At 47.9% G+C, this 288358-nt stretch overlaps 5 protein-coding genes across 8 annotated transcripts in view; 1 reads left to right on the top strand and 4 right to left on the bottom strand.

Moving 5' to 3' along the window:
* LOC119977990 (S-adenosylhomocysteine hydrolase-like protein 1) overlaps positions 1-94543 on the top strand; it is a 108635-nt gene extending 14092 nt beyond the window's left edge. The window contains exons 1-17 of one of the 4 annotated variants that reach the window (XM_038819264.1): positions 34824-34859; positions 54344-54455; positions 57157-57300; positions 61599-61699; positions 65432-65534; positions 72945-73039; positions 75500-75606; positions 79816-79932; positions 82420-82483; positions 83849-83937; positions 87171-87241; positions 87920-88014; positions 88789-88887; positions 91063-91131; positions 91630-91708; positions 91960-92080; positions 93303-94543. In XM_038819264.1, coding sequence (XP_038675192.1) covers positions 34839-34859; positions 54344-54455; positions 57157-57300; positions 61599-61699; positions 65432-65534; positions 72945-73039; positions 75500-75606; positions 79816-79932; positions 82420-82483; positions 83849-83937; positions 87171-87241; positions 87920-88014; positions 88789-88887; positions 91063-91131; positions 91630-91708; positions 91960-92080; positions 93303-93309 — 1494 coding nt within the window. In that variant the 5' untranslated portion in view covers positions 34824-34838 and the 3' untranslated portion in view covers positions 93310-94543. Of the gene's footprint in view, positions 1-34823; positions 34860-38209; positions 38229-54343; positions 54456-57156; positions 57301-61598; positions 61700-65431; positions 65535-72944; positions 73040-75499; positions 75607-79815; positions 79933-82419; positions 82484-83848; positions 83938-87170; positions 87242-87919; positions 88015-88788; positions 88888-91062; positions 91132-91629; positions 91709-91959; positions 92085-93302 lie in introns of those variants that run through there. The other 3 variants (XM_038819265.1, XM_038819262.1, XM_038819263.1) reach the window with 3 other exon arrangements.
* Positions 94544-108359: 13816 nt separating this feature from the next.
* Positions 108360-285915, bottom strand: LOC119978316 (polymeric immunoglobulin receptor-like). The gene is made up of 11 exons (XM_038819855.1): positions 285813-285915; positions 274355-274681; positions 263249-263575; positions 258050-258379; positions 239995-240321; positions 139469-139798; positions 121688-122014; positions 115527-115563; positions 114615-114724; positions 112054-112100; positions 108360-108570 (listed from the first exon to the last, which is right to left on the bottom strand). Exons 1-11 carry the CDS (start codon positions 285850-285852, stop codon positions 108394-108396), a joined length of 2379 nt encoding a protein of 792 aa, XP_038675783.1. The 5' UTR covers positions 285853-285915; the 3' UTR covers positions 108360-108393.
* Positions 159315-171591, bottom strand: LOC119978320 (polymeric immunoglobulin receptor-like). The gene is made up of 6 exons (XM_038819863.1): positions 171496-171591; positions 166367-166696; positions 162432-162758; positions 161408-161438; positions 160377-160483; positions 159315-159507 (listed from the first exon to the last, which is right to left on the bottom strand). Exons 1-6 carry the CDS (start codon positions 171533-171535, stop codon positions 159488-159490), a joined length of 855 nt encoding a protein of 284 aa, XP_038675791.1. The 5' UTR covers positions 171536-171591; the 3' UTR covers positions 159315-159487.
* LOC119978317 (polymeric immunoglobulin receptor-like) lies at positions 175184-207978 on the bottom strand. The gene is made up of 6 exons (XM_038819856.1): positions 207876-207978; positions 195732-196061; positions 177946-178272; positions 177088-177118; positions 176057-176163; positions 175184-175443 (listed from the first exon to the last, which is right to left on the bottom strand). Exons 1-6 carry the CDS (start codon positions 207913-207915, stop codon positions 175424-175426), a joined length of 855 nt encoding a protein of 284 aa, XP_038675784.1. The 5' UTR covers positions 207916-207978; the 3' UTR covers positions 175184-175423.
* LOC119978321 (polymeric immunoglobulin receptor-like) lies at positions 216254-230297 on the bottom strand. Its single transcript, XM_038819864.1, has 6 exons — positions 230206-230297; positions 223244-223573; positions 219288-219614; positions 218264-218294; positions 217379-217485; positions 216254-216509 (listed from the first exon to the last, which is right to left on the bottom strand). Exons 1-6 carry the CDS (start codon positions 230243-230245, stop codon positions 216490-216492), a joined length of 855 nt encoding a protein of 284 aa, XP_038675792.1. The 5' UTR covers positions 230246-230297; the 3' UTR covers positions 216254-216489.
* Positions 285916-288358: the final 2443 nt, after the last annotated feature.

The following is a 288358-nucleotide window of genomic DNA, read 5'->3' as shown; positions in this document are numbered from 1 at the left end:
GTCTGCTTATGGGCTGGTTAAGGTGGCCATCCACTGGCCTGTCTAGGAGTCTCACAAGCTCCTTGTTACCCTTTGTGGCTGTACCGGAGTGGTCTTGGAAATGAGGCACCGTTAATGGGCTTGACATCTTCCACAACTGGTGGACACCAGAGGGACTGGAGTATGTGCAAGATATGCACAAAAGATGTTTAACTATTTTCATGATTTGTGTTTAAATGGGTAACTATTGTTTGTTTTATGGGGCACAGGATAGTCCGTTTCAGTGTAATTCTGTACGCAATTTTCATTTTATATATAATGACATTTATAAGAAATTTATAATTGGTGAACAAAAATCTGACAATGAAAACATAGCTGAAAAGCAGGCAGCAATCTAACCTCCGTAATGTGTTGTAGAGGGCTCTGAATCGAACAGCAATACCAAAATCACGAAGAAGTGATTGTAAAATGTGCAAGTGTGTGTGCTGGGGGTGCACCAGGTAACTGGTGGGATGCACAAGATGTTTGTTTTTCCTTCCTTGTACTTGGCATCTTCTTAGCTTTCTGCCTTTCGTAGCAGGGATAATTTAAACAACAAACCTTTTTGTAAAATAATAGGCACACAGCTATTCAAAATGTAACTCTTCAGAAGTATTTGTGCTCAATCAGACAAGCCTGCCTTAGTTACAGCAGCACATATCGACTGAATTAGAATCACCATGTAATTAAATGTTAGGATGCATGGAAATTGCAGCCGCAGGCGTCTCTTGCCATATAAGGTGATAAGCTCCTCGCCTAAATTACCTTTTAATTTGGATAGAAAGGCGTTATTGCTAATAAACCTGGACTGCAGCACATGAGCAGCTCAGCTGGTGGGAGAACGAGAACATGCCTTCTTAAAGTGGTCTGATGGCCCTTGCCAACATTTCATTTGAGTAACTTAGCAGCAGAGAAATGCAATGTGTTTTATGAAACTGCTTCACGTGATTGTAAAATGTGCAGTAGAGCTGGCCGAATATACCATTTTGACTAAATCTCAAGCAGACGCTAGTTCGTATAACATTATAGAGGGAGAAATACTTTTGCTGAGGGTAGGCAGTGTTAAAGGCATTAATAAATGTTATTCTTGAGTTACTAGGCTGTCTTCCAACTTGTTCAGTTTTGACGGGATTATAAGATTTCTCTAATTATTCCTGGATGGAGCAATTTAGTTTTTATGGGTGGTAAATCGGTACTGAGCATTGTCCCTCTGTTCGGTTCATCAACCCCATAATTGTATAGAACCAGAAATGATGATGTTAAAAAGCTGAGAACAGGAGAATTGTGGAAAGGTGGCGTCTCTGCTTGGGCCTCGTGTTAGGTTTGTGCTACTGGAGCATATACCTGTGCATGGTAGCACAGTGGTTAGCACAGTTGCTTCACAGTTCCAAGGTCCCAGGTTCGATTCCCGGCTTGGGTCATTGTCTGTGCGGAGTCTGCACATTCTCCCTGTGTCTGCTGGATTTCCTCTGGGTGCTCGGGTTTCCTCTCGCAGTCCAAAGATGAGCAGGTTAGGTGGATTGGCCATGATAAATTGCCCTTAGTATCCAAAAAGGATAGGTGGGGTTACTGGGTGACGGGGATTGGGTGGGGGCGTGGGCTGACGTAGGGTGCTCCTTCCAAGAACCGGTGCAGACTCGATGTGCCGAATGGCCTCCTTCTGCACTGTAAATTCTATGATTCTATACGATTAGCATTGATGCAAAGTCATGAGCACTTGCACCAATGCTAAACTTGTGTAACTGTGGTTGAAGCTTGAGTGAAGCAGTCCAGTTCCCTCCAGGTAGTTCTACTTGGCTTCATTCTGGTGTCAGATCAGGCTCTGACTCTGGATTCAAACAACATCTATGCTGTCACTGCAGTATTGGTACAAAGCAAAGCAGTTGTAAGTACAAAGCAGTACAAAGCCAATGTAAATGTGATTTTAGAGAGTTTACAACATGAGTTGTACTCTGGTGATGTGAGACAATTAAACACTGTGGAAATTGTCACGGTATTTCCCTTTTGTCCAAAGCAAGGAAAATTGCCTCACGCATTCTCCTGAATCACCTACTTCCAGTGGTTGAGAGAATCCTCCCAAGAGACACAGCATGGCTTAAGACCTTCCAGAGGAACCTCTGACATGGTGTTTATTCCCAGACAAAAACAACACCATTGCATTCATTAACCTGATTAAAGCATTTGACTTAAATATTGTGGATGTGTGGATTGTGATCCAGAGATTTGCATGTGCAAAAAGCTTCTTCATGCATGATTACATGGCTGCAACTGTCTTGATCTCAAAGCCTGGAGAGGTGTTAAGCAAGGTTCTTAATAGCCCTTTTACTATTTACAATCAATCTAACTGTGGCTAAAGAGCACGGGAGAGAAAGGGCGAGATTTAAATAAAGAGCGCGGAGAGAGAGACTTCAGTAAAGAGTGTGAAGAGAGAGAGGGCGAGACTTCAATAAAGAGCGTGAAGAGAGAGAGGGCGAGGCTGCAGTAAAGAGTGTGGAGAGAGAGAGAGGACGAGACTTCAGTAAAGAGCGTGGAGAGAGAGGGAGCGAGGCTTCAGTAAAGAGTGTGGAGAGAGAGAGAGAGGACGAGACTTCAGTAAAGAACGCGGAGAGAGGGAGGGCGAGACTTCAATAAAGAGCGCGGCGACAGAGGGCGAGACTTCAATAAAGAGCGTGGAGAGAAATAGAGTACGAGACTTCAGTAAAGAGCGCGGAGAGAGAGAGGACGAGACTTCAGTAAGGAGCGCGGAGAGAGGGCGAGACTTCAGTAAAGAGCGCGGACGGAGAGAGGGCGAGGCTTCAATAAAGAGCCCAGAGAGAGAGGGCGAGACTTCAATAGAGAGGGCGAGACTTCAGTAAAGAGCGCAGAGAGAGAGAGAGGGTGAGATGTCAGTAAAGAGCGCTATCGGGTAAGACAGCTATTTGTTTCAAAATTGAAAAAAAAAAACCCCGGTAAAGGGGACGTCACACGAGACTATGACCTGATTGGCTGAAAGGCAAACTGGGCTAAATTTGAATATCTGGAGTTACTGATTTAAATACTAGATTTGATTTGACTTAGATTACTATATTTAAATTGATTTGAATTACTGTTTTTTAATTTTTAAATATGATTTAAATAACTATTTTGGGCTGATTTAAATTAATATTTTAAAATTGATTTAAATAAATTTCAAATTTCAATTAAGTAACCTTTAAATTTGTTGTCAGATCAAGAGGGATAAATACTCTGTTTAATTAAATAGTATATGGGGATTGGATTTAATCTGTCACAAAAACATCTTTCTAAAGTTTTATTTCAAAGGTTTAATTTAAAGGAATAATTCATGGCAGGACAGCTCCAAGGCGTGGTCTGCTCCTCTTGCTCCATGTGACAGGTTAGGGACAGGTCCAGTCCCCAGGGTCAGCATGTGTGCAGGACGTATCTCCAGTTACAGCTCCTGGAAGCTCGAGTTTCAGAGCTGGAGCGGTGGCTGGAGACACTGTGGAGCATCCGCGGGTCAGAGAGTATTGTGGATAGCATGTATAGAGAGGTGGTCACACCGCAGGCTCAGACTCCGCAGGCAGGAAGAGAATGGGTGACCACCAGACAGATCAAGAGAGCGAGGCAGGTAGTGCAGGGATCTCCTGTGGCCATTCCCCTGCAGAACAGATATACCGTTTTGGATACTGTTCAGTGGAATGGCCTCTCAGGGGAAAACAGCAACAGCCAAATACGTGGCACCACGGTTGGTTCTGTTGCAGAGGGGAGGAGTAATAATAGTGCAATAATTATAGGGGATTCAATTGTAAGGGGAATAGACGGGCGTTTCTGTGGCCACAAACAAGACTCCAGGATAGTATGTTACCTCCCTGGTGCTAGGGTCAAGAATGTCTTGGCGCGGGAGGGTGAACAGCCAGTGGTCGTGGTACACATCGGTACAAACAACATGGGTAAAAAAAGGGATGAGGTCCCAAAGGCAGAATACCCAGGGAGCTAGGAAGGAAGTTAAGAAATTGGACCTCCAAGGTAGTGATCTCAGGATTACTACCGGTGCCACGTGCTAGTCAGAGTAGAAATGACAGGAGATACAGGATGAATACGTGGCTGAAGGGATGGTGTCGGGGGGGCGCGGGGGGGGGGGACAGATTCCTGGCGCATTGGGACCTTTCTTGGGGAGGTGGGACCTGTACAAACTGGGTGGGTTACACCTGAGCAGGATTGGAACTGATGTCCTAGGGGGGCTATTTGCTCGAGCGGTTGGGGAGGGTTTAAACTAAAATGCCAGCAGGGATGGGAACATACGCAAGGAGTCAGAGAAAGAGGGAGCAAGGACAAAAGCAAAAGGTAGAAAAGTGAATAAGAAAAGTGATAGGTGGAGAAACCAAAGAAAAGTTCAAACAGGGCAGTAGAGAAAAATATTGGGAGCAAGACAAGCATTTTGAAAAAGACAAACTTAAAAGGCTCTGTGCTTTAATGCACGGAGCATTTGCAATAAAGTGGATGAACTAATCGGGCAGATAGATATAAATGGGTATGATATAATTTGGATTACGGAGACATGGCTGCAGGGTGAACAGGGATGGGAACTGAATATCCCAGGGTTCTCAGTATTTAGGAAGGGCAGGCATAAAAGAAACGGTGGTGGATTGGCACTGCTGGTTAAAGAGGATATTAACACAATAGTGAGGAAGGATATTAGCTCTGACAATGTGGAATCTGTATGGGTAGAGTTGAGAAATACCAAGGGACAAAAAACATTAGTGGGTGTCATATATAGCCCCCCAAACTGCAGTGGTGAGGTTGGGAATGGCATTAAACAAGAAATTAGTGATGCATGTAATAAGGGAATATCGGGGATCATGGGTGATTTTAATCTTCACATAGATTGGGGGAAATCAAATTAGCCACAGTGCCGTAGAGGAGAAATTCCTGGAGTGTATACAGGATGGTTTTCTTGACCAATATGTGAAGGAACCAACTCGGAGAGCAGGCCATCTTAGACTGGGCACTGTGTAATGAGAAGGGAATTATTGCCAATCTGGCTGTACAAGACCCCTTGGGGATGAGCGATCATAACATGATAGAATTTTTTATCAAGGTGGAGAGTGAAGTAGTTGATTCGGAGACTGGGGTCCTGAATCTTAATAAACGGAACTATGAGGAAATAAGGCATGAGTTGGCCTTGATAGATTGGGGAGAGTTATAGTGGATAGACATTGGCAAACATTCAAGGAACGCATGGAGGAACTACAGCAACTGTTCATTCCTGTTTGGCACAAAAGCAAAGGGGGTAAGAGGGCCAATCCATGGCTTACGCAGGAAATTAGAAATAGTATCCAATCCAAGGAAGAAGCCTACAGATTGGCCAAGAAAAATAATAGGTCTGAGGATTGGGAGCAGTTTAGAATTCAGCAAAGAAGGACCAAGGGATTGATTAAGAAGGGGAAAGTACAGTACGAAAGGAAGATTGCAGAGAACATAAAGACTGACACTAAGAGTTTCTACAGATGTGTGAAGAGAAAGAGATTGGTAAAGAAAAATGTAGGCCAACTGCAGACAGAAACAGGGGAATGCATAATAAGGGACAAGGAAATGGCTGAGCAATTGAATACATACTTTGGTTCTGCCTTCACAAATGAGGACACAAATCAGATCCCAGAAATGTTGGAGAATGAAAGGTTTAGTGAGAGGGAAGAATTGAGGGAGATCAACATTAGTAGAGAGATGGTGCTGGGAAAACTGATGGGATTCAAGGCGGATAAATCCCCAGGGTCTGAGAATCTGCATCCCAGAGTCCTTAAGGAGCTGGCTCTGGAATTAGTTGATGCATTGGTGGTCATCTTCTGGGATTCTATAGACTTGGAACTGTCCCTGCAGATTGGAGGGTAGCTCATGTCACTCCGATATTGAAAAAGGGAGGCAGAGAGAAAGCAGGGAATTATAGACCAGTAAGTCTAACATCAGGAGTGGGAAAAATGCTTGAATCCATTATCAAGGACTTTATAGCAAAACATTTAGAAAACAGTGTCCGGATTAGTCAGAGTCAGCATGGATTTATGAAGGGAAAATCGTGCTTGACAAATCTGTTGGAATTCTTTGAAGAGGCAGCACAGTAGCACAAGTGGATAGCACTGTGGCTTCACAGCACCAGGGTCCCAGGTTCGATTCCCCGCTGGGTCATTGTCCGTGCGGAGCCTGCACGTTCTCCCCTTGTCTGCGTGGGTTTCCTCTGGGTGCTCCGGTTTCCTCCCACAGTCCAAAGACATGCAAATTAGGTGGATTGGCCATGCTAAATTGCCCTTAGGGTCCAAAAAAAAAGGTGAGCAGGGTTTATTGGGTTACGGGGATAGGGTGGAAGTGAGGGCTTAAGTGGGTTGGTGCAAACTCGAAGGGCCGAATGGCCTCTTTCTGCACTGTATGTTCTATGTTCTAGGTAACCAGTACACTCGACAAGGGGGAGCCAGTCGATGTGGTATATTTGGACTTTCAGAAGGCGTTTGACAAAGTCCCGCAGAAGAGATTATTGTGCAAAATTAAAGTGCATGGGATTGGGGGAAATGTATTGAGGTGGATAGAAAACTGGTTGGCAGAGAGGAAACAAAGATTAGGGATTAATGGGTCCTTTTCAAATTGGCAGGCAGTAACCAGTGGGGTACCACAGGGATCGGTGCTGGGACCCCAGCTATTCACAATATATATTAATGATTTGGATGCGGGAACAAAATGTAACATCTCAAGATTTGCAGATGATACCAAATTAGGTGGGAGGGTGAATTGTGACGAGGATGCAGGGATCCTACAGCAAGATCTGGACAGGTTGGGCGAGTGGGCAAACCAATGGCAGATGCAGTATAATTTGTATAAGTGTGAGGTTATTCATTTTGGAAGCAAAAACAGGAAGGCAAATTACTACCTGAATGGTTGTAAATTGGGAGAGGGGAGTGTGCAGCGGGACCTGGGTGTCCTTGTGCATCATTCGTTGAAGGTAAGCATGCAGGTGCAGCAGGCGGTAAATAGGGCAGTATTGGTCTCATCTGAGGAAGGATGTTCTTGCTCTCTAGGGAGTGCAGTGAAGGTTTACCAGACTGATTCCAGGGATGGCGGGACTGTCATATGAGGAGAGATTGACTCGGTTGGGATTGTTCTCGTTGGAGTTCAGAAGAATGAGTAGGGATCTCATTGAGACTTAAAATTCGAACAGGACTAGACAGGGTAGATGCACAGACGATGTTACCAATGATTGGTGTGTCCAGAACCTGGGGTCACAGCCTGAAGATTTAGGGTAAACCATTTCGGACAGAGATAAGGAGACACTTCTTCACACAGAGTGGTGAGCCTGTGGAATTCATTACCACAGGAAGTCGTTGATGCTAAAACTTTGAATATATTCGAAAGGCGGTTGGATATAGCACTTGGGGGGAGGTGGGGGGTGGAAATGGGATCAAAGGCTATGGGGAGAAAGCAGGATTCGGCTATTGAGTTGGATGATCAGCCATGATTGTGATGAATGGTGGAGCAGGCTCGAAGGGCCAAAACGCCGCCTCCTGTTCCTATCTTCTATATATCTATGTATTTACTCATCAAAGATCAACTCCCCTCTGGTGTAAGTACTAAACACTACCTAGATTGAATGTTCTTCAACCTCAATCACCGTTGTATTAAAACTGAGTTGACCACCATGATATCAGTGGTCTCCAGATTTGCAAATCACTCTCGATTCAATTCTGTGCACACGGGCTGTCTTTACATGTTGCCAAAACTTAACCCATCTTTTAATGTAGACTTGGTCAGTCAAATATTCCCCCCCAATGTATGTTGAAGATGGGACTCTGGAATATGTCGAGCACTTCACATGGGCGCATGGTGGCACAGTGGTTAGCACTGCTACCTCACCGTGCCAGGGCACCTGGTTCAATTCCAACCTTGGATGATTGTCTGAGTCGAGTTTGCGCATTCTCCCCATGTCTGCGTGGGGTTCCTCCGGGCGCTCCGGTTTCCTCCCATAGTCCACCAAAGATGTGGAGGTTAGGTGGATTAGCCATTCTAAATTGTCCCTTGGTGTCCAACGGTTAGCTGGGGTTATGGAGTAACAGTGATAGGGTGGGGGAATGGTAGGCAGGGTGCTTTTTCAGAGGGTTGGTGTAGACTTGATGGGCCGAATCGCCCCCTTCAGCACTTTGTTGATTGAGAATTGGTTAACAGGTGGAAAACAGTGTCGGAACAAACATGTCATTCTCAGGATGGTAGGCTGTTAGTATCAGGGTACCACAAGGATCTGTACTGGGGTCACCTCTGTTCACAATCTGTAAATGATTTAAATGTGTTTTTTCAAATTCGCTCATTAAACAAAGCTAGATAGGAATGTAAGTTGTGATTAAGTTTCAAGGTGATTTGGACAGGCTAAGTGAGTGGGAAAGAACATGGCAGATGGAATATAATGTGAATAAGTGTGAAGATTTCACTTTGGTAGAAAAAAAGACAAAGACAGAGTTATTCTAATAGTGGAAGGTTGGGAAGTGTTGATGTCCAAAGGGACCTGGGTGTCCTTGTTCATGAGTCACTAAAAGCTAACCTGCAGGTGCAGCAAACCATTCGGAAGGCAAATGATATGTTGGCCTTCAATGCAAGGGGATTTGAGTACAGAAATAAAGCTGTCTTGCTGCTATTGTGTAGAGCCTTGATGAAACTCACACCTGGAGTGTACCGTTGTGGTCTCCTTACCTATGGAAGAATAACTTGCCATAGAGACAGTGCAAAGAAGGCTCACCAATCTGATTCTTGGGATGCCAGGATTGTCTTCCAGGAGAGATTGAAGAAAATGGACCTGTATTCTCCAGAGGTCTGAAGACTAAGAGGTCATTTCATTGAAACTTAGCAAGTTCTGACAGCGCATGACATGTTTGATGTGGATATGACTTTTCCCTTCGTTGGTGAGGCTAGAACCAAGGGACATCATCTCAGGATAAGGGGCAGCCCATTTAGGAATCGGATGAGGAGGGATGGTGAATCTTTGAAATTATCCACCCTTGAAGACTGTGGAGGCTCAATCACTGAGCGATGTCCAAGACTGAAATTGATAGATTTCTGGATACTAATGACATCAAGGAATATGAGAATGGGGAAAAATGGTGTAGGGATAGATGATTAGATGATCAGCCAAGATCTGTTTGAATATTGGAGCAGGATCAAAAGACCAAATGGTCTACTCCTAGGTTCAATACCTTAGCAACCATTATTCTAAAAAGGTCTCAGTTGATGAAGAGATCCAATACCAGACCAACTGCGCCTTCTACAAACTATGGTACTGTGTGTTTGACAACAAAGACCTGTACAAGTCAATGTAAGATCATGCTGCTGTATTGTAGTCAAACTTGGATTGTGTTTCAGTGACATGAGCACTAGTCCCATCAGCAATGCCTCGGCTGCATTGTCTGGATTCAGCGGGAGGCCTTTTGAACAAATGCTAGTGTCCTTACTGAAACCATATATGCAAGCATTCAGGCAAAATTGCTGCAAAAATCAACTACAGCAGACTGGACACTGTTGGCCGAAACACATCACTCCTGCCAGGTCCTATTTTCTCAACTCAAATGGCCAGTGTTCTGGGGTGGACAAAGAAAACACTTCCAGGACACTTTGATCTTGACATTAATAACTGGGAGGAGAAGGCAACTAGTCATTCAAAATGACAAAAACCTGCCCATCAAGCTGCTAAATTCAGATGCCTTAATGATGAGGCAGAGGAGCGAAAGGAAAGGAACAAATCCTGCTCTCCAGATTGCACTATTTTGTGGGACATCCTGCTCCATGTGTCCAAAGATTTGCAGGTTGGGAATCGGCCTATACAGTAACATGGAAACTCGTAGCAGAAACTGATGACACTGAGTAGACATCGTCCTCTAATCAAGGGACAGCCAACATCAACTCTGGATCTGCTTGGGTTTTTTTTTTGGGCACCCTATTGGATATTTTATTTGGGTGCAAATTCTTTGTTGCATCAAGCCAAGTTTTAAGAAATTAAGGAAATTCGGCATGTCCACATTGACGCTTACCAATTTTTACAGATGCACCATAAAAAGCATCCTATCTGGCTGCATCACAGCCTGGTATGGCAACTGCTCGGCACAAGACCATAAGAAACTACAGAGAGTTGTGAACACAGCCCAGTCCGTCACACAAACCTGCCTCCCATCCATTGACTCTGTCTACACCTCCCGCTGCCTGGGGAAAATGGGTAGCATAATCAAAGAGTCCTCCTACCCGAGTGGGAGCAAAACATCATCTACCCCGCTGTTACCAGACTCCTTTTTTTTCTTTTAAAAAAATTTAGAGTACCCAATTATTTTTTCCAATTCGGGGCAATTTAGCGTGGTCAATCCACCTAACCTGCACATCTTTGGGTTGTGGGGGTGGAACTCATGCAGACTTGGGGAGAATGTGCAAACTCCACATGGACAGTGACCCAGGGCTGGGATTGAACCAGGGTCCTCAGCGCCGTAGGCAGCAGTGCTAACAACTGTGCCACTGTGCCGCCCCTGTTACCAGACTCCTGAATGGCCCTCTTATGGACTGAACTGATCTCTCTCGGCATCTTCTCTACTGTCGTAACACTACACTCCGTATGCTTCACCTGATGTCTATGTATTTACATTGTCTATTATTGTATGTCCTATGCTTTTCATGTATGGAACACTCTGCCTGGACTGTACCTCGGTACATGTGACAAATCTAAATCTAATTCCACTGCTGCAAAAATTTAAGAAAATAAAGCATTAGAACGTTGACCAGATACAGTTGAGCTTTTAAAATTAGGGATTGGAAGGTTATGCTAACCACTCGTTCAGAAATTAAAAAGGTTGCTGAGTGCAATCAGAAAAATAGCCACAGACTTTGGAAACAAAGACCCAACAGCCTTGCTCGGGCAACAAGGGGACATTGAGGGTAAAAACAGAAGAGGAAGAAGAACAAAATGATGGACGGGCGGATAATGTTGAGAGGTGGACTGGGGGAGGCTGGAAGAAAGCCAATGCAGGACAGCAAATGTCACTTAGGCTCGGGTGAAAACGAACGAGTGTCAATCACATCGTACCACACTCATTATATCAATATGTAAAGCAGTGTATTCACCGAGTGCTGCAGTGCAGGCATCCTCGTTATAATTAGACCAGTGTAAAACATCTTTTCATATTCAACCCACTGCAATGACTGCATCATTGATACGTGGGTGTGAAGGGGGAAAATTGCTTGACTTTGGTTGCTATGTGGAGGAATATAGTAAGTGCAACAGTGCAAGTGGTCTCTGGTTTTGTATTTTGTGCGTACATTGAAGAAAAAAATTAATTCATGACTTTGATGCGAACGCTGCACTGAAGCATTCAATATTGCTGCATGTGGTCGCCAGAATAATTCTTTCCCCGTGCTTAGTTTTGAAGGCAATGTGCGTTTTGATGCAGTGAAGTGCTTTATGGTCATCGTGACCTAGTCATAGCGGAAATATTCACTGAAGTTAGCATATTATTATATTTGGCAACTGATCCAGGAGCCTGTGGTGCTGACTGCACAATTAGTGTTGACTCCGTATTCACCTTTGTTTGCAGTACGCCAAGATCTGCCATTTGATCAGTGACTAAATTTATACCCCTGCCCTTCTGATGGCTGCATAATATATCCAGCGAAAGCAACGATGTTGAGTTGAAAAAGCAGATTCTTTAATGTTGCACTGTTTCCTGCAAGTTCACTTCCAGTTACTGCTTATTCATGATCAGCAAAGTGAGTGATGGAGTGGGAAATGTGACACTTGTCACGTCGGTAGCCCAGTGATTGCATAAAGGTCAAACCTGGGATAGATGCAGGATAAAGATCTGCATCTTCTGGCCAATCATCTTTCTGAAAAGCCCTGGGCTTTTGCGAGGGCCACGAAGAATCCAGCACGGGTTGAAGGATAGAAAGAAATAACATTTATTTACAATAACACATATATGTAACAGCAGCAGCAACTCCCTAGCTGCTCACTCTTCTCTAGCTGGTTCCAAACTGGCCAGCTTTATTTATGCAGGGAGTCTGCTAATGATTTCTCTGCCCCCCTCATTGGGGAAGCTCATACTCCCACAGGATTGTGGGATTGCCATTAGTCCCCAGCCAGTGGTAAGCAGACAGGTTATAACAGCTTTGAAGACCGTTTCCTACTGCATCCTTGTGATGTATCTCTACTTCTCGCAACCGTTGTCCTGTGATTTCAAGTGTCAAATTAGGAGGTAGTTTTATACTGCAGGCCTACAAGGAGCTGGGTTTGAGATTACCAAACTTATCTGTTGCACCGTATTATTTTTTCAAACTGCTGCCTAGGATTACTGAGAGCAGTATCTCACTCGGTCATGGAGTTGGATCAAATGTTTTTAACTATTTGCACGTTCGTGAACATGGACCTCAGCTTGCTTGGACCTCAGCTTGCTTCTTCCATTTTGAGTAACCTCTTCCAAGTAGCCATTTCTTTCAATGCTCATGCTTTTTCAAAACTTGCATTTGGCTTCATTTAAGTTCAAATGGAGATGTTAAGAGATGCTCAAGTATGAATGTTTTTCACTGATGATGCTGAGACCTTTTGACAAATAGACCCTATTTTTGTTGAACAAATGCTTTGAATTTATTTCATGCTCCTTAATTTCTGAATGTAATGTATGCACAAGTGAATTCTATGTGAATAATTTGACAGATAAGTTTGCTAGACCTCTCCAGAATGCTGCTGCTGACTTATATTGCGTCACATATGCATTTTGAAGCGGGGTGAATTTTTCAATTACTGGAGAGCAATGAATCAACAGCAGTCATTGAAAGTCCAGTATGTGAGCAATAGCCAAGGTTAAACTCGATTTTGATGTTTGGGCAGGCATATGGACGATCTTGGTCTGTTACACTGACCAATTTTGCATTGGAACCTGTCTAGTGAAAAACCTGTGAACTGCAAGTTTATGTGAAAAATTCTCTTCTGCTCCCTGTCCTTTCCTAATGTACGCATTTCTCAAGTGTGTGTGTGCTGCCCATTTATATCACACCCATGTGGATGCTTTTCATGCGGAAATCTAGATCTTGAGTGTCCGTACATCACAGCCAAACCCAGTGCTCGCCTGGACACTGATCAGAGACTGAATCGGTGATTTGTTTAAAATCCCTTCCAACTTAGAGATAGTATTAGATTCAAAGTAGAAGCACACTGTACCGGGTAGCATGGTGGTTAGCATAAATGCTTCACAGCTCCAGGGTCCCAGGTTCAGTTCCCGGCTGGGTCACTGTCTGTGCGGAGTCTGCACGTCCTCCCCGTGTGTGTGTGGGTTTCCTCCGGGTGCTCCGGTTTCCTCCCACAGTCCAAAGATGTGCAGGTTAGGTGGATTGGCCATGCTAAATTGCCCGTAGTGTCCTAAAAAAGTAAGGTTAAGGGGGGGTTGTTGGGTTACGGGTATAGGGTGGATACGTGTGTTTGAGTAGGGTGATCATTGCTCAGCACAACATCGAGGGCCGAAGGGCCTGTTCTGTGCTGTACTGTTCTATGTTCTATGTCAGTTAACTTGAGTAGAGAAAAAGCACCAAACTGAATGGGCCAAATGGCCTGTTTCCATGTTGTAATTTTGGAGTAATTATATGTTAAGTACATTTCTAAATACGTTTTATGAGGGCAGTAAGAAAATTTGAGTAATAAATCACTTGGGCTTCACTTTTGAACTCCTGAAAGCCTCTGCCTCAAATGCCTATTATTCTGTATTGGGATTGCAATTCAGAATCTTTTAGATGGTTTTGTCCTTTTCAACATCAGTACTGATGACTGAAATCCGTTCCACATTTTCCTGTGGTGAGCAATGTGAACAGGTGATTTGTTTCCAGACTGTGTAGCTGCTACAGTGCACCAGCTGACTGGTGGGACAGGAAACAATTTTTATTTCAGTGTGCTTAGCATTTGCTTCTTTTCTGCCTTTTGTAGCAGGGATAATTTGTAACAGAGATCTGGGCGTGCAGGTCCACAGTTCCTTAAAAGTGGCAGCACATATGGAAATGGCGGTAAAGAAAGCGTATGGCATGTTTGCCTTCATCGGATGGGGTATCGAGTATAAAAGCTCATTATGTTAGTTATCTAGAACGTTGGTTAGGCCACATTTGGAATACTGTGTCCAATTCTGGTCACCACACCACCAGAAGGACATGGAGGCTTTGGAGAGAGGACAGAGGAGGTTTTCCAGGATGTTGCCTGGTACAGAGGGTATTAGTTATGAGGAGAGATTGAATAAACTGGGATTGTTCTCCCTAGAGAGACTGAGGCTGAGGGGTGACCTGATAGAGCAGGGGTGGGCAAACTACGGCCCGCGGGCCGCATGCGGCCCGCCAAAGGTCTTTATGCGGCCCACCAAGTCATTAAAAATTTTTTTTTTTTAAAATAAAAATTTTATTTTTTTTAAGGTAATGGGGGGGGGTGGGGGGGGGGCTGTTGGGTTACTTACTGGTATAGGGTGGATACGTTGACTTGAGTAGGGTGATCATTGCTTGGCACAACATCGAGGGCCGAAGGGCCGCCTGTTCTGTGCTGTACTGTTCTATGTTCTATATGAGGCGCCCAGAATCATAACCGGGTGAAGTAATTATTTTACTTAATATACTATGCGGCCCTTTAAAATTGTGAATTTCTGAATGTGGCCCTTGCACGGAAAAGTTTGCCCACCCCTGTGATAGAGGTTTATAAAATTATGAGGCATATAGATAAGGTGAATAGTTGGAGACTTTTTCCCATGGCTGAAATGGCAATTACAAGGGGGCACAGGTTCAAGGTGAGGAGGGGAAAGATGTGCGGGGGAAGTTTTCTTTACACAGAGGGTGGTGGTGGCCTGGAATGCACTGCCAAGTGAGGTGGTTGAAGCAGATACGTTAGCGACCTTTAAGACTCATCTGGATAGACACATGAACAGATGGAATATAGAAGGGTACAGGAGGTTGGTCCAGATAGGACACGTGATCGGCGCAGGCTTGGAGGGCTGAAGGGCCTGTTCCTGTGCTGTATTGTTCTTTGTTGTTCTTATATATAAAATAGGCGCACACCTATTAAAAATATATAAATCTTTGGAGAATCTGTGCTGAATCAGACAGGCTCTTCTAGTTAAAACTATGCTTAGAGACTGAATTAGAATCACCATGTAATTAAATGTTAGGATGTGTGAAAATTGCAGCTGGAGGCACCACTTGTAATATAAGGTGATTATCTCCTTGCAGAAACTCCAGATTGCAGCCTTTCAGATTTGACCACAAAAACGTTAATGCTAATAAACTTGAACTGCAGCATATCAAAAGCTCAACTGGTAGGAGAATTACCTTCTTAAAGTGGTCTGATGGCCCTTGCCAGCATTTCATTCGAGTAACTTAGCAGCAGAGAAATGCAACGTGATTGTAAAATGTGCAGTACAGCTGGCCTAATAAACCAGCCTGATTTGTCTATGCTTTTCTTTAGTTTCTTCTATTAACATTTTAAATAATTGATTGGGTTTGCTTCGAAGTTTTCTTTCTTTCAGTTAAAAGATTCAATGACTGGTTCGCAGGAACAGCTCCTAATTGTCCTGTTAATGGCGTTGATGCAGTATGAACCACCAAGGTCGAAGAAGGTGTTGAAATAATTGACAGTCACATTGTTTATGTGGGTAATGTTATCAGCGTCAGGCTGCACCCTTTTAGGCAATTTCCAAATGGTGTTTAGTCCAAGGTTAGAAAAATATACAATAACATTCTGATGTGAAGTTCCGATCTAAACCTGTTTGCACATAGTGAAATGACTGGTTAAAATCCAAGGCAAATAATTCCTCTGATTTTGGATTAGGGGGTGGGGAGATCAGACGAGTCACTTGAGGTTTGGGGGTACCGGTGCAACAATCTATATTTTTCACTTGATCTGAAGAATTTAAGGGCCGTGTGATGCTTTTGCAGGGCACCAGCGGATGAGGGATCAGACTAGGCTATGAAAGGCTGGGTGAGACAGGTGTTCCACTCTGACAGCAGGGCTCCGTTTTTGTGGCAATTTTAATTAACAAAAGGGTCTGTTTTCGAGCGGGAGGGTTGTGGCGTGATCAGGGAGGGAGGTAGGTAGGTAGGTATGTGATAATCACTGGGATGCTCGAAGATATGTTGGTGACGCTGGTGAATGGATGTGCCCCGAATTGGGATGATGTAACTTTTATGAGGAGGTTGTTGGCCATACCGGATTTGGACACACATCGGTTGATTCTGGGAGGAGATTTGAATTGTGTTTTCAACCTGAAACGTGACTTGGTCGAAGGCAAATTCATAGACCCCTTCGGAGGTGGCGTTGGCGTTTATGGAGGAGATGGGGCAGATCCTTGGCGTTTTATGCACCCGGGGTTAAGAATTTTTAATTTTACCTCCAGCACATAAAGTATGTTCTAGGATAGGTTTTTATCCTGATGGAAGATCTCTTCTTCCTGTGGTGAGGAGAGCCGAGTGCCTAGCTGATTGCCTGGGGGTGGGTACTGCTGGGGTGAAGGTCGGCAGTTCCTCAGTGTGGCTGGAGGACCTGATGGAGTTCCTATACCTCGTGAAAGTCAAGCACATCGTGAGGGGAGCAATCGAGCGGTTCTCTCTGAGATGGCAGCCGTTTATTGTTTATTTCAAGGAATTGGTCACCGTTAGTTGTTAAGAACATAAGAACTAGGAGCAGGAGTAGGCCATCTGGCCCCTCGAGCCTGCTCCGCCATTCAATTAGATCATGGCTGATCTTTTGTGGACTCAGCTCCACTTTCCGGCCCGAACACCATAACCCTTAATCCCTTTATTCTTCAAAAAGGGGCGGAGGGGGCGATCGGAAGGGTGGGTTAGGTCTTATTTAGGGTTATTTTATGTTTTGGGTTTTTTAAATGTATGTAACCGCGTCTGGTCGTACTTGTTTTGATTAAGGTGAAAAATGTGAATAAAAATATTTTTTAAAAATCCAAGGTAAATGAAAATCTGAATTCTGAGCAGGAGTAGGCAACTCAGCCTCCTGAGTTTGCTTGGTCATTCAGTAAGACCATGATTGATCTGAATATAACTTCAGCCCCGTGGTCCTGCCTAACTCTGATAACATTTGACCACCTGGTAATCAAGAACCGTTCTAACTCTGCCTTAAAAATATCTGCTCAACGCATAGGAAGCAGAGTTCCAGAGACTCTCTAACCTCAGAAAGACACAGAAAAACATTCTCCTCATCTCTATCTTAAATGAGCGACCCTGTATTTTTAAACAGTGATTCCTAATTCCAAATTCTCCAACAAGAGCAAACATTCTCACCACACCCACCATGTCAATACCGCTCAGGATCTTGAATGTTTCTATAAAATTGCCTCTTCCGCTTCTAAACTCCTAGTGGATACAAACCTAACCTCTCCAACCTTTATTTGTAAGACCATTTCTGGCATTGGCCTAGTAAACTTTCTCTGAACTGACAACATATGTACATCTTTCCTTAAATAAGGTGCTGTTACCTGAAGGAGATATTGGGAAATTGGTTCTATAAATGGAATTGAAGATATAGCAGGCAATTTAGAGGTTAAACAGACTGAGGGGAAAATAACTGCTAGCACGGAGACCGAGGGATACGAACACATCTGGCCTGAGTTACATTGTCTCATTCAGACTTAAACTTGTTAGTGGGGATACACTATCTGTGAACACTCCTATCTGATCAGCCATTAGCCCATTACAGAGTCCGTTTGCCTCTTTGTCCGTCAATGAAAATGAAATGAAATGAAAATCGCTTATTGTCACGAGTAGGCTTCAATGAAGTTACTGTGAAAAGCCCCTAGTTGCCACTTTCCGGAGCCTGTCCGGGGCGTCTGGTACGGGAATCGAACCGAGCTGCTGGCCTGCTTGGTCTGCTTTAAAAGCCAACGATTTAGCCTGATGAGCTAAACCAGCCCAATGGGGGGTTAGTTGCATATCAATAGCATGGCTCTGTTCTTTTGTATAAACAAGAGTGGGAAATCAAACAGCCAGGATGCGCTGATGGGTTCAAGTCTGGGCACCCCAGGACAGGACCTTTGTTTGAGGGGCTGGGTGGAGCTCTAGAGAGAGAAAGAATCCTGTTTTGAACAGATGAGAGAAGGATTTGAAATGCAACCGAGAGAGAGGACATGAAGAACTGTCCCAGAGACAAGCTTTTAAAAAGGTTTCTAAAGGAACTTGGCTAACAGCAGAAAATTGCTTCAGAAATACAAGTATCATCTTTGTCTGTCTATGTAAGTGGAATGAGAGCTGTACATTTGAAGTGATAGTTAATGGGAAACTAGTGTGTTAAGATTAAGAAACTACCTATAATCTGTTATTGTTAGGGTTGAATTTTAAAGTTTAAATATTTTTAAACATTTTTAATAAAGTTTGTTTATAAAATAACCAAGTCCTATTTCTTATGGTATCACTCCTGGAATGAATTGATCTTTCCACACTGTTGTAAAACTTTAAAAAATGTTATGGTTCTGGTCCAGTCTTTTAGCCACTGTTGGGAACTGACCAGGTGGCTGTAACAGGCGACCAATACTGTACACACTACTCCAGATGTGGTCTCACCAGTGCCCCATACAGATTAAGCGTTAACTTGTATTCAGTTCTCCTCATAATAAATTTTTTTTCTTTTTTTTTTAAAATTTAGATTACCCAATTATTTTTTCCAATTAAGGGGCAATTTAGCGTGGCCAATCCACCTACTCTGCACATTTTTGGGTTGTGGGGGCGAAACCCACGCAGACACGGGGAGAATGTGCAAACTCCACACGGACAGTGACCCAGGGCCGGGATCGAACCTGGGACCTCAGCGCCGTGAGGCGGTTATGCTAACCACTAGGCCACCGTGCTGCCCTTCCTCATAATAAATAATACCATTCTAATTGCTTGCAGAATCATATACCCGCCTTTTGTGATTCGTGCATTATGACCTGTAGATTCCTTTGCACCTCAGAGCTCTGAAATCTCTCACTATTCAGATAATCTTTTTTATTCTTCCTGCCAAAATGGACAATTCCACATTTTCCCACATTATACTCCATTTGCTGGAGTTTTGTCCATTCACTGACCAAATCTATGTCCCTTTGTAGCCCCTCGTGTCTTCTTCACAATATACTTTCCTACCTTTGCTGCAATTGTATAATTGCATAGTGAGGCCACACCTGGAGTATTGTGTTCAGTTTTGGTCTCCTTACTTGAGAAAGGACATACTGGCACTGGAGGGTGTGCAGAGGAGATTCACGAGGTTAATCCCAGAGTTGAAGGGGTTGGATTACGAGGAGAGGTTGAGTAGACTGGGACTGTACTCGTTGGAATTTAGAAGGATGAGGGGGGATCTTATCAAAACATTTAAAATTATGAAGGGAATAGATAGGATAGATGCGGGCAGGTTGTTTCCACTGGCGGATGAAAGCAGAACTAGGGGGCATAGCCTCAAAATAAGGGGAAGTAGATTTAGGACTGAGTTTAGGAGGAACTTCTTCACCCAAAGGGTTGTGAATCTATGGAATTCCTTGCCCAGTGAAGCAGTCCACAAAAGTGATTTACTGTCCGTTGCACTGAATGCAAAGCATATGATGCTGTGCGGTAACAAGTTAGATTCAGGGTGAAAAATCCCTTCTGTTATCCCAACAGTGTGGTCAACCTTTAGTTGTTCCAACCGCACAAATGTGTGTTTTTTCCTTTTCACTTGGCCTATCTTTTATAGTATGCCTGAGTGAAGCAGTCAAGTTATGAGAATCGTTGCGCCAGCGGCAACTTGTATCTCGGTAATGCCTTTAACACAAAAAAGGTCTAATCGGACTTCATAGGACTGTTAGAAAGCAACATTTATCACAGAGCCACACAAGATATGGAGCAGAAGACCAAAAGCTTGGCCAAAGAGGCAGGTTTAATGGAGTGTCTTAGAGGAGGGGAAAGAGCTAGAGAGGTGTGGGGAAGGAATTCCAGAGCTTGGGCTTGGTAGCTGAAGGTATGAGCACCAGTTGTGGGGTGATTTAAAATGGGGATTCTTATGAGGACAGAGTTAGAGACTGTCCCCATTACTTTTATTTTGGTGTACATGGGTGATTTGTTTACTTGCCTGGTCCCTTGAAATTATTTTGTGCAGTTGCACAAGTGGTCATTTAAACAGGCCAACCTGTGCGCGGCCTGCATAGTGTTGGTGCCTGGCCGTTTGGTTTAGCAGGAACATGGGCGGCACGGTTGCACAGTAGTTAGCACTGTTGCTTCACAGGGCCACGGACCCAGGTTCAATTCCCGACTTGGATCAATGTGCGGACTCTGCATGTTCTCCCTGTGTCTGCGTGGGTTGCCTCCTGGTTTCCTCCCACAGGTCCCGAAAGATGCGCTGTTGGGTGAATTGGACATTCTGAATTCTCCCTGTGTACCCGAACGAGCGCTGTAGTGTGGCAACTAGGGGGATTTCACAGTAACTTCACTGCAGTGTTAATGTAAGCCTACTTAAGACAATAAAAAGATTATTAATATCATTGTTGGGGCTGAAGGAGATTGCAGAGAAAGGGAGAGAGACAAGTCCACGGAAGGTTATGAAAAGAAAGATGAGAACTTTAACATCAAATAAAAAATTTAAAACATGTGAACGCACAGAACATCTGGCTGAAATGCCACATTGGTGCTAGTGGTTTAAATGCTGCGCTAAAATCCTGGAGCCAGCAAATGAATATTACAGAGACTCCCCTACATTGGCGCGAAGACAGTAAAATAATTCCCAGTCCAGTCAGCATAATCCAAAATTACCCATTAGAACCAGTTTGCATTTTCACCAGTGGCTCTCAATTTGAACTCTTGAAATTTCAGTGAATATTTAGAATGTTTGTGCAACCACCTTTTCCTGGAAATAAGCAATTAGACATTCACTTCCTCCATGTTGGTGCTGGAGCATACATGGTACGTCATGCATTGCATATATGATCCGGGTTTTGAGGAAGCTTAGTAATTTAGCTGGAATTGCTCTGGCACCATTATTTATTGTGTTCTACTGATCAATAGTTCAGTGCAATAACAGCATGATTATTTCTGAATTCTCTGCCCTTGCAGTGCTACTGAAAACTGGATAGATTTGTGAATCGGAGTAGTATCCTAGAGGTGGGAAGGTGAAGTGTGAACAATCTGAAACACTGAGTTCTATAACTGCCTCCTGCAGGGCAGTTTAGTCTTGCTGGAAATTAAAGCATTATATTTTCCGTTTTCACGGGATGTGGGCATTACTTGCATGGCCGACATTTATTGTTCACCAGAATTGCCTTTTGAGAAGGTGATGGCGAGCCACCTTCTTGACGTTTAGGAGAGAGTTGTGGAATTCTGACCCAGCAGCAGTGAAGGGATGGTGATATATGTGTAACTTGGAGGAGGTGGTATGCCTGCTGTCCCATGTTCTTAGGCGCTAGAGGCTGTGGATTTGCGAGAAGACATGGCGAGTTGCTGCAGTATAACATGTTGATAGTGCACACTGCTGGCACTGTGCATCAGCGGTGGAGGGAGTGAATGTTTAAGGTGGCGGATGGGGTGTCAATCAAGAGGGCTGCTTTGTCCTGCACAGTGCTGCGCTTTTAAATGTTCTTGGAGCCGCACTCATCCAGACCAGTGGGGAATGCTCATCGCACTCCCTGACTTGGTGGGCAGGAGTTGGGAGGTGGGTTACTTGCCGCAGAATTTCAAGCCCCTGACCTGATCATGTAGTCAGAGTATTTAAATAAAGGCTGGAAGTACTAGAAAAACGCAGCACGTCTGACAGCATCTGTGGAGAGAGATCGAGTTAATGTTTCAAATCCAATATTTCTCTTTTTCAGACCATAGGGGACTCCACGTTTACTGGATCCCTTTCCACACGGGTTCACCAGCAATTTCTGTTTTTATTTCAGATTTCCAGCATCTGCAGTATTTTGCCTTTATTGCAATGATTTAAATGATGGCTTTGACGTTGGGGGCAGTGGATTATTTGCCAGGATTTTTCAGTCTCTGACTTGCTCTTGAAGCCGCAGTATTAAATGGTTGGTCCAGTTCTGTTTTTCTTCAATGGTAACTCACTAATTCTGTGCCAAAAGTTCCAGTGAATATGTGCTTGCTACTTTCTAGGCTCTTCTGATCAGTCTCCTTCAGTGTCCGACTGTCATGGGTCAGTTGTCCACCGATCCCCCTTTGCTCTGGTCTCATTTTGTTGTCTTAAAACTGCACTGAATTCCTCTTCTGCCCTGACCATCTGTCCCCTTTCAAACGGAGCCCCTTGGTCTCCATCTGCACTATTCAAGGGACAGAACTTGCCTGAAACATTGGGATGTTCCAGGCGTTGTTGCCTGAAAATAGCACTGTGCCTTGTACTTTGGGAGCAAAAGATATTTTCTGCAGCAAGTAGGTGGTCAGAGTTTGGAGTCTGTTTTGAGGTCTCCATGATAGACCAGAAATCGGCAGAGAGAGAGGGGGACTGTAAGAGGATATCGAGATATGGGCAGAATAAAATGGAAAGGGCAAACTTGCTGAAAATCATTTAATGATACAGTGAAGGCAAAAAGAGTTGGAGTAGAAAATGTTCAAAGTCTACATTTGGAGAAACAGACTTTTGTTTTTATTGCGTTTGTGACTAATGTAGCAGAAACTAACCGGTTCTCGGCTATAAAATCAGGTTAAGAATTGCTTGTGTGCAGCATTCGGAAAGAACATATTTCTGATGTTGCACGTAGTAATCAGGGGAATTCTCCTGCACTCTTGTACTTCAACTTTCACATGTGGCTGTCACTTGCTGGTCATCAAGTCAACAAGAATGGTAGATCGTGCGAAACGATGAATTTGTCTTTCTAACTGAAGGGCAAATACTGAACTAGGTTGAGTGGCTTTGCTTATTTGAGTTATAAATGTAGAAGTCCCAAGTACTTGCCCTGGTGAGGATTATTGGCAGCATTGCAGATAGCGTCCTCTCAGTTTACCAGATTTAGTCGGTTTTCACACTGCCCAAACAGAATCTTAATGAGGTTTGTGTTGATGCATTTACATTATAGAACAGTTTGAAACTTAAAGTTGCAGGGTAGATTCCAGAGCCCTAGAACAATAGACAAACTGTGCATGAACAGTTTGAAAGTCTTGTTGGAACATTGCTGCATTCCAGAGGTATCTCTTTACACAGTTCAGTGCCTCTGAAGGCAGCTGTGTCACACCATTTCCTTTCAGCTTTGCCAGGGCAGCAGTCCTACAAAAAAATGCAGCATGAATCTCCTTGCGTGGTATCTTCGGAAGAGATGACTTAAGTGGGCGATTCAGAGCTGATTATTAATGTTTCTGCGAGCATTTCCAAATGGCTAATGAGTTATCCCGTTGACCGAGTAAATTTCCATGTTTACTCCAACTAGTTGCCACATGCAACTTTCACCAACATGTGATGCACTTAAATAACACCTGGCTTTATTAGAGTTGAATCGAAGATGAGATGAATGGGGCAGCACGGTGGCGCAGTGGGTTAGCACTGTGGCCTCACTCGCTGAGGTCCCAGGTTTGATCCCGGCTCTGGGCCACTGTCCGTGTGGAGTTTGCACGTTCTCCCCGTGTTTGTGTGGGATTTGCCCCCACAACCCAAAAATGTGCAGAGTAGGTGGACTGGCCATGCTAAATTGCCCCATATCTAGTGCATTATAGATTTTGCCACCCCCAGTAGATCACGATGCATCACATGAAACTCCACAGGACATCATTCTCCAAACCCCTCACTGCATCAGTGTATTTTCTCCTGTCACTATTTTTGGCATACCTTTAGCAGCCTCAGACCATTCCCATTGGAATTCCCTCCTCAAACCTATCCACATCCCCCCTCCCTCTTTTTGATACACTTCCTTGACCAAGGTTTTTTCTCTCCTAATATCACCACCTTTAGCATCAGTTATATCTCCAAAGTTTTTTGGCGATGATTTTGTACTTAAAGATCCTGTAAACTGTTAATCTTGGGTTGAGGTGTGAACATCGGGGGAACTATCTGGTGCTGGGAAGAGCTGCGAGATTTTGTCCTCCCCCGGACAGGCAGATGGTTTAATATATCCTCCAAAAGAAAGCACCTCCAGCAATACGGTACGGTGTCAGTCAAGCTTATCTACCGGAGTTCTGGAATGGAGTCTTGAACCTACTGCTTCACAATTGAACAAAGAATTATATTTTTCTTTCATCCTAGCAGACTTTAAAACCGTCACACAATGACCTATCCTTTGTGTGCAGGAAATTGTGATACCTGACTTGCAGCTTATTCAAACAGGGTGGGAAACGGCAAGGTCACGTCGGATTCTGCACTTATCTTGATGTTCCTGGACTCTTACTTTCCCGTAGAGGTCACTAAGTAGCACTCAGGGGTTGGAGTACTCATGGTGGTGCCCTCATTTTGGAGTCACGATGTTGTTGTGCACCAATAGCCAGAACAAAATAAATTCTTGCATTGTTTTGAGAATCCAGAATAGTTACATGAAGGTCCGTCATTAATACAGGCCCAGCCATGTTGACTCCCACTGTCAAAGTCCGGGATGAACTGAGAGATGTTTGAATTAGTTACTTGCAACGAGCAAATATTCCATTTCTGTGGTGCTTCTGAACTGCAGGTATACCACCGTAGAAAATAATTTGAGTTACCAGTACGGTGCATATCTTTTCTGAACCTGTGGTTCTTCAAAACAAAAAAGTACAATGAAAATCTCTAATCTCTGTTTAGTGTCTCCTTTTGTGTTTCCAATATGTTGTTAAAGCCAGGCCTCTCATGTATTGAGTGTGGGAGGAAGTCATCAAAGCAATTTCATGTTCCATTCTATATATAGTGTTTCACTCCTGCATATTCCGCCAATCCTGCTTATAAATTTCTTGGCAACAGTAGCAGCACTTCACCTTTATAGGTCACAGTGTTTGTAAATTGTAGCTTAATGGTACATTTCGTATCGGGTACAAAGGCAAAAAAAAGCAGGTCTGTTCCATACAAAGTCTTAATGTGCTTGGTGGTACTTGGCTCATTCTAATCATGCTCAATAGTCTTGTTCATTCTTTCTTGAGTGTGCTTCTTGGTGTATTTAATGCTGAGAGCCATTAAGGACATGCAGTATTTGCTAACAAGGTTGTAATATAGTTTTGTAACATGCCTCTTTTTTAATAAAAGTCAGCCCACATTCAAAAACACATGCAGCTTATATTTCCTTGTGAAATTGATTTTTTTGTGATTGATTTTTCACTTTTTAAAAAAATACTTGAGTGTTCCCCTCATTTTTCTCTCTGATCTCTGTAGATCTTGTAATCATCATGTACCGCATGCTTACCACCAGGTAGCAGGGTAATTGACTCTGGAATACCCCAATGTTGCCCTGTACACTCCACTCCAGAGGATAGCTCTAGCACTGTGTACCGATTAGCCCTTTTTTCTTCTTGTCGATCCATAGAATCCACACAGTGAAGACGGAGGCCATTCAGCCCATCGAGTCTGCACCGACCCTTTTACAGAGTACCCTACCTAGGTCTCATTCTCTCGTTCTATTCCCGTAACCCTCTGCATTGATCATGGCCAATGCACCTAACCTGCACATCTTTGGGCTGTGGGAGGAAACCGGAGCACCCGGAGGAATCCCACACAGACACCCTGCTCCTTCCTCTTTTGATGAATCTCCAGACAGTGGTGCTTGACCTCTTTTTGCAATTGATTGAACTTGCTGCCCCTATTTTGGACGCAACTGCATGCATCTCAGACCTACGGGCAAGAGTGATTGGCAGGAAAATTGATCCTGTGTTGAGAAAGGATCAGTGAGTCCAAGCACGACGAGTGTGAATGGATTGCACCCTTGATCTGCTAACATGTTGATCTATTGCAACAAATACTATTTGCACTAAACACATGGCCCTGTAAGTTCACTAAACGTGTGTGAATAATTTACAGCTATTTGTAGGAATGAGGAGCCTTTTTTGTCTGAAATTTTCAATTCTAGCGAGGACGTTTTTGGCCACCTTGGATGTCCTTTGGGCAGTTTTAAAGTTTTGGGCAGGCACTGAAGTTGAAACAATTATTTGTTACGTGACTGAACATTCATTTGATTCCTTTTATAATGAAGCGCCAGTGCTGGGGATACTGTGCAGTTCCTTTTCCTGACTTTGTATGTTTGAGTTACTGATACTCAGTCACAAAAGCCACAATCTTCAAAAACCTGTTTGGGTTCTTATGTCACCGACAATGAGTTATCAATCAATAATTCTTAACTCTATCTCTATAATCTGCTGAAAATGGTGCATGTTAAGAGATTTGAGATTAATCTGTGGATCAGCGGAGTACAGTAGTTCAAACCTGAGTCAGCAATGCACACAGCGGAGAGATGGCGTATTGAAAAGCTGCTGACTTGTCCCCTTGTTTATAGGCGCTTATTATATTGAAATATTTACTGGGTAAATGGTCATTTTTCGTGCCTTCTGGAACATAGTGGAGCCGGATTGCAGTCTTCTCATCTTTATCTCACGGGCTTATGTAGCTTACTTTAAACTGAGGTGAATTCAGATGAGGGGAGGCTTATGTGGAACACAATCACTGACACCGATTAGTTCAGCCAAATGATATCTTTCTATGCTACAAAATGTTATGTAGGTGCAAATGTGTGCCTCATGTGATCGTCACCCATCTCCTATGCTCACACTTTGGTTAACTGTGTGCTGTACAAACTTGGGACACCGGTTGCTGATGCGCTTTAGTGAAGTTTCTTGTCTTAATTTTGAATTAACAGTAGAATAACCCAATGTGTGCATTTGTGTAAATGTAGAATGACCTTTGGGGCAGCACGGTAGCATAGTGGTTAGCACAAATGCTTCACAGCTCCAGGGTCCCAGGTTTGAATCCCGGCTTGGGTCACTGTCTGTGCGGAGTCTGCACATCCTCCCCGTGTGTGCGTGGGTTTCCTCCGGGTGCTCCGGTTTCCTCCCACAGTCCAAAGATGTGCAGGTTAGGTGAATTGGCCATGATAAATTGCCCTCAGGGTCCAAATTGCCCTTAGTGTTAGGTAGGGTTACTGGGTTATGGGGATAGGGTGGAGGTATGGGCTTGGGTAGGGTGCTCATTCCAAGAGCCGGTGCAAACTTGGTGGGCCGAATGGCCTCCTTCTGCACTGTAAATTCTATGAAATTATCTATAATCTTTAAAAAAAATGGATAAATAACTGGCAGATGTTATTTAATGTGAAAGGATAATAAGAAGCAGCAGCAATCTCGACAGGACCCAGGGGAGGGAGTTACCTGTTTATGTACTGGTGGTTGTAGATTGCTGAAGATTGCTGAACCAATCAGTACAGTGTGCAGCACCAGTAAATAGCACCCTGAGTTTGTACATCAAGAATCGAGCTTAAATCTCAGAACAAAGAACATTTCAGCACAGGAACAGGCCCTTCGACCCACCAAGCCTGTGCCGATCCAGATTCCTAATTTAGGCCTACTGATTATTGCCCAAATGATCTGAATCTCTCTTTTGCCACCCGTTCATGTGTCTATCAAGTTACATCATTGATATCGTGCCTGCCTCCACCACCTCCACTGGCAACGCATTCCAGGCATCCACCACCCTGTGCATGAAAAACTTCCCCTGCACATCTCTCCTAAACTTTCCCCCTCTCACCTTAAATTATGCCCCCTTGTAATTGACTCTTCCACCCTGGGGAAAAACCTCTGACTATTCACCCTGTCTATAGCTCTCGGAATTGTGTTGACCTCAATCGGGTCTCCCCTCAGCCTCCGTCTTTCCAACAATCCGAGCTTATTCAACCTGTCCTCATAGCCAACACCCTCTGGACCAGGCAACATCCTGGTTAACCTTCTTTGCACCCTCCCCAAAGCACAAGTCTCAGGACTTGTTTGAGTTTGTGCAGAATGAGTGCATTTCAAGAATGAATTTTAACTTTTGATTAGCCCATTATGAATAAAAAAGTTATTGGAGAGATGGGATTGACATCAACTAAGCAGGCAGCTGGGACTGAGCGCCTCTGTAATGGGAGTGGATGCAGACGTTGCTAATGATTGCATTGGAGAAGAGAGGACTGAAGGTGATTCTATTAAAACCTCCACGGTCCTAAATGTTATCATCAAGATAGATATCACTATGCTTAATTTAGTCACATTCTACCACAGGAGGGTTGTCACATTTTCGGGGTTTTTATAATAAATGTTTCTTCTGTGGCACTCCTGCGATCCAGGTTGTAGCTTTTACTGTGTAATATCTGTGTGAAGTTTGGTGAGCCTCGGGGACCCTGAGATACCTGTTCCCTGGAGCAACTACTTGAATGTACCTTGTGATTCCACCTGATTCTCTCGCCAAAAGCATTGAATTTACACTTCCTTGTCAGACTCTTTATAAACCAACATAAAGACAGAAAATGCTGGAAATACTCAGCTGGTTTTGTAGAATCTTTGGAGAGGGAACACTTTTTTCCAGCATCTTCTGTCTTCATGTCAGATGCCCAACATCTGCAGTATCTTGCTTTAGTATTAGTGTAAACTAATTAAATAAAATAGGTAATTGAAAACTGAATTATACACCTCATTCTCCTCGACTATACAAAATAGCAAGTATGCCACCCACTCTCTCTAAATATAGATTTCTCAACACAAGTTCACTTCTGCTCTGAAGCAAGCTGCAGTGTCAGATTGACCCAACATTCCTGCTGGACGTCTGATGACTGTGAAATAACAAATTGACTGAGAATCAAATGGGCTTCCGAGAAATATAATCTTTTTAAATAAGACGAAGACAAAACACAGTAGGTTTCCTATGCTTTTAAGGTCAAACACTATTTACAAAAGAACAAAGTGAACAAAGAACATTACAGCACAGGAACAGGCCCTTCGGCCCATCAAGCCTGTGCCGATCCAGATTCCTTATTTAGACCTACTACTTATTGCCCAAACAAACTGTATGCCTCCATTCTCCGCCTGTCCATGTATCTATCAAGGTGCATCTTAAACTTTGCTGTCGTGCCTGCCTCCACTGGCAACGTGTTCCAGGCACCCACCACCACTTGTGTGAAAAACATTCCCCGCACATATCCCCTAAACGTTCCCCCTCTCATCTTGAACCTGTGCCTCCTTGTAATTGAGTCTTCCACCCTGGGAAAAAGCTTCTGACTATTCACCCTGTTTTATACCTCTCGGAATTGTGTAGACCACAATCAGGTCTCCCCTCAGCTTCCATTTTTCCAACAAAAACCCTTCTAATTTATTCAACCTCTCCTCATAACTAAGACCCTCCAGACGAGGCAACATCCTGGTGAACCTTCTTTGCACTCTCTCCAAAGCATCCACGTCCTTCTGGTAGTGTGGCGACCAGAACTGCACGCAATATTCTAAATGGGCCTAACTAAAGTTTTATGCAATTGTAACATGACCTGCCAACTCTTGCACTAAATGCCCCAGCCGATGAAGGTAAGCATGCCGTATGCCTTCTTGATCAGCTTATCCACCTGCATTGCCACTTTCATGGAACTATGGACCTGAACGTCCACATCTCTCTGTTTGTCTGTATAATTCACAGTAAATGCCATTTACTGTATAATTCACTTGAATTTGAACTTCCAAAACGCATCACCTCGCATTTATCTAGGTTGAACTCCATCTGCCATTTCTCTGTCCAACTCTACAATCTATCTATATTGCGCTCTATTCTCTGACAGTCCCCTTCACTACCTGTAACTCTACTTCTCTTCGTGCCACCTGCTAATCAGCCCATCTACATGTACATTTTCATATATATCTCTAATATATATGCAACTTTACCTTTTGTACCTGTAAGAGGTTACATTCTCTTCTATTAAATAGGTAGCTAATCTTTGATGCTGATGAGGATTTCTACATTTCATTTGAAGTGATTTGGCTCTTCCATCCTGTCATTGACGATCCTATGAAGCAGGAACAATTCAATGTCTGCACTCAGCCAGGATTAACATATGAAAGCACCTTGTTTCACAGAAAACGACACTGCATTGCATATTAACTGAACGTCCTCTGCCATGATATAGTGTGCATTTGCTGTGTTTTGCAGAGAGCATCTCACAGCATAGTGTGATTAATCCTGTGTACAATGTTTCTAGTGGTTGATTTGAGTCTATCTGACGCAGACCCAAAAAAAACCCAAATTGCTTTTTTGTCACACGGGCATAAGCTCAAATGTAGTAAAGGGAGAATGGAGAGAGCTTAAAAAATATAGATTTAGCGGCAGAATCCAGGGCACCAACTTGGGTACCAGGTGGCAGTTTGAGATGGAAAAGCTGCAGAGTGTGGTTAGGGCATGGTGCCTCTTTCAGACCACGTAGAGGCTAACATTTTGGCCGACTGTGCGCTGTACCAGACTGGGGATACCGCTTGTTGATTCTGCTGTCCTCAAATTTTTTATTTTTTTTTCTTATAAATTTAGAGTACCCAATTCATTTTCCAATTATTTAGCGTGGCGATTCCACCTACCCTGCACATCTTTGGGTTGTGGGGGCGAAACTCACGCAAACACAGGGAGAATGTGCTAACTCCACACGGACAGTGACCCAGAGCCGGGATCGAACCTGGGACCTCAGCGCCGTGAGGCAACAGGGCTAACCCACTGCGCCATCATGCTACCCTGCTTTCCTCAAATGAACAAGTCTTTAAGTTATGTGACGTAGCAGCACTCACCCGAGCATTTGTTTGAAAAGCAGTGAGAGTGAGGTGATTGGCATCAAGACATAATTGCGTTGTGGAAACCGTATTATTTTCTTTACATATGGAACACGGAACAGAAAAACGTTTCACATTTGCTCTCTCTCCCAGAGATGAAAGTGCTAACTCACTGTCTCCTCCAGGTCTTGCCCTTGTTGTTATCATACAAAATGCTGGATGGAGGAAATGTTTCTCAATAGTGGCGAGGCAACACAATGCCACGGTTATATCTGCCACTACAGACTCTGGTAAACTGAAGGACGTAATTATTTTTCTGCAGTGTTCGTCCCCATTGTTAAACTATTACGTTTGTCATTTTTCTCTACCCTTCACCGGACTCTTGAGTTTAAATTACAGAGATAATTGACCAGATTTCCATAGTTTCACAAATGGTCTTCAGGCTCTGGTTTTATTTATTTTCTCTCTCACTGAAGCAAATGGAAGTCAAGTGAGGAGAAATGGGAGTCAAGTGAGAAGTCAAGCCAATGTCCATGGCTTTACAAGCTAATGCAATTATGCGAAGGGAAGGTATTCTACGGGGGATATGTTTTAACCTCCATTGTTTATACACGACACACATTTAAACTCCATTGTTTGTACATGATGCACATTTTTTTTGCAGTTCAAAAAAAACAATATATCTTTTTGAGGTGAGTAAATCAGGGTCAGCATCTCCTGACTTGTCAGAATTTGAAGGAATAGAGGTCCTCGCACTGCCATCTCGATATTTCCTTTCCTGTACATGTAAATAGCTTCCTTTAGTACCATGCTTGTTCTTGTGGCTTCCAGGATGATTGATCATAGAAGCCAAGTAAATCTCAGCTTGAAAAAGAATGCCGTAAATTTGAGAAGTGTCTGTTAAATGCAGGGTGGTGTAAAGGTCTGAATCATACAAGATGACGTTGCTCTATACAGTGGTATGAGTGGGACGTGGTTGGAGTGACAATAGAGCAATGACGAACTTGTGTGTGTTGCTGGTAGTCCCATTCTCTGCTACCTTATACTGGCCTCTTGCATGTATGCCTGTTGTCTGTCACTTTAGTGTAATACTTTCCTGTTTTTACCACTCTTGAGCTGACGTTAGGATGTGGTGGGAGTTTCGCACCACATGTCTTTATGTGATCATAAAGTTGATATTCTCCATAAGGAATCTTGGGCTTATTTTGTGTGTGTTTGATTTGCAGGGTGGAAGGATCAATTTGTTTGAATTTATTGTTGAATATACTGTTTTCCTCCTTTTCAATGCAGTTTTGCTTCCTTCCTTCACTTTCATAGAATCATAGAATCCCTCCAGTGCAGCAGTAGGACATTCAGCCCATCGGGTCAGCGTCGACCCTTCGAAAGACCACCCTACCTAGGCCCAAACCCTGCACTATTCCTGCAACCCCACCCTAAGGGCCAATTTAGCATGGCCAATCCACCTAAACTGCTCATTTTTGGACTGTGGGAGGAAACCGGAGCACTCGCAGGAAACCCACAGAGATACGGGGAGAAAGTGCAAACACCCCACAGTCACCTGAGGCCGAAATCGAACCAGGGTCCCTGGAGCTGTCGGGCAGCAGTGCTAACCACTGTGCCACCATGCCGCCCACGTTTCACTCTTAATCCTGTTTTCCACTTTGCACTTTGCCACTTCATTTAACTTAACCTAACCAGCGCGATTACCCCAGTCTCAAAAACATTGGTAAATTCCAGGGAATTCAAATTTTAATTGAATTAACCTAGGTTCCTGTACTCTGCAGTAATTGTATTTTCACTTTTTGACACCTTCAGTAAATGAGTGAATGCCAGTCTTTCAAACTAACAGCCCTGGAAAATTTGAAGGTTCACCTCCTTGCCTGCTTTTCTGCTTTAGACATGCTCCTTTGGATAGGGATGGGATACCATCAACATTTTTGAAAAACTGTCTTTGGAGTCCGAGGACCGTTTGAAGAAATGTTTGTTAAATCTCAAGCAATGCATTCTTAGTGATTGGTTGGTTGGTTGCAAGTTGACTGCCTTGTGTACGTTGTTCAGATTCTGTAAACTTTCAGTGTTGGACTCTGTGCTCTGATGCGCTGCTCGTTCTCAGAAATTTTTGCAATGTGTACAATCTAATTTCAGTGCAACTTGTATTTTTCAGGGAGCCATATGCCTGTGTTGGTAAGAAGGGAATGGGTTTGTGGGGGGTGGGGGTGGCAGTCATGACTGAGTAATGATGTCAACTCTATATGAAAAGATTGTCTTTGTTCTTTGGTTAATGCACTTCCTGGGACTACAAGCCTATTGTAAAAAAATTGGTTCAAGTAGTTCGACCACAAGTTAACTGTTTCTGATGGACACTGAGCCTCCAGGGGGGAACTCTGCTTCACAGCTTAGGTGCTGCCAATCAAAGACACTTTTGTTAAAATGTTCAACTTTTTAGCATTCCGTGTAAGGGTATTCCTGGAGGAATGGGCGGCGGGAACTATCATGATTTGCTGCAATTGATTTGTGGGGAGCCTTACAGGCTGCAAAGATTCAGTCCCTTGTCACGTTTTTAGTGAAATTTGGTACAGTATTTTGACTTAGAATTGACAAGTAATTCGCTTTTCTAAACAGTAATTATTTCAGTGACGGTCTTTGAGGCCAATTTAAGAACTCTCTCATGGTGCTAGATTAAAATTTGTTTTCTGAAAACAGCAACTTGTCCCCCACCTAGAGGGAATTCTGGAGTGTTCCCCTGAGGGTCTGAGATGCTCACTAGTGCGGTTACTTTTATTCTGCACTGCTGTATCGAATTCAAAAGGGATCACCATGGGTGACTGTAAACGTAAACTGTTCAAAAGCTTGCAGAAAAATAAATGCTTTTTGAAGTCAGCTGGAAGATTTGATTATTAATTGTATTGCACACACTTCAACCCACCCCTCAGGAGGAGTATGTTGAAAGTGAGCAGCAACAGACTTGGATACAAGTTAAAGCTGGAGAGATTGCTTTTTAAATAATGGTGACCTTCAAAGTTTTCTCGTGGGCTCAGATTCTTTAATAGGTTCTGTTTGAACTTTTCCTCTTTGCTCTGAATACTTGTGAGTGTCATGGAATGCCCCAATTTGTTGCACAGGGCAGATTTCTATTGTCCGACTAAGCACTGCATTGTGGTTTAAGGAGAGTGGCCACTGTCAGGGTGGGGGAAAGAGCAGAGCAGTCATGCACACCATTTTGTCAACCTTTCGGTGATCGTGATACATTTCGACACACTTTCGGCGTACTTTTGTTGCAGGTGCTACTGAACAATGGAAGAATTTTGCACCACGTTTTTAGGACATTGATGCCCTTTGATAGATGCGGGGATGCGATGCTGCTGCTGAGATTGTGTGGAGATAAGAGAAGCCGATGTTTTGGCCTTTGCCTCCCTGATAGCCCGGAGACGGATTTTACTTGGGTGGCGGGATTTGGAGCCGCCGCAAGCAGGGGTGGGGGGTGAGCGACCTGGCAGAATTCCTGAGGCTGGAGAAGGTCAAGTTCGTCTTGAGGGGGTTGGTGGATGGCTTCACCCGGAGGTGGAAGCCGTTTATTGATTTTATTTAAGGAAATTTGAGAGGTCAGCCTGAAGGGTGGGAGGTGGTGGAAATGGCTAGCGGGGGGGGGGGAAGAGACACTGGGTGTTGGTTAATTTAATTGTTTGGTTGTTCTTCTGATTATGATTATGTATGAAAATGCCTTGAATAAAATTTTAAAAAAGATTGTGCATTTTTACCTGTGACTAATAGATAAGACAGACCATCAGTACCCTCAGAAAATATCCTTGCCACTCATGTATTTTTGCTTTGGAAGCTTGGGTGAACCCTAATAAAGGCAGCTGATAATTATTTAATTGATACATTAAGAAGAGAACCGTTGCTTTATAATGGATCATAAATGGATATTGAGGACTTAAAAATTTTGAATGTCAGAAGCTTTCAAGAAATTTCACAATCGGTTAACATGAAGGGTGTTTTGTGAACGCCTTTGGAAGGTTATGGGAAATCAGATCAGATGACTAAGTATGTTTTAACAGTGAAGTTGACTCAAAGCTGTGGGTGGGGGTTAGACCAATTCAATCCATAGGAAATGAGTTGGCTGTGAAACACAAAACTATTTAAAAAAAGCTTGAGGATTTATTCTCCAGGATACAAAAGGAAGTAGAATGTCCCAGAAGAACATTAAGGTACAGTTTTGATTTTCTTTCAGATTTTTGCTGAACGCTAAATGTTTTAAGGCATCAGGGAGAATTATGAGTGGAGTCTTATCACTTAATTTACAAGCTGACTGTATTCTTTCGACTTGAAAGCCCACCAGAGAGGTTCACTTTACATTTGTGCGTTGAAAGAAATGTACAGCTGCCGAGATCCAGAATGAAACGGCCCCAGTTCATTTTGAAGAGAAGCACATGTTTCTTCTTGTTTAAATACTTTTAGATTGACATATTCCGAATCATCATAAAGGATTTAGTATGATTTGCTGCCCTCGATAGTGAAATCACCTCCCAGTGTGGCATTGAGCTATTAAGATTGGAAAAGCCCCATGTTCAGTTCCCAGCCTGTGTTGCATGAGCTGATCTTGGCTTGGCTGACAGTAATGGTGCTATTCTGCAGAAGTGTTTTGTGGCGGGCAAACTCCTCCAAGTCTCCACCATCCAGGAATTTTTGATTCAAGTGCTGGGTGAAGACGGGGCAGGATTCGGTTGTGATTTCCCCCATCTGTTGATGCTCATTGCCTCAGCATTAGGTCTTGGATGAGGTACTGTGGGAGGATAGTACCTGGGACTATTGCTCAGGGATGAGGCGAGAAAATAAAAAGCAGAAGAATAAAGGTTTTTTCTTTGTCATTTCTTTAATTCAGCTGCACTCTCCAGATCAACAAAACTCATTGATTAGACACTAAACTATGCTGCATGGGTTCTGGAGCTGTAGAGCGTTACAATTCCTGAAGCTGGAGAAGGTCAAGTTCGCCTTGAGGGGGGGTCGGTGGATGGGTTCACCCGGAGGTGGAAGCCGTTTATTTGTTTATTTAAGGAAATTTGAGAGGTCAGCGTGAGGGGGGGTTGGAAATGGGGAAGGCGGGATGTGTGGAGGGGCTAGCGCGGGGGGGGGGGGGGGGGGGGAAGGAACTAGGGAGCAGCAAGGCTATCCAGAGATTGGAAAGCAAGGATGAGAATTTGAAAGTAAGATTGGTACTTTAATTGTGACCTGATAAATGTTGACCAGTGCAGCTGTGATGAATTGGGATACAAGCCACAGATTTCTGGTTGCCTTCAAGTTGAAGTAGGATAGAAGATGGGAGACTGGGCCAGGGAATCATTGACTAGTAAAGGCTAGAGGTGACAAATGCATGGATGAGAGTTTTCGGAGCAGATGAGCTGAGGCAGTAGCAGAGCCTGGTGATTATGGAGTTGGATGTCGGCAGTCTTTTTGATGAAGTGGATATGTGGTTGTGAGCTTGCCTTTGGTCAAACATGATGCCCAGGTTGCAAATAGTCTAGTTGAGCCTCAGATTATTGCCAGGCAGGGGGGGTGGAGTTGATCGCTGGGGACTGCAGGTTCAGTCTCACCAAATCCCTGATTATAAATATTTGAGATGTCATCAGTAGGAGTGTTCCAAGCCATGAGACGCTCATGTTAATCTTTCTTTGCTAAAATCAAATGGGTAAAGCTGTTCTGGCTCCTGTCACTAACTTGTACTGTACAATGTCAACCAAATAATAACTTCTCCATTCAGTTAGAAATTCAATGTGGGCAACTGGTGGTCTCCTAATGGTGGACGATGACAGGATCTGGAGAAGGAGGAAGACCAGTTAGACCTCAGCTAGAATATTATGTACAGTTCTGGGTACCACACTCTAGGAATGCTGTCAACACATTGGAGAAAGTGCAGAAGAGGTTTACAAGAATAATTCCAGGGATGAGAAACTTTAGTTATGAGGATAGATTGGAGAGGTTGGGACTGTTCTCCTTGGAGAGAAGAAGGCTAAGAGGAGACTTGATAGAGATGTTCAACATCATGAAGGGGCTGGACAGAGTAGACAGGGATAAACAGTTCCCGGTTGTAAAAGGATCAAAAATGAGAACGCACAAATTTACAGTGATTTGTAAAAGAAGCAACTGTGATGCATACAATGAATGTTTCGTGTTTGGAATGTGCTGCCTGTTAAGTGTGGTGGAGGGAGGTTCAATTGAGGCATTCAAGAGGGCATTAGATGATTGTTTGATGTGCAGGAGTACAGGGGAACTGCAGGAGAATGGCACTAAGTCATGATGCTCATTTGGAGAGCTGGTGCAGATACAATGAGCCAAATGGAAATCCTGCGCCCTAACAATTGTGTGAAGTGTAATCATTGGAGCTGCTGTAAATGCAGTTGTACTAAAAGTGTAAAATAGTGGCAAGTAGGAAAGTAACTTGACCAGTTTGCTTCTGAGCACTGCTAAACCTGGTACGTGTATGCTGTTTCCTGCACAGGAACACAGGATGGGTGGACTCAGAATAGCCATGAGTCATGCTTTGGGGATTATAGCATTGGTTGCTTACATTATTTCAGTTTTCATATAGTTTTAAAAAAAAATGTATTTTGCAAGGAAATATACACAGAGCAGTTTCTGGATCCTTTTCCTGGGAAGGAAATCCAAAAATAAATGATATCTGGGTTGGGCCATAGTCTTGTCCACCAGATTCAACTTTAAAGGTGAACAAGATTTATACAAAATTGTAACTTGGGATCAATGAGAGCACAGCAGTGATTTTATATTGTATGCTTCTTTTTGAAAACCCTTTCTCCAAGCAAGAGTTATGGGGCAGGAAATGCCACGTTTTTGCAATTTTTATGACTGACTTTGTGGGACATGCAATCCTAGTTGATTAAATAGGTACGTACCGCTTTTCATTATTTCAAAAACAGTTGCTGAAATCCCTTGGGCATTTTGGTTCCCATGTCAGTGATGTTGGGGGAGTTGTAGCAGCAGCTTTAGGGAGTATCCAGACAGGATATGAGGAAATGTATTTCAGGTTTGTTGAGCTTGTAGAGTCATCTTGTTTGGCCGTGTTCCAGTGTGATGTCTGAAGGGGCATGCTATTCGGAATGACCCATCCAAAATTGGAATATACACAACGGGAGGAGCAGCCCTTTTGAGCTTGAGCTGTCTCTCTGGAACAGTAATCCAGGCAATCCCGTTTTCCCTCTATTTTCCCCAATCCCTGCAACATTTTTCCAGTTGCCCTAATGTTCAGTGAGGTAAAAGTGCAATGTCATTATTTAAACAGGTGTGTATGTGTGCACATTTGATAGATTAAGATAGTACGTGTGTGACTTTTGAAAGTTTTGCAGCTTTGCTTTAGTTGTTCCTGGGATGTGGGTGTCTCTGGAAAGGCCAGCATTTATCATCCATCCCTAATTGCCCTCGAGAAGGTGGTGGTGAGCCAGCTTCTTGAACTGTTGCAGCCTGTGGTGGTGTCGAGGTACTCCTAAAGTACTGTTGGGAAGGGAGTTCCAGATTATTGATCCAGCGACGGTGAAGGAACGGCAATATAGTCCCATGTCAGGATGGTGAGTGACTTGAAAGGGGAACTTTACAGGTGGTGGTGTTCCCATGGATTTGCTGTACGTGTTCTTCTAGATTTCAGAAGTTGTGCGTTTGGTAGGTGCTGCTAAGGGAGCCTTGGTAAGTTGCTGCAGTGTATCTTGTAGATGGTACAACAGAAGAGTTTGATCTTTGTGACAAGCAAATCCCTGTGAAACCTGCTGCATGTGTACTGTGTTAAGCCACACAGAGTTCATGGAGAGTAATGATATTTCAATATTATTCTTAATAAAACTAATAACTTGAGAAATAAATGCAGATTGGAATCTTTTAAACAATAGAGTTGAATATTGCGGCCTTGGAACAGGGTGGGGAAAATATGTTCCATTTTAATCAAGCATCATGTTAAGTTGTAAGTGTATGAATTCTGTGTTAGTTTGACAAAATCAGTCTGCTGCTGCTGTTTGTAGCTATTCCTATCAGAAGACCTGCTGTCATGGTATGTCACTCCCATCTGCCATGCCTCACCCCCACACATCCACTGCAATCTCTCTGAGACATCGGTCATCTGACTATGCCTAGGTTGGCTCCTCTTTCTGCTGCCCTCCACTTTGCCCTCCAGCAGAAATCTCCCAAGCTTTTCAGCTCTAGGCGAATGGCTGAAATGCTGACATATTTTTTTTTCTGGATGTCACTATTTCGAGCTCTTCCTGTTCCTGCAATTTCGAGCACATCTTCATTGTTCACATGGTCTGTCTATGACATTTATAACCTCTGACTTGGCATCATTATGGTGCAAGTTTGTAAATTTTTCCAAACCCAGTTTTGAAATAGTTATTCATTCGCACCGTTTCCACACAAACACCTGTGGCATTGTGTTATGTAGTAACTTTTAGGTTTGTGTGAGAACAGTATTCTTGTTTAGTGCCTTTTTTGTTTTGTTCAAGAAATCTGCTCCTCTCTAACTCAGAAGGCAGGTGGAAGGGATGGGTCAGTGCAGTGATTTGTCTTCCTTTCCACAATATTAAAAACAAACTCTGTAGCTGCATTGCTACCTTCAGCTAGAACTATAAGTGACAACCTGGGTTACAACAATCCACAGTGAAGTGAGTTGATGAATCTTAGTTATGTTGCAGGATATAGTGGATACAGCTGTTGGTTAACAATTTATCCAGAAGGAATATTAAATTGAACTCTGACCTGAATTGAAGCTCATGGGGCAATGACGCAAAGAAGTACACGGATATATAATTTACTTGGGTGAGTCAACCAGGGAAGTGATATAAACTTCCATCTGATTGTCCCTTTTAGCATAAACTTTTGAGGTGGGGCTCGGATGGAACCATCAATTCACCAGACACGTGTTTCCGATATGAATCTAGGCTTTAATCGACTTACTAAAGAGCCAGCCTGTTACCCGTTGATGAACTCTCAGTGAACTGCAGGCTGACTCTGGATGCTATGCAGGGCCCTAATGACTGTGTGGGAGGTCATGTCGGGGCACGGGATAGCGAATGGGAAACGGGAGACCTCGTCTACGACGTTTAAAAAGTAAACGTTCTTGTTAGTTGAGGGGAGTGGCCCTTTGAAATCAATCGCGAAAGGCGTTCAAAGGGCCTAGAAGCCTTGACCAGCTGGGCCCGGTCTGGTCTATAGAAGTGCGGTTTGCACTCCGCACAGATCGGGTAGTCCCTGGTGACCGCTTTTACCTCCTCGTTGGAGAAAGGTATGTTTTGGGCCCTGATGTAGTGGGCGAGCCGGGTGACCCCCGGGTGGCAGAGGTCATTGTGGATGACTTTCAATCGGTCAATCTGCGCGCTGGCGCATGTCCCGCGGGATAGGGCATCCGGCGGCTCGTTGAGCTTCCCGGGTCGTTACTTAATGTCGTAATTGTAGGTGGAGAGTTCGATCCTCCACCTCAGAATTTTGTAGTTTTTAATTTTGCCCCTTTGCGAGTTGTCGAACATGAAGGCAACCGATCTTTGGTCGGTGATGAGGGTGAACCTCCTACCTGCGAAGTAGTGCCTCCAGTGACGGATAGCTCCACAATGGCTTGTTTCTCGACCGAGGAGTGTCGGAGTTCTGAAGCAGAGAGGGTACGGGAGAAAAATGCGACTGGCCTCCCTGCCTGATTTAAAGTGGCTGCAAGAGCTACCTCTGAGGCGTCGCTCCCTACCCGAAATGGAGTGGATTCATCCACCGCCCGCATGACCGCTTTGGCGATGTCCTCCTTGATGCCGTCGAAGGCCTGGCGTGCCTCGGCTGACAGGGGAAATCGTGTGGCCCTAAAAAGTGGCGGGCTTTGTCCGCATATTGAGGGACCCACTGGACACAGTAGGAAAAGAAACCCAAGCACCGTTTGAGGGCCTTGGGGCAATGGGGGAGGGGGAGTTCTATGAGGGGGCGCATACGGTCCAGGTCTGGGCCCAGGACTCCGTTTTCCACGACATAGCCGAGGATGGCTAGTCTGGTTGTGCGGAAAACGCATTTCTCCTTGTTATACGTGAGATTCAGTTTCTGTGCCGTCTGGAGAAAACGGTGGAGGTTGGCGTCGTGGTCCTGCTGGTCATAGCCGCAGATGGTGACATTGTCCAAGTACAGAAACGTGGCCCGCAGCCCGTACTGGTCCACCATTCGGTCCATTGCTCGTTGGAACACCGAGACCCCATTAGTGACGCCGAAAGGGACCCGGAGTAAATGGAAGAGGCGACCATCGGCCTCGAATGCCGTGTAGTGGCGGTCCTCCGGGCGGATTGGGAGCTGGTGGTATGCAGACTCCAGATCCACCGTGGAAAATAGGCGGTACTGGGCGATCTGGTTTACCATGTCTGCAATCCTGGGGAGGGGATACGCGTCGAGGAGCGTAAATCTATTTATGGTCTGACTATAGTCGACAACCATGCAGAATTTTTCCCTGGTCTTAACGACCACCACCTGAGCTCTCCAGGAACTATTGCTGGCCTCTATAACCCCCTCACCTGAGAAGCCTTCGGACCTCTGTTCTGATAAATACCCTATCCTGCAGGCTATACCGCCTGCTACGAGTGGCTACGGGTTTACAGTCCTTTGTGAGATTGGCGAAGAGAGGAGGGGGGGGGGGGATTCGCAACGTAGCGAGGCTGCAGATAGAGTGGGGGCAGGGGCCCGCCGAAGCTGAGGGTGAGGCTCTTGAGGTTACATTGGAAGTCTAGGCCTAATAAGAGTGGCGCGCAGAGTTCGGGCAAAACGTAGAGTTTGAATTTGGAGTAGCTAGCGCCTCGGATTGTGAGTGTCGCGGCGGTGCCCCCCTGGATCTGGATGGAATGGGAGCCTGAAGCGAGCGAGATAGTTTGCTGCACGGGGAAAACGGGAAGCGAACAGCGTCTTACCAGGTCTGGATGTATGAAGCTCTCTGTGCTCCCGGAGTCGAAGAGGCATGGCGTTTTGTACCCGTTGATATGGACCTCTGCCATCGAATTTCGCAGATGCTTCGGGCGTGATTGGTCCAGAATTACGGCGCTGAGTTGCGGGTAGTCGGCGGATCGATCAGCTGTGCTGGAGTGGCCCCGTGATGACTGCCCTTGAGGTCATAGTCGTATTCTTCCGATGAGTTGTCCGAGCGCGGAGATGCAGTTCGGGCCCGTGGCGGGCGGCGAGGAAGATGGCGTCCAAGATGGCGGCCCCCATGAGCCGCATGTGGCCGGCCGCGTATTGGAGGTTTGCCAAGATGGCGGCCCCCATGGATCGCACGTGGCTGGAGGGAGCGGGGTCGGGGCATAGGCCGCAGCGTTTCAGGCCCCGCGGGCCTGCGGGTGTGGGGAGCGATTACTTCATGCCGTTGGGGAGTTGGAAGCTGGGGCCCTTTTTGCGAGGCACACTCTCGCGTAGTGGCCTTTCCGCCCGCAGCTGCTGCAGGTCGCGTTGCGGGCCAGGCAGTGCTGCCGAGGGTGCTGATTCGTGCCGCAGAAATGGCAGGCTGGAGCAGCATAGTGGCTGGCTGGGGCAGCATGGTGGCTGGCTGGGGCAGCATGGTGGCTGGGCGGCCGCGTAGCACAGGCCTGGGGGAGTCGCTGGTCGGGGACCCATGATTGGGTCGCGGGGTCCACGGGGAACGAGTTAAGGCTGCGGAAGGAGACCTCCATCGTGGTAGCAGCTTCCACAGTCGTTTCTAAGTCTTGTGTCCCCTTTTCCAGTAATCGTTGGCGCACTTAATTAGACCTGAGGTCCGCTTCAAAAATATCGCATACAGCAAGTTCTCTGTGTTCAGCCACGGTAACCGCTTGGTAATTACAGTCATTGGACAAATTATTGTGTTCCCTTAGAAATTCGGCGAGTGATTCGGTGGCCGCTGGCGGCGAGTTGTGAACACATGGCGTGCATAAACTTCGTTAATGGGCCTCACATATATCTTATCGAGTACTGCTAGCGCTGCAGTATATGAACTGGCCGAGTTTAGTTGTGTAGAAATTCTGTGGCTCACCCTCGCGTGCAGTAGACTCGACTTCTGTTCCTCTGTCGTTTTGGCTGCGCTCGCTTCTGCCAGGTAGGCCTTGAAGCACCGCAGCCAGTGGGAGAAGATTTCTTTAGCCTCTGCATCCTGTGGGTCGAGTCCCAGGCGTCCAGGCTTGAGGGCCGATTCCATAATCGATCTTGATTGTTCTTAAGTCGATTAAATTGATGGAACCATCAATTCACCAGACACGTGTTTCCGATATGAATCTAGGCTTTAATCGACTTACTACAGAGCCTGCCTGTTACCCGTTGATAAATTCTCAGTGAACTGCAGGCTGACTCTGGACAAGGGTATTTATACAGCAGCACTAGGGGGAGGAGTCATGGGCGGAGCCAAGGGTGGAGCCCTGTACAAGCTCCTGAGCATTCCCAGAGCTACTCCCCCTAGTGGTCGGATAACGCTACTGCGCTTACAAAGACATAGTGTGAATTATCATATTACATTCACCACAGGCTGCACTCTTAAAAATGATTATCAAATGACTAGTGTGGGAAAATGGCCAACAGCCTGAATTTTAGGCCTGTTACAGAATTGGACACTTCAAATTAAGCATTGGACATTTTAAATTAAACCACAGACAGACCTGATGGGAATCCCGACAGCCAAGTTTGAATAGACTGGATAGAGACAGACAGCCGGGGCAAGTCTGGGCCTGCCCTGTAAACAAGATGTTGGAAGCTAATCGGTCCCATTCAAATGGATCAAAGTTATGGATTGTCTAGATGAAGCCAGGCTTCCTGGCACCTAGATCACCTTGTATGGGGTAAGGTTGCATGAGGACAGTATACCTGGAGATAGACCACTGGGGTGGGTTCCTGTGTGTCCTGAAGAGTTGCAGTCAGTAACTCCATTGAGTGTTGTGACCCCTACCCCGAGATCACCTTGGTTGAGGGCACGAAGAGGGGTATAAATATTGACCACCTCAGACTCTCCCACCCAGGACCCTCCCTGGCGAAGAATCGGCACTGAAGTAGCAGAGAAGATTTGATGACAGACCAGAGGACGGAAGGAAGCAGCCTACGACACCCACCTTGTGGTAGTATAACTAGGGACATTACGGTACCTTAGAACCGAGCTGCTTTTGGTGCAGAAGACTCGCTGCCCATTGGCCCAGGCAAGTCATGTGCCTCTCTGCCGATTGGCTGAGGAAGTCATGTGCCTCCCTGCCGATTGGCTGAGAGGTAGGTAGCCCCGCCTGTGAGGCGGGGTATAAGAACCCGTACTGTCTGGCAGTCGGCCTTTCTTTCTGTACGTCTACTGCCGGGCACACATCTTGTGCATTAAAGCCTGTCGTTTGGAACTCCTTCTCGTCTCGTGTCCAATTGATGGTGCATCACACCTTTTGCAGATGAAGGCCCTGAGACAACTGAGACTCGGAATTGGACCTGGAGCTCAACTGGGTTCATTGATGCGGGAAGCATTCAGAATGTTGGGATTGTTATTTGTTGGGGTAATTTAAGGGGAGGGATAACTGTTTTACTGAGTTTAATAATAAAATTGGTATAATCAAACTTGTATTTGTCCTTTGTTCACCTCGCAAATAAGGGCACCTGGTTTGAGTAGTAAACTGGTCGAGGTGTCTGAGGTTTTACACACACTAGTTACGGGACAAACTTTGTGTTGGTTCAACATGGATTTTGCATCTTATTGCTTTTGATCAACACAAGGGTATTATAATTGCAAATCTTGCCTTTTAATTTAAAATGTGCGCAGGTGGTCTGCCAGACTGCTTACTCAGTTTAAAGATTAAAACACAGCTGATTATCCTTTTGGATTTCTTCTAACATTTGAACATTTTGGCACGCTATTAAGTAACGTTGTTCACATGCTAGCTCAGTTGGCTGGACAGCTGATTTGTAATGCAGAGTGAAGCGAAGAGCGTGGGTTCAATTCTTGTACCAGCTGAGGTTATCCATGAATTAATAATTATTAATGAAGCAGTTGAGGAACCTTCATTAAATGTTTTCAAGATAAAGATAGATAGTTTTTTGAAGAATAAAGGATTATGGTGTTCGGACGGGAATGCGGAGCCGAGTCCACAAAAGGTCAGCCATAATCTCATTGAATGGCGGAGCAGGCTCGAAGGGCCAGATGGCCTACTCCTGCTCCTAGTTCTTATGTTCTTCTCACTCAACTGTGCCCCCACTCAACTGTGCCCCTGACCTGAGGTGGGGTGATCCTCCGGTTAGATCCCCCTCAAATCCCCTATGGTCATCTGGGACTATGGCGACTTGACCGTTACCTTTTACACATGCCGAGCTTCATTCTGTCCCTGAAACAGTGCTTTGAGAAGGGGAACATAACACGATGTTGATTGTGGCAACTCTGAAAGCAGGTAGCCGTGCCAAACCAGTACTTGCAGGAGAGCTTTATCTTTCACTGTTTAAGCTTAGGCCATTTTATGTTTGCTCGTGATAGCAATTGTGAAGCCTACAGATACACATTCTATATGTTTTGGCACTCTAACCCAGTCTGTCTAACCCTTTATGTTTTCCCCTTGTTTGTGTATGCTGTTTTGAGTACCACCTGGGCTGTTCCAGTTGTGACTGGCTGAATGCTCCAGAGAGCTTGAAAAGGAACCTGTTGTCTGGGGCAGATACAAAGATAGATATTAACATAATTGTCCCTCATTCCTGTGTAAGCATCATGAGCAACATAAACCAAAATCTTGCTACAATCGCAGAAAGTGTATTTTGGGGAACATTTGAAACAGTGGGAAAAGACCATTAAAGATTTATGAACCAGGCTAGTTAGAGGTCAGCAATAGATCTGAAGTCTGCAAAAATGTAGCCTCTAACTGAGTGCATCATCTCAGTGAATTCTACATGTCAAATCCACTCTGGCTTCAAGTGTACTCGTGGCATGTGCTGACAAGTATAATTGCTGTGAAGATTTATGGTTGGATGTGGCCTGTAACGTCAGAGAGGAGAAAGTCTGTGAACACATACCAAGAATAAAAGTGTGACTGTACTCTACTAAAATATAAAGTATAATTTTATTTTTAAATTATTCATGGGACATGGGTATTGTCATTGGTTGCCCTTGAACTGAGTGGCTTTTTCAGAGGCCAGTTAATGAGTCAAACCGCATTGCTGTGGATCTGGAATCAAACCAGGTAAAGACGGCAGATTTGTTTCACTAAAGGACATTAATGAACCAGATGAGTTTTTACAACAATCGGCAATGGTTTAATGGTCATCATCAAACTTAGTTCCAGATTTTTTAGCACACGGGCAGCACGGTAGTTAGCACAGTTGCTTCACAGCTCCAGGGTCCCAGGTTTGATTCGCGGCTTGGGTTACTGACTGTGTGGAGTCTGCACGCTCTCCCCGTGTCTGCGTGGGTTTCCACCGGGTGCTCCGTTTTCTTCCCACAGTCCACAGATGTGTGGGTTAGGTGGATTGGCTATGCTAAATTGCCCTTCGTGTCCAAAAAAAAGGTTAAAGTAGGATTACGGGGATAGAGTGGAGGTGTGGGTATGGGGTGTGGGCTTGGGTAGGGTGCAGACTTGATGGGCCGAATGGCCTCCTTCTGCACTGTAAATTCTATGAATTCACGTTTTGCCATCTGCCATGGTGGGACTCGAACCTGGATCTCCGGATCACTAGTTTAGTGACAATGCCACAACGCCACTGCCTCACTGCGAACTGTTTCGAAAGGTAAATGGGACTATACAGATGGAAGTTAGAAACATAGAAACAGGAGTAGGTCGATCAGCTCATCAAGCCTGCATTTAATACGATCATTGCTGATGTATCCATAACCCTTTACGTCATTGTCAAACAGAAATCTATTAATCTCTGCTTTCAACATACTCAATGACTGAGCTTCCACAGCCCTCTAGGGTAGAGAATTCCAAAAATTCATAACCCTCTGTGTAAAGAAATTTTGCCTCGTCTTGGTCCTAAGTGACATCCCCTTATTTTGAAATTGTGCCCCTGGTTTTAGACTCCCCAATCAAGGGAAACATCCTACCTGCATCTACCCTGCCTATTCCTTTAAGTATTTTGTAGGTTTCAATGAGGTCACCTCTCATTTTTTGAAATTTTCGAGAATACAGACCCAGTTTCCCAATCTCTCTTCATAAGATAGTTTCGCCACCTCTTGATCAAGTCTGGTGAACCTTCGTTGCGCTCCCTCTATATCAACAATATTCTTTCTGAGGTAAGGGGACCAAAACTGAATACTACTCCAGCTGCAGTCTAACCAAACTCCTATACAATTGAAGCAAGACCTCGCCACACCTGTACTCAAATCCCCTTGCGAGAAAGGCGAACATTCCATTGGCCTTTCTAATAACTTGCTGCACCTACATGCCAGCCTTCAGTGACTTATGAACAAGGGCACTAGGTCCCTGTTTCGCACAGGGCTAAATCGCTGGCTTTGAAAGCAGACCAAGCAGGCCAGCAGCATGGTTCGACTCCCGTAAAAGCCTCCCCGAACAGGCGCCGGAATGTGGCGACTAGGGGCTTTTCACATGAGTGAACAGGTAGGGCTGGAGTACTGATCCTTAAGATGCCCCAGCGCATCAATACGAAAATGGCCCGTTTATTCCGACTCATTTTTCTGCCCGTGAGCCAATCCTCAATCCATGACAACTTGTTGCCTCCAATACCATGTGCTTTTATTTTGGTAATTAACCACCCTGTGAGGGACTTTATCAAAAGCTTTCTGAAAGTCCAAATATACTACGCCCATCGACTGTCTTTTATCAACTTTGCTCGTAACATCTTCAAAAAAACTCTCAACAAATTCATTAAACATAATTTTCGGTTCATAAGTTAATGCTGACTTTGCCCAATCAGATCATGATCATCCAAGTGCCGATTTATCGCACCCTTTATAATAGACTCCAACATTTCCCTATCATTGAGTCAGGCTAACGGGTCTGTAACTCTGTTTTCTCTCTCCCTCCCCTCTTAAATTGTGGAGTGACTGTTGCTACCTTTCAATCTTCAAGGACCATTCCAGAATGTATAGAATCTTGAAAGTTGTTATTTAACTGTAATGGTGTACGAGCGAGCTTCTTGCAGGGTTCACACGTTGACGCTGCCGTGCGCAGGGCTCAGTGTCAATATGGCAGCACCACTTGATAAACACAACGAGATTCAAATCTAAACAAAAGTAGCTCCAATCATCATGCATACCTGGATTTGCTCAGTGACCTGAAACTGATGCATCACTCGTGCTAATTTAATCTTGGCTGCACATTATAACCATAAGGAAGTGTCATCTTTGGGGAAGGCATGAATAAAACTGGTTAAAAATTGTGACAAATTATTGCAATACCCATTCAATTGTAAAGGTTAAATTGACCATAGTTTCCCTGTTGTCTTCGAAAAACAATTTTCTGATTTGTGTAACCTATGACCCCATGGTTAATGCAAGTTGTCCAATGCCTGCAACTGGCAATTATGCTGGTTTGTTTTTCAGTTTCAGAATCACAAAACTGCTATGGCGCAGAAGGAAGCCTCTCGGCCCATCGTGTCTGCACCAGCTCCCAAACAAGCATTGTGACTTAGTGCCATTCTTTTGCCCTTTCCCTGTACCCTTACATATTATTCCCATTCGAATAATCGTCGAATGCCCTCTTGAGTACCTCGATTGAACCAGCTTCCTCCCCACCCCCAAGGCAGTGCAGTTCAGACCCTAGCTACTCCCTGTCGAAAAGGTTTTTTTTCTCTCATCACGTTTACTTCTTATGCAAAACACTTCAAATCTGTGCCCCCATGTTTTTGATCCTTTTATGAGCAGGATCTGTTTGTCCCGGTCTACTTTGCCTAGTCCCTTCTTGATTTTGAACATCTCCACCATTTCTCCTCTTAGCCTTCTTCTCTCCATGGAGAACAATCCCAACCTCTCCAATCTATCCTCATAAATGAAGTTTCTCATCCCTGGACCCATTCTTATAAACCTCTTCTGCACACTCTCCAGTGCAGTTAGCAAAACCAGACCTCAAAAAATCTTCTTTATACTGCTTTGTTCCCAAGTTAATTTTCTTCTTTGTAAGCTGTTAACCAGAAGCCCTGGAGCTCTGTACAGAGCGAACACCAGAACTGCTCTGTCCTGCCGTGGATTCTCTTGAACAGCTTTCTCCAGCAGATTCAGAAGTGAGATCCTGGCCAGTAGGTACTCTGCCTATTTGTGTGCCTGGCCGTCTCTGATGTGTATGAAAACAATTCATCTTGATGGTTCTCCTATCTTGCTTGGCAGCAGCTAGAAAAAGGAAGAAGCTCTCCTGTGATTTGGCGTCAAAAGCACTTGCAGATGCCAAGTGTACGTGCGGGGTTTGTGATCTGCTCACTGCTGCCGCTGCTGGCTGGAAGACTGCACACGGCCTCATTTCCTCATTTTAAAGGCGATAGCGGCCGCCATTCTCAATAAAGATGCCAGCGGCGGCCGTTGGGTCCTTTGCCCGCGATTGGGACTACCATGACCGATCTCTCCGCGACCTTCCTAACACCCACCCGCGACCCAGACCCGCACTTTGAAAAACCCTGATCTATCGCAATGGCAAGCACTCGAGCAATTCATTGTGAAATAATGAATCAGCTTTGAAATTGATTAACGTCCTCCTCTCTCCGTGGGTGATTGATAATGCTGCTTTATATTTTATTTCAATTTAAGTTGATTTGAAATCTGTTTTTAACTGCTGTAACGACCTTGTGCAAGCTTCTCAAGAAGTTGGGTAATATATTTAGCAGCCATTCAGTCATTAGGATTTTGCTGAGCTCCAGTGTTGGCCTGGACCAGATAATGAGCAGATTGACTATCCTAATGCAGTGTTTGTACATTTAATAGCTGATTTCCACAATGGTTATGACCCTTTTCTGACCTCTGATATTGTATATAATTTTTGTTCTAACTACCTCTTAGCTCCATCACACTATAGTGCATTGTGCCTACCCTGATTTTGGATGTGTAATTGATGGATATATAATAAGTAGTTGATTATTGCAGGAATGTAGGCACGCTGGAATTTCCATTTTCTGTAACAAGAGATTGCTTGCCTTGCTAGATAAGGGCACATGTGCAACTCCAGTGTATTTAGCACCACACAGATGCAAAAACTTGGTCCATGTGTCTGCTACCCCGGGGGCCGGTTTAGCTCAGTTGGCTAGACAGCTGGTTCGGGATGCAGAGTGAGGCCAGCAGCGAGGGTTCAATTCCCGTACCAGCTGAGGTTGTTTATGAAGGCCCCACCTTTCTCCTCGTCTGAGGTGTGGCGATCCTCAGGTTAGCGCTCCCTCTCAAAAGGGGAAAGCAGCCTATGGTCATCTGGGACTATGACAACTTGACCGTAGCATGATGTAGAAGCTGGATTTTTGAATACAACTTTGAGAGGTTGTGGATATCAGTCTTCCAGAACCCAAAGTAAAATGTTGGCTATTTTTCCATTCACCAGGATGCCAGTTCAGTGGTGCCTCCACTATTGGTTATAAGAAAGGGACCACACATTCTCCCTTCTGTCGATGGTGGAAAATGTTAACCAAGGATCTCCAACTTGCTCTTGCACATGAGCGGTAGCGTTCTGCACAGAACAAATCCGCATTTTGTAGATCACAAAATTGGGAAAAGGAAAAAATGTAAATATCAAAAGAAATGTGCTATTTGTTGTCTTGCCAAAGGCTTGTTGCACACAATTAGTGGCGCTTGATTAGGATGGCAGAGAATAGTGCAATGATGGGGATATCATTGTGGTCATATCTTGAATTTTCTGTGTTTTTGTCTGACTTCATGATATGAATCTAAATCCACTGGGTGAAAACTCAGGACACTTAAAATATTGGTAACCAAGGCGATATGACTCATTTGATGGATAGTAATTGATTGCAGGTTTATTTCCTGTGCCCCCACATTTAGCACACTCTTTGTGCATGTGTAACTCTTTGTGCATGTGTAACTCTTTGTGCATGTGTAAATATCTTCTCTTTAAAGTTTTGCGTTTTTGACAATGCATTTTTTCTCTTGGTGTCCTGTAGTGCAGCTATTTGCAGACTTGGGTTTGGCCAATTACAGGCTTGGGTCAGAAGCTTGCTTGAATGATGCAGGGTATGAGTGTATATGATTGTGCTGGGAAGAAAAGCATTAGTCACAACGAGGCAGAATTATCATGATATCTTTTTGCATAATAGTTTTTTTTAATGGCCTGGAGAGTGGCAAGCAGGCATTAGAACCAAGGTTCCTGGAGTATGGTTAGTATCCAAGTGCTGTGTTTCTGACCTCAAACCTATACGTTGTGGAAGGTGCCTGATTAAAGTTAGATGCTCTCCCGTACTGAGGAGGAGAAAATCAGGGAAATGGTTTTCTGAGCTGTGCTTTTGTATCTGGCAGCAACTATCGCTGCTATTTGGAATGGATGAGTTGGGTGGTGACGTGAGCTGGGAACAGGTCCCCAGTTGAAATTTTCAAGGCTGAAATAATAGCATTTAGTTATGTGAGGGTGTCGAGATGATGAGCAATGATGTGGGTAGATGGATTTCCATTATACATCAGCAGTAGTCTAAATCGGTGATTTTTAAACTTTTTTTCCCCCAGGGACCCATTTTTTCCAACTGGTGGACCTTTGGGACCCACGCTGGCTGACGTTCGGGACTCAGCTTATTCCAAATGCTTCGTGCATTAAGATACAAAGCCTTTAAGCTTGCCTTTTTGCCATTTTTAATTGTCCTAACTTTTCTTTGTACTCTGGCCTTATTTGTCTCTCGCCATTGATTACCCCGTCTACCCTGTTTGCACTTTACTTTTCTTTTATTACTGTCCTTGTTACTCTTAGCCTTGTTATTCTGATGAGGTTCCCAAACCCCTGCCATTCTGGTGGGATGGTGGAAATATTGAACACCCTCCCACAAACAAGTGTTAAAGTTGGGGTTACCAGGAAATTTCCAAACTGCAAAAGATAGCTTTTTGTTAGTAAGTGTTTGAAGGATTATAAAACAATGGCGAGTAGATAGAGTTAAAATACAGACGCATCACAACCCTATTAAACGGCAGAGCAGACATGAGGAAGAATAGTTTACGTCTGTTCCTACATTCCAATCTTCCTAATCCTGGACTGGACAGGTTTTCAAATTCTCACCCAATCTGTACATGCTGCCTGTTGAAGTAAACTCTCCCACCCCCCTCTTCAGAAATAAAAACTGAATCTGGAGGGAACGGAAGCGAGGCGTCATCCTTTTTGTTGAGACCATTATTCTTTCTCTAATAACAATCTCTGGTCCTGAACTAGAAGGCCACACACAATCCAGCTCCCAGTAAATGCGAAGAATAATTAAAATATCCTGTCCAAGCTGCAATATCAGCCAGTGCTCGGGGTGGTAACCTCACTGCTCGGGTGTCTTCAGCACAGCCCCATGGGATCACTTACAACAGAGTGAGAGGGTGGACTTGTGACTGGATTCAAACCCAAAACCCTGTCACAATGACTTTTCAGTTAAAGCTGTTGGCTGCATTTAGAATTCCTGTTGACCACGAGGAAGGGTAGGGAGGTATTTCCGAAACAAAATCCTTCAACTAAAACTTTACCTCAAATTTTGGGCCTGAGCAGGAGAGCAGCGTCATCCTATGACAGGAAACAAGAAGGACCCGGAAATCCGGCACTTAGACTGGACCCACCTGCAAGTCGCGACCCTTACTTTGAAAACCCCTGGTGTAAATGAACGGTGATCAGGTTGGAGATGCTGAATGGCATAGTGTTCCTATGTTTCCTCCTGATCTCCCATCAGGGTGTCCAAAGATTTAACATTAAAGAAAATAATGTAGTTTAGATAAACAGGGGCTAGTTCTAGTATCATTTAAAAGAAACATGCAAAATATTGTCCTGCAGTTAAGTTACCATTATTGCGAAAGTAATCAGGGGTGCTCTTACTGGCATCAGAACGAGTGATATTTCCATCAGGAATGAAATCCAATCTGTAGATGACTCAGCCGTGCTATAGACTAGAGGACCTTTGATTTGATTGTTTGCATCTCGAGAATTTCCTTAACATGCAAGGACATTTGTGTTATATATGTGCTGTGATTGTTGAGCACTGGTTTTGTGGCTGAATATCCAATGCAAACCGACAAGAAAGATATTGAACTGTAAATAGAAAGCACCAGTGGGTGCCTTGGAGATTAGTGTAATTTAACTCATAGAATCTCTACAGTGCAGAAGGAGACCATTCGGGTCTGCACGGGCCCTTGGAAAGATCACCCTACTTAAGCCCATGCCTCCACCCCAGCCCCTAATCTTTTGGACACGAAGGAGCAATTTAGCATGGCTGACCCACCTAACCTGTACATCTTTGGACTGTAGGAGGAAACCCACGCGGACGCGGGGAGAATGTGCAGACTCTGCACAGACAGTCACCCGAGGCCGGAATTGAACCTGGGTACCTGACGCTGTGAGACAACAGTGCTAACCAGTGTACCACTGTACCGGCCCATCATGAATAATCTCATGGTACAGCATAAGAATTGAAATGGCAATTTCTACTGTGTTATTGCATTTGTTTTATGCTATAGTTGATCATACTCTGGTAACCTCCTGCTTGAACCGGGTATTTTTCAGTAATGTATACTAAAATAGACATCAAGCAATGCTGCTTTCTCTGCATATTTTTAGGTTAGGATTTTAAATGGGACGTATTCTGTGCTGAAACATTTTAAATTGGAAATTAGGAAGTCCTGTATGATTTTTTAAAAAAAATTTAGAGTACCCAATTTTTTTTTTCCAATTAAGGGGCAATTTAGTGTGGCCAATCCACCTAACCTGCACATCTTTGGGTTGTGTGGGTGAAACCCACGCAGACATGGGGAGAATGTGCAAACTCCACACGGACAGCGACCCAGAGCCGGGATTCGAACCCGGGTCCTCAGCGCCACAGTACCAGTGCTAACCACTGTGCCACATGATGTCTCAGCCTCATATTTCTGATGTTGCCCCATGTTAATGGCGTTTTATTTATCGATTGCTATCAGGATTTTAAGTACACTTGAACCCACTATTGCTTTGGACATCCTTGCCATTGTGATCAAACTGGTCAGTTCTATAAACAGCAAGTAACAAAAGCAGGACTGGTCTGGGGCATAACAACCGTAACTTGCTTAAATTTTATGCAGCAACTTCCAGGAAGGGTGTACGCCAAATAGCAACTTTTTATTTCAAAAGTGCAGCAAATAACTATTTTATAATGTCCACTGAACCCATTCAGATTGACAGATGAAAAGTTCAGGTTCAAAGGTGATAAATGCTCAGAAGAGTGAGATTTTTGCACATCGCACTTGCGTACAGTGGGATTTACAATAAATGGAATTATAATAGTTTTGGCGAAATCACTATATATCGGGATTTTTAAAAAAAATGACTGCATTAAAACGGGAATGGTGAGCGAGTTGCTAATGAGTGGACATGTCTGCTGTCCAGTTCTGCTGTACCTTAGTGCAGTGGAGGTTGTCAAAATTTCTATAATAACAAAATAATGTTGCTTATTTGGGAGTGTGACAAACTGGTCTTTGGTATTCCCATGCAGTCTCACCAAGATTGCAACCTGAGGTAAGGTTGGGTTGGTTATCTCATTATCCGTACACACCACTCCACTCACCAACTTGGGTATACTTACGTGAATCAAGTTATTTACTGTTTATGTGGATGTTCTGTGTTTGCAGCAAATCCAGTTTGCAGATGAGAAGCAGGAGTTTAGCAGATTCCCCACCAAGACTGGTCGAAGGTCTCTATCACGCTCCATTTCGCAGTCTTCCACAGACAGCTACAGCTCAGGTAGTGACACAAGCCATACCTTTTATTTGCCTTTCTTCAATAACGTCTTGATTTATTTTCCCTTCCCCAGCTCCCTCTTCTTTCTCTCGCTCTCTCTTTCCCTCCCATCCCTCTCAAGCTTTCTTTTTTTAATATAAATTTAGAGTACCCAATTAAGGGGCTATTTAGTGAGGCCAATCCACCTAGCCTTAGGCAGCATGGTGGTGCAGTGGGTTAGCACTGTGGCCTCAGGGCGCGAGGTCCCAGGTTCGATCGTGGCTCTGGGTCACTGTCCGTGTGGAGTTTGCACATTCTCCCCGTGTTTGTTTGTGTGGGTTTTGCCCCCACAACCCAAAAATGTGCAGGCTAGGTGGATTGGCCACGCTAAATTGCCCCTTAATTGGAAAAAAATGAATTGAGTACTCTAAATTTATTTTTAAAAAAGCCTTCAGATGCATCTTTGGGTTGTGGGGCGAAACCCACGCAAACACGGGGAGAATGTGCAAACTCCACACGGACAGTGACCCAGAGCCGGGATGGAACCTGGGACCTCGTGCCGTGAGGCAGCAGTGCTAACCACGGCGCCACCATGCTGCCGTTATCAACCTTTCTGTTCATATCATAGTTGTGCAATAAATATTGTTCCAGACAACACTTTTTAGGACAAAGTTAGAGTTTGTGTAAGGGGTGTGTCTGTCGTCTATGATTACTTAGATTATTTCAAAAGCCTGCTTCGTGTTCACTTGCTCAAGCTTTTCTGGGATTAAAAACCTACCGTGTGGCGTTTCATTTTTTAAAACAATGTTAAGTTTTAGTGTCAATACTGCATGCATATGTAATTTTGGAAATCGCTAACAAAAAAATAAAGGAAAAGGCCTTGAGGCTTGAAACTTAAAAATATGGTCAGAAAAAACTTATTGGGTTTCATCACTCTTTGAGTTTTAGGTCCGGGGCTGAATTGGGGGAGGTTAGACCAACCTGAGACAATATTAGAACTTGCCATTGTGTGTTGTATTTGATCTGTTGGATTGCATATGAAATTTCAATTCCTAATTTAAATGTTTGCTCACGTCATGCCAGCTGGCCCAAGGCTATCGTTAAGTATCAAACTCTGCTGAATTCAGCATTTCGAAGCAAACATGTCAGTGGCATTCCTCAGCTTGCCCGGCGCTTTTTGGTGAAACTGTTCTCTTGTCGTGGGGCTCCTCCACTGCGGAGGCATTCTGCTGACTGTAAATGAGCAGGGTAAATAACAATCACTACACTCAGAATGCGTTAGTTACTTGTCTGTTTTGAGTCACACTATTGTGAAAGGGAATATGTTATTGGTGTGTGCTGCGTCCAATATATGCACTGAAATAGTTATCTTTTTCCACTTTGCTCCAGCTCACCACCTGCTAAACTCGGTGATATAAAAAAAAGTATTCCGATCTAGTTTCATTTTGTCATTTCTTTTGTTCTTTTTTTCTTACTCTATCTTTTTCACTTTTTTCTCTTTTCTGTTTTCTCTCTCCCATGCGCCTGCTTTCTCTCCACTTGAGCTGGATGCCACAACACAATTTAATGTCTCCGTTATAAATTGTCACGTTATTGTCGTAGTATACTGTGCGGATACTGAGTATATTCCGTGTCTGTCCTTGAATTAGATATTTCAATAAAAGCTCAGCCCATCTCCCTCGGTGCCATGTAATATTCCCTGGCCAGGTTTCTCCCTGATGGCATGGTCAATATTGATAACCCCCTTGGGAAATACTAGGCTTGTACTTTCCTGCTTTTGTCCAACTCCGTCTTGCTATTGGACGAGCTACTTGCCAGCAGGAATTTCTTTCCAAGTAATTTTCTCACGAGAACAATGAGAGATTATTGATTTCACATAATCCTCCTAGTTTGTGTCACTGTGACTGTTGCACTCCTCCAGCAGGGAGGATAGGATGCCACAGTACTTAATTAATAGGTGTAATGATTTGTTTTGGGAGGTGAGTGTACATATCTCCTTTCTGTATCCTTTCCCACCTCCACAAAAATGGCAAGGGTTTAACCCAGGGGTGGGCAAACTACGGCCCGCGGGCCGCATGCGGCCCGCCAAAGGTATTTCTGCGGCCCACCAAGTCATTAAAAAAAAAAAAAAAAAATTTTTTAAAAAAATTTTTTTTTTTTTTTTTAAATTTTTTTTTTAAGGTTAATGGGGGGGGGGGGGGCTGTTGGGTTACTTACTGGTATAGGGTGGATACGTTGACTTGAGTAGGGTGATCATTGCTCGGCACAACGTCGAGGGCCGAAGGGCCTGTTCTGTGCTGTACTGTTCTATGTTCTATATGAGGCGCCCAGAATCATAACCGGGTGAAGTAATTATTTTACTTAATATACTATGCGGCCCTTTGTGAATTGTGAATTTCTGAATGTGGCCCTTGCACGAAAAAGTTTGCCCACCCCTGGTTTAACCTAATTCTTTGCACGGCTTCGGCTAGTCCGAATATTAGTAAAGGTTCTGCTTAGAGGGCAGTTTTCCATAATATGAGTAAATTCTCTGATCTACAACATTTATCTGTGAGATGCTGTACTGCAATATTCTATGATGCCTCTGTTAATCAATGATGGTCTCTTTACTTCCTGTTTGTATTGCTTTTTGTATTTACAAATGCTGTTGATCCATTTGCATTTTCGTTTGTTGCATGTGTCCCCACTGACGTTATCATTTGTGCATTGCCTTTTCTCCCTTCAGCTGCATCCTATACAGACAGCTCTGATGATGAGACATCTCCAAGAGACAAGCAGCAAACCAACTCAAAGAACAGTAGTGACTTCTGTGTAAAGAATATCAAGCAGGCGGAGTTTGGACGCAGGGAGATTGAAATTGCTGAGCAAGGTACGTTGGGGCAGAGGTTATAATGGGTGCAGCAGTACCTCATCCTTTTAGAAACCTTACCTTGGAATTTAAAATGTCAACCGATTATCGAGCTTTCTTGAAGTCCTTTGGTAGCAAGTTGTCGGATACGTTTGGGTGAAATATGAAAGTGTTATACAGGATCAGAAGACCTGTATTGTGTTTTCTCTCTCTCGCTGTGTCCCTTGCTCCTTCAAAAACCTTGTTACCATTGTGAGATACAAAACATTATTGCTATTAAGTAATAATAGCTGACGGGCTGGTCCTAACCTGGTAATTTCCCTCTGATCTTGCACTTTGCCTGATGTTCTCGATGTCTTATTGCAGTAAAAGCAAAATGAGCATTTCCTTTTGGAACACAGCGTTGTCTTGTTACTGATCCGTATCAATTTGAATAGTTGCTACTCAGGGCTCCAATGAAATCAGTTGATGTACTGAACAAGGTGACTGGCTGGCACCCTATAACATGCCCATCTCATGACAGCATCTCCAATGGCCTTTTTGGCTGTCAATGCCAATGTTCACAATTGCTTGTAATAGGACAGCTGTTGCATGTGACTCCTCTGAAGTGTCCTATATTACAGCACTTCCAGAGAAGTCAGGGGTGATGTAGGCAATGAGAAATAATAGAAAAGAGATAATAGTTCAGTGCTAGCATTTACAGATGTTCTCTCATGACACAATTTCCACAGATGTATAGAGTACCGTCATTAGTACTAATTTATCTAAGGTTGTGAAGAACATGTGCTAAATTTAATTCTCTTTTTAGATTATTTTTCTGCTGAAATTAATTGATGTTGAGAAATAATTGTGAACTTGCTAAAAGCATTAAGGCTTAAAAAGGCAGCTAATCTTGGGCATAATTTTAATTTTACTGTATTCCATAGTTGCTTCAGCCATGCTGACCTCAGTTAGAAAAGCAGAGGCCATGGAAATCTCCCACAAATCGGTATTTTAAACGGGACCCGAGAAAGGGACAGCTGTGGTGTTTCCATCAGAGTGGCTGTCAATCTTGGCTTAACATCATGGAAAAGTAATTGGCCACTAACCTGTGAATATTTTTAACACTAAACTTCTTGAATATTTTCATTTACTAATGTAGGAAGATTAACTAAATTGGGAACTAACTTGATGCTTGGACATGTTTGAATGCCCCCCCCCCCCCCCAAATAAATGCTAGTCCTAAGAAAACTGGTGTACTGTTTGTACAATGACACGATGGCCTACTGCATCCAAGGAGAGTTTCTTATCAAAGATATCAATACACTTGCAAGTCTCTGCGTGACCTCAGAGGGCTTAATCATTTCAAGTTTCAAAATGGTGTTAATTTCCCACAGGATCTCACCGGTGCTTTGTGTTTTGGTGTTAGACTTCAGTTTAACTTTTCATTGCTTCGTTTTACTGAGCAGCTAATTATGGTCATGAATTTCTGCAAGTTGCTTACTGTGGTCTTGTCTTTTGAATTACAAGTTGCGGGGTCAACCCCCACTGCAATACTCTAGGATGATACTTCAGTGTAACATGCAGGGAGTGCTGCATTTTCAGAGATGTTGGGGCTATTTCAGTGAAAGGGTGCAGTGCTAATAAAACCAGCTTGTTCTAAAGTCTAGTTTTGCGTGGAATTTTGCTGAGCAGCATAATTCAGCTTCCCAGACATGCTAATGTAGATAACTTCCAAGTTTTGTACTCTGTGCTGATTAGGCACAATATTTGTGCAGCGCTGTCTATCACCCACTTCCAAGGGAAGTATGAATGGCATGTGATGGCTGACACGTAGTGACACATTTCTGCATGGGACTGAGGGAGAGTGCACACGTTCCTGGAGCTCCTGGTAGAGGAGGAGAGTTGTCCTGAACAGAGGATAGGGGTGGATGAATCCACAGTGTTTTCCTTTCTCCCTCTCCTGCAGCAATTGCCTTATCTTATGCCCTTCTCCCATTTCCTCCTGCGGACCACGGAGGTTCCCGAATGAGAAGCATTCCCTTTTTCCCCGTAACTCATATATGAGGTGCCCAGTAAGGCAGAGTAACACAGCATTCAATCTTTTCAGGTGACGTCTTTAGAGAATTTACAAACATAATAAATAGGAGCAGCAGTAGACCTATTTCCTCTAGAGCCTGCTCCACCATTCAGTAAGATCATGGCTGATCAGTGTGTTTCGAATTCCACCTATCTACCCCCGATTACATTTGGTTCCCTTGCCTAAGAATCTATTTACTTGCACCTTTAAAATTATTCCATGTCCCTGCTTCCACCGCCTTCTGAGGCAGTGTTCCAAAGTCGCACAACCCTCCGACAACAAAATTCTCATCTCTGGCCCATAATGTCCGGAATAAACATTGATAAGAGTGTCGGTAAAGTATTGATAAAGTGCCTCAGAAAATCTCCCAATGTGTTTCAAAGTCCTCTTCAAGTCACTGCTGCAAGTGAATGGTGGAAGGCGATCTACCTTTAAGTGGCACTCCCAATTCTCTGCCATGATTAGTTTGCTCCCAAGCAGCCGTGTTTTGTCAGGAGTGGCGATAAGTTCTAGTGTTGGCCACTAAAAGGCTGTTCAGAGTCCTGAATGAGTACCAGTGGTTAGTTAAAGTGATAGTCAGCTCCTTAATGATCCTCTGGGTAACAAGATGATGTATTGTGCTAAATGAAGCCGAACTGTTATTTCAGCTTGAGTTTACCTTGGCTACCCAGGTGGTTCTTTAATGCTAAAGCATCTGGGAGGAATTACCGAACTGTCTTTTGGAAAAGTGTTTGACATCAGGTTCTTTTTGGTTGTTCAGTTGGGCGTAAAATATTCCATGACACCATTTGAAGAAAATGTGGTGGTTCTGGTGTCTTGGATATGTATGCAGCAACACTACCAAGGTAGCGTTTACCTCATTGCAATAAGTGAGAACTTGCTGAACTATTTGTCTGCTATGTTTTTCTATGTATCTGCAGAGACTGCACTTCAAAAGTTTTTATAATTGGTTGTGAAGAACATTGGGGGAACCCCTACAATATAAAAAGACAATGGGTGGGATGTCCTGGCAGTTCCCACTGCTGGGATCTTCCAGTCTCACCGTAGGTGACCCCCCCACCGCAGGTTCCCCAGCGGCGGAGGGTACGAGCAACGGGGAGCCGCGTTGACAGAAACGGGACCGGAAGACCACACCAATGGCTGGCCGCCTCCAATGGTTGGCCGACTCCATTGCTGCAAAGCATGCCGTGGGGGCTGTGGGAAATCGTGTCCACCATCTAAATAAAAGTTTCTGGTTTGCAATTTACACTTTAGCGGCATTCAAGACAGCCCACTTAAAAACTCAACCATCCAATCTTAAATATAAGATATGGGAACCCTCAACTTGCAATAGCTGATAGTTGGGGAGGCAGTGGTGTGGTGGTATTGTCGCTGGGCTAGTAATCCAGAGACCTAGGGTAATGCTCTGGGGACCGAGGTTCAGATCCCACGACAGTAGATGGTGAAATTTGAATTCAATAACTATCTGGAATTATCATCGAATCATAAAATTTACTGTACAGAAGGAGGCCATTTGGCCCTTGGAATGAGCACCCTACCTAAGCCCACACCTCCACCCTATCCCCGTAACCCCACCTAACCTTTTGGACACTGAGGGCAATTTAGCATGGCCAATGAACATCATGACGTGAACATCTTTGGACTGTGGGAGGAAACCGGAGCACCTGGAGGAAACCCACGCTGACACGGGGAGAACGTGCAGACTCCACGGAGGCAGTGACCCAAGCCGGGATTCGAACCCGGGACCCTGGAGCTGTGAAGCAACTGTGCTGACCACTGTGCTATCATGCTGCCATTGTTGTTTATAAACCCACCAGGTTTAGGAAGGTAGGGAATGAAATCTGTCATCCTTACCTGACCTAGCCTACATGTAACTCCCAACCCACAGCAATGTGATTGACTCGTAATTACCCTCCGGGATGGGCAATAATTGCTGGCCCAGCTAGTGACCCCCACATCCCAAGAACAAAGTCTTAAACAAAATGATGAGTTGTGAGACATTATTTTCCTTTTTCCACACTCCAAAAAAAGATTCTCCCATTTTGGTTGTCCTGCATCTGATCACTTCTACTGGCTTTTGTTGCTCTCCTGGATTCTTGGCTGAAAACTTTTTTAACATTGCCCTCATGCACCAATGAATTGGGCAATGGTGATTAGATTTGATCAGATAAACTATGTGCTTGGCAAACGATCTCCTTTGACCTGAAAGGATTGATTCATTGATAATCTGTTGTTATACTTTGTTAATTACTCCCTCTAGAAATGTCAGCTCTGGTTGCTCTTCGGAAACGAGCACAGGGTGAAAAACCACTAGCTGGAGCCAAAATTGTGGGCTGCACTCACATCACAGCCCAAACTGCGGTAAGCAACTGGTACAGGAAGTTTGGGTAGGTGAATTAAAATGGTCAGTTTACAAACTGTTATGGGCCAGGGTTTAGAGAACCCCAAAGTATATCATGGAGTTCACCTGACCCACAACTTTTAATAGATTGTGGTATGGGGAGCACACGGCCCACTCTACAGGTGTTGCACTGCAGAAATGCAGAAGTAATTTTTAAAGCAAAACCATGTTTATTCTATAAACTCAAGTTAACCTTTTAAAAACATACAGTGAACATCTTAGCAACCATCAATTCAAATACAACCCCCAAAGAATACAACACTAAGTAATCCTTAATAACTTCCCAAACAACATCCGGAAGACAAAAGAAACACCTTATAACAGAAGCACATCAGGTTTACATTCACTACTGAGAACATTTATTATTGCAAATTCACCAAATGATCAAGAGATAGTCTTTTAATGGCAGAGAGATCAACAGTACACCTGCTTTGTCTGGCTTCAACTCCAACACTGAAAATGAAACTAAAACACACCCTGCCACAAACCGCCTAAAACAAAAGTAAAAAGCTGACGGACAGCCCAGTTCCACCCACTCTCTGACATCACTGCAGTAATAAACATCCATTTCTTAAAGGTACTCTCACATGACAAAACGGACAACTTTATTTTGTTTCTAGGCTTCTTGGGGTGTCTGGTACAGAAAGCCTTTCTTGAGTGCAATATAAAAGCATATAGACTTGTGGATCATCATTGATAGAAAGTGGAATGGACCAGCTGCATAATTGTAATGGCCACTTGGGAAGGTCAGAGGCCGTGCAAGCTGTGGTGATTGAATCAGTACTTGGCTCTCTAAAGCCTCTCAACCGCCTGCAAAAGCACAAGTTGTGAATTCTCTGGATGGGTGAAGCTTGAATAAGACTCTAGAAGCTCAACACTATTCAGGGCAAAGCCGGTATTAGCACCTCAGCCACTGACTTAAACATCCATTCTCTCCACCATCTGCATTCCATGACTCTAATGTGGACTAAAAGACATTGTGGAAGCACCTTCACCACTTAACTTGTGTCGGCTAAAAGCCCACCACCATTTTGAAATTAACTAGGGTTGGCAATACTGGCTTTGCCATCCAGAAGGTTCCAGTTCATGATTGGTTTCGCTTTTGTTGACATCCGTGTTGAGTGGTTAGTTTAGCGACTAGCATTCTATTCCTGACCGATAAGCAGTTATGCATTAGCCTATGCTGAAAAATGGAATGGTTGAACATTAAATGTCTGATACTGTCTTCAACCTGCAAGTAGTCAGCTTCTGGGTTCACGTATAGAATAGTAACCCGAGCATGGCAACCAATAGAATTGTACTGCTGGAGTGGTTAATGTATTTATTTAATGTGCAAGGTGGAGTAAGATTTTTAAAAAGTACCTATTCCAGGATTTTTCACTCTCTACCTCGTGCATCTTCAAGATCTATTGCAGTTATGTGAGTCCAGCAGAGGAGTTTTCACTAGTGGGAGAGTCTTCAAGAAGGAAACATAGCTGCAAGATAAAGGGCCAGTCATTTAAAACTGAAATGTGCAGAAATGTCTTCTCGCAAAGGGTGCAAATCTCTGGAACTCTCCGTACCAGAGGGTGGTGGGAACTGGATCATTAGAAATCTTTGAAGTTAGGACGGCATGGTGGCGCAGTGGTTAGCACTGTTACCTCATGGCGCCGAGGACCCGGGTTCGATCCCAGCCCCGGGTCACTGCCCATGTGGAGTTTGCACATTCTCCCCGTGTATGCGTCAGTCTCGCCCCCACAACCCAAAAAGATGCAGAGTAGGTGGGCTGGCCACGCTAAATTGCCCCTTAATTGGAAAAAATAATTGGGTACCCTTAAGTTTATTAAAAAACAAGAAGTATTTAAAGTGGAGGTGGAGCTGTGGGGAAATGGCACAGAAAATAAATTGAGGCCGGCATAGATAAGCCATGATAATATTGAATGGTGGGGCAGGCATGAAGGGCCTGGTGGCCTATTCCTGTTTCTAATTCTTGTGTAGTTGATAGGGGTGCCTCTTAGCCTGCTGAGCGAAAACAACATTAGACTCTCTTACCTGAATTGCGTTTATAGCTAATGTCAGGATAATCAGCAGTGGGAACCCTCGCTGTACGTTTCCTCTTTCTTAGCTTAGGAGTCTCAACGCCACTGCAATGCTTTTTCTGACTGGCATTTTTAATTGAGCAATAGAATAGATCTGTTGCCTTTCTCACAGTCCTTAATGAATTAACTTCCAAACAAGATTGGAAGAGTTGAGTAGAATTCTACTTAAAGCAGTTAATGCATTGTTGATTAGCTTTCGGTTAGGAGACCAAATGTCCTGTTGGGACTCTTTGCAAATCATAAAACAAAGTGAAAAGATGGATGATCAGAAAGGGTCCAGAGGAGGTCCACAAGAATGATCCCTGGAATGAAGAACTTGTCGTATGAGGAACGGTTGAGGACTCTGGGTCTGTACTCGTTGGAGTTTAGAAGGATGAGGGGGGATCTTATTGAAACCTACAGGATACTGCGAGGCTTGGATAGAGTGGACGTGGAGAGGATGTTTCCACTTGTTGGAGAAACTAGAACCAGTGGACACCATCTCAGACTAAAGGGACGATCCTCTAAAGGGACGATCCTTTAAAACAGAGATGAGGAGGAATTTCTTCAGCCAGAGGATGGTGAATCTGTGGAACTCATTGCCACAGAAGGCTGTGGAGGCCAAATCACTGAGTGACTTTAAGACAGAGATAGATAGGTTCTTGATTAATAAGGGGATCAGGGGTTATGGGGAGAAGGCAGGAAAATGGGATTGAGAAAAATATCAGCCATGATTGTTGGGACTCGATAGGCCGAGTGGCCTAATTCTGTTCCTATGTCTTATAGTCTTATAAGTTACTTTGCGACTGAGTCTGCAGAAATGGGCATGTTGAAGACATTTTCTGAAGATGGAACCGACTGCAGAATTTTACTTGCTGTAAAGTTTTGATGGGTTATTTTCAACAAGTCCGGAAGAAATTTCACAGTTTAGTGATTATTCATTTCCACCAGGGGATGAGTTCTTGATCAGAGATTTACACACTAGCTGTGAAAGCAACAGGCCCAATAAGCTGATAGACATAAAGGCCATAAAGGGGCTCAAAAAGTGTTTCTTACAGTTGGGTTAATGGATCTTAAAACGTAATTGAGTGGATCCTAACACTGTGATCAAATCGGCCCAGCGTATTTAAATGGTTATTTGAATAAGCTAATCTGGTTTATGTCAGCTGAGCAGGCATAGAGCATCGTGCATTGTCTGGCGCCCGGCGCAAAGCCTGTTTAGGGGCTCTCCCGCTGTTCTCCCGACCTAGCGGGATGGGCGCCGGGCAAAGGAAGCCCCCCCCCCCCCCAGTATTTTTGATTGTGAGACACCATGTAGAACTTGTGTGAGAGTAGCATTTTTTTAAAGGGCTGCCTAATGAATCTTTTCACTCCAGTTCGCTGTCCTAATGGCTCCACATAACTCCCCATTTATTTTGAAATACAACGAGTGAAGCAGGTGGTTTTATTTTGTGTTTAGTGAGGTGCCTTACCTCCAGGTGTGGACTCTGGCTGTGAGCTCCCGTCTGGTCAATGCTAACCCCTAATTAAACTGAGTGGATTCAATAAGTGATCCCGTTATAAACCCAGAATAAAAGCATTTTAGTGTGGCACTATTAATGTATTAAAGCCTTCCTCCTTGTGTGTTTGCTGCAGGTCCTCATAGAGACCCTGGGTGCTCTTGGAGCTCAGTGTCGCTGGGCTGCATGTAATATTTACTCCACGCAGAATGAGGTTGCTGCTGCTCTCGCTGAGGCTGGTATGTTCATATTTTATTTACGTACTAAGTTCACACATCCATGTTTCTGCTCCTTTACTGTCAGTCTGCCATTTGACGCATTAGGCTGCAGGCCAATGGCAAATATATTATAACTTGACAGTTTTCTGGTCTCCCTTTATCAGAAAGCATCACTGAAACAGGTGGGCGCTGATATTATCTGTACATCATCCAAATGCCCATTATTCATGTGACTCTTCACAGTGCATGGTGATGGACTTCAGGGGCACGTTCTCACCAAACCTGAATCCTCTCCTCCAACAGTTTTGGCACACGCACACACACAGCAGGGAATCTCAGATCGGAATAATTTTCTTCCTAAATGGGAGGGTTGATGCCAATTCTAACACCTGGACTGTTCTGACTCGGATCAGTGAACATGGAACAGGCGGGGCTTGAAACTGCGATTGTGGTTTGTGTAGCTGAGCTACTCAAAAGATAATTTCACTGAACCATCAATGGAGCAAATGTTTAAAAATATATGTGTCTTGACACTTCTGTCAACCCGGTATTAATTCAAGCTTTGATAGTAAAAAATCTTCAGAGTTTCTGTTTGCCCAATATGAAGGTCATGTTAATTGTATGTTTAACTATATTCGGGATGTGGGCAATAACCGCTATTCACCTCGTGCCCCTATGGATAGAAACAGGCCAAAGCAGTGGTTGTTGGGCTTGGAGGTGAATGTCTGTGAAGTGTAAGCTTAAGCTTTGCACGTCTGTCCAACTTGGATCAAGCATAACCTACTTCCTTTAAATCTAGGGAGCTTAACTGAAGGTATGAAGAATCAAAGCATAGGCATCTTCGAGTACATCCAAATATACTGGGCTGGATTCTCCGGCCCGTGGCGCCACATTTCTGTATCAGCATGCCAGCGGGATGCTCCGTTACGCTGGCCGGTCAATGGGGTTTCCCAAGTGCAACAGAATTTTGGATAATCTCAAGTTTACACAAGAACTGAAGGTTTTATTTTGACAGGTTACTTGTAAAATTAGCACAGTCTGTAGATTGTTTCATTGGCACAAAATGTAGGCTCTACGTGACGTGTTTTAAAATGGTAACTGATGGGGAAACCTCTGGGCTGCCGGCAAAATGGAGCATCCCGACGGCGGAGAATCCAGCCCACTGGAGTTCACTCCACAAATGCTCAGCCTGGGTGTTGTAGGTCCTTGGCTTAGCATCTGCTGATGCCTCAACTTGAGCAGTTTTCCTTTCACGCAATGGTTTACCTTCCATTCTCGGGGCGATGGAAGGGGGCGGACCCCTCCAGGAACCAAACTCGCACTGTTACTGGTGTTCTGAACCACAAGCTAGCCATCTATCCAACTGAGCTAACCAGTTTCCCCCACTGCTGGAACTATCGCATCGAAAATTGCACAGATTTCTAGACCAGGCAGCAAGTAGTTATCAAAGCAAAACATTCACAATGGGCTGTAAAACTGGGAGATCTTGGTAGGATGTTGCGCAGAGGAGGTTTCATACAGGCTGAGTTGAATAAAGCTTTTATTGTTGTGGATTTAGTGACAGCTGATCACTAGGCTCCTCTTACTCAGCAAATTGAACAGTGAAAGGTAGGGTCTAGGATTGCAGTATTTCAAGTTGCTGTCCTTCAAAATGAGAAAGCAAAACATATATAAAGTTGCTGCAATATTTGCTTTTCCATACTTGGTTAAATATTATTTTTGCTCGGGGGCATTCATGCTTGGGCTAAAGAAAGTCCACGTATTGTCCTGCCCTGTACATCCCATTGTTGATCTGTGCTCATAAATAAAATATTTAAATGCCTGAATGTATGTCTTTGTGTTTGTATAAAATAGAATTCTCTCCAATTCCCCAGCTTTAATTGTGATAGATATTTATCCACGTAACCAGCTTTGAGGCATGTAGAAAAGACCGATATCCTAATTTAATCCCTCAAATGTTATTTTGCCCCCTCCATCCTCCCACTACCATCAGTAACCATGCTAAAACACGTCACTTAGAGCCTACATTTTGTGCCAGTGAAACAATCTACAGACTGTACTAATTTTACTAATAACCTGTCAAAATAAAACCTTCAGTTCTTGTGTAAACTTGAGGTTATCTAAAATTCTGTCACACATGTCCTAACTTGCACCAAGTCCCTTCACCTATCACTCCTGTGCTCACTGACCTTGATTGACACCTGGCTCTGCAATGCTTCGATTTAAAAATTTCTATCCTTGTTTTAAATTCCTCTGTGGTCTCACCTCTCCCTATCTCTAATCTCCTCTAGCACCGCAACCTCTTGGATGTCAGCACTCCTTTTCATTTGGTCTCTTGACCACCCACTATTTTAATTAATTAGTAATCACTTATTGTCACAAGTAGGCTTCAATTAAGTTACTGTAAAAAGCCCCTAGTTGCCACATTCCGGAGTCTGTTCGGGGAGGTCGGTAAGGGAATTGAACCCGCGCTGCTGGCCTTGTTCTGCATTACAAGCCAGCTGTTTAGCCCACTGTGCTAAACCAACCATTAGATGGTGGGGCCTTTAGCTACCTGGCCCTAAACTTTGGACTTATCTCCCTAAATCTCAAAACCTCTCTTTCCTCCTAACACACTCCTTAAAGCGTAGCTCTTTGACCATGCCAATCTTCCCTGTCGTCTTGTGTGGGTTGGTATCAGATCTTGTTTGATGACACTCCGATGAAATGCTTGGGGCATTTTATTTCATTAAAGGTGCTCAAAAATGTGTGTTATTGCTGCATAGGAACTGGATTAACATGTAGAACTGAATTGAAAAGAAACACACAGCTGCTGACTATGCCTGCTGGTATTAATTTAACTTCCCACTGCTTTCTGATTCTTTAATTGTCCGCGTCTATTCCCTTTCTCCTCCTTCCACCCACCCCCACCACATTGGGGTGCATGTGGGTGAGGAAAAGAAAAAAAGGTCAATGTGGCGGCAGGTTATAGAATCTTGTAGTAATCTTGTACATTTCGATGAGTTATGTGAACCCTGACCAACATTTTCTATCAGTTGCAATGAAAATGTATTCTCTAACGATAGTTGGGTTGACCTACACTAATATGCTCCAGAAAGGGTGCCCAATCAACTGAGGTAAAGGTCAGTGGATATCTCCAGCACCGGGCAGCATAGTGGTTAGCACTGCTGCCTCACAACACTGGGTTCGATTACGGCCTTTGGTGACGATGTGGAGTTTGTACATTCTCTCCTTGTCTGTGCGGGCTTCCTCCGGGTACTCCGGTTTCCTCCTATAGTCCAAAGATGTGCAGGATAGGTGGGCCTGCAGGGAGCAAGGGGGCCTAGGTACGGTGCTCTCTCGGAGGGTCGGTGCAGACTCGAGGGGCTGAATGGCCTCCATCAACACTGTAGGAATTCCATTATTATGCCACATGGGTGTTGGGAACACAGTGGCAACTGGAGGCTTGGCATCAGCAGTCCGATTCCAGCCATGCTAATGGTGAATTTGGAATTTTAACACAATATCAAACTTTACACAAGACAGAACAAGAAGAGAAAAACGAATAAAATACATATTATTTACAGGTTGTCACAATGTCTGTGACCCCAGCCCCCATGGTCACATTTCCTTATTTACAGTGGTGTACATACAGAGAATGGTGTATTTATATTTATAGTGACGGAGAGAGTCATGTGGAACCTTTCTTTTTCGAGGATGAGTAGACTATACTGCTTCGCTGGTTTCTTGCATGCGAGAGGGATCTGTGGTCCTTCTGGCGTGGGGCTCTCCGTCCCATAACCCTGGCAATGGCCTCAAAAACGGCTGTGCAGAACTCCCTGAGTCTGGGGTAGGATGAGAACATATGGGTGGGTTGGCAGCCCCCTCACCTAAACACTTATCCTCATCTGTGTGTGTGTGTGTGTGTGTCCTGCCACCTCTGGGATGAACCTGCCAGGGTGTGTTAGTTATTTCGCCCTCACGCGATGCGCCACTTCCCTCTGATGTAGACGTCTATTGTGAGTAGGCCTTGTGCACGTTGGAGAAGGCAGTTGAACCTCCGTAGCTTTATTCCCCCTATCGCTGTGAACGCTACTTCCCTGCTAAATAAAATCCCCCCCCACCTTACCCGCAATGGGTCCCTCTCTCTCTTAGATGCATCTCCTGGAGGAAGGGTACGTCCACTCTCCAGTTCTTGAATTGGGCGAGGACTCTGGATCCTTTCACTGGACCATTAAGGCCTCTCAAATTCCATGTAGCTAGTCTGACGGCCCCTCCGCTCCTGTGGGGTCAACCATACTCATCCTGTGGATTGCTGGATCCTCAGCACTTTGGATGGCATTGCGGTTGATACTGGGTTGATTTGGGGGATTTTTCATTCTTTTGGTGCTCGTTCGTTGGGGTTAACCAAGGTTTCTGGACAAGAGCCGCCTTTTGTGCGACCGCTCAGCTCATGGGCCCCACCAGATGTCCTAATGGTGAATTTTTCTGCCCATTTTATCTCCAATGCTTACGCTGGCGCATAAATGCCATGTTAGACTACTCAATTGTTTCACTAGGACCAGGGAAATGAAATCTTCAGCAACTGGGGCTCCTGCAGGTCCCTCAATGCAATGTGAATGGTCTGTAGTGAGCTTCAGAGCATTTGGCTCAGTTTAAGCATCTTGGTAAAATAATGAGAGCTGAGATGATTCACTTCTCTCTTAACAAACTCCCAACCCTCCAAAATAAAAGGTGAATATTCTTTGTAAGGTGAACTTTCTAAGCAGTCAATAAATGGCATGTAGCAATACTGGAAAATGAACTTTATTTTTTAGTCAAACGTGTTGAGGAAGTATTGCCTTCTCTGAGCTTTTAGAAAAACTAACTCTGGTTTGGTAGTCAGCCGTGGTTGCTGAAACACAAAGCTGCTTTTTCACCTTCCATCTGGTAATTTTGCTCAATTTGCTGAGATTGGTGTGTGGGAGGATCTTTTTTTTCTTTAAAAAAAAGGAACCTGATCTTTCCAGTAGCTTTCCATGGTGAGGCAGGCACAATTACCTTGGGGTTGTCACAAGACGTACAGATACCAGAGGTTGCTGCACCCGTTAAGGTCAATATAAAAGCAGATGTGCATAATCAGGATTTGCACAGTCCTCCTTCCCACCTGCTGTAATGACCTGGCAGCATACCATTCTTGTCAAATTCCTTCAGTGATAAAGCAAAGCCTACTTCAGTGCATCTACCAGCATCAGCCAGAAACTTGTGGTATTTCAAGTATTCACAGTCACATTACTGTATTTTTAAAAAGTTCAAATTCTTCTACCGTACGCTTTTGGTGAAAGTTGGCAGTTCCTTTATGTTTAGGACTATGTATTATTATGTACGGAACTTCAATGCTTTAATGTCATACTGTAATAGTGCTCAAGTATTTTATACACAGTAAATCCTCACTTAAAGTTGTGGTTGCATTCCTGAAAATTGTAACTTGATGTGAAACAACTTTACATGAATCATGGGTTACTGTAGGAATCCATAATTAAAGCCAGAGTTAGACGGCTTCTGACTCTCGTCCACAGCACATCCTCCGCCCCTTCCTCGGCTAACGCTGTCTTTTTGCACACAGCCAGCCCCCCCCCCCCCCCCCCCCCCCCCCCCCGGCCCGCTCGCTCTTTTCCCTCGCCCCACCCCCTTGCTGACAGTTTGCAGGGGCTGGGCCCCAGGATCGTGGAGTGCCACAAAAGGATCAGGAGGGTGAGGCAGGGGGGGGGAAGATGCTGGTGAGGCTGCTCCACCCCCCCAGGGATACTCTCAGTACATTATCTGATCGGTGGCCAGCAGCTTCCTGCCCCTGCCTTGCACTCCTGCCCCCAGATCTCAGACCTCTCCCCGCAGGCTGGGCCTGTGTGACTACGATGGCAGCTCCAGCATCACAACAGGGTGGCAGCTGGCCCAGAGTTCAGCGCAGGGTGGGCTGTGCCAAAGATCAGACAACATAAAATCAAAAGTGGTGATGTAAATCGAAGAAAGGCCCAAAAGAGTAAATTACGTTAAAGTGAAATGACTTGAAGTGGAGTGACTTTTAGTGAGATTTTTCTGTATCAATATATTCAGATTCATAACTTTAGTGACTATTTTATAATGGTTTTCTGTGAATTACGATTCTGATGGAATTACCACAGGACAACTTAGACAGGTGACTCTTGCATCCACGCTGAGTATATTTGTTAGACCTTGTTTGAGCTGTTCCTTTAGAAGTTACATTCTCTCTGCAGTGTGTGATGCATCCTGTTTGGGGGAAGAACAAGTCCCTGTCTTATTCCAGCAGCCAAGTGCAACTTTAGGCAACAGCACCAATCAAATTCCTCAAGAGGTCTGGTGCCCAGATCGCGCTGCTGTTCTTACTGAGGGAGAAAAAGTAGCGGAGAATGAAAAGCTGCTCTGTTTCAATTCAGAACTGGAGCACGGAAAGAAGAAATTCTGGGGATGATCTTGAGGGATAAAGCTTCATTTAAAAAGAATTCATAGGTTTAATTAAAAGAATAAAACGGACAAGATTATAAAAGAGAAACGGGCAGGATTGTATGTGTGCAGGTGCGCTGAAAGTTATGGTCGAGTCTTTTGAGCAACTGCATTCTGAATCATTAATGTTGAATTGATGTCAAAATTTTAAATGGGCAGCTAGTCACATTGGGGATATATTGCAATATAATTAAGTATGAATCAGCTAGTTCAATTGGGCTGAAGTTTCTTTAACGGATGATGGCAAATTCCAGATTTTCGCTAGTGTTTTTCATTTCCTGTAATGACACTTGATGTCTTGCAGTGTTAATGTAAGCCAACTTGTGACAATAAAATATTATTATTAAACTACTGGAATAAGTAGCTTTCAGACATTCTGGAAGGATGAGATCCAATAAACTGGGATGGGAGTCCTATTTTGTATGGGCTAATCTAAACTTCCCAAGTGCAGATGATTTCCAATTAGAAAATATTGCCTAGCGGTGTTTTATAAAAAAAGTGTATGACTGCAATGTATCAAATATATTTTGTCGGTTTGGTAAGATTTCCTGGCTCACACCATAGAAGCGTAATTAATGTGCATGCTTTGCGTTTCTAAAATGTGATCCAGCTAATATAGAGTAGAAACATTGGGTTTAATTACGTTGGTCTCTGCAAGCATAATAAAATGCCCTGACCCGTGAAATGTCATCAGCTGATCCTTTCAGATTCTCCCACCGAATAAGAGCCTGGTTCATTGATTTACCCTTCTTGCTGTGAAGTTTTATTTCAGCTTATGTTTTGCAAATCATCTGCTAATTATGGAAAATCTACTTGAAGTAATTGGAGCTCTCTCAGTTGAACTCTGCGTCCACTTGTGAATTATTTTAAGCTTGTAGCAGCTCAGTTTTAAATATTTGAACATTTCCCTATAATTATTGTATTTTTTTTTCAAACCTGCCCACCCCTCAGGATTTGCGGTGTTTGCTTGGAAAGGGGAGTCTGAGGATGATTTCTGGTGGTGCATCGATTGTTGTGTCAACATGAACGGCTGGCAAGCAAATATGGTAAATGAGCTACTTTTCTAGCCAGGTTGAGGACTGAAGGCTCTGATTATCCTTCCTCCCAAAGCATTCCCAAAGCTCCGTGAATTTCTCCTAGCTTCTCTTCACTCTATCATGAACAGCTGTAAGTTGATGCGTTAACTCCCCAGTTAGAGGAAATATCTTTCCCTATTCACTCTGTCGGGCTGTATAATTTTAAATGCCCCAGTCAAGTCAAGGGCAGCACGGTAGCATTGTGAATAGCACAATTGCTTCACAGCGCCAGGGTCCCAGGTTCGATTCCGGCTTGGGTCACTGTCTGTGTGGAGTCTGCACATCCTCCCCGTGTGTGCGGAGTCTGCACATCCTCCCCGTGTGTGCGTGGGTTTCTTCCGGGTGCTCCGGTTTCCTCCCACAGCCCAAAGATGTGCAGGTTAGTTGGATTGGCCATGCTAAATTGCCCTTACTGTCCAAAATTGCCCTTAGTGTTGGGTGGGGTTACTGGGTTATGGGTATAGGGTGGAGGTGTTGACCTTGGGTAGCGTGCTCTTTCCAAGAGCCGGTGCAGACTCGATGGGCCAAATGGCCTCCTTCTGCACTGTAAATTCTATAAGTATCCTGCTGAGCTCCAGTGCAAATAGATCCAGTGTCTCTCTGCAACAGTAACTTCCGATCTGATCCATGATACAATGGCATTAAAGATCCTTTTATATCAAAAGCCACCCAGAACTACACACGCTATTCTCAACTGTGGCCAAGCCAATGTTTTGTACAGTTTATAATTACTACTTTTATTCCTGTTTAGTGCCCACATTGCAGAGGTTTGTTAATGGCCAATTCCTGGTGCATGCTTTTCTTTAAGGGGGAGAAAAGTGAATAATGTCACTGCTGGGAAACAAAGAGTTTCTCAACTTTTGTCAGTGTTTCCATTAACTCCAATCTTGGGCAGAGAATGTGGCAGAATGATGTTTTCTGCTTGTGGCTTCTCAGACTAGTTTGCACCAAATGGTGTCACGTGCCTGCTGTATCTGCAATTAAATGGAGGGGAGAAAACGGTTCTTCTTTGTGTGATTTAGAATCTTCACGATGCAAGTTGGGGGCTAGTTTTCAAATTCAGGCCCCAGTGTTTATAGGACAATGTATCTAAACCAGAACTATAGTAGAGGCACAATGCTTTTCAGCTCCACCTGAAGTTTCATGTACTTTCTTGCAAATTGTAAGACTGGTGTAATCATATGACTTTCAGCCTTAATGCGTACCAAATCCTGCTATTATCTCCAAAATACCCTTTTGTTCTCATTCTGTCCTCTGACTGCACTTTGTCTTTCTCTAGCTCTAGCTGCCAGGAAATGTGGAAACGGCCAGTTACAAATCTTTAAACCGTTTGCGTTCCTGGTCCAAGATAATAATATGTAATGGTGGGGGTAAAAACAATATCCATATTCTTTAGAACCTCAGCATATTGTGCTTCAGACATGACTAAGCTTTTCTTAATTGGATCAAGGAGATTAGGTAGCCTGAAAAAATATAATAAGCGTTTTCGAAAAAGATTTCACAATGTAGTAATTATTGATTCAGGGAAATTTAAACAGCGCTGTGGAAAGATATGTCGTGACATTTCAACCTGCGATATCCATTTCTTTTAATTGCAAGTTTCTTTGCTTTAGTGAACTGTAATTATTAAAATTAATAGGTTTTCCATACGATTTCATTTAATAAAAATGTAAGGCCATTACAAATGGTTACTCCAATGCACAGGGTAGTATTTTAAGTAGCTGTTAGTCAATAGTGCCCCCAGGAGGAGATAGAGTGCCAATGCATTGCATTTGTTGCATAACAAAATGTTCACAGCACTGCATAGTAACTTATTACAGATTGTACCTATAGCCATCAAGACTTTTAAAATCTAGAGTGGGGAGTGTGATAAAGGGAAGTCGTATAAAGAAGAGTGACCTTGCGGCAGTTGAGATTAAATTATGTTCTTTTAGGATATCTTATCATAGAATTATTTTATAGGCTCCGGAACCCTGTTAATGTTCACCATGAAAATGTAAGGTGTGGAAAATTTATCTTTCCTTTTCAGCTCTGTTGTATAACCTTGACTGAGATAATTGTGTCCGCTGCACTGACTCCAGTGGTGTTTGAACAAAGTCTAAGCCATGTCAAGCAGATTCGGCAAACTTAAAAAAATTAATGGGCCTGTGTGGACTGATGATTCTAGGTCACAAAATAAATAATGAAAATTTTCCAAGTTACAGTCCGATTGATGTTGGACGTATAATCGTAACGCAAACAGAAACTCGATCGAACTGAAAACTTAACACAAATTGACCTTGCAGTCTCCTTGCCTTTTACCTAATCTGTACCTAATTTCCTTGACCTTTCCTTCTAGCCTAAATATTTTCTGGCTGATTTACCGACTTTTGTTGACTGTGCAAAAGTTAGTGGCAATCTTTTTTCTGTATTTTGTTCTCTCCCTCACAGATTCTGGATGATGGTGGAGATTTGACTCACTGGGTCTATAAGAAATATCCCAATGTCTTTAAGAAAATCCGAGGCATTGTAGAGGAGAGTGTGACTGGTGTTCACAGGTGAGAACATTCTAAAAGGTTTCAGCTAAAAAGAAACACCTTGACCACTGGTAATCTGAGATCTTCAGTAAGAGGGAAAGTGGGGCAGTTGAGTGGTAGGAAATAGTGGTTCCACCCGTAGTTAATGGAAGAACAAAGTAGCTACGATCCCCACTTCCCGCTCAGTCGTCGCTGAAGATTTTCCAGAGAGTGCCAAAAAGTGGATAAATAGGTGAGATAGTTTATTTTATTAATTCATGGGTTGTGGGCATTGCTGGCTGGGCCCTTTTATTGCCCATCCCTAATATCCCCCGAGAATGTGGTGAGTTGCCTTCTTGAACTGCTGCAGTCCATGTGGTGTAGGTACACCCACTAGAACATAGAACAGTACAGCACAGAACAGGCCCTTCGGCCCTCGATGTTGTGCCGAGCAATGATCACCCTACTCAAGCCAACGTATCCACCCTATACTAGTAACCCAACAACCGCCACCCCCCATTAACCTTATTTTTTAGGACACTAAGGGCAATTTATCATGGCCAATCCACCTAACCCGCACATCTTTGGACTGTGGGAGGAAACCGGAGCACCCGGAGGAAACCCACGCACACTGGGAGGACGTGCAGACTCCGCACAGACAGTGACCCAGCCGGGAATCGAACCTGGGACCCTGGAGCTGTGAAGCATTTATGCTAACCACCATGCTACCGTGCTGCCAAACTTCCAGGATGTTGGCCCAATGACAGTGAAGGGACGGTGATATATTTCCAAGTCAGTATGGCGAGTGACATGGAGGGGAACTTCCAGGTGGTGGGGTTCCCAGGTTTCTGCTGCCCTTGTCCTAGATGGTAGTGGTTGTGGGTTTGGAAGGTGCTGCCTAAGGAGCCTTAATGAGTTCCTGCAGTACACCTTGTGGATGCAGTGCACCTTGTAGATGCAGTGCACCTTGTAGATGCAGTGCACTGCTGCTAATCTTTGTCGGCGGTGGAGGGTTTGAATATTTGTGGATGGAGCATCAATCAAGCTGTTTGCTTCATCCTGAATGGTTTTGGGTTTCTCATGTTGTTCGAATTGCACTCATCCAGGCAAGTGGAGAATATTCCATCATGTGCCTGACTTGGCAGACAGGCTTTGGGGAGTCAGGAAGTGAGTTACTCTCCACAGGATTCCCAGCCTCTGACCTGTCCTGGTAGCCACAGTATTTATATGGTTAGTCTAGTTCAGTTTCTGGTCAATTGTAACCACCAGGATGTTGATAGTGGGGAATTCAGTGATGGTAATGCCATTGAATGTCAAGGGACAATGGTTAGATTCTCTCTTGTTGAAGATATTCATTGATAGTGTGGTGTGAATGTAACTTGCCACCTATCAGCCCAAGCCTGGATATTGTTCAGTCTTGCTGCATTTAAACATTGACGCTTCTGTACACAAGAGTCACAAATGATGCTGAACATTGTGCAATCATCAGCGAACAACCACATTTCCTAACTTTAGACTGGAAGGAAGGCCATTGATAAAACAGCTGGAGTTATTGGACCTAGGGCACAACCCTGAGGAGCTCCTGCAGTGGTAACTTGGAACTGAGACAATTGACCTCCAACAACCACAACCACCTTTCTTTGTCTTCGGTATGAGTTCAACCAGTGCAGAGTTTTCCCCCTGATTACCATTGACTCCAGTTTTGCTAGGGCTTCTTGACGCCATACTCGGTCAAGCGCTTCCTTGATGTCGAGGGCAGTCACTCTCCCCTCACTTCTGGAGTTCAGCTCTTTTGTCCATGTTTGATCGAAGACTGTAATGAGGTCAGGAGCTGAGTGACCCTGGCAGAACCCAAACTGAGTGTCAGTGAACAAGTTATTGTTAAGCTGCAATGCCACTTGATAGCATTGTTGATGACCCCTTCCATCACTACTGATCACAGTAAGAAGTCTTAAAACACCAGGTTAAAGTCCAGCAGGTTTGTTTCGAATCACTAGCTTTGTGCTCCGAAAGCTAGTGACTCAAAACAAACCTGTTGGACTTTAACCTGGTGTTGTAAGACTTCTTACTGTGCTCACCCCAGTCCAACACCCTAACTGTGCCCCCCAGTCAAACGCCAGCATCTCCACATCATCACTACTGATGGTTGAGTAGACTGATGGGGTGCTAAGTGGCCAGATTGGATTTTTCCTTTTTGTGTACAAGACATACGTGGGCAATTTTCCACGTTGCCGGTAAGATGTCAGTATTGTAGCTATACAGACACAGCTTGTCTAGGGGAGCGAGACGTGCTGGAGCTCAAGTCTTCAGTGCTATTATAAAATTGTTGTCAGGGCCCATAGCCTTTTCAGTATCCCAGTATCTAGTGCCTTCAGTTCAAAGTGGCTGAAGACAAGACAATAAACAAATCCAAGACTCACATCTATGGTACAGGGACCTCTGCAGGAGGCTGAGATAAATCATCAGTTCAGCACTTCTGCCTGAAGATTGTTGCAAATGCTTCACCGTATCTTTTGCACTGATGTGTTGGGCTCGCCCAGCATTGAGGATAGAGATATTTCTGGAACCTCGTCCTCCAGTGAGTTGGTTATTTGTCCACCTCCATTCACAACTAGATGTGTTCTGATGGCAGAGCTTAGATCTGTCCATTGTTTATGGAATCGCTTAGCTCTGTCTACCGCATGCAACTTATGTTGTTCGGCACTTAAATAGTCCTGTGCTGTAAATTCACCAGGTTGACACCTAATCTTTTGGTTATCTTAGTGCTGTTCCTAGCGTGTTTTCCTGCATTCTTCATTGAACCATAGTAGAATCCCTGGCTTGATGGTGATGGTAGGGTGAGGAATGTGTCTTTAAGCCAGACATAGATAGGTTCTTGATAAGTGGATCAGGGGTTACGGTGAGAAGGCAGGAGAATGGGGATGAGAAACCTATCAGCCATTAGTGAATGGTGGACTAGACTAGATGGGTTGGATGGCCTAATTTTGCTCCAATATCTTGTGGTCTTACGATTACATGAATGAACAGTATGCAGTTTTCATAAGACAATCAAATTTCCGTTACTCCCCAATTATGGAAAGCAAGGAAAATGCTTATTTACTTATTTTCTTAAAAAAACAGCTGGCCTTCAATCAGTAAATTTTGAAGTGAGGCTACTTCAAATTTTTAAAGTTCAGATGGATTATTGGTGCTGTGAAAAATTTATTCTTTTTGTCCATGAGAGACAGAGCAAGCAAGAAAGGTCCTCTTAAATATTTAACACAAATGGTTCATCTATGCCAGCAGTTGGGCCACTACCCAGAGGTTGAGCATACTTCTTCGATTTGTGTTTAGGGGACACTCATGCAATTACCTTAGTTAAGAGCAGTGTGGTAGCACAGTGGTTAGCACTGTTGTTTCACAGCGCCAGGGTCCCGGGTTCGATTCCCGGCTTGGGTTACTGTCTGTGCGGAGTCTGCACGTTCTCCCCGTGTCTGTGTGGGTTTCCTCCGGGTGCTCCGGTTTCCTCCCACAGTCCAAGGATGTGCAGGTTAGGTGGATTGGCCAGGCTAAAATTGCCCTGAATGTTCAGAAAGGTTAGTTGGGATTGCGAGGAGGTTTCCTCCCACTCGTCCCGAAAGATGTGCTGTTGGGTGAATTGGACATTCTGAATTCTCCCTCTGTGTATCCGAACAGGTGCCGGAATGTGGCGACTGAGGGATTTTCACAGTAACTTCATTAACAGTGTCAGTGTAAGCCCACTTGTGACACTAATAAAGATTATTATTATAGCACCTTCGTGAAATGATCCATTGACTTTCAGGTGTCAAGAGGAGCCACCTTCTTGCAGTTGGAGAATATGTTTGAGATTGTGCATTTACAACCCTCTTTTTGAATAACTAATGCTTCACATCAGTATTTTAGGCAGCCAGGTTTAAACATGCTTGCAAACATTAAAAAAAAAATGGAATCTAGCACTACAGAAATATGTTTTTTTTAAAAAAAAGCAATTTAAGACCAATTCGCCACAGTTAGCAAAGAGATAAATTCCATCAGTACTTTAACATTATAATCAGTGTGTGAATGCTACTCTGTGAACGTACTCTTGCATGCACACACAAAGCCAGAAAGCAACTTTGAAACAGTCAGGATAAATCTGATATATCGGCCGTATATCGCCAGCTTCGGTTGTAACCGTATCCGTGACGTATTTCAAAGGTTAGGCAAAATGGTTATGCGTTAAGGTTTTGTGTTTGGTTTGTTTTGTTTCAGACTGTATCAGTTGTCCAAGGCGGGCAAGCTCTGCGTCCCAGCCATGAATGTGAATGATTCTGTTACCAAACAGAAATTTGACAACCTCTACTGCTGCAGGGAGTCTATCTTGGATGGGTGAGCAATACAGTTTTAAAATTTTCTTTGTTTGGAAAGTTAAAAAAAATATAATTAACGTGAATAATTTGTGTGTGCCAACCTTTCCATTTCAGCAGGACCATATTCTCATGTTTGTAACCGAAACAGAATTTATTACAAAAGCTACAAGAAAAGCCTTGCTGAATGGACGAGACTGGTTTTGCTCTGTTAATTTGGCAATTCGGGTTTTGCAATGCAGTCATGGCTCATTTTGGGGACTCTGTGTTATGTCTGAAAAAGCATGTATTTTCTTGCCCGTACCCCATGCTGATTCTGTCAATGGATCGCTACACATGTCCCTCAAACCATGCTTTATTTACCTACTGAAGGGAAGGTTTATTATCTACAGGGCAGATGAAATATTGCAATTTTGTCAGATTCTTTTAAGCAGCAAGGCAGACAGTCAGGACACTGCAGGTCAGTTAGTTAACATCTGTCATAGGGAAAATGCTAGAATCTATCAAAGTAGTTATGCAGGGCACTTAGAAAATATTAATGCGATTCACGTAGAGCCAGTACGGTTTTGTGAAAGGAATATTGCCTTCGACTTATTTATCAAAGTTCTTTTGAGGAGGTAACAAGCACAGTGGATGAAAGGGAACGTGTGGATGTCCTACACTTGGATTTCCAAACGATATTTGACAAAGTGCCACATTAACGGAGGGACGGTGGCACAGTGGTTAGCACTGCTGCCTCGCAGCGCTAGGGACCCGGGTTCAATCCCTGCCTCGGTGACTGTCAGTGCGGAGTCTGCACTTTCTTCCCGTGTCTGCGTGGATTTCCACCGGGTGCTCCGGTTTCGTCCTACAGTCCAAAGATGTGCACGTTAGGTGGGGTTACCGGGATAGGCTGGGGGGATGTGGACTTGGGTGTGGTGCTCTTTCAGAGGGTCGCTGTAGGCTCGATGGGCTGAATGGCCGCCTGTGGGGATTCTACATAAACAAAAACACTGCTGCACAAAATAAGAGCTCACGGTGCAGGGGGGGGTAACATATTAACTTTGATAGAGCATTGGTTAGTAACAGGAAACCAAATAGGCATAAACGGATCAGTTTTAGATTGTCAAGATTAGTGGGGCATTTTCACTCTACTGATTCCTGGGATGAAGAGGTTTTCTTAGGATGAAAAGTTGGGTCTGTATACATTGGAGTTTAGAAGAATGAAAGATGATCTTATTGAAGTATATAAGAGGGGACTTAACAGGGTAAATGCTGAAGAGATGTTTCCCCTTATTCGAGCGGCTAGAACCCCATTTATGATGCAGGTAGAATTTATTTTTGAGGTTATTTGTTTGTGAAAGCTGGATCATTGAATATTTTCGAGGCTGAGTTAGATGAATTGTTGACTAACAAGGGAGTCATAGGGTACAGGGGGTAGACACGGAAGTAGAGAGCACAATCAGATTGGCCATGATCTTATCAAATGCTGGAGCAGCTTCAAAAGCCAATCGGCCTATTCCTGCCCCTAATTTGTATATTTGTTTATATTCAACTGTAGACATGTAGAATTATTTTAATAAATACTAAAAGCAGTAAATGGTAAAATTTTGATTTTTATTAGAAATCCTTGGATGAGGGAGCTCAGTTTTGATTTGTGAACCTACTTGGCTGCTTGATGTAGGTTAGTGTGCAGCTCCGCACCAATCCCCCCCCATCCCCATCACATCTCCTAATGTGGGAGTCCCACATTGTGAATCGGGGCAGTAAAGGAAGCTTTATTTGATTAAACTGGTAGCCAGGATGATCAGGTATCAAAAACGAAACACATTGTCACCTGGTAATTCCAGCGTATTTACTTTAATATTGCCATTGACTGTGTGAAATTCACATGTCAGGAGCTGGTGACATTAATGTCCCAATAAAAGCAGCTGCTAAAACTTAACGAAATATTGAAAAATCACTAAGAATCCCTAAACTCTTTCTAATTCAGGGTATGAATTGAAAGTGCGCTGTGACATTGTTCACTCCCCCCCCCCCCCCCCCCTTGCTCAGTTATTTGCTTTTCTCTTCACCTGAAGATGCTCTGATGGTGGGTGTGTCTCCTGGTGGGTGTATCTCCTGGTGGGTGTATCTCCTGGTGGAAGTGTCTCCTGGTGGATATGTCTGTCTGGTTTCAGTTATTTTTTTTATGGGAATTTGGGTTTATGCTGGCAGACAGGTTGTTGGCATTGTGTTTAATCCCAAGTGCCTCACTGGATCTGAAGCAGGAACTGCTGCTTTGCTGGTTTTGTTGCTCTTCGTAGCTCAGGAACATTGGCCATTATGGCATCCATTCTACTACACCAGCTAACATCACCCAGTCCTGTCAAGGAAGCGAGTTCCCTTTGAGCATACTGACTAACATAAGAGCCCCCAGTGTGCCCAGAGAAATTTACATCAAAAAAGTTGGCCTAAGTTACAGATCTGCAGTTCTCACACAGTTCATGAACTATGAATCTCATCATCTGCTTCTGTGTTCTGTTGCCAGCTTAAAGAGAACAACAGATGTGATGTTCGGTGGAAAGCAAGTGGTAATATGTGGATATGGAGAGGTAATGTCCAGCCTACCTCCTGGTACTTCTGTAAATAAATGGACACTTAATTCACCCGATGATAGATTTTCATATTTTGTTTTCAATCCAATTTTTGCTTTGCATATTGTCAATTACCAGCCATTCCAATTTGCTGCAGATTACTGATCTTGATTTTTGTAATATTTGCATGGTCACTATGGAAACATTGGATCATTGGCTATTTGATTTTTAAGCTGTCCTGAGAGCATATTTGCATTGATTTGGATTGTGTTGTTGGTGCTGTGGCAGCTGTTGTACATCAATGAAAAAGTGTTGCGACTTCTCAACAAGCTATTACTGCACAAGTGTTGAGAGTTGGTTTCCTTCTACAAGTAGGAGATCAGCCATCACAGAAAGATAGCAGAATGATTCGTGTTCCTTGCAAAACTGACGTAACCAAGGTTATGTTTCGGGTGTGAGGAATGCACTTGAAAGTTCTACTAAGGATTCGCTCAGCCGCACCCCCCTTCTATGTCAGCCTGCGGTGCGGAAGCTGTCGCTAATGCATCATTGGTTGTTGCTTTAATGTACTGTAACCTATCTAGAGAATGTGTTTAGAGAAAGAATACAAAAAAATTAAATGCAGCTTGTCCCACATGCGTGCTTATTTTCCATATCCGGTATAATGTAGTTGTGAGTAAAGCTGTGGAAGATGTGGAGAGCTGTCAAAATAGCTTTACTGGTTCTGAATTTAGGGAAAAGGGGCAGCGCTGACTGGTGGTGGTTTAACCTGAGGATCACCACACCTCGGGTGAGGGGCAAGGTTGAGGAGGCAGGGCCTTCACGAATAACCTCAAGCCGGTAAGGGAATTGAACCCACGCTGCTGGCCTCGCTCTGCATCACGAGCCAGCCGTCCGTCTAACCAACTGAGCTAAAGCGGCCCCCAGGGAAAAGAAAGCGGCATTAGGAACTCCCTTGTTAAAAATGTCGATTCAAGAGAAATGGCTGAAAAATGCCGTCAGTCAGCCGCAAAGGACGAAGTGGTGCAAAGCTTTGTCCCAAATTCTGAAATGCCAGCCTGCCTTTCTCATTCCGATGTTCTTGAGGGGAAGGTGGGTAAACAGATGAGGGTGGAGGGAGTAGAAGGGCTAGTGAAGAGAGGTGGTATGGGCCAGCTGGCTTGGTTCTCTGCTGCATGCTTTCTTTAACTGGCTGACATTAGCTTATATCCCGTATTTTCAAAATTCATTTCAAATTTCTATCCTTCGTGATTTGAACTTTGCTTTTGAAATAGTTTGCAGTAAACCAAGCATCAATAACAGAATTCCGTAGATCTTATTTGCTGCTCCTCGAGTTGGGGGGAGGAACGCATTAATAATGCAAATCTTTTGACATTTTTCTAGGTCGGGAAAGGTTGCTGCGCTGCTCTGAAGGCTCTGGGTGCTATTGTGTATGTGACCGAGATTGATCCAATTTGTGCTTTACAGGCTTGGTAAGACGACTGTTTTCAATGCTTATTGTAGCTTCGTGCTCAAACTTCAGCTATCTTGGCTAAGGGAACTAGGGGGTTAGCAGAGCCCTTAAGGTGAAACTGAGCAAAATATATCCAATGTACAAGTTATTTTATTTCCTTGCACCTGATATGGTAACTGTTTAGTTGTGGATTAATTTCTGCCCCATTTAGTCAACTACCTTTTTGCGATACCTCCCTCAGAAATGTTACGTCCGATTGATGTTTCTTGGTTTGGTTCAGGATTGAACAACGCAGGATAGCTTCAACATTGAAAGTGCTGTTTCTTTTAATTGCCAAGAACCCTATGGGCTGAGAATGATCCTGTGTTTAGGTACAATCATCTTTACCTGCATTTGTCATTAAACTGCAACTACAAGGTTGAAATCTTTACGGCTGTACCCACTGATGGACGATTCCTCGCGGCAAGGGTGCAGGGGCACATAAAACCCCGTAGACATCAGCGGGACAAGAAAATCATCGACAAGGGCAGCACGGTGGCTCAGTAGGTTAGCACTGCTGCTTCACGGCGCTGAGGTCCCAGGTTCGATCCCGGCTCTGGGTCACTGTCCGTGCGGAGTTTGCACATTTTCCCCGTGTTTGCGTGGGTTTCGCCCCCACAACCCAAAGATGTGCAGGTTAGGTGCATTGACCACGCTAAATTGCCCCTTAATTGGAAAAAATTAATTGGGTATTCTAAATTAAAATAAAAGAAGAAAATCATCGGCAGCCAATGATGGATCGCCTCCACTGCCAGAACATACGGCACAGGCTGCCGGGCCGGGGGGGGGGGGGGGGGGGGGGGGGGAATCCCACGTCATGTACATTTGTAGATATCACACAAAGAAAAGGAGGACTGTTTCAAAAGCCATGTTTTTTTTTTTGGTAATGAAGGAGTTTATATTAAAAAAAACATAAATTTTGCTCCTTAGCAGTTTTTGACATCTTTTTTGGGTGCAACATCAACCGTTTGAATTCTGAAGATATGAGGGTCAACAGGTCGTTTGATCAGCTGGGCCATCAAAAATGAAGCCTGACCTTTTCCTTGCCTAAAATCAGCATTCTACTGGTTCTAGTAGATATCACTGGATATCAATCTTGTTGATTGTTTCCCCTCCTATACCAGCAAGTGTAGGTCAGTTTTATTGTTCGAAAGAGGAGACGGCAGCTAATTTGACATAAACCAGTGATCAAACCCAGAACCTTGATGCACCAACAACAGAGTAAACAAATCGTCCATAAATTACGTGGCCGCCAATCTACTTTTGAGAAGACACGTTTATACATTTCTAGGCAAATAAGGTAGATCTAACGTGAGATTCTACCTTTGATTGAATAATTAGCTTTGGCTCCCTCACCAGCCAGAAGATGGCGCAATCAATGCTGCTGTATTAATCTTTTGGACGCGGTATGAGAGGCAGTCGCGAAGGGCAAGTGTATAGACACGTGTAGAGGGGTGAAAACTGAAAGTCATTTTCCCCCGCTCCACACCCGAAAGGGACAGGTTGCACTCTCCTCACGATTCAGTGAATTTTGACTAGCCATGAGTTCTCTTCCCCCCCCCCCCCCCCCTTCATGTTGTTAGCTGATATTCAGTCACTCTGCCTCACCTGGCTCAGGGAAGGAAAAGAATCATCGCCGACCTTTCTTCTTTTTTTTTATAAATTTAGATTATCCAATTATTTTTTCCAATTAAGGGGCAATTTAGCATGGCCAATCCACCTACCCTGCACATTTTTGGGTTGTGGGGGCGAAACCCACGCAGACACGGGGAGAATGTGCAAACTCCACACGGACAGTGACCCAGAGCCGGGATCGAACCTGGGACCTCAGCGCCGTGAGGCGGTTGTGCTAACCACTAGGCCACCGTGCTGCCCCCCGACCTTTCTTCTTGATCACTATCCAATGACCTCCTGCTGCGGACGCAATTACGTCCAGCAGTGGTTCTTCAGATTTCACGAGTAACAGGTTGAATGGTCACTTGGGATATGTGCTTGAGGCAAATGTCACCAGTGGAGTTGCATCCCTCTCGTTATTAGCGGGTTCCGGAGGAAAAGAGAGAAACTTGACCTGGAGGAAAATAAGTTTTAAAAAATAACAAAATGACTGATTTGCGGATATTTTTAGTGATCTCCAAATTGTGCAACAAATTGACTTAATCCCATTGTGATATTGAACGATTCATTCATAGATGACTAAATTTATTACGACGAGCTTACAATTGTGTGCACTTAACTGATGAATAATCGCTTGATCTATTGTCCAATCAATCATTTTACTTTGGTTCAAGAACTTTTAGTACCTGGTAATGCATGCAAATTGCAAAGTTAACCTGCAAGGACAGCAAACAAATTTGGAAGTCAAATGTGGCGTGTCGGCCTTTATTGCAAGGAGTTTGAAGTACAAGTATTAGGAAGTCTTTCAGCCATTATATGGAGCTTTTGGAGAGACCATCTGTGTACCTTTTTGTCTCCTTACCCAAGGAATGATTTAGTTGCCTTAAAAAGTGTGCAACAAAGGTTTGCTGGATTGATTTCTGAAGTGAAAATGTTCTTATGGGCGAGATCGAGTATAATTAGCCAATATTCCCTCGAGTTTGCAAGATTGTTGAACATCCAAAACTCTAAAAGAGTGTTTGACAGGGTAAATGCTGAGAGGCTATTTTCCCCTGTCTGGAGAGGATTAAACTAGGGATTGGCATTAGAGCGTTGCCATTTAGGACAGGGGTGAGGAGAAATCTGTTCAATGAAGGTTGTGAATCTTTAGAATTTTCTGCTCAGGAGGGCAATGGATGTTCGGGTAACAAAATATATTCAGAACTGAGATGGATAGATTTTTGCACACTAAGGGAATATGGGGTTAGGGTGGGAGAGTAGAGTTGATTGTCGAAGGGCAACCCTTATGGATTGGCCTACCCTTCTTCCTGTTTCTTATGTTTCTATGCTGCTCAAACATATATTCAGTCCATCTGACAGAACTGACTAAAGAGGCAAACTGTCTGGACCTCAACCGAGATGGATACTTAAAGCAACTAGACTATAGGTCATCATTAACATTAAAAATACGATTTAGCACTGAGAGTCACCAGTCTTCACTGTGATATGATTAAATTGCAAGGAACTTGACCTTTGCCTCAATTTTTTTTTTTTGCTTTTTGCCACATAAAGGCATTTAGTGCTTTATTTTAATTGAACTTTTTTGTTTTTCTCCTATAGTATGGACGGATTTCGTGTGATGAAACTGAATGAAGTTGTACGACAGGGGGATTTGATCATTACCTGCACAGGTACTGGAGTGCCGCAGATGTACTTGCAACATGCACAACAGCTTAATTAGCAGCCCAGTCTACTATTATTACTTGTTCTTGCAAATTATGCTTGGAAAAGAGTATCGGGTAGGGGAAGGCAAAAATGGTGACACGCTGAAAAATGCGCTTGAAAATATATATTTTGAAGAAATTTGATAGTGACAGAGGTGAATTAAAAAGTTCGATGAATTTACTGCATGTACTGTTTAGATGTGACTGGGCTGCACCCCTATATCCGACTCTAGTAGACTCAGGGTTTTGGTACTCTGTCTCGTGTGAGCATTTAATTTCATTGAAAAGAAGAGATATTAAACAATTATTTTTTTTATAAACCTCAAATTTATTGCATTTTGTGGGGTTTTTTTTCCATTTTGTTTTAAATTACAATTTCTTCTGCTTTGTTACCAGAAGCAAGTATCACGCACACTGTGGATGTTGATATTTAATGACATATGTCATGTTGTCAAATTGACTTTTTAATGATTATAATAATGATTGTAGAGCTGCTGCATCATGCTCCTCCATAACCAGCTGTGAATGAATACAGTACTCTTATGATGCATGTTGTAAATTGCTTATTTAGTTTGTGTATCCGGTGTAGATGGTCATGGCTGTGCTCGCATATTGTGTACTTTTCTGTTTACGTTTTATTTTTAGGGAACAAAAATGTGGTTACTCGGGAACAGCTTGACCGAATGAAGAATGGCTGTATTGTCTGCAACATGGGGCATTCCAACACGGAAATTGATGTGGTAAGGAAAAGTTATCACACGCTTGCACCGTGACGTTGAACTCCTGAGAAAGATATTAAAGTTGCAGGGGATTGGGATGTGAAATAGATGGCTGCTTGTGGAGCTGTGACGCAGACGGGCACAATTGGCCTTCTATTTTGAGGTTATAGAAAGAGTCACAGCAGTAAAACAGCATAGAAGATGACCATTTGACCCAGTGAGTCAAAGTCTGCTCTTTCTAGTGCAGTTCAGTCAGGCCCATCCCCCCCCCCTCAATCCGTGCCAACCTGCAAGCTTATTTCCCTCCCGTTCAAAAAGGCAATCCCAACGTGCTGCGAGTCAATGAGCCACTGGACTCCCAACTCTGCAAAAATGAAGGAACGCTGATGTATGTCCAATTTGGATGGTGTGTGTATCCAGTGAGGAACCCAGAGGCGACAGGGCTGCCGTGCTACCTCTGCCTTTCCAGGTGGTGGGGATAGGCACCCGGGAGGTGCTGCTCAGGAGTCTAATGGATGCTAGCTCTGCTCTTAATCTGTATGTGTTACAGTGGTAATGCTACTTGGCATTATGATCATGTGCAATCTTTGTTTTACAAAAATAATTAGCTTCACAATTTGCTATGTCAAAAGCTTTTACCAAGTTAAGAGTAATTATTGGTTAAACTAAATATCAATACAAGTAGTTAGACGGTAAAATGGAATATTCTCCATTTTTGCTCATTTTCCCAATGGTTTTACTGATTTACATTTTGTAATATTCCTATCTACTTATCATTGCCAATCTTTATTGCAGGCTAGCCTTCGTACTCCAGAATTGACATGGGAGCGTGTACGATCTCAAGTTGACCACGTGATTTGGCCTGATGGGAAGCGTGTTGTGCTTTTAGCTGAGGTTTGTGCTCTTCATTCTGTTTTATTGGAAGAATCTGTACAGGAATAAGTTCAAGCTAGCTTATGCCAGTCTTGGGGATCATAATATTGTGGTACAATGCTGCTGCGAATTACAAGGTGGATATTGCTTTCGTCCATTGCTGAAGACAAGAGTTTTATTTGGATGTAGCTCGGTTGGTGTAGAAAGCCCTCTGGTAGCTTCTTACTGGCATGGATAGAGAATTGGCTAATGGGCAGGAAACAGCGGGTGGGGATAAAGGGGTTCTTTTTCAGGTTGGTGACCTGTAACCAGTGGAGTTCCACAGGGATCAATACTGGGACCCCAACTGTTCACAATATATATTAATGACCTGGAGGAAGGAACCAAATGTACTGCAGCCAAATTTGCAGACGGCGCAAAAATAGATGGAGAGACAAGTTGTGAGAGGGATACAAACAGTTTGTAAAGAGATATTGATAGGTTAAGTAAGTGGCAAACGGTTGGTAAATGGAGTATAATGTGGGAAAATGTGAAGTTCATTTTGGAAGAGAGAACATAAGAGCAGGGTATTACTTAAATGGAGAAAGACAACAGAAAGCTGCAACACCAAGGGACTTGGGGGTATTTGTGCACGAAACACAGAAAGCTAGCACACGGTTGCTGCAGGTAATCAGGAAGGTTAATGGAATGTTGGCCCTTATTTCAAGAGGGTTGGAGTCTAAGAATCGGGAAGTCTGGCTGTGATTGTCCAAGGTACTGGTGAGACCACGTCTGGAGGACTGGGAGCAGTTTTGATCCCCTTTTTTAAGGAAAGATATTATTTCATCGGAGGAGGTTCAGAGAGGGTTCACTCGATGATCCCCGATATGGAGGGAGTGTCTTATATGCAAAGGTTAAATAGGTTGGGACTCTACTCATTGGAATTTAGAAGAATGAGAGGTGATCACATTGAAATATGTGGGATTCTAAGGGGTGTGACAGGGTAAATGCTGAGAGAATGTTTCCTCTGATGGGAGAGTCTAGAAGCAGAGGGCAGAGTCTCAGAATAAAGGGCAGCCAATTTAAGACCGAGATGAGGAGGAATTTCTTCTCAGCGTTGAGAGTCCTTGTGTATATTTAAGGCTGAGATAGATTATTGATCAGGAAGAGAATCAAGGGTTACGTGGAAAGGGCAGGAAAGTGGACGTGAGGAATGTTGGAACAACCATGATCCTATTGAATGGCAGAGCAGGCTCGAGGGGCTGAATGGCCTGCTCCTGTTCCTATTTCTTGTGCTCCTGTTCAAACAACCTTTTGGTAAAATAAAAGAGAGAATAGCAACCACTGCGAGAGGAATCTGTTAGTTTTTAAAGGCAGATGAGGACCATTTCTGGAACCCAACACCAATGGTTTCTGCGGTTCGCCTGCTTGCACAATTTTCCAGGAGGTGGCCAATTAATAGGTTGCCTGAAGGAGCCCCTTCAGTTGAGGACAGCGGAGTGCTGTGCAGGCAGGTAGGTCAATGAGAGTGCCCCATGAGCCCTGACAGTGCCACCAGGAGAGGTGGGTGCTGCCACTATAGGTGAGAGACTGGGAGTGTACCTCAAGATGGAGGCACTCTGAAAACATTTGTAGGTTTTTATGATCACAGCTGGCGGGCTGCCTTTGCGGAGGGGAAACTACCCATTGCAGGATTCAGAGAATATATGCAGCAAGCTTAAAGCTCCAGTTTTGTAGGATTGCCAAGTGAGCCTTGGAAGGGGGAGAGGTGGAAAGATCAATAAGTGGATCAGTTTGGATCACAAATCTTGCCTCCTCGCACCTGATTGTGGCGTCGGATTAGATGAAGCCTGAAAAAGAGAATGCTGGTACTTCCTCTGGCCTGAATTCTGTGCATGGGCATCAGACTGGGAAACGTGCAGGTTTGAGAAGTGAAAGCACTGTAATTAAACTGATGAAATTGCGGGTCTTGTATCGGATTATTTTCAGGGATTGTCAGGAACTTGCAGTAAATTATTGCAAGAGAGGGGATGACTTGCTGCTGCCAACAGAGGTTTGTTACAGTAGCTCGTACCCTTTGTGCCTTTTATGCTCGTTTCTACAGAATGCTTGTGCTGCCTGCCAGTAGCTTACTCGTCAACTATAGCAGCTAAGGATTAATGTAAACCAGTGTATGGTTTAGGATGTCAATTTAAGAAATACTCTCTTTTTCCTCAGGGCCGCCTTCTAAACTTGAGCTGCTCAACTGTTCCCACTTTTGTGCTTTCAATCACAGCAACCACTCAGGTAGGTGACTAGATAGGAACTCCAGTATATAATTTAATAATTTAACTGCAGTGCAGGATAGCCCTCTTGCAGTCTGATGTTGGTATTTGGTTCTGTATCTTGTGTATTCTGTATATTACATTATAGCCAAGTGATAGCTTCTCTTGCCTCTTGGGCAGCACTGCTTAGAAATAATGAACAAATGTCTTCTATCTCTAAAACATTATGCATGACAAAGACGGACAGCTACTCTGTAATAACTGCCCTGTTAAATGAGTTCAAAAGCAAGCATCAGTCAAAGCTAGCAGATCACAGGTCTCCTGGCCACAAGACCCAGTGATCTCACGATGCAGCTACCGAGGCACTGCATTTGTTTAATGGACAATGTTGATATGTAAGCAGCAAAATTTAAACAATGTTTTACAAAATGGAATTCTCAGGTGAGTTGGAAAATATGTGGCTTTATATCAATCCTGTTTAGCACATACAAGTTACTAACCTGTTGCGATTTCTGTGCAGGCATTGGCTCTGATAGAGCTCTACAATGCTCCTGAGGGGCGCTACAAACAAGACGTGTATCTTCTGCCTAAAAAGATGGGTATGTAGTATTGTGCTTTCCATTGCAGAGCTGCATCTTAGATCAAAAATGAGAGGACTACAAACATGCATCATATAGTGCTACTGTGGCACTAAAATTCTAGAGAAAGTTTCACGCATTTAGTTACCCTGCTACGTATTTCAGTCAACAGCTGGGAAACGCAATTGTCTTGAGTTCCCAAAGTGACTTGAATCTGTTATTTAACACTTCTACCCACTCTCTGGTTGTAAATAAATCTTGTCTCCTTACAGATGAGTACGTTGCCAGTTTGCATCTGCCAACCTTTGATGCACACTTGACAGAGTTGACAGATGATCAGGCAAAATATCTCGGCCTAAACAAAAACGGACCCTTCAAACCTAATTACTACAGGTAAACTTCTGTATAATGGATCCTAACATCAATGCATACATTTAGTGGAATTGGTGAAGATTCACCATGCAGTTATTAATAGTGTTGACTTGAAGAAACTAAATTTCCTCTGCACGGAATTCTTTCATTGCAAAAACACTGAACATTTGATATAATTGTATACGTGAATCTCATTTGCTGTTGTGGCTCAGATTTCTGGTGTGAAGTGCTACGTAAGTGGCAGAAATCCAGATAGTCAGCTTTCCCTTGACTGCCGTTACCAACTGAGCCATCAGAGGGAGCTCAAAGTAAACTTACTATGACTTTTCCCTTCAAAAGCTCACACCTTCACAAAATAATGGCTCGTTCCGCAATTTAGGATCCGTATCCATTGGTATCACCCCAACAAATCCTGAAAGGAAGAATTGTAACCATCTCATTCAGTAACTAATACCAAGTCTACAGGGAGGTCTGATGCCCAGATCTCCTCTTAAATGAATACCCCATCATGTGGGAATGCAATTGCAGAGAGAGGGAAGTGTTAACACAAATATTCAATAAATAAACTGACGTAAACATCGTATCACAACATACTAGGAGTTTACTGTGCAGAAGTAAACACAAATGCAGGACCTTTCTATTTAATTTATAAATTATTATGAAATTACCCATTGAAGGGTAATTACATTTGAACAGAAGCAACTATTTTGGTGTTGATAATGATCCCTCTGTGTTTTGCCTCAATTGCCTTATCTTCCGACATATATTATTCATGTGCACACAGCCTGTGAACTTTAGAATCGCTAATAGTGGTGGCGCAGTGGTTAGCACTGCTGCCGTACGGCGCTGAGGACCGGGTTCGGCCCCGGGTCACTGTCCCGTGTGGAGTTTGCACATTCTCCCCGTGTCCACGTGGGTCTCACTCCCACAACCCAAAGATGTGCAGGGTAGGTGCAGGCCGCGCTAAATTGCCCCTTAATTGGAAAAAAATAATTGGGACTCTAAATTTTGTTTAAATAAAAATAATCGCTAATGGTTTGTTGGTCAATATTCCGTTGAATGTGGTAAAAATATCATTGCTTAGACTAATTGAGTAATTTTTAATGTAAGGAATAGGATAGGATGTACGATTATTTGTGCTTAAAGGGAGGGGGTAACACAAACTGTATTAACCATTAACAGAATTGTCAAGAGGACTCTCATTTACACACAACAATGTTTTGTGCCCCCCTCCCCCCTGCAGGTATTAGCTGGAGCAGAACCAAAATGATTGAAAGAAGGAGCACGTTGTCTGAAACCTCAGTAGAAGAATGTATAGTAGGAGCCAGCCTAGCTGTTTAAATGCTCGCTAAATGTATTGGAAGAGCATTTCTGCACTCCTAGGCATCTTATTCCTTTAACAGCCTGGTCTTTTGCTTGCATATTCTTTTCTATACTCCAATTATAAATGAGTGTTATGATTTTATTATTACTGCCGGGAGATGTAACCGCACAGTCTGTGACGGCACAGTCTCCATGAGATCACTTGAGCCTGTATATGATTGATGTGCAAACAAGTAGTACTGTAATAATTTAAAACGATTATCTTTGTTTGTCTTTCCTGTTTAGTTCAGGTCCAAGACCTGAGCTTTCAGCTCAATTCCAAATGTTCCAAAGGATTTTCTTGTTTTAATGATATGTTTTTAAAAAAAGAAAAAACCCTTTGTTGGTGGCAATCGAAAACCGATTTGGTCGTCGCCAATATAGTTGTACGATACTCGTTTCTTTTCAGGAACCAGTGCTGACTGTAATAAATGATGAGTATCAACCTTTAATCAAACCCCGATTCAGTACTGAAACCAGTTGTAAATATCACTGTGCAGCCAAAAAAAAAATGTGAATGGTTTTGTTCATGCAGAATTTGAGTTCACCTCTTTCATGCGATGCTCGCCTTACATATGCGCTTTACTGTATTGGCACCACCAGATGTTACTCTTCAGGATGCAAATTATCATCGATCAGGCAAGGGAAATTAGAAGCTTACATCTGTCAGTTTAACAGACCAAGTAATTTTAAGGTGTCAGTATTCCAATACTAGATGGTTACATTTTCGACAGAATCATATTAGAGAAAGTTTGTCATAAGATTGTGCCAAATAGAGTGTGTGGTGACGAGCACCAATCTCGGGTTGAGTCTTGATGGCTTCACATTCCACAGATACTTGCTGTATACAAACAAAACATTTCCGCTATTATGTACTTTTTTTGTGATGGGGCCTTTTTGTGTTGCAAATGCTTTTTTTTTGGACCATGAACAAGCACTGGATTCTGCTGGTGACCTCTGTAATGCTGTGGGTTTTTATGCCATTGAGCCTCTTAAGGTTGTAGACCCAACAGTGGGACCAGAAAATACCTTGACTCCAGTTACATGAAAAAGATATATTTTAAAAAAAATAATAAAGAATTTAAAAATCATTGTAGAAACATGAAGGATTTTTCAATCAAACCTTGCTTCTGTGTTGTCTTCTGGGATTCACCTGGGTGAGAATGGCTCTGTGTTAATTTGGGAACTCCTGATGTAGAGGGGGAGACATTAGAACTCTGAATGATGAAGTGTTTGTTTGTTTGTTTGGAGTTAGATTGTTAAGGGAGAAAATAAATCTCCCTTGCAATATTTTCAAAATTGTTCCTGTCTCAATTTGGCACGACATGTGCAAAACGAACTTGTTTTGATTTGTGATGCAGATTTTGCTGAATCATCAATTGTACTGTATAGAGATGCCTGTGCCAGCCGTGGGAAAGTATTATCCGATTACTCCCACTACCCCTCGCTCTTTCTCTGACGCTCTTCAAATCTTGCCTTTTTAAGTATTTATGAATTTGCTTTTGAAAGTTACTCCTAAACCTGTTTTTGTTTTAGGCAGCATGTTCTAGATCAAAAACGTGCTGCATTTAATTTTTAAAAAAATTCTAACTTTTCCCACCAGCCCAGGTATTGATCCGGTCCCTTTTGTTAAAGCATTTGAATAAATTTGATTGTCTTTTTGGAAAGGTCTGACCCAATCTTTGCTAAAAATGTTCACACCATCCTGTTTCCGCTGATAAATCTGTACTTTATTTTCCTAGATTTCCCTCCTTGTTATACACACGCACATGCACACACACACACACTCACACCACCAGAAAAATAGGTGGGTGTTCCATGCTATTCTGAAATGCCAGCAAAGCTAATTGTTAAATTGATTTTAGATTAGATTTAGATTTATTGCCACATGTACTGAGGCACGGTGAAAAGTATTGTTCTGCGTACAGTCCAGGCAGATCGTTCAATATGTGAAAAACATAGGATAGACGGCAAATACACAACATAAATACATAGTGGGTGAAGAATACAGAATATAGTGCAGGTTAGGCGGAGTTATGGGGATAGGGTAGGGGAGTGAGCCTAGGTAGGGTGCTCTTTCGGAGCGTCGGTGAGAATCGATGGGTGGTGGAATTGCCTCCTTCTGCACTATAAGGATTCTATGGATAAATGAGGCATCCCGTGTATGGAATCAGTTCTCTTCCCCCCCCCCCCCCCCCCCCCCCCCCCCCCCCCCTTAACAGTAGGATATTGACTCTGCATCTGCCCTTGTTGGGGGAGGGGTTGTTGTCCTGGCTCAGGTTGCTAGCTGGTAAATTTGTTTTTGGGGTGGAGCAGTCATCATCTTACTGCCAGTGATGGGAGAACTGTTGTTGCCAAGTCTGATGCTCGTTGCCCTGGGAACTAAAGTAGGAAATAAAAGCATGGTGGTGAACATTGGTGGCCCAAGTCTTAGTTTTAAGACGGAAGAAGGAAAGCGACACCACAGGAGAGAACACTGATGGCGTAGAGCGGCAGGAGTGAATAAATGCCGGGGGTTAAAGCTAGGCGATAATCAGACAAAAGACTGATCAAGAGGGTATGTAAATGGCTACAGCAGAGCCGGAGGGCAGCATAGAAAACCTGGCATGAAAAGGGAAGCTCCCCCAGCCTAGAGTGTAGCAGAGGAAAGGCAGGAACACTCCAGGGGTTCTGACCACCCCAATCCTGGCTGTGCACAGAGACGGGCAAGGAGGTCTTCTCATTGAATGTCCCTTCTGCATCTTGGCATCCACCAAACCTTGCCCAAAAGTCAATCCCTGCTAATAAAAGGATATCATAGAATGTACAGTGCAGAAGGAGGCCACTCTGCCCATCCAGTCTGAACCGGCCCTTGGAAAGAGCATCCCAGCCGAAGCCCACACCTCCATCCTATCCCTGTAACCCAGCAACCCCACCCAACCCTTTTGGACACTAAGGGGCAATTTAGCATAGCCAATCCACCTAACCTGCACATCTTTGGACTGTGGGAGGAAACCGGAGCACTTGGAGAAAACAAGTGCAGACACGGGGAGAACGTGCAGCCTCCACACAGACAGTGACCCAAGTCGGGAATCGAACCTGGGACCCTGGAGTTGTGCAGCGACAGTGCTAGCCACTATGCTACTGTGCCGCCCCCAATGCTTTGTGGCTGCAGTGTTCTTCAAAGGCGGTGCATCCTCCTTTAATCTATACATCTGAAAAAGCAACTTGACAGATGTTCCAATTATATCCATCTGTTTGCCCAGTAGACGGGCAACGTTTTATTTTGTAATTTAGTTTGAAGGACAAATAGAAAGGGTTTCCAGCTGGCTTCTACGGTAATGCTAAAATCCTCCTTCGATAAAATGAGAACTTTCCGCCATAAATCTGTGATGGCGGATTGTTTTCATTTAAAATTATTTATGCTTTAAGGAATAGGGTATTTGTTTTCTTATATTTGTGATTTTTCCCTGTTTTCTGGGGTGTACAACTCATGAACCAGGAAGATGATGGACATTTTGTTCTTCAGTGTCTCCATCTGCCCTTACTGCGGGGAAAGGTGAAGCCAAAGGCATTTACCCATGACTAATTCAGTCCTTTCCCATTGATCCCTGCAATGGTGTATCTTGGCAGTACCAAGGGAGACAAGGCATGGAAGAGACGTGGCAGGATAATCCTCTACAGCATGCACAATCTGTAGCGTGGGGATCCACATCGATGATGTTTTAAGTGACAACAGATTTTGGGTGGGTTTTTGTGTTACAGCCTTTGCAGGCACTGTTTGGTGCACACTTGGGAAATCCTTTCACCCGTTCCCACCCGAGGATGTCCGCCTTTTGCCTTCCGATACTAAACTCTACTAAGTTAGTGAGGTGATAACTCAATGGACACTCAGGGTATCCTTCCTTTACACAACTCCATTGGATTTTGTCCACTCATTCACTGTAAGAATAGAGTCCACCAAACCACCTCTCGACGAGTTCCTCCACCAACATGATCATGGCTGCACTTCAAAATAGACTCCACTTTCTTACTCTTTCCTGACATGCCGTGGATTCCCTTAGTGTCCAAGAGTCTCTCGATTTTGGTCTTGAATATAACTCAATGACTGAACACCCACTGTTGTCCTTTTTCTTTCTACTTGGTCTTTTCTGTGGCTCTGCTCCAATTATGGCAATCAGTGAATTTGCCCTTCTTTCTATGTTATCTATGTCCGAATGCTTAGTCGCCAGGTATACCACCACAAGTTTCAACCGGCTATCGATCAAAGAGCCAAACACCAGTTAGTTGAAGGTCAAGGGTACTTTATTTACACACAATTAGTCATGCAACATAAACACTACTTGTTAACTGCACCTATCAACTAAGACAACCTGTACTTAACTTCGGGCACCCGGCTTAGGTCAGAAAACAGTGGCCGCTGTTCATTTCTGGATCTCTCGGGTTCGAAGGAGTAACTGCTGCTCAGCTGGGCTCATCCGTCTCGTAGCGGGCGTTGAACTTGGACTTGCTTCTGGTGTTGCTGCACTTGGCGATGGCCATGACTGGGGTACCAGGGCCAAGAGAGAGCGAACATATGGCAAACTCTTCCTATACTCGGGGGTTTTCGCACTCTTTTGGGCGGTCCTTCGATTTGCGCCTTACGAATTGGGTGATCCTTGATCCCGATTCCTTAGCCAATAAGTGGGTGGGAATCTGGATGGCTGGGCGTGCCCCAAGTGGTCACTGACCCAGTTGTTTTCGTTTCCCTTGAACAGGGAGTGGCACTGAAATGTCTGGGACTGTCCCGGTTGCTCGAGTACCAGTCCTTTGTTTTGGTGAAGATGGGCCATCAAATGCTAATCGGCCCCATTAAAATGCTAATTGGACGGAGTTTCGATACCGTCTGGACTTCTTGCTTATGAATATGCATTTCAGGCTCTGAGTCTTGGCTTGTCCATTTTACCCGCCAGGCTTTGCAAGTTTCCCGCCCATTTATTGGTTAAGGAATCGGGATCAAGGATCACCCAATTCGTAAGGCCCAAATCGAAGGACCGCCCAAAAGAGCGCGAAAACCCCCGAGTATAGGAAGAGTTTGCCATATGTTCGCTCTCTCTTGGCCCTGGTACCCCAGTCACGGCCATCGCCAAGTGCAGCAACACCAGAAGCAAGTCCAAGTTCAACGCCCGCTACGAGACGGATGAGCCCAGCTGAGCAGCAGTTACTCCTTCGAACCCGAGAGATCCAGAAATGAACAGCGGCCACTGTTTTCTAACCTAAGCCAGGTGCCCAAAGTTAAGTACAGGTTGTCTTAGTTGATAGGTGTAGTTAACTAGTTGGAGGTGACCATCCGAGATGGCTAAACCACCTCCCTCTGGAGTAGAGAATTCCAAAGAATGAATGTGTATGGAACTCTTGTGAACCAGCTCTCATTGAAAGTTATGGATTTTTAGAAATAATTACAGCCAAGATTAAGAACAGGAAGGATTTCCACACGAGTATATTATTTGTAGTGGGATATTTGGAGCAGTTGATTTTCTTGTGATTGTGCTTTTGAGAAAATCATCAACATTGGCCACAAAGCAGCTAAATAATACACTCCCCATCAGTTTGTAGCTCAGGGAAAATCCAGGTTAGGCGGCCCGGTTTCACAGTGGTTAGCACTGCTGCCTCACAGCTCCAGGGTCCTGGGTTCAATTCCTGCCTTGGGTGATTGTCTGTGCGGAGTCTGCACGTTCACCCTGTGTCTGCGTGGGTTTCCTCCCACAGTCCAAAGATGTGTAGGTTAAGTGGATTGGCCATGCTAAATTGCCTCTTAGTGTCCAAAAGGTTAGGTGTGGTTACTGGATTAGGGGGATAGGGTGGAGGTGTGGTCTTAAGTGGGGTGCTCCTTCCAAGAGCTGGTGCAGACCCGATGGGCCGAATAGCCTCCTTCTGCACTGTCAATTCTATGATTCTCTGAAACACTTTATTTACGGAAGATAGACAAGAATGTTAAGAATTGGGTGAAATTGTTTTTTGGAATTTGCTGGGCTTTCTGGAATGACCATTTCGTATTTAACATCATTCATGTGTTACAAATGACAACATGCTCATAAACCAGTAGAGATGGGGATATGGCGGAGGGAACTGAATTGGTTTAGTTGTTTGTGTTGTTTCTAGCACATATCGTAATGGAGGCCTATTAAATACTTTAAAGAGATGTGAAAATTGGATAAAGAAATCCATTGGTCTTGCATATTCTGCAACATTTTTGATAACATTAAAAAGGACTAAGATTTGCTTTGTTGCATATTGATTACTGCAGCTTTTTACTAACTAACTTTCAGAATTTAAGACCATAAGACCATAAGACATAGGAGCGGAAGTAAGGCCATTTGGCCCATCGAGTCCACTCCACCATTCAATCATGGTTGATTTCAACTCCATTTACCCGCTCTCTCCCCATAGCCCTTAATTCCTCGAGAAATCAAGAATTTATCAATTTCTGTCTTAAAGACACTCAATGTCCCGGCCTCCACCGCCCTCTGTGGCAATGAATTCCACAGACCTACCACTCTCTGGCTGAAGAAATTTCTCCTCATCTCTGTTCTAAAGTGACTCCCTTTTATTCTAAGGCTGTGCCCCCGCGTCCTAGTCTCCCCTGCTAATGGAAACAACTTCCCTACGTCCATCCTATCCAAGCCATTCATTATCTTGTACGTTTCTATTAGATCTCCCCTCAACCTCCTAAACTCCAATGAATATAATTCCACGATCCTCAGACGTTCATCGTATGTTAGGCCTACCTTCCTGGGATCATCCGTGTGAATCTCCGCTGGACCCGCGCCAGTGCCAGTATGTCTTTCCTGAGGTGTGGGGCCCAAAATTGCTCACAGTATTCTAAATGGGGCCTAACTAGTGCTTTATAAATTTGTTCTTTTTATACATTTTCTTTCTATAAGCTCCTGCTCTCCTGCTCAATGTTTTGATTTTGTCCCTGAGCTCTAAGCAGTGTATTTAAGGAAGGAAAAAATGGAAACAGTTTAAGGCCATTCTGAGAAATAAGTCAAATAACCTTCACAATGCAACATCCCTACTCTTCATTGAATTATTCATTACTCTTCCTGATGATATTGATTTAAATTGTTATGGATCTACAATAAATGGGTAGCCAGGTCACCAGCTTACTGATAGCAGGCCATTTACGTGGGTGAATATCATATGTGATGAAAGATTTGTGATTCATTACTATGTGAAATGCACGTCAATTACACAACAAACCTATTAGTACCAGAACTAGTGCAAAGTTCAATTCTGCCGGTTTTTAGAAGTTACCTGTGAACTTGGTGGCCAAAACATCCCTGAAGTTTGGAGACAGAAAGAGGTGCAGATGGGGGAAATAACACTGCTACGGGTGGATTTGATCATTGTGGTTTTCTGTCACCACAACGATTTTGAGACAGGAACATATTGTCACTTCAGTATAATGTAACCTCTGTCCAAGTACAGAGCCATTGTTGTCATCTGAACTGGATATTACACTCAAGAGTTTAAAAGTGGTAGTGCAGTTTCTTAACTTCTCATTGTTTTCAGCCTGATTTCTCAAAGGATAAGGCAATTGCTTGAAAAATCTGAAGGCCACTGGGTGAACCAGCAGTGTAGAGTCTTACTCAATTTCAGCTCATTAAAGAAACACTTGATATATTCAAAGTAGAGAATACATATTGCTCTACATATTATTTGATAATTTTCTATTGCATACAACCTTTTTCATTGCTGTACTATGAAGAGTAGTAGATAAAAAGTGTCATTAACCTTAATAAAGGTCTCCTAAACCATCAGTGTTTCATGCGCCGTTGTCTTTTTCACCCACCCAAAAGTGTAATTGTGCTTTTCTGTTTGTTGTACATTGTCTGTCTTGCTTCCTTGCTCTTGAGTCTGAAAGTCATCCCACGATCACGCTGGAAGTATCCGGTTAAACTTTAGTCACAGCACTGTTTCAAGATAACCTGCTAACCCAAATCTTTAATAGGTGACGGCAAATTTTGAGAACGGTTCTAACAGCTGCAAAGGTCAGATGCGTTTGTGTTCCAATGTATTTTATGATAGTACTAGACTTCCCATTGCTCTGGGCACTGTCGCATGTTAAATGTCCACCTACGGCAGCATAAATGTGTTGGTGCTTCCGCCCATCGATCAAGCAGCAACTTTATGAAGGTAATAAAACGGAATTGACATCAGGTTAAAAAGAAAAGTTATAGCCTATTGATTCTGGAAGGTACATGTTTAACATTTATAATTCTATTTTCCTACATAAAGCAATGATTCACTTCACACTGCTCATGATTTGCTTTGGGATATTTCATGAAACATAAATGCAGGTTTATTGTTTTAACTTAAATGTTGCTGAATTTGTTCAAGAAGCAAACAACATTGTTAATTCCTCCTCAAACCATCTTGTCAGCTTGTTTACACAATGTTTTTTGCCATTTTCCTCCCATGGGGGAGTTTGCAGTATTTATTCTTCCCTCCGTTATTTATATGGATACAAAAGATTTATCTTTCCTTAGAGTAAATTTGGAGTTCAATAATACCATTTATAAGCATCTAGCAAGCGCATATATCAGCGACTCAAAGCCTCAAATGACAGAGCTCAGAACCTATTCTTTGCCTTGTGTGCAATGTTTTTTAAAAGACATTTTAATTGAGGGTGGCACAGTGGTTAGCACTGCTGCCTCACAGCTCGAGGGACCCGGGTTCAATTCTGGCCTTGGGTGACTGCGGGGTTTGCACATTCTCCCCCGAGTGGGATTCCTCCGGGTGCTCCGGTTTCTTCCCACAGTCCAAAGATGTGCAGGTTAGGTGGATTGGCCATGCTAAATTTCCCCTTAATGTCCAAAGATGTGCAGGTTAGGTGTGGTTACGGGAATAGGGAGGGTGCTTTTTCAGAGGCGAGGTGCAGACTCAATGGGCCGAATGGCCGTCTCCTGCACTGGAACAGTTCTATTCTCTATAATTCTTGTTGCACCTGTCAATCATTATATATTTTCTGACTGGTGGGCATGTGATGATGGGTCATGGTGCATCTATTTTTGTGCGATGCCATGACCATACTTCCCCATCTATCTTTTCACCATAACCCTGAAAGTCCCTCACACTCTCTGTCTCTCTCGAACTTTGTAAGCTGTGCTTCCTCCTGTGCCAACAAAATAATAAGCAAACGTTATTCTCCAGCCTTTTCCAATAATGAATGTGGCCCAGTCGCTGGGACCTGTAGCCGTGCTGGTTACTTGCAGACTCTCCATTTCCTCCCCATGGCGTTGCCTGTGGTGCTGTGGAACTCATCGCTGTGAAGTAATGACCTGCTGCTCTGTGACACAATGCCATGTGATTCTGACATTGAGTCAATATCCTTTTTATATTTCAAGGCTGTTTCACAAACGGGGGAAAAAGAGTGATGTGGTCATAAGAAAGCATTTCTTCATTTTAGATTTTTTTTCTTCCTCTTTCATGGTAAGATCATCTAAAACCAGGAATCTATACTTATAAACTGTAAAGAGTGCTCTGAAGAGGGCAATAAATGAACTAGAAACCACCATAGTTAAATAGATTCTGAGAGACTTTTATTTCATGGGATGGAAGATGTAAACGGAAGACCCGTCCATCCCTATTTTCCTCATCACCAGGATCGGAAGACCCAACCTCCTTGGCTTTCTAATTAGCTCCAAGAAAGGCTGCATAATTCAAAGATCTTACTCCAGCTGGAGTACACTTCTGGGCCGGGATTCTCCCCTACCCGGTGGGGCGGGGGGGGTCCCGGCGTGTTGGAGTGGCGTGAACCACTCGGGCGTCGGGCCGCCACTTCCGCACCTTTAGGGGCCAAGCCCTCACATTGAGGGGCTAGGCCCGCGCCGGAGTGGTTCCCACTCCACTGGCTGGCGTGAACGGCCTTTGGCGCCACGCCAGCTGGAGCCGAAAGGACTTAGCCGGCTGGCATAAGTCCGCGCATGCGCCGGAGCGTCAGCGGCTGCTGATGTCATCCCGGCGCATGCGCAGGGGAGGGGGTCTCTTCCGCCTCCGCCATGGTCCATGCCGAAAGCGGAAGAAAACGAGTGCCACCACGGCACAGGCCCGCCCGCTGATCGGTGGGCCCTGATCGTGGGCCAGGCCACTATGGGGGCACCCCCCGGGGTCAGATTGCCCCCCCCCAGGAATCCGGTGCCCGCCTGTCGATAAGGTAGGTGGTTTAATCCACGCCGGCGGGAGAGGTTTGTCAGCGGCGGGACTTCGGCCCATCGCGGGCCAGAGAATCGCCGCGGGGGGGACCGGTGCGATTCCCGCCCCCGCCAAATCTCGGGTGGCGGAGAATTCGGGACACGGCGGGGTCAGGATTGACGCCGGCCCCGGGCGATTCTCCCACTCGGCTGGGGGTCGGAGAATCCCGCCCCTGATCTATTGAGTCATCCAGTGTTTGTTCCTCTGCATCTCCATACCAACTATCGCCTGACTATTTTCAGCCTGCTCCTCTTCCAGAAGGAAAGCTTAGCTGGAATTGGAAACGGTCCCAAAATTATTGACCTGAGAAGCCACTGTGACAACCTTGCCAACTTGTCTAGGTCAGTGAAACGCTACCCATGCATAAGTGAGAACAAGATGGTGCAAAAAAGTTTTATTCAAAAATATTTTCACCAGGCATAATCAGAATAATACTGCCCACCAAGTTAATGTTCATGACCAAAGTATTTTCTCTCAGGTTCTATCTGATTAATAAATGAAACTGGACTTAACCTTAAATAGATACAAAAGCACAATACTGCAGAAAAAGTTGGAAACATTCAGCAGGTCAGTTTGCTCTTCACAAAGTATCCATTGATTATTTTGGCCATTAGAACTAGCCATTGTAACTTTTGTATGCCATTTGTGCTGAGCCATCTTGTTATTGTAAAAACCAGATTGCCTATATTTTAATGGCTGTGCACTTTGATTATACATGGTCCCAAGGCATTGAATCGCATGCTTCCAAGGAGTGCGCCAGAAACTGAAAAAGCAATTGATTAGCAATAATTGAAAGGTAAAAACGATGAATCTTTAAATTTCTGCAGCAAAGTCACTGGCTCAGGCTGTGACTCTCCAAACACTGGTCCCAGTGTGCTGTCAAGGGCAGTCATCAACCTGCTGCTTTGATACATTAGAGGGAACTTTGGACTGCTCTATGGTATTTCCATATACCCGCCCTGCAGAGCACAAAGGATTTAAGTGAAGATGTAAAAGTGCCTTCAGACTCGGCCAAACCTTTTTTAATAAACTTTTTATTGAGGTATTTTCTTTTTTTGGCATTGTAACAGCAGCAATATAAACACTGCATAAAATGTAAACATAGTGCCAATACTGCCTCCCTCCCCCACAGGTCCCACCATTACCTAACCCCCTAATCTACGATAACCTAACCCCCCCCACCCCCCGCCTTTCTCCTGACGGTTAATTCTCTGCGAAGAACTCGATAAATGGTTGCCACCTCCGGGCGAACCCTAACAATGACCTTCTCATGGCAAACTTAACTTTCTCCAGGCAGAGAAAGCCAGCCATGTCCGATAGCCAGGTCTCTGACTTCGGGGACTTCGTGTCCCTCTATGCTCTGTCTCCGGGCTACCAGGGAAGCAAAGGCCAGAACATCTGCCTCTTTCTCCTCCTGGATTCCCGGATCCTGTGACACCCTGAAAATCGCCACCTCTGGACTCGATGCCACCCTTGTATTTAATACCTTGGACATGAGACGTCAGAAAATCCCTGCCAAAATCACCTAAGCTTTGGACATGCCCAGAACATGTGGACATGGTTCGCTGGTCCTGCACATTTTGTGCACCTATCCTCCACCCCAAAGAATCTGCTCATCCGGGCCACTGTCATGTGAGCCCGGTGCACGACCTTGAATTGAATCAGGCTGAGCCTGGCACATGTTGTGGTCGCGTTGACTACTCAACGCGTCCGCCCAAAGGCCCTCTTCCATCTCTCCTCCCAGCTCCTCCTTCCACTTTCGCTTCAGCTCCTCGGTCTGTGTCGTCTCCGATCCCATAAACTCCTTATATATGTCCGAAACGTTCCCCTCTCCTATCCATCCTCTAGAAATCACCCTATCCTGAATCCCTCTTAGCGGCAGGAGCGGAAGTTTGGCACCTGCTTCCGCAGAAAGTCCCGTACCTGTAAATATCGGAATTCGTTTCCCCTCACCAATGCAAACTTCTCCTCCAGCACCCTCATACTCGGAAAGCTCCCCTCTATAAACAAGTCCCCATCCTCAATCCCCGCTCTCCGCCAAATTCGGAACCCCCCCATCCATCCTCCCCGGGGCAAACCGGTGATTATCGCAGATTGGGAACCAGATCGATGCTCCCACATGTCTCCTCCGTTGCCCCCGACTCTCAGGGCCGCCACCACCATGGGGCTGGTGGAGTACCGCGCCGGTGGGAACGGCAGAGGCGCGGTTACCAACGCCCCCAGACTTGTTCCCCTGCATGAAGCCACCTCCATATGCTCCCATTCTGACCCCGCCCCCCTCCCCCCACCAGCCACTTCCTAACCATGGCTATATTAGCTGCCCAGTACTAATTGCTAAAGTTCAGCGCCAACCCACCCTCCCTCCGACTCCACTCAAGCATTACCCTCTTCAGTCGCAGGACTTGCCCCCCCCCCCCCCCCCCCCCCATACAAAGCCCGCTATAACTTTATTGACCCGCTTAAAAAAGGACCGCGGGATGAAGATGGGGAGACACTGGAAAACAAAAAGAAATCTCGGGAGGACCATCGTTTTAACTGTTTGAACTCTGCCCGCCAGAGACGACGGGAGCGCATCCCATCTCTGGAAATCCTCCTTGATCTGTCCTACCAACTGGGCCAAGTTCAATTTATGTAGCCAGTCCCAATCCCTCACCACTTTGAAACCTAGGTACCTGAAACTGTCCCCTGCAACTCCAAAAGGCAATTCCCCCACTCACCTCTTCTGACCTCTCGCCTGGACCACAAACATCTCGTTCTTCCCATATTAAGCTTATACCCTGAAAACCGGCCGAATTCCCCTAAAATTCCCATAATTTCTTCCATCCCCTCCATTGCATCTGAAACATGCAAAAGCAGGTCGTCCGTATACAGCGAGACTCTGTGCCCCGCTCCCTCCCCCCCCCTCCCACCCCGGACCAGTCCTCTCCAGCCCCTTGAAGCCCTTAGAGCAATTGCCAGCGGCTCTATTGCCAGCTCAAACAGCAGTGGGGAGAGGGGGCATCCCTGTCTCTTCCCCCGGTGCTGTCTAAAATAATCCAAAGTCATCCTGTTCGTTCGTACACTTGCCACAGGAGTCTGGTACAGCAATCTGACCCAGTTAATAAAGCCTCCCAAATCCGAACCGCTCCAGAACCTCCCATAAATAATCCCACTCAACCCGGTCAAAAGCTTTCTCCGCATCCATCGCGACCACTACCTCCACCTTCCTACTCTCCGGGGGCATCATGATCACATTTAACAGCCTTCTTACATTGGCCACCAGCTGCCTGCTCTTAACAAACCCCGCCTGATCCTCCACAATAACGTCCAGTACACAGTCCTCAATCCTGGAGGACAAAACTTTGGCCAGCAGTTTGGCATCTACGTTCAACAGGGAAATCGGCCTGAAAGACCCACATAGCTCCGGGTCCTGGTCCCGCTTCAGGATAAGCGAAATCGTGGCCTGTGACATCATCTGGGGCAGGACCCCCCTTTCCCTTGCCTCATTAAACACCTTCACCAGCACTGGTCCCAATATCCTGGAGGATTTTTTTTATAGAACTCTGCTGGATGGCTCCAAACTGTTTTAATAGACCTCTGCCACACATCTTATTTCCTGCAATTCAATTACCAATTTTGGAATGTCTGAAATACAAATATATAATACAAGGTAATGATAAAAGATTATAGGGCAGTAGCTGGGGAGAAAAGCAGTAAATTTTTCAGGTCATGACCTTTCTTGAAAATTCTGATGAAAGGGTTATCGGCCTGAAACTTTAGGTGGAATTTAACGCGAAGGGTTAGGTTGCCCTCAGCTCATTTTACGGCTGTCAAGTGGCTCAGGGTGAGACTTGAACCTCTCTCTGGGAGGAAGTCCCCCTTCCGAGAGCTCCTGATCAAACAAATGGCCAGCAGCCCTTAGTCCAAGCTGGACAACCGGAGCAGTGGCAACTGCAGCCCGTCCCCAAGGGTGAGGATTTGAGGATATGGATTTGGAAGTGAATGTGGAATATTGCATGGCCAGGGTGGCAGGCCTTGACCAGGCAGGCGAAGGACTAGGTTTGGGGGGAGGGGGTTGGGTGCAGAGGTAGAACACTGAGGGGGAGAGATACCGTGGGGTGTGGGGGGGTGTTGGGATGTACACCATCAGGCACAAGGTGCTCGCAGCAAAGAGATGTTCGTCTCGATCCAGATCAAAGCCAGTAGGTATCACCCGGTAGCCTGACCAGATGGTCTAGGAACACCAAGCTACTGGGAGAATAATAGCACAGTTGGACCAAGGGCAGGCTGGCCACTTGACACCCGATTTCCCCACCCTGACGCTGGTAAAACACCAGCAGAAGCAGACATGGCACTATTGCCATGGTACCAGACTACATCTGCCGCCAGCCTCTTCCCAGGGTATGCAAAATTAGAGCTGTTAACCCTCCACTGTTGGTGCCAGCACTACTGAATATTTCCAGTGTTTTGTTTATGTTTCAGATTTAAGGGATGTGCGATATTTTGCTTTAGTATATTTACAGAGTGCTATTTTTAAAAATAAATTTAGAGTACCCAATTCATTTTTTCCAATTAAGGGGCAATTTAGCATAGCCAATCCACCTACCCTGCACATCTTTCGGGTTGTGGGGGCGAAACCCACGCAAACACGGGGAGAATGTGTAAACTCCACACAGACAGTGACCCAGAGCCGGGATCGAACCTGGGACCTCGGCGCCGTGAGGCAACAGGGCTAACTCACTGCGCCACCGTGCTGCCCGACAGAGTGCTATTTTGAACTAGGGTTTGAACACCAGTGTGGAATATTCCACTGATTCTGAATTGGTCGCGATGCTACTGCTTTGCGTGTTCAAGTTCTTCAAATTGGCGTAAGTTGCAGAATGTCCTTCTCTTTGAGCAGCAGTTTGAATTTCCACAGTTGAATAAGTGATCGTGTCTTCAGCTTCCCTGTCGAACTAAAATAAATAGATCATTCATGCTTGGTGCGGTCTAAAGGTGATCAAACAAAGTAGACATTCCTGTGATACTATCCCACCATTAATATCCTGGGTGTTACTATTGACCATATCTGTACTGTAGCTACAACAGTAAGTTAAAGGTGGGGATTCTGCGGCAAGTACCTCCTCCTGCCAGTCTACAGGTGGAAGTCAGGACTATGGTGGAAAACTCTTCACCTGGCCGGATGAGTGCAGCTCAGGAAACTCAACACCATCCAGGACAAAGCAGCCCACTCGATCAGCACTCTTGGTTCATTACCGGTCGTGCATGTCATTCACTGGACACGTGTACCAACTCACCAAGGCACTTTTGACAGCTCCTTCGAAATCGGCTCCATTTCAGCTGGGAGCGCAAATGTTGCAAACGCACGGGAACACCACCAGCTGAATGTTCCTCTTCAAGCTGCACACACCATCACCATTTGGAAAAATATCGGCCTTTCCTTCACTGTCGCTGGGCCAGAATCCTGGAACTCCCTCCCTAATGGTACTCCCTAACCTGCACCAGATGGACTGCAGCGGTCCAAGAAGGCATCTCACTGACTCAAAGGAAAGGGAATAAAAGCTGTCCTTGACAGCACATTCAAACAATAATCTTTATTAGTGTCACAAGTAGGCTCACATTAACATTGCAATGAAGCCACTGTGCAAATCCCCTAGTCACCGTACGCCGGCGCCTGTTTGGGTAAACTGATCGAGAATTCAGAATGTCCAATCCACCTAACAAGCACGTCTTCGGGACTTGTGGGAGGAAACAGGAGCCCCCGGAGGAAACCCACGCAGACACGGGGAGAACGTGCAGACTCCGCGCAGACAGTGACCCAAGCCGGGAATCGTCCCGGGACCCTGGAGCTGTGAAGCAACAGTGCTACTATGCTGCCCATGATTGCCAATTACCAAGATTGAATGATAATTGATCCTTTTATTAAAATGTTATCATAAATTGATGCCTAAGTCTGCTTCATGCATAAATTTGCTGACTCCAATATTTAACATTTCCCACATAATTCGGTCTGTGCCTTTTCACCCAAGTGGATTGACCTGGGTCTCTTGAATATTTTGACCACTTGCTAATTTTAAACGATTGACGATCATTAAATGATTCGCGCTTTCACAGTTAACTATGAAGAAGTCTTGTTTGGAAACGACACCACTTTTATTTTTTATAAATAGAACGTTGTTGAAGTGAAGGAGTTGGCCTGGAGTTGTGTTGGTTGAGAACTGCAACAAAGTACCATCACCTGGTCATGGTAAGTGAGTGTATACGTGCATCATTGACCTTTCACAGGATGTACCTGAACACTTGCTTCAGGAGCCTTCATGAAAAATGGCAATTGTTGAATGTGCGGTTAAAACTGAAGTTGGCATTAAGTAGCAAGATGAGCTGGGCAAACATGTTTAGCTTGCAACTCCGATCAGTGCTGCAACTAGGTCAGTGACTTTGTAATAAAAGCAAATTAGTGCGGATGCAGTGACATTGTGGATCCGTATCTCTTCTCTATAACATAAAGCATGTATCAACATCTGCTTTTGTGCAGGGTGCAGTGTCTCAATAAAAGTTCTAGTTATTGAAAAACTGGATGCGCAAAGTGGTATGGCTTATTTCATTTATCTAAACCTTTAAGATGCTAGGCATAGGCTGATTACAGCAAACCATGAGCTCAAAATTAATCTACTAAAATGGTAATGGCAAGCACCTGCTCTGAACCTTTTGAGTAGAAGAGAAGGAAGAAGCAACAGTAGTCAGAAGCCAGAATTGGAGAGAGTGGTTTTGAGGAGGCTGATACTGCACACGTTGGTGAGGCAGAAGGATAGTTATAAGCCTAAAAACATTTGTGAACTGGTAGGGTCAAAACAATTAGTCCATTAAGCGTGTGCCGTGAAAAGCATAAGAAACCAGGGTGAAAACCCCAGGCCAATTTAGGAAAATAACTCCCCCCTGGGAAACTCCTCTCCAACCCCCAAGACAATCAAGCAAGATGCTAGAGATCACAGCAACTAGAAAACCATACCTTCCCTCTTATAGAGTTTATAATGTCAGCCTGCAGCTAAGAAATTATTCAGTTCTCTTTTATGCATTTGCAGCCAATCCAACTCGCTGAACGAGCTCACAACTTTGTTTCATTGGTCAATGATTCTGAAGTACCCTGATGTAACTTTCACTCCTATTTCTTGATTTATCCTAACTTTTGATAATGCAAAGCTTTGTAGTCGATAAAAAGTCTTACTGTGTGTGTTTATACAAATGTTAATTAAATTCGTAAAGCTTGTTTTTTTTATTAAAAGCACCTAAGAAGTCCGTTGAATGACACCTGAAAGGCAGCTCTTCTGCTCACCCTAGCCAAAATGAATAAACAGTTGGAGGTCAGCTGAACTCCATAATATACTTTGGAGTTTTCAAAATCCTGGCCCATAACAGCATGTCGTTGCCTGATGTGAAACCTACCCATAATAATCCATTAATTTATGTCCCACATAGGCCTATCATATTTAGATTGGCTTATAACATATTTCCCACCCAACTTTCCAACACCTGCTTTGTATCATCTGGCAATGTACATTCTCTAAATGCCTTCAGCAATAATAAAGTGGCTTCTCTTTGCCATCTCTATTGCTAATCCTTACAGGGTTGCGTGAATAACCCGGGAGGCATGGGCGCACAGTGGTCAGCACTGTTGCTTCACAGCGCCAGAGTCCCAGGTTTGATTCCCAGCATGGGTCACTGTCTGAGCGGAGTCTGCACTTTCTCCCCGTGAATAGGTGGGTTTCCTCTCACAAGTCCCAAAAGACGTGCTGTTAGGCGAATTGGACATTCTGAATTCTCCCTCTGTACCAGAACAGGCGGCGGAATGTGGCGACTAGGGGATTTTCACAGTAACTTCATTGCAGTGTTAATGTAAGCCTACTTGTGACAATAAAGATTATTATTATAACATGTCTCCAACTGGAAACATTGCCTATAATAATATCCTTCTGTCTATACCTAACCCAGGGTCACCCAGTTACCCGATCATGTAGCACCCTGTCAAAACCTTTTCTTAAATTCTTTCATGAGATGTGGATGTCGCTGGTTAGGCCAGTGTTTGTGACCCATATCCAATTGCCCTTGAGAAAGGTGGTGGTGAGCCACCTTGTTGAACTGCTGCAGCCCATGTGGTGGAGGTGCATCTACAGTGCTGTTAGGAAGGAAATTCCAGCATTCTGACCTAGCAACAATGAAAGGACAACAATATAGTTCCAAGTCAGGATGGTAAGTGGCTTGGAGGAGGACCTTCAGCTGCTGCTGTTGAAAACCAAAGTTTATAACGTCAATGTAGTTACAATGAGTACTTTGGGGAATTTAGGGAGCTTTAGGGAATTTAAGTTTCTGTTAAAGTTTTCATTATTGTGTTAGATGATTGCAAAATAAGAAGTGGAATTTAAAATACCTTCCATTCTTACCTTTGTGATTGTGGCTGGGGATTCCAGTTTTACATTTTCATTCTCACCTATAACAAAAGATAACATGCGATTTACTTACAGTCAGAATGCTATCTGTCATTTTGATCAGCAGTAATTTTGATTTATTAAACTCTGAAATCACTGCAAGAATTTCAATTCCACACCCACACATACTCCCCCACATCAATCCAACAGTCTCCTTTGAATCTGCTGCAGAAAGCTGCATTAACCACTCCTGACAAAGCACTTCCTCAAAACGTTGGGCAAAATTGAGTAGAGTGCTGTACAATACAACAGCACCTTTCAGCAGCGCTGCCTTTCAACCTGCCGAAAGGACTAATGCTTCAAATAATTTCATCCCCTGATGGTGATGAGTAACATCCACGTTATATTTCTGAAATGATTGGGGGATATCTCGCTGAACCAGGAGAGCTTTTCACTGTCTTCCAATGCAATTGGGGGCTCATGATATATAATCATAAACTTAGGGCAGCACAGGTAGCACAGTGGTTAGCGCAGTTGCTTCGCAGCTCCAGGGCCCCAGGTTTAATTCCCAGCTTGTGTCACTGTGCAGAGTCTGCACATTCTTCCCGTCTCTGTGTGAGTTTCCTCCGGGTGCTCCAGTTTTCTCCCACAGTCCAAAGATGTGCAGGTTAGGTGGATTGGCCATGATAAATTGCCCTTAATGTCAAAAGGCTTAGGTGGGGTTACTGGGTTACGGGGATAGGGTGGAGGCGTGGGCTTAATTGGGGTGCTCTTTCCAAGAGCTGGTGTAGTCTCGATGGGCCAAATGGCCTCCTTCTGCACTGTAAATTCTATGATTCTATAAACTATGGGAGGGATTCAAAAGTTTGATCAGAATCTACAGGATCAGACCACAGCCTTCACTGTAGCTGGATTAAAGCCCAGAACTCCCTCCCTAACAAGTGTGTGTGTGTGTACACACACCACATGGACATGGACTGCCAGAGTTCAAGAAGGTGGTTCACCTCAACACAATTATGGACGGGTGGTAAATGTCGGCCTTGTCAGCACCACCCACATCTCAACAATAAATAAATGAAACCCAAGATTCATTTGCTATTTCAATGGTTGAACAGGTTAGGACAGCGAGTCCTTGAGCTGTGTAAACCTGGCTTTGTACCGTACACTTCTGCAAATGAATTAATTAATCTTCGAAGCACCCTGTGTTGCGGGCTCCACAAATGGCTTCAGCGCCCCAGACTTGGGGAGGGATCAGGCAGAATTCCTGCCCCTGGTTGTTGTCCAGGAATTTCTGCTGGACGTGGCGTGGGAGGAGGACCAATGTCCGCTGTGATATTTGCTGCCGTTGTGTAGCCTCACATAGTCACTGCCTCGGCTCGTGTGAGGGTGCAAAAGGAGAAGTGGCTCAAGAAGGGAAGGGAAGGGATAGAGGGAGGAAGTGAAACTATTGAGACACGGGAACCTTGTCCACGCATTAGAATTACTGGAAATTCTGTCACTGTGAAGTGAAATGACTCGGAATGCAAATTATGTTTCAATGGATGGCAAATGGCGCCTCTTATCCAAGTCCCATGCATTGGAATAGAAGCCCTGATTTATACATTATGGTTCTCATTATCTTTTACAATTACAATTACAAATTACAAAATTGTAATTACAAAACAATTACAAAATTGTCCGCCCTAAATTGGTTTGGTTTGAGGGGCTGGAATGTCCGAGGGATGAACTTGCTCGGTTGGGTCACGACCCCGATGATGGTCTCAATTCCGGTTCGGAACCTTGAGGAGGCTTTGATGTGTTGTAAGCTTCAGAGCAACAACCAATTAAGAAGCCACCCCCGGAATCCCCGTTTAATCATCGACAGAGAGCAGACTATGGAAGCAAGAATCTCACTCGGAGGCCCCGTAGCAATGTTTGGACGGCCACTCCGCCAGGAAAATTGGCACTTCTGAAGCTAACAGGAGATCACGAGGGCACCTCAAAATGGAGAGGCTTTTTGTAGTAGTGGGGGAAATTAAAAACTGCACCTGGCCGCAGCTGTGTGGCCAGCATTGTGGCGAGGGATCCGCTCCACAGGACTGCCTGTGGCTGCAGCCGATGCTGGTGAATTCCTGTGTGACTGAACAGGCTTGATATAGTGGAGGCATTGATTGCTTCCAGCCCTATCCGCAGGATGCTACCACCAGTTGTCTGTAAGGCTTGACCCTCAGCAGGGGTCCCATCCGCTATAATGAAGATCCCAGTAACGTCATTACCTCTTCCCCCAATTGTCCCATTAATGCAACTAATTGACCACCCGTTGCTACTGTATGGATAGCCATTGCCATGTTGATTCAGCTCTGTCAAGATCCTTTGGAAGTGGGAACGATTCTGGTAGCCTGCCCAAAGTGCCATTTTGCATCTTTGTTCCCAATCTCACCTTCCCAGAACTGGGAAAACTTAGCCCTTTCCGTTTCTGATTCAAAAGTAGTTCTTTTCAATTTAATTTCAACAGTTAATTATTGTACTCTTCCACTCGACAACTTCTGTTTCTATTTGCATATTTATTGCAGAAAAATGTTTTCTTGGCTACTTACCCTGGTCATGTGCTGCTTTTAGCTTTTTCGTTCTCAATATAAACAGAACGAGCAGTGGTAAGATTAACAATCCCAGAACAACTGCGATGATGATGTACAAGGCAGTGTGACTAAAAGATTGAAGTGGAATAGATGAAATTAAGACTGTACACACATTAAAACAAGGAAAAATATCTCTAACGTGTAGTGGATTGTGAACTAAATAGAGGAATCTTTTAAAAATTGTAATTATTGCTAAATCGAAAGATGAGACACATTCTGGTGAGATTGCCTTTCGCTATTGACGATGCACTACAACAACTTGCCGAAGCTTCCTCAGCAGCACCTTCCAAACCCGCACTTCTGCCATCCGGAAGGAGTATGGTAGCAGGCTCGTAGGAACATCCAAGCCTCATACTAACTGGACTCGGAAATATATCAAGGTTCCCTCATCGTCGTTGAGTCAGAATCCAGGTACTGCCTTTCTAACAATACCACGGGAATCCCTTCATCATGTGGGCTGCTGTGGCACAAGATGTCAGCACACCACCACCACCATCACCTGCTCAAGAGCAATTAGGGATGGGCCTAGAGAGTGACACCCACATCCGTGACCGAATACTGAGGTGTGGGGAGGGATATCAGAAAGAAGTGGTAATTCATGGCTCACATATTATCGGCAATTGAACGATTGTTGGCAGGGCCTGTGGAAACTTTGCTCCCTGACTTCGATGTTGTGTGTATTAAATGGGAAGGCAATCAACAGAGGAATTATATGAGGCAAAGTTCGGCACCAAAAAGTGTGTGGATTGTGGTAGTTTTAAAGGCAGAGCATTGCTCGGCATGTATTGTGAAGAGAGCAGAACTAACTATTAGATATGACTTTAATTCGAATGATTAAAAATTATTTTATGACAGTTATTAAAATCTTACCTTTGGGGATCATTGGTGCTTAGTGGACTTCCTGGTTCTGCAATTAAACATGACTGAGTAACTCAATGAATAACTGATAATCATTCCCAATAACATACATTTATTTTCATCACACAGTGTTAAAGAAAGCAAACATAGGTGTTAGAGGGTGGGAGGGGCCAGTTATGTGGTGAAGGGGATAAATATTGATCATTCTGAACACCCGCTGTTACAGTCTCCTTGGAGTTCCTTGACTTGAATTGTCACGTAACCTTGCGCAAAGGGAAGCGGAGGAAAAGGTGGATTCGGTTTGTGGTTGAATGGGCAGAGAGGGGACCCAGACGGCTTTTCTAAAATGGAAGTGCTTTCGGAGGCCTGTAAATAATTTGCAATTAAAGAAGTCAGTTTGAGTAGGGATCTTCTTGGCTGGAGTTGCTGTGATGGTGGCTCTTTTATTTGTGTGGCTCCATGAATGTGGGATTGAGAAGAGGGTCCAATGGCTTTCCATCTGTTACCGAGAGATCACTTTCAGGGCTTCAGTTCCAGTGGCGGGGGTGGGGGTGGGGGGTGGGGGTGTTGTTTGTGGTTCAACACCAGGAAAATTTCAGTCGCTCCTGAAAATGGCTGCTGAACAGGACCTTAATTGGCTTTCTTGACTGCCCGCCTCCATGGAGTGGGCTGACGGTTCCCATAGTAGCCCGCCCATGGGGAAACCAGCCGAGAGGCGGGGAGCTGACCCGACACTTAACTGTGTGAAATTCCCCTTTCTTCCACGTCCAAAGTCACTTGCACGGAGCCCAGGTTGCCAACTCTCCAGGGTTGGCCTAGAATCTCTAGGAATTCAACGCTGGACAATGCTGTGTGCAACCCTAGAGAAACACCTTTGGGACGTTGAAGATTTTTTTTGTCGCGCACGGCACCCCAAGGGTGAGGAGGGTCTATTTGGAGCGGAGTAGAGACAGTGGAGGGCTGGCACTACCCAATCTCTCGGGGTATTACTGGGCGGCAAATGTGTCAATGGTGCGCAAGTGGATGATGGAAGGGGAGGGGGCAGCTTGGAAACGAATGGAGAGGGCGTCCTGTGGCGACACAAGCCTGGGGGCCCTAGTAACGGCACCATGGCCGCTCCCCCCCACGAGGTACACCACGAGCCCGGTGGTGGCGGCCACCCTCAAGATATGGGGGCAGTGGAGGCGACACAGGGGGGAAATGGGAGGTCTGTTGGCGGCGCCAATAAGAGGGAACCATAGATTCATCCCGGGGAACATTGACGGGGGATTTCAGAGCTGGTACAGGGTGGGCATACGGCAGCTGAAGGACCTGTTTATAGAGGGGAGGTTTGCGAGCCTGGGAGGGCTGGAGGAGAAGTTTGAGCTCCCCCCGGGAAACATGTTCAGATATTTACAAGTGAAGGCATTTGCTAGGCGGCAGGTGGAGGGGTTCCCCCTGCTCCCCAGTAAGGGGGCGAGTGATAGGGTGCTCTCGGGGGTCTGGGTCGGAGGGGGGAAGATATCAGACATCTACAAGATAATGCAGGAGGCGGAAGAAGCATCAGGGGAGGAGCTGAAAGCCAAGTGGGAAGGGGAGCTGGGAGAGCAGATAGAAGACGGGACGTGGGCGGATGCACTGGAGAAGGTCAATTCTTCCTCCTTGTGTGCGAGGCTGAGCCTCATTCAATTTAAGGTGCTGCACAGAGCTCACATGACGGGGACAAGGATGAGCCGGTTCTTTGGGGGTGAGGACAGGTGTGTCAGATGTCAGGGAAGCCCAGCGAACCATGTGCATATGTTCTGGGCATGTCCGGTGCTGGAAGGGTTCTGGAAGGGGGTGGCAAGGACGGTGTCGAAGGTGGTGGGGTCCAGGGTCAAACCAGGATGGGGGTACAGGAGGCAAGGGAGGCCGGAATACTGGCCTTTGCGTCCCTAGTGGCTCGACGAAGGATATTAATTCAATGGAAGGACGCGAGGCCTCCAAGCGTTGAAACTTGGATTAACGATATGGCTAGCTATATTCAGCTAGAAAGGATCAAATTTGCCCTGAGAGGGTCGGTACAGGGATTCTCCAGGCGGTGGCAACCTTTCCTTGACTTTTTAGATCAGAGATAGGCGTTCGGGGTCGTGGCAGCAGCAGCCCGGGGGGGGGGGGGGGGAGGGGAGGGGAGGGGGGGGGAGGGGAGGGGAGGGGGGGGGAGGGGAGGGGGGAGGGGGAGGGGAGGGGGGGAGGGGGAGGGGGGGGCAGCAATGGTCGTGGGGGGACATGCACGACTGTAACGCGGGCAAGTCTGCTCGCCGCTCATGTCTGAAACTGTAGGCTGCCTTGTTTGTTAAGTTGTTGCTTGGGGGGGGGAGGACTGGTGCGCGCGAGAGGGCGGGCGAGGGAGGGATATTTGCCTAGAGGGATTGTGTTGTATATAATTTAAAAAATAGTAGGGGTAAATGTTTGTATGGAAAAACTCTTTCAATAAAAATTATTTTAAAAATAAAAAGAAGATTTTTTTTGTCATTTTCATTGACCATTTCTCTCTACCGGGTATAAAAATATTGAAAATGGGGGGAAAGGTTATTTGACTGACAAACTGGCACCAGCCACATGGATAATGAGTCTTTTTGTCTTCCAATTGGCGTAGGAAGGCTGTATGTCACGAGGATGGATGTGTTGGCCAAATGATGGTTGGAATGTGGGTGCAGTCTGTCATGTGAGTGTCCCTTCAAGAAATGTTTTTGTCTTACCAGATGGCTTCAGTGATGCCATTGTGTGGGTGGAGCTGGGCTGTGGCTCTGGGAGTTGGTTTTACTTTCGCTTTGAGTTTGAACTGGTTTTGTTCGGCACAGGTTGAAAGAAGGTTTTTTTTTCTCTATCCTCAGTTTAAAAGCTGTTTCCAGACTGCTTGAATACTTGAAAAGAAATAACTATTTTCTGGAAGAAATTCAAACCTGCTGTTTTGGAACGGAAAGAGGAGCATCCGTACCAGGTCTTCAGTGCTGTGGGCTGGGCCACCCCTTTGAAAAGGGGTTACTGGTTTATGGGATCTTGTTATTAAATTGGAACAGGTAAAGGGGGAATTTATTAAGGGCTATATATAGAGTACTGTAGCTGTGTGGGGTATTTATGTTGCTGTTGATAAAGATGCTTACTGTGTGTGTTTATTAAAATGTTAACTAAATTCGTAGAATAAACTTTGTTTTTGATTAAAAGTGCTGAAGGTCTCTGTTGAATAACACCTGACAGGCAGACCCTTATGCTCATCGTAACCAAAATCTATAAACAGTTGTAGGTCAGGTGAACTCCATAATATACTTCAGAGTTTTCTAAACCCTGGCCCATAAAAAGTCATATGGCGAACCCCATATTTAATCACAGTTGGCAATGACAATGTAGCTGGTAAAAGTTCGCCCCAAGTGCCCAGCTATGACTAAACCCTCATGTCCCTTCTTCCCCGGTTCAGGCAAAGACTAATCAATGCCTCATTGTCCAATGTGGCCAAACTCAAAAACAGAGAGGATTTACCACAGAGTTGTTTCAATATGTTTTTCTATCCAATAACAAGGCTTTAAGTGTGGCAAGGCAGCGGGATATGACCACATCATGCTAGAATTTATGAAACACCCAAGCTCTTGCTTGGCTGACCCGGTTTTACACGATGGTCATAAATTCCAACACTGCTCCAAAGAAATGGCGGACAGCAAAAGTCATTGCACTATCGAAACCTGGAAAAGACCCCACATGTGCAGCTAGCTATCATCCAATCTCCCTCTTGTTGGTTCCAGAAAATACTTGAGCACCTCATCCTTCAGCTCATATCCCCAAACATAGGAGAAGTCCTTAGTGCGACCAGGTTGGTTTCCGCAAGGACCATAATACTGGGGGCTTCCAGCCCTTATCACTGACTTTGAAAACAACTTTCAGGAAAGCTTGAAGACGGGCAGTATGCTCCTCGATCTCACAGCTGCCTACAACACCATTTGGCACACTGACCACCTTCTCCTGAAGCTGTCCCGGCGCTTCCCCAACCCAGGCGACTAAAGCAAGGGGACACTGTTGAACAATCGAAGGTTTAGAGTTCTCTTGGACAGGAAAAGAGTACATTGAAAAGGCAAAGCAATGGACTCCCCCCTAGGCTCAGTACTGGCTTCAATTCTGTTCAACTTGTGCACAAACGATCTTCCAAAAACTAGATCCTGAAAATTCACATAGGCCGATGGCACCTGTTATGAATTCAAATCCCTGACTTAACACCCTGGACCTGAAACTAAATGAAGACATGCCAAAATTTTGAACAATACTGCAACACATGGTGACTCAAGCTAAGCCCTGCAGAAACTGCATCCAGCTTATGCCATCTTTACAATGCAAAAGCCGATAAGGAGCTCAACATCCAAATGAATGGCTGCGAGTTACAGCACCACCCAGCTCGACCATACCTCGGAGTGACCTTAGATAGGACACTGACCCTCCGGGAACATCTAAAAACAACTACAGCCAAGGTCAAGTCCAGAAACAACTTGATTGCCAAACTAGTCGGCTCAAAGGGGTGGGGGGTGGGGTGGTTTGGGAGGTGGTGGTGGTGGTGGTGGTGGGGGGGGGGGGGGGGGGTGCTGCTACCACCACCCTCCTAACCTCAGCACTTGCCACTCTCATCGTAGCAGAATACTGTGGCCCTGTTTGGTCAATATCAACACACACGCACACGCAGTTGACACATAGCTGAACGCTACAATGCGTATCTTTACTGAAACACTACACTCAACATCACTCCCTTGGCTCCCTGTCCTGGTAAACCTCACCCTTCCACATATCCACTGACTTGCAGAAACCCCACAAAATGATGGATAAAGTTCACAATGCGCCCCCCAAACCTGCCACTTCATGCTGACCTGTTCAGCCCACCCAATGTATGACTCCCATCAAAGGCCAATCTGGAAAAAACCCTCTCCCGCAGGAATTCAGTACACATTCCACTGGACAAATGAATGGGAATGATTGGACACGACAAAGCAAGGAGTTGGTCTCAAACCCAACCCAACGGCTGCCTGGTTCCAACCTTCCAATGAAAGAGTGGTCCACCCGTAACAGGTTCAGGACCGGCCAGGGCCCCTGCTTGGCCAACCTCCACAGTTGGGGCATTAGTGCCAGCCCCCTATGTGCCTGTGGGAGAGAGAAAACTATGCAACACATCATAGAAGAACGTCCAATCCACAGACTCAGTGGAGGCCTATCTGCGCTCAACACAGCAAGTCTGGAAGAAACTGCGTTCCTCAGGGAATTTTCCATCCAAGCTTAGGGATACATTATCGTGATCTCCCTGTCACTGGGTCCGGATCCAGGAATTCCCTCTCAAACAACACCATGGGTGTTCCGACACCACATGGATGCAGCAGCTAAAAACAGCGACTCGTCACCAAACTTTCAAGTTTAGTTATGGCTGGCCTTGCCAATGGCGCCAACATCTTAAGAATGAAGAACAAAAAATTAAGACAAGGGGAGGCATGGTGGCACAGTGGTTAGCATTGCTGCCTTACAGCTCCAGGGACCTGGGTTCAATTCCGACCTCGGGTTACTGTCTGTGCGGAGTTTGCACTTTCTTCCTGTGTCTGCGTGGGTTTCCTCTGGGTGCTCCGGTTTCCTCCCACAGTCCAAAGTTGTGCAGGTTAGGTGGATTGGCCATGATAAATTGCTCTTAGTATCCAAAAGGTTAGGTGGGGTTACTGGGTTACGGGAATATGGTAGAGGCGTGGGCTTAAATAGGGTGCTCTTTCCAAGGGCCAGTGCAAACTCGATAGGCTGAATGGCCTCTTTCTGCACTGTAAATTCTATGATTCTAATAGAGATCTTTCCACTTATGACAGAACCTAAGGGTCTAAAAATCTAAGATATTTTTAAAATATCCAATTAGGGTTTCAGGAATAAAATTCTTCACTCGTAGTTGTTAGAATATGGAACTTGCTCAATGTGGAACTTGCTGCCAGAGGAGTGGATGTGGCAACAGTCACAGCTGTTTTTAATGGGAAGCTAGATAAAGACATTGAGATGGAAATGGACCGATGGATATGCTGAAAGTGTGAGATAAAGGGTGAGTAGGAGGTGCCTCGTGTGAAGCTCACGCACCGGCATTGACCAATTGTTTCTGTTCGGAGTTCGATACAACACTGATTGAATTATAATAATTTTATATTGACCCTTACCTTCAGCAGTTGTCAGATTTTTTACCTGGACGATCTTTATGTTCGTTATTCTTGTTGCTCCACACCAGTACTCTCCTTCATCAGCTTTATTAATGTTGCCCAGGGTAACAGTAAAATTATGAAAATTGTTAATAGTGATTGAAACACTCCCATTTTGCAGATTGGTTACAGCCCCATTAGAGCTGGCAATAATGGTGCATTTATTTATAGAGGTGACTTTACACAGGAATTTCTGATAGTATTTCTCCTCCTCCGTGTACATACATGGTACAGTGGCGACATTTCCCACAACACCACTGATCTCTGATACAATTGGCTCCCATGTACCTGTTGATAGATGAGAAACACAATCAATAAAAGTTCAAAATTCAGCATCTTTATATTGCTCAAAACATAATGAACCAACCAAATGTTAAAAATGTCAAAATTATTTTCTGTTTTTAATGTACGGACTGGATTATAGTGTAACATGCACTGCAATCATTGAAGGCTCCTGCGTTCAATTCCTGCTCGTTCTAAACCTTTAATTTAATATTTCAGAGGTGTGTGGGTCTACGTTTAGTGAACCATTTCTATTTCTGTAGCTGCAGTGAAATTGCTCAGAACGTTCGGGTGAATTTTCAAAGTGGATGAAGGGAACCCAACTCCAAGCCGATTGGACACAAACTGAGCATCGCTTTGGATAAACACTAAAAATATACAAACAATGTGAGTTTGTTACTTGTAGTTCAAATGGAGTTTCAGTTTTCATCGCCAGAACCATTGGGTCTGAGATTAACTGCTGAACTGCTTTTGTGCTAAAGAAAATAGTCAGGAGACTTCCGGTGACGACGATGTGCTGAGCTGTCCCACATCAGGTGGCTCTCCTCCCCGTGGACCTGCAAAATAGCTACTTTTCGCCAAACATTCGCCGAAGAACTTAACAACTCAACCCCCCGACCTTAGTGGAATAGAGGGAAAAAGAGAGACGGGGAAAAATGCCTGGCAAAAGTCAATCCAGGGGCCGAGCAATGGGCTGACATGGTGTTGCCAATCGGTACCAGAGATGCCAATAATGTTGCCAAATTAACTAGATATGATAGTTATTAATGATGATATTGCTTTTCAGAGTCGGCAGGTATCAAATGGTACCACCACAAGGCTTTACCGGATATCGATCAAAGACCAAACAACCAGTTAGTTAGTTCAAGTTCAAGGATAGTTTATTTACACACAAGGATTACTTCGAAATGCAACACAAAACACTACAAGTTAAACTACACCTAACAGCTACAATAACCTGTACTTAACTTCAGTGCAACCGGCTCTTTGCAGATGAACAAGGCCGTTGTTCGGATCTTGCGTGGCTGGGTAGAAGAAGCGGCTTCGTTTCTGCTGGGCTCATCCGTCTGGTAGCGACTGTTTGTCTTGAACTTGTCTTCTGGTCGTAATGCTGCACTTGGCTTTAGGTGTAGGTCGGGGCCAAGAGAGACCGAGCGCCAGGGCCAAGAGAGACTGAACACATGACTGTGTCTCTTTTTATCCCTCTGGGATTTCGCCCTCTTTGGGGCTGTCCTTAGCTTTGGACCCAATAATTCGACAGGCTTCGATCACTCCCTTCGATTTTGGCCAATAAAGGGGTGGGTGCCTTGAAGGCCGGGCGTGTCCTGAGCATTCATTGACCTTTGCTGTTTGGGCTTTCTTAGCAAAGGGAGTGGTGTCGGTTAGTCTGCATCTGTAACGGTTACCTGAGTACAGTCCTTTTGTTCTGGGGAAATGGGCCATTAGAATGCAAACGAGCGGAGGTTTCGATAGCGTCTAGCTATCTGGGTTGCAAATACACACACAAGCTCTGAGTGTGTCTGAGTCCTGGGTTGGCCATAATTCCCATGGTCCTTTGCAGGTGGCCATCTGAGATGGCTACAATGGGGAGGGAAGAGGGCGGAGGAAATAAGAACCTGTTCCCCCCTCTCCGCCCCCCCCCCTCCCCCACCACAACCTGTACGACCACAGCAAACCCCACCAAAGAGACCGCTTTACGTGTGAGAACGTGGCCTCGTTCGGGACAATGAGGGTAGCGACAGAGGGAAGGCAGAGTGGCACCCAGGAAAAATACAGGGTAATCCGGGGATATGGCAGGTAGGAATTCCAGAGAGTGGGCGAGGAACAGAAGGACAGTAACTCCGGGAGGGGAGTCACCACACTAGCGGCATAATTAGCACCATGACTGATGGAGCAGACAGAAGCAACGGCGCACCCCTAGCAAGGGGAACAGCACCTGCAAGTGGCGGAGGGGGAGGCACAAAAAACGGTGACGGAGGTAAGGGGGAGAGAAGCAGGGGGAAGGGGGATAGAGGGGAGCGGGCTACAGGAAGGGTGGGGAAAGGGGACGGGAGGGGGGACTTAGAAATAGATAAGGGCAGAAAGAAAACAAAAGAATGAAAATAAAGGATCTAAACCCATGCATGCCATAATATACACATCTGTATATAATGGTGCAGAGACACACACTAACTGACACACTGCAAGACCAATCAACACACACAACACAGCAGCCAATCACCAGTTAGGGCACGCTCACTATAAAGCCAGAGGGCACTAGTTTTCCCGCTCATTCGGGATGCAGCCTCTGAGACAGACAGAGCCCGCAGTCAGTAGCACAAACCTTCACCATGTGCTAGCAGTATAGGCTGGTCAGGTTAGGCATAGGTCGTCAGTCAATCTAACATAGTGTCGACCCACAGTGCGAGTATGTTTAACAGCTCTCAGTTAAATAAAATAGAGTTGTACGATTACAAGTGTTGGTAGCCTGTCTATGTTACTGCTAAGGTAAACGCAGTCTCCACAGATCCAGAGTACCCAACACATCATGGTACCAGTACGTGATGTTACAGTTTAATAGACCAACCTTCAAGTGATCTGCCTTCGACCAGCAATCAGCCATCCGGTTTAATGGACAGCGTCCGCCCCCCACCGCCGCTCCGCATCACCGGCAACCTCGGTGCCAACTGGAAAATCTTTAAACAACGATTCCAGCTTTACCTTGGAGCTACAGACCTGGAAGCTGCTTGAGATGCCAGGAGGATCGCTCTCTTCCTTTCCATGGCCGGGGACCACGCCATTCATATCTTCAACTCTCTCACTTTCGCTGACGGTGAAGACAAGTCCAAGTTCAAGACAGTCCTGCTCAAATTCGACAGTCACTGCGACATCGAGGTAAATGAAAGTTTTGAGCGCTGTGCTTTTCAACAGCGTTTGCTGGGTAAGGATGAACCTTTTCAATCTTTCCTCACCCACCTTTGCACCCTTGCGCAGTCCTGCAATTACGGCTCCACCTCCGATTCGATGATCCGTGACCAGATCGTTTTCGGTGTGCAATCTGACCCCCTACGCCAGCAGCTCCTCAAGTTTAAACAGCTCACCCTTGCTATAGCCATCGAGAACTGGGTTCTGCATGAACACGCCACTAACCGATACTCGCACATTCAAGCGGCTGAAACGGCGCGGCAAGGCCCCCACGAGGCAGAGCGGGTGCAAACCATTAAACAGCTCCAGGGCCTGAGCCTGAATGAGTGCGGCCATTTTGCGCGCTTTTCGCGGGCTCTCGTGCATGTGCGCACTGACCGAGGGGACGGCGATGCCAAAGATTGCACTGCGCAGGCGCGCACCACGTACGACCGCACCACGCATGCGCGGTGGCGCACCGAATGTTCTGACGTTACGACGTGCGGCAACTGTGGCTCCGTCCATTTAAAACGGCAATGTCCTGCCAAATCCCGACGCTGTCTCCAATGAGGCTAGCTTGGCCACTATGCTGCCTTATGCACGTCTGCTCAACCTACTACCTCTCGTCGTTCCAACCAGCCACGCAGGGATGTCCGAGCCATCCAGCTACCGGTCACCGATTCCGACTCCGACTTGATTCCGGACCTTGACACCGAGAACCCTAAAGCACCATTTTGAGTGGGCACCATCACCAAACACAAGATGCTCCCGAAGACAAAAGCCAAGTCTCTCCCAATATTCAGCATTGATCCGGACGACGAGTGGTGTGCCACCCTCACGGTCAACCGATCTCGCATCCGATTCCGCCTGGACACCGGCGCTTCAGCCAACCTCATTGACCTCGAAAGCCTCCATGTTAAGCCTACCATCTTGGCATCCGCCTGCCAGCTTTTGGACAATAATGGCAATGCCATTGCTGCCAGTGGCTCTTGCCAGCTTGAAATGTCGCACCGGTCATTAAAGGCTAACCTGCCATTCGAAATAGTGGGATCCTCTAAAGCCTCCCTACTTGGTGCGCAAGCATGCAAACTCCGAAACCTTGTCCAAAGGGTTCACTCCCTGTCACCCGCTGACGCCTCCGCATCTCAGGACGGTGTCTTTCGCACACAGTTGGACGCCATCATCAACCAATACCACCGTGTATTCGAGGGCATGGGCACACTCCCATACACTTATGAAATCTTGTTAAAACCAAATGCCACGCCTGTGGTGCACGCACCTCACAGGGTCCTAGCACCCCTCAAGGACCACCTCAAGCAGCAGCTGCAGGACCTCCAGGACCAGGGAGTAATTTCAAAAGTTATGGAACCGACTGACTGGGTCAGCTCAATGGTGTGCGTGAAAAAACCATCCGGCGAATTACGTATATGTATTGATCCTAAGGACCTCAACCGCAATGTTATGAGAGAACACTATCCCATTCCAAAGCGCGAAGAACTCACCTGTGAGATGGCTCGCGCCAAATCTTTCACCAAGCCAGATGCATCCAACGGGTTCTGGCAGATCCAACTCAACGCATCCAGTCGGAAGCTCTGCACCTTTAACACCCTATTTGGCCGGTATTGTTACAACCGGCTGCCGTTTGGCATCATCTCTGCATCGGAAGTATTCCACAGAATTATGGAACAGATGATGGAAGGTATTGAAGGGGTTCGCGTATGTGGACAACATCATCGTCTGGTCTACCACCCCACAGGAGCACATTGATCGCCTCCAACGCGTCTTCCGACGAATCCATAAGCATGGCCTCCACCTCAACAGGGCCAAATGCTCCTTTGGTCAAACAGAAATTAAATTCCTCGAAGACCACATCTCACAGTTTGGCGTGCAGCCGGATGCTGACAAGGTATCTGCCATTAAGGCCATGAGGACAAGAAGGCGGTCCTCCGCTTCCTGGGCATGGTCAATTTCCTCGGGAAATTCATCCCTACCTCGCTTCCCACACCACGGCTCTCAGGAACCTGGTCAAGAAGACGACAGAGTTCCAATGGCTCCCCGCCCACGAACAAGAATGGCGAGAACTCAGGGCGAAGCTGACCAAGGCCCCGGTGTTGGCATTTTTCAATCCGGCCAAGGAAACAAAGATTTCCACGGATGCCAGTCAGTCCGGCTTTGGAGCAGTGCTCCTTCAACGTGATGACGTCTCCTCATGGGCTCCTGTCGCATACGCGTCACGTGCAAGATGGCGCCGGAGCGAGGTGACTCTCTGCCAGCTCTCCCCAACAGATCCACTTTTAACTTAACTTATACTTGTTCTAACCTTTTAAAAATTAATTCTAAAGCTAATATTATTACTAACCTCTCTCTTTTATCTTCTCTTGCAGTCTTGAAGATCCTCCGAGGCCCTTGGAGACCTTTTGACCCGACCCGACCTGACCTCCGTGACCTGAAAGAAGATCGGGCCCAAACCGCAAGTAAAGACTTCGATTTGGAGCTGACCCAGGCCTCGGAGCTCCAAACCCGGCCTAACTACCGACGCCAGCCCCCGGATCGCCCGGTCTAGTCCCCGGAGCTCCCGACCCGACCGCCGACGGCAAGACCCGGCCCAACGCGACCCCGAGAGGCCCCGCCCAGCGACCCGACCCGGAGAGGCCCCGCCCAGCGACCCGACCCGGAGAGACCCCGCCCAGCGACCCGACCCGGAGAGGCCCCGCCCAGCAACCCGACCCGGAGAGACCCGCCCAGCGACCCGACCCAGAGAGGCCCCGCCAGTAACCCGACCCGGAGAGACCCCGCCCAGCGACCCGACCCGGAGAGACCCCGCCCAGCGACCCGACCCGGAGAGGCCCCGCCCAGCAACCCGACCCGGAGAGACCCCGCCCAGCGACCCGACCCGGAGAGACCCCGCCCAGCGACCCGACCCGGAGAGGCCCCGCCCAGCGACCCGACCCGGAGAGGCCCCGCCCAGCGACCCGACCCGGAGAGGCCCCGCCCAGCAACCCGACCCGGAGAGACCCCGCCCAGCAACCCGACCCGGAGAGACCCCGCCCAGCGACCCGACCCGGAGAGGCCCCGCCCAGCAACCCGACCCGGAGAGACCCCGCCCAGCGACCCGACCCGGAGAGGCCCCGCCCAGGAACCCGACCTACCTGGTGATGGAAGAAAGAAAAATCCACATGGAGGCCCCACCGTGCCGACTTCAAGATCCGACCCCGGGAGCACCCAGGGAGGGAACAGACCATGGGACCTAGCCCAATCTGCCCCAGGAAGCCCCTGCCCACGACTCCAAAAACAACGGAGACCGCGCGCAAGGACCCGAACGCGCTGGAAGGTATTCCCGCGCCCGCAGAACGCCGGGACCCATCCGGATCGCAAACTCACCCCCCCAGCAACCCCTCTACCTCAACCAGCGCCCGGGGCCCTGCCAGACGCGACCCCGGAAATGTAAACAGCGCCCTGGACGTCTCTAGCGCCCTGGACACCACCAGACGCAACCACCTACCTTCCACAAGGGCAGACGTCTCCCATTGGATCCCAGGATCATCCAGCAGCAGCCGCCGACCGAGGAAGCGAGGGAAACGCAGCGGACTGCAGGTGAAACTGAAGCAACGCGGTTTCAAGACCCCTCTCCCCAGCATACTCCTTCAAACGTCCAAGCGATCGAAAACAAGCTGGATGAACTTAACTCCAGACTTACCTCTCAGAGGGAAGTAAGAGACTGCTGTGTGCTCTGTTTCACAGAGACATGGCTCACCCCCGCCTCACCGGACTGTGCCATACAACCTGGGGGATGGGACGTTTCGGCGTGGCCAGTTCGGCGTGGCCGATTCGGCGGGGCCAGTTCGGCGTAGCCGATTGGAATGGGACGTTTCGGCGTGGCCGATTCGGCGGAGGAGTTTTTCGGCGGAGGGACGGAAATTTATTTAAAAATCTATGCTAGCGCTTCCCATTGAGAGTCTACTGGGGGCGGGGGGAGAGGTCAGACCCCCGTTCAAGGCAGGCGACCCTGTCCTATACAAGAAATCCAGGTACGACCTCCGCAAAGCCATCCGAGATGCCAAGAGAGAATATCAAACTAAGCTAGAGTCACAGACAGACTCTCGGCGGTTGTGGCAAGGACTAAACAACATAACGGGCTACAAAGCGAAGCCGAGCAGTATCTCAGGCAGCAGCGCACCCCTCCACGATGAACTTAATGCATTCTATGCTCGGTTTGAGCAGGTAACCAACAATCCGCTGTCGAGTGCCCCAGCAGCCCATAATTCACCCATACCCAACATCACAGTTTCCAAAGTCAGATCGGCCTTCCTGAAAGTGAACCCACGGAAGGCGATGGGCCCGGACGGGATCCCTGGTCGTGCACTCAGAGCCTGCGCATACCAGCTGGCAGAGGTATTCACAGACATCTTTAACCTGTCCCTACTCCACTCCGAGGTTCCCACCTGCTTCAAGAAGACCACCATCATACCGGTACCAAAGAAGAACCAGGCAACGTTCCTCAATGATTACCGCCCGGTGGCCCTGACGTCAGTTGTAATGAAGTGCTTTGAGAGGCTGATCATGAAGCGCATCACCTCCATACTCCCGGAACGTCTTGACCCACTTCAATTCGCATACCGTCGCAACCGGTCCACATCAGTCACCATTTCCCTGGCCCTACACTCATCCCTAGAGCATCTCAAAAACAAGGACTCCTACATCAAGCTCCTATTTAGAACATAGAACAGTACAGCACTTTTTAGGACACTACGGGCAATTTTAGCATGGCCAATCCACCTAACCCGCACATCTTTGGACTGTGGGAGGAAACCGGAGCACCCGGAGGAAACCCACGCACACAGGGGGAGGACGTGCAGACTCCACACAGACAGTGACCCAGCCGGGAATCGAACCTGGGACCCTGGAGCTGTGAAGCATTGATGCTAACCACCATGCTACCCTGCTGCCCCGATATTGACTACAGCTCCGCCTTCAACACTATAATCCCAGCCAAGCTCATATCAAAGCTCCAAAACCTAGGACTTGGCTCTCCACTCTGCAACTGGATCCTTGACTTTCTGACCAACAGACCACAGTCAGTAAGAATGAGCAACAACACCTCCTCCACAATAGTCCTCAATACCGGTGCCCCGCAAGGCTGCGTACTTAGCCCCCTACTCTACTCCCTGTACACACACGACTGCATGGCAAAACTTGGTTCCAACTCCATCTACAAGTTTGCTAACGATACGACCATAGTGGGCCGGATCTCGAATAACGACGAGTCCGAATACAGGAGGGAGATAGAGAACCTAGTGGAGTGGTGTAATGACAACAATCTCTCCCTTAATGCCAGCAAAACTAAAGAGCTGGTCATCGACTTCAGGAAGCAAAGTACTGTACACACCCCTGTCAGCATTGATGGAACCATCAATTCAGCGAACATGTGTAGTTGGATCTGAACAGAGGCAGCCTATTCGTCGTTGAACTTCCGATGAACTGGCAGGCTGGCTCTAAGGCACTGACCTTTATACATGGGCCCCAGGGGGAGGAATCCTGGGCGGAGCCAAGGGAGAAGCCCAGTACAAACTCTCGCGTACTCCCAGAGCGACTCCCCCTGGTGGTCGGATAGTGCAACTGCACTTACAATGGTGGATAGTGAACATATATACACGGGGTTATATTGGCAACTATATACAGCATTGATCTTACAACGGGTAGATAACGAACATATATACATGGAGTGATATTGGCAACTATATATAGTGTGAATCACATTCACCACATTCACCCCCTGTTAAAAAAAATCAAGTCCGGCGGGGGTGATGGCTCAAAGAGTCAGTCTGTCCGGTGGAAAAATTGTCCGTTTTGATCTGCGGAGCACCGGGGTTGCAGCCTCTTGCGGTGGCTGGGCGGGCGTCGAGGTCTGGGGTACGGTTGCTGGCTCCGGTGCGAGTCTTGTCCGAGCCTCATACACCTCCTGGTCGAATGGAGGTGGGAGCGCGGGGGGCGGGCTGGTGCTGGCGCTCGGGACTGGTGGGGTGAGCTCGCAGATTCGGGGGCGCAAGAGGGCGGACGCATAGGGAACGGGGAAAGGAGTTCCTCGGTGGGGGTAGATGGGGGGCTAGATCCAGCGGGTGCCAGGTCCCAGAGGGATACTGTGTCCTGGCGACCGTCCGGGAACTCAACAAATGCGTACTGTGGGTTGGAATGAAGCAGGCGCACCTTTTCAACAATGAGGTCGGTCTTGTGCGCCCTGACGTGCTTCCTTAGGAGAACCGGGCCTGGCGTCCACAGCCATGCCGGAAGTGAGACCTCTGTGGTAGTGCCCCTGGAAAAAATGAAGAGCCGCTAGTGGGGGGTTTGGTTGATAGCTGTACACAGGAGGGATCTAATTGCGTGGAGCGCGTCAGGAAGGACTTCCTGCCATTGGGAAACTTGGAGTTTCCTGGACCTGAGGGTCAGTAGGACGGTCTTCCAGAGCGTCGCGTTCTCCCTCTCCACCTGTCCGTTCCCCCTGGGGTTGTAGCTGGTAGTCCTGCTCGAGGCGATGCCCTTGTCGAGCAGGTACTGACGCAGCTCGTCACTCATAAAGGACGAACCCCGGTCGCTGTGCACGTAGCTGGGGAAACCGAACAGGGTGAAGACGCTATGCAGGGCCCTAATGACTGTGTGGGAGGTCATGTCGGGGCATGGGATGGTGAAGGGGAATCGGGAGAACTCGTCAATAATGTTGAGGAAGTAAATGTTTTGTTAGTGGAGGGGAGTGGCCCTTTGAAATCGATCGCAAGGCGTTCAAAGGGCCTAGAAGCATTGACCAGGTGGGCCCTGTCTGGTCTATAGAAGTGCAGTTTGCACTCCGCACAGATCGGGCAGTCCCTGGTGACCGCTTTTACCTCCTCGTTGGAGAAAGGCAGGTTTCGGGCTCTGATGTAGTGGGCGAGCCGGGTGACCCCTGGGTGGCAGAGGTCATTGTGGATGGCTTTTAGGTGGCTGATTTGCGCGCTGGCGCATGTCCCGCGGGATAGGGCATCCGAGGGCTCATTGAGCTTCCCCGGTCGATATTTGATATCGTAATTGTAGGTGGAGAGTTCAATCCTCCACCGAAGAATTTTGTCATTTTTAATTTTGCCCCTTTGCGAGTTGTCGAACATGAAGGCGACCGACCGTTGGTCGGTAATGAGGGTGAACCTCCTCCCTGCGATGTAGTGCCCCCAGTGTCGGATAGCCTCCACGATGGCTTGTGCTTCCTTCTCGACTGAGGAGTGTCGGAGTTCTGAAGCGGATAGGGTATGGGAGAAAAATGCAACGGGCCGCCCTGCTTGGTTTAAAGTGGCTGCTGGCGCTATCTCTGAGGCGTCACTCACAACCTGAAAGGGAGTGGATTCATCCACCGCCCGCATGGCTGCTTTGGCGGTGTCGTCCCTGATGCAGCTGAAGGCCTGGCGCGCCTCAGCAGACAGGGGAAATAGTGTGGCCTTGAAGAATGGGTGGGCTTTGTCCGCATATTGGGGGACCCACTGGGTGTAGTACGAAAAGAGCCCCAAGCACCGTTTGAGGGCCTTGGGGTCATGGGGGAGGGGTATTCGGTCCGGGTCTGGACCCAGGACTCCGTTCTCCACGACGTAGCCGAGGGTGGCTAGTCTGTTTGTGCAGAACACGCATTTCTCCTTGTTATATGCAAGGTTTACTTTTTGGGCCGTCTGGAGAAAACAATGGAGGTTGGCGTCGTGGTCCTGCTGGTCATGGCCGCAGATGGTAACATTATCCAGATACGGAAATGTGGCCCGCAGCCCGTACTGGTCTACCATTCGGTCCATTGCTCGTTGGAACACCGAAACCCCGAAACCCCGATAGTGACGCCAAAGGGAACCCGGAGGAAATGGAAGAGGCGGCCAACGGCCTCGAACGCCGTGTAGTGGCGGTCCTCCGGGCGGATTGGGAGCTGGTGGTATGCAGACTTCAGATCCACCGTGGAAAATACCCGATATTGGGCGATCTGATTAACCATGTCTGCAATTCTGGGGAGGGGATACGCATCTAGGAGCGTAAAGCGATTGATGGCCTGGCTATAGTCGACGACCATGCGGAATTTTTCCCCGGTCTTGACGACCACCACTACAGGGACTGTTTCTGGCCTCTATGATCCCCTCACTGAGCAGCCTTCGGACCTCCGTTCTGATAAATACCCTATCCTGCAGGATGTACCGGCTGCTGTGGGTGGCTACCGGTTTGCAATCCAGGGTGAGGTTGGCGAAGAGAGGAGGGGGGGCGATGCGCAGCGTGGCGAGGCTGCAGATAGTGAGTGGGGGCAGGGGCCCGCCGAAGCTGAGGGTGAGACTCTTGAGATTACATGGGAAATCCAAGCCTAAGAGGAGTGGCGCGCAGAGGTCGGGCAAGACATACAGTTTAAATTTAGAATAGCTAGCGCCTCGAATCGTTAGCGTTGCTGTAGTGCGGCCTTGGATTTGGATGGAATGGGAGCCCGAAGCGAGGGCGATAGTTTGGTTGACGGGATAAATAGGGAGTGAACAGCGTCTTACCAGCTCTGGGTGTATGAAGCTCTCTGTGCTCCCGGAGTCGAAGAGGCACGATGTGTTGTACCCGTTGATCTGGGCCTCCGTCATCGAATTTCTCAGATGCTAGGGGCGAGATTGGTCGAGGGTGACCGCGTTGAGTTGCGGGCCGCGTGTTGGGTGCCAGGGGGAGTCGAATTCTTCCGATCGGGTGTCCTGTCGAGTAGATGCCGCTGCGTTCTGGCGAGCTTGATGCAGGAACACTGCGCTGAGTTGCGGGCCATGTGGTGACTGCTCGGGGAGGTCGTACTCCTCTGATGAGCTGTTTGAGTCTGGGGATGCAGCTAGGGCCCGTGGATCGCACGTGGAGAGTGGTGATGAAGATGGCGTCCAAGATGGTGGCCCCCATGAATCGCACATGGCCGGCCGCATGGTGGAGGTTTGCCAAGATGGCGGCCCCCATGGATCACACGTGGTGGGAGGGGGCGGAGCCTGAGCATAGGCCGCAGCGTTTCTTAAATTGATGGAACCATCAATTCAGCGAACATGTGTAGTTGGATCTGAACAGAGGCTTTAATACATTTACAACAGAGCCAGCCTATTCGTCGCTGAACTTCAGATGAACTGGCAGGCTGGCTCTAAGGCACTTGCCTTTATACGTCGGCCCCAGGGGGAGGAGTCCTGGGCGGAGCCAAGGGAGGAGCCCAGTACAAACTCTCGCGTACTCCCAGAGCGACTCCCCCTGACGGTCGGATAGTGCAAATGCACTTACAATGGTGGATAGTGAACATATATACACGGAGTTATTTTGGCAACTATATACAGCATTGCTCTTACAACGGGTAGATAATGAACATATATACATGGAGTGATATTGGCAACTATATATAGTGTGAATCACATTCACCCCAAGCATCAACGGGGCCGAGGTGGAGATGGTTAGCAGTTTCAAATTCCTAGGGGTGCACATCACCAAAAATCTGTCCTGGTCCGCCCACGTCGACGCTATCACCAAGAAAGCACAACAGCGCCTATACTTCCTCAGGAAACTAAGGAAATTTGGCATGTCCACATTAATCCTTACCAACTTTTACAGATGCACTATAGAAAGCATCCTATCGGGCTGCATCACAGCCTGGTATGGCAACTGCTCGGCCCAGGACCGCAAGGAATTTCAGAGAGTCGTGAATACCGCCCAGTCCATCACACGAACCTGCCTCCCACCCATTGACTCCATCTACACCTCCCGCTGCCGGGGGAAAGCGGGCAGCATAATCAAGGATCCCTCCCACCCGGCTTACTCACTCTTCCAACTTCTTCCATCGGGCAGGAGATACAGGAGTCTGAGAACACGCACGAACAGACTCAAAAACAGCTTCTTCCCCACTGTCACCAGACTCCTAAATGACCCTCTTATTGACTGACCTCATTAACACTACACCCTGTATGCTTCATCCGATGCCAATGCTTATGTAGTTACATTGTATATCTTGTGTTGCCCTATTATGTATTTTCTTGTCTTTTCTTGAATTTTGTTTAATTCCCTTTTCTTCCATGTACTGAATGATCTGTTGAGCTGCTTGCATAAAAATACTTTTCACTGTACCTCGGTACACGTGACAATAAACAAATCCAATCCAATCCAATCCAATCCAATGACGCCCACCGAACAGTGCTATGCGCAAATTGAAAAAGAGTGCCTGGGCCTTCTTGCCGGAGTCGTCAAATTCCATGACTATGTCAATGGACTTCCAAAGTTCACAGTCGAGACAGACCACAGGCCACTGGTCAATATCATTCAAGAAGACTTTAACGACACGACGCCGCGCCTGCAGCACATTCTCCTTAAACTCAGGCGGTACGACTTCGAGCTCGTCTACACCCCGGGTAAGGGGCTCACCGTTGCCGATGCACTCTCCCGATCTGTCACCACATCCTGCGACCCAGCGGGCTTCGTGTGCCAGATTGATGCTCATGTGGCATTCGCCGCATCCAATCTGCCCGCCACGGATGAACAACTCATCCAGAATTGTCGTGAGATGGCCGACGATCCCCTGCTCCAACGTGTCATGCGCCACCTGACAGACGGTTAGCTCAAGGGCCAATGCCCTCAATTCTATAACGTTAAAGAGGACCTGGCGGTGGTAGATGGAATTCTACTCAAATTGGACAGGATCGTCATACCGCACAGCATGCGCAACCTCGTCCTTGAGCAGCTCCATGAGGGCCACCTGGGAGTGGAGAAATGCCGCCGACGGGCCCGTGAAGCAGTGTACTGGCCTGGAATCAACGAGGACATAGCCAACGCCATTCTCAACTGCCCAACATGCCAGCGATTCCAGCCTGCTCAGCCAAGGGAGACCTTGCAACCCCATTAGTTTGTCACGTCCCTCTGGACCAAAGTGGGCATCGACCTGTTCCATCCGCTTGGCCGGGACTACGTCCTCATAGTGGACTATTTCTCGAACTACCCGGAGGTAGTTAGGCTACACGACCTCACGTCGACAGCGGTTACCCGTGCGTGCAAGGAAACCTTCGCTCGCCATGGCATCCCGCTCACGGTCATGTCCGACAATGGCCCATGTTTTGCCAGTCAGGAGTGGTCCAACTTTGCCAAACGATACAACTGCACACATGTCACGTCCAGTCCCCATTACCACCAGTCCAAAGGCAAAGCTGAAAAGGGGGTGCACATCGTAAAACAACTCCTGTGCAAGGCGGCTGATGCAGGATCTGATTTTTACCTCGCCCTGCTTGCTTACAGATCCGCTCCATTGTCCACCGGCCTGTCACCGGCTCAATTATTGATGAATCGCACGCTGCGGGCAATGGCGCTGGCCATTCATGACCCGGACTTGGACAACGTTCCAGTCCTTCGCCGAATGCAGCTGTCTCTGGCCCAACAGAAATCAGCCTACGACACCCGTGTCACGGATCTCCCTGCTCTGGCTCCTGATGATGACGTCTGTGTCCAACTTCCAGATGGTGGCTGGTCCGCCACTGCTGTGGTGCTCAGACAAGTGGCCCCCAGGTCATTTTTGGTTCGTCTACCAGACAGCTCTCTTCTGCGCCGAAATAGGCGGGCACTACGACTCCTTCCTCACTCGCCACCAGATCATCATGTACTGCCTCGCCATCACGACAAACCCGTTACGGACTTTGCAGATCTCTCTTTCGCTCTGCCACCTTCTGAGTCTGCTACAGTCCAACCCATTCCAGAACAGGCGGCCCCTGACCCACCCTTGAGGCGGTCAACCAGAATTCGTCGCCCACCTCAGAGACTAAATTTATGAACTGCCTGAATTCATGGACTCTCTGAACTCATGAACTGATTGTTTCTTTGCCCTGTTTGATTAACTCACTGGTTTGTACATACTGTTGTTCTAGTTATTTGTCTGTTACATACTGTCCATCTGCACTAGACACCTTCCAATCTAAATATCTTAGAGTTTCTATACATAATCTAGTAAATATGCTCACATATGCCACACATAGTTAGGAACATTCACATCATACATTATTTATTGCCACAAACACACATTTAAAAAAAAAAGGGTGGATGTCATAATATACACATCAGTGTATGATGGTGCAGAGATACACACTGACTGGGACACTGCAAGACCAATCAACACACACAACACAGCAGCCAATCACCAGTTAGGGCACGCTCACTATAAAGCCAGAGGGCACTAGTTTTCCCGCTCATTGGGGATGCAGCCTCTGAGACAGACAGAGCCCGCAGTCAGTAGCACAAACCTTCACCATGTGCTAGCAGTATAGGCTGGTCAGGTTAGACATAGGTCTTCAGTCAATCTAACATAGTGTCGACCCACAGTAACCAGTGCATGATGGGATACTTGGCCATCTTTGTGGTGGGCTCACAATACTGCTGAGGGTGCAAGAATAGGTCGGAGAGTCCCCTTTCCTGAGTATTGTAGTGTCACTTCCTTATCTCTAGCCATCTGTTTCCCCACATTGTGATAGGAATGTATTGATACATTGTCGATACAGCTTGAGTGCATCTTGGCATAGTAGGAGTCACAATTTCAAGTTAAATGTTGGTCTTTTAGGATTTTAAGCTGAGTCAGGGATTTTAAGGCATGTGTTACTTGTTTACTCCAGTGTATAAATATCCCAGGAGAACTGTTATACTTCAGATTCACACCCTAATCTTTGCTTCGGTGCAGTCCCCCCTTGCTGCAAGTAAATAAATGAACTGTTGAAGTTAACCTGTATTTTGTGTTCTGAATCTTACACAGAGTCTAGTTTTCGATACTACCCCCCACCTCCTTCCCCCCATATCAAATAATCCAAAGAATCTCTCCCCACCACCCTCACCCATTTCTGGCCTCGGGCCAACATCCCTCTCATCCTCATCTCGGCCCGAGTCTAGAGGCCGCAAAAGATGCCACCAAACCTTGAGCCCAGATCCCCGACGATGGCTCTCTCCACCCCCGACTTCTGCACCTCAAACACACACCACCTTGTGGTAAACCACTGTTGCACCTCTATTAGGTGATTTATGGTAGGACCTGTACTACAGGTATGTTGGTAGTCCCTGCCTGCTGGCTCCATCCAGTAGACGGAGTATAAATATGTGTGTCCTCCATGTGGCAGCCATTTTGCCATCTGCTGTGGGAGGCCACACATCTTAGAGCAATAAAGCCTCAGTTGTATCCAATTCTAGTCTTTGTTCAATTGATCGTGCATCAACCTGCTGAAGCCAGTCTAGAGCCTTTCCACTCTTACCGTTTTGTTCCCCCTGTGGTTTTGTTTCCTCCCCTCGCTGAGACCCCCCTACCCTCAACCCCCACCTCCCTCCTCTTCTGTCTAACTCCCCCGCCCCTCGACGCCGTGTCTTCCCCCGCACCCCCACCCCGCCACATGCTGTCTCCTGGGAGATGTGCCGCTGCCCCCCTCTCCCTCATAGTTCCTGCTGCTACCTTTCCTGCTGGTATGGTGTCCCCCCCTCCCAGGGTCCATCTTACCCACCCCCACACCCGCTCTGCTGATGACCCTGCTATCTCCTCCTCACCCTCTCCTGCTCTCTGGTGCCCTCGCCCTCTCCTTCCCATGAGCTGGTTCCCCTGTTCACCGCGAGGTGATGTAGCCCCGTCCAAAATTCTCCATTAGTTTCCTCCGCTTCCTCTGTGTCTGCCTCATCGCTGCCTCTCTGCTGTCTGTCCAAACGGATCTTACGGATGGACTTGTCCGCCTCTGCAGGTCAGTAAAATAATGTTCCTCACCCTAATATGTAACCCAGAGTCTGGCTGGGAATAACATCTCAAATCTGACTTTGATTTTATATAGGGCCGACTTTGCCCTGATTAAATTCCGCCAGCGCTTTGCCAGGTCCGCCCCAATGTCCTGGTAGATTCTAATTTCATGTCCCTCCCAGTTACATGACTTTGACTGTCTGACCCAGTAAAGGATCCTTTCCCGGCCCTGGTACTTCTGCAGCTTGGCTATGACCGCTCTCGGCTGCCACTCTGCCTTGGGCGTTGGTCTGAGTGACCTGTGACCCCTGTCAATCTCCGGTGGCTTGCGGAAGCTGTCACTCCTCACTAGGGTGCCCAGAATTTGAGCCATGTAGTCGGTCGAGTCCCTGCCCTCGATTCCCTCCGGCAGGTCCACTATTCAAATGTTCTGTCACCTCGACTGATTTTCCTGGTCCTCACCCTTCCCCATCCGGCTCCCCTGGGTCGCCAGCAACCTCTTCAGTTCAGCCTCCGGGCGACCATTTGGTCGCTCTGGTCGGTCGATGCTTTTTCCAGCACCTTTATCGTGCTCATTTTCTAGGAAAAGAAATGCTGGCCTAGCCAGCGACGCCAACATACCGTAAAATAATTTTTAAAAAGAGGCATTGGATGGAATATGATTTTAGGTTTGTCGATGTGTACGGTGGAAGTATGTTTAGAGAGGTTAATGGAAATGGAGAGAAATAGGAGGATGGGGGGGTCTTTACTTGCACATAACGAGCTGTGATAATCCTTTCATAGTCTGAGCTCACACAGCAGCAGTGTTACTGCAGCCCAACCACATTATCAACGCTAGAATTAATCTTCTGAAACATTCTTACCTGTGAAAACCTTCAGCAATATAACATCTGAAACACTGAATGTGTGTTTATCTCCTGGTCCACACCAGTATGTTCCAGTATCTTTCTCTTCAAGGTGTTGTATGGTTATTGAAATCTTGCCATTGGTATCAGCAATCGATGTTCCTCGATAATCATTTCTGACTGTCTGCCCATAAATGCTCGATATATGATTGAACCGAGTTCCCGAAATTGCCCTGCACCACCAGATGACATAGTTTCTTTTGTACCTTTCTGCCTGTGGACATCCCACTGTGATGGTTTCTCCCACTGCAGCTCTCAGCACTATCGAAGCCGTCTGTGTCTGTGAAGCTGTTGGGGAAACATTAAGTTTTAGGAAAGCTGGAAATATCCCAACAATGAATTTTAGACAATCCTTTCACAAGGGGACACACACAAATCCTGAGTGGGACTGGAATCTAGAACCTTAAAGCAGAGAAGGAGGCCATTCGGCCTGTCATGTCTGTGCCAGCTCTTAGAAAATTTATTGTCCAATTTAATCCCACACCCCAGCTCCCCCCCGAAACCCTGCACATTGGTCCCCTTCAAATGTATGTCCATCTGTCTTTTGGAAGCATTAGTAAGACTGAAACCTGGAGTATTGTACACTGTTTTGGTCCTGTTAGTTGAGGAAAGATGTAGTGGGATTGGAGACAGTTGAGAGGAGTTTCATCAGATTGGTTCCAGAGATGAGGGGTTTGTCATATGAGGATAGATTAGCTTTACACTCTCCAGAGTTTAGAAGGATGAGGGGAGATCTAATTGAGGTATACAAGGTGCTAAACGGTCTGGATAAAGTAGACGTGGAGCGGATGCTTAGTCTTGTGGGGCATTCTGAAATGAGAGGTCATAGTCTCAGAATAAGAGGCAGCAAATTGAAAACAGATTTGAGGAAAAACAACTTCTCCCAAAGGGCTGTGAATCTATGGAATTCGCTACCCCAGTGTGCGAGTCCAAGGAGGAGTTAGACAGATTTTTAATTAGGTGGAAGGGTTATGGAGAATGGGCAGGATGGTGGAATTGAGGCCAGGATGGGATCAGCCACGATCACAGTGAGGGTGTTGGGCTCAGGAGGGTAAATTCCCCACTCCCGCCCCGAGGTCGTGTATTCCAGGGAGGAGATGCTCCGGCTGATTCTGCAATCTCGCTCTTGGTCTGTAACATTGTAGGTAACAGATGAGGGACATGACAGCCAGTTGGATTTCGGCGGGAGCTGGGACACATCAGCTGGTGAGTAGATTTGTAAATTTCATTGCAGGAGCAGTGGCCAGCCATTGGATACCGGCAGGTGCTGAGCCTGTCGGGAGGTGAGTTGTAAGTTTAAATTACTTACCTTTGCAGGAAACAGGAAGTTTGTCCCGCGGACTTCTGGGAAGGTTTACCCCTCCCTAGTCAATAAATTCTGGTGGAGATGAAACCCGAGACACTACACGTGTAGTGTCTCCCACCCGCCCTCCTCCTCTAACCTAATAATAAGACCCATTGGGGTGAGCAGGTGAGTGCCTTATTACATTATTATTTTTCTTTTTCTTATTTGTTAACCAGAACTAGGTTGGAAAAGACTATAGCAGAGGTATCCAAGTTTTTTTTTTAACGGAAATTTATACAAAGTAATAAAGTAATTAACTAATCAGAGATGGCTGGGCAGGTGATGTGCTGTAGCTGTATGATGTGGGAGCTGGCTGTTCCCCTTGTGAATGGCAATGACCACATCTGCAGCAAGTGTTGGTTGCTGGAAGAACTCCGGCTCAGAGTTGATGATCTGGAATCTGAGCTTCAAACACTGCGGCACATCCGGGAGGGGGAGAGCTACCTGGACACTTTGTTTCAGGAGGCAGTCACACCTGGGAGATTAAGTAATTCACATTCAGTAAGTGATCAGGGATTTCAGAGTGTGACTGTAAGTGAGGCAGGCAGGGGGAACCTGAGTTCAGGAGTGCAGGAGCCTCAGCCCTTGACCTTGTCCAACAGGTATGAGACTCTTGCTCCCTGTATGGATGAGGAAAAGGGCTCTGGACAGGATGAGCCAGCTGACCACGGTACCATGGTGCAGAAGGCCATTCAAGAGGGGGGAGTAAAAAGACAAGTAGTTGTTATAGGGGATTCTATAATTAGGGGGACAGATAGTATCCTATGCAAGCCGGATCGGGAGTCTCACATGGTGTGTTGCCTGCCCGGTGCCAGGGTGCGGGAAATCTCTGACCGGCTTGAAAGGATATTGGAGCGGGAGGGGGAGGATCCAGTTGTTGTGGTCCACATTGGGACTAACAACATAGGTAAAGCTAGGGTGGAGGACCTGTTCGGGGACTATCAAGCACGAGGAAGAAAATTGAAATACAGGTCCTCAAGGGTCATAATCTCCAGATTACTGCCCGAGCCACGTGCCAATTGGTATAGGGATAAGAAAATTAGGGAAGTAAACACGTGGCTAAGGGATTGGTGTGGGAAAGAGGGATTCCACTTCATGGGACATTGGCATCAGTTTTGGAACCGGGGGGATCTGTACCGTTGGGATGGTCTCCACCTGAACCGATCTGGAACCAGTGTTCTAGCGAAGAGGATAAATAGGGTGGTCAGTAGGACTTTAAACTTCTGAGTTGGGGGGAAGGGAAAGTGAAAGCGACAGGGAGCATGGGGTTAAATGGCAAGATACACAGGAGGATAACATGTAGGCAGGTGGATTTAAGCTTGAGGCAGACTAGGAATGCAACAGAAAGGAAGGATAACTTTGGACATCTTAGGACTTCCAATATCTGTAATGATAAGAAAGTTAGCATTAAGGCACTTTACCTGAATGCTCGTAGCATTTGTAACAAAGTAGACGAACTAATGGCACAGATCATCATGAATGATTATGATGTGGTAGGCATCATAGAGACATGGCTGCAGGGGGTTCAGGACTGGCAGTTAAACATCCAAGGATATACAACCTATCGAAAAGACAGGGAGGTGGGCCGAGGGGGTGGGGTTGCCTTGTTAGTTAAGAACAAAATTAAATCTATGGCACTAAACGACATAGGGTCGGATGATGTGGAGTCTGTGTGGGTAGAATTGAGGAACCACAAAGGCAAAAAAACCATAATGGGAGTTATGTACAGACCTCCTAACAGTGGTCAGGACCAGGGGCGCAACATGTACCGGGAAATAGAAAAGGCATGTCAGAAAGGCAAGGTCACGGTGATCATGGGGGACTTCAATATGCAGGTGGATTGGGTAAATAACGTATCCAGTGGATCCAAAGAAAAGGAATTCATGGAATGCTTACAAAATGGCTTTTTGGAACAGCTTGTCATGGAGCCCACAAGGGAGCAGGCTATTCTGGACCTAGTGCTATGTAATGAACCAGACTTTATAAAAGATCTTAAAGTAAGGGAACACTTAGGAAGCAGCGATCATAATATGGTTGAGTTCAGTCTGCAGTTTGAAAGAGAGAAGGCAAAATCGGATGTAATGGTGTTACAGTTAAATAAATAAAGAGCAAAAATGGCAGGAGTTTGTATGCATAATTGAGGACACTGTACAGAGGTTCATCCCCAAGAAAAGAAAGATTATCCGGGGAGGGATTAGACAACCATGGCTGACAAAGGAGGTCAGGAAATGTATCAAAGAAAAAGAAGATCCTATAAAGTGGCCAAAAGCACTGGGAAATCAGAAGATTGGGAAGGCTACAAAAACAAACAGGTTAACAAAGAGACAAATAAGGAAGGAGAGGATCAAATATGAAGGCAGGCTAGCCAGTAATATAAGAAATGATAGTAAAAGTTTCTTTCAATACATAAGAAACAAACGACAGGCCAAAGTAGACATGGGGCCAATTCAAACTGATTCCGGAAGGCTAGTGATGGGAGACGAGGAAATGGCTGGAGAACTTAATAAGTACTTTGCGTCTGTCTTCCCAGTGGAAGACATGAGTAATATCCCAAAAATTATAGAGGGTCAGGGGGCTGAGTTGAGTATGGTTGCCATTACAAAAGAGATGGTGCTAAAAAAGCTAAAAGGTCTTAAAATTGACAAATCTCCTGGCCCCGATGGGCTACACCCTAGAGTTCTGAGAGAGGTGGCTGAAGAAATAGCGGAAGCGTTGGTTGAGATCTTTCAAAAATCACTGGAGTCAGGGAAAGTCCCGGACGATTGGAAGATCGCTGTTGTAACCCCCTTGTTCAAGAAAGGATCAAGACAAAAGATGGAAAATTATAGGCCAATTAGCCTAACCTCGGTTGTTGGTAAAATTCTAGAATCGATCGTTAAGGATGAGATTTCTAAATTCTTGGAAGAGCAGTGTCGGATTAGAACAAGTCAACATGGATTTAGTAAGGGGAGGTTGTGCCTGACGAACCTGTTAGAATTCTTTGAGGAGGTGACAAGTACGTTAGACCAGGGAAACCCAGTGGATGTGGTCTATCTGGATTTCCAAAAGGCCTTTGATAAGGTGCCACACAGGAGGCTGCTGAGTAAGGTGAGGGCCCATGGTGTTCGAGGTGAGCTACTGGCATGGGTTGAGGATTGGCTGTCTGACAGAAGGCAGAGAGTTGGGATAAAAGGTTCTTTTTCGGAATGGCAGCCGGTGACCAGCGGTGTCCCACAGGGTTCAGTGTTGGGGCCGCAGCTGTTCACCATATATATTAATGATCTGGATGAAGGGACTGGGGGCATTCTAGCGAAGTTTGCCGATGATACGAAGTTAGGTGGTCAGGCAGGTAGTGCTGAGGAAGTGGGGAGGCTGCAGAAGGATCTAGACAGTTTGGGAGAGTGGTGCAGGAAATGGCTGATGCAATTCAACGTGAGAAAATATGAGGTCTTGCACTTTGGAAAAAAGAATCCAAGCATAGACTACTTTCTAAACGGTGAGAAAATTCATAATGCCAAAGTACAAAGGGATCTGGGAGTGCTAGTCGAGGATTCCCTAAAGGTAAACATGCAGGTTGAATCCGTGATTAAGAAAGCGAATGCAATGTTGTCATTTATCTCAAGAGGGTTGGAATATAAAAGCAGCGATGTGCTACTGAGCCTTTATAAGAACATAGAACATAGAACAGTACAGCACAGAACAGGCCCTTCGGCCCTCGATGTTGTGCCGAGCAATGATCACCCTACTTAAACCCACGTACCCCGCATACCCGTAACCCAACAATCCCCCCATTAACCTTACACTACGGGAAATTTAGCATGGCCAATCCACCTAACCCGCACATCTTTGGACTGTGGGAGGAAACCGGAGCACCCGGAGGAAACCCACGCACACATGGGGAGGACGTGCAGACTCCACACAGACAGTGACCCAGCCGGGAATCGAACCTGGGACCCTGGAGCTGTGAAGCATTGATGCTAACCACCATGCTACCGTGAGGCCCCATTTGGAGTATTGTGACCAGTTTTGGGCCCCACATCTCAGGAAGGACATACTGGCACTGGAGCGTGTCCAGCGGAGATTCACACGGATGATCCCTGGAATGGCGAGTCTAACATATGAGGAACGGCTGAGGATCCTGGGATTGTATTCATTGAGTTTAGAAGGTTAAGGGGAGATCTAATAGAAACTTACAAGATAATACATGGCTAAGAAAGGGTGGACGCAAAGAAACTGTTTCCGTTAGGCGAGGAGACGAGGACCCGTGGGCACAGTCTTAGAATTAGAGGGGGTAAATTCAGAACAGAAATGCGGAGACATTTCTTCAGCCAGAGAGTGGTGGGCCTGTGGAATTCATTGCCGCGGAGTGCAGTGGAGGCCGGGACGCTAAATGGCTTCAAGGCAGAGATAGATAAATTCTTGATGTCGCGAGGAATTAAGGGCTACGGGGAGAATGCTGGTAGGTGGAGTTGAAATGCCCATCAGCCATGATTGAATGGCGGAGTGGACTCGATGGGCCGAATGGCCTTACTTCCACTCCTATGTCTTATGGTCTTATGATAGAATGGTGGAGCAGACTCGATGGGCCAAATAGCCTAATTCTGTTCTTATATCCTATGAATTATGAATCTTATTCCATGACTATTCCAGTTGGTATATTCCAAATAATAACAGCCTAATGTGTGAAATAACATCTCCTCATTTACCCACTATTTTTTCTCCCAACTATTTTAACTCTATGATCTCTTGTTACCAATCCACCAGCCAGAGGAAATAATTACTCTCCACCTGCTGCATAAGACCCTTCCTCAATTTCAATACTTTTATTAAATTTCCCTTTTATCTTTTCTGCTCTAAGGACAATAATCCCAATGTCTCCAATCTGCCCACATAACCAAACTGCCACATCCCTGGTATCATCCTGGTAAATCTGTCCTGTGCCCTCGCCAGGGGCTTGACCTCCTCCCTCAAGTGTGTTGCCCAGAGTTGAACACAGTACCTAACCAGTGACCTAACCAGTGAGTAGTGAAGGGTTAACATAACTCCTCACACTTTGTATTTAATACTCCTATTTAAAATTCAAGAATCCCACAACTCCCTTATCATCTTCCTCTTCCGTTAGTGATGTAATGATGCTGGAGCACACCGGAATACCACTCCGGCACCTCCAAACGGGAATGGGGAGCAGAGTGAGGAGGACCCGGGGAAGAGACACAGATTGTGAGATGCAGGGGAGGAGAGGCTCATTGCAAGGCCTCGGTGTGGTGAACCATTGTTACACCTGTATTAGGGGATGTAAGGTAGGACCTGTATTACAGGTTCGCCAGTAGCCCCTGCCTGCTGGCTCCGCCCAGGAAGAGGAGTATAAATATGTGTGTCCTCTATGCAGCTGCCATTTCGCCAGCTGCTGTAGGAGGCCACGCATCTGACTGCAATAAAGCCACAGTTGTACCAATCTGAGTCTTTGTACAATTGATCGTGCATCACTCGGAATGGAGGTTGGAGTTTGGGAGGAAGAGGATGATGATGGTGTGTGTGTGTGTGTATGTGTGTGTGTCAGGAAGTGGGAGGGTGCGTGTGTGAGAGTGTGTGTGTGTGTGTCAGGAAGTGGGAGGGTGCGTGTGTGAGAGTGTGTGTGTGTGTGTCAGGAAGTGAGCATGTGTGTGTGTGTGTCAGGAAGTGGGAGGGTGCGTGTGTGAGAGTGTGCGTGTGTGTGTCAGGAAGTGAGAGTGTGTGTGTGTGTGTGTCAGGAAGTGGGAGGGTGCGTGTGTGAGAGTGTGTGTGTGTGTGTGAGGAAGTGAGAGTGTGCGTGTGTGTGTGTCAGGAAGTGAGAGTGTGTGTGTGTGTGTCAGGAAGTGAGAGTGTGCGTGTGTGAGAGTGTGTGTGTGTGTGTCAGGAAGTGAGAGTGTGCGTGTGTGTGTCAGGAAGTGGGAGGGTGCGTGTGTGAGAGTGTGCGTGTGTGTGTCAGGAAGTGAGAGTGTGCGTGTGTGTGTCAGGAAGTGGGAAGGTGCGTGTGTGAGAGTGTGTGTGTGTGTGTCAGGAAGTGAGAGTGTGCGTGTGTGTGTCAGGAAGTGAGAGTGTGTGTGTGTGTGTCAGGAAGTGAGAGTGTGTGTGGATAAGTGTGTGCGTGAAGGAGCGAGAGTGTGCTTATGTCAGGAAGTGAGAGTTTGAGCGGGATTCTCCGTCCCGGCAGCCGGCCAACGGGGTTTCCCGTTGTGGACCCCCCCCACTCCATGGGGAAATCACAGGGGCGTGAGTGCGCTGCCGGCGAAGCGGAGGATCCCACGGACGTAGAATCCTACCCTTTGTGTTTGTGTGGAAGTGAGCCAGTGAGTGTGTGTGGTGTGTATGTGTGTGAGAAAGAAAGTGTGTGCACGAGAGATGTGTGTGTTTGTGAGGCAGTGAGATTGTGTGTGTGTGTTAATGGGAGTGAGAGAGTCAGTGGGCGGGATTCTCTGAAAATGGGGCTATGTCCCCACACCGGCGGGAAAACCGGCGCCAACAACTCCGATGTCAGCAGCCCCCGAAAGTGAGAAATCCTCACCTTTCTGGGGGGGCTAGGCTGCCACCGGAGTCGCCCCACAGCTCCAGCCGGAGTTTGCGCATGCGCAGAATGGCTGGCGTATTTCCGCGCATGCGCGGTGATTCCCTTCTCCGTGCCGGCCCCCGGGCAATATGGCGGAGCCTGACAGGGGCCCGGAGGAAAGAAGAACCCCACGGAACCAGCCCGCCCGCAGATCGGTAGGCCTCGATTGCGGGCCAGGCCATCGTGGCCCCCCCCTCCCCCCCGGGGTCGGAACCACCCTGCCCCCAGAACCGCCCCCGCACACTTACCTGCCAGGTCCCGCTGTGCGTGAGGTGAGTAATTCACGCCGGCAGGACTGGGCAAAACTTTACGGCCACCTGGCCCATCGGGGCCCAGAGAATCACTGGGGGAGGGGCCCTGTCAATGGCCCCCTGACCGGCGTGGCGGGAATCCCGCCGGCCCCTGAAAAACGGCGCCGGAGAATAGGGCAGCCAGCGTCGGGGCGGTGGGTCGGGATTCGCGCCTCCCCCCGGGGATTCTCCGACCCGGCGCAGGGCCGGGGAATCCCGGCCAGTGTGTCTGTTCGGGAGTGAGAGGGAGAGTATGTGTGAGTGTGCTTGTATGTGTGCGTGTGAAGAATTGGGCCTGCTCCTTCAGGAATGAGCCAATCCTAACAGCTGCTACCACCCAGGAAGCTGCCACCTTGGCATTGTGATACATTTGGTGACTGGATGTGTTGTGGGGCAGCTGCCATCGCTGCAGGATGTGGCACAGAGAGAGAAGCACATTCTGCAGGTACATCTCTCCCAGGCACTGAGCAATGGGCCCAAACCTATCCACGTTAAACCTGCATTCTCTTAAAATAATAATGTGTTCTGCTTTTTGATTATTATCCTTTCTTCCGTTGTGTTATCACAAGCAGAAGGAATGGCCTCTATTATAGAATCTCAACCACGGACTGCGACCTCTTTACCCTTCCCAACCTGATAAACATTGTTTAAAGATCAAGACTTGGCTCATGTGAAGCAAAATTCTGGACGAATCAAGAAATTTCTTTAGGCTCCAGAAGTTTGTCACCACATCGTTTATCCTTTGTGAAACACAGCCACATTTCCTCAATCAAAGAGGTAAAGTATATTCCGAAATGATGATAATTGGTCAGAAATGAGGGTGTTACCTTATTCAGTAGATAGTATGGCAGGGAAAGATAGCTGAGGGTGCAGGCAAGGATTTCTGCAACATGAAAATGTCTCAACATGTTGGGAAGTAATGGGTTTAATCAGTATCCTGAGATGATATTCAATTTCCATGAGGGAACCACAGGATTTCACAAGACAGAAGGAAACTACACAGCCCATCATTGTAACTGATCTGCCCTCAGAAAGTACTATCCCCACTGTCCTAGTCCCCACCCTCCTCCCTTTTCTTTCCTTCAGATATGGAACATATGATGGATTCTATTCCTGCTGCTGTCCCTGGATGGCAAGCTTCAGTACCATGTGGACCTCTAGATCTTGCAAATTGTTGTCATCTGTTCTCATTCCTGTAATATCCTCCAATATTCCATTATCCCCCTCCCTGAGGGAACTCTCCAATCCTCCAAAACAAGTGCATCGGTTCCTCCCTTTGCCCTCTGTTAATGGCTGAGTTTTCAATCAGATCGAAAGTTTTGAATCTCCATCGCTAAACCCCTCCTCCTCGCCAACTCCCTCTCCCCATTTAGGATCCTCTTTAAAACCCACCCCTTTGACGGAGCTTTTGGTCAACCCCTCCAACCTTCCCTCCTTTGGCCCAGAGTCTGTGTTTCTTTACCCCTGTGCGGAGGCAGTGGTGTAGTGGTATTGTCGCTGGATGTGTAATCCAGAGACCCAGGACAATGATCTGGGGAGCTGGGTTCGAATCCCACAACGGCAGGTGGTGGGATTTAAATTCAGTTAAATTTCTGGAATTAAAAATCTAATGATGACCATGAAACCGTTGTCAATTGTTGTTAAAAACCCACCTGGTTCACTAATGCCCTTTAGGGAAGGAAATCTGCATCTACCATCCTGACCTGGTCTGGCCCACATGTGTCTCTAGACCCAATATGGTTGACGTTTAAACGCCCTCTGAAATGGCCCATCCCCACTCAGTGATATCCAACCGCTAGAAAAACACGACAATGCCCCGGAAACGACAATGCCCCGGACACGGCAATGCCCCGGATACGGCAATGCCCCGGACACGGCAATGCCCCGGACACGACAATGCCCCGGACACGGCAATGCCCCGGACACGGCAATGCCCCGGACACGACAATGCCCCGGACACGGCAATGCCCCGGACACGGCAATGCCCCGGACACAACAATGGCAAACCCAGCCCTGCCAACCCTGCAAAGTCCTCCTTACTAACATCTGGGGGCTTGTGCCAAAGTTGGGAGAGCTATCTCACAGACTAGTTATGCAACAGCCTGACATACTCACAGAATCATACCTTACAGATAACGTCCCAGACATCACCATTCCTGGCTATGTCCTGTCTCACCAGCAAGGTGGAGGCACAGTGGGTAACAGTCAGGAGGGACTTGCCCTGGGAGTCCTCAACATCGACTCTGGACCCCATGAAGTCCGTATGGCTTCAGACTAAACATGGCCAAGGAAACTGGGGTAGACTTTGAACAGATCCAGCAACTCAACACTGGGCATCCATATGGCGCTGTGGGTCATCATCAGCAGCAGTATTGTACTCAACCACAATCTGCAACCTCATGGCCCGGCATATCCTCCACTCTACCATTACCACTCAGCCAGGGGATCAACCCTGGTTCAATGAAGAGTGCAGGAGAGCATGCCAGGAGCAACATCAGGAATACTGAACAATGAGGTGTCAACCTGGTGAAGCTACAATACAGGAATCCTCAGGCGAAGAACACACCTCCTACCCCCAAAACCTGTCCACCATCTACTAGACACAAGTCAGGAGTGCAATGGAATATTCTCCACTTGCCTGGATGAGTGCAGCTCCAACAATACTCAAGAAGCTGGACACCCATTCAGGACAAAGCAGCCCGCTTGATTACTCGCCTTTCCACAAACATTCAAACCCTCGACCACCGAACAGTGGCAGCCGTGTGTCCCATCTACAAGATGCACCATAGTAACTCACCAAGGTTCCTTCCACAGCACCTTCCAAACCCACAACCACTACCATCTAGAAGGACAAAAGCAGCAGATACCTGGGAACCCCACCACCTGGAGGTTCCCCTCCAAGTCACTCACCACCCTGACTAGGAAATAGATCGCCGTTCCTTCACTGTCGCTGGGGCAACACCCTGGAACTCTCTCCCTAACAGCACAGTGGGTGTACCTACACCTCAAAGTCTCGCTGTGGTTCAAGAAGGCAACTCACCGCCACCTTCTGAAGGGCAACGAGGGATGGGCCATAAATGCTGGCAAAACCAGAGACGCCACATCCCCGAACTGAATTTTTTAAATAGGATTGTCGTGCCATTTTTCTCAGACATAAACGTGAGCTGTTATTCCAAATATAGTATTTTAAAATCTTACTTGATATCAAAGTGAGGAACAGCAATGCAGTAAAAACCATGCTCCCAGTGACGGTTTCCACAGGTTTCAGTACAAGAGTCTCTGTATCGTTCAAAAGATCTGCGATGAAGCATTTCCTTCCTCCTCGAACTAGAAATATCTGCCTAACGCGTACAGGATAAGAGAAGTTGACCAATCACACTGCTTTACAACATAGTTTGTGTAAATGCCAATGGTTGCAACTTGAGGAAATGATCTCTCGTTCGCCGACCATTCTCACATTACGATATTCAGTAAAGATATTCTCTTTGAAAATATATTTTCAATTTGGACATCTGGTTGTTTTGCTTTTTGCTGTAATTTGTATTAATAAAATAAATAACCCTCTTGGTGCTTTACACAGGAAATTCATTCAAACACATCCTTTAAAATTCGAGGGATGGGAATCTGTGAATTGGTATCCAGGGTGTGTAAAGAGGAACTAGACTGAGGGTATGCGAACCTAACCAAATAAAGATTATTGTTATTATTAAGTTTACAGTCGATGATAGTTGTCAGAAATTGATACTTTACAGATTTGTTTGCTACTTGTAAGACATGGGTTGTGGAAATCCATTGGTAACTGTGTAATATAAAACACACTGTTAGAGACAATCCTGATTGGAGCTGATTATACTCAATTTGAAGTTAAATTTTGACTTTGAAATAAACATTTCGCTGACTCCCCTGAGCTTTGTTTCTACAACATAAATCTGTTTCTCTCTCTGACTCTGCCCCAAACCATCTCATGTCTCCCTTCTCATGGAAGCATTTAAAACTTTTTCACAAACTTCCTTTGCCATTTTGCGAATGTCGTTTTATGACATGTAACATTTTTCCATCATTCATAGAATTTACAGTGCAGAAGGAGGCCATTCAGCCCATCGAGTCTGCACCGGCTCTTGGAAAGAGCACCCTACCCAAGGTCAACAACTCCATCCTATCCCCATAACCCAGTAACCCCACCCAACACAAAGGGCAATTTTGGACACTAAGGGCAATTTATCATGGCCAATCCACCTAACCTGCACATCTTTGGACTGTGGGAGGAAACCGGAGCACCCGGAGGAAACCGACGCACACACTGGGAGGATGCGCAGACTCCTCACAGACAGTGACCCAAGCAGGAATCGAACCTGGGACCCTGGAGCTGTGAAGCGATTGTGCTATCTACAATGCTACCGTGCTGCCCTCATTGGATATTTAGGTTTCATCCCTGCTCAATGAGGGTTGGGTATCTTGCAGTCCTTGTGCTATTCTCTGTCATTTTACCTGAACTGACAAAATCCATTTGAAAACACAAACAGCAGCACTGCCAGCACCAGCAGCTCCAGCAGCAGAACCAGCAGCTCCACCAGCTCCACCAGCAGCTCCAGCAGCAGAACCAGAACAGAAGCAGCAGCTCTGCCAACAGCAGCAGCAGAAACAGCAGCTCCACCAGCAGCACCAGCAGGAGCACCAGCAGCAGCACCAGAACACAAGCAGCAGCTCTGCCAACACCAGCAGCAGAAACAGCAGCTCCACCAGCAGCTCCAGCAGCTCCACCAGCAGCTCCAGCAGCAGCACCAGAACACAAGCAGCAGCTCTGCCAACACCAGCAGCAGAAACAGCAGCTCCACCAGCAGCAGCAGCAGAACCAGCAGCTCCACCAGCAGCAGCAGCAGAACCAGCAGCTCCACCAGCAGCAGCAGCAGCAGAACCAGCAGCTCCACCAGCAGCAGCAGCAGCAGCAGCAGAAGCAGCAGCTCCACCAGCAGCAGAAACAGCAGCTCCACCAGCAGCACCAGCAGCTCCACCAGCAGCAGCAGCAGAACCAGCAGCAGCAGCAGCAGAACCAGCTGCTCCACCAGCAGCACCAGCAGCTCCACCAGCAGCAGCAGCAGTGAAGGGGGGTGTCCTGAGGTATGACCCCTTAAAACCGGATTGCTAGGATAACACTAGAATAATTCTACATAAGTTAACTTGTTAAGAATTGAGATTAATCATTGAAAGTATCCCCAGTAATCATTATTAACCATTAAACCTGTAGAACATAGCAGCGACAGGCATTTAAACTCTGGCTGATAAGTAGTGGGCGGGATGTATGATGGGATTTAAGCTAACGTGACCGAGTTCTCAAGATAGGCAGAATTAGACAGGAATAGTGTGGCCAGCAGTAACACAGTCAGCTCAGTGAATACTTCTTATCAGTGGCCCAACATCCTGCGCTCAGACAGGCCATGGCACAAAGAGGAACCAGCTTCAACACCCTGCACCCAGAACGAAGAATCAGCTGGGCAGGGACTGATTGAGATAAGCGACATGGGACAGGGGGGAGCAAAGGAGCACGGATATGAAAATGACAGAGGCCAGGGAACAGGATGGGGCTAAATCATGAGCTGATCACGCAGTCACCATGCTGCCTAAAATAAACTTCATTGGTGAAGATAAAATTGACAGATACAGGGATTGGATATAGTCCAACTGGGGTGGGTACTGAATTTTGGAAAATTGTATAACTGTTGTACCTAAACCAGTGTAAAGTAGGTGCAGGCGTTTGTGACTCCGGGAGCGTGGATCCAGTCCCCATAGCGGCTTCAAGACCCCTAGATGGCGCTGGTGAGGGTGGCCGACCCGGGGAGGCGGCATCCAGACCTCTAGATGGCGCTGGTGGGGAGGTTGACTGACCAGGGAAGGGAGCGTCTGTAGAGTGCAGTCGTGGGCGGGGGGGGGGGGGGGGTTCCAGGCAGGGCCAGTGGGAAAACCGGTTGTCCAAGGCAGGGGGCGACAGTGAGGTGCGCCGGTGGGGGGGAAGGTGGGGCTGGCGTCGAGGGCGAGGGAGGGGATCCAGCGGGCGCCAGGTCCCATAGGGAGACCGTGTCTTGTCGGCCGTCGGGGTACTCCACGTACACGTACTGGGGGTTAGCATGGAGTAGAGGACCCTTTCGAAAAACGGGTCCGACTTGTGTGCCCGCGCGTGTTTCCGGAGCAGGATGGGCCCGGGGGCTGCCAACCAGGTCGGGAGCGAGGTCCCTGAGGAGGACTTCCTAGGGAAGACAAGGAGACGTTCGTAAGGTGTTTGGTTAGTTGCAGTGCAGAGCAGAGACCGGATGGAGTGGAGGGCGTCTGGGAGGAGCTCCTGCCAGCGGGGGACTGGGAGATTCCTGGACCATAGGGCCAGTAGGATGGTCTTCCCGACTGCTCCGTTCTCCCTCTCAACCTGTCCGTTACCCCGGGGATTGTAATTGGTCATTCTGTTCGAGGCAATTCCCTTGCTAAGCAGGAATTGACGCAGTTCGTCACTCATAAAGGAGGACCCCCTATCACTGTGTATGTAGGCGGGGAATCCGAACTGGGATAAAATGCTGTGGACTGCTTTGATGATTGTGGTTGTGGTCATATCGGGGCAGGGGATGGCGAACGGGAAGCAGGAGTACTCGTCAATCACGTTGAGGAAGTACGTGTTGCGGTTGGTAGAGGGGAGGGGACCTTTGAAGTCCTTGCTGAGGCTTTCAAAGGGACGGGAAGCCTTTATCAGATGCGCTTTCTCTGGACGGTAGAAGTGCGGCTTGCACTCCGTGCAGATGTGGAAGTTCCTAGTGACTGTTCTGACCTCCTCGATGGAGTAGGGCAGGTTGCGGGTCTTTACGAAATGGAAGAAACGAGTGACCCCGGGGTGGCAGAGGTCCTCGTGAAGGGCTCGGAGGCGGTCCACTTGTGCTTTGTCACATGTGCCATGGGACAGGGCATCAGCAGGCTCGTTTAGCTTCCTGGGACAATACAGGATCTCGTAGTTATAGGTGGATAATTCGATCGTCCACCGTATCGTTCTTTATCTTGCCCGGCTGTGCATTGTCGAACATGAAAGCTACCGACCGTTGGTGCGTGAGGAGGGTAAACCTTCTGCCAGCCAGGTAATGCCTCCAATGTCGCACAGCATCTACTATGGCCTGTGCTTCCTTCTCGACCAAGGAGTGGCGGATTTCGGAAGCATGGAGGGTACGCGAGAAGAAGGCCACGGGTCTGCCAGCTTGGTTGAGGGTGGCCGCCAGAGCCACGTCAGATGCGTCGCTCTCGACTTGGAAGGGGAGGGACTCGTCGATGGCACGCATCGTGGCCTTTGCGATATCCGCTTTGATGCGGCTGAAGGCCTGGCGGGCTTCCGTCGACAGGGGGAAAGTAGTTGTTTGGATAAGAGGACGGGCTTTGTCGGCGTAGTTGGGGACCCACTGGGCGTAGTAAGAGAAGAACCCGAGGCAGCGCTTCAGGGCCTTGGAGCAGTGAGGGAGGGGGAACTCCATAAGGGGGCGCATGCGTTCCGGGTCGGGGCCTATCACTCCATTTCGCACTACGTAGCCGAGGATGGCTAGACGGTCGGTGCCAAACACGTATTTATCCTTGTTGTACGTTAGGTTCAGGAGTTTTGCAGTCTGGAGGAATTTGCGGAGGTTGGTGTCGTGGTCCTGCTGGTCGTGGCCGAAGATGGTGACATTATTGAGATACGGGAATGTTGCCCATAAACCGTATTGGTCGACCATTCGGTCCATCTCTCGCTGAAAGACTGAGACCCCGTTTGTGACACCGAAGGGAACCCTTAAGAAGTGGTAGAATCGCCCATCCGCCTCGAACGCAGTATACCTGCGATCACTCGCGCGGATGGGGAGCTGGTGGTAGGCGGACTTTAGGTCTACCGTGGAGAAGACCTTGTACTGCGCGATCCTGTTGACCAGGTCGGATATACGGGGTAGGGGGTACGCATTCAGTTGCGTAAACCTGTTGATGGTCTGGCTGTAATCGATGACCATCCTGTTCTTGTCCCCGGTCTTTACCACCACAACTTGAGCTCTCCAGGGGCTGTTGCTGGCTTCGATGACCCCTTCCCTCAGAAGCCGCTGGACCTCGGTCCTGATGAACGTCAGGTCCTGGGCACTGTACCGTCTACTGCTGGAGTGACGGGGTGGCAATCCGGGGTGAGGTTTGCTAATAGGGAGGGGGGGTCGACCTTGAGGGTCGCGAGGCTGCAGACAGTGAGAGGGGGTATAGGGCCGCCGAATTTAAACGTTAGACTCTGAAGATTACACTGAAAATCCAACCCTAGGAGTGTGGCCACGAGAGGTAGGGGAGGACGTAGAGCCTGTAATTCTTGAACTCGCTTCCCTGGACCGTGAGGTTCGCTACACAATACCCTTTTATTTCAACTGAATGGGAGCCAGAGGCCGGAGAGATTTTTTGATTGACGGGGTGGACAGGAAGAGAACAGCGCCTTACTGTCTCAGGATGTATAAAGCTCTCCGTGCTCCCAGAGTCGAGCAGACAGGACGTCTCGTGCCCGTTGATCAATACCATTGTCGTTGCTGTGGAAAGAGTGCAGGGTCGAGACTGGTCCAGGGTCACCGGTGCCAGCTGTGGCAGGAGTTCAGAGTCATCATCGGGCGGTGTGTGGTCACCCGCTCTGAGGTCCTTGGAGCCGGTCCAAGATGGCGGCGCCTATTGGTCACACATGGCTGAGGAGGGACAAAATGGCGGCGCCCATCCCCCCGCACGTGGCGTCGGCGGAGCAAGATGGCGGCGCCCGGAGGTCCCACGTGGCGCTGAGGGAGGAAGATGGCGATATTCATGGGCGGCATGGTACCCGTGGAGAGGGTTGGAGCCGCGATCCGCACTCGCCGCCCGGGACCGCAGCGACCGCCCGGGCCGGGCAGACCGCCATGAAATGGCCCTTTTTGCCGCACCCCTTACACGTTGCCGAACGGGCTGGGCAGCGCTGTCGGGGGTGTTTCGCTTGCCCGCAGAAACAACAACGGGGCCCAGCGGGGTTGCTGGGGCGTCTCGCAGCGCAGGCCTCAGGCGATTCAGAGTCCACTGAGGGGGAATTCCACACTGCCCAGGGGGCCGGCGCGCGGTCGGGGGCGTAGGCACGGGCGTTTCGGGAGGCCACATCCAGCGAGTCGGCGAGGCCTGTGCCTCCTTGAGGCCCAGAGTTTCTTTCACGAGCAGTCTCTGGTGGATTAGTGGGGACTGCATTCCCGCAACAAAATGTCCCGGATCAATAGTTCAGTATGTTCGTTAGCCCAAACCTGTGGGCAGCTGCAGTTTCTCCGTAGCACGAGGAACGCACGATAGAACTTGTCTAGTGACTCACCAGGGCTCTGCCGCCTCGTTGCCTGCAGGTGCCGGGCGTAGGCTTGGTTTACTGGGTGGATATAATGTCCTTTGTGTAGTTCCATTGCGGAATCGTAGTCAGTAGCGTCCTTTTTTAAAAAAAATTAATTTTTATTCAAATTTTCACATTTTCACAAAATTGAAAACAATAACCGAAAATTCTAAGAACAAAAAAAAACAGAACTCCCTCCCCCCCCCCGCCCCACTGCCGTAAATACAAAAGAGAAGCAATAAATTAACGCCCGGTCAGTAGCGTCCTTGATGAGCCTATAGATGTCCAGGCCCACTCTCGAGTGCAAGATCTGCAGTTTCTGCTCCCTCGTAGGTGTGCTTTCTGCCGTGCCGAGGTAGCCGTTAAAACATGCTAACCAGTGCTTAAAGGTTGCTGCTGCGTTAGTCGCATGGGGGCTAAGTTGTCGACACTCCGGCTTGATGCGGACCTCCATCCGTTAAAATCTTGTCTATTAAATTGATGCACTATTAATTGACCACAGAAGCGAGGTTGTAGTCCGAACTGAAGGCTTTAATACACAAGATGTTTCCCCAGCAGCTCAGGTACAGAAAGGAAGCTGTGGGGAATACACGGGCTCTTATACCCCGCCTTACAGGGCGGAGCTACCTTACAGTTCTAACCAATGGGTGACTAGTGTTACATACCAATGAGCAGCGAGCCGTCTCCACTAATGGTGTCTCGGCATTGCTAGGTACCGGAGTACCAGTAGTCATACTACCACAGCGTTATAAACCCCCCGATGTCTCCCAGGAGTTGTGTGGGAAGCTGACGGAGGTGGCGGGAAGGGTTCCATTAACTTGTTCTGCAGTCATGGCCTCAGCCCCTCGTACTCAGGAAGGCAGGAGGCTGTTGGGGGGGGTGGCACTCTGCACACACCCCACCCCCCAACCCTCAGATGTTACCAATGATGGGTGTGTCCAGAAACAGGGGTCATAGCCTGAGGATTCTGGGTAAACCATTTCGGACAGAGATGAGGAGACACTTCTTCACCCAAAGAGTGGTGAGCCTGTGGAATTCATTACCACAGGAAGTAGTTGATGCTGAAACATTGAATATATTCAAGAGGTGGCTAGATATAGCACTTGGGGAGAATGGGATCAAAGGCCATGGGGAGAAAGCAGGATTAGGCTATTGAGTTGGATGATCAGCCATGATTGTGATGAATGGCGGAGCAGGCTCGCAGGGCGAAAAGGCCTCCTCCTGCTCCTATCATCTATGTATCTATGGGATTTAGGAATTCTTGCAAAAAGGCCACTTAACCTTCCTTGAATTAGAAAGAATTAAACAGCTAGCATTTGACTGGTGTGTGTGAATACTCACAATTGGCCACATGAATGAGGGATTAAGAGAAGTAATCCTGTTGGGTGAGCACAAAATAATTCCCTCTTGCAGAACTTTAAAAGTCATGTGGCTGGACAAAGAGATTCCGAAGCGAGAGGATCAGCTATTGTAGCTGCTGGACAACAAAACTCATTCACAACCTTCCAACTCAGAGTGACCTTGGGTTTAGTAATTCCCTAGTAATATCATTAAATATGAATTCTGGGTTCAGATAAAAATTTCTGAAATCGCATTTTACTCATAAGGACACAAACGTAAGACCATAGGAACCAGGAGCAGGAGTCAGCATTTCAACCCCTCGGCCCTGCTCCGCCATTCAATACTTTTTAAAATTCACTCTTTGGATGTGGGCGTCGCTGGGCTGGGCCAGCATTTGTTACCCATCCCTAATTGCCCTTGAACTGAGGGGCGAAGGATTGTTGTGTGTATCTGGAGTCACATTTCGGCCAGACCGGTAAGGACGGCTGATTCCCTTTCCTGAAGGACCTTAGTGAACTAGATGGGTTTTTACGACAATCGGCAATGGTTTCATGGTCATCATTCTACTTTTCATTCCAGATTTTTTTATTGAATTGAAATTTCACCATCTGCCAAGGTGGGATTTGAACTAGGATCCCGCACCTCTGGATTACTGGTCTAATGACAACACTACTGTACCATCGCCTCCCTAACAATCTTGGCTGATCTCGTCCAGGCCTGATCTCCCACCATCCTGCCCATTCCAATAATACTTCATCCCACCACTAATTAAAAACCTGGTTATCTCCTCCTCAAATTTCTTTAGTGTTCCGGCATCCACTGCTCCTTAATGTCAAAAAAAATCAACAAAGTTTATCATCTAGTTGTTTTTATTATAATCAAAGCAGCTCGCACAATTTATGAAGACGTTACAAAGCTTTTCAGATTGTCATAAAGTATAAAACACTGCAATATGGGAAAGTAACTTCTAAAAGCAAGGTGAAAATATTCTGGTCATTCGTGTAGGTATTAGTCAACCTTCTGGCCGGTCTTCGAGTGCAGCTCTGATCCCATTGGTGTTCTCTGGCTGATGTTTCCACAGAAACGATCATTTGCTGGCCTGCAGAACTGAATAACAAATTAATTTAAACAATCGGAATGAGGAAAACGGATGGATTCACTTTTTTCTGTAAGTCAAATACTTCAAGCAATACTAGTGATAAAATAGGTGAGAGTGTGGATGGAGATATTCTGATGTAAGTGCTGAGGTTTGTTTGCCATAACCTCGCACTGTGATCTCGCTCCAATTTCCTGGGTTCAGGGAAGCTCTCTATTTTACATCTGGTGCCCACAGCTCTGGGGCACATCATGGGTTCCAGATTATACAATGCAATGCTGTGCCTGGTCCAGGGGCACTGTTTTTAAAAAATAAATTTAGAGTACCCAATTCATTTTTTCCAATTAAGGGGCAATTTAGTGTGGCCAATTCACCTACCCTGCACATCTTTGGGTTGTGGGGGCGAAACCCACGCAAACACGGGGAGAATGTGCAAACTCCACACGGACAGTGGCCCAGAGCCGGGATCGAACCTGGGACTCAATGCGCCACCGTGCTGCCCTCAGGGGCACTGTTGATCCTCCTTTACCCATGTTCAAGGCCGCCTTTGTACACAGGCATGCATTATAAATAAATAATTTAATTAAACAGTGCTCTGCCTTGACTGCCGACTTAAATTTTCCCCACCTTGCGCTCCCGCGTAAAAATGAAATCTCCTGATGAACTAACATTTTTATCCTTTCTGTTAACGAGTTTAAAATTCACCCCAAAGGTCATTGTTACCACACTCGAATGGCTCCCTTGTTAAAATTTCACAGGGAGAACTTATTTTCTTGTGGATTATGCGTTGCTTTTCTTGGCAACTTTCAAAGTGCCTGAGCTTTTAGGCTGAAGTAAAATATCTGTAAATATTAGAGCAAATAGATTTCATATTTTATACCTGGCCCTTTTGCAAAATGTGCGTAGCATGTGACTGAAGCGGAGCAAACAGCCATAGCCGCAAAGAGCAGCCAACGGAATATAGTCCATATCTTCAGCAGAACCTCTCTGATTAAACAAGGAATTATAATTAATACAGTACAAAATAATTTAACTCACAGTTCATGCAATATGACCATCAATAAGGTCAAAACAATTCTGCAAAATTATAATGAACGGAGTGACAGTTTGTACGAGCTATGGGGTGATTTTCAAAGTGTAGTCATGCCTAGGAGTTTTGGGCTTTGTACACACAGGGAAAATATCTCTAACAGGAATTGCGCAGAGACGAGCTGTGTTCTGGTGAGACTGCATCTCTCTGTTGAGGATGCATTACAGCAGTGTTCTAAGGCTTCTCCAGTAACACCTTCCAAACCTGTGACCATCACCAGTTGGAAAGACAAGGCCAACAGGTAAAGCAGCACCACCTCAACTTCACCTTCTTAACTACCACACTAACTTGACCTGTAAGTGGATCATGATTCCTTCACCTTTTCTGCGTCAAAACCCTCTGCACCGTACAACACCGGTGGGTGTATCGAAATCACATAGACAGCAGGGGTTCAAGGTGGTGGCTTACCAACATTTTATCAAGGGCAACTAGGGATGGGCAATGAATGAGGGTTTGTCAGCAGCATCGACATCCCGTGAATGAATAAACGCTGGGCTGGGGTGTCGGATGTTCCGTAAGGGAAGGAATCAGCAGAAAGTGTTAATGTCACTCTCTCATATTATCGCACCGAATGGTTACTGCCAAGGTCTGAAAAACGTCGCCCCCTGGCTTCGATATGTGTGTATTAAATGGGAAGACAATCAATGGCAGAATTATGAGGAAATATATGGCACCAAGATGGCGGTTGCGTGGATTATAGTAATTTAATAACATCACGTTGCTCATCATGACCTGTGAGGAAAGCAGGATTATCTAACAACCGTGGCTTCAATGAGGGTGGCACAAAACTGATATTTAGAAGTTGCAATTTAAAATCTTACCTTGAGGTATCGTTGGAACCATTTGGTCTTCCTATTGTCAGAAATAAACATGAATGAATAATTTGATGAATAACTGCCAACCACCACAATTATTATCTTCAACGTACTGTATTTATGGAAAGTGAACCTGGGTATTGTGAGCAGCGAAATGGTGGGAGTGGGTGGCCAGAAGGGTGGGAAAATGTTACATTTTTCCTGGACACTTGCTGATTACGTTTTCTTAAGCCAATTAGTCAAACACAGGATGAATGAACAATGATTTTTGAGAGGACGTCTTTGTCCTTGACTGACACGAAAGCTGAGGAAAAGGTAGATTCTGAGGGGCCTTCACAATGAGCTTATAGTGTTGGAAGGACAATAATCTGTGAGGTATTGCACAAACTTTCAACATATTTTTAATATCAACATTTTCTTGTAGTATTAGTGAAAGTTTTGGACACTATACCCAGAGAGCTGATAGAAGCTGGAACTTGTTAAATGTGGAACTAGGGACAGTACCTCCAATCCAGTCATGGCTTTCAGATCTTGCTGGGGTGCAGGGTGGGCAGTCCAGGCCACGGGTGGTTCATGTGAGGCCGGGTCAGCTGGTGTAAGGATCATATGGAGCGGCGGATAGAGTGGATGGTGAAGCCGGTATCTAGTCTGGAGCCACATCGTGCCAACGTGGCTCCTAGCCGAGTTGTCCAGTGCGTTTTTAAAAATTTCAATCAGTTAAAATTGGTGCCTTGAGCATCCTAAAAATGTCTGGTTTGCGGACGGACACTGTTGTTTTTTTGGTCAGCGGATCTGAGACGTTCTACCTGTACCACAAGGTGTAATTGTGACAAATTTCATAGATGCCCTTCGGGGGAAATTGAGCTAAACTTAGCGAGGGGGAAAGTAAGAGAAGGATGTGCTGAAAGGTTGAGATGAAGTAGGGTGGCCGCAATGTGTAAATAAAGAACTAAGCATTGACCAATTGTTATTGTTTTGTGAGTTTTATTCATCACTGATTGAATGATAATAATTTTATATTGAACCTTACCTTCAGCAGTTGTCAGATGTTTTACCTGGATGATCTTTATGTTCTTTACTGTCACTGCTCCACACCAGTACTCTCCTTCATCGGCTTTATTAATGTTGCCCAGGGTAACAGCAAAATTATGAGAATTATTAATAGTGATTGAAACACTCCCATTTTGCAGATTGGTTACAGCCCCATCAGAGCTGGCAATAATGGTGCATTTATTTATAGAGGTTACTTTACACAGGAATTTCTTATAGAATTTCTCCTCCTCCGTGTACAGACATGGTACAGTGGCGACATTTCCCACAACACCACTGATCTCTGATACAATTGGCTCCCATGTACCTGTTGATAAATGAGAAACACAATCAATAAAAGTTCAAAATGCTGAAAAACTGAGCATCTTTTCATTGCTCAAAATATAATAAACCAGCCAAATGTTGAAAATGTCAGAAATATTTTCTGTTTTTAATGTACGGACTGGATTGTAGTGTAAAATGCACTGCGATCATTGAAGGCTCCTGCGTTCAATTCCTGCTCGTTCTAAACCTTTAATTTAATATTTCAGAGGTGTGTGGGTCTACGTTTAGTGAACCATTTCTATTTCTGTAGCTGCAGTGAAATTGCTCAGAACGTTCGGGTGAATTTTCAAAGTGGATGAAGGGACCCCCAACTCCAGGCCTGTTGGACACAAACTGAGCATCGCTTTGGATAAACACTAAAAATATACAAACAATGTGAGTTTGTTACTTGTAGGTCAAATGGAGTTTCAGTTTTCATCGCCAGAACCATTGGGTCTGAGATTAGCTGCTGAACTGCTTTTATACTAAAGAAAATGGTCAGATGTTCCTTCTGCGCTGTAAATTCTATGATTCAATGACATCGTGTTCTAATTTGGGAAGGGTTTTTCATGCCGTCAGCAGTATTTTGCCAACTTTGATATCAGATGTGATGAAAGACATCAGGCGTTACTATTATTATTAATTAATAAGTGGGAAGTCAGCAGCACGGTAGCACAGTGGTTAGCACAGTGGCTTCATGACGCCAGGGTCCCAGGTTCGATTCCCGGCTTGGGTCACTGTCTGTGCAGAGTCTGCACGTTCTCCCCGTGTCTGCGTGCTCCGGGTGCTCCGCTTTCCTCCCACAAGTCCCGAAAGAGGGGCTGTTAGGGAATTTGGACATTCTGAATTCTCCCTCCATGTACCCGACCAGGCGCCGGAATTTGGCGACTAGGGGAATTTTCACTGTAACTTCATTGCAGTGTTAGCATAAGCCTACTTGTGACAATAATAAAGATTATTATTATTATATCCCATCAGCACTTAATCCATTTTAGTAATCTATTAATTGTCGACCTGGGAAGAAATTATGAGGGCTCAGGACAATAGGAGTGAGTCTCGGTGGCCTGGTTGTTCCCCCACCCCCATCTACCCAATCTCTTCTCTGCATCTCTGATGGTCACCCCCCCCCCCCCGTCCCCCGTCCCCCCTGTCCCCGACCCATTGACGTCCAGTACACTACGTGCAGTAGAGCTGGACACCTGGGTCATTTCTAGTTCCGGCCTTCCCTGCGACCTGCGTGCTCAGGGCTGGGAGGGTGGTGGGAAGAGACGGAGCAACAGAGAAGGCAGGGAGGGAATGAGTAGGGAAAAAAGGTGGAAAGATTGGCGGATAATGGGGGATGGAGAGTCAAAGAGGGGGGGGTGGAGGAGAGGGAGGCAGGAGGAGAAGGGGAGGGGGGGATATGAAGGAAGAAACCTGATGTAATCCAGGAGTGTGGGCGGGGGGGCGGGGGGGGGGGGGGGGGGGACAGTTGGCAGAAAATGACTCCAGAGGGGCAGATGGGGAAGACAAATGCTGCAATCTGGGATAGCGGGGGTGAGGTGGCGGGGGGGGGGGGGCGAGGGGATGTACTGTATTAGTTGTAGGTTATGAGGAAAAACATAAAAAACTAGCTCAAAAAGATATGTTAATATAGAAGCTGCTTCTTCTAAAGTTTGCTCAGATTTCGGCTGATTGAAGGAATAGAAATTCAGAAATATGGGCCATAATTCTCCTGTTTGAAAACTCCAGAATCTTTCCAGCGGGAAAACCATTGAATGGGATTTAGAATGTTTTATTCACAGGATTGGGCTTTACATAGTACCATAGAAATTACAGTGCAGGAGGAAGCCATTCAGCCCATCGGGGACAACGTGCAAACTCCGCACAGTCTGTCTCCTGAGGCCGGAAATGGACCCAGATCCCTGGAGCTGAGCCACCACTGTGCCAACGTGCCACCCATACTTTGGGCTTGAGAGGGGTGGGGCCTAATCTCTCTGACAGGTATTCGGCCCCCCCCCCCCCATTTCACAATATTGATGCAGCTCCCTCACGAATCGCTGGCAAGACCCCCACCTCCCCCCACCCAGGGCCACTGGCAAGGCCCCTCACCCCCACCCCATTGCTGACAAGGTTCCCACACCACTGGCACGCATCTTTAATATTGATTAATTTATTAATAAATTAATCCTTATTGTCACAAGTCGGCTTACATTAACACTGCAATCAAGTTACTGTGAAAATTCCCTAGTCACCACATTCTGGTGCCTGTTCGGGTACACAGAGGGAGAATTCGGAATTTTCCAATTCACCTAACAAGAAATGGCGTGAGACAGAAATGTTACGAGACAGGTGAAATGAAATGGGATGAAAACAAAATGGGTCGAGGTGGGGTAGAGCTAATCATCTGAAGTTGTTGAATTCGATGTTGAGACCAGAAGGCTGTAGCGTGCCTAACCGGAAGATGAGATGTTGTTCCTCCAGTTTGCGTTGAGCTTCACTGGAACATTGCAGCAGGCCAAGGACAGACATGTGGGCATGGGAGCAGGGTCTTGTGTTAAAATGGCCGCAACGGGAAGGTCAGGGTCCTGAATACGCACAGACCGAAGATACTCCGCAAAGCGATCACCCAGTCTGCGTTTAGTCTCTCCGATATAGAGGAGACCACATTGGGGCAGCGAATGCAGTAGACCAAATTGGAAGAGATGCAAGTGAAACGCTGCTTAACCTGGAATGAGTGTTTTGGGCCTGGGATGTTAAGCATGGAAGAGGTAAAGGGGCAGGTGTTACACCTCCTGCGATTGCATGGGAAGGTGCCATGGGTGATGGGAGAGGTTTTGGGTGGAGGAGTGGGCCAGATTATCTCGGAGCAAACGGTCTCTGCGGAATGCTGACAGAGGGAGTGAAGGGAAGACATGCTTGGTGGTGGCATCACGCTAGAGATGGCAAAAATGGCGGAGGATTATGCTTTTCATACCATTTCATTTCAACTATCTCTTACCATTTCTTTCTTTCTTGTCTTTCCTAATATATATTTAACTCCCCGCTCCATCTTATCCACCTTTCCTTACCCCTTCTCCCCTTTGCTTCCCCCTTCCCGCCCCCCCCCCCCCCCCCCCCCCCACATCTCCATCTGTCACAGTTTAGCCTCTGATGTTAGTTTTTCTGCTGTTTGGCCTTTCACACCTTTTGTTCTCTCTGGGGACTGCCATCTTTCCCCTTGCTTTCTGTGGCTATTAGCACCCAGTTTCCCTCGGTTTCTGTAGCTGTGGCTCATCTTTCATTCTCACTCCACAGTATACATATTTCCCACTTTCTCTGTCTTTTAGCTTTGACAAAGAGTCATCGGACTCGAAACGTTCGCTCTTTTCTCTCCCTACAGATGCTGCCAGACCTGCTGAGATTTTCCAGCATTTTCTCTTACGTTTCAGATTCCAGAATCCGCAGTAATTTGCTTTTATCCTATGTTTAGAGAGGTTAATGGAAATGGATAGAAATGGGAGGATGGGAGGTCTTTACTTGCACATAAGGAACTGTGATAATCCTTTCATAGCCTGAGCTCACACAGCAGCAGTGTTACTGCAGCCCAACCACATTATCAACGCTAGAATCAATCTTCTGAAACATTCTTACCTGTGAAAACCTTCAGCAATATAACATCTGAAATATTGAATGAGCCGTTATCTTCTAGTCCACAGCAGTATGCTCCTGTTTCTATCTCTTGAAGGTGTCGTATGGTTACTGATATCTTGCCATTTGTATCAGCAATCGATGTTCCTCGATAATCATTTCTGACTTTCTGCCCATCAATGCTCGATATATGATTGCACCGAGTTCCCGAAGTTGTCCTGCACCACCAGATTGCAGAGTTTCCTTTGTACCTTTCTCCCTGTAGACATCCCACTGTGATGGTTTCTCCCACTGCAGCTCTCATCACTATCGGCGCCGTCTGTGTCTGTGAAGCTGTTGGGTGAAACATGTTTTAAGAAAGCTGGAAATATCCCAACAATCAATTTTAGACAATCCTTTCACAAGGGGACACACACAAATCCTGAGTGGGACTGGTGTCAAGAACCTTAAAGGAGAGAAGGAGGCCATTCGGCCCGTCATGTCTGTGCCAGCTCTTAGAACATTTATTGTCCAATTTAATCCCACACCCCAGCTCCCCCCCGAAACCCTGCACATTGGTCCCCTTCAAATGTATGTCCATCAGCCTTTGGAAAGTTCCTCTGGAATCACATTCCATGATTATTCCAGTTGGTGTTTTCCAGATGATAACAGCCTAATGTGTGAAATAACGTCGCCTCATTTACCCACTGTTTTTTCTCCCAACTATTTTAACTCTATGATCTCTTGTTACCAATCCACCAGCCAGAGGAAATAATTACTCTCCACCTGCTGCATGAGACCCTTCCTCAATTTCAATACTTTTTTCCCTTTAATCTTTTCTGCTCTAAGGAGAATAATCCCAATGTCTCCAATCTGCCCACAAATCCAAACTGCCACATCCCTGGTATCATCCTGGTAAATCTGCCCTGTGCCCTCGCCAGGGGCTTGACCTCCTCCCTCAAGTGTGTTGCCCAGAGTTGAACACAGTACCTAACCAGTGAGTAGTGAAGGGTTAACATAACTCCTCACTTTGTATTTATTACTCCGATTTAAAATTCAAAAATCATCCTCACATTAACTTTATATTGCAATTATCAGCTTCTTTAAGCTTGGAGGAGTGATTCGGGATGGCACAGCCGCACAGTGGTTAGCACTGCTGCCTCACATCTCCAGGGGCTCGGGTTCAATTCCGGCCTCGGGTGACTGTCTCTGTGGAGTTTGCCACATTCTCCCCGTGTGTGCGTGGGTTTCCTCCGGGTGCTCCGGTTCCCTCCCACAGTCCAAAGATGTGCAGATTAGGTGGATTGGCCGTGCTAAATTGCCCCTTAGTGTCCAAAAGGTTAGGTGAGATACTGGGTTGTGGGGATAAGGTGGAGGCGTGGCCTTAAGTAGGGTGCTGTTTCCAAGAACCGGTGCAGAGTCAATGGGCCGAATGGCCTCCCTCTGCACTGTCGGGCTTCTGTGATTCAGCGGCCTTGTTGGGCCCAAAAAGGCCGTTGAATCCTGCGAGAGGCCCCTCGTGAGATTTGCGACGCTGGAAACAACGGAATCTCACGAGACGTCGCGATCTGGATCTCGCTCTCGCTGCGCTTGACCCAGATCGGTATATTTAAATGAGCCATTAGGCAATCGCCGGAGTCTCCCAGCACTTGGGATGTAACGGTCACTCCTGGGAGATCTTCGTCAGGACGCCATTTAGAGCTGGTTTCCACAAGCGTGGATCAGGCAAAACAGACCCGGGGTGGTGGGGTGGTGGGGGCGGGGGGCGGGGGGGGGGTGGCTGCTCCCAGCCATTAGAGACCCCTGGGTGGTTGGGGGCAGGGCAGGGAGATACCCTGCCATTAGAGACCCCGGGTGGTTGGGGGCAGGGCAAGGTGATACCCTGGAACTCCCTATGCCAGCCTGTCACCTTGACCCTCCCACCCTGGCACCTTGGCAATGCCATCTTGCCGCTGCCTGGGTGCCAGGCTGGCAGTACCAGTGTGTCCAGGTAGCAGATTGACACTGATGGCGATCAGGCCCAGTGGAGTCTTACCAGGTGGAGGAGGGGTGACAGGGTGTTCCCAATGACCTCCCCAAGGTTGGGGTCATAAGGGTGAAAAGGAGGGGGGGAGGGGGGGGAGGGCTGAAAGTGTGCAGGGGGTGGGGGGGCAGAAAGATCGGACCAGTATTTCAAAATGCGAGGTGCATTTCCTGCCGGTGAGTAGAAGCAGGAAATCGCTCAAAGTGCGGCCTCAGGGGGGAGTCACTCCCCTCGGCCAAAAGAACAGCAAAATGCCGTTCAATATTGGGGTGTTTTTCAGCTCTGCAGCCACCCAGAAACACCCTGCTAAACGCGTGCCAACCAGACATAAACATTGTCTGCTTGAATTGCCCTGAGGTTTCTCATCAACCATCTTGGGATGAAGCTCAAATCAGGGCCGGCCCAAGGTACCGGCAACTCGGGCAGTCGCCCGGGGCGCCATGTGCTCGGGGGCGCCAGAGACTCGGGTCCCGCGCATGCGCAGTTGGGCCGGTGCCAACCAGCGCATGTGCGGTGGCCGCCCTCCCCAAAGCGGCCCCCCCCCGGCCGCCCGGCCCCCCCCCCCAGGCCGCCCGGCCCTCCTCCCCCTCCCGCCGCCTGCCCCCCCCCCCTCCGGCCGCCCGGCCCCCCCCCCTCCGGCCGCCCCTCCGTCCGCCCCCCCCCCCCCGCCTCGGCCCCCCCCTCCCTCGGTCCCGTCCGCCCCCTCGGCCCCGCCCCCCTCGCCCCCCCCCCCCCCCCCCCCCACGTGTTTGCGTGGTTTTCATCCCCACAACTCAAAGATGTGCAGGCTAGGTGGATTGGCCTCGCTAAATTGCCCCTTAATTGGAAAAAAATGAAAAAGGAAGTTTAACTCTGCAATCCTGGACAGAATTGGACTTCCCAGTCTGTTGGGCGACAGGACTTACACTCTGCAAATTTATGTTACTGCATGTGTGTCCTGATTGTAGCTGCCTCATCTTAACCAATTGACTGCTGTTTCTACAATCCTTTGGTCAGATAGTTCTGTTCCTCCCGAAGAGCTCGAGCAAACCTCCCACCCAGGATATTGGTGCCCCCTCCAGTTTAGGTGCAATCCGTCCTTCATGTACTGGTCCCACCTTCCCCAGAAGATATCCCAATGATCCACATATCTGAAGCCTTCCCTCCTGCACCAGCCCTGTAGCCATGTGTTCAGCTGCACTCGTTCTCTGTTCCTTGCCTCACTTGCACGTGGCACCGGTAGCAATCCTGAGATCAGTACTCTGCTTGTCCTGCTCTTTAGCTTCCAACCTAACTCCCTTTTTAGATCCTCATCCCAGTCTTAGCTGTGTTGTTGGTGCATATGTGTACTACGACTTCTGGTTGCTCCCCCTCCCCCTTCAGAATCCTGCAGACTCAATCCGAGACATCCCTGACCCTGGCACCCGGGAGGCAGCATACCTTCCGGGAGTCTCGTTCGCGACCACAGAATCTCCTACCCGTTTCCCTAACCATTGAGGCTCCTATCATTATTGCTTTTGTATTCTTCCCCTTCCCTTCTAGGCCACAGACCCAGGCTCAGTGCCGGAGACCTGGCTGCTAGGGCCTCCCCCCGGTAGGTCCCCAACAGCATCCAAAACGGTACACTTGTTTTGAAGGGGAACGGCCACGAAGGATCCCTGCACTGTCTGCCTGTTCCTTTTCCTTCCCCTGACTGTAACCCAGCTACTCTTGTCCTGCACCTTGGGTGTGGCTACCTCCCTGTAACTCTTCTCTATCACCCCCTCTGCCTCCCGGATGATCCAAAGTTCATCCAGCTCTAGCTCCAGTTCCCTAACGCGGTCTCTGAGGAGCTGGAGTTGGGTGTACATCCGGCTGGTGTAATCACCATCCACATCCTACAGGAGGCGCTGGTAACTGCCCTAGCTTCCATCCCCTCTGATTTGAATTCCCAAAGAGTTTTAAAAGGAAAAAAAAGATTAAACACCCGTTAGGCCCTTAAAATATATATATATATACTGCTAAATATATATATATACTGCTAAATATGTATATATATACTGCTAAATATATATATATACTGCTAAATATATATATATATATATTGCTAAATATATATATATATATACTGCTAAATATATATATATATACTGCTAAATATATATATATATACTGCTAAATATATATATATATACTGCTAAATATATAAATATATATATACTGCTAAATATATATATATATATATATATATTGCTAAAAATGGGCGGCCTGCCCGACAGCTGCCCGACACCGAACCAGGCTCCGGAAACAACAACAGCAAACCCAGCTCTGCCGACCCTGCAAGTTCCTCCTTACTAACATCTGGGGGCTTGTGCTAATGTTGGGAGAGCTATTTCACAGCCTAGCTAAACAACAGCCTAATATAGTCATACTCACAGAATCATATCTTACAGCCCATGTCACAGACTGCACAATTACCATTTCTGGGAATGTCCTGTCTATTCGGCAGGACAGACCCAGCAGAGGTGGTGGTACAGTGGTATGCAGTCGGGAGGGAGTTGCCCTGGGAGTCCTCAACATCGACTCTGGACCCCGTGACGTCCCCATGGCTTATTCACCACTTGTCTGGGGTGAGCGCAGCTCCAACAACACTCAATAAGCTCAACATCATCCAGGACAAAGCAGCCCCGCTTGATTGCTCCCCCTTCCACAAACATTCAAACCCTCGACCACCACGAACAGTGGCAGCCATGTGTACCATCTACAAGATGCACCTCAGTAACTCACCAAGGTTCCTTAGATCGCACCTTCCAAATCCACGACCACTACCATCCAGAAGGACAAGAGCAGCAGATACCTGGGAACCCTCCCACCTGGAGGTTCCCCTCCAAGTCACTCACCATCCTGACTAGGAAATAGATCGCTGTTCCTTCACTGTCGTTGGAACTCCCTCCCGAACAGGACAGTGGGTGTACCTACACCCAGACTGCAGCGGTTCAAGAAGGCAGCTCACCACCACTTTCTGAAGGGCAGCTAGGGATGGGCCATAAATGCTGGCATAACCAGCGGCACCCACATCCCCGAACTGAATTTAAAAAATAGAAACGTCGTGCCATTTTTCTCAGACATAAACATGAGCTGTTACTCCAAATATAGAATTGGAAAATCTTACTTGATATCAAAGTGAGGAACAGCAACGCAGTAATAATCATGCTCCCAATGGTTTCCACAGTTTTCAGTGTCTCTGTATCGGTCAGAAGATCTGCGATGAATCATTTACTTCCTCCTAGATCCAGCAATATCTGCCCAACACATACAGGATAAGAGAAGCTGACCAATCATACTGCTTCACAACATTATTTGTGTCGATGCCACTTGTTGCAATTTGAGGAAATGATCTCTTGTTGGCTGACCATTGCCAAATTCCGACATTAAGTAAAGATATTGGGCGGGATGCTCCGCCGGTGAGATGCTCCGTTTTGCTGGTAGCCTGGGGGTTTCCTGACAGCGTGGGCTGCCCCACAATGGGAAACCCGATTGACTGGCCAGCGTAATGGAACATCCCGCCGGCGTGATGGGGCAGAAATGCGGTTCAGCGGGATGGAGCATCCTGCTGTTTCTATGTGAAAATATCTTTTCAATTTCAATTTCTGGTTGTTTTGCTTCTTGCTGTAATGTGTATCAATATAATAAATTATCCTCTTGGTGCTTTATGCAGGAAATTAATCCAAATGCCTCCTACTTGGGTCATGAATAACAATTCAATTTGAGCTCTGGAATCCCACTGGTGTCTTCCACAGTGAAGACTGTCTTCCCTGATAGGCTCCTTCTCCAATCAACTCTGGCCAGCTCCTCCCTCATGTCTTTGTAGATACCCTTATTTAATTGTAATACCGTTACCTCTGATTCCAGCTACTCCCTCTCAAACTGCAGGGTAAATTCTATCATATTGTGGTCACTGCTCTTTAAGGGTTCCTTCACCATAAGTTCCCTCATCAAATTTGCCTCATTACACATCACCAAATCCAGAATTGTCTGTTCCCTAGTTGGCTTTGTCACAAGCTGCTTCAAATAACCATCTCTTAGACATTCCACAAATTCCTTTTCTTGGGATCCACTACACAACCTGATTTTCCCAGTCCACCTGTATATTGAAGTCCCCCAAGATTATTGTGATATTGCCTTTTTTACATGTCTTTTCTGTCTCCTGATTTGTATTCTGCCCCACACCCTGACTACTGCTTGGGGGCCTGTACATAACTCCCATCAGGGTCTTTTTTACCTTTGTGATTCCTCAACTCTACCCACAGAGATTCTACGCCTTCTGAGGCTATATCGCTCCCTGGCATCGATTTAACTTCATTCCATACTCACAATGCAACCGTAACCTTGTATATGTAGATCCCAGCCTTGATCTCCTTGCAGCTACATCTCTGTGACGCCTACAACATTGTGCTGGCCAATTTCAATGTGGTGTCTTGCCTTCCTGGCATCTCCTGCCACTCGGGATTGCACCACGGGTGGTCACCATTGGCAGGACCGGAATATCCCATCGTCAGGAATGGGTGGAATATTTAAGCCAAGGTTTCTAAATGTACCAAAAACAGAACTATCTAACCAAAGGGTTGTAGAAACAACAGTCAATTGGTTCAGGTGAAGCATGTACAATCAGGACACACATGCAGTGATATAAATTTGCAGAGTGTAATCCCTGTCCCCCAACAGCCTGTGAAGTCCAATTCTTCCGAGGATTGCAGAGTTAAATTGGGCACTTCACTAACCCCACAGCTCATCCGAAGCTACAAATCCAACTAGATTTGAGCTTCATCCCAAGAGGGTTGATGAGAAACCTCAGGGCAATTCAAGCAGACAATGTTTATGTCTGGTTGGCACGCGTTCAGCAGGGTGTTTCTGGGTGGCTGCAGAGCTGAAAAACACCCCAATATTGAACGGCACTTTGCTGTTCTTTTGGCCGAGGGGAGTGACTCCCCCCTGAGGCCGCACTTTGAGCGATTTCCTGCTTCTACTCACCGGCAGGAAATGCACCTCGCATTTTGAAATACTGGTCCGATCTTTCTGCCCCCCCCCTGCACACTTTCAGTCCTCCCGCCCTGTTTTTGACCCCTCTGACCCCAACTTTGAGGAGGTCATTGGGAACACCCTGTCACCCCTCCTCCACCTGTAAAGGCTCCACTGGGCCTGATCGCCATCAGTGTCAATCTGCTACCTGGACACGCTGGTACTGCCAGCCTGGCACCCAGGCAGCAGCAAGATGGCATTGCCAAGGTGCCAGGGTGGCAGGGCTAAGGTGCCAGGCTGCCATCGGGAGTCCCACGGTATCACCTTGCCCTGTGCCCGACCACCCAGGGGTCTCTAACGGCTGGGAGCAAGCCCCCCCGCCCCCCACCCCACCCTGAGTCTGTGATCCCTGATCCACGTTTGTGGAAACCAGCTCCAAATGGCATCCTGACGAAGATCTCCAAGGAGCGGCCGTTACATCCCGAGTGCTGGGAGAATCCAGCGAACACCGAATGGTTCATTTAAATATACCGATCTGGGTCACGCGCAGCGAGAGCGAGATCCAGATCGCGACGTCTTGTGAGATTCCGTTGGTTCTCGTGAGGCATTACAAGCGTCGCAAATCTCACGAGAGGCCTCTCACAGGATTCAACAAGGTTGTTGAATCACAGAATCCCTACAGTACAGAAGGAGGCCACTCGGCCCATTGAGTCTGCACCGGTTCTTGGAAACAGCACCCTACTTAAGGCCACGCCTCCACCCGATCCCCATAACCCAGTAACCTCACCTAACCGTTTGGACTCTAAGGGGCAATTTAGCACGGCCAATCCACCTAACCTGCACATCTTTGGACTGTGGGAGGAAACCGGAGCACCCGGAGGAAAGCCACGCAGACACGGGGAGGACATGCAGACTCCACACAGACCGCCACTCGAGGCCGGAATTGAAGCCGGGCCCCTGGAGGTGTGAGGCAGCAGTGCTAACCACTGTGTGACCGTGCCATCCCGAATCACTCCCCCAAGCTTAAAGAAGGAAGGCTGTTTACTGATAATTGCAATATAAAATTAATGTGAGGATGATAGAATAAGTGCACCAAATGTAAGCTCCCATTTCTCTTGCTTTACAAGGAAAGCAATGTTAAAAAAAAGTCCAAATTCTATTTTTTCCCCTCTGCAAGCAAGGTGTGTCATTCCCAACGAAGGCACTGATATCATTAAATATGTATTCTGGGTTCATATAAAAGTTTCTGAAATCATATTTGACTTATTAGGACACAAACATAAGACTATAGGAACCAAGAGCAAGGGTCGGCAATTCAACCCCTCCACCATTCACTACTTTTTCTTATTCGCTCTTTGGATGTGGGCGTCGCTGGGCTGGGCCATCATTTGTTACCCATCCCTAATTGCCCTTGAACTGAGGGGCGAAGCATTGTTGTGTGGGTCCGGAGTCACATGTAGGCCAGACCAGGTAAGGACGGCAGATTCCCTTCCCCGAAGGACCTTAGTGAACCAGATGGGTTTTTATGACAATCGGCAATGGCTTCATGGTCATCATTATACTTTTCATTCCAGATGAATTCAAATTTCACCATTTGCCGTGGTGGGAACCCAGGATCCCAGACCTCTGGGTCTCTGGATTACTAGTCTTGTGACAATACCACTATACCATCACCTCCCCTAAAAACCTGGGCTGATCTCGTCCAGGCCCCATCTCCACCATCCTGCCCATTGCCATAACCCTTCATTCCACCACTAATTAAAAACCTATCTATCTCCTCCTCAAATTTGGATCGTGTTCCGGCATCCACTGCCCCTTAATATCAAAAACATCAAGAAATGTTATCATCCAGTTGTTTTTATTATAATGAAAGCAGTTCACATAGTTTCTCAAGACTTTACAAAGATTTTCAGATTGTCATAAAGAATAAAAATACTGCAAAACGGTAAAGTAACTTATAAAAGCAAGGTGAAAATATTCTGGACATTCGTGTAGGTATTAGTCAACCTTCTAGCCGGTCTTCGAATGCAGCTCTCTCTGACCCCATTGATGTTCTCTGGCTGATGTTTCCACAGAACCCATCATTTGCTGGCCTGCAGAACTGAATAACAAATAAATTTAATCAATCGTAATGAAGAAAACAGAGGAATTGACCTTCTTTCTGTAAGTGAAATACTTCAAGCGATACATGGCGAAAAAATAGGTGAGAGTGTGGATGGAGACATCCTGATGTAAGTGCTGAGGTTTGTTTGCAATAACCTATTTTGCATCTGGTGCCCACAGCTCTGGGGCACATCATGGGTTCCAGGTTATACAATGCACCATACTGTGCCTGGTCCAGGGGCACTGTTGATGCTCCCTTACCCATGTTCAAGGCCACTATTGGACACAGGTATGCATTTTAAATAAAAATTTAATTAAACAGTGCTTTGCATTGAGTGTCTACACAACTTTTCCCATTTTGCACTCCCGCGTAAAAATGAAAATCTCCTGACGAACTGACATTTTTATCATTTCTGTCGACGAGCATAAAATTCAGCCCAAAAGTCATTGTTATCACACTCGAATGGCTCCCTCGTTACATTTTCACGAAGAGAACTTCATTTCTTGTGGATTATGTGTTGTTTTTCTTGGCTACTTTCCAAGTGCCTGAGTTTTTAGGCTGAAGTTAAATATCTGTAAATATTAGAGCAAAAAGATTTCATATTTTATACCTGGCCCTTTTGCAAAATGTTCATAGAATGTGACTGAAGCGGAGCAAACAGCCAGAGCCGCAAAGAGCAGCCAACGGAATATAGTCCATATCTTCAGCAGAACCTCTCTGATTAAACAAGGAAATATAATTAATACAGTACAAAATAAATTAACGCACAGTTTATGCAAAATGACCATCAGTAACATCCCAACAATTCTGGAAAATTATATTGAACACATTGACAGTTTGTACGAGCTATGGGGTGATTTTCAAAGTGTAATCATACCTAGGAGTTTTGGGCTTTGTACACACAGGGAAAATATCTCTGACAGGAATTGCGCAGGGACGAGCTGTGTTCTGGTGAGACTGCATCTCTCTGTTGAGGATGCATTACAGCAGTGTTCTAAGGTTTCTTCAGTAACACCTTTCAAACCTGTGACCATCACCAGTTGGAAAGACAAGGCCAACAGGTAAAGCAGCACCACCTCAACTTCACCTTTTCAACTACCACACTAACTTGACCTGTAAGTGGATCATGATTCCATCACCTTTTCTGCGTCAAAACCCTCTCCACCGTACAACACCGGTGGGTGTATTGGCATCACATGGACAGCAGGGGTTGAAGGTGGTGGCTTACCAACATTTTATCAAGGTCAATTAGGGATGGGCAATGAATGAGGGTTTGTCAGCAGCATCAACATCCCGTGAATGAATAAACGCTGGGCTGGGGTGTCGGATGTTCCGTAAGGGAAGGTATCAGCAGAAAGTGTTAATGTCACTCTCTCATATTATCACACCGAATGATTACTGCCAAGGTCTGAAAAACGTCGCCCCCTGGCTTCGATATGTGTGTATTAAATGGGAAGACAATCAATGGCAGAATTATGAGGAAATATATGGCACCAAGATGGCGGTTGCGTGGATTATAGTAATTTAATAACATTGCATTGCTCATCATGACCTGTGAGGAAAGCAGGATTATCTAACAACCGTGGCTTCAATGAGGGTGGCACAAAATTGATATTTAGAAGTTGGAAATTAAAATCTTACCTTGAGGTATCATTGGAAATACTTGATCTTCCTATTGTTGGAAGTAAAGATAAATGAATAATTTGATGAATAACTGCCAACCGCCACCATTATTATCTTTGGCGTACTGTACTTATGGAAAGTGAACCTGGGTGTTGTGAGCTCAGGAAAAAATAGATTCTGAGGGGCCTTCACAAAGAGCTTATAGTGTTGGAAGGACAATAATCTGTGAGGTGTAGCACAAACTCTCTATTTATTTTTAACATTTATATTTTCTTGTAGTATTCGTGAAAGTTTTGGACACTTTACCCAGAAAGCTGATAGAAGCTGGAACTTGTTAAATGTGGAACTAGGGACAGTACCTCCAATCCAGTCATGGCTTTCAGATCTTGCTGGGGTGCAGGGTGGGCAGTCCAGGCCACGGGTGGTTCATGTGAGGCCGGGTCAGCTGGTATAAGGATCGTATGGAGCGGCGGATAGAGTGGATGGTGAAGCCAGTATCTAGTCTGGAGCCACATTGTGCCAACGTGGCACGTGGCACCTAGCCGAATTGTCCAGTGCGTTTTTTAAAATTGGTGCCTTGAGCATCCTAAAAATGTCTGGTTTGTGGACGGACACTGTTGTTTTTTTGGTCAGCGGATCTGAGACGTTCTACCTGTACCACAAGGTGTAATTGTGACAAATTTCATAGATGCTCTTCGGGGGAAATTGAGCTAAACTTAGCGAGGGGGAAAGTAAGAGAAGGATGTGCTGAAAGGTTGAGATGAAGTAGGGTGGCCGCATTGTGTAAATAAAGAACTAAGCATTGACCAATTGTTATTGTTTTGGGAGTTTTATTCAACACTGATTGAATTATAATAATTTTATATTGAACCTTACCTTCAGCAGTTGTCAGATTTTTTACCTGGACGATCGTTATGTTCTTTATTCTTACTGCTCCACACCAGTACTCTCCTTCATCAGCTTTATTAATGTTGCCCAGGGTAACAGTAAAATTCTGAGAATTATTAATAGTGATTGAAACACTCCCATTTTGCAGATTGGTTACAGCCCCATCAGAGCTGGCAATAATGGTGCATTTATTTCTAGAGGTTACTTTACACAGGAATTTCTTATATACTTTCTCCTCCTCCGTGTACAGACATGGTACAGTGGCGACATTTCCCACAACACCACTGATCTCTGATACAATTGGCTCCCATGTACCTGTTGATAGATGAGAAACACAATCAATGAAAGTTCAAACCTGAGCATCTTTTCATTGCTCAAAACATAATGAACCAACCAAATGTTAAAAATGTCAAAATTATTTTCTGTTTTTAATGTATGGACTGGATTATAGTGTAAAATGCACTGTAATCATTGAAAGCTCCTGCGTTCAATTCCTGCTCGTTCTAAACCTTTAATTTAATATTTCAGAGGTGTGTGGGTCTACGTTTAGTGAACCATTTCTATTTCTGTAGCTGCAGTGAAATTGCTCAGAACGTTCGGGTGAATTTTCAAAGTGGATGAAGGGAACCCAACTCCAGGCCTGTTGGACACAAACTGAGCATCGCTTTGGATAAACACTAAAAATATACAAACAATGTGAGTTTGTTACTTGTAGGTCAAATGGAGTTTCAGTTTTCATCGCCAGAATCATTGGGTCTGAGATTAACTGCTGAACTGCTTTTGTGCTAAAGAAAATAGTCAGGAGACTTCCGGTGACGACGATGTGCTGAGCTGTCCCACATCAGGTGGCTCTCCTCCCCGTGGACCTGCAAAATAGCTACTTTTCGCCAAACATTCGCCGAAGAACTTAACAACTCAACCCCCCGACCTTAGTGGAATAGGGGGAAAAAGAGAGACGGGGAAAAATGCCTGGCAAAAGTCAATCCAGGGGCCGAGCAATGGGCTGACATGGTGTTGCCAATCGGTACCAGAGATGCCAATAATGTTGCCAAATTAACTAGATATGATAGTTATTAATGATGATATTGCTTTTCAGAGTCGGCAGGTATCAAATGGTACCACCACAAGGTTTTACCGGATATCGATCAAAGACCAAACAACCAGTTAGTTAGTTCAAGTTCAAGGATAGTTTATTTACACACAAGGATTACTTCGAAAAGCAACACAAAACACTACAAGTTAAACTACACCTAACAGCTACAATAACCTGTACTTAACTTCAGTGCAACCGGCTCTTTGCAGATGAACAAGGCCGTTGTTCGGATCTTGTGTGGCTGGGTAGAAGAAGTGGCTTCGTTTCTGCTGGGCTCATCCGTCTGGTAGCGACTGTTGGTCTTGAACTTGTCTTCTGGTCGTAATGCTGCACTTGGCTTTAGGCGTAGGTCGGGGCCAAGAGAGACCGAGCGCTGGGCCAAGGGAGACCGATCACATGACTGTGTCTCTTTTTATCCCTCTGGGATTTCGCCCTCTTTGGGGCTGTCCTTAGCTTTGGACCCAATAATTCGACAGGCTTCGATCACTCCCTTCGATTTTGGCCAATAAAGGGGTGGGTGCCTTGAAGGCCGGCCGGGCGTGTCCTGAGCATTCATTGACCTTTGCTGTTTGGGCTTTCTTAGCAAAGGGAGTGGCGCCGGTTAGTCTGCATCTGTAACGGTTACCTGAGTACAGTCCATTTGTTCTGGGGAAATGGGCCATTAGAATGCAAACGAGCGGAGGTTTCGATAGCGTCTAGCTATCTGGGTTGCAAATACACACACAACCTCTGAGTGTGTCTGAGTCCTGGGTTGGCCATAATTCCCATGGTCCTTTGCAGGTGGCCATCTGAGATGGCTACAATGGGGAGGGGAGGGGGTGGAGGAAATAAGAACCCCCTCTCCGCACCCCCCCTCCCCCCACCACAACCTGTACGACCAACAGCAAGCCCCACCAAAGAGACCGCTTTACGTGTGAGAACGCGGCCTCGTTCGGGACAATGAGGGTAGCGACAGAGGGAAGGCAGAGTGGCACCCAGGAAAAATACAGGGTAATCCGGGGATAGGGCGGGTAGGAATTCCAGAGAGTGGGCGAGGAACAGAAGGATAGTAACTCCGGGAGGGGAGTCACCACCCTAGCGGCATAATTAGCACCATGACTGATGGAGCAGACAGAAGCAACGGCGCACCCCTAGCAAGGGGAACAGCACCTGCAAGTGGGGGAGGGGGAGGCACAAAAAACGGTGACGGAGGTAAGGGGGAGAGAAGCAGGGGGAAGGGGGATAGAGGGAGCGGGCTACGGGAAGGGTGGGGAAAGGGGACGGGAGGGGGGACTTAGAAATAGATAAGGGCAGAAAGAAAACAAAAGAATGAAAATAAAGGATCTAAACCCATGTATGTCATAATATACAAATCAGTATATAATGGTGCAGAGACACACACTAACTGACACACTGCAAGACCAATCAACACACACAACACAGCAGCCAATCACCAGTTAGGGCACGCTCACTATAAAGCCAGAGGGCACTAGTTTTCCCGCTCATTCGGGATGCAGCCTCTGAGACAGACAGAGCCCACAGTCAGTAGCACAAACCTTCACCATGTGCTAGCAGTATAGGCTGGTCAGGTTAGGCATAGGTCGTCAGTCAATCTAACATAGTGTCGACCCACAGTGCGAGTATGTTTAACAGCTCTCAGTTAAATAAAATAGAGTTGTACGATTACAAGTGTTGGTAGCCTGTCTATGTTACTGCTAAGGTAAACGCAGTCTCCACAGATCCAGAGTACCCAACACATCATGGTACCAGTACGTGATGTTACAGTTTAATAGACCAACCTTCAAGTGATCTGCCTTCGACCAGCAATCAGCCATCCGGTTTAATGGACAGCGTCCGCCCCCCACCGCCGCTCCGCATCACCGGCAACCTCGGTGCCAACTGGAAAATCTTTAAACAACGATTCCAGCTTTACCTTGGAGCTACAGACCTGGAAGCTGCTTGAGATGCCAGGAGGATCGCTCTCTTCCTTTCCATGGCCGGGGACCACGCCATTCATATCTTCAACTCTCTCACTTTCGCTGACGGTGAAGACAAGTCCAAGTTCAAGACAGTCCTGCTCAAATTCGACAGTCACTGCGACATCGAGGTAAATGAAAGTTTTGAGCGCTGTGCTTTTCAACAGCGTTTGCTGGGTAAGGATGAACCTTTTCAATCTTTCCTCACCCACCTTTGCACCCTTGCGCAGTCCTGCAATTACGGCTCCACCTCCGATTCGATGATCCGTGACCAGATCGTTTTCGGTGTGCAATCTGACCCCCTACGCCAGCAGCTCCTCAAGTTTAAACAGCTCACCCTTGCTATAGCCATCGAGAACTGGGTTCTGCATGAACACGCCACTAACCGATACTCGCACATTCAAGCGGCTGAAACGGCGCGGCAAGGCCCCCACGAGGCAGAGCGGGTGCAAACCATTAAACAGCTCCAGGGCCTGAGCCTGAATGAGTGCGGCCATTTTGCGCGCTTTTCGCGGGCTCCCGTGCATGTGCGCACTGACCGAGGGGACGGCGATGCCAAAGATTGCACTGCGCAGGCGCGCACCACGTACGACCGCACCACGCATGCGCGGTGGCGCACCGAATGTTCTGACGTTACGACGTGCGGCAACTGTGGCTCCGTCCATTTAAAACGGCAATGTCCTGCCAAATCCCGACGCTGTCTCCAATGAGGCTAGCTTGGCCACTATGCTGCCTTATGCAGGTCTGCTCAACCTACTACCTCTCGTCGTTCCAACCAGCCACGCAGGGATGTCCGAGCCATCCAGCTACCGGTCACCGATTCCGACTCCGACTTGATTCCGGACCTTGACACCGAGAACCCTAAAGCACCATTTTGAGTGGGCACCATCACCAAACACAAGATGCTCCCGAAGACAAAAGCCAAGTCTCTCCCAATATTCAGCATTGATCCGGACGACGAGTGGTGTGCCACCCTCACGGTCAACCGATCTCGCATCCGATTCCGCCTGGACACCGGCGCTTCAGCCAACCTCATTGACCTCGAAAGCCTCCATGTTAAGCCTACCATCTTGGCATCCGCCTGCCAGCTTTTGGACAATAATGGCAATGCCATTGCTGCCAGTGGCTCTTGCCAGCTTGAAATGTCGCACCGGTCATTAAAGGCTAACCTGCCATTCGAAATAGTGGGATCCTCTAAAGCCTCCCTACTTGGTGCGCAAGCATGCAAACTCCGAAACCTTGTCCAAAGGGTTCACTCCCTGTCACCCGCTGACGCCTCCGCATCTCAGGACGGTGTCTTTCGCACACAGTTGGACGCCATCATCAACCGATACCACCGTGTATTCGAGGGCATGGGCACACTCCCATACACTTATGAAATCTTGTTAAAACCAAATGCCACGCCTGTGGTGCACGCACCTCACAGGGTCCTAGCACCCCTCAAGGACCACCTCAAGCAGCAGCTGCAGGACCTCCAGGACCAGGGAGTAATTTCAAAAGTTATGGAACCGACTGACTGGGTCAGCTCAATGGTGTGCGTGAAAAAACCATCCGGCGAATTACGTATATGTATTGATCCTAAGGACCTCAACCGCAATGTTATGAGAGAACACTATCCCATTCCAAAGCGCGAAGAACTCACCTGTGAGATGGCTCGCGCCAAATCTTTCACCAAGCCAGATGCATCCAACGGGTTCTGGCAGATCCAACTCAACGCATCCAGTCGGAAGCTCTGCACCTTTAACACCCTATTTGGCCGGTATTGTTACAACCGGCTGCCGTTTGGCATCATCTCTGCATCGGAAGTATTCCACAGAATTATGGAACAGATGATGGAAGGTATTGAAGGGGTTCGCGTATGTGGACAACATCATCGTCTGGTCTACCACCCCACAGGAGCACATTGATCGCCTCCAACGCGTCTTCCGACGAATCCATAAGCATGGCCTCCACCTCAACAGGGCCAAATGCTCCTTTGGTCAAACAGAAATTAAATTCCTCGAAGACCACATCTCACAGTTTGGCGTGCAGCCGGATGCTGACAAGGTATCTGCCATTAAGGCCATGAGGACAAGAAGGCGGTCCTCCGCTTCCTGGGCATGGTCAATTTCCTCGGGAAATTCATCCCTACCTCGCTTCCCACACCACGGCTCTCAGGAACCTGGTCAAGAAGACGACAGAGTTCCAATGGCTCCCCGCCCACGAACAAGAATGGCGAGAACTCAGGGCAAAGCTGACCAAGGCCCCAGTGTTGGCATTTTTCAATCCGGCCAAGGAAACAAAGATTTCCACGGATGCCAGTCAGTCCGGCTTTGGAGCAGTGCTCCTTCAACGTGACGACGTCTCCTCATGGGCTCCTGTCGCATACGCGTCACGTGCAAGATGGCGCCGGAGCGAGGTGACTCTCTGCCAGCTCTCCCCAACAGATCCACTTTTAACTTAACTTATACTTGTTCTAACCTTTTAAAAATTAATTCTAAAGCTAATATTATTACTAACCTCTCTCTTTTATCTTCTCTTGCAGTCTTGAAGATCCTCCGAGGCCCTTGGAGACCTTTTGACCCGACCCGACCTGACCTCCGTGACCTGAAAGAAGATCGGGCCCAAACCGCAAGTAAAGACTTCGATTTGGAGCTGACCCAGGCCTCGGAGCTCCAAACCCGGCCTAACTACCGACGCCAGCCCCCGGATCGCCCGGTCTAGTCCCCGGAGCTCCCGACCCGACCGCCGACGGCAAGACCCGGCCCAACGCGACCCCGAGAGGCCCCGCCCAGCGACCCGACCCGGAGAGGCCCCGCCCAGCGACCCGACCCGGAGAGACCCCGCCCAGCGACCCGACCCGGAGAGGCCCCGCCCAGCAACCCGACCCGGAGAGACCCGCCCAGCGACCCGACCCAGAGAGGCCCCGCCCAGCAACCCGACCCGGAGAGACCCCGCCCAGCGACCCGACCTGGAGAGACCCCGCCCAGCGACCCGACCCGGAGAGGCCCCGCCCAGCAACCCGACCCGGAGAGGCCCCGCCCAGCGACCCGACCCGGAGAGACCCCGCCCAGCGACCCGACCCGGAGAGGCCCCGCCCAGCAACCCGACCCGGAGAGACCCCGCCCAGCGACCCGACCCGGAGAGGCCCCGCCCAGCAACCCGACCCGGAGAGACCCCGCCCAGCAACCCGACCCGGAGAGACCCCGCCCAGCGACCCGACCCGGAGAGGCCCCGCCCAGCAACCCGACCCGGAGAGACCCCGCCCAGCGACCCGACCCGGAGAGGCCCCGCCCAGCAACCCGACCTACCTGGTGATGGAAGAAAGAAAAATCCACATGGAGGCCCCACCGTGCCGACTTCAAGATCCGACCCCGGGAGCACCCAGGGAGGGAACAGACCATGGGACCTAGCCCAATCTGCCCCAGGAAGCCCCTGCCCACGACTCCAAAAACAACGGAGACCGCGCGCAAGGACCCGAACGCGCTGGAAGGTATTCCCGCGCCCGCAGAACGCCGGGACCCATCCGGATCGCAAACTCACCCCCCCAGCAACCCCTCTACCTCAACCAGCGCCCGGGGCCCTGCCAGACGCGACCCCGGAAATGTAAACAGCGCCCTGGACGTCTCTAGCGCCCTGGACACCACCAGACGCAACCACCTACCTTCCACAAGGGCAGACGTCTCCCATTGGATCCCAGGATCATCCAGCAGCAGCCGCCGACCGAGGAAGCGAGGGAAACGCAGCGGACTGCAGGTGAAACTGAAGCAACGCGGTTTCAAGACCCCTCTCCCCAGCATACTCCTTCAAACGTCCAAGCGATCGAAAACAAGCTGGATGAACTTAACTCCAGACTTACCTCTCAGAGGGAAGTAAGAGACTGCTGTGTGCTCTGTTTCACAGAGACATGGCTCACCCCCGCCTCACCGGACTGTGCCATACAACCTGGGGGATGGGACGTTTCGGCGTGGCCAGTTCGGCGTGGCCGATTCGGCGGGGCCAGTTCGGCGTAGCCGATTGGAATGGGACGTTTCGGCGTGGCCGATTCGGCGGAGGAGTTTTTCGGCGGAGGGACGGAAATTTATTTAAAAATCTATGCTAGCGCTTCCCATTGAGAGTCTACTGGGGGCGGGGGGAGAGGTCAGACCCCCGTTCAAGGCAGGCGACCCTGTCCTATACAAGAAATCCAGGTACGACCTCCGCAAAGCCATCCGAGATGCCAAGAGAGAATATCAAACTAAGCTAGAGTCACAGACAGACTCTCGGCGGTTGTGGCAAGGACTAAACAACATAACGGGCTACAAAGCGAAGCCGAGCAGTATCTCAGGCAGCAGCGCACCCCTCCACAATGAACTTAATGCATTCTATGCTCGGTTTGAGCAGGTAACCAACAATCCGCTGTCGAGTGCCCCAGCAGCCCATAATTCACCCATACCCAACATCACAGTTTCCAAAGTCAGATCGGCCTTCCTGAAAGTGAACCCACGGAAGGCGATGGGCCCGGACGGGATCCCTGGTCGTGCACTCAGAGCCTGCGCATACCAGCTGGCAGAGGTATTCACGGACATCTTTAACCTGTCCCTACTCCACTCCGAGGTTCCCACCTGCTTCAAGAAGACCACCATCATACCGGTACCAAAGAAGAACCAGGCAACGTTCCTCAATGATTACCGCCCGGTGGCCCTGACGTCAGTTGTAATGAAGTGCTTTGAGAGGCTGATCATGAAGCGCATCACCTCCATACTCCCGGAACGTCTTGACCCACTTCAATTCGCATACCGTCGCAACCGGTCCACATCAGTCACCATTTCCCTGGCCCTACACTCATCCCTAGAGCATCTCAAAAACAAGGACTCCTACATCAAGCTCCTATTTAGAACATAGAACAGTACAGCACTTTTTAGGACACTACGGGCAATTTTAGCATGGCCAATCCACCTAACCCGCACATCTTTGGACTGTGGGAGGAAACCGGAGCACCCGGAGGAAACCCACGCACACAGGGGGAGGACGTGCAGACTCCACACAGACAGTGACCCAGCCGGGAATCGAACCTGGGACCCTGGAGCTGTGAAGCATTGATGCTAACCACCATGCTACCCTGCTGCCCCGATATTGACTACAGCTCCGCCTTCAACACTATAATCCCAGCCAAGCTCATATCAAAGCTCCAAAACCTAGGACTTGGCTCTCCACTCTGCAACTGGATCCTTGACTTTCTGACCAACAGACCACAGTCAGTAAGAATGAGCAACAACACCTCCTCCACAATAGTCCTCAATACCGGTGCCCCGCAAGGCTGCGTACTTAGCCCCCTACTCTACTCCCTGTACACACACGACTGCATGGCAAAACTTGGTTCCAACTCCATCTACAAGTTTGCTAACGATACGACCATAGTGGGCCGGATCTCGAATAACGACGAGTCCGAATACAGGAGGGAGATAGAGAACCTAGTGGAGTGGTGTAATGACAACAATCTCTCCCTTAATGCCAGCAAAACTAAAGAGCTGGTCATCGACTTCAGGAAGCAAAGTACTGTACACACCCCTGTCAGCATTGATGGAACCATCAATTCAGCGAACATGTGTAGTTGGATCTGAACAGAGGCAGCCTATTCGTCGTTGAACTTCCGATGAACTGGCAGGCTGGCTCTAAGGCACTGACCTTTATACATGGGCCCCAGGGGGAGGAATCCTGGGCGGAGCCAAGGGAGAAGCCCAGTACAAACTCTCGCGTACTCCCAGAGCGACTCCCCCTGGTGGTCGGATAGTGCAACTGCACTTACAATGGTGGATAGTGAACATATATACACGGGGTTATATTGGCAACTATATACAGCATTGATCTTACAACGGGTAGATAACGAACATATATACATGGAGTGATATTGGCAACTATATATAGTGTGAATCACATTCACCACATTCACCCCCTGTTAAAAAAAATCAAGTCCGGCGGGGGTGATGGCTCAAAGAGTCAGTCTGTCCGGTGGAAAAATTGTCCGTTTTGATCTGCGGAGCACCGGGGTTGCAGCCTCTTGCGGTGGCTGGGCGGGCGTCGAGGTCTGGGGTACGGTTGCCGGCTCCGGTGCGAGTCTTGTCCGAGCCTCATACACCTCCTGGTCGAATGGAGGTGGGAGCGCGGGGGGCGGGCTGGTGCTGGCGCTCGGGACTGGTGGGGTGAGCTCGCAGATTCGGGGGCGCAAGAGGGCGGACGCATAGGGAACGGGGAAAGGAGTTCCTCGGTGGGGGTAGATGGGGGGCTAGATCCAGCGGGTGCCAGGTCCCAGAGGGATACTGTGTCCTGGCGACCGTCCGGGAACTCAACAAATGCGTACTGTGGGTTGGAATGAAGCAGGCGCACCTTTTCAACAATGAGGTCGGTCTTGTGCGCCCTGACGTGCTTCCTTAGGAGAACCGGGCCTGGCGTCCACAGCCATGCCGGAAGTGAGACCTCTGTGGTAGTGCCCCTGGAAAAAATGAAGAGCCGCTAGTGGGGGGTTTGGTTGATAGCTGTACACAGGAGGGATCTAATTGCGTGGAGCGCGTCAGGAAGGACTTCCTGCCATTGGGAAACTTGGAGTTTCCTGGACCTGAGGGTCAGTAGGACGGTCTTCCAGAGCGTCGCGTTCTCCCTCTCCACCTGTCCGTTCCCCCTGGGGTTGTAGCTGGTAGTCCTGCTCGAGGCGATGCCCTTGTCGAGCAGGTACTGACGCAGCTCGTCACTCATAAAGGACGAACCCCGGTCGCTGTGCACGTAGCTGGGGAAACCGAACAGGGTGAAGACGCTATGCAGGGCCCTAATGACTGTGTGGGAGGTCATGTCGGGGCATGGGATGGTGAAGGGGAATCGGGAGAACTCGTCAATAATGTTGAGGAAGTAAATGTTTTTGTTAGTGGAGGGGAGTGGCCCTTTGAAATCGATCGCAAGGCGTTCAAAGGGCCTAGAAGCATTGACCAGGTGGGCCCTGTCTGGTCTATAGAAGTGCAGTTTGCACTCCGCACAGATCGGGCAGTCCCTGGTGACCGCTTTTACCTCCTCGTTGGAGAAAGGCAGGTTTCGGGCTCTGATGTAGTGGGCGAGCCGGGTGACCCCTGGGTGGCAGAGGTCATTGTGGATGGCTTTTAGGTGGCTGATTTGCGCGCTGGCGCATGTCCCGCGGGATAGGGCATCCGAGGGCTCATTGAGCTTCCCCAGTCGATATTTGATATCGTAATTGTAGGTGGAGAGTTCAATCCTCCACCGAAGAATTTTGTCATTTTTAATTTTGCCCCTTTGCGAGTTGTCGAACATGAAGGCGACCGACCGTTGGTCGGTAATGAGGGTGAACCTCCTCCCTGCGATGTAGTGCCCCCAGTGTCGGATAGCCTCCACGATGGCTTGTGCTTCCTTCTCGACTGAGGAGTGTCGGAGTTCTGAAGCGGATAGGGTATGGGAGAAAAATGCAACGGGCCGCCCTGCTTGGTTTAAAGTGGCTGCTGGCGCTATCTCTGAGGCGTCACTCACAACCTGAAAGGGAGTGGATTCATCCACCGCCCGCATGGCTGCTTTGGCGATGTCGTCCCTGATGCAGCTGAAGGCCTGGCGCGCCTCAGCAGACAGGGGAAATAGTGTGGCCTTGAAGAATGGGTGGGCTTTGTCCGCATATTGGGGGACCCACTGGGTGTAGTACGAAAAGAGCCCCAAGCACCGTTTGAGGGCCTTGGGGTCATGGGGGAGGGGTATTCGGTCCGGGTCTGGACCCAGGACTCCGTTCTCCACGACGTAGCCGAGGGTGGCTAGTCTGTTTGTGCAGAACACGCATTTCTCCTTGTTATATGCAAGGTTTACTTTTTGGGCCGTCTGGAGAAAACAATGGAGGTTGGCGTCGTGGTCCTGCTGGTCATGGCCGCAGATGGTAACATTATCCAGATACGGAAATGTGGCCCGCAGCCCGTACTGGTCTACCATTCGGTCCATTGCTCGTTGGAACACCGAAACCCCGAAACCCCGATAGTGACGCCAAAGGGAACCCGGAGGAAATGGAAGAGGCGGCCAACGGCCTCGAACGCCGTGTAGTGGCGGTCCTCCGGGCGGATTGGGAGCTGGTGGTATGCAGACTTCAGATCCACCGTGGAAAATACCCGATATTGGGCGATCTGATTAACCATGTCTGCAATTCTGGGGAGGGGATACGCATCTAGGAGCGTAAAGCGATTGATGGCCTGGCTATAGTCGACGACCATGCGGAATTTTTCCCCGGTCTTGACGACCACCACTACAGGGACTGTTTCTGGCCTCTATGATCCCCTCACTGAGCAGCCTTCGGACCTCCGTTCTGATAAATACCCTATCCTGCAGGATGTACCGGCTGCTGTGGGTGGCTACCGGTTTGCAATCCAGGGTGAGGTTGGCGAAGAGAGGAGGGGGGGGCGATGCGCAGCGTGGCGAGGCTGCAGATAGTGAGTGGGGGCAGGGGCCCGCCGAAGCTGAGGGTGAGACTCTTGAGATTACATGGGAAATCCAAGCCTAAGAGGAGTGGCGCGCAGAGGTCGGGCAAGACATACAGTTTAAATTTAGAATAGCTAGCGCCTCGAATCGTTAGCGTTGCTGTAGTGCGGCCTTGGATTTGGATGGAATGGGAGCCCGAAGCGAGGGCGATAGTTTGGTTGACGGGATAAATAGGGAGTGAACAGCGTCTTACCAGCTCTGGGTGTATGAAGCTCTCTGTGCTCCCGGAGTCGAAGAGGCACGATGTGTTGTACCCGTTGATCTGGGCCTCCGTCATCGAATTTCTCAGATGCTAGGGGCGAGATTGGTCGAGGGTGACCGCGTTGAGTTGCGGGCCGCGTGTTGGGTGCCAGGGGGAGTCGAATTCTTCCGATCGGGTGTCCTGTCGAGTAGATGCCGCTGCGTTCTGGCGAGCTTGATGCAGGAACACTGCGCTGAGTTGCGGGCCATGTGGTGACTGCTCGGGGAGGTCGTACTCCTCTGATGAGCTGTTTGAGTCTGGGGATGCAGCTAGGGCCCGTGGATCGCACGTGGAGAGTGGTGATGAAGATGGCGTCCAAGATGGTGGCCCCCATGAATCGCACATGGCCGGCCGCATGGTGGAGGTTTGCCAAGATGGCGGCCCCCATGGATCACACGTGGTGGGAGGGGGCAGAGCCTGAGCATAGGCCGCAGCGTTTCTTAAATTGATGGAACCATCAATTCAGCGAACATGTGTAGTTGGATCTGAACAGAGGCTTTAATACACTTACAACAGAGCCAGCCTATTCGTCGCTGAACTTCAGATGAACTGGCAGGCTGGCTCTAAGGCACTTGCCTTTATACGTCGGCCCCAGGGGGAGGAGTCCTGGGCGGAGCCAAGGGAGGAGCCCAGTACAAACTCTCGCGTACTCCCAGAGCGACTCCCCCTGACGGTCGGATAGTGCAAATGCACTTACAATGGTGGATAGTGAACATATATACACGGAGTTATTTTGGCAACTATATACAGCATTGCTCTTACAACGGGTAGATAATGAACATATATACATGGAGTGATATTGGCAACTATATATAGTGTGAATCACATTCACCCCAAGCATCAACGGGGCCGAGGTGGAGATGGTTAGCAGTTTCAAATTCCTAGGGGTGCACATCACCAAAAATCTGTCCTGGTCCGCCCACGTCGACGCTATCACCAAGAAAGCACAACAGCGCCTATACTTCCTCAGGAAACTAAGGAAATTTGGCATGTCCACATTAATCCTTACCAACTTTTACAGATGCACTATAGAAAGCATCCTATCGGGCTGCATCACAGCCTGGTATGGCAACTGCTCGGCCCAGGACCGCAAGGAATTTCAGAGAGTCGTGAATACCGCCCAGTCCATCACACGAACCTGCCTCCCACCCATTGACTCCATCTACACCTCCCGCTGCCGGGGGAAAGCGGGCAGCATAATCAAGGATCCCTCCCACCCGGCTTACTCACTCTTCCAACTTCTTCCATCGGGCAGGAGATACAGGAGTCTGAGAACACGCACGAACAGACTCAAAAACAGCTTCTTCCCCACTGTCACCAGACTCCTAAATGACCCTCTTATTGACTGACCTCATTAACACTACACCCTGTATGCTTCATCCGATGCCAATGCTTATGTAGTTACATTGTATATCTTGTGTTGCCCTATTATGTATTTTCTTGTCTTTTCTTGAATTTTGTTTAATTCCCTTTTCTTCCATGTACTGAATGATCTGTTGAGCTGCTTGCATAAAAATACTTTTCACTGTACCTCGGTACACGTGACAATAAACAAATCCAATCCAATCCAATCCAATCCAATGACGCCCACCGAACAGTGCTATGCGCAAATTGAAAAAGAGTGCCTGGGCCTTCTTGCCGGAGTCGTCAAATTCCATGACTATGTCAATGGACTTCCAAAGTTCACAGTCGAGACAGACCACAGGCCACTGGTCAATATCATTCAAGAAGACTTTAACGACACGACGCCGCGCCTGCAGCACATTCTCCTTAAACTCAGGCGGTACGACTTCGAGCTCGTCTACACCCCGGGTAAGGGGCTCACCGTTGCCGATGCACTCTCCCGATCTGTCACCACATCCTGCGACCCAGCGGGCTTCGTGTGCCAGATTGATGCTCATGTGGCATTCGCCGCATCCAATCTGCCCGCCACGGATGAACAACTCATCCAGAATTGTCGTGAGATGGCCGACGATCCCCTGCTCCAACGTGTCATGCGCCACCTGACAGACGGTTAGCTCAAGGGCCAATGCCCTCAATTCTATAACGTTAAAGAGGACCTGGCGGTGGTAGATGGAATTCTACTCAAATTGGACAGGATCGTCATACCGCACAGCATGCGCAACCTCGTCCTTGAGCAGCTCCATGAGGGCCACCTGGGAGTGGAGAAATGCCGCCGACGGGCCCGTGAAGCAGTGTACTGGCCTGGAATCAACGAGGACATAGCCAACGCCATTCTCAACTGCCCAACATGCCAGCGATTCCAGCCTGCTCAGCCAAGGGAGACCTTGCAACCCCATTAGTTTGTCACGTCCCTCTGGACCAAAGTGGGCATCGACCTGTTCCATCCGCTTGGCCGGGACTACGTCCTCATAGTGGACTATTTCTCGAACTACCCGGAGGTAGTTAGGCTACACGACCTCACGTCGACAGCGGTTACCCGTGCGTGCAAGGAAACCTTCGCTCGCCATGGCATCCCGCTCACGGTCATGTCCGACAATGGCCCATGTTTTGCCAGTCAGGAGTGGTCCAACTTTGCCAAACGATACAACTGCACACATGTCACGTCCAGTCCCCATTACCACCAGTCCAAAGGCAAAGCTGAAAAGGGGGTGCACATCGTAAAACAACTCCTGTGCAAGGCGGCTGATGCAGGATCTGATTTTTACCTCGCCCTGCTTGCTTACAGATCCGCTCCATTGTCCACCGGCCTGTCACCGGCTCAATTATTGATGAATCGCACGCTGCGGGCAATGGCGCTGGCCATTCATGACCCGGACTTGGACAACGTTCCAGTCCTTCGCCGAATGCAGCTGTCTCTGGCCCAACAGAAATCAGCCTACGACACCCGTGTCACGGATCTCCCTGCTCTGGCTCCTGATGATGACGTCTGTGTCCAACTTCCAGATGGTGGCTGGTCCGCCACTGCTGTGGTGCTCAGACAAGTGGCCCCCAGGTCATTTTTGGTTCGTCTACCAGACAGCTCTCTTCTGCGCCGAAATAGGCGGGCACTACGACTCCTTCCTCACTCGCCACCAGATCATCATGTACTGCCTCGCCATCACGACAAACCCGTTACGGACTTTGCAGATCTCTCTTTCGCTCTGCCACCTTCTGAGTCTGCTACAGTCCAACCCATTCCAGAACAGGCGGCCCCTGACCCACCCTTGAGGCGGTCAACCAGAATTCGTCGCCCACCTCAGAGACTAAATTTATGAACTGCCTGAATTCATGGACTCTCTGAACTCATGAACTGATTGTTTCTTTGCCCTGTTTGATTAACTCACTGGTTTGTACATACTGTTGTTCTAGTTATTTGTCTGTTACATACTGTCCATCTGCACTAGACACCTTCCAATCTAAATATCTTAGAGTTTCTATACATAATCTAGTAAATATGCTCACATATGCCACACATAGTTAGGAACATTCACATCATACATTATTTATTGCCACAAACACACATTTAAAAAAAAAGGGTGGATGTCATAATATACACATCAGTGTATGATGGTGCAGAGATACACACTGACTGGGACACTGCAAGACCAATCAACACACACAACACAGCAGCCAATCACCAGTTAGGGCACGCTCACTATAAAGCCAGAGGGCACTAGTTTTCCCGCTCATTGGGGATGCAGCCTCTGAGCCAGACAGAGCTCGCAGTCAGTAGCACAAACCTTCACCATGTGCTAGCAGTATAGGCTGGTCAGGTTAGACATAGGTCTTCAGTCAATCTAACATAGTGTCGACCCACAGTAACCAGTGCATGATGGGATGCTTGGCCATCTTTGTGGTGGGCTCACAATACTGCTGAGGGGGCAAGAATAGGTCGGAGAGTCCCCTTTCCTGAGTATTGTAGTGTCACTTCCTTATCTCTATCCATCTGTTTCCCCACATTGTCATAGGAATGTATTGATACATTGTCGATACAGCTTGAGTGCATCTTGGCATAGTAGGAGTCACAATTTCAAGTTAAATGTTGGTCTTTTAGGATTTTAAGCTGAGTCAGGGATTTTAAGGCATGTGTTACTTGTTTACTCCAGTGTATAAATATCCCAGGAAAACTGTTATACTTCAGATTCACACCCTAATCTTTGCTTCGGTGCAGTCCCCCCTTGCTGCAAGTAAATAAATGAACTGTTGAAGTTAACCTGTATTTTGTGTTCTGAATCTTACACAGAGTCTAGTTTTCGATACTACCCCCCACCTCCTTCCCCCATATCAAATAATCCAAAGAATCTCTCCCCACCACCCTCACCCATTTCTGGCCTCGGGCCAACATCCCTCTCATCCTCATCTCGGGCCGAGTCTAGAGGCCGCAAAAGATGCCACCAAACCTTGAGCCCAGATCCCCGACGATGGCTCTCTCCACCCCCGACTTCTGCACCTCAAACACACACCACCTTGTGGTAAACCACTGTTGCACCTCTATTAGGTGATTTATGGTAGGACCTGTACTACAGGTATGTTGGTAGTCCCTGCCTGCTGGCTCCATCCAGTAGACGGAGTATAAATATGTGTGTCCTCCATGTGGCAGCCATTTTGCCATCTGCTGTGGGAGGCCACACATCTTAGAGCAATAAAGCCTCAGTTGTATCCAATTCTAGTCTTTGTTCAATTGATCGTGCATCAACCTGCTGAAGCCAGTCTAGAGCCTTTCCACTCTTACCGTTTTGTTCCCCCTGTGGTTTTGTTTCCTCCCCTCGCTGAGACCCCCCTACCCTCAACCCCCACCTCCCTCCTCTTCTGTCTAACTCCCCCGCCCCTCGACGCCGTGTCTTCCCCCGCACCCCCACCCCGCCACATGCTGTCTCCTGGGACATGTGCCGCTGCCCCCCTCTCCCTCATAGTTCCTGCTGCTGCCTTTCCTGCTGGTATGGTGTCCCCTCCCCTCCCAGGGTACATCTTACCCACCCCCACACCCGCTCTGCTGATGACCCTGCTATTTCCTCCTCACCCTCTCCTGCTCTATGGTGCCCTCGCCCTCTCCTTCCCATGAGCTGGTTCCCCTGTTCACCGCGAGGTGATGTAGCCCCGTCCAAAATTCTCCATTGGCTTCCTCCGCTTCCTCTGTGTCTGCCTCATCGCTGCCTCTCTGCTGTCTGTCCAAACGGATCTTACGGATGGACTTGTCCGCCTCTGCAGGTCAGTAAAATAATGTTCCTCACCCTAATATGTAACCCAGAGTCTGGCTGGGAATAACATCTCAAATCTGACTTTGATTTTATATAGGGCCGACTTTGCCCTGATTAAATTCCGCCAGTGCTTTGCCAAGTCCGCCCCATAGTCCTGGTAGATTCTGATTTCATGTCCCTCCCAGTTACATGACTTTGACTGTCTGACCCAGTAAAGGATCCTTTCCCGGCCCTGGTACTTCTGCAGCTTGGCTATGACCGCTCTCGGCTGCCACTCTGCCTTGGGCGTTGGTCTGAGTGACCTGTGACCCCTGTCAATCTCCGGTGGCTTGCGGAAGCTGTCACTCCTCACTAGGGTGCCCAGAATTTGAGCCATGTAGTCGGTCGAGTCCCTGCCCTCGATTCCCTCCGGCAGGTCCACTATTCGAATGTTCTGTCACCTCGACTGATTTTCCTGGTCCTCACCCTTCCCCATCCGGCTCCCCTGGGTCGCCAGCAACCTCTTCAGTTCAGCCTCCGGGCGACCATTTGGTCGCTCTGGTCGGTCGATGCTTTTTCCAGCACCTTTATCGTGCTCATTTTCTAGGAAAAGAAATGCTGGCCTAGCCAGCGACGCCAACATACCGTAAAATAATTTTTAAAAAGAGGCATTGGATGGAATATGATTTTAGGTTTGTCGATGTGTACGGTGGAAGTATGTTTAGAGAGGTTAATGGAAATGGAGAGAAATAGGAGGATGGGGGGGGGGGGGTCTTTACTTGCACATAACGAGCTGTGATAATCCTTTCATAGTCTGAGCTCACACAGCAGCAGTGTTACTGCAGCCCAACCACATTATCAACGCTAGAATTAATCTTCTGAAACATTCTTACCTGTGAAAACCTTCAGCAATATAACATCTGAAACACTGAATGTGTGTTTATCTTCTGGTCCACACCAATATGTTCCAGTATCTATCTCTTCAAGGTGTCGTATGGTTACTGAAATCTTGCCATTGGTATCAGCAATCGATGTTCCTCGATAATCATTTCTGACTGTCTGCCCATAAATGCTCGATATATGATTGAACCGAGTTCCCGAAATTGCCCTGCACCACCAGATGACATAGTTTCTTTTGTACCTTTCTGCCTGTGGACATCCCACTGTGATGGTTTCTCCCACTGCAGCTCTCATCACTATCGGAGCCGTCTGTGTCTGTGAAGCTGTTGGGGAAACATTAAGTTTTAGGAAAGCTGGAAATATCCCAACAATGAATTTTAGACAATCCTTTCACAAGGGGACACACACAAATCCTGAGTGGGACTGGAATCTAGAACCTTAAAGCAGAGAAGGAGGCCATTCGGCCTGTCATGTCTGTGCCAGCTCTTAGAAAATTTATTGTCCAATTTAATCCCACACCCCAGCTCCCCCCCGAAACCCTGCACATTGGTCCCCTTCAAATGTATGTCCATCTGTCTTTTGGAAGCATTAGTAAGACTGAAACCTGGAGTATTGTGCACTGTTTTGGTCCTGTTAGTTGAGGAAAGATGTAGTGGGATTGGAGACAGTTGCGAGGAGTTTCACCAGATTGGTTCCAGAGATGAGGGGTTTGTCATATGAGGATAGATTAGCTTTACACTCTCCAGAGTTTAGAAGGATGAGGGGAGATCTAATTGAGGTATACAAGGTGCTAAACGGTCTGGATAAAGTAGACGTGGAGCGGATGCTTAGTCTTGTGGGGCATTCTGAAATGAGAGGTCATAGTCTCAGAATAAGAGGCAGCAAATTGAAAACAGATTTGAGGAAAAACAACTTCTCCCAAAGGGCTGTGAATCTATGGAATTCGCTACCCCAGTGTGCGAGTCCAAGGAGGAGTTAGACAGATTTTTAATTAGGTGGAAGGGTTATGGAGAATGGGCAGGATGGTGGAATTGAGGCCAGGATGGGATCAGCCACGATCACAGTGAGGGTGTTGGGCTCAGGAGGGTAAATTCCCCACTCCCGCCCCGAGGTCGTGTATTCCAGGGAGGAGATGCTCCGGCTGATTCTGCAATCTCGCTCTTGGTCTGTAACATTGTAGGTAACAGATGAGGGACATGACAGCCAGTTGGATTTCGGCGGGAGCTGGGACAGTATCAGCTGGTGAGTAGATTTGTAAATTTCATTGCAGGAGCAGCGGCCAGCCATTGGATACCGGCAGGTGCTGAGCCTGTCGGGAGGTGAGTTGTAAGTTTAAATTACTTACCTTTGCAGGAAACAGGAAGTTTGTCCCGCGGACTTCTGGGAAGGTTTACCCCTCCCTAGTCAATAAATTCTGGTGGAGATGAAACCCGAGACACTACACGTGTAGTGTCTCCCACCCGCCCTCCTCCTCTAACCTAATAATAAGACCCATTGGGGTGAGCAGGTGAGTGCCTTATTACATTATTATTTTTCTTTTTCTTATTTGTTAACCAGAACTAGGTTGGAAAAGACTATAGCAGAGGTATCCAAGTTTTTTTTTTAACGGAAATTTATACAAAGTAATAAAGTAATTAACTAATCAGAGATGGCTGGGCAGGTGATGTGCTGTAGCTGTATGATGTGGGAGCTGGCTGTTCCCCTTGTGAATGGCAATGACCACATCTGCAGCAAGTGTTGGTTGCTGGAAGAACTCCGGCTCAGAGTTGATGATCTGGAATCTGAGCTTCAAACACTGCGGCACATCCGGGAGGGGGAGAGCTACCTGGACACTTTGTTTCAGGAGGCAGTCACACCTGGGAGATTAAGTAATTCACATTCAGTAAGTGATCAGGGACTTCAGAGTGTGACTGTAAGTGAGGCAGGCAGGGGGAACCTGAGTTCAGGAGTGCAGGAGCCTCAGCCCTTGACCTTGTCCAACAGGTATGAGACTCTTGCTCCCTGTATGGATGAGGAAAAGGGCTCTGGACAGGATGAGCCAGCTGACCACGGTACCATGGTGCAGAAGGCCATTCAAGAGGGGGGAGTAAAAAGACAAGTAGTTGTTATAGGGGATTCTATAATTAGGGGGACAGATAGTATCCTATGCAAGCCGGATCGGGAGTCTCACATGGTGTGTTGCCTGCCCGGTGCCAGGGTGCGGGAAATCTCTGACCGGCTTGAAAGGATATTGGAGCGGGAGGGGGAGGATCCAGTTGTTGTGGTCCACATTGGGACTAACAACATAGGTAAAGCTAGGGTGGAGGACCTGTTCGGGGACTATCAAGCACGAGGAAGAAAATTGAAATACAGGTCCTCAAGGGTCATAATCTCCAGATTACTGCCCGAGCCACGTGCCAATTGGTATAGGGATAAGAAAATTAGGGAAGTAAACACGTGGCTAAGGGATTGGTGTGGGAAAGAGGGATTCCACTTCATGGGACATTGGCATCAGTTTTGGAACCGGGGGGATCTGTACCGTTGGGATGGTCTCCACCTGAACCGATCTGGAACCAGTGTTCTAGCGAAGAGGATAAATAGGGTGGTCAGTAGGACTTTAAACTTCTGAGTTGGGGGGAAGGGAAAGTGAAAGCGACAGGGAGCATGGGGTTAAATGGCAAGATACACAGGAGGATAACATGTAGGCAGGTGGATTTAAGCTTGAGGCAGACTAGGAATGCAACAGAAAGGAAGGATAACTTTGGACATCTTAGGACTTCCAATATCTGTAATGATAAGAAAGTTAGCATTAAGGCACTTTACCTGAATGCTCGTAGCATTTGTAACAAAGTAGACGAACTAATGGCACAGATCATCATGAATGATTATGATGTGGTAGGCATCATAGAGACATGGCTGCAGGGGGTTCAGGACTGGCAGTTAAACATCCAAGGATATACAACCTATCGAAAAGACAGGGAGGTGGGCCGAGGGGGTGGGGTTGCCTTGTTAGTTAAGAACAAAATTAAATCTATGGCACTAAACGACATAGGGTCGGATGATGTGGAGTCTGTGTGGGTAGAATTGAGGAACCACAAAGGCAAAAAAACCATAATGGGAGTTATGTACAGACCTCCTAACAGTGGTCAGGACCAGGGGCGCAACATGTACCGGGAAATAGAAAAGGCATGTCAGAAAGGCAAGGTCACGGTGATCATGGGGGACTTCAATATGCAGGTGGATTGGGTAAATAACGTATCCAGTGGATCCAAAGAAAAGGAATTCATGGAATGCTTACAAAATGGCTTTTTGGAACAGCTTGTCATGGAGCCCACAAGGGAGCAGGCTATTCTGGACCTAGTGCTATGTAATGAACCAGACTTTATAAAAGATCTTAAAGTAAGGGAACACTTAGGAAGCAGCGATCATAATATGGTTGAGTTCAGTCTGCAGTTTGAAAGAGAGAAGGCAAAATCGGATGTAATGGTGTTACAGTTAAATAAATAAAGAGCAAAAATGGCAGGAGTTTGTATGCATAATTGAGGACACTGTACAGAGGTTCATCCCCAAGAAAAGAAAGATTATCCGGGGAGGGATTAGACAACCATGGCTGACAAAGGAGGTCAGGAAATGTATCAAAGAAAAAGAAGATCCTATAAAGTGGCCAAAAGCACTGGGAAATCAGAAGATTGGGAAGGCTACAAAAACAAACAGGTTAACAAAGAGACAAATAAGGAAGGAGAGGATCAAATATGAAGGCAGGCTAGCCAGTAATATAAGAAATGATAGTAAAAGTTTCTTTCAATACATAAGAAACAAACGACAGGCCAAAGTAGACATGGGGCCAATTCAAACTGATTCCGGAAGGCTAGTGATGGGAGACGAGGAAATGGCTGGAGAACTTAATAAGTACTTTGCGTCTGTCTTCCCAGTGGAAGACATGAGTAATATCCCAAAAATTATAGAGGGTCAGGGGGCTGAGTTGAGTATGGTTGCCATTACAAAAGAGATGGTGCTAAAAAAGCTAAAAGGTCTTAAAATTGACAAATCTCCTGGCCCCGATGGGCTACACCCTAGAGTTCTGAGAGAGGTGGCTGAAGAAATAGCGGAAGCGTTGGTTGAGATCTTTCAAAAATCACTGGAGTCAGGGAAAGTCCCGGACGATTGGAAGATCGCTGTTGTAACCCCCTTGTTCAAGAAAGGATCAAGACAAAAGATGGAAAATTATAGGCCAATTAGCCTAACCTCGGTTGTTGGTAAAATTCTAGAATCGATCGTTAAGGATGAGATTTCTAAATTCTTGGAAGAGCAGTGTCGGATTAGAACAAGTCAACATGGATTTAGTAAGGGGAGGTTGTGCCTGACGAACCTGTTAGAATTCTTTGAGGAGGTGACAAGTACGTTAGACCAGGGAAACCCAGTGGATGTGGTCTATCTGGATTTCCAAAAGGCCTTTGATAAGGTGCCACACAGGAGGCTGCTGAGTAAGGTGAGGGCCCATGGTGTTCGAGGTGAGCTACTGGCATGGGTTGAGGATTGGCTGTCTGACAGAAGGCAGAGAGTTGGGATAAAAGGTTCTTTTTCGGAATGGCAGCCGGTGACCAGCGGTGTCCCACAGGGTTCAGTGTTGGGGCCGCAGCTGTTCACCATATATTAATGATCTGGATGAAGGGACTGGGGGCATTCTAGCGAAGTTTGCCGATGATACGAAGTTAGGTGGTCAGGCAGGTAGTGCTGAGGAAGTGGGGAGGCTGCAGAAGGATCTAGACAGTTTGGGAGAGTGGTGCAGGAAATGGCTGATGCAATTCAACGTGAGAAAATATGAGGTCTTGCACTTTGGAAAAAAGAATCCAAGCATAGACTACTTTCTAAACGGTGAGAAAATTCATAATGCCAAAGTACAAAGGGATCTGGGAGTGCTAGTCGAGGATTCCCTAAAGGTAAACATGCAGGTTGAATCCGTGATTAAGAAAGCGAATGCAATGTTGTCATTTATCTCAAGAGGGTTGGAATATAAAAGCAGCGATGTGCTACTGAGCCTTTATAAGAACATAGAACATAGAACAGTACAGCACAGAACAGGCCCTTCGGCCCTCGATGTTGTGCCGAGCAATGATCACCCTACTTAAACCCACGTACCCCGCATACCCGTAACCCAACAATCCCCCCATTAACCTTACACTACGGGAAATTTAGCATGGCCAATCCACCTAACCCGCACATCTTTGGACTGTGGGAGGAAACCGGAGCACCCGGAGGAAACCCACGCACACATGGGGAGGACGTGCAGACTCCACACAGACAGTGACCCAGCCGGGAATCGAACCTGGGACCCTGGAGCTGTGAAGCATTGATGCTAACCACCATGCTACCGTGAGGCCCCATTTGGAGTATTGTGACCAGTTTTGGGCCCCACATCTCAGGAAGGACATACTGGCACTGGAGCGTGTCCAGCGGAGATTCACACGGATGATCCCTGGAATGGCGAGTCTAACATATGAGGAACGGCTGAGGATCCTGGGATTGTATTCATTGAGTTTAGAAGGTTAAGGGGAGATCTAATAGAAACTTACAAGATAATACATGGCTAAGAAAGGGTGGACGCAAAGAAACTGTTTCCGTTAGGCGAGGAGACGAGGACCCGTGGGCACAGTCTTAGAATTAGAGGGGGTAAATTCAGAACAGAAATGCGGAGACATTTCTTCAGCCAGAGAGTGGTGGGCCTGTGGAATTCATTGCCGCGGAGTGCAGTGGAGGCCGGGACGCTAAATGGCTTCAAGGCAGAGATAGATAAATTCTTGATGTCGCGAGGAATTAAGGGCTACGGGGAGAATGCTGGTAGGTGGAGTTGAAATGCCCGTCAGCCATGATTGAATGGCGGAGTGGACTCGATGGGCCGAATGGCCTTACTTCCACTCCTATGTCTTATGGTCTTATGATAGAATGGTGGAGCAGACTCGATGGGCCAAATAGCCTAATTCTGTTCTTATATCCTATGAATTATGAATCTTATTCCATGACTATTCCAGTTGGTATATTCCAAATAATAACAGCCTAATGTGTGAAATAACATCTCCTCATTTACCCACTATTTTTTCTCCCAACTATTTTAACTCTATGATCTCTTGTTACCAATCCACCAGCCAGAGGAAATAATTACTCTCCACCTGCTGCATAAGACCCTTCCTCAATTTCAATACTTTTATTAAATTTCCCTTTTATCTTTTCTGCTCTAAGGACAATAATCCCAATGTCTCCAATCTGCCCACATAACCAAACTGCCACATCCCTGGTATCATCCTGGTAAATCTGTCCTGTGCCCTCGCCAGGGGCTTGACCTCCTCCCTCAAGTGTGTTGCCCAGAGTTGAACACAGTACCTAACCAGTGACCTAACCAGTGAGAAGTGAAGGGTTAACATAACTCCTCACACTTTGTATTTAATACTCCTATTTAAAATTCAAGAATCCCACAACTCCCTTATCATCTTCCTCTTCCGTTAGTGATGTAATGATGCTGGAGCACACCGGAATACCACTCCGGCACCTCCAAACGGGAATGGGGAGCAGAGTGAGGAGGACCCGGGGAAGAGACACAGATTGTGAGATGCAGGGGAGGAGAGGCTCATTGCAAGGCCTCGGTGTGGTGAACCATTGTTACACCTGTGTTAGGGGATGTAAGGTAGGACCTGTATTACAGGTTCGCCAGTAGCCCCTGCCTGCTGGCTCCGCCCAGGAAGAGGAGTATAAATATGTGTGTCCTCTATGCAGCTGCCATTTCGCCAGCTGCTGTAGGAGGCCACGCATCTGACTGCAATAAAGCCACAGTTGTACCCAATCTGAGTCTTTGTACAATTGATCGTGCATCACTCGGAATGGAGGTTGGAGTTTGGGAGGAAGAGGATGATGATGGTGTGTGTGTGTGTGTATGTGTGTGTGTCAGGAAGTGGGAGGGTGCGTGTGTGAGAGTGTGTGTGTGTGTGTCAGGAAGTGGGAGGGTGCGTGTGTGAGAGTGTGTGTGTGTGTGTCAGGAAGTGAGCATGTGTGTGTGTGTGTCAGGAAGTGGGAGGGTGCGTGTGTGAGAGTGTGCGTGTGTGTGTCAGGAAGTGAGAGTGTGTGTGTGTGTGTGTCAGGAAGTGGGAGGGTGCGTGTGTGAGAGTGTGTGTGTGTGTGTGAGGAAGTGAGAGTGTGCGTGTGTGTGTGTCAGGAAGTGAGAGTGTGTGTGTGTGTGTCAGGAAGTGAGAGTGTGCGTGTGTGAGAGTGTGTGTGTGTGTGTCAGGAAGTGAGAGTGTGCGTGTGTGTGTCAGGAAGTGGGAGGGTGCGTGTGTGAGAGTGTGCGTGTGTGTGTCAGGAAGTGAGAGTGTGCGTGTGTGTGTCAGGAAGTGGGAAGGTGCGTGTGTGAGAGTGTGTGTGTGTGTGTCAGGAAGTGAGAGTGTGCGTGTGTGTGTCAGGAAGTGAGAGTGTGTGTGTGTGTGTCAGGAAGTGAGAGTGTGTGTGGATAAGTGTGTGCGTGAAGGAGCGAGAGTGTGCTTATGTCAGGAAGTGAGAGTTTGAGCGGGATTCTCCGTCCCGGCAGCCGGCCAACGGGGTTTCCCGTTGTGGACCCCCCCCACTCCATGGGGAAATCACAGGGGCGTGAGTGCGCTGCCGGCGAAGCGGAGGATCCCACGGACGTAGAATCCTACCCTTTGTGTTTGTGTGGAAGTGAGCCAGTGAGTGTGTGTGGTGTGTATGTGTGTGAGAAAGAAAGTGTGTGCACGAGAGATGTGTGTGTTTGTGAGGCAGTGAGATTGTGTGTGTGTGTTAATGGGAGTGAGAGAGTCAGTGGGCGGGATTCTCTGAAAATGGGGCTATGTCCCCACACCGGCGGGAAAACCGGCGCCAACAACTCCGATGTCAGCAGCCCCCGAAAGTGAGAAATCCTCACCTTTCTGGGGGGGCTAGGCTGCCACCGGAGTCGCCCCACAGCTCCAGCCGGAGTTTGCGCATGCGCAGAATGGCTGGCGTATTTCCGCGCATGCGCGGTGATTCCCTTCTCCGTGCCGGCCCCCGGGCAATATGGCGGAGCCTGACAGGGGCCCGGAGGAAAGAAGAACCCCACGGAACCAGCCCGCCCGCAGATCGGTAGGCCCCGATCGCGGGCCAGGCCATCGTGGGGGCCCTCCCCTGGGGTCGGAACCACCCTGCCCCCAGAACCGCCCCCGCACACTTACCTGCCAGGTCCCGCTATGCGTGAGGTGAGTAATTCACGCCGGCAGGACTGGGCAAAACTTTATGGCTACCTGGCCCATCGGGGCCCAGAGAATCGCTGGGGGAGGGGACCCTGTCAATGGCCCCCTGACCGGCGTGGCGGGAATCCCGCCGGCCCCTGAAAAACGGCGGCGGAGAACAGGGCAGCCAGCGTCGGGGCGGTGGGTCGGGATTCGCGCCTCCCCCCGGGGATTCTCCGACCCGGCGCAGGGCCGGGGAATCCCGGCCAGTGTGTCTGTTCGGGAGTGAGAGGGAGAGTATGTGTGAGTGTGCTTGTATGTGTGCGTGTGAAGAATTGGGCCTGCTCTTTCAGGAATGAGCCAATCCTGACAGCTGCTACCACCCAGGAAGCTGCCACCTTGGCATTGTGATACATTTGGTGACTGGATGTGTTGTGGGGCAGCTGCCATCGCTGAAGGATGTGGCATGGAGAGAGAAGCACATTCTGCAGGTACATCTCTCCCAGGCACAGAGCGATGGGCTCAAACCTATCCACGTTAAACCTGCATTCTCTTAAAATAATAATGTGTTCTGCTTTTTGATTATTATCCTTTCTTCCGTTGTGTTATCACAAGCAGAAGGAATGGCCTCTATTATAGAATCTCAACAACGGACTGCGACCTCTTTACCCTTCCCAACCTGATAAACATTGTTTAAAGATCAAGACTTGGCTCATGTGAAGCAAAATTCTGGACGAATCAAGAAATTTCTTTCGGCCCCAGAAGTTTGTCACCACATCTTTTATCCTTTGTGAAACACAGCCACATTTCCTCAATCAAAGAGGTAAAGTATATTCCGAAATGATGATAATTGGTCAGAAATGAGGGTGTTACCTTATTCAGTAGATAGTATGGCAGGGAAAGATAGTTGAGGGTGCAGGCAAGGATTTCTGCAACATGAAAATGTCTCAACATGTTGGGAAGTAATGGGTTTAATCAGTATCCTGAGATGATATTCAATTTCCATGAGGGAACCACAGGATTTCACAAGACAGAAGGAAACTACACAGCCCATCATTGTAACTGATCTTCCCTCAGAAAGTACTATCCCCACTGTCCTAGTCCCCACCCTCCTCCCTTTTCTTTACTTCAGATATGGAACATATGATGGATTCTATTCCTGCTGCTGTCCCTGGGTGGCAGGCTTCAGTACCATGTGGACCTCTAGATCTTGCAAATTGTTGTCATCTGTTCTCATTACTGTAATATCCTCCGATATTCCATTATCCCCCTCCCTGAGAGAACTCTCCAATCCTCCGAAACAAGTGCATCGGTTCCTCCCTTTGCCCCTCTGTTAATGGCTGAGTTTTCAATCAGATCGAAAGTTTTGAATCTCCATCGCTAAACCCCTCCTCCTCGCCAACTCCCTCTCCCCATTTAGGATCCTCTTTAAAACCCATCCCTTTGACGGAGCTTTTGGTCAACCCCTCCAACCTTCCCTCCTTTGGCCCAGAGTCTGTGTTTCTTTACCCCTGTGCGGAGGCAGTGGTGTAGTGGTATTGTCGCTGGATGTGTAATCCAGAGACCCAGGACAATGATCTGGGGAGCTGGGTTCGAATCCCACAACGGCAGGTGGTGGGATTTAAATTCAATTAAATTTCTGGAATTAAAAATCTAATGATGACCATGAAACCGTTGTCAATTGTTGTTAAAAACCCATCTGGTTCACTAATGCCCTTTAGGGAAGGAAATCTGCATCTGGCATCCTGACCTGGTCTGGCCCACATGTGTCTCCAGCCCCAATGTGGTTGATGTTTAAACGCCCTCTGAAATGTCCCATCCCCACTCAGTGATATCCAACCGCTAGAAAAACACAAAAAAGGAACGGACCATCCGGCATCGAACCAGGGCCCGGACACGGCAATGCCCCGGACACGGCAATGCCCCGGACACGGCAATGCCCCGGACACGGCAATGCCCCGGAAACGGCAATGCCCCGGACACGGCAATGCCCCGGACACGGCAATGCCCCGGACACGACAATGTCCCGGACACGGCAATGCCCCGGACGCGGCAATGCCCCGGACACGACAATGTCCCGGACACGGCAATGCCCCGGACACGGCAATGCCCCGGACACGGCAATGCCCCAAAAACGGCAATGCCCCGGAAACGGCAATGCCCCGGACACGGCAATGCCCCGGATACGGCAATGCCCCGGACACGGCAATGCCCCAAAAATGGCAATGCCCCGGACACGGCAATGCCCCGGAAACGGCAATGTCCCGGACACGGCAATGCCCCGGACACGACAATGCCCCGGACACGGCAATGCCCCGGACACGACAATGCCCCGGACATGGCAATGGCAAACCCAGCCCTGCCGACCCTGCAAAGTCCTCCTTACTAACATCTGGGGGTTCTTGCCAAAGTTGGGAGAGCTATCTCACAGACTAGTTAAGCATCAGCCTGACATAGTCATACTCACAGAATCATACCTTACAGATAAAGTCCCAGACATCACCATTCCTGGCTATGTCCTGTCTCACCAGCAAGGTGGAGGCACAGTGTTATACAGTCGGGAGGGAGTTGCCCTGGGAGTCCTCAACATCGACTCTGGACCCCATGAAGTCCGTATGGCTTCTGGCTAAACATGGCCAAGGAAACTCCCTGCTGATTACTTCGTACCGGCCACAATGAGCTGATGAATCAGTGCTCCTCCATGTTGAACACCACTTGGAGGAAGCACTGAGGGTGGCAAGGGCACAGTATATGCTCTGGAACTTCAATGTCCATCACCAAGAGTGGCTCAGCAGTACCACCACAGTCCAAGCTGACCGGGTCCTAAAGGACGTAACTTCTAGTCTGGGACTGCAACAGGTGGTGAGGGAACCAACAATAAGGCAAAACATACTTGAGCTCATCCTCAGCTATCTGCCTGCTGCGGATGTATCTGTCCATGACAGTATCGGTAGAAGTGACCACCGCACTGTCCTTGTGGAGACAAAGTCCTGTTTTCACATTGAGGATACCCTCCATCGTGTTGTGTGGCACTACCACCGCGTAAGTGGGGTAGACTTTGAACAGATCCAGCAACTCAACACTGGGCATCCATATGGCGCTGTGGGTCATCAGCAGCAGCAGTATTGTACTCAACCACAATCTGCAACCTCATGGCCCGGCATATCCCCCACTCTACCATTACCACCCAGCCAGGGGATCAACCCTGGTTCAATGAAGAGTGCAGGAGAGCATGCCAAGAGCAACATCAGGAATACTGAAAAATGAGGTGTCAACCTGGTGAAGCTACAATACAGGAATCCTGAGGCGAAGAACACACCTCCTACCCCCAAAACCTGTCCACCATCTACTAGACACAAGTCAGGAGTGCAATGGAATATTCTCCACTTGCCTGGATGAGTGCAGCTCCAACAATACTCAAGAAGCTGGACACCCATTCAGGACAAAGCAGCCCGCTTGATTACTCGCCTTTCCACAAACATTCAAACCCTCGACCACCCAACAGTGGATACCGTGTGTCCCATCTACAAGATGCACCATAGTAACTCACCAAGGTTCCTTCCACAGCACCTTCCAAACCCACGACCACTACCATCTAGAAGGACAAAAGCAGCAGATACCTGGGAACCCCACCACCTGGAGGTTCCCCTCCAAGTCACTCACCACCCTGACTTGGAAATATATCGCCGTTCCTTCACTGTCGCTGGGGCAACACCCTGGAACTCTCTCCCTAACAGCACAGTGGGTGTACCTACACCTCAAAGTCTCGCTGTGGTTCAAGAAGGCAACTCACCGCCACCTTCTGAAGGGCAACGAGGGATGGGCCATAAATGCTGGCAGAACCAGAGACGCCACATCCCCGAACTGAATTTTTAAAATAGGATTGTTGTGCCATTTTTCTCAGACATAAACGTGAGCTGTTATTCCAAATATAGTATTTTAAAATCTTACTTGATATCAAAGTGAGGAACAGCAATGCAGTAAAAACCATGCTCCCAGTGACAGTTTCCACAGGTTTCAGTACAAGAGTCTCTGTATCGTTCAAAAGATCTGCGATGAAGCATTTCCTTCCTCCTCGAACTAGAAATATCTGCCTAACACGTACAGGATAAGAGAAGTTGACCAATCACACTGCTTCACAACATAGTTTGTGTAAATGCCAATGGTTGCAACTTGAGGAAATGATCTCTTGTTCGCCGACTATTCTCACATTACGATATTCAGTAAAGATATTCTCTTTGAAAATATATTTTCAATTTGGACATCTGGTTGTTTTGCTTTTTGCTGTAATTTGTATTAATAAAATAAATAACCCTCTTGGTGCTTTACACAGGAAATTCATTCAAACACATCCTTTAAAATTCGAGGGATGGGAATCTGTGAATTGGTATCCAGGGTGTGTAAAGAGGAACTAGACTGAGGGTATGCGAACCTAACCAAATAAAGATTATTGTTATTATTAAGTTTACAGTCGATGATAGTTGTCAGAAATTGATACTTTACAGATTTGTTTGCTACTTGTAAGACATGGGTTGTGGAAATCCATTGGTAACTGTGTAATATAAAACACACTGTTAGAGACAATCCTGATTGGAGCTGATTATACTCAATTTGAAGTTAAATTTTGACTTTGAAATAAACATTTCGCTGACTCCCCTGAGCTTTGTTTCTACAACATAAATCTGTTTCTCTCTCTGACTCTGCCCCAAACCATCTCATGTCTCCCTTCTCATGGAAGCATTTAAAACTTTTTCACAAACTTCCTTTGCCATTTTGCGAATGTCGTTTTATGACATGTAACATTTTTCCATCATTCATAGAATTTACAGTGCAGAAGGAGGCCATTCAGCCCATCGAGTCTGCACCAGCTCTTGGAAAGAGCACCCTACCCAAGGTCAACAACTCCATCCTATCCCCATAACCCAGTAACCCCACCCAACACAAAGGGCAATTTTGGACACTAAGGGCAATTTATCATGGCCAATCCACCTAACCTGCACATCTTTGGACTGTGGGAGGAAACCGGAGCACCCGGAGGAAACCGACGCACACACTGGGAGGATGCGCAGACTCCTCACAGACAGTGACCCAAGCAGGAATCGAACCTGGGACCCTGGAGCTGTGAAGCGATTGTGCTATCTACAATGCTACCGTGCTGCCCTCATTGGATATTTAGGTTTCATCCCTGCTCAATGAGGGTTGGGTATCTTGCAGTCCTTGTGCTATTCTCTGTCATTTTACCTGAACTGACAAAATCCATTTGAAAACACAAACAGCAGCACTGCCAGCACCAGCAGCTCCAGCAGCAGAACCAGCAGCTCCACCAGCTCCACCAGCAGCTCCAGCAGCAGAACCAGAACAGAAGCAGCAGCTCTGCCAACAGCAGCAGCAGAAACAGCAGCTCCACCAGCAGCACCAGCAGGAGCACCAGCAGCAGCACCAGAACACAAGCAGCAGCTCTGCCAACACCAGCAGCAGAAACAGCAGCTCCACCAGCAGCTCCAGCAGCTCCACCAGCAGCTCCAGCAGCAGCACCAGAACACAAGCAGCAGCTCTGCCAACACCAGCAGCAGAAACAGCAGCTCCACCAGCAGCAGCAGCAGAACCAGCAGCTCCACCAGCAGCAGCAGCAGAACCAGCAGCTCCACCAGCAGCAGCAGCAGCAGAACCAGCAGCTCCACCAGCAGCAGCAGCAGCAGCAGCAGAAGCAGCAGCTCCACCAGCAGCAGAAACAGCAGCTCCACCAGCAGCACCAGCAGCTCCACCAGCAGCAGCAGCAGCAGAACCAGCAGCAGCAGCAGCAGAACCAGCTGCTCCACCAGCAGCACCAGCAGCTCCACCAGCAGCAGCAGCAGTGAAGGGGGGTGTCCTGAGGTATGACCCCTTAAAACCGGATTGCTAGGATAACACTAGAATAATTCTACATAAGTTAACTTGTTAAGAATTGAGATTAATCATTGAAAGTATCCCCAGTAATCATTATTAACCATTAAACCTGTAGAACATAGCAGCGACAGGCATTTAAACTCTGGCTGATAAGTAGTGGGCGGGATGTATGATGGGATTTAAGCTAACGTGACCGAGTTCTCAAGATAGGCAGAATTAGACAGGAATAGTGTGGCCAGCAGTAACACAGTCAGCTCAGTGAATACTTCTTATCAGTGGCCCAACACCCTGCGCTCAGACAGGCCATGGCACAAAGAGGAACCAGCTTCAACACCCTGCACCCAGAACGAAGAATCAGCTGGGCAGGGACTGATTGAGATAAGCGACATGGGACAGGGGGGAGCAAAGGAGCACGGATATGAAAATGACAGAGGCCAGGGAACAGGATGGGGCTAAATCATGAGCTGATCACGCAGTCACCATGCTGCCTAAAATAAACTTCATTGGTGAAGATAAAATTGACAGATACAGGGATTGGATATAGTCCAACTGGGGTGGGTACTGAATTTTGGAAAATTGTATAACTGTTGTACCTAAACCAGTGTAAAGTAGGTGCAGGCGTTTGTGACTCCGGGAGCGTGGATCCAGTCCCCATAGCGGCTTCAAGACCCCTAGATGGCGCTGGTGAGGGTGGCCGACCCGGGGAGGCGGCATCCAGACCTCTAGATGGCGCTGGTGGGGAGGTTGACTGACCAGGGAAGGGAGCGTCTGTAGAGTGCAGTCGTGGGCGGGGGGGGGGGGGGGGGGGGGGGGGTTCCAGGCAGGGCCAGTGGGAAAACCGGTTGTCCAAGGCAGGGGGCGACAGTGAGGTGCGCCGGTGGGGGGGAAGGTGGGGCTGGCGTCGAGGGCGAGGGAGGGGATCCAGCGGGCGCCAGGTCCCATAGGGAGACCGTGTCTTGTCGGCCGTCGGGGTACTCCACGTACACGTACTGGGGGTTAGCATGGAGTAGAGGACCCTTTCGAAAAACGGGTCCGACTTGTGTGCCCGCGCGTGTTTCCGGAGCAGGATGGGCCCGGGGGCTGCCAACCAGGTCGGGAGCGAGGTCCCTGAGGAGGACTTCCTAGGGAAGACAAGGAGACGTTCGTAAGGTGTTTGGTTAGTTGCAGTGCAGAGCAGAGACCGGATGGAGTGGAGGGCGTCTGGGAGGAGCTCCTGCCAGCGGGGGACTGGGAGATTCCTGGACCATAGGGCCAGTAGGATGGTCTTCCCGACTGCTCCGTTCTCCCTCTCAACCTGTCCGTTACCCCGGGGATTGTAATTGGTCGTCCTGCTCGAGGCAATTCCTTTGCTAAGCAGGAATTGACGCAGTTCGTCACTCATAAAGGAGGACCCCCTATCACTGTGTATGTAGGCGGGGAGTCTGAACAGGGAAAAAATGCTGTGGACTGCTTTGATGATTGTGGTTGTGGTCATGTCGGGGCAGGGGATGGCGAACGGGAAGCAGGAGTACTCGCGAATCACGTTGAGGAAGTATGTGTTGCGGTTGGTAGAGGGGAGGGGACCTTTGAAGTCCTTGCTGAGGCTTTCAAAGGGACGGGAAGCCTTTATCAGATGCGCTTTCTCTGGACGGTAGAAGTGCGGTTTGCACTCCGTGCAGATGTGGAAGTTCCTAGTGACTGTTCTGACCTCCTCGATGGAGTAGGGCAGGTTGCGGGTCTTTACGAAATGGAAGAAACGAGTGACCCCGGGGTGGCAGAGGTCCTCGTGAAGGGCTCGGAGGCGGTCCACTTGTGCTTTGTCACATGTGCCATGGGACAGGGCATCAGCAGGCTCGTTTAGCTTCCTGGGACAATACAGGATCTCGTAGTTATAGGTGGATAATTCGATCGTCCACTGTATCGTTCTTTATCTTGCCCGGCTGTGCATTGTCGAACATGAAAGCTACCGACCGTTGGTGCGTGAGGAGGGTAAACCTTCTGCCAGCCAGGTAATGCCTCCAATGTCGCACAGCATCTACTATGGCCTGTGCTTCCTTCTCGACCAAGGAGTGGCGGATTTCGGAAGCATGGAGGGTACGCGAGAAGAAGGCCACGGGTCTGCCCGCTTGGTTGAGGGTGGCCGCCAGAGCCACGTCAGATGCGTCGCTCGCGACTTGGAAGGGGAGGGACTCGTCGATGGCACGCATCGTGGCCTTTGCGATATCCGCTTTGATGCGGCTGAAGGCCTGGCGGGCTTCCGTCGACAGGGGGAAAGTAGTGGTTTGGATAAGAGGACGGGCTTTGTCGGCGTAGTTGGGGACCCACTGGGCGTAGTAAGAGAAGAACCCGAGGCAGCGCTTCAGGGCCTTGGAGCAGTGAGGGAGGGGGAACTCCATAAGGGGGCGCATGCGTTCCGGGTCGGGGCCTATCACTCCATTTCGCACTACGTAGCCGAGGATGGCTAGACGGTCGGTGCCAAACACGTATTTATCCTTGTTATACGTTAGGTTCAGGAGTTTTGCAGTCTGGAGGAATTTGCGGAGGTTGGTGTCGTGGTCCTGCTGGTCGTGGCCGAAGATGGTGACATTATTGAGATACGGGAATGTTGCCCATAAACCGTATTGGTCGACCATTCGGTCCATCTCTCGCTGAAAGACTGAGACCCCGTTTGTGACACCGAAGGGAACCCTTAAGAAGTGGTAGAATCGCCCATCCGCCTCGAACGCAGTATACCTGCGATCACTCGCGCGGATGGGGAGCTGGTGGTAGGCGGACTTTAGGTCTACCGTGGAGAAGACCTTGTACTGCGCGATCCTGTTGACCAGGTCGGATATACGGGGTAGGGGGTACGCATTCAGTTGCGGTAAACCTGTTGATGGTCTGGCTGTAATCGATGACCATCCTGTTCTTGTCCCCGGTCTTTACCACCACAACTTGAGCTCTCCAGGGGCTGTTGCTGGCTTCGATGACCCCTTCCCTCAGAAGCCGCTGGACCTCGGTCCTGATGAACGTCAGGTCCTGGGCACTGTACCGTCTACTGCTGGAGTGACGGGGTGGCAATCCGGGGTGAGGTTTGCTAATAGGGAGGGGGGGTCGACCTTGAGGGTCGCGAGGCTGCAGACAGTGAGAGGGGGTGTAGGGCCGCCGAATTTAAACGTTAGACTCTGAAGATTACACTGAAAATCCAACCCTAGGAGTGTGGCCACGAGAGGTAGGGGAGGACGTAGAGCCTGTAATTCTTGAACTCGCTTCCCTGGACCGTGAGGTTCGCTACACAATACCCTTTTATTTCAACTGAATGGGAGCCAGAGGCCGGAGAGATTTTTTGATTGACGGGGTGGACAGGAAGAGAACAGCGCCTTACTGTCTCAGGATGTATAAAGCTCTCCGTGCTCCCAGAGTCGAGCAGACAGGACGTCTCGTGCCCGTTGATCAATACCATTGTCGTTGCTGTGGAAAGAGTGCAGGGTCGAGACTGGTCCAGGGTCACCGGTGCCAGCTGTGGCAGGAGTTCAGAGTCATCATCGGGCGGTGTGTGGTCACCCGCTCTGAGGCCCTTGGAGCCGGTCCAAGATGGCGGCGCCTATTGGTCACACATGGCTGAGGAGGGACAAAATGGCGGCGCCCATCCCCCCGCACGTGGCGTCGGCGGAGCAAGATGGCGGCGCCCGGAGGTCCCACGTGGCGCTGAGGGAGGAAGATGGCGATATTCATGGGCGGCATGGTACCCGTGGAGAAGGTTGGAGCCGCGATCCGCACTCGCCGCCCGTGACCGCAGCGACTGCCCGGGCCGGGCAGACCGCCATGAAATGGCCCTTTTTGCCGCACCCCTTACACGTTGCCGAACGGGCTGGGCAGCGCTGTCGGGGGTGTTTCGCTTGCCCGCAGAAACAACAACGGGGCCCAGCGGGGTTGCTGGGGCGTCTCGCAGCGCAGGCCTCAGGCGATTCAGAGTCCACTGAGGGGGAATTCCACACTGCTCAGGGGGCCGGCGCGCGGTCGGGGGCGTAGGCACGGGCGTTTCGGGAGGCCACATCCAGCGAGTCGGCGAGGCCTGTGCCTCCTTGAGGCCCAGAGTTTCTTTCACGAGCAGTCTCTGGTGGATTAGTGGGGACTGCATACCCGCAACAAAACGTCCCGGATCAATAGTTCAGTATGTTCGTTAGCCGAAACCTGTGGGCAGCTGCAGTTTCTCCGTAGCACGAGGAACGCACGATAGAACTTGTCTAGTGACTCACCAAGGCTCTGCCGCCTCATTGCCTGCAGGTGCCGGGCGTAGGCTTGGTTTACTGGGTGGATATAATGTCCTTTGTGTAGTTCCATTGCGGAATCGTAGTCAGTTGCGTCCTTTTTAAAAAAATTAATTTTTATTCAAATTTTCACATTTTCACAAAATTGAAAACAATAACCGAAAATTCTAAGAACAAAAAAAACCAGAACTCCCCCCCCCCCCCCCCCCCCCACCCCCACCGCCGTAAATACAAAAGAGAAGCAATAAATTAACGCCCGGTCAGTAGCGTCCTTGATGAGCCTATAGATGTCCAGGCCCACTCTCGAGTGCAAGATCTGCAGTTTCTGCTCCCTCGTAGGTGTGCTTTCTGCCGTGCCGAGGTAGCCGTTAAAACATGCTAACCAGTGTTTAAAGGTTGCTGCTGCATTAGTCGCATGGGGGCTGAGTTGTCGACACTCCGGCTTGATGCGGACCTCCATCCGTTAAAATCTTGTCTATTAAATTGATGCACTATCAATTGACCACAGAAGCGAGGTTGTAGTCCGAACTGAAGGCTTTAATAGACAAGGTGTTTCCCCAGCAGCTCAGGTACAGAAAGGAAGCTGTGGGGAATGCACGGGCTCTTATACCCCGCCTTACAGGGCGGAGCTACGTTATAGCTCTAACCAATGGGTGACTAGTGTTACATACCATCGGGCCAATGAGCAGCGAGCCGTCTGCACTAATGGTGTCTCGGCATTGCTAGGTACCGTAGTACCTCTACTCATACTACCACAGCGTTATAAACCCCCTGATGTCTCCCAGGAGTTGTGTGGGAAGCTGACGGAGGTGGCGGGAAGGGTTCCATTAACTTGTTCTGCAGTCATGGCCTCAGCCCCTCGTACTCAGGAAGGCAGGAGGCTGTTGCGGGGGGGGGGGGGGGGCGCACTCTGCACACACCCCACCCCCCCACCCTCAGATGTTACCAATGATGGGTGTGTCCAGAACCAGGGGTCATAGCCTGAGGATTCAGGGTAAATCATTTCGGACAGAGATGAGGAGACACTTCTTCACCCAAAGAGTGGTGAGCCTGTGGAATTCATTACCACAGGAAGTAGTTGATGCTGAAACATTGAATATATTCAAGAGGTGGCTGGATAAGCACTTGGGGAGAATGGGATCAAAGGCCATGGGGAGAAAGCAGGATTAGGCTATTGAGTTGGATGATCAGCCATGATTGTGATGAATGGCGGAGCAGGCTCGCAGGGCGAAAAGGCCTCCTCCTGCTCCTATCATCTATGTATCTATGGGATTTAGGAATTCTTGCAAAAAGCCCACTTAACCTTCCTTGAATTAGAAAGAATTAAACAGCTAGCATTTGACTGGTGGGTGTGAACACTCACAATTGGCCACATGAATGAGGGATTAAGAGAAGTAATCCTGTTGGGTGAGCACAAAATAATTCCCTCTTGCAGAACTTTAAAAGTCATGTGGCTGGACAAAGAGATTCCGAAGCGAGAGGATCAGCTATTGTAGCTGCTGGACAACAAAACTCATTCACAACCTTCCAACTCAGAGTGACCTTGGGTTTAGTAATTCCCTAGTAATATCATTAAATATGAATTCTGGGTTCAGATAAAAATTTCTGAAATCGCATTTTACTTATAAGGACACAAACGTAAGACTATAGGAACCAGGAGCAGGAGTCAGCATTTCAAACCCTCGGCCCTGCTCCGCCATTCAATACTTTTTTAAATTCACTCTTTGGATGTGGGCGTCGCTGGGCTGGGCCAGCATTTGTTACCCATCCCTAATTGCCCTTGAACTGAGGGGCGAAGGATTGTTGTGTGTATCTGGAGTCACATTTCGGCCAGACCGGTAAGGACGGCTGATTCCCTTTCCTGAAGGACCTTAGTGAACTAGATGGGTTTTTACGACAATCGGCAATGGTTTCATGGTCATCATTCTACTTTTCATTCCAGATTTTTTTATTGAATTGAAATTTCACCATCTGCCAAGGTGGGATTTGAACTAGGATCCCGCACCTCTGGATTACTGGTCTAATGACAACACTACTGTACCATCGCCTCCCTAACAATCTTGGCTGATCTCGTCCAGGCCTGATCTCCCACCATCCTGCCCATTCCAATAATACTTCATCCCACCACTAATTAAAAACCTGGTTATCTCCTCCTCAAATTTCTTTAGTGTTCCGGCATCCACTGCTCCTTAATGTCAAAAAAAATCAACAAAGTTTATCATCTAGTTGTTTTTATTATAATCAAAGCAGCTCGCACAATTTGTGAAGACTTTACAAAGCTTTTCAGATTGTCATAAAGTATAAAACACTGCAATATGGGAAAGTAACTTCTAAAAGCAAGGTGAAAATATTCTGGTCATTCGTGTAGGTATTAGTCAACCTTCTGGCCGGTCTTCGAGTGCAGCTCTGATCCCATTGGTGTTCTCTGGCTGATGTTTCCACAGAAACGATCATTTGCTGGCCTGCAGAACTGTATAACAAATGAATTTAAACAATCGGAATGAGGAAAACGGATGGATTCACTTTTTTCTGTAAGTCAAATACTTCAAGCGATACTGGTGATAAAATAGGTGAGAGTGTGGATGGAGATATTCTGATGTAAGTGCTGAGGTTTGTTTGCCATAACCTCGCACTGTGATCTCGCTCCAATTTCCTGGGTTCGGGGAAGCTCTCTATTTTACATCTGGTGCCGACAGCTCTGGGGCACATCATGGGTTCCAGATTATACAATGCAACGCTGTGCCTGGTCCAGGGGCACTGTTTTTAAAAAATAAATTTAGAGTACCCAATTCATTTTTTCCAATTAAGGGGCAATTTAGTGTGCCCAATTCACCTACCCTGCACATCTTTGGGTTGTGGGGGCGAAACCCACGCAAACACGGGGAGAATGTGCAAACTCCACACGTACAGTGACCCAGAGCCGGGATCGAACCTGGGACTCAATGCGCCACCGTGCTGCCCTCAGGGGCACTGTTGATCCTCCTTTACCCATGTTCAAGGCCGCCTTTGTACACAGGCATGCATTATAAATAAATAATTTAATTAAACAGTGCTTTGCCTTGACTGCCGACTTAAATTTTCCCCACCTTGCGCTCCCGCGTAAAAATGAAATCTCCTGATGAACTAACATTTTTATCCTTTCTGTTAACGAGTTTAAAATTCACCCCAAAGGTCATTGTTATCACACTCGAATGGCTCCCTTGTTAAAATTTCACAGGGAGAACTTATTTTCTTGTGGATTATGCGTTGCTTTTCTTGGCAACTTTCAAAGTGCCTGAGCTTTTAGGCTGAAGTAAAATATCTGTAAATATTAGAGCAAATAGATTTCATATTTTATACCTGGCCCTTTTGCAAAATGTGCGTAGCATGTGACTGAAGCGGAGCAAACAGCCATAGCCGCAAAGAGCAGCCAACGGAATATAGTCCATATCTTCAGCAGAACCTCTCTGATTAAACAAGGAATTATAATTAATACAGTACAAAATAATTTAACTCACAGTTTATGCAATATGACCATCTATAATGTCAAAACAATTCTGCAAAATTATAATGAACGGAGTGACAGTTTTTACAAGCTATGGGGTGATTTTCAAAGTGTAATCACACCTCGGAGTTTTGGGCTTTGTACACACAGGGAAAATATCTCTGACAGGAATTGCGCAGAGACGAGCTGTGTTCTGGTGAGACTGCATCTCTCTGTTGAGGATGCATTACAGCAGTGTTCTAAGGTTTCTTCAGTAACACCTTCCAAACCTGTGACCATCCACAGTTGGAAAGACAAGGCCAACAGGTAAAGCAGCACCACCTCAAATTCACCTTTTCAACTACCACACTAAGTTGAATTGGAAAATTATCATGGTTCCTTCACATTTTCTGGGTCAAAATGCTCTTATGAGAAAATATATGGCACCAAGATGGCGGTTGCGAGGATTATATGCTAAATTGCCCGTAGTGTCCTAATTAAAGTAAGGTTAAGGGGGGGGGGGTTGTTGGGTTACGGGTATAGGGTGGATACGTGGGTTTGAGTAGGGTGATCATGGCTCGGCACAACATTGAGGGCCGAAGGGCCTGTTCTGTGCTGTACTGTTCTATGTTCTATGTTCTATGTTAATAACATCACGTTGCTCATCATGACCTGTGAGGAAAGCAGGATTATCTAACAACCGTGGCTTCAATGAGGGTGGCACAAAACTGATATTTAGAAGTTGCAAATTAAAATCTTACCTTGAGGTATCGTTGGAACCATTTGGTCTTCCTATTGTCAGAAATAAACATGAATGAATAATTTGATGAATAACTGCCAACCACCACAATTATTATCTTTAACGTACTGTATTTATGGAAAGTGAACCTGGGTATTGTGAGCAGCGAAATGGTGGGAGTGGGTGGCCAGAAGGGTAGGAAAATGTTACATTTTTCCTGAACACTTGCTGATTACGTTTTCTTAAGCCAGTTAGTCAAACACAGGATGAATGAACAATGATTTTTGAGAGGACGTCTTTGTCCTTGACTGACACGAAAGCTGAGGAAAAGGTAGATTCTGAGGGGCCTTCACAAAGAGCTTATAGTGTTGGAAGGACAATAATCTGTGAGGTATTGCACAAACTTTCAACATATTTTTAATATCAACATTTTCTTGTAGTATTAGTGAAAGTTTTGGACACTATACCCAGAGAGCTGATAGAAGCTGGAACTTGTTAAATGTGGAACTAGGGACAGTACCTCCAATCCAGTCATGGCTTTCAGATCTTGCTGGGGTGCAGGGTGGGCAGTCCAGGCCACGGGTGGTTCATGTGAGGCCGGGTCAGCTGGTGTAAGGATCATATGGAGCGGCGGATAGAGTGGATGGTGAAGCCAGTATCTAGTCTGGAGCCACACCGTGCCAAAGTGGCACCTAGCCGAGTTGTCCAGCGCGTTTTTTAAAATTTCAATCAGTTAAAATTGGTGCCTTGAGCATCCTAAAAATGTCTGGTTTGCGGACGGACACTGTTGTTTTTTTGGTCAGCGGATCTGAGACGTTCTACCTGTACCACAAGGTGTAATTGTGACAAATTTCATAGATGCTCTTCGGGGGAAATTGAGCTAAACTTAGCGAGGGGGAAAGTAAGAGAAGGATGGGCTGAAAGTTTGAGATGAAGTAGGGTGGCCGCAATGTGTAAATAAAGAACTCAGCATTGACCAATTGTTATTGTTTTGTGAGTTTAATTCAACACTGATTGAATGATAATAATTTTATATTGAACCATACCTTCAGCAGTTGTCAGATTTTTTACCTGGACGATCTTTATGTTCTTTACTGTCACTGCTCCACACCAGTACTCTCCTTCATCGGCTTTATTAATGTTGCCCAGGGTAACAGCAAAATTATGAGAATTATTAATAGTGATTGAAACACTCCCATTTTGCAGATTGGTTACAGCCCCATCAGAGCTGGCAATAATGGTGCATTTATTTCTAGAGGTTACTTTACACAGGAATTTCTTATAGAATTTCTCCTCCTCCGTGTACAGACATGGTACAGTGGCGACATTTCCCACAACACCACTGATCTCTGATACAATTGGCTCCCATGTACCTGTTGATAAATGAGAAACACAATCAATAAAAGTTCAAAATGCTGAAAAACTGAGCATCTTTATATTGCTCAAAATATAATAAACCAGCCAAATGTTGAAAATGTCAGAAATATTTTCTGTTTTTAATGTACGGACTGGATTATAGTGTAACATGCACTGTAATCATTGAAGGCTCCTGCGTTCAATTCCTGCTCGTTCTAAACCTTTAATTTAATATTTCAGAGGTGTGTGGGTCTACGTTTAGTGAACCATTTCTATTTCTGTAGCTGCAGTGAAATTGCTCAGAACGTTCGGGTGAATTTTTAAAGTGGATGAAGGGACCCCAACTCCAGGCCTGTTGGACACAAACTGAGCATCGCTTTGGATAAACACTAAAAATATACAAACAATGTGAGTTTGTTACTTGTAGGTCAAATGGAGTTTCAGTTTTCATCGCCAGAACCATTGGGTCTGAGATTAACTGCTGAACTGCTTTTATACTAAAGAAAATGGTCAGATGTTCCTTCTGCGCTGTAAATTCTATGATTCAATGACATCGTGTTCTAATTTGGGAAGGGTTTTTCATGCCGTCAGCAGTATTTTGCCAACTTTGATGTCAGATGTGATGAAAGACAGCAGGCGTTACTATTATTATTAATTAATAAGTGGGAAGTCAGCAGCACGGTAGCACAGTGATTAGCACAGTGGCTTCATGACGCCAGGGTCCCAGGTTCGATTCCCAGCTTGGGTCACTGTCTGTGCAGAGTCTGCATGATCTCCCCGTGTCTGCGTGCTCCGGGTGCTCCGCTTTCCTCCCACAAGTCCCGAAAGAGGGGCTGTTAGGGAATTTGGACATTCTGAATTCTCCCTCCTTGTACCCGAACAGGCGCCGGAATGTGGCGACTAGGGGAATTTTCACTGTAACTTCATTGCAGTGTTATCGTAAGCCTACTTGTGACAATAATAAAGATTATTATTATTATATCCCATCAGCACTTAATCCATTTTAGTAATCTATTAATTGTCGAACTGGGAAGAAATTATGAGGGCTCAGGACAATAGGAGTGAGTCTCGGTGGCCTGGTTGTTCCCCCACCCCCATCTCGCCAATCTCTTCTCTGCATCTCTGATGGTCACCCCCCCCCCCCCCCCCCCCCCCCCCCCCCCTCCCCCCTGTCCCCCCTGTCCCCGGCCCATTGACGTCCAGTACACTACGTGCAGTAGAGCTGGACACCTGGGTCATTTCTAGTTCCGGCCTTCCCTGCGACCTGCGTGCTCAGGGCTGGGAGGGTGGTGGGAAGAGACGGAGCAACAGAGAAGGCAGGGAGGGAATGAGTAGGGAAAAAAGGTGGAAAGATGGGCGGATAATGGGGGATGGAGAGTCAAAGAGGGGGGGGGTGGAGGAGAGGGAGGCAGGAGGAGAAGGGGAGGGGGGGAATATGAAGGAAGAAACCTGATGTAATCCAGGAGTGTGGGCCGGGGGGGGAGGGGGGGTGTGGGGGGGGGGGGGGGGGGGGGGGACAGTTGGCAGAAAATGACTCCAGAGGGGCAGATGGGGAAGATAAATACTGCAATCTGGGATAGCGGGGGTGAGGTGGCAGGGGGGGGGGGGGGCAAGGGGATGTACTGTATTAGTTGTAAGTTATGAGGAAAAACATAAAAAACTAGCTCAAAAAGATATGTTAATATAGAAGCTGCTTCCTCTAAAGTTAGCTCAGATTTCGGCTGATTGAAGGAATAGAAATTCAGAAATATGGGCCATAATTCTCCTGTTTAAAAACCCCAGAATCTTTCCAGCAGGAAAACCATTGAATGGGATTTAGAATGTTTTATTCACAGGATTGGGCTTTACATAGTACCATAGAAATTACAGTGCAGAAGGAAGCCATTCAGCCCATTGGGGACAACGTGCAAACTCCGCACAGACTGTCTCCTGAGGCCAGAAATGGGCCCAGATCCCTGGAGCTGAGCCACCACTGTGCCAACATGCCACCCATACTTTGGGCTTGAGAGGGGTGGGGCCTAATCTCTCTGACAGGTATTCGGCGCCCCCCCCATTTCACAATATTGATGCAGCTCCCTCACAAATCGCTGGCAAGACCCCCACCTCCCCCCACCCAGGACCACTGGCAAGGCCCCTCACCCCCACCCTATTGCTGACAAGGTTCCCACACCACTGGCACCCATCTTTAATATTGATTAATTTATTAATAAATTAATCCTTATTGTCACAAGTCGGCTTACATTAACACTGCAATCAAGTTACTGTGAAAATCCCCTAGTCACCACATTCTGGTGCCTGTTCGGGTACACAGAGGGAGAATTCAGAATGTCCAATTCACCTAACAAGAAATGGTGTGAGACAGAAATGTTACGAGACAGGTGAAATGAAATGGGATGAAAACAAAATGGGTCGAGGTGGGGTAGAGCTAATCATCTGAAGTTGTTGAATTCGTTGTTGAGACCAGAAGGCTGTAGCGTGCCTAACCGGAAGATGAGATGCTGTTCCTCCAGTTTGCATTGAGCTTCACTGGAACATTGCCGCAGGCCAAGGACAGACATGTGGGCATGGGAGCAGGGTCTTGTGTTAAAATGGCATGCAACGGGAAGGTCAGGGTCCTGAATACGCACAGACCGAAGATACTCAGCAAAGCGATCACCCAGGCTGCGTTTAGTCTCTCCGATATAGAGGAGACCACATTGGGAGCAGCGAATGCAGTAGACCAAATTGGAAGAGATGCAAGTGAAACGCTGCTTAACCTGGAATGAGTGTTTTGGGCCTGGGATGTTAAGCATGGAAGAGGTAAAGGGGCAGGTGTTACACCTCCTGCGATTGCATGGGAAGGTGCCATGGGTGATGGGAGAGGTGTTGGGTGGAGGAGTGGGCCAGATTATCTCGGAGCGAACGGTCTCTGCGGAACGCTGACAGAGGGAGTGAAGGGAAGACGTGCTTGGTGGTGGCATCACGCTGGAGATGGCAAAAATGGCGGAGGATTATGCTTTTCATCCCATTTCATTTCAACTATCTCTTACCATTTCTTTCTTTCTTGTCTTTCCTAATATATATTTAACTCCCCGCCCCATCTTATCAACCTTTCCTTATCCCTTCTCCCCTTTGCTTCCCCCTTCCCATCCCCCCCACATCTCCATCTGTCACAGTTTAGCCTCTGATGTTAGTTTTTCTGCTGTTTGGCCTTTCACACCTTTTGTTCTCTCTGTGGACTGCCATCTTTCCCCTTGGTTTCTGTGGCTATTAGCACCCAGTTTCCCTCGGTTTCTGTAGCTGTGGCTCATCTTTCATTCTCACTCCACAGTATAAATATTTCCCACTTTCTCTGTCTTTTAGCTTTGACAAAGAGTCATCGGACTCGAAACGTTTGCTCTTTTCTCTCCCTACAGATGCTGCCAGACCTGCTGAGATTTTCCAGCATTTTCTCTTTCGTTTCAGATTCCAGCATCCGCAGTAATTTGCTTTTATCCTATGTTTAGAGAGGTTAATGGAAATGGATAGAAATGGGAGGATGGGAGGCCTTTACTTGCACATAAGGAACTGTGATAATCCTTTCATAGTCTGAGCTCACACAGCAGCAGTGTTACTGCAGCCCAACCACATTATCAACGCTAGAATCAATCTTCTGAAACATTCTTACCTGTGAAAACCTTCAGCAATATAACATCTGAAATATTGAATGAGCTGGTATCTTCTAGTCCACAGCAGTATGCTCCTGTTTCTATCTCTTGAAGGTGTCGTATGGTTACCGAAATCTTGCCATTTGTATTAGCAATTGATGTTCCTCGATAATCATTTCTGACTTTGTGCCCATCAATGCTCGATATATGATTGCACCGAGTTCCCGAAGTTGTCCTGCACCACCAGATTGCAGAGTTTCCTTTGTACCTTTCTCCCTGTAGACATCCCACTGTGATGGTTTCTCCCACTGCAGCTCTCATCACTATCGGAGCCGTCTGTGTCTGTGAAGCTGTTGGGTGAAACATGTTTTAAGAAAGCTGGAAATATCCCAACAATCAATTTTAGACAATCCTTTCACAAGGGGACACACACAAATCCTGAGTGGGACCGGTCTCAAGAACCTTAAAGCAGAGAAGGAGGCCATTCGGCCCGTCATGTCTGTGCCAGCTCTTAGAACATTTATTGTCCAATTTAATCCCACACCCCAGCCCCTCCCCCCGAAACCCTGCACATTGGTCCCCTTCAAATGTATGTCCATCAGCCTTTGGAAAGTTCCTCTGGAATCACATTCCATGATTATTCCAGTTGGTGTTTTCCAGATGGTAACAGCCTAATGTGTGAAATAACGTCTCCTCATTTACCCACTGTTTTTTCTCCCAACTATTTTAACTCTATGATCTCTTGTTACCAATCCACCAGCAGAGGAAATAATTACTCTCCACCTGCTGCATGAGACCCTTCCTCAATTTCAATACTTTTTTCCCTTTTATCTTTTCTGCTCTAAGGACAATAATCCCAATTTCTCCAATCTGCCCACAAATCCAAACTGCCACATCCCTGGTATCATCCTGGTAAATCTGCCCTGTGCCCTCGCCAGGGGCTTGACCTCCTCCCTCAAGTGTGTTGCCCAGAGTTGAACACAGTACCTAACCAGTGAGTAGTGAAGGGTTAACATAACTCCTCACTTTGTATTTATTACTCCGATTTAAAATTCAAAAATCATCCTCACATTAACTTTATATTGCAATTATCAGCTTCTTTAAGCTTGGGGGAGTGATTCGGGATGGCACAGCCGCACAGTGGTTAGCACTGCTGCCTCACATCTCCAGGGGCTCGGGTTCAATTCCGGCCTCGGGTGACTGTCTCTGTGGAGTTTGCCACATTCTCCCCGTGTCTGCGTGGGTTTCCTTCGGGTGCTCCGGTTCCCTCCCACAGTCCAAAGATGTGCAGATTAGGTGGATTGGCCGTGCTACATTGCCCCTTAGTGTCCAAAAGGTTAGGTGAGATACTGGGTTGTGGGGATAGGGTGGAGGCGTGGCCCTAAGTAGGGTGCTGTTTCCAAGAACCGGTGCAGAGTCAATGGGCCGAATGGCCTCCCTCTGCACTGTAGGGCTTCTGTGATTCAACGGCTTCGTTGGGCCCAAAAAGGCCGTTGAATCCTGCGAGAGGCCCCTCGTGAGATTTGCGACGCTGGAAACAACGGAATCTCACGAGACGTCGCGATCTGGATCTCGCTCTCGCTGCGCGTGACCCAGATCGGTATATTTAAATTAGCCATTAGGCAATCGCCGGAGTCTCCCAGCACTTGGGATGTAACGGTCACTCCTGGGAGATCTTCGTCAGGACGCCATTTAGAGCTGGTTTCCAGAAACATGGATCAGGCAAAACAGACCCAAACAGGGTGGTGGGGGGGGGGGGGGGGGGGGGGGGGGGGGGGAGGGGAGGGGGGGGTGGGTGGCTGCTCCCAGCCATTAGAGACCCTGGGTGGTTGGGGGCAGGGCAGGGTGATACCCTGGAACTCCCTCTGCTAGCCTGTCACCTTGACCCTCCCACCCTGGCACCTTGGCAGTGCCATCTTGCCGCTGCCTGGGTGCCAGGCTGGCAGTACCATCGTGTCCAGGTAGCAGATTGACACTGATGGCGATCAGGCCCAGTGGAGCCTTACCAGGTGGAGGAGGGGTGACAGGGTGTTCCCAATGACCTCCCCAAGGTTGGGGTCAGAAGGGTGAAAAGGAGGGGGGGGGGGGGAGGGCTGAAAGTGTGCAAGGTGGGGGCAGAAGGATTGGGTCAGTATTTCAAAATGCGAGGTGCATTTCCTGCCGGTGAGCAGAAGCAGGAAATCGCTCAAAGTGCAGCCTCAGGGGGGAGTCACTCCCCTCGGCCAAAAGAACAGCAAAGTGCCGTTCAATATTGGGGTGTTTTTCAGCTCTGCAGCCACCCGGAAACACCCTGCTAAACGCGTGCCAACCAGACATAAACATTGTCTGCTTGAATTGCCCTGAGGTTTCTCATCAACCCTCTTGGGATGAAGCTCAAATCTAGTTGGATTTGTAGCTTCGGATGAGCTGTGGGGTTAGTGAAGTGTCCATTTTAACTCTGCAATCAAGGGGCAGCACGGTGGCGCAGTGGGTTAGCCCTGTGGCCTCAGGGCGCTGAGGACCCAGGTTCGATCCCGGCTCCGGGTCACTGTCCGTGTGGAGTTTACACATTCTCCCCGTGTTTGCGTGGGTTTCGCCCCCACAACTCAAAGATGTGCAGGGTAGGTGGATTGGCCTCGCTAAATTGCCCCTTAATTGGAAAAAAATGAAAAAGGAAGTTTAACTCTGCAATCCTGGACAGAATTGGACTTCCCAGTCTGTTGGGCGACAGGACTTACACTCTGCAAATTTATGTTACTGCATGTGTGTCCTGATTGTAGCTGCCTCATCTTAACCAATTGACTGCTGTTTCTACAATCCTTTGGTCAGATAGTTCTGTTCCTCCATCTCACTGCTGCTATTGGGGGGTCTATAGAAAACTCCCAATAAAGTGACTGCTCCTCTCTTGTTTCTGACTTCCACCCAAACTGACTCAGAAGACAAACCTTCCTCCACTACCACATTTTCTGCAGTGTGGTGCACTCCCTAATTCACAGTGCCACTCCCCCTCCTCTTTTACCTCCCTCTCTATTCTTCTTAAAACATCTAAACCACAAAACATCGAACAACTATTCTAGCCGCTGTGAAATCCATGTCTCCGTAATGGCCACATCATAGTTCCAAGTACTGATCCATGCTCTGAGTTCATCTCCCTTATTCCTGACACTTCTTACATTGAAACAGACACACTTTAACCCATTCCACTGAGTGCAACTTTGCCCTATCAACTGTCTATCCTTCCTCACAGACTTGCTGCATACTATTTCAGCCCATTCAACAGCTACCCTATCCTCTGATCCATAGCTCTGGTTCCCATCCCCCTGCCAAACTAGTTTAAACCCTCCCGAAGAGCTCGAGGAAACCTCCCACCCAGGATATTGGTGCCCCTCCAGTTTAGGTGCAATCCGTCCTTCATGTTCTGGTCCCACCTTCGCCAGAAGATATCCCAATGATCCACATATCTGAAGCCTTCCCTCCTGCACCAGCCCTGTAGCCATGTGTTCAGCTGCACTCGTTCTCTGTTCCTTGCCTCACTAGCACGTGGCACCGGTAGCAATCCTGAGATCAGTACTCTGCTTGTCCTGCTCTTTAGCTTCCAACCTAACTCCCTTTTTAGATCCTCATCCCTTTTCTTAGCTGTGTTGTTGGTGCCTATGTGCACCACGACTTCTGGTTGCTCCCCCTCCCCCTTCAGAATCCTGCAGACTCAATCCGAGACATCCCTGACCCTGGCACCCGGGAGGCAACATACCTTCCGGGAGTCTCGTTCGCGACCACAGAATCTCCTACCCGTTTCCCTAACCATTGAGGCTCCTATCACTATTGCTTTTGTATTCTTCCCCTTCCCTTCTGGGCCACAGACCCAGGCTCAGTGCCGGAGACCTGGCTGCTTGGGCCTCCCCCCGGTAGGTCCCCAACAGCATCCAAAACGGTACACTTGTTTTGAAGGGGAACGGCCACGAAGGATCCCTGCACTGTCTGCCTGTTCCTTTTCCTTCCCCTGAGTGTAACCCAGCTACTCTTGTCCTGCACCTTGGGTGTGGCTACCTCCCTGTAACTCTTCTCTATCACCCCCTCTGCCTCCCGGATGATCCGAAGTTCATCCAGCTCTAGCTCCAGTTCCCTAACGCGGTCTCCGAGGAGCTGGAGTTGGGTGCACATCCGGCAGGTGTAATCACCATCCACATCCTACAGGAGGCGCTGGTAACTGCCCTAGCTTCCATCCCCTCTGATTTGAATTCCCAAAGAGCTTTAAAAGGAAAAAAAAGATTAAACACCCGTTAGGCCCTTAAAATATATATATATATATATACTGCTAAATGGTGCTATGTCTTTTCGTCCGACGTCATTTCGTCCAACGACACTTCGTCCACGTCTTTTGGTCCAACGTCTTTTTGTCCGCCCGTCTTTTGGTCCAACGTCACTTCGTCCAATTATCCAATTACAAATAGTTTAATTTAGTTTTTCAATGTTACTGCTCAAGGATCCTCTCCACCTATTTCACCTCTTGAGGTTGAGTTCTGCATTTGTGCTGCTTGATCTCCAGACATTATTAAGATAAACTGCAGGATATTCACCCATGTATGCTCCAGCGTGATGAGAGCCATTGTATCTGATGGAATATTTGATCATTGCAGACCTGTAATGTCAGAACCCACTGCCAACCAGAGGTTTTAATCACTCGACGAAAATCGAGTTTAAATCTGCTTCTTTCAGAACTGCACTCATTGTCTAAATCCAATTAGACTCCCACTTATATCTGTGTCTGTCGGAATTGTAGAATATCAAATCATCTTGTCCTCTCCCCATTATTCTCTCTCGGGTACAGTTCTGTAAATCTAACTTTTAGGGAATTTCGGGAATTTACAATTTACATCAATTTTAAGTAATTTCGGGAATTTTAAGTAATTAGTAAACTTTTAGATTTTTTAACTGCATTTTTAGATTTTTTAACTTTTTAACTGCATTTTTCAACTTACATTTTACTTGCATTTTATCAATTACTTGCATTTTATCAATTAAATGGTTTTATACGGAGTTAATTTGTAATTGGATAATTGGACGATGTGACGTTGGACCAAAAGACGGGCGGACAAAAAGACGTTGGACCAAAAGACGTGGACGAAGTATCGTTGGACGAAAAGACGCGACACGCTGCTAAATATATATATATATACTGCTAAATATATATATATATATATACTGCTAAATATATATATATATACTGCTAAATATATATATATATACTGCTAAATATATATATATACTGCTAAATATATATATATATTGCTAAATATATATATATATATATACTGCTAAATATATATATATATACTGCTAAATATATATATATACTGCTAAATATATATATATATATACTGCTAAATATATATATATATATATACTGCTAATTATATATATATATACTGCTAAATATATATATATATACTGCTAAATATATATATATACTGCTAAATATATATATATACTGCTAAATATATATATATACTGCTAAATATATATATATACTGCTAAATATATATATATACTGCTAAATATATATATATATATACTGCTAAATATATATATATATATATATACTGTAAATATATATATATATACTGCTAAATATATATATATATATACTGCTAAATATATATATATACTGCTAAGTATATATATACTGCTAAATATATATATATACTGCTAAATATATATATATACTGCTAAATATATATATATACTGCTAAATATATATATATATATACTGTAAATATATATATATATACTGCTAAATATATATATATACTGCTAAATATATATATATACTGCTAAATATATATATATATACTGCTAAATATATATATATATACTGCTAAGTATATATATATACTGCTAAATATATATATATACTGCTAAATATATATATACTGCTAAATATATATATATACTGCTAAATATATATATATATATACTGCTAAATATATATATATATACTGCTAAATATATATATATATATACTGCTAAATATATATATACTGCTAAATATATATATATACTGCTAAATATATATATGTATATATTGCTAAAAACGGGCGGCCTGCCCGACAGCTGCCCGACACCGAACCAGGCTCCGGAAATAACAACAGCAAACCCAGCTCTGCCGACCCTGCAAGTTCCTCCTTACTAACATCTGGGGGCTTGTGCCAATGTTGGGAGAGCTATTTCACAGCCTAGCTAAACAACAGCCTAATATAGTCATACTCACAGAATCATATCTTACAGCCCATGTCACAGACTGCACAATTACCATTTCTGGGAATGTCCTGTCTATTCGGCAGGACAGACCCAGCAGAGGTGGTGGTACAGTGGTATGCAGTCGGGAGGGAGTTGCCCTGGGAGTCCTCAACATCGACTCTGGACCCCGTGATGTCCCCATGGCTTATTCACCACTTGTCTGGGTGAGCGCAGCTCCAACAACACTCAATAAGCTCAACACCATCCAGGACAAAGCAGCCCCGCTTGATTGCTCCCCCTTCCACAAACATTCAAACCCTCGACCACTGCGAACAGTGGCAGCCGTGTGTACCATCTACAAGATGCACCTCAGTAACTCACCAAGGTTCCTTAGATCGCACCTTCCAAATCCACGACCACTACCATCCAGAAGGACAAGAGCAGCAGATACCTGGGAACCCCCCCACCTGGAGGTTCCCCTCCAAGTCACTCACCATCCTGACTAGGAAATAGATCGCTGTTCCTTCACTGTCGTTGGAACTCCCTCCCGAACAGCACAGTGGGTGTACCTACACCCAGACTGCAGCGGTTCAAGAAGGCAGCTCACCACCACTTTCTGAAGGGCAGCTAGGGATGGGCCATAAATGCTGGCATAACCAGCGGCACCCACATCCCCGAACTGAATTTAAAAAATAGAAACGTCGTGCCATTTTTCTCAGACATAAACATGAGCTGTTACTCCAAATATAGAATTGGAAAATCTTACTTGATATCAAAGTGAGGAACAGCAACGCAGTAATAATCATGCTCCCAATGGTTTCCACAGTTTTCAGTGCCTCTGTATCGGTCAGAAGATCTGCGATGAATCATTTACTTCCTCCTTGATCCAGCAATATCTGCCCAACACATACAGGATAAGAGAAGCTGACCAATCATACTGCTTCACAACATTATTTGTGTCGATGCCACTTGTTGCAATTTGAGGAAATGATCTCTTGTTGGCTGACCATTGCCAAATTCCGACATTAAGTAAAGATATTGGGCGGGATGCTCCGCCGTCGGGATGCTCCGTTTTGCTGGCAGCCTGGGGGTTTCCTGACAGCGTGGGCTGCCCCACAATAGGAAACCCGATTGACTGGCCAGCGTAATGGAACATCCCGCCGGCGTGATGGGGCAGAAATGCGGTTCGGCGGGATGGAGCATCCTGCTGTCTCTATGTGAAAATATCTTTTCAATTTCAATTTCTGGTTGTTTTGCTTCTTGCTGTAATGTGTATCAATATAATAAATTATCCTCTTGGTGCTTTATGCAGGAAATTACTCCAAATGCCTCCTACTTGGGTCATGAATAACAATTCAATTTGAGCTCTGGAATCCCACTGGTGTCTTCCACAGTGACGACTGTCTTCCCTGATAGGCTCCTTCTCCAATCAACTCTGGCCAACTCCTCCCTCATGTCTTTGTAGATACCCTTATTTAATTGTAATACCGTTACCTCTGATTCCAGCTACTCCCTCTCAAACTGCAGGGTAAATTCTATCATATTGTGGTCACTGCTCTTTAAGGGTTCCTTCACCATAAGTTCCCTCATCAAATTTGCCTCATTACACATCACCAAATCCAGAATTGCCTGTTCCCTAGTAGGCTCTGTCACAAGCTGCTTCAAATAACCATCTCTTAGACATTCCACAAATTCCTTTTCTTGGGATCCACTACCAACCTGATTTTCCCAGTCCACCTGTATATTGAAGTCCCCCAAGATTATTGTGATATTGCCTTTTTTACATGTCTTTTCTGTCTCCTGATTTGTATTCTGCCCCACACCCTGACTACTGCTTGGGGGCCTGTACATAACTCCCATCAGGGTCTTTTTTACCTTTGTGATTCCTCAACTCTACCCACAGAGATTCTACGCCTTCTGAGGCTATATCGCTCCCTGGTATCGATTTAACTTCATTCCATACTCACAATGCAACCTTAACCTTGTATATGTAGATCCCAGCCTTGATCTCCTTGCAGCTGCATCTCTGTGACGCCTACAACATTGTGCTGGCCAATTTCAATGTGGTGTTTTGCCTTCCTGGCATCTCCTGCCACTCGGGATTGCATCACGGGTGGTCACCATTGGCAGGACCGGAATATCCCATCGTCAGGAATGGGTGGAATATTTAAGCCAAGGATTCTAAATGTACCAAAAACAGAACTATCTAACCAAAGGGTTGTAGAAACAACAGTCAATTGGTTCAGGTGAAGCATGTACAATCAGGACACACATGCAGTGATATAAATTTGCAGAGTGTAAGCCCTGTCCCCCAACAGCCTGTGAAGTCCAATTCTTCCGAGGATTGCAGAGTTAAATTGGGCACTTCACTAACCCCACAGCTCATCCGAAGCTACAAATCCAACTAGATTTGAGCTTCATCCCAAGAGGGTTGATGAGAAACCTCAGGGCAATTCAAGCAGACAATGTTTATGTCTGGTTGGCACGCGTTCAGCAGGGTGTTTCTGGGTGGCTGCAGAGCTGAAAAACACCCCAATATTGAACGGCACTTTGCTGTTCTTTTGGCCGAGGGGAGTGACTCCCCCCTGAGGCCGCACTTTGAGCGATTTCCTGCTTCTGCTCACCGGCAGGAAATGCACCTCGCATTTTGAAATACTGACCCAATCCTTCTCTCCCCCCCCCCCCCCCCCCCCCCTGCACACTTTCAGTCCTCCCGCCCTGTTTTTGACCCCTCTGACCCCAACTTTGAGGAGGTCATTGGGAACACCCTGTCACCCCTCCTCCACCTGTAAAGGCTCCACTGGGCCTGATCGCCATCAGTGTCAATCTGCTACCTGGACACGATGGTACTGCCAGCCTGGCACCCAGGCAGCAGCAAGATGGCATTGCCAAGGTGCCAGGGTGGCAGGGCTAAGGTGCCAGGCTGCCATCGGGAGTCCCACGGTATCACCTTGCCCTGTGCCTGACCACCCAGGGGTCTCTAATGGCTGGGAGCAACCCCCCCCCCCGCCCCCCCACCCCACCCTGAGTCTGTGATCCCTGATCCACGTTTGTGGAAACCAGCTCCAAATGGCATCCTGACGAAGATCTCCAAGGAGCGGCCGTTACATCCCGAGTGCTGGGAGAATCCAGCGAAGACCGAATGGCTCATTTAAATATACCGATCTGGGTCACGCGCAGCGAGAGCAAGATCCAGATCGCGACGTCTTGTGAGATTCCGTTGGTTCTCGTGAGGCATTGCAAGCGTCGCAAATCTCACGAGAGGCCTCTTACAGGATTCAACGAGGTCGTTGAATCACAGAATCTCTACAGTACAGAAGGAGGCCATTCGGCCCATTGAGTCTGCACCGGTTCTTGGAAACAGCACCCTACTTAAGGCCACGCCTCCACCCTATCCCCATAACCCAGTAACCTCACCTAACCGTTTGGACTCTAAGGGGCAATTTAGCACGGCCAATCCACCTAACCTGCACATCTTTGGACTGTGGGAGGAAACCGGAGCACCCGGAGGAAACCCACGCAGACACGGGGAGGACATGCAGACTCCATACAGACAGCCACCCGAGGCCGGAATTGAAGCCGGGCCCCTGGAGGTGTGAGGCAGCAGTGCTAACCACTGTGTGACCGTGCCATCCCGAATCACTCCCCCAAGCTTAAAGAAGGAAGGCTGTTTACTGATAATTGCAATATAAAATTAATGTGAGGATGATAGAATAAGTGCACCAAATGTAAGCTCCCATTTCTCTTGCTTTACAAGGAAAGCAATGTTAAAAAACAAGTCCAAATTCTATTTTTTCCCCTCTGCAAGCAAGGTGTGTCATTCCCAACGAAGGCACTGATATCATTAAATATGTATTCTGGGTTCATATAAAAGTTTCTGAAATCATATTTGACTTATTAGGACACAAACATAAGACTATAGGAACCAAGAGCAAGGGTCGGCAATTCAACCCCTCCACCATTCAATACTTTTTCTTATTCGCTCTTTGGATGTGGGCGTCGCTGGGCTGGGCCAGCATTTGTTACCCATCCCTAATTGCCCTTGAACTGAGGGGCGAAGCATTGTTGTGTGGGTCCGGAGTCACATGTAGGCCAGACCAGGTAAGGACGGCTGATTCCCTTCCCCGAAGGACCTTAGTGAACCAGATGGGTTTTTATGACAATCGGCAATGGCTTCATGGTCATCATTATACTTTTCATTCCAGATGAATTCAAATTTCACCATTTGCCGTGGTGGGAACCCAGGATCCCAGACCTCTGGGTCTCTGGATTACTAGTCTTGTGACAATACCACTGCGCCATCGCCTCCCCTAACAACCTTGGCTGATCTCGTCCAGGCCCCATCTCCACCATCCTGCCCATTGCCATAACCCTTCATTCCACCACTAATTAAAAACCTATCTATCTCCTCCTCAAATTTGGATCGTGTTCCGGCATCCACTGCCCCTTAATATCAAAAACATCAAGAAATGTTATCATCCAGTTGTTTTTATTATAATGAAAGCAGTTCACATAGTTTCTCAAAACTTTACAAAGATTTTCAGATTGTCATAAAGAATAAAAATACTGCAAAACGGTAAAGTAACTTATAAAAGCAAGGTGAAAATATTCTGGTCATTCGTGTAGGTATTAGTCAACCTTCTAGCCGGTCTTCGAATGCAGCTCTGATCCCATTGATGTTCTCTGGCTGATGTTTCCACAGAACCCATCATTTGCTGGCCTGCAGAACTGTATAACAAATAAATTTAATCAATCGTAATGAAGAAAACAGAGGAATTGAGCTTCTTTCTGTAAGTGAAATACTTCAAGCGATACATGGCGAAAAAATAGGTGAGAGTGTGGATGGAGACATCCTGATGTAAGTGCTGAGGTTTGTTTGCAATAACCTATTTTGCATCTGGTGCCCACAGCTCTGGGGCACATCATGGGTTCCAGGTTATACAATGCACCATACTGTGCCTGGTCCAGGGGCACTGTTGATGCTCCCTTACCCATGTTCAAGGCCACTATTGGACACAGGTATGCATTTTAAATAAAAATTTAATTAAACAGTGCTTTGCATTGAGTGTCTACACAACTTTTCCCATCTTGCGCTCCCGCGTAAAAATGAAAATCTCCTGACGACCTGACATTTTTATCCTTTCTGTCGACGAGCATAAAATTCAGCCCAAAGGTCATTGTTATCACACTCGAATGGCTCCCTCGTTACATTTTCACAAAGAGAACTTCATTTCTTGTGGATTATGTGTTGTTTTTCTTGGCTACTTTCCAAGTGCCTGAGTTTTTAGGCTGAAGTAAAATATCTGTAAATATTAGAGCAAAAAGATTTCATATTTTATACCTGGCCCTTTTGCAAAATGTTCATAGAATGTGACTGAAGCGGAGCAAACAGCCATAGCCGCAAAGAGCAGCCAACGGAATATAGTCCATATCTTCAGCAGAACCTCTCTGATTAAACAAGGAATTATAATTAATACAGTACAAAATAAATTAACGCACAGTTTATGCAAAATGACCATCAGTAACATCCCAACAATTCTGGAAAATTATATTGAACACATTGACAGTTTTTACAGGCTATGGGGTGATTTTCAAAGTGTAGTCATGCCTCGGAGTTTTGGGCTTTGTACACACAGGGAAAATATCTCTAACAGGAATTGTGCAGAGACGAGCTGTGTTCAGGTGAGATTGCATCTCTCTGTTGAGGATGCATTACAGCAGTGTTCTAAGGCTTCTTCAGCAACACCTTCCAAACCTGTGACCATCACCAGTTGGAAAGACAAGGCCAACAGGTAAAGCAGCACCACCTCAACTTCACCTTCTTAACTACCACACGAAGTTGACCTGTAAGTGGATCATGATTCCTTCACCTTTTCTGAGTCAAAACCCTCTCTACCGAACAACACCGGTGGGTGTATTGGCATCACATGGACAGCAGGGGTTCAAGGTGGTGGCTTACCAACATTTTACCAAGGGCAATTAGGGATCGGCAATAAATGAAGGTTTGTCAGCAGCATCGACATCCCGTGAATGAATAAACGCTGGGCTGGGGTGTCGGATGTTCCGTAAGGGAAGATATCAGCAGAAAGTGTTAATGTCACTCTTTCATATTATCGCACTGAATGATTACTGCCAAGGTCTGAAAAACGTCGCCCCCTGGCTTTGATATGTGTGTATTAAATGGGAAGACAATCAATGGCAGAATTATGAGGAAATATATGGCATCAAGGTGGCGGTTAGAGTTAGTTAGAGTTAGAGAAATACAGCAAAGAACAGGCCCTTCGGCCCACGATGTTGCGCCGAACTTTTGTCCTAGGTTAATCATAGAATTTTGGACAATTTTTCATGGCCAATCCACCCAACCTGCACATCTTTGGACTGTGGGAGGAAACCGGAGTAACCGGAGGAAACCCACGCAGTCACGGGGAGGATGTGCAGACTCCACACAGACAGTGACCCAAGTCGAAATCGAACTTGGGACCCTGGAGCTGTGAAGCAATTGTGCTATCCACAATGCTACCGTGCTGCCCTTAAGAAGTTAACCTACACTCCCTTATTCTACCCTAATCCAAGTACCTATCCAATAGCCGCTTGAAGGTCCATAAATTTTCTGACTCAACTACTACCACAGGCAGTGCATTCCATGCCCCCACTACTCTCTGGGTAAAGAACCTACCTCTGACATCCCCTCTATATCTTCCACCATTTATCTTAAATTTATGTCCCCTTGTAATGGTGTGTTCCACCCGGGGAAAAAGTCTCTGACTGTCTACTCTATCTATTCCCCTGATCATCTTATAAACCTCTATCAAGTCGCCCCTCATCCTTCTCCGTTCTAATGAGAAAAGGCCTAGCACCCTCAACCTTTCCTCGTATGACCTACTCTCCATTCCAGGCAACATCCTGGTAAATCTCCTTTGCACCTTTTCCAAAGCTTCCACATCCTTCCTAAAATGAGGTGACCAGAACTGCACACAGTACTCCAAATGTGGCCTGACCAAGGTTTTGTACAGCTGCATCATCACCTCACGGCTCTTAAATTCAATCCCTCTGCTAATGAACGCTAGCACACCATAGGCCTTCTTCACAGCTCTATCCACTTGAGTGGCAACTTTCAAAGAACTATGAACATAGACCCCAAGATCTCTCTGCTCCTCCACATTGCCAAGAACCCTACCATTAACCCTGTATTCTGCATTCAGATTTGTCCTTCCAAAATGGACAACCTCACACTTGTCAGGGTTAAACTCCATCTGCCACTTCTCAGCCCAGCTCTGCATTCTATCTATGTCACTTTGAAGCCGACAACAGCCCTCCTCACTATCCACAACTCCACCAATCTTCGTATCATCTGCAAATTTACTGACCCACCCTTCAACTCCCTCATCCAAGTCATTAATGAAAATCACAAACAGCAGAGGACCCAGAACTGATCCCTGCGGTACGCCACTGATAACTGGGCTCCAGGCTGAATATTTGCCATCCACCACAACTCTCTGTCTTCTATCGGTTAGCCAGTTTGTTATCCAACTGGCCACATTTCCCACTATCCCATGCCTCCTTACTTTCTGCATAAGCCTACCATGGGGAACCTTATCAAATGCCTTACTAAAATCCATGTACACTACATCCACTGCTTTACCTTCATCCACATGCTTGGTCACCTCCTCAAATAATTCAATAAGACTTGTAAGGCAAGACCTACCCCTCACAAATCCGTGCTGACTATCCCTAATCAAGCAATGCCTTTCCAGATGCTCAGAAATCCTATCCCTCAGTACCCTTTCCATTACTTTGCCTACCACCGAAGTAAGACTAACTGGCCTGTAATTCCCAGGGTTATCCCTATTCCCTTTTTTGAACAGGGGCACGACATTCGCCACTCTCCAATCCTCTGGTACCACCCCTGTTGACAGCGAGGACGAAAAGATCATTGCCAACGGCTCTGCAATTTCATTTCTTGCTTCCCATAGAATCCTTGGATATATCCCGTCAGGCCCGGGGGACTTGTCTATCCTCAAGTTTTTCAAAACGCGCAACACATCTTCCTTCCTGACAAGTATCTCCTCAAGCTTATCAGTCTGCTTCACGCTGTCCTCTCCAACAATATGGCCCCTCTCGTTTGTAAATACTGAAGAAAAATACTTGTTCAAGACCTCTCCTATCTCTTCAGACTCAATACACAATCTCCCGCTACTGTCCTTAATCGGACCTACCCTCGCTCCAGTCATTCTCATATTTCTCACATATGTGTAAAAGGCCTTGGGGTTTTCCTTGATCCTACCCGCCAAAGATTTTTCATGCCCTCTCTTAGCTCTCCTAATCCCTTTCTTCAGTTCCCTCCTGGCTATCTTGTATCCCTCCAGCGCCCTGTCTGAACCTTGTTTCTTCAGCCTTACATAAGTCTCCTTCTTCCTCTTAACAAGACATTCAACCTCTCTTGTCAACCATGGTTCCCTCACTCGACCATCTCTTCCCTGCCTGACAGGGACATACATATCAAAGACACGCAGTACCTGTTCCTTGAACAAGTTCCACATTTCACTTGTGTCCTTCCCTGACAGGCTATGTTCCCAACTTCTGCACTTCAATTCTTGTCTGACAGCATTGTATTTACCCTTCCCCCAATTATAAACCTTGCCCTGTTGCTCGCACCTATCCCTCTCCATTACTAAAGTGAAAGTCACAGAATTGTGGTCACTACCTCCAAAATGCTCCCCCACTAACAAATCTATCACCTGCCCTGGTTCATTACCAAGTACTAAATCCAATATGGCCTCCCCTCTGGTCGGACAATCCACATACTGTGTTAGAAAAGCTTCCTGGACACACTGCACAAACACTACCCCATCCAAACTATTTGATCTAAAGCGTTTCCACTCAATGTTTGGGAAGTTGAAGTCGCCCATGACTACTACCCTGTGACTTCTGCACCTTTCCAAAATCTGTTTCCCAATCTGTTCCTCCACATCTCTGCTGCTATTGGGGGGCCTATAGAAAACTCCCAACAAGGTGACTGCTCCTTTCCTATTTCTAACTTCAACCCATATTACCTCAGTAGGCACATCCCCCTCGAACTGCCTTTCTGCAGCTGTTATACTATCTCTAATTAACAATGCCACCCCCCCACCTCTTTTACCATCCTCCCTAATCTTGTTGAAACATCTATAACCAGGGACCTCCAACAACCATTTCTGCCCCTCTTCTATCCAAGTTTCTGTGATGGCCACCACATCGTAGTCCCAAGTACAGATCCATGCCTTAAGTTCACCCACCTTATTCCTGATGCTTCTTGCATTAAAGTATACACACTTCAACCCATCTCCTTGCCTGCAAGTACTCTCCTTTGTCATTGTTACCTTCCCCACTGCATCGCTATGTGCTTTGGTGTCCTGACTATCGTCTACCTTAGTTGCTGGATTACAGATCCGGTTCCCATTCCCCTGCCAAATTAGTTTAAACCCTCCCGAAGAGTACTAGAAAACCTCCCCCCCAGGATATTGGTGCCCCTCTGGTTCAGATGCAACCCGTCCTGAATGGATGCGTCCTGAATTGCGTGGATTATAGTAATTTAATAACATCACGTTGCTCATCATGACCTGTGAGGAAAGCAGGATTATCTAACAACCGTGGCTTCAATGAGGATGGCACAAGATTGATATTTCGAAGTTGCAAATTAAAATCTTACCTTGAGGTATCGTTGGAACCATTTGGTCTTCCTATTGTTGGAAGTAAAGATAAATGAATAATTTGATGAATAACTACCAACCACCACCATTATTATCTTTGGTGTACTGTACTTATGGAAAATGAACCTGGGTGTTTAAAGCTGAGGAAAAAATAGATTCTGAGGGGCCTTCACAAAGAGCTTATAGTGTTGGGAGGACAATAATCTGTGAGGTATTGCACAAACTTTCAATTTATTTTTAACATTTATATTTTCTTGTAGTATTAGTGAAATTTTTGAAGACTTTACCCAGAGAGCTGATAGAAGCTGGAACTTGTTAAATGTGGAACTAGGGACAGTACCTCCAATCCAGTCATGGCTTTCAGATCTTGCTGGGGTGCAGGGTGGGCAGTCCAGGCCACGGATGGTTCATGTGAGGCCGGGTCAGCTGGTGTAAGGATCATATGGAGCGGCGGATAGAGTGGATGGTGAAGCCAGTATCTAGTCTGGAGCCACATCATGCCAACGTGGCACCTAGATGAGTTGTCCAGTGCGTTTTAAAAAATTTCACTCAGTTAAAATTGGTGCCTTGAGCATCCTAAAAATGTCTGGTTTGTGGACGGACACTGTTGTTTTTTTGGTCAGCGGATCTGAGACGTTCTACCTGTACCACAAGGTGTAATTGTGACAAATTTCATAGATGCTCTTCGGGGGAAATTGAGCTAAACTTAGCGAGGGGGAAAGTAAGAGAAGGATGGGCTGAAAGGTTGAGATGAAGTAGGGTGGCCGCAATGTGTAAATAAAGAACTAAGCATTGACCAATTGTTATTGTTTTGTGAGTTTTATTCAACACTGATTGAATGATAATAATTTTATATTGACCCTTACCTTCAGCAGTTGTCAGATTTTTTACCTGGACGATCTTTATGTTCGTTATTCTTACTGCTCCACACCAGTACTCTCCTTCATCAGCTTTATTAATGTTGCCCAGGGTAACAGTAAAATTCTGAGAATTGTTAATAGTGATTGAAACACTCCCATTTTGCAGATTGTTTACAGCCCCATCAGAGCTGGCAATAATGGTGCATTTATTTATAGAGGTGACTTTACACAGGAATTTCTTATAGTAATTCTCCTCCTCCGTGTACAGACATGGTACAGTGGCGACATTTCCCACAACACCACTGATCTCTGATACAATTGGCTCCCATGTACCTGTTGATAGATGAGAAACACAATCAATAAAAGTTCAAAATTCAGCATCTTTTCATTGCTCAAAACATAATGAACCAACCAAATGTTAAAAATGTCAAAATTATTTTCTGTTTTTAATGTATGGACTGGATTATAGTGTAACATGCACTGCAATCATTGAAGGCTCCTGCGTTCAATTCCTGCTCATACTAAACCTTTAATTTAATATTTCAGAGGTGTGTGGGTCTACGTTTAGTGAACCATTTCTATTTCTGTAGCTGCAGTGAAATTGCTCAGAACGTTCGGGTGAATTTTCAAAGTGGATGAAGGGAACCCAACTCCAAGCCTATTGGACACAAACTGAGCATCGCTTTGGATAAACACTAAAAATATACAACCAATGTGAGTTTGTTACTTGTAGGTCAAATGGAGTTTCAGTTTTCATCGTCAGAACCATTGGGTCTGAGATTAGCTGCTGAACTGCTTTTATACTAAAGAAAATAGTCAGGAGACTTCCGGTGACGACGATGTGCTGAGCTGTCCCACATCAGGTGGCTCTCCTCCCCGTGGACCTGCAAAATAGCTATTTTTCGCCAAACATTCGCCGAAGAACTTAACAACTCAACCCCCCGACCTTAGTGGAATAGGGGGAAAAAGAGAGACGGGGAAAAATGCCTGGCAAAAGTCAATCCAGGGGCCGAGCAATGGGCTGACATGGTGTTGCCAATCGGTACCAGAGATGCCAATAATGTTGCCAAATTAACTAGATATGATAGTTATTAATGATAATATTGCTTTTCAGAGTCGGCAGGTATCAAATGGTACCACCACAAGGCTTTACCGGATATCGATCAAAGACCAAACAACCAGTTAGTTAGTTCAAGTTCAAGGATAGTTTATTTACACACAAGGATTACTTCGAAATGCAACACAAAACACTACAAGTTAAACTACACCTAACAGCTACAATAACCTGTACTTAACTTCAGTGCAACCGGCTCTTTGCAGATGAACAAGGCCGTTGTTCGGATCTTGCGTGGCTGGGTAGAAGAAGTGGCTTCGTTTCTGCTGGGCTCATCCGTCTGGTAGCGACTGTTGGTCTTGAACTTGTCTTCTGGTCGTAATGCTGCACTTGGCTTTAGGTGTAGGTCGGGGCCAAGAGAGACCGAGCGCCAGGGCCAAGAGAGACTGAACACATGACTGTGTCTCTTTTTATCCCTCTGGGATTTCGCCCTCTTTGGGGCTGTCCTTAGCTTTGGACCCAATAATTCGACAGGCTTCGATCACTCCCTTCAATTTTGGCCAATAAAGGGGTGGATGCCTTGAAGGCCGGGCGTGTCCTGAGCATTCATTGACCTTTGCTGTTTGGGCTTTCTTAGCAAAGGGAGTGGTGTCGGTTAGTCTGCATCTGTAACGGTTACCTGAGTACAGTCCTTTTGTTCTGGGGAAATGGGCCATTAGAATGCAAACGAGCGGAGGTTTCGATCGCGTCTAACTATCTGAGTTGCAAATACACACACAAGCTCTGAGTGTGTCTGAGTCCTGGGTTGGCCATAATTCCCATGGTCCTTTGCAGGTGGCCATCTGAGATGGCTACAATGGGGAGGGGAGGGGGCGGAGGAAATAAGAACCCCCTCTCCGCACCCCCCCTCCCCCCACCACAACCTGTACGACCAACAGCAAGCCCCCACCAAAGAGACCGCTTTACGTGTGAGAACGTGGCCTCGTTCGGGACAATGAGGGTAGCGACAGAGGGAAGGCAGAGTGGCACCCAGGAAAAATACCGGGTAATCCGGGGATATGGCAGGTAGGAATTCCAGAGAGTGGGCGAGGAACAGAAGGATAGTAACTCCGGGAGGGGAGTCACCACACTAGCGGCATAATTAGCACCATGACTGATGGAGCAGACAGAAGCAACGGCGCACCCCTAGCAAGGGGAACAGCACCTGCAAGTGGGGGAGGGGGAGGCACAAAAAACGGTGACGGAGGTAAGGGGGAGAGAAGCAGGGGGAAGGGGGATAGAGGGAAGCGGGCTACGGGAAGGGTGGGGAAAGGGGACGGGAGGGGGGACTTAGAAATAGATAAGGGCAGAAAGAAAACAAAAGAATGAAAATAAAGGATCTAAACCCATGTATGTCATAATATACAAATCAGTATATAATGGTGCAGAGACACACACTAACTGACACACTGCAAGACCAATCAACACACACAACACAGCAGCCAATCACCAGTTAGGGCACGCTCACTATAAAGCCAGAGGGCACTAGTTTTCCCGCTCATTCGGGATGCAGCCTCTGAGACAGACAGAGCCCGCAGTCAGTAGCACAAACATCCACCATGTGCTAACAGTTTAGACTGGTCAGGTTAGGCATAGGTCGTCAGTCAATCTAACATAGTGTCGACCCACAGTGCGAGTATGTTTAACAGCTCTCAGTTAAATAAAATAGAGTTGTACGATTACAAGTGTTGGTAGCCTGTCTATGTTACTGCTAAGGTAAACGCAGTCTCCACAGATCCAGAGTACCCAACACATCATGGTACCAGTACGTGATGTTACAGTTTAATAGACCAACCTTCAAGTGATCTGCCTTCGACCAGCAATCAGCCATCCGGTAATATGGACAGCGTCTGCCCTCCCCCGCCGCTCCACATCACCGGCAACCTCGGTGCGAATTGGAAAATCTTTAAACAACGATTCCAGCTTTACCTTGGAGCTACAGACCTGGAAGCTGCTTGAGATGCCAGGAGGATCGCTCGCTTCCTTTCCACGGCCGGGGATCACGCCATTCATATCTTCAACTCTCTCACTTTCGCTGACGGTGAAGACAAGTCCAAGTTCAAGACAGTCCTGCTCAAATTCGACAGTCACTGCGACATCGAGGTAAATGAAAGTTTTGAGCGCTGTGCTTTTCAACAGCGTTTGCTGGGTAAGGATGAACCTTTTCAATCTTTCCTCACCCACCTTTGCAACCTTGCGCAGTCCTGCAATTACGGCTCCACCTCCGATTCGATGATCCGTGACCAGATCGTTTTCGGTGTGCAATCTGACCCCCTACGCCAGCAGCTCCTCAAGTTTAAACAGCTCACCCTTGCTATAGCCATCGAGAACTGCGTTCTGCATGAACACGCCACTAACCGATACTCGCACATTCAAGCGGCTGAAACGGCACGGCAAGGCCCCCACGAGGCAGAGCGGGTGCAAACCATTAAACAGCTCCAGGGCCTGAGCTTGGATGAGTGCGGCCATTTCGCGCGCTTTTCGCGGGCTCCCGTGCATGTGCGCACTGACCGAGGGGACGGCGATGCCAAAGATTGCACTGCGCAGGCGCGCACCACGTACGACCGCACCACGCATGCGCGGTGGCGCACCGAACGTTCTGACGTTACGACGTGCGGCAACTGTGGCTCCGTCCATTTAAAACGGCAATGTCCTGCCAAATCCCGACGCTGTCTCCAATGAGGCTAGCTTGGCCACTATGCTGCCTTATGTAGGTCTGCTCAACCTACTACCTCTCGTCGTTCCAACCGGCCACGCAGGGATGTCCGAGCCATCCAGCCACCGGTCACCGATTCCGACTCCGACTTGATTCCGGACCTTGACACCGAGAACCCTAAAGCACCATTTTGAGTGGGCACCATCACCAAACACAAGATGCTCCCGAAGACAAAAGCCAAGTCTCTCCCAATATTCAGCATTGATCCGGACGACGAGTGGTGTGCCACCCTCACGGTCAACCGATCTCGCATCCGATTCCGCCTGGACACCGGCGCTTCAGCCAACCTCATTGCGCGGTGTGACCTCGAAAGCCTCCATGTTAAGCCTACCATCCTGGCATCCGCCTGCCAGCTTCTGGACAATAATGGCAATGCCATTGCTGCCAGTGGCTCTTGCCAGCTTGAAATGTCGCACCGGTCATTAAAGGCTAACCTGCCATTCGAAATAGTGGGATCCTCTAAAGCCTCCCTACTTGGTGCGCAAGCATGCAAACTCCGAAACCTTGTCCAAAGGGTTCACTCCCTGTCACCCGCTGATGCTTCCGCATCTCAGGACGGTGTCTTTCGCACACAGCTGGACGCCATCATCAACCGATACCACCGTGTATTCGAGGGCATGGGCACACTCCCATACACTTATGAAATCTTGTTAAAACCAAATGCCACGCCTGTGGTGCACGTACCTCACAGGGTCCTAGCACCCCTCAAGGACCACCTGCAAGCAGCAGCTGCAGGACCTCCAGGACCAGGGAGTAATTTCAAAAGTTATGGAACCGACTGACTGGGTCAGCTCCATGGTGTGCGTGAAAAAACCATCCGGCGAATTACGTATATGTATTGATCCTAAGGACCTCAACCGCAATGTTATGAGAGAACACTATCCCATTCCAAAGCGCGAAGAACTCACCTGTGAGATGGCTCGCGCCAAATCTTTCACCAAGCTAAACACATCCAACGGGTTCTGGCAGATCCAACTCAACGCATCCAGTCGGAAGCTCTGCACCTTTAACAACCTATTTGGCCGGTATTGTTACAACCGGCTGCCGTTTGGCATCATCTCTGCATCGGAAGTATTCCACAGAATTATGGAACAGATGATGGAAGGTATCGAAGGGGTTCGCGTATGTGGACAACATCATCGTCTGGTCTACCACCCCGCAGGAGCACATTGATCGCCTCCAACGCGTCTTCCAACGGATCCATAAGCATGGCCTCCGCCTCAACAGGGCCAAATGCTCCTTTGGTCAAACAGAAATTAAATTCCTCGAAGACCACATCTCACAGTTTGGCGTGCAGCCGGATGCTGACAAGGTATCTGCCATTAAGGCCATGAGGACAAGAAGGCGGTCCTCCGCTTCCTGGGCATGGTCAATTTCCTCGGGAAATTCATCCCTACCTCGCTTCCCACACCACGGCTCTCAGGAACCTGGTCAAGAAGTCGACAGAGTTCCAATGGCTCCCCGCCCACGAACAAGAATGGCGAGAACTCAGGGCAAAGCTGACCAAGGCCCCAGTGTTGGCATTTTTCAATCCGGCCAAGGAAACAAAGATTTCCACGGATGCCAGTCAGTCCGGCTTTGGAGCAGTGCTCCTTCAACGTGACGACGTCTCCTCATGGGCTCCTGTCGCATACGCGTCACGTGCAAGATGGCGCCGGAGCGAGGTGACTCTCTGCCAGCTCTCCCCAACAGATCCACTTTTAACTTAACTTATACTTGTTCTAACCTTTTAAAAATTAATTCTAAAGCTAATATTATTACTAACCTCTCTCTTTTATCTTCTCTTGCAGTCTTGAAGATCCTCCGAGGCCCTTGGAGACCTTTTGACCCGACCCGACCTGACCTCCATGACCTGAAAGAAGATCGGGCCCAAACCGCAAGTGAAGACTTCGATTTGGAGCTGACCCGGGCCTCGGAGCTCCAAACCCGGCCTAACTACCGACGCCAGCCCCCGGATCGCCCGGTCTAGTCCCCGGAGCTCCCGACCCGACCGCCGACGGCAAGACCCGGCCCAACGCGACCCCGAGAGACCCGCCCAGCGACCCGACCCGGAGAGGCCCGCCCAACGACCCGACCCGGAGAGGCCCCGCCCAGCAACCCGACCCGGAGAGACCCCGCCCAGCGACCCGACCCGGAGAGGCCCCGCCCAACGACCCGACCCGGAGAGGCCCCGCCCAACGACCCGACCCGGAGAGACCCCGCCCAGCGACCCGACCCGGAGAGACCCGCCCAACGACCCGACCCGGAGAGACCCCGCCCAGCGACCCGACCCGGAGAGACCCGCCCAGCGACCCGACCCGGAGAGACCCCGCCCAGCGACCCGACCCGGAGAGACCCCGCCCAGCGACCCGACCCGGAGAGACCCGCCCAACGACCCGACCCGGAGAGACCCGCCCAGCGACCCGACCCGGAGAGGCCCCGCCCAGCGACCCGACCCGGAGAGGCCCCGCCCAGCGACCCGACCCGGAGAGGCCCCGCCCAGCGACCCGACCCGGAGAGGCCCCGCCCAGCGACCCGACCCGGAGAAGCCCGCCCAGCGACCCGACCCGGAGAGGCCCCGCCCAGCGACCCGACCCGGAGAGGCCCCGCCCAGCGACCCGACCCGGAGAAGCCCGCCCAGCGACCCGACCCGGAGAGGCCCCGCCCAGCAACTCGACCCAGAGAGGCCCGCCCAGCGACCCGACCCGGAGAGGCCCGCCCAGCGACCCGACCCGGAGAGGCCCGCCCAGCGACCCGACCCGGAGAGGCCCCGCCCAGCGACCCGACCCGGAGAGACCCGCCCAACGACCCGACCCGGAGAGACCCGCCCAACGACCCGACCCGGAGAGACCCCGCCCAGCGACCTGGAGAGGCCCGCCCAGCGACCCGACCCGGAGAGGCCCCGCCCAGCAACCCGACCCGGAGAGACCCCGCCCAGCGACCCGACCCGGAGAGGCCCGCCCAGCAACCTGACCTACCTGGTGATGGAAGAAAGAAAAATCCACATGGAGGCCCCACCTTGCTAACTTCAAGATCCGACCCCGGGAGCGCCCAGGGAGGGAACAGACCATGGGACCTAGCCCAATCTGCCCCAAGAAGCCCCTGCCCACGACCCAGGACCCCAAAAACAACGGAGACCGCGCGCAAGGACCCGAACGCGCTGCAAGGTATTCCCGCGCCCGCAGAACGCCGGGACCCATCCGGATCGCAAACTCACCCCCCCAGCAACCCCTCTACCTCAACCAGCGCCCGGGGCCCTGCCAGACGCGACCCCGGAAATGTAAACAGCGCCCTGGACCTCTCTAGCGCCCTGGACACCACCAGACGCAACCACCTACCTTCCACAAGGGCAGACGTCTCCCATTGGATCCCAGGATCATCCAGCAGCAGCCGCCGACTGAGGAAGTGAGGGAAACGCAGCGGACTGCAGGTGAAACTGAAGCAACGCGGTTTCAAGACCCCTCTCCCCAGCATACTCCTGGCAAACGTCCAAGCGATCGAAAACAAGCTGGATGAACTTAACTCCAGACTTACCTCTCAGAGGGAAGTAAGAGACTGCTGTGTGCTCTGTTTCACAGAGACATGGCTCACCCCCGCCTCACCGGACTGTGCCATACAACCTGGGGGATGGGACGTTTCGGCGGGGCCGATTCGGCGGGGCCAGTTCGGCGTAGCCGATTGGAATGGGTCGTTTCGGCGTGGCCGATTCGGCGGAGGAGTTTTTTGGCGGAGGGACGTCAACTTAGTTATACAGTAGTCCCCCTTTATAACGCGGGTGTTGGGGTCCAAGACAGCCACCCGCGTTGTAACCGAGCCGCGGATATCCACGATGGGGGTTTTAGATTTATTTAAAAATCTATGCTAGCGCTTCCCATTGTGAGTCTACTGGGGGCGGGGGGAGAGGTCAGACCCCCGTTCAAGGCAGGCGACCCTGTCCTATACAAGAAATCCAGGTACAACCTCCGCAAAGCCATCCGAGATGCCAAGAGAGAATATCAAACTAAGCTAGAGTCACAGACAGACTCTCGGCGGTTGTGGCAAGGACTAAACAACATAACGGGCTACAAAGCGAAGCCGAGCAGTATCTCAGGCAGCAGCGCACCCCTCCACAATGAACTTAATGCATTCTATGCTCGGTTTGAGCAGGTAACCAACAATCCGCTGTCGAGTGCCCCAGCAGCCCATAATTCACCCATACCCACCATCACAGTTTCCAAAGTCAGATCGGCCTTCCTGAAAATGAAACTACGGAAGGCGATGGGCCCGGACGGGATCCCTGTTCGTGCACTCAGAGCCTGCGCATACCAGCTGGCAGAGGTATTCACAGACATCTTTAACCTATTCCTACTCCACTCCGAGGTCCCCACCTGCTTCAAGAAGACCACAATCATACCGGTACCAAAGAAGAACCAGGCAACGTTCCTCAATGACTACCGCCCGGTGGCCCTGACGTCAGTTGTAATGAAGTGCTTAGAGAGGCTGATCTTGAAGCGCATAACCTCCATACTCCCGGAACGTCTTGACCCACTTCAATTCGCATACCGTCGCAACCGGTCCACATCAGTCACCATTTCCCTGGCCCTACACTCATCCCTAGAGCATCTCGAAAACAAGGACTCCTACATCAAGCTCCTATTTATTGACTACTGCTCCGCCTTCAACACTATAATCCCAGCCAAGCTCATATCAAAGCTCCAAAACCTAGGACTTGGCTCTCCACTCTGCAACTGGATCCTTGACTTTCTGACCAACAGACCACAGTCAGTAAGAATGAGCAACAACACCTCCTCCACAATAGTCCTCAATACCGGTGCCCCGCAAGGCTGCGTACTTAGCCCCCTACTCTACTCCCTGTACACACACGACTGCATGGCAAAACTTGGTTCCAACTCCATCTACAAGTTTGCTGACGATACGACCATAGTGGGCCGCATCTCGAATAACGACGAGTCCGAATACAGGAGGGAGATAGAGAACCTAGTGGAGTGGTGTAATGACAACAATCTCTCCCTTAATGCCAGCAAAACTAAAGAGCTGGTCATCGACTTCACGAAGCAAAGTACTGTACACACCCCTGTCAGCATTGATGGAACCATCAATTCAGCGAACATGTGTAGTTGGATCTGAACAGAGGCAGCCTATTCGTCGTTGAACTTCTGATGAACTGGCAGGCTGGCTCTAAGGCACTGACCTTTATACATGGGCCCCAGGGGGAGGAATCCTGGGCGGAGCCAAGGGAGGAGCCCAGTACAAACTCTCGCGTACTCCCAGAGCGACTCCCCCTGGTGGTCGGATAGTGCAACTGCACTTACAATGGTGGATAGTGAACATATATACACGGGGTTATATTGGCAACTATATACAGCATTTATCTTACAACGGGTAGATAACGAACATATATACATGGAGTGATATTGGCAACTATATATAGTGTGAATCACATTCACCACATTCACCCCCTGTTAAAAAAAATCAAGTCCGGCGGGGGTGATGGCTCAAAGAGTCAGTCTGTCCGGTGGACAAATTGTCCGTTTTGATCTGCGGAGCACCGGGGTTGCAGCCTCTTGCGGTGGCTGGGCGGGCGTCGAGGTCTGGGGTACGGTTGCCGGCTCCGGTGCGAGTCTTGTCCGAGCCTCATACACCTCCTGGTCGAATGGAGGTGGGAGCGCGGGGGGCGGGCTGGTGCTGGCGCTCGGGACTGGTGGGGTGAGCTCGCAGAATCGGGGGCGCAAGAGGGCGGCCGCATAGGGAACGGGGAAAGGAGTTCCTCGGTGGGGGTAGATGGGGGGCTAGATCCAGCGGGTGCCAGGTCCCAGAGGGATACTGTGTCCTGGCGACCGTCCGGGAACTCAACAAATGCGTACTGTGGGTTGGAATGAAGCAGGCGCATCTTTTCAACAATGGGGTCGGTCTTGTGCGCCCTGACGTGCTTCCTTAGGAGAACCGGGCCTGGCGTCCACAGCCATGCCGGAAGTGAGACCTCTGTGGTAGTGCCCCTGGAAAAAATGAAGAGCCGCTAGTGGGGGGTTTGGTTGATAGCTGTACACAGGAGGGATCTAATTGCGTGGAGCGCGTCAGGAAGGACTTCCTGCCATTGGGAAACTTGGAGTTTCCTGGACCTGAGGGTCAGTAGGACGGTCTTCCAGAGCGTCGCGTTCTCCCTCTCCACCTGTCCGTTCCCCCTGGGGTTGTAGCTGGTAGTCCTGCTCGAGGCGATGCCCTTGTCGAGCAGGTACTGACGCAGCTCGTCACTCATAAAGGACGAACCCCGGTCGCTGTGCACGTAGCTGGGGAAACCGAACAGGGTGAAGACACTATGCAGGGCCCTAATGACTGTGTGGGAGGTCATGTCGGGGCATGGGATGGTGAAGGGGAATCGGGAGAACTCGTCAATAATGTTGAGGAAGTAAATGCTTTTGTTAGTGGAGGGGAGTGGCCCTTTGAAATCGATCGCAAGGCGTTCAAAGGGTCTAGAAGCATTGACCAGGTGGGCCCTGTCTGGTCTATAGAAGTGCAGTTTGCACTCCGCACAGATCGGGCAGTCCCTGGTGACCGCTTTTACCTCCTCGTTGGAGAAAGGCAGGTTTCGGGCTCTGATGTAGTGGGCGAGCCGGGTGACCCCTGGGTGGCAGAGGTCATCGTGGATGGCTTTTAGGTGGCTGATTTGCGCGCTGGCGCATGTCCCGCGGGATAGGGCATCCGAGGGCTCATTGAGCTTCCCCGGTCGATATTTGATATCGTAATTGTAGGTGGAGAGTTCAATCCTCCACCGAAGAATTTTGTCATTTTTAATTTTGCCCCTTTGCGAGTTGTCGAACATGAAGGCGACCGACCATTGGTCGGTAATGAGGCTGAACCTCCTATCTGCGAGGTAGTGCCTCCAGTGTCGGATAGCCTCCACGATGGCTTGTGCTTCCTTCTCGACTGAGGAGTGTCGGAGTTCTGAAGCGGATAGGGTACGGGAGAAAAATGCAACGGGCCGCCCTGCTTGGTTTAAAGTGGCTGCTGGCGCTATCTCTGAGGCGTCACTCTCAACCTGAAAGGGAGTGGATTCATCCACCGCCCGCATGGCTGCTTTGGCGATGTCGTCCCTGATGCAGCTGAAGGCCTGGCGCGCCTCAGCAGACAGGGAAAATAGTGTGGCCTTGAAGAATGGGTGGGCATTGTCCGCATATTGGGGGACCCACTGGGTGTAGTACGAAAAGAGCCCCAAGCACCGTTTGAGGACCTTGGGGTCATGGGGGAGGGGTATTCGGTCCGGGTCTGGACCCAGGACTCCGTTCTCCACGACGTAGCCGAGGGTGGCTAGTCTGTTTGTGCAGAACACGCATTTCTCCTTGTTATATGCAAGGTTTACTTTTTGGGCCGTCTGGAGAAAACAATGGAGGTTGGCGTCGTGGTCCTGCTGGTCATGGCCGCAGATGGTAACATTATCCAGATACGGAAACGTGGCCCGCAGCCCGTACTGGTCCACCATTCGGTCCATTGCTCGTTGGAACACCGAAACCCCGTTAGTGACGCCAAAGGGAACCCGGAGGAAATGGAAGAGGTGGCCATCGGCCTCGAACGCCGTGTAGTGGCGGTCCTCCGGGCGGATTGGGAGCTGGTGGTATGCAGACTTCAGATCCACCGTGGAAAATACCCGATATTGGGCGATCTGGTTTACCTGGTCTGCAATTCTGGGGAGGGGATACGCATCTAGGAGCGTAAAGCGATTGATGGCCTGGCTATAGTCGACGACCATGCGGAATTTTTCCCCGGTCTTGACGACCACCACTACAGGGACTGTTTCTGGCCGCTATGATCCCCTCACTGAGCAGCCTTCGGACCTCCGTTCTGATAAATACCCTATCCTGCAGGCTGTACCGCCTGCTGCTGGTGGCTACCGGTTTGCAATCCAGGGTGAGGTTGGCGAAGAGAGGAGGGGGGGGGGAGATGCGCAGCGTGGCGAGGCTGCAGATAGTGAGTGGGGGCAGGGGCCCGCTGAAGCTGAGGGTGAGACTCTTGAGGTTACATTAGAAATCCAAGCCTAAGAGGAGTGGCGCGCAGAGGTCGGGCAAGACGTACAGTTTAAATTTGGAATAGCTAGCGCCTCGAATCGTTAGCGTTGCTGTAGTGCGGCCTTGGATTTGGATGGAATGGGAGCCCGAAGCGAGGGCGATAGTTTGGTTGACGGGATAAATAGGGAGTGAACAGCGTCTTACCAGCTCTGGGTGTATGAAGCTCTCTGTGCTCCCAGAGTCGAAGAGGCACGATGTGTTGTACCCGTTGATCTGGGCCTCCGTCATCGAATTTCTCAGATGCTTGGGGCGAGATTGGTCGAGGGCGACCGCGTTGAGTTGCGGGCCGCGTGTTGGGTGCCAGGGGGAGTCGAATTCTTCCGATCGGGTGTCCTGTCGAGTAGATGCCGCTGCGTTCTGGCGAGCTTGATGCAGGAACACTGCGCTGAGTTGCGGGCCATGTGGTGACTGCTCGGGGAGGTCGTACTCCTCTGATGAGCTGTTTGAGTCTGTGGATGCAGCTAGGGCCCGTGGATCACACGTGGAGAGTGGTGACGAAGATGGCGTCCAAGATGGTGGCCCCCATGAATCGCACGTGGCCGGCCGCATGGTGGAGGTTTGCCAAGATGGCGGCCCCCATGGATCACACGTGGCGGGAGGGGGCGGAGCCTGAGCGTAGGCCGCAGCGTTTCTTAAATTGATGGAACCATCAATTCAGCGAACACGTGTAGTTGGATCTGAACAGAGGCTTTAATACACTTACAACAGAGCCAGCCTATTCGTCGCTGAGCTTCAGATGAACTGGCAGGCTGGCTCTAAGGCACTTGCCTTTATACGTCGGCCCCAGGGGGAGGAGTCCTGGGCGGAGCCAAGGGAGGAGCCCAGTACAAACTCTCGCGTACTCCCAGAGCGACTCCCCCTGATGGTCGGATAGTGCAAATGTACTTACAATGGTGGATAGTGAACATATATACACGGAGTTATATTGGCAACTATATACAGCGATCTTACAATGGGTAGATAATGAACATATATACATGGAGTGATATTGGCAACTATATATAGTGTGAATCACATTCACCCCAAGCATCAACGGGGTCGAGGTGGAGATGGTTAGCAGTTTCAAATTCCTAGGGGTGCACATCACCAAAAATCTGTCCTGGTCCGCCCACGTCGACGCTATCACCAAGAAAGCACAACAGCGCCTATACTTCCTCAGGAAACTAAAGAAATTCGGCATGTCCACATTAATCCTTACCAACTTTTACAGATGCACTATAGAAAGCATCCTATCGGGCTGCATCACAGCCTGGTATGGCAACTGCTCGGCCCAGGACCGCAAGGAACTTCAGAGAGTCCTAAATACCGCCCAGTCCATCACACGAACCTGCCTCCCACCCATTGATTCCATCTACACCTCCCACTGCCGGGGGAAAGCGGGCAGCATAATCAAGGATCCCTCCCACCCGGCTTACTCACTTTTCCAACTTCTTCCATCGGGCAGGAGATTCAGAAGTCTGAGAGCACGCACGAACAGACTCAAAAACAGCTTCTTCCCCACTGTCACCAGACTCCTAAATGACCCTCTTATTGACTGACCTCATTAACACTACACCCTGTATGCTTCATCCGATGCCAATGCTTATGTAGTTACATTGTATATCTTGTGTTGCGCTATTATGTATTTTCTTGTCTTTTCTTGAATTTTGTTTAATTCCCTTTTCTTCCATGTACTGAATGATCTGTTGAGCTGCTTGCAGAAAAATACTTTTCACTGTACCTCTGTACACGTGACAATAAACAAATCCAATCCAATCCAATCCAATCCAATCCAATGACGCCCACCGAACAGCGCTATGCGCAAATTGAAAAAGAGTGCCTGGGCCTTCTTAGCGGAGTCGTCAAATTCCATGTCTATGTCAATGGACTCCCAAAGTTCACAGTCGAGACAGACCACAGGCCACTGATCAATATAATTCAAGAAGACTTTAACGACACGACGCCGCGCCTGCAGCACATTCTCCTTAAACTCAGGCGGTACGACTTCGAACTCGTCTACACCCCGGGTAAGGAGCTCATCGTCGCCGATGCACTCTCCCGATCTGTCACCACATCCTGCGACCCAGTGGGCTTCGTGTGCCAGATTGATGCTCATGTGGCATTCGCCGCATCCAATCTGCCCGCCACGGATGAACGACTCATCCAGAATTGTCGTGAGATGGCCGACGATCCCCTGCTCCGACGTGTCATGCGCCACCTGACAGACGGTTAGCTCAAGGGCCAATGCCCTCAATTCTATAACGTTAAAGATGACATGGCGGTGGTAGATGGAATTCTACTCAAATTGGACAGGATCGTCATCCCGCACAGCATGCGCAACCTCGTCCTTGAGCAGCTCCATGAGGGCCACCTGGGAGTGGAGAAATGCCGCCGACGGGCCCGTGAGGCAGTGTACTGGCCTGGAATCAACGAGGACATTGCCAGCGCCGTTCTCAACTGCCCAACATGCCAGCGATTCCAGCCAGCTCAGCCAAGGGAGACCTTGCAACCCCATTAGTTTGTCACGTCCCTCTGGACCAAAGTGGGCATCGACCTGTTCCATCCGCTTGGCCGGGACTACGTCCTCATAGTGGACTATTTCTCGAACTACCCAGAGGTAGTTAGGCTACACGACCTCACATCGACAGCGGTTACCCGTGCGTGCAAGGAAACCTTCGCTCGCCATGGCATCCCGCTCACGGTCATGTCCGACAATGGCCCATGTTTTGCCAGTCAGGAGTGGTCCAACTTTGCCAAATGATACAACTGCACACATGTCACGTCCAGTCCCCATTACCACCAGTCCAAAGGCAAAGCTGAAAAGGGGGTGCACATCGTAAAACAACTCCTGTGCAAGGCGGCTGATGCAGGATCTGATTTTTACCTTGCCCTGCTTGCTTACAGATCCGCTCCATTGTCCACCGGCCTGTCACCGGCTCAATTATTGATGAATCGCACGCTGCGGGAAATGGCGCTGGCCATTCATGACCCGGACTTGGACAACGTTCCAGTCCTTCGCCGAATGCAGCTGTCTCTGGCCCAACAGAAATCGGCCTACGACGCCCGTGTCACGGATCTCCCTGCTCTGGCTCCTGATGATGACGTCTGTGTCCAACTTCCAGATGGTGGCTGGTCCGCCACCGCTGTGGTGCTCAGACAAGTGGCCCCCAGGTCATTTTTGGTTCGTCTACCAGACAGCTCTCTTCTGCGCCGAAATAGGCGGGCACTACGACTCCTTCCTCACTCGCCACCAGATCATCATGTACTGCCTCGCCATCACGACAAACCCGTTACGGACTTTGCAGATCTCTCTTTCGCTCTGCCACCTTCTGAGTCTGCTACAGTCCAACCCATTCCAGAACAGGCGGCCCCTGACCCACCCTTGAGGCGGTCAACCAGAATTCGTCGCCCACCTCAGAGACTAAATTTATGAACTGCCTGAATTCATGGACTCTCTGAACTCATGAACTGATTGTTTCTTTGCCCTGTTTGATTAACTCACTGGTTTGTACATACTGTTGTTCTAGTTATTTGTCTGTTACATACTGTCCATCTGCACTAGACACCTTCCAATATAAATATCTTAGAGTTTCTATACATAATCTAGTAAATATGCTCACATATGCCACACATAGTTAGGAACATTCACATCATACATTATTTATTGCCACAAACACACATTTAACAAAAAAGGGTGGATGTCATAATATACACATCAGTGTATGATGGTGCAGAGATACACACTGACTGGGACACTGCAAGACCAATCAACACACACAACACAGCAGCCAATCACCAGACAGGGCACGCTCACTACAGTATAAAGCCAGAGGGCACTAGTTTTCCCGCTCATTGGGGATGCAGCCTATGAGCCAGACAGAGCCCGCAGTCAGTAGCACAAACCTTCACCACGTGCTAGCAGTATAGGCTGGTCAGGTTAGACATAGGTCTTCAGTCAATCTAACATAGTGTCGACCCACAGTAACCAGTGCATGATGGGATACTTGGCCATCTTTGTGGTGGGCTCACAATACTGCTGAGGGGGCAAGAATAGGTCGGAGAGTCCCCTTTCCTGAGTATTGTAGTGTCACTTCCTTATCTCTATCCATCTGTTTCCCCACATTGTCATAGGAATGTATTGATACATTGTCGATACAGCTTGAGTGCATCTTGGCATAGTAGGAGTCACAATTTCAAGTTAAATGTTGGTCTTTTAGGATTTTAAGCTGAGTCAGGGATTTTAAGGCATGTGTTACTTGTTTACTCCAGTGTATAAATATCCCAGGAGAACTGTTATACTTCAGATTCACACCCTAATCTTTGCTTCGGTGCAGTCCCCCCTTGCTGCAAGTAAATAAATGAACTGTTGAAGTTAACCTGTATTTTGTGTTCTGAATCTTACACAGAGTCTAGTTTTCGATACTATCCCCCACCTCCTTCCCCCATATCAAATAATCCGAAGAATCTCTCCCCACCACCCTCACCCATTTCTGGCCTCGGGCCAACATCCCTCTCATCCTCATCTCGGGCCGAGTCTAGAGGCCACAAAAGATGCCACCAAACCTTGAGCCCAGATCCCCGACGATGGCTCTCTCCACCCCTGACTTCTGCACCTCAAACACACACCACCTTGTGGTAAACCACTGTTGCACCTCTATTAGGTGATTTATGGTAGGACCTGTACTACAGGTATGTTGGTAGTCCCTGCCTGCTGGCTCCGTCCAGTAGACGGAGTATAAATATGTGTGTCCTCCATGTGGCAGCCATTTTGCCATCTGCTGTGGGAGGCCACACATCTTAGAGCAATAAAGCCTCAGTTGTATCCAATTCTAGGCTTTGTTCAATTGATCGTGCATCAACCTGCTGAAGCCAGTCTAGAGCCTTTCCACTCTTACCGTTTTGTTCCCCCTGTGGTTTTGTTTCCCCCCCTCGCTGAGCACCCCCCTACCCTCAACCCCCATCTCCCTCCTCTTCTGTCTAACTCCCCCGCCCCTCAACGCCGTGTCTCCCCCCGCACCCCCACCCCGCCACATGCTGTCTCCTGGGAGATGTGCTGCTGCCCCCCTCTCCCTCATAGTTCCTGTTGCTGCCTTTCCTGCTGGTATGGTGTCCTCCCCGCTCAGGGTCCATCTTACCCACCCCCACACCCGCTCTGCTGATGACCCTGCTATCTCCTCCTCACCCTCTCCTGCTCTCTGGTGCCCTCGCCCTCTCCTTCCCATGAGCTGGTTCCCCTGTTCACCACGAGGTGATGTAGCCCCGTCCAAAATTCTCCATTAGTTTCCTCCGCTTCCTCTGTGTCTGCCTCATCGCTGCCTCTCTGCTGTCTGTCCAAACGGGTCTTATGGATGGACTTGTCCGCCTCTGCAGGTCAGTAAAATAATGTTCCTCACCCTGATATGTAACCCAGAGTCTGGCTGGGAATAACATCTCAAATCTGACTTTGATTTTATATAGGGCCGACTTTGCCCTGATTAAATTCCGCCAGTGCTTTGCCAGGTCCGCCCCAATGTCCTGGTAGATTCTAATTTCATGTCCCTCCCAGTTACATGACTTTGACTGTCTGACCCAGTAAAGGATCCTTTCCCGGCCCTGGTACTTCTGCAGCTTGGCTATGACCGCTCTCGGCTGCCACTCTGCCTTGGGCGTTGGTCTGAGTGACCTGTGACCCCTGTCAATCTCCGGTGGCTTGCGGAAGCTGTCCCTCCTCACTAGGGTGCCCAGAATTTGAGCCATGTAGTCGGTCGGGTCCCTGCCCTTGATTCCCTCCGGCAGGTCCACTATTCGAATGTTCTGTCACCTTGACTGATTTTCTTGGTCCTCGACCTTCCCCATCCGGCTCCCCTGGGTCGCCAGCGACCTCTTGAGTTCAGCCTCCGGGCGACCATTTGGTCGGTCTGGTCGGTCGATGCTTTTTCCAGCATTTTTATCGTGCTCATCACCCCCTTCTTAAGGGTACTTAGGGATAGAAATGCTGGTCTAGTCAGCGATGCCAACATACAGTAAAATAATTTTAAAAAGAGACATTGGTGGAATTTGATTTTAGGTTTGTCGATGTGTAAGGGGGAAGTATGTTTAGAGATGGAAATGGGTAGAAATGGGAGGATGGGAGGTCTTTACTTGCACATAACGAGCTGTGATAATCCTTTCATAGTCTGAGCTCACACAGCAGCAGTGTTACTGCAGCCCAACCACATTATCAACGCTAGAATTAATCTTCTGAAATATTCTTACCTGTGAAAACCTTCAGCAATATAACATCTGAAACACTGAATGTTTGTTTATCTTCTAGTCCACACCAGTATGTTCCTGTATCTTTCTCTTCAAGTTTTTGTATGGTTACTGAAATCTTGCCATTGGTATCAGTAATCGATGTTCTTCGATAATCATTTCTGACTTTCTGCCCATCAATGCTCGATATCTGATCGCACCCACTTCCCCAAGTTGCCTTGCACCACCAGATGACATTGTTTCTTTTGTACCTTTCTGCCTGTGGACATCCCACTGTGATGGTTTCTCCCACTGCAGCTCTCACCACTATCGAAGCCGTCTGTGTCTGTGAAGCTGTTGGGGGAAACATTATGTTTTAGGAAAGCTGGAAATATCCCAACAATGAATTTTAGACAATCCTTTCACAAGGGGACACACACAAATCCTGAGTGGGACTGGAATCAAGAACCTTAAAGCAGAGAAGGAGGCCATTTGGCCTGTCATGTCTGTGCCAGCTCTTAGAACATTTATTGTCCAATTGAATCCCACACCCCAGCTCCCCCCCGAAACCCTGCACATTCATCCCCTTCCAATGTATGTCCATCTGTCTTTTGGAAGCATTAGTAAGACTGAAACCTGGAGTATTGTGCACAGTTTTGGTCCTGTTATTTGAGGAAAGATGTAGTGGGATTGGAGGCAGTTGAGAGGAGTTTCACCAGATTGGTTCCAGAGATGAGGGGTTTGCCGTATGAGGACAGATTGAACAGTTTAGGTCTACACTCTCCAGAGTTTAGAAGAATGAGGGGAGATCTAATTGAGGTATACAAGGTGCTAAACGGTCTGGATAAAGTAGACGTGGAGCGGATGCTTAGTCTTGTGGGGCATTCTGAAATGAGAGGTCATAGTCTCAGAATAAGAGGTAGCAAATTGAAAACAGATTTGAGGAAAAAAACGACTTCTCCCAAAGGGCTGTGTATCTATGGAATTCGCTACCCCAGTGTGCGAGTCCAAGGAGGTGTTAGACAGATTTTTAATTAGGTTGAAGGGTTATGGAGAATGGGCAGGACAGTGGAATTGAGGCCAGGATGGGATCAGCCACGATCACATTGAGGGTGTTGGGCTCGGGAGGCTAAATTCCCCATCTTCATCCCCAGGGCCTACTTTAGGAGGGTGACTAGCAGTATTTTGAGCTTTGTGTGGGCACATGGGACTCCGAGAGTGAAGAGGGTTTTCCTGGAGCGAGGGAGGGATAGAGGCGGGCCGGCGCTGCCCAACCTTTTGGGGTACTATTGGGCGGCCAATGTGTCAATGGTGCGTAAATGGGTGATGGAGGGGGGGCAGCGTGGAAAAGAATGGAGATGGTGTCATGTAGAGGTACGAGCCTGGGTTCCTTGGCAACGGCGCCGTTGCCGCTCTCTCCTAAGAGGTATACCATGAGCCCCGTGGTGGCGGCGACCCTAAGAATCTGGGGCCAGTGGAGACGGCATAGGGGGGAAACAGGGGGCTCGATGGAGGCTCCATTAGATGGAAATCATCGGTTCATCCCGGGGAATACTGATGGGGGATTTAGGGGGTGGCAAAGGGTGGGCATCAGTAAATTGAGGGACCTGTTTATTGGCGGGAGGTTTGCGAGCCTGGGGGAACTGGAAGATAAATTTGGGCTCCCCCAAGGGAACATGTTCAGATACTTACAGGTAAAGGCGTTTGCTAGGCGACAGATAGGAGTTCCCTTTGCTGCCCTCGTGGGGGGCAATGGACAGAGTACTTTCGGGGGTGTGGGTCGGAGAGGGGAAGGTGTCTGACATTTATAAGGTAATGCAGGAGGTGGAGGAGTCGTCAGTGGAGGAGATGAAGGTTAAATGGGAGGGGGAACTTGGGGAGCAGATAGAGGACGGGACTTGGGCGGATGCCTTGGAGAGAGTCAACTCTTCCTCTTCATGTGCGAGGCTTAGTCTCATCCAATTTAAGGTGCTGCACCGGGCCCACATGTCCGGGACTAGGCTGAGTCTGTTCTTTGGGGGTGAGGACAGGTGCACCAGGTGTTCGGGGAGTCCAGCGAATCATGCCCATATGTTCTGGGCATGCCCGGCACTGGAAGAATTCTGGAAGTGGGTGGCGGGGACGGTGTCGAGGGTGGTTGGATCCAGGGTCAAACCAGGGTGGGGACTCGCGATTTTTGGAGTTGCGGTGGAGCCGGGAGTGCAGGAGGCGAAAGAGGCCGGTGTCCTGGCCTTTGCGTCCCTAGTAGCCTGGCTGAGGATCTTACTACAGTGGAAGGATGCGAGGCCCCCAAGTGTGGAGACCTGGATCAGTGACATGGCGGGATTTATAAAATTGGAGAGGGTCAAATTTGCCCTGAGAGGATCAATACAAGGGTTCTATAAACGATGGCAGCCTTTCCTGGACTTCCTGGCTCAAAGATAGGTAACTTGGTCAATAGCAGCAGCAACCCGGGGGGGTGGGAAGATGGGGGAGAGGGGGGAGAGGGGGGGGGGAGAGAGGGGGGGGAGAGAGGGGGGTAAGGGGGGTGTGTTCCTTATTGTTTCTATTTTTTTCTATGGTTATGTAACTTAACATTGTGTTAATTTAAGTTGTTGTTTATATGTTGTGCTGCTCATTGAGGAGGGGCGACTGTTTATGATTGCTATTATGGTTCGATGTTGTTGCATAAATACAACATTTTCCAATAAAAATTATTAAAAAAAAATAAAAAATTCCAACACTGCTCCAAAGAAATGGCGGACAGCAAAAGTCATTGCACTACCGAAACCCGGAAAAGACCCCACATGTGCAGCTAGCTATTGTCCAATCTCCCTCTTGTTGGTTCCAGAAAATACTTGAGCACCTCATCCTTCAGCTCATATCCCCAATCATAGGAGAAGTCCTTAGTGCGACCAGGTTGGTTTCCGCAAGGACCGTAATACTGGGGGCTTCCAGCCCTTATCACTGACTTTGAAAACAACTTTCAGGAAAACCTGGAGATGGGCAGTATGCTCCTCGATCTCACAGCTGCCTACAACACCATTTGGCACACTGACCACCTTCTCCTGAAGCTGTCCCGGCGCTTCCCCAACCCAGGCGACTAAAGCAAGGGGACACTGTTGAACAATCGAAGGTTTAGAGTTCTCTTGGACAGGAAAAGAGTACATTGAAAAGGCAAAGCAATGGACTCCCCCCTAGGCTCAGTACTGGCTTCAATTCTGTTCAACTTGTGCACAAACGATCTTCCAAAAACTAGATCCTGAAAATTCACATAGGCCGATGGCACCTGTCATGAATTCAAATCCCTGGCTTAACACCCTGGACCTGAAACTAAATGAAGACATGCCAAAATTTTGAACAATACTGCAACACATGGTGACTCAAGCCAAGCCCTGCAGAAACTGCATCCAGCTTATGCCATCTTTACAATGCAAAAGCCGATAAGGAGCTCAACATCCAAATGAATGGCTGTGAGTTACAGCACCAACCAGCTCCACCATACCTCGGAGTGACCTTTGATAGGACACTGACCCTCTGGGAACATCTAAAAACAACTGCAGCCAAGGTCAAGTCCAGAAACAACTTGATTAACAAAGTAGTCGGTTCAATGAGGTGGGGTGGTTTGTGGGGTAGTGGGGGGGGGGGGGGGGGTGCTGCTACCACCACCCTCCTAACCTCAGCACTTGCCACTCTCATCGTAGCAGAATACTGTGGCCTTGTTTGGTCAATATCAACACACACGCACACGCAATTGAAACATAGCTGAATGCTACAATGCGTATCTTTACTGGAACACTACACTCAACATCACTCCCTTGGCTCCCTGTCCTGGTAAACCTCACCCCTCCACATATCCACTGACTTGCAGAAACCCCACAAAATGATGGTTAAAGTTCACAATGCGCCCCCCAAACCTGCCACTTCATGCTGACCTGTTCAGCCCACCCAATGCATGACTCCGATCAAAGGCCAATCTGGAAAAAAACCTCTCCCACAGGAATTCAGTGCAAATTCCAACTGGAAAAATTTACGGGAATGATTGGACATGACAAAGCAATGAGCTGGTCTCAAACCCAACCCAACGGCTGCCTGGTTCCAACCTTCCAATGAAAGAGTGGTCCACCCGTAACAGGTTCAGGACCGGCCAGGGCCCCTGCTTGGCCAACCTCCACAGTTGGGGCATTAGTGCCAGCCCCCTATGTGCCTGTGGGAGAGAGCAAACTATGCAACACATCATAGAAGAACGTCCAATCCACAGATTCAGCGGAGGCCTATCTGCGCTCAACACAGCAAGTCTGGAAGAAACTGCGTTCCTCAGGGAATTTTCCATCCAAGCTTAGGAATACATTATCGTGATCTCCCTGTCACTGGGTCCGGATCCAGGAATTCCCTCTCAAACAACACCATGGGTGTTCCGACACCACATGGATGCAGCAGCTAAAAACAGCGACTCGTCACCAAACTTTCAAGTTTAGTTATGGCTGGCCTTGCCAATGGCGCCAACATCTTAAGAATGAAGAACAAAAAATTAAGACAAGGGGAGGCATGGTGGCACAGTGGTTAGCACTGCTGCCTTACAGCTCCAGGGACCTGGGTTCAATTCCGGCCTCGGGTTACTGTCTGTGCGGAGTTTGCACTTTCTTCCTGTGTCTGCGTGGGTTTCCTCCGGGTGCTCCGGTTTCCTCCCACAGTCCAAAGTTGTGCAGGTTAGGTGGATTGGCCATGATAAATTGCTCTTAGTATCCAAAAGGTTAGGTGGGGTTACTGGGTTACGGGTAAATGGTAGAGGCGTGGGCTTAAATAGGGTGCTCTTTCCAAGGGCCAGTGCAAACTCGATATGCTGAATGGCCTCTTTCTGCGCTGTAAATTCTATGATTCTAATAGAGATCTTTCCACTTATGACAGAACCTAAGGGTTTAAAAATCTAAGATATTTTTAAGATATCCAATTAGGGTTTCAGGAATAAAATTCTTCACTCGTAGTTGTTAGAATATGGAACTTGCTCAATGTGGAACTTGCTGCCAGAGGAGTGGATGTGGCAACAGTCACAGCTGTTTTTAATGGGAAGCTAGATAAAGACATTGAGATGGAAATGGACCGAAGGATATGCTGAAAGTGTGAGATAAAGGGTGAGTAGGAGGTGCCTCGTGTGAAGCTCACGCACCGGCATTGACCAATTGTTTCTGTTCGGAGTTCGATACAACACTGATTGAATGATAATAATTTTATCTTGACCCTTACCTTCAGCAGTTGTCAGATTTTTTACCTGGACGATGTTTATGTTCTTTACTGTTTCTGCTCCACACCAGTACTCTCCTTCATCAGCTTTATTAATGTTGCCCAGGGTAACAGTAAAATTATGAGAATTGTTAATAGTGATTGAAACACTCCCATTTTGCAGATTGGTTACAGCCCCATTAGAGCTGGCAATAATGGTGCATTTATTTCTAGAGGTGACTTTACACAAGAATTTCTGATATGATTTCTCCTCCTCCGTGTACAGACATGGTACAGTGGCGACATTTCCCACAACACCACTGATCTCTGATACAATTGGCTCCCATGTACCTGTTGATAGATGAGAAACACAATCAATAAAAGTTCAAAACTCAGCATCTTTTCATTGCTCAAAACATAATGAACCAAGCAAATGTTAAAAATGTCAAAATTACTTTCTGTTTTTTTTTTAATATAATTTTTATTGGAATTTTTTACAGAAAATATAAAACATAACGACAAACAATGAAATGCAACAAAATAACCCATAATAACTGTAACACCCCCAGACCGTATCAACGCATGTGTCACATCCCCCCACCCCCCAACCCCAATGAACAACAAAAGAACTTAAAAATAAATTAAAATTAAATAAACAAACATAGTCATTGTCCGCCCCCCCCCCCTTTCCCTCCCCCTTCCCCCCCTCCCCCCCGGGTTGCTGCTGCTACTGTCCCCGTACCCTACCGTTGAGCCAGAAAGTCGAGAAAAGGTTGCCACCGCCTAAAGAACCCTTGTACCGACCCTCTCAGGGCAAATTTGACCTTTTCTAGCTTAATGAAACCCGCCATGTCATTGATCCAGGTCTCCACGCTTGGGGGCCTCGCATCCTTCCATTGTAGCAAGATCCTTCGCCGGGCTACTAAGGACGCAAAGGCCAGCATACCGGCCTCTTTCGCCTCCTGCACTCCCGGCTCCACCCCAACCCCAAAAATCGCGAGTCCCCATCCTGGCTTGACCCTGGATCCCACCACCCTTGACACTGTCCTCGCCACCCCCTTCCAGAACTCCTCCAGTGCCGGGCATGCCCAGAACATATAGGCATGGTTCGCTGGACTCCCCGAGCACCTGACACCCCCAAAGAACCTACTCATCCTCGTCCCAGATATGTGGGCCCAGTGCACACGAGGAGGAAGAATTAACCCTCTCCAGAGCATCAGCCCATGTCCCGTCTTCGATCTGTTCCCCCAGTTCCCCCTCCCACTTAGCTTTCAGCTCCTCTACTGACGCCTCCTCCGCCTCCTGCATAACCTTGTAGATATCAGATATCTTCCCCTCTCCGACCCAGACCCCCGAAAGCACCCTGTCGCTCACCCCCCTCGTGGGAAGCGAAGGGAATCCCTCACCTGCCGCCTAGCAAATGCCTTTACCTGCAGATACCTGAACATGTTCCCCGGGGGAGCCCAAATTTCTCCTCCAACTCCCCCAGGCTCGCAAACCTCCCATCAATAAACAGGTCCCTCAGCTGTCTGATGCCCACTCTGTGCCATCCCTGAAATCCCCCATCAATGTTCCCCGGGACGAACCTATGGTTCCCCCTTAACGGAGCCTCCATCGAGCCCCCCCACTTCTCCCCTATGTTGCCTCCACTGCCCCCAAATCTTGAGGGTAGCCGCCACCACCGGACTCGTGGTATACCTCGTAGGAGGGAGCGGCCACGGCGCCTTTACCAGGGCCCCCAGGCTTGTATCTCCACAGGACGCCCTCTCCATCCGTTTCCATGCTGCCCCCTCTCCCTCCATTACCCACTTGCGCACCATCGACATATTGGCCGCCCAATAATACCCCGAGAGATTGGGCAACGCCAGCCCCCCCAATCTCTACCCCGCTCCAAGAAGACCCTCTTCACCCTCGGGGTCCCATGCGCCCAAACAAAGCTCATCATGCTGCTAGTCACCCTTCTAAAAAAGGCCCTAGGGATAAAGATGGGCAAACACTGAAAAAGGAACAAGAACCTCGGAAGAACCGCCATTTTGACGGACTGCACTCTACCTGCCAACGATAGCGGCACCATGTCCCACCTTCTAAATTCCTCCTCCATCTGCTCCACCAGCCTGGTAAAATTAAGCTTATGGAGAGTCCCCCAACTCCTGGCCACCTGCACCCCCAGGTATCTGAAACTCTTCACTGCCCTCTTAAATGGGAGTCTCCCAACTCCCATCTCCTGATCACCCGGGTGTACTACAAATACCTCACTCTTGCCTAAATTTAACTTATAGACCGAGAAGCCCCCAAATTCCGCTAACAGCTCCATCACCCCCGGCATTCCCCCTTCTGGATCCGCCACATACAACAGCAGGTCGTCCGCATACAGCGATACACGATTTTCCTCCCCACCCCGCACCAGACCCCTCCATCTCCCTGACTCCCTCAACGCCATAGCCAAAGGTTCAATCGCCAGTGCAAAGAGCAAGGGGGACAGGGGGCACCCCTGCCTGGTCCCACGATAGAGCCTAAAGTACTCCGATCTCCTTCCATTTGTAACTACACTTGCCATCGGAGCCGCGTAGAGCAGCCTCACCCATTTGATGAATCCCTCCCTGAATCCGAACCACTCCAGCACCTCCCACAGGTACCCCCACTCAACTCTATCAAACGCTTTCTCCGCATCCAGCGCCACCACTATCTCCGCCTCCCCCTCCACTGCCGGCTTCATAATAACATTTAGCAGTCTCCGCACATTCGTATTGAGCTGCCGTCCCTTGACAAATCCTGTCTGATCCTCGTGTATCACCCCTGGCACACAATCCTCTATCCTGGTGGCCAGGACCTTCGCCAGCAACTTAGCGTCAACATTGAGGAGCGAGATAGGCCTGTATGATCCACACTGCAAGGGGTCCTTACCCCGCTTCAGTATCAGAAAAATCAGTGCCCGTGACATCGTCGGGGGCAAAGCCCCCCCTCCCATGCCTCATTGAAGGCTCGCCCCAACAGGGGGCCCACCAGATCCGCATACTTTTTATAAAATTCCACCGGGAACCCGTCCGGCCCCGGCGCCTTACCTGACTGCATTTGTCCAATCCCCCTGACTAGCTCCTCCAGCTCTATCGGCGCCCCCAGCCCCTCTACCAGCCCCTCTTGAACCCTTGGGAACCGTAGCCTGTTCATGAAGCTCTCCATCCCCCCTCTCCCCATCGGAGGTTCTGACCAGTACAGTTCCTCGTAGAAGTCCCTAAAGACCCCATTTACTTCTGTCCCCTTCTGCACTACATTCCCACCCCTATCCGTCACTCCACCAATTTCCCTAGCCGCATCTCGCCTGCGGAGCTGATGCGCCAACATCCTGCTCGCCTTCTCCCCATACTCATATACCGCGCCCTGCGCCCTCCTCCACTGTGTCTCCGCCTTTCTGGTGGTCAACAAGTCAAAATTGGCCTGCAACCTGCGCCGTTCCCCCAGCAACCCCTCCTCCGGTGCCTCCGCGTATCTCCTGTCCACATCCAGGAGCTCCCTCACCAGTCTCTCCCTCTCCTTCCTCTCCCTCCATTCCCTATGGGCCCGGATGGAGATCAGCTCCCCCCGGATCACTGCTTTCAGAGCCTCCCAGACCATCCCCACCCGGACCTCCCCTGTATCATTGGTATCCAGATATCCCTCAATACTTCCCCGGACCCTCCTACACACCTCCTCATCAGCCAGCATCCCCACATCCAGGTGCCAGAGTGGGCGCTGGTCCCGCGCCTCCCCCATCTCCAGATCAACCCAGTGCGGAGCATGGTCTGAAATTGCTATGGCCGAATACTCGGCATCCTGCACCTTCGGGATCAATCCCCTGCTCAGGACGAAAAAATCTATTCAGGAATAGACCCTATGGACATGAGAGAAAAAGGAATACTCCCGCGCTCTCGGCCTCCCAAACCTCCAGGGATCCACCCCTCCCATCTGATTCATAAACCCCCTCAGCACTTTGGCGCCGCCGGTCTCCTACCCGTCCTTGAACTGGACCGGTCCAGTGGGGGATCCAGCACTGTGTTAAAGTCTCCCCCCATGATCAGGCCCCCCGCCTCCAGGTCCGGAATGCGGCCCAACAAGCGCCTCATGAAGCCGGCATCATCCCAATTCGGGGCATATACATTAACCAGCACCACCTTCTCTCCCTGCAGCCTACCCTTCACCATAATATATCTGCCCTCCTTGTCCGACACCACCTCAGCCGCCTCGAACGCCACCCTCTTCCCCACCAGAATCGCCACCCCCCCGGTTCTTCGCGTCCAATCCTGAGTGAAAAACCTGCCCCGCCCACCCCTTTCCTCAGACGGACCGGGTCCGCCACCTTCAAGTGGGTCTCCTGGAGCATAGCCACGTCCGCCTTCAGCCCCCTCAGATGAGAAAATACCCTGGTTCTCTTAACCGGCCCATTCAGCCCCCTCACGTTCCAGGTAATCAGCCGGATCAGAGAGCAACCTGCCCCTCTCCCCCGCTGGCTAGCCATAGCTTATCGACTGCTCGCCCCAGGCCAGCTCGCCCCACCTGACCCGTTCCCCATGGCGATAACGCCTCTCCTCTATCCCCCCGGCCCACACCAGCTCCATCCTGGCCATTCCAGCAGCAACCCGGTATCCCCCCCCCACCCCACCCCCCCCCCCACCCCATCCCCCAGGCTAGGACCCCTCCTAGCCGCGACACACCCTCCATGGTACTTCCGTGAGTCAGCTGACTTCTGCTGACCCGGCAGCTCCCGCCAAAACCCATCTCCTCCCGGCATGGGGTCATCCCCTTCTTGCCACACCTCCTTGGCACCGCTTCAGTGGGGGAAAGAAAACCAGTGAAGGCCATGCCCCCACCTCCAGCTCCGCCCCCCCCTGCCCCGCAGCGCAGACATCCAGAGGAAAGACCGCGCTTTCACACTGCCACACCCCACCCTTCTGACACAGCTCCTCAAAATCCAGTTTCACCCCAACCCCCAGCCCCGTACAGAAGAGAACATATAAAGCACATACCCCCAATGTTCCCCACATACCCCACACCCATACCCAACAGACAAACCCACCCGGAAACAGAGCAAAAAGAAAACCAGCATAAAAATAACACATGTCAAAATTAAATAACAGCAACAGCGAAAACAGAAACGGCCATAGTGTGTCCCCAGACACTAGTTCGAGTCCAACTTCTCCGCCTGTACAAAGGCCCACGCCTCCTCTGGGGACTCGAAGTAATGGTGCTGGTCCTTATATGTCACCCACAGACGCGCAGGCTGCAGCATTCCAAATCTGACCTGCTTGGCATGCAGCACCGCCTTCGTCCGGTTGAACCCGGCCCGCCGCTTAGCCACCTCCGCACTCCAGTCCTGGTAGATTCGCACTACTGAATTCTCCCACTTGCTGCTCCTCTCTTTCTTGGCCCAGCGCAGCACACACTCCCGGTCGCTAAATCGATGGAACCGCACCAGCACCGCCCACGGGGGTTCATTTGCCTTAGGCCTCCTGGCCAGCACTCTGTTGGCCCCCTCCAGCTCCAGGGGCAGATGGAAGGACCCCGCTCCCATCAACGAGCTCAACATCGTGGTCACGTACGATGGGAGATCCGACCCCTCCAGCCCCTCCGCCAGGCCCAGGATCCTCAAATTCTTTCGCCTCGTGCGAACGTCCAGCTCCTCCAAGCGGTCTTGCCACTTTTTGTGAAGTGCCTCGTGCAACTCCACTTTCCCCACGAGGACCACGGCCTCCTCCTCCCGCTCAGCGGCCTGCTGCTGCAACTCCCGGATAGACACCTCCTGGGCCGCCTGAGCTCCAAGCAGCTTGTTTGTAGTTGCATTCAGGGAGTCCAGCAACTCAATGTTGCCAGAAAAGGTGGCAATATGTGGAATTCAGGGTGAGAGGAGTAGTGTTCCATTATATAAGGTAATGTTGGAAAGTCCAGTGAAGAGTGGTGAAGTGGTAGTAGGAATAATAGAGAAACTATCTTGTCCAGGAATACAGTTTATCTTGGGAAATGATATAGTTGGATAGCAGGTGGGAGTGATGCCTACTGTGGTGGATAAGCCAGTGGAAAATCAGACAACTGAAGTGTTGAAGGACGAATATCCTGGTATTTTTCCGGATTGTGTAGTAGGAAGGTTGCAAAATCACAGGTTAAGACAAGAAGAGAAATCAAAGAGTGAAGATGAAGTTGAAGTGCAATTATCAGAAATGGTTTTTGATCAGGTGGTTGAAAAAAAACAAGAACAGGTGGAGGATGAGGCGGATATTTTTAGTTCAGGAAAACTGGCGGAGTTGCAATGAAAAGATGCAGAAATAAAACGTATGTATCAGAAATCATACATGGAAGAGGAATCTGCGTGTATACCAGAGTGTTATTACCGTAAAAGTAGTGTATTGATGAGAAAATGGAGACCTTTACATATGCAGGTGGATGAAGTAGTATAGCCGGTAGGGTATAGAAAAGAGGTGTTGCGAGTTGCACATGAGGTACCAGTGGGAGGACATTTGGGAATAAGGAATAACTCAAGCTAAAATCCAGAAACATTTTTATTGGCCTGGACTACATAAGGATGTAGTTAAATTTTGTCAATCACGTCACACATGTCAAGTGATAGGGAAACCTCAAGCAGTGATAAAACCAGCACCCTTAATACCCATTCCAGCATTTGAGGAACCTTTTGCAAGGGTCCTAATTGATTGCGTAGGACTGCTTCCAAAACCAAAAAATGGGAATCAATAACTTTTGACGATAATGGCTGTGTCTACTAGGTTCCCAGAGGCCATTCCAGTACATAATATTACAGCTAAAATGATTGTGGAGGGGTTACTTAAATTCTTTACTAGATATGGACCCACAGAAATCAATCGGATCTAGGATCAAATTTTACCTCAAGGTTATTCAAAGAGGTTATGGATAGCTTAGGAATAAAACAATTTCAATCAACTGCTTACCATCCAGAATCGCAGGGAGCGTTAGAAAGGTGGCATCAGATGTTAAAGACAATGTTGAGGCATTATTGTCAAGATTATCCAGAGGATTGAGATAAAGGAATTCCATTCATAGTGTTTGCAATTAGGGATACACATAATGAGCCAACTAAATTTCGTCTTTTTGAACTAATTTTTGGTCATGAGGTAAGAGGACCACTTAAATTGATTAAGGAAAAATTGGTGAGTGAGAAATTGGAAATTATATTATTGGATTGCGTGTCAAATTTTAGGGAACGATTAAATAGAGCAGGTGAATTGGCTGGACAACATTTAAAAGTTGCACAAAATGTGATGAAACAGGGAACGGACAAGAAATCCAAAGTTCGTAGTTTTACCAGTGGAGATAAAGTTTTAGTATTGTTACCAGTGGCAGGTGAACCTTTAAAAGCTAGGTTTTGTGGACCTTATCAGATTGAATGGAAATTAAGTGAGGTGAATTATGTGTTAAAAACACCAGATAGAAGGAAAACTCACCGAGTGTGTCATGTGAATATGCTTAAAAGGTACTTTGAAAGGGAAGGAGAGAAAAAGGGAAGTTTTAATGATTCTAACTCAAAGTGATGAACTAATTCCAGATGGCTGTGAATTTGACAGACCTCAAATTAAATTGGAAAATGAGGATGTTCTTAAAAATTGGGATAAATTGTTATGTTACCTTCCAGAGGAAAAACGAACTGACCTGAAAGAGTTATTGATATCACATGGGCAAGTTTGTGGAGATAAATTGGGAAGTACTAAAATGGCTATACATGATGTAGATGTGGCAAATGCTGTTCCAATCAAACAACATCCATACAGACTTAACCCTTTAAAATTGGCACAGGTTAACAAAGAGATTGAGAGTATACTTAAAAATGGCATAATTGAAGTGGGTTGTAGCCAATGGAGCTCACCCATAGTGATGATACCAAAACCAGATGGTAACTAACGGTTGTGTGTGGACTATAGAAAGGTTAATCAGTTACCAGAACGGACTCTTATCCTATCCCACGTTTGGAGGATTGCATTGAGAAAATGGGACAATCAGCTTCTATTTCCAAACTGGATTTGCTTAAAGGTTACTGACAGGTACCTTTATCCGAAAGGGCGAAGGAGATTTCAGTTTTTGTGACTCCAGGTGGTATATACCAATTCATAGTTATGCCATTTGGCATGAAAAACGCCCCAGCCACATTTCAATGGTTAACTAATAAAGTTGTTTCAGGATTACCCAATTGTGCGGTATACATCGAAGATCTGGTCATTTTCAGCCAGACATGGAAAGAAAATTTAAAACATCTGATGGAGTTATTCGATTGACTTCAGGAGGTGAGTCTGGTGATAAACCTAGCCAAAAGTGAATTTGGAAAAGCCCAAGTCACTTTCCTTGGCCATACAATCGGACAGGGTCGAATGGTCCCACGGGATGCAAAACCAACAGTTATTGAGGAGTTTTCAATACCCTCAAGATGAAGGGAAATAAGGCGATTTCTTGGCATGAGTGGATTTCATCGAACATTTGTGGAAAAGTTTTGTAGCGTGGTTGCTCCACTGATGGACTTGCTGAAGAAACGTCAAAAATTTCAGTGGACAGCTGAGTTTCAACAGGCATTTGACGGCCTGAAAGCTGTGATAACCAATGCTCCTGTGTTGGAGAATTACAAGGGACTCTGTGATCAAACTGATCTAAAGTATCTGACTTTAAAAGGAAATGCCATGGCGTAGAGAAATGGACGGATCGTGCAGAGACCTTCTTGTTAAAAGCGACTGTCAATCGAGAAGGATTTCAGTTGGAGGAAGAAGAAAAAAAAATGGACTCTATTATTATGCCTGGTTGCGTGTGTTGTTTTTTGAATGTTAAAGTATATTTACTGTGTGCATTTCTTAAAGGATAGTGTCATGTGAGAGGACCTTTAAGAAATGGGTGTTTATAAATGGGTATGCATATAAATATCTGTAGTGAGAGTATCTTTAAGAAATGGGTGTTTACTATTGCAGTGATGTCAGAGTGTGGGTGGATCTGAGCTGCCTGTCAGCTTTTTACTTTTGTTTTAGGCTGTTTGCTGCAGCGTGTGTTTTAGTTTTGTTTTCTGTGTTGGAACTGAAGCTAGACAGAGCAGGTGTACTGTTGATCTCTCTGCCATGAAAAGACTATCTCTTGATCATTTGGTGAATTCAGAATTATAAATGTTCTCAGTAGTGAATGTAAACCTAATGTACTTCTGTTAAAAGGTGTTTTTTGGGTCTTCTGGATGTTGGTTGGGAAGTTATTAAGGATTACTTCGTGCTGTATTCTTTGGGGGTTAGATTTGAATTGATGGTTGCTAAGATGTTCACTGTATGTTTTAAAAAGGTTAACTTGAGTTCATAGAATAAACATTGTTTTGCTTTAAAAAAATACTTTTCCATTTCTGCTGTACCACACCTGTAGAGTGGGCCGTGTGCTCCCCATACCACAATCTATTAAAAGTTGTGGGTCAGGTGAACTCCGTGCTACATTTTGGGGTTCTCTCAACCCTGGCCAGTAACACTGGACTATTTCTGGCTATTTCTCGGTTATTTCTGGTTCCGGCCTTCCCTGCGACCTGCGTGCTCAGGGCTGGGAGGGTGGTGGGAAGAGATGGAGCAACAGAGAAGGCAGGGAGGGAATGAGTGTGGACAAAGGGTGGAAAGGTGGGTGGATAATGGGGGATGGAGAGTCAAAGGGGGGGGGGTGGAGGAGAGGGAGGCAGGAGGAGAAGGGGAGGGTGGATATGAAGGCAGAAACCTGATGTAATCCAGGAGTGCGGGCTATGGGGAGGGGGGGGGGGGGGGGGAATTATGGGGACAGTTGGCAGAAAATGACTCCAGATGGCAAATGGGGAAGACAAATGCTGCAATCCGGGGTAGCGGGGGTGAGGGGGCATGGGGGGGGGGGGGGGGGGCGAGGGGATGTACTGTATTAGTTGTAGGTTATGAAGAAACATGTAAAAAACCAGCTCAAAAACAGATATTAATATCGAAGCTGCTTCTTCTAAAGTTAGCGCGGATTTTGGATAATGGAAGAAATAGATATTCAGAAATATGGAAGACTCCAGATTTTCCAGTAGGAAAACCATTGAATGGGATTTAGAATGTTCTATTCACAGTATTGGGCTTTACATAGTATCATAGAATTTACAGTGCAGAAGGAGGCCATTCAGCCCATCGAGTCTGCACCGGCCCTTGGAAAGAGCAAACTACTTAAGCTCACACCTCCACCCCATCCCGTAACCCAGTAACCTCACCGAATCTTTTCGACGTTAAGGGGCAATTTAGCATGGCCAATCCACCTAACCTGCACAAGGGGCTGGTTTAGCTCTCTGGGCTAAATTGCTGGCTTACCAAGCAGACCAAGCAGGCCAGCAGCACGGTTCGATTCCCGTACCAGTCTCCCCGGACAGGCACCGGAATGTGGCGAGTAGGGGCTTTTCACAGTAACTTCATTGAAGCCTACTCGTGACAATAAGCGATTTTCATTTCATTTTCACCTTTGGACTGTGGGAGGAAACCGGAGCACCCGGAGGAAACCCACGCAGGCACGGGGAGAACGTGCAGGCTCCACGCAGACAGTGACCCAACGGGGAATCGAACCTGGTGATGCGACCATCAATTCACTCGAGACCTGAGTAGAAGTAAACCGTGGCTTTAATCAGAATTTGGGACATGTAGTCGGTCGGGTCCCTGCCCTCGATTCCCTCCGGCAGGTCCACTATTCGAATGTTCTGTCACCTCGACTGATTTTCTTGGTCCTCGACCTTCCCCATCCGGCTCCCCTGGGTCGCCAGCGACCTCTTCAGTTCAGCCTCCAGGGCGACCATTTGGTCACTCTGGTCGGTCGATGCTTTTTCCAGCACCTTTATCGTGCTCATTTTCTAGGGATAGAAATGCTGGTCTAGTCAGCGACGCCAACATACCGTAAAATAATTTTAAAAAACAGGTTTGGGTGGAATATGATGTTAGGTTTGTCGATGTGTAAGGGGGAAATATGTTTAGAGAGGTTAATGGAAATGGAGAGAAATAGGAGGATGGGGGGGGGGGTCTTTACTTGCACATAAGGAGCTGTGATAATCCTTTCATAGTCTGAGCTCACACAGCAGCAGTGTTACTGCAGCCCAACCACATTATCAACGCTAGAATTAATCTTCTGAAATATTCTTACCTGTGAAAACCTTCAGCAATATAACATCTAAAGTATGGATTACACCATTATCAAGTGCCCCACACCAGTATGTTCCTGTATCTTTCTCTTCAAGGTGTCGTATGGTTACTGAAATCCTGCCATTGGTATCAGCAATCGATGTTCCTCGATAATCGTTTCTGACTTTCTGTCCAATGCTCGATATATGATCGCACCGAGTTCCCGAAGTTGCCTTGCACCACCAGATAACATAGTTTCTTTTGTACCTTTCTGCCTGTGGACATCCCACTGTGATGGTTTCTCCCACTGCAGCTTTCATCACTATCGAAGCCGTCTGTGTCTGTGAAGCTGTTGGGGGAAACATTAAGTTTTAGGAAAGCTGGAAATATCCCAACAATCAATTTTAGACAATCCTTTCACAAGGGGAGACACACAAATCCGGGGCGGGATTCTCCGACCCCACGCAGGGTCGGAGAATCGGCGGGCAGCGGCGTTAATCCCGCTCCCGCAGGGTTTTTAAATCTCTGACCGGCCAAAAACCGGCGTTGTGCAAATCCCGCCGGCAGCCTCTGAAAACAGCTGGCGCCGGCGGGATTTCATTTTTTTTTTAGTGTCCACAAATCTCCGGCCCGGATGGGCCGAAGTCCCGCCGACGTGGCCACGGGTCACGTCGGCGAAAATCACAGTTGCTTTAAAACGGCGTCATCCATTGATGATGGTTGACGCCGTTCAGTGTACGGGGGGGGGGTTGCGGCATCGGGGGGGGGGGGGTTGCGGCATCGGGGGGGGGGTTGCGGCATCGGGGGTGGGTTGTGGCATCGGGGGGGGGCATGGGGGGGTGGGTTGCGGCATCGGGGGGTGGGTTGCGGCATCGGGGGGGGCATGGGGGGGTGGGTTGCGGCATCGGGGGGTGGGTTGCGGCATCGGGGGGGCATGGGGGGGTTGTGGCATCGGGGGGTGGGTTGCGGCATCGGGGGGGCATGGGGGGGGTGGGTTGCGGCATCGGGGGGTGGGTTGCGGCATCGGGGGGGGGTTTGGGGGCAGCGGCGTGCAGAGAGGGGGGGCTACGGATGCCCTGGGCCAACGCACCGTCGCCCCCCCCTCTGTACGCCGCTGCCCCCTACCCCAACCACCCCCCCTCACCACCCCTACCTCCCTCCAACGCCCCTACCCCCCTCCCCACCACCCCTACCCCCCTCCCCACCACCCCTACCCCCCTCCAACGCCGCACCCCCCCCCACTAACGGAGGAAGGAAGGGGGGGGGGAGGAGGAAGGGGGGGGGAGGAAGGAAGGGGGGGAGGAAGGAAGGGGGGGAGGAGGAGAGAGAGGGGGGTGGTGTGGGTACCGGCCTTCAGAGGGGGGGGGGTGTGGGTACCGGCGTTGGGGGGGGGGGTACCGGCGTTGAGGGGGGGGGTACCAGGCGCTGAGGGGGGGGGGTACCGGCATTGAGGGGGGGGGGTACCAGGCAGTTGAGGGGGGGGGGACCCGGCGTTGAGGGGGGGGGGGACCCGGCGTTGAGGGGGGGGGGGGTTGCGGCGTTGCGAGAGATGGGGGGGCGGCGTTGGAGGGGGGTAGGAGTGGTGGGGAGGGGGGTAGTGGTGGGGAGGGAGGTAGGGGTGGGGAGGGAGGTAGGGGTGGGGAGGGAGGTAGGGGTGGTGAGGGGGTGTTGGGGTAGGGGGCAGCGGCGTACAGAGGGGGGGGGGCGACGGTGCGTTGGCCCCGGGCATCCGTCGCCCCCCCTCTCTGCACGCCGCTGCCCGCAACCCCCCCCCCATGCCGGAACCCCCCCCCCAATGCCGGAACCCCCCCCCCCCCAATGCCGGAACCCCCCCCCCCAATGCCGGAACCCCCCCCCCCCACAATGCCGAAACCCCCCCCCCCCAGTGCCGGACCCCCCCCCAATGCCGGAACACCCCCCCAATGCCGGAACCCCCCCCCCAATGCCGGAACCCCCCCCCCCATGCCGGAAACCCCCCCCCCCCCCCCATTGCCGGAACCCCCCGTCAGTCCGCTGCTGGCCCTTCCGGGAACGGAGATTGCCAGCTGAAAAGAAGGCCCGGACGCCGGAGTCATGCGCACCGCTTTTTCCCGCGGGAAATGGGCGTCACGTCGGTCCGCGGAGCATTTCGCCCCCTGAGTGGGACTGGAATCAAGAACCTTAAAGCAGAGAAGGAGGCCATTCGGCCCGTCATGTCTGTGCCAGCTCCTGGAAAATTTATTGTCCAATTTAATCCCACCCCCCAGCACACCACCCCCCCCCCCCCCCCCCCCGAAACCCTGCACATTGGTCCCCTTCAAATTTTTGTCCATCTGCCTTTTGGAAGCATTAGTAAGACTGCACCTGGACTATTGTGCTGCTTGGAGTATTGGAGTATTGTGCTGCTTGGAGTATTGGAGTATTGTGCTGCTTGGAGTATTGGAGTATTGTGCTGCTTGGAGTATTGTGCTGCTTGGAGTATTGTGCTGCTTGGAGTATTGTGCTGCTTGGAGTATTGTGCTGCTTGGAGTATTGGAGTATTTGGTCCCCTTGGGCGAAATTCTCCGACCCCACGCAGGGTCGGAGAATCGGCCGGCAGCGGCGTTAATCCCGCTCCCGCAGGGTTTTTAATTCTCTGACCGGCCAAAAACCGGCGCTGTGCAAATCCCGCCGGCAGCCTCTGAAAACAGCTGGCGCCGGTGGGATGTCATTATATTTTTGTTTCCACAAATCTCCGCCCCGGATGGGCCGAAGTCCCGCCGACGTGGCCACGGGTCACGTCGGCGTAAATCACAGTACCTTTAAAACGGCGTCAACCATTGATGATGGGGGGGGGGGGTTGCGGCATCGGGGGGGGGTTGCGGCATCGGGGGGGGGTTGCGGCATCGGGGGGGGGTTGCGGCATCGGGGGGGGTTGCGGCATCGGGGGGGGGTTGCGGCATCGGGGGGGGTTGCGGCATCGGGGGGGGTTGCGGCATCGGGGGGGGGTTGCGGCATCGGGGGGGGGGTGCGGCAATGGGGGGGGGTTTGGGGGCAGCGGCGTGCAGAGAGGGGGGGCGACGGATGCCCGGGGCCAACGCACCGTCCCCCCCCCCTCTGTATGCCGCTGCCCCCTCCTCTGTACGCCGCTGCCCCCTACCCCAACCACCCCCCCTCACCACCCCTACCTCCCTCCAACGCCCCTACCCCCCTCCCCACCACCCGTACCCCCTCCCCACCACCTCTACCCCCCCCCTCCCCACCACCCTTACCCCCTCCCACCACCCCTACCCCCCTCCCCAACCCCCCTCCCCCCCCCCTACCCCCCTCCCCACCACCCCTACCCCCCTCCCCACCACCCCTACCCCCCTCCCCAACCCCCCTCCCCACCACCCCTACCCCCTCCAACGCCGCACCCCCATCTCTCGCAACGCCGCAACCCCCCACCCTCAACGCCGGGTCCCCCCCCTTCTCAACGCCGTGTCCCCATCCCCCCCCCAACGCCGGTACCCACGACCCCGTCCCCCTCCTCTGAAGGCCGGTACCCACACCCCCCCTCCCTCTGAAGGCCAGTACCCAACCCCCCCCTCTCCTCCTCCTCCCCCCCCTCCTCCCCCTTCCTTCCTCCCCCCCTTCCTTCCTCCTCCCCCCTTCCTTCCTCCTCCCACCTTCCTTCCTCCTCCCCCCCTTCCTTCCTCCTCCCCCCTTCCTTCCTCCCCCCCCTTCCTCCTCCCCCTTCCTTCCTCCTCCCCCCCTTCCTTCCTCCGTTAGTGGGGGGGGGGGTGCGGCGTTACTGGGGGGTGGGGGGTGGGGGGTAGGGGCGTTGGAGGGAGGTAGGGGTGGTGAGGGGGGGGTGGTTGGGGTAGGGGGCAGCGGCGTACAGAGGGGGGGGCGATGGTGCGTTGGCCCCGGGCATCCGTCGCCCCCCCTCTCTGCACGCCGCTGCACCCAAACCCCCCCCCATGCCGCAACCCCCCCCGATGCCGCAACCCCCCCCCGATGCTGCAACACCCCCCGATGCCGCAACCCCCCCCGATGCCGCAACCCCCCCCCGATGCCCCAACCCCCCCCGATGCCCCACCCCCCCCCCCGATGCCGCAACCCCCCCCCGATGCCGCAACCCCCCCCCGATGCCGCAACCCCCCCCCCGATGCCACAACCCCCCCCGATGCCGCAACCCCCCCCCTCAAATGCCGGAACCCCCCCCCCCAAATGCCGGGTCTGTCTCTCTCCTCCCCCCCCCCCAAATGCCGGGTCTGTCTCTCTCCTCCTCCCCCCCCCCCAAAAAAACGCCGGGTCTCACCACTTCCGCAGCTGGTGAAACTGACGCGTATCGCGTCAGTCCGATGCTGGCCCCTCCGGGAACGGAGAATAGCCGCCTAAAAGAAGGCCCGGACGCCGGAGTCATCTACTCCAATTTTGCTCGCCGGAAATCGGCGTTACGATGGTCTGCAGAGAATTTCGCCCCATATTTGAGGAGAAATGTAGTGGGATTGGAGGCAGTTGAGAGGAGGTTCACTCGATTGATTCCAGAGATGAGGGATTTGTCGTATGGGGAGAGATTGAACAGTTTAGGCCGATACTCTCCAGAGTTTAGAAGAATGAGGGGAGATCTAATTGAGGTAGACAAGATGATAAACGGTCTGGATAAAGTAGACGTGGAGCTGATGCTTCCTCTTGTGGGGCATTTAAAATCGAGAGGTCATAATCTTAGAATAAGAGGTAACAAATTTAAAACAGATTTGAGGAAAAACGAAGGATGCAATTCTCCCATCGGGAGACTAAATCCTGACGTCGGAGTGAAAAGGAGAGTGTTTCACTCCGGCGTTGGAGGCCGCTCCCAGCCCCCTATTCTCCCGCTCCCGGGGGGCGAGGAGCAGCACCGCGTCATTTACGTGACGCCAAGGCCCTGCACGCATAAATGACGCGGCTGCGCCGTGCAAATTACGTCACCCGCGCATGTGGGAGTGCCAGCCTCCCCGCGTCTACCCCGCAAGAAGATGTCGGATGGATCTTGCGGGGCGGCAGAGGAAAGGATGTCCTCCTTCAGAGAGGCTGGCGCGCCGATTGGTGGGTACCGATCGCGGGCCAGACCCCTTTCGAGGCTCCCCCCCCTCCCACAGGCTGCCCCCCCCAGTGTTCCCGCGCTGTTCCCGCCGGCAGCGACCATGTGAGGACGGCGGCGGCGGGAACCTGTCATGTTGGGGCAGCCGCTCGGCCCATCCGGGCCGGAGAATCGCCGCTCGCCCGCTACAAACGGTGAGCGCCGATTCTCCCAGCGGCCAGCCGTGAATCTCGCCATGCCGGTTTGGGGGGGGTGGGAGAATCGCGTGCGGGTGCCGTGGCGACATGGCGGGAGGGGGGGGGGGGGGAGAATTCCACCCTACTTCTCCCAAAGGGTTGTGAATCTGTGGAATTCGCTACCCCAGAGTGCGGTGGATGCAGAGACTGGAGTAAATTTAAGGAGGAGTTAGACAGATTTTTAATTGGTAAGGGTTTGAAGGGTGTGGTGAATGTATTGCAGGAACAATTCACCATGTGCTTATCTGTATTATGCTGTTGCCCATTTGGGCTCCACCTATGGACCATTGTAAGGTATTACCTATAATGTAGCATGTTGGGGCCTGTGGGGCTCCACCCCCTGAGTGGAGGTATAAAGAGCAGTAGCTCTGTAAGCGGCTCTCAGTAGCAGACCAGTTGCAGGCAGGCACTGTTCTAGTTGATTAAAACCACAGTTTACCTCTACTCCTGGTTTTGTGTGAATTGATGGTCACATCAAAGGGTTATGGAGAACAGGCAGGACGGTGGAATTGAGGCCAGGATGGGATCAGCCACGATCACATTGAGGGTGTTGGGCTCGGGAGGGTAAATTCCCCACTCCGGCCCTGAGGTCGTGTGTTCCAGGGAGGAGATGCTCCGGCTGATTCTGCAATCTCGCTCTTGGTCTGTAACATTGTAGGTAGCAGATGAGGGACATGACAGCCATGATAGAATGGTGGAGCAGACTCGATGGGCCAAATAGCCTAATTCTGTTCTTATATCTTATGAATTATGAATCTTATTCCATGACTATTCCAGTTGGTGTATTCCAGATAATAACAGCCTAATGTGTGAAATAACTTCTCATTTATCCACTGGTTTTTCTCCCAACTATTTTAACTCTATGATCTCTTGTTACCAATCCACCAGCCAGAGGAAATAATTACTCTCCACCTGCTGCTTAAGACCCTTCCTCAATTTCAATACATTTATTAAATTTCCCTTTAATCTTTTCTGCTCTAAGGACAATAATCCCAATTTCTCCAATCTGCCCACATAACCAAACTGCCACATCCCTGGTATCATCCTGGTAAATCTGCCCTGTGCCCTCGCCAGGGGCTTGACCTCCTCCCTCAAGTGTGTTGCCCAGAGTTGAACACAGTACCTAACCAGTGACCTAACCAGTGAGTAGTGAAGGGTTAACATAACTCCTCACACTTTGTATTTAATACTCCTATTTAAAATTCAAGAATCCCACAACTGCCTTATCATCTTCCTCTTCTGTTAATGGTGTGATAATGCTGGAGCACACCGGAATACCACTCCGGCACCTCCAAACGGGAATGGGGAGCAGAGTGAGGAGGCCCCGGGGAGGAGACACAGATTGTGAGATGCAGGGGAGGAGAGGCTCATTGCAAGGCCTCGGTGTGGTGAACCACAGTTACACCTGTATTAGGGGATGTAAGGTAGGACCTGTATTACAGGTTTGCCGGTAGCCCCTGCCTGCTGGCTCCGCCCAGGAAGAGGAGTATAAATATGTGTGTCCTCTATGCAGCTGCCATTTCGCCAGCTGCTGTAGGAGGCCACGCATCTGACTGCAATAAAGCCACAGTTGTACCCAATCTGAGTCTTTGTACAATTGATCGTGCATCACTCGGAATGGAGGTTGGAGTGTGGGAGGAAGAGGATGATGATGGTGTGTGTGTGTGTGTATGTGTGTGTGTCAGGAAGTGGGAGGGTGCGTGTGTGAGAGTGTGTGTGTGTGTGTGTGTGAGGAAGTGAGAGTGTGTGTGTGTGTGTCAGGAAGTGAGAGTGTGTGTGTGTGTCAGGAAGTGAGAGTGTGTGTGTGTGTGTCAGGAAGTGAGAGTGTGTGTGTGTGTGTGAGGAAGTGGGAGGGTGCGTGTGTGAGAGTGTGTGTGTGTGTGTCAGGAAGTGAGAGTGTGTGTGTGTGTGTCAGGAAGTGAGAGTGTGTATGTGTGTGTCAGGAAGTGGGAGGGTGCGTGTGTGAGAGTGTGTGTGTGTGTGTCAGGAAGTGAGAGTGTGTGTGTGTGTGTGAGGAAGTGAGAGTGTGTGTGTGTGTGTGTCAGGAAGTGAGAGTGTGTGTGTGTGTGTGTCAGGAAGTGAGAGTGTGTGTGTGTGAGAGTGTGTGTGTGTGTGTCAGGAAGTGAGAGTGTGTGCGTGTGTGTCAGGAAGTGAGAGTGTGTGTGTGTGTGAGGAAGTGGGAGGGTGCGTGTGTGAGAGTGTGTGTGTCAGGAAATGAGAGTGTGTGTGTGTGTGTCAGGAAGTGAGAGTGTGTGTGTGTGTGTCAGGAAGTGAGAGTGTGTGTGTGTGTGTCAGGAAGTGAGAGTGTGTGTGTGTGTGTCAGGAAGTGAGAGTGTGTGTGTGTGTGTCAGGAAGTGAGAGTGTGTGTGTGTGTGTCAGGAAGTGAGAGTTTGTGCGGGATTCTCCGTCCCGGCAGCCGGCCAATGGGGTTTCCCGTTGTGGACACCCCCCACGCTATGGGAACATCACGGGGGCGTGAGGGAGCTGCCGGCGAAGCGGAGGATCCCACGGACGTAGAATCCTACCCTTTGTGTTTGTGTGGAAGTGAGCCAGTGAGTGTGTGTGGTGTGTGTGAGAAAGAAAGTGTGTGCACATGAGAGATGTGTGTGTGTGTGAGGCAGTGAGATTGTGTGTGTGTGTTAATGGGAGTGAGAGAGTCAGTGGGCGGGATTCTCTGAAAATGGGGCTATGTCCCCACACCGGCGGGAAAACTGGCACCAACAACTCCGAAAGTGAGAAATCCTCACCTTTCTGGGGGGCTAGGCTGCCACCGGAGTCGCCCCACAGCTCCAGCCGGAGTTTGTGCATGCGCAGAATGGCTGGCGTATTTCCGCGCATGCGCGGGGATTCCCTTCTCCGTGCCGGCCCCCGGGCAATATGGCGGAGCCTGACAGGGGCCCGGAGGAAAGAAGACCCCCACGGAACCAGCCTGCCCGCAGATCGGTAGGCCCCGATCGCGGGCCAGGCCATCGTGGGGGCCCTCCCCTGGGGTCGGAACCACCCTGCCCCCAGAACCGCCCCCGCACACTTACCTGCCAGGTCCCGCTATGCGTGAGGTGAGTAATTCACGCCGGCAGGACTGGGCAAAACTTTATGGCCACCTGGCCCATCGGGGCCCAGAGAATCACTGGGGGAGGGGCCCTGTCAATGGCCCCCTGACCGGCGTGGCGGGAATCCCGCCGGCCCCTGAAAAACGGCGCCGGAGAATAGGGCAGCCAGCGTCGGGGCGGTGGGTCGGGATTCGCGCCTCCCCCCGGGGATTCTCCGACCCGGCGCAGGGCCGGGGAATCCCGGCCAGTGTGTCTGTTCGGGAGTGAGAGGGAGAGTATGTGTGAGTGTGCTTGTATGTGTGCGTGTGAAGAATTGGGCCTGCTCCTTCAGGAATGAGCCAATCCTGACAGCTGCTACCACCCAGGAAGCTGCCACCTTGGCATTGTGATACATTTGGTGACTGGATGTGTTGTGGGGCAGCTGCCATTGCTGCAGGATGTGGCACAGAGAGAGAAGCACATTCTGCAGGTACATCTCTCCCAGGCACTGAGCAATGGGCCCAGGCCTATCCACGTTAAACCTGCATTCTCTTAAAATAATAATGTGTTCTGCTTTTTGATTATTATCCTTTCTTCCGTTGTGTTATCACAAGCAGAAGGAATGGCCTCTATTATAGAATCTCAACAACGGACTGCGACCTCTTTACCCTTCCCAACCTGATAAACATTGTTTAAAGATCAAGACTTGGCTCATGTGAAGCAAAATTCTGGACGAATCAAGAAATTTCTTTAGGCTCCAGAAGTTTGTCACCACATCTTTTATCCTTTGTGAAACACAGCCACATTTCCTCAATCAAAGAGGTAAAGTATATTCCGAAATGATGATAATTGGTCAGAAATGAGGGTGTTACCTTATTCAGTAGATAGTATGGCAGGGAAAGATAGCTGAGGGTGCAGGCAAGGATTTCTGCAACATGAAAATGTCTCAACATGTTGGGAAGTAATGGGTTTAATCAGTATCCTGAGATGATATTCAATTTCCATGAGGGAACCACAGGATTTCACAAGACAGAAGGAAACTACACAGCCCATCATTGTAACTGATCTGCCCTCAGAAAGTACTATCCCCACTGTCCTAGTCCCCACCCTCCTCCCTTTTCTTTACTTCAGATATGGAACATATGATGGATTCTATTCCTGCTGCTGTCCCTGGGTGGCAGGCTTCAGTACCATGTGGACCTCTAGATCTTGCAAATTGTTGTCATCTGTTCTCATTCCTGTAATATCCTCCAATATTCCATTATCCCCCTCCCTGAGGGAACTCTCCAATCCTCCAAAACAAGTGCATCGGTTCCTCCCTTTGCCCTCTGTTAATGGCTGAGTTTTCAATCAGATCGAAAGTTTTGAATCTCCATCGCTAAACCCCTCCTCCTCGCCAACTCCCTCTCCCCATTTAGGATCCTCTTTAAAACCCACCCCTTTGACGGAGCTTTTGGTCAACCCCTCCAACCTTCCCTCCTTTGGCCCAGAGTCTGTGTTTCTTTACCCCTGTGCGGAGGCAGTGGTGTAGTGGTATTGTCGCTGGATGTGTAATCCAGAGACCCAGGACAATGATCTGGGGAGCTGGGTTCGAATCCCACAACGGCAGGTGGTGGGATTTAAATTCAGTTAAATTTCTGGAATTAAAAATCTAATGATGACCATGAAACCGTTGTCAATTGTTGTTAAAAACCCACCTGGTTCACTAATGCCCTTTAGGGAAGGAAATCTGCATCTACCATCCTGACCTGGTCTGGCCCACATGTGTCTCTAGACCCAATATGGTTGACGTTTAAACGCCCTCTGAAATGGCCCATCCCCACTCAGTGATATCCAACCGCTAGAAAAACACGACAATGCCCCGGAAACGACAATGCCCCGGACACGGCAATGCCCCGGACACGGCAATGCCCCGGACACGACAATGCCCCGGACACGGCAATGCCCCGGACACGGCAATGCCCCGGACACGACAATGCCCCGGACACAACAATGGCAAACCCAGCCCTGCCAACCCTGCAAAGTCCTCCTTACTAACATCTGGGGGCTTGTGCCAAAGTTGGGAGAGCTATCTCACAGACTAGTTATGCAACAGCCTGACATACTCACAGAATCATACCTTACAGATAACGTCCCAGACATCACCATTCCTGGCTATGTCCTGTCTCACCAGCAAGGTGGAGGCACAGTGGGTAACAGTCGGGAGGGACTTGCCCTGGGAGTCCTCAACATCGACTCTGGACCCCATGAAGTCCGTATGGCTTCAGACTAAACATGGCCAAGGAAACTGGGGTAGACTTTGAACAGATCCAGCAACTCAACACTGGGCATCCATATGGCGCTGTGGGTCATCATCAGCAGCAGTATTGTACTCAACCACAATCTGCAACCTCATGGCCCGGCATATCCTCCACTCTACCATTACCACTCAGCCAGGGGATCAACCCTGGTTTAATGAAGAGTGCAGGAGAGCATGCCAGGAGCAACATCAGGAATACTGAACAATGAGGTGTCAACCTGGTGAAGCTACAATACAGGAATCCTCAGGCGAAGAACACACCTCCTACCCCCAAAACCTGTCCACCATCTACTAGACACAAGTCAGGAGTGCAATGGAATATTCTCCACTTGCCTGGATGAGTGCAGCTCCAACAATACTCAAGAAGCTGGACACCCATTCAGGACAAAGCAGCCCGCTTGATTACTCGCCTTTCCACAAACATTCAAACCCTCGACCACCGAACAGTGGCAGCCGTGTGTCCCATCTACAAGATGCACCATAGTAACTCACCAAGGTTCCTTCCACAGCACCTTCCAAACCCACAACCACTACCATCTAGAAGGACAAAAGCAGCAGATACCTGGGAACCCCACCACCTGGAGGTTCCCCTCCAAGTCACTCACCACCCTGACTAGGAAATAGATCGCCGTTCCTTCACTGTCGCTGGGGCAACACCCTGGAACTCTCTCCCTAACAGCACAGTGGGTGTACCTACACCTCAAAGTCTCGCTGTGGTTCAAGAAGGCAACTCACCGCCACCTTCTGAAGGGCAACGAGGGATGGGCCATAAATGCTGGCAAAACCAGAGACGCCACATCCCCGAACTGAATTTTTTAAATAGGATTGTCGTGCCATTGTTCTCAGACATAAACGTGAGCTGTTATTCCAAATATAGTATTTTAAAATCTTACTTGATATCAAAGTGAGGAACAGCAATGCAGTAAAAACCATGCTCCCAGTGACGGTTTCCACAGGTTTCAGTACAAGAGTCTCTGTATCGTTCAAAAGATCTGTGATGAAGCATTTCCTTCCTCCTCGAACTAGAAATATCTGCCTAACACGTACAGGATAAGAGAAGTTGACCAATCACACTGCTTCACAACATAGTTTGTGTAAATGCCAATGGTTGCAACTTGAGGAAATGATCTCTTGTTCGCCGACCATTCTCACATTACGATATTTAGTAAAGATATTCTCTTTGAAAATATATTTTCAATTTGGACATCTGGTTGTTTTGCTTTTTGCTGTAATTTGTATTAATAAAATAAATAACCCTCTTGGTGCTTTACACAGGAAATTCATTTAAACACATCCTTTAAAATTCGAGGGATGGGAATCTGTGAATTGGTATCCAGGGTGTGTAAAGAGGAACTAGACTGAGGGTATGCGAACCTAACCAAATAAAGATTATTGTTATTATTAAGTTTACAGTCGATGATAGTTGTCAGAAATTGATACTTTACAGATTTGTTTGCTACTTGTAAGACATGGGTTGTGGAAATCCATTGGTAACTGTGTAATATAAAACACACTGTTAGAGACAATCCTGATTGGAGCTGATTATACTCAATTTGAAGTTAAATTTTGACTTTGAAATAAACATTTCGCTGACTCCCCTGAGCTTTGTTTCTACAACATAAATCTGTTTCTCTCTCTGACTCTGCCCCAAACCATCTCATGTCTCCCTTCTCATGGAAGCATTTAAAACTTTTTCACAAACTTCCTTTGCCATTTTGCGAATGTCGTTTTATGACATGTAACATTTTTCCATCATTCATAGAATTTACAGTGCAGAAGGAGGCCATTCAGCCCATCGAGTCTGCACCGGCTCTTGGAAAGAGCACCCTACCCAAGGTCAACAACTCCATCCTATCCCCATAACCCAGTAACCCCACCCAACACAAAGGGCAATTTTGGACACTAAGGGCAATTTATCATGGCCAATCCACCTAACCTGCACATCTTTGGACTGTGGGAGGAAACCGGAGCACCCGGAGGAAACCGACGCACACACTGGGAGGATGCGCAGACTCCTCACAGACAGTGACCCAAGCAGGAATCGAACCTGGGACCCTGGAGCTGTGAAGCGATTGTGCTATCTACAATGCTACCGTGCTGCCCTCATTGGATATTTAGGTTTCATCCCTGCTCAATGAGGGTTGGGTATCTTGCAGTCCTTGTGCTATTCTCTGTCATTTTACCTGAACTGACAAAATCCATTTGAAAACACAAACAGCAGCACTGCCAGCACCAGCAGCTCCAGCAGCAGAACCAGCAGCTCCACCAGCTCCACCAGCAGCTCCAGCAGCAGAACCAGAACAGAAGCAGCAGCTCTGCCAACAGCAGCAGCAGAAACAGCAGCTCCACCAGCAGCACCAGCAGGAGCACCAGCAGCAGCACCAGAACACAAGCAGCAGCTCTGCCAACACCAGCAGCAGAAACAGCAGCTCCACCAGCAGCTCCAGCAGCTCCACCAGCAGCTCCAGCAGCAGCACCAGAACACAAGCAGCAGCTCTGCCAACACCAGCAGCAGAAACAGCAGCTCCACCAGCAGCAGCAGCAGAACCAGCAGCTCCACCAGCAGCAGCAGCAGAACCAGCAGCTCCACCAGCAGCAGCAGCAGCAGAACCAGCAGCTCCACCAGCAGCAGCAGCAGCAGAAGCAGCAGCTCCACCAGCAGCAGAAACAGCAGCTCCACCAGCAGCACCAGCAGCTCCACCAGCAGCAGCAGCAGCAGAACCAGCAGCAGCAGCAGCAGAACCAGCTGCTCCACCAGCAGCACCAGCAGCTCCACCAGCAGCAGCAGCAGTGAAGGGGGGTGTCCTGAGGTATGACCCCTTAAAACCGGATTGCTAGGATAACACTAGAATAATTCTACATAAGTTAACTTGTTAAGAATTGAGATTAATCATTGAAAGTATCCCCAGTAATCATTATTAACCATTAAACCTGTAGAACATAGCAGCGACAGGCATTTAAACTCTGGCTGATAAGTAGTGGGCGGGATGTATGATGGGATTTAAGCTAACGTGACCGAGTTCTCAAGATAGGCAGAATTAGACAGGAATAGTGTGGCCAGCAGTAACACAGTCAGCTCAGTGAATACTTCTTATCAGTGGCCCAACATCCTGCGCTCAGACAGGCCATGGCACAAAGAGGAACCAGCTTCAACACCCTGCACCCAGAACGAAGAATCAGCTGGGCAGGGACTGATTGAGATAAGCGACATGGGACAGGGGGGAGCAAAGGAGCACGGATATGAAAATGACAGAGGCCAGGGAACAGGATGGGGCTAAATCATGAGCTGATCACGCAGTCACCATGCTGCCTAAAATAAACTTCATTGGTGAAGATAAAATTGACAGATACAGGGATTGGATATAGTCCAACTGGGGTGGGTACTGAATTTTGGAAAATTGTATAACTGTTGTACCTAAACCAGTGTAAAGTAGGTGCA

The sequence above is a fragment of the Scyliorhinus canicula genome, chromosome 15 (assembly GCF_902713615.1).
Source record: "Scyliorhinus canicula chromosome 15, sScyCan1.1, whole genome shotgun sequence".
NCBI classification, from domain to species: Eukaryota; Metazoa; Chordata; class Chondrichthyes; order Carcharhiniformes; family Scyliorhinidae; genus Scyliorhinus; species Scyliorhinus canicula.
The sequence above is the reverse complement of the archived record's forward strand: the minus strand, read 5'-3'. Positions and strand labels throughout refer to the sequence as shown.

Excerpts from the sequence above, each read along its gene's own strand:
- LOC119978317 (XM_038819856.1), bottom strand. The coding sequence starts at position 207,915 with ATGGTTTTTACTGCATTGCTGTTCCTCACTTTGATATCAA. Across the intron at positions 196,062-207,875 it reads GTTCCTCACTTTGATATCAA|CTTCACAGACACAGACGGCT; the intron begins GTAAGATTTTAA and ends TTTCCCCAACAG. Across the intron at positions 178,273-195,731 it reads ATTGCTGAAGGTTTTCACAG|GTACATGGGAGCCAATTGTA; the intron begins GTAAGAATGTTT and ends ATCTATCAACAG.
- LOC119978321 (XM_038819864.1), bottom strand. The coding sequence starts at position 230,245 with ATGATTATTACTGCGTTGCTGTTCCTCACTTTGATATCAA. Across the intron at positions 219,615-223,243 it reads ATTGCTGAAGGTTTTCACAG|GTACATGGGAGCCAATTGTA; the intron begins GTAAGAATGTTT and ends ATTTATCAACAG. Across the intron at positions 217,486-218,263 it reads GGTTCCAACGATACCTCAAG|AGAGGTTCTGCTGAAGATAT; the intron begins GTAAGATTTTAA and ends TTGTTTAATCAG.
- LOC119978316 (XM_038819855.1), bottom strand. The coding sequence starts at position 285,852 with ATGGTTTTTACTGCATTGCTGTTCCTCACTTTGATATCAA. Across the intron at positions 263,576-274,354 it reads ATTGCTGAAGGTTTTCACAG|GTACATGGGAGCCAATTGTA; the intron begins GTAAGAATATTT and ends ATCTATCAACAG. Across the intron at positions 139,799-239,994 it reads AAATCTGACAACTGCTGAAG|CTTCACAGACACAGACGGCT; the intron begins GTAAGGGTCAAT and ends TTTCCCCAACAG.
- LOC119978320 (XM_038819863.1), bottom strand. The coding sequence starts at position 171,535 with ATGATTATTACTGCGTTGCTGTTCCTCACTTTGATATCAA. Across the intron at positions 162,759-166,366 it reads ATTGCTGAAGGTTTTCACAG|GTACATGGGAGCCAATTGTA; the intron begins GTAAGAATGTTT and ends ATTTATCAACAG. Across the intron at positions 161,439-162,431 it reads ACATCTGACAACTGCTGAAG|GAAGACCAAATGGTTCCAAC; the intron begins GTAAGGTTCAAT and ends TTCTGACAATAG.